Consider the following 288,358-nt stretch of genomic DNA (forward strand, 5'->3'; position numbering starts at 1 on the left):
AAAGCCACATCAGTATCTGTCTGGTTTCCTTATCTGAGTAGGGAGGTTGTTGGTGATAAAATTTCTCCTTTTAGAAGGTTTTGCAAATAAACTGTTGCTTTTATATGACTATAGCTGTAGACATTATGGACTCTGACTTGGCTTCCTTTTTTTGAGAAGGAGTTTTGCTCTTATTGCCCAGCCTGGAGTGCAATGGTGCCATCTCAGTTCACCACAACCTCTGCCTCCTGGGTTCAAGTGGTTCTCCTGTCTCAGCCTCCCAAGTAGCTAAGATTACAGGCATGCACCACTATGCCCGGCTAATTTTGTATTTTTAGGGGAGATGGGGTTTCTCCATGTTGGTCAGGCTGGTCTTGAACTCCCGACCTGAGGTGATCAGCCCGCCTGGCCTCCCAAAGTGCTGGGATTACAGGCATGAGCCACCGCACCTGGCTCTGATTTGGCTTCTTTAAATTGTACAATTTAAATTGTTTACATTGTATTTAACTTGGCCAATTAATTACAAATTATTCAATTTGAAACATTGTGGCTTTACGAAAAATTTTAACTTAAGGTGATCTATTCCTTGGGCTGCTTAGAACGATGGCATTCCAGAAGAAAACTTGAATTTACCCATGATTGTGAAATGCCATTTCTTAGGTCATGTAAAAAACAAAACCACAACTATGTATGTGTGTATTTACATATACACAAACAAATAAAAATTCAGAATAGCCTTAGGCGTTATAGGTTAAACACAAGTTATGATTGAGTAACGATTATGGAAAATGTTCCCAACATTTAGCAAAGCTGTTCTCCAATGCAGAGGAAATAATATACCATGGAATGAAATATTCTTTTCTGGTAAATGAAGCAGCTACAGAAAGCTTTTCTCTACATGTTCAGAAGTAACAAGTGCTATTGATGAAAAACCCCCAACAAATCCCCCAAACAAACCCCCAAAACTCTCTCGATTCTACTTCAAAACAAGATTTTGAAGTAGAAAATAGATTTCATTGGAAAATAGCTGACTGGGCACGGTGGCTCATATCTGTAGTCCCAGCACTTTTGGGAAGCCAAGGCAGGAGGATCACTTGAGCCCAGAGTGTGAGACCAACCTGGGCAACATAGTGAGACTCTATCTCTATTTTTAAAAAAATAGAATATTTCACACTAATAAGAAAATCAAGACCTAGGTTTTACACACGTACACACACACTATATGGCAGTATACTGCAGTGCAACAATTTTTGAGTTTCATCTTCTGGACAGGAATGCCAAGTTAGTCTCTCTTCAGAAACATAATTTGCAATTTGAGGACACTTCGTGTTTGCCTCTTTGCCAGCACCACGTCGGCCTCATCTGAATCTTTCCATTCCATTAGACACATTCATTCTTCACTGCAGTCTGTGGCACCAATTGTTTGCTTAGGATCAAGAGTTGTGGCAAAGTCTCCTGGTTTTTCAGTAGCATCCCTTTCATTTGCCGTCATCAGATTCACTATCGGATAAAGATATTCTTTTTGTACTATCTTTTCCTTTACCAGTTTTTTTGAGGATTAAGAAATAGTTCAATTAACTTAGGAAAATCTAAGTTTTCTTCAGGTTCTCAATTATTGTCAGCAAGTGTAAATTCGTTCCCTTTGAGGGAATATTCCACCTTCCCATTCACCACACCTTGGTGTAGTACTTTTTCCACCATAAAATCCTCAGACTCGGCTTCATCAGCTTTTATACTTTTTCCATTAAGTCTTGTGTCCCCCCCCCCCCTTTTTTTTTTTTTTCTTGCAATGTACTGTGGCCTTCAGTATCCTTGGGTTCTGCCTGCCTGGATTCTATCAACTGAGGATCGAACATATTTTAAAATCACAATAAAACAACACAAAAATACAAATGAAAATATAGTATAACAATCCATTTACATAGCATTTATATTGTATTAGGTATTATAAGTAATTTAGACATGATTTAAAGTATGCAGGAGGATGTCTGTAGGTTGTATGCAAATACTTCGCCCTCTTATATGAGGGACTTGAGCAGCCTTGGATTTTCCTAGGGGTCCTGGTCTAGAAACCAATTTCATAAGGATACCAAAGGATGACTGTAGTTTTACTGGAGACCATTTTTAATTGCAGACATGAAGAGCTATTGTTCACCACCTCTGAGCTGCACCTGGTCTGGGTCTGTGCTGCCTGACTGATGCTTGAGCTAAATCCAAGGAGGAAGGGAATGGGGAACTTCTTCAGGGACCACTAAATTTGGGGGAAGTTTGTTATGTAGCAATAAATAACTGATACAAGGCCACTTAAATATTTTACTCTGTAGAAAGAGAGCTAATTAAAATAAAAAATCAAGAGTCAATTGAAGAGAACTAATTAAGGAACTGGGTCATTTCAAACGCTTTTATTTACTTGTGATGAAAATTAAATAAATAACAAACTCATCATCTTTCTTTGATGAAAAAATTGCTTGATATTCCGAGAACAAAAGTGATGCCATACTGCCATTAAGAAACTGATTCAGACTCGATCTCTCAACAAGGTAAGACATCAGTGTTACCACTAAGAGCTGCCCATAATACTGCAGTACACTTCTCTGGCACCATTAAAACAAAATCTCTTAAAGATGATCCCGAAATCTCTTCTAAAGACATGAAAGAGGTGTGCTTGTATAATTTGGTATTACAGAGAAATGAGAAATTGCCCTGATGACGAACCTCCAGCTCTAATCTCAATTTGCTGAAGTAGAGAGGCAATTCATCTTACCCATTAACTAAGAATTAGAAAAACAATTTGTGTTTTTCTTTGAGTCACTTAACTCAAACACCGCTATATAAAGGAATAGAAAGAGACATTCACATGAATTTGAAAGGTAAATAAAACATCAGACTTCAAAGAAATCCCATTAGAATCGAGGATTACTTTTTTGTTTTCTCTTCCTCCACCTCCACCTTAAGGAACATAAACGGCATTTGGCCACAATTTATGTCTTTCCAATTTTATCTTCCACCATCTACCGCTCAGTTTTCCCCACTTCTAGCCAAACGATTTATGTTCCCCAAACACGCCTTCACAATTTCGTTCCAGCTGGTGTCTACCTCTAGCATATGTGTAGCCAATTATACATACATACCCCACGACCTTGAAACGTCTTGACATCAACAAGCAAATCTAGGTTTCTAACATAATACTAACTTTGTAAGTCTGTCCATACTAGGTTTTAGCAAACCTAGTAAAACAGAAAACGTACTATTATCCAAGCTTATATTCTGGGATTTGAAAAACCTCTCTATAGAAAACGCACTATTATCCAGGCTTATATTCTGAGATTTGAAAAATCCCTCTATCTGCTACCTTTGGGTTTCTGAATTTACATATCACTCTCAAGTATACAATAGTCACGACTTCTAAGAATCGGAGAGTAAACCTAGTCCTCTAACAATGGCATTTTATTTGTTGAGTTAGGGCACTACCTGCCCACGATAAGGATAGTTAAAGAAACGTTGCCCAGTAATGACGATTAAAGGCTTTTATTGAAAACGCATTAGGCCTTAAGTATTTTGCGAACATCTAATTTAACCCTAGTAACTGTGGCGTGGGTTCTTTCACAATTTACAGGTACGTGGGAGACTGCGAAGCGCAGGTAGAGCGAAAACTAGGGCGCTGGCGTCACCTCCGGACCCCGAATGCCGTCGGCGCTCCAGGGACCCCAGAGGGTGCGGGCGGGGGCGCTGTGACGTCACAGAGTGCCCTTCTGACGTTCTCACCGACCAGCTTCGCCGTGCTCGCTTCGGGGGACTCTGCACCCGGCGAGTACCGCGGGCCTGAAGCTTCCCGCCGCCGCGTCCACGCGACCCAGCCGCAGAGGGCTTAGCCAGCCGGCGCGGCGCCGCGAGCTCGACACCTATAAGCTCAGTCTGGATCATGGCGAGGCGGGAAGCCAGCGGGGCCCTTTCTGCCGAAAGAACACAGCTCTTCGTGAGATTCCCGCGCTGCCCCCGAGCCCTGCTCTCCAGGCTCGGCTTCTGAGGACAACCCGCAGGGCGCAGGCGCCCGCAAAGGACTCAGCCTCCCTCCAACTCCGCGAGGACCGAGGAAGCGTGCCCCGGGCGCGCGCGCGGAGAAGCCCCGCCCCCGCCCGCGCGGCCTGCTGGATTCGCCCCGCCCCCTCGCTACCGCCCGCCACCCGCCACCCCTCTTCCTCCTGCGCCACAGTCCCGGCGGCGGCTCTGGTCGCAGGTCGCACCGGGAGGCTCGCGTAGGCGGCGATAGGCGCTGGGCCCGGGCCCGGTGAGGAGCGCGCCGCGCGTCCCCTTCTCCTCAGGAGTGGCGGGGCGCGGAAGTGACGTGGTGCACCGGCAGGAGCGCGTTTGAATCGGTTCCCGGGTGATCCTCGCGCCTGCCGCTGCTTGGCCGCCGCCGCTAAGGAGGACCTGCAGCGCGCCGGGCCGAGGCCTCGAGTCGCCCCGGGAGCTGGAGCTGAGGCGCCGCGCGGAGCGCGCACCTCAGCCCTGAGCCTGGCGGCGGCCGGCGTCGCTGTCTTTTCTCCTTCTCCCCAATATGGCAGCGGCGGACGGCGGCGGGCCCGGCGGGGCCTCTGTGGGTACTAAGGAGGATGGCGGAGGCGTCGGCCACAGGACGGTGTACTTGTTTGACCGGCGCGAAAAGGAGTCCGAGCTCGGGGACCGGTCTCTGCAGGTCGGGGAGCGCTCGGACTACGCGGGATTTCGCGCCTCTGTGTGTCAGGTACGCGAGGGGGCGAGGAAGGGATGTGCGTGTAGACTTGGGGGTGGGAGGGTGACGAGAAACTCAACTTGCTCACCGAGGGCAATAAACCTGTCACCCGGTCCTGGTCCTGCGGCCTTGGCGTCTCCCTCCCAGGTGCCCGCCTTGTCCGTGACCTGGTGGCCGGGCGCCTCGGGCGGGCCCTGGCCTGGGCCTTGGGGTGCAGAGCCGGCTCCTCCGTGGCCTTCCCTCTGCCTCCGCTCCTTTTACGGGAGGCCCGGCCGCCCCGGGTTGAGACCTCAGCGTTTGGTGGCCCTGGGCGAGCTTATCCGGATCGCGGCCCTGCAGTCTAGGGAAAGCCGTTGGTGTCTGTTTTTACTTTGTAACTTTTTTTAAACGAGAGAAGGGAGTTAACACCCAGGGGCTCTGTTGTGAGTGTTGCGACGATGAGAAGTTGTGAAATTCCCGGAGTCGATCTCCCCCAAGTTCGTTAGAGGATGCCGGGTGTCCCCGGGTTGCCCTGTCAAGGTTGTAGGTCCTTCTGGGGCGGGGCCGGGTGGAGGGAATCCTTCCGCACGGAGACACTGGCCAGGTCAGTTTGCAGGTAGAGCTGGCCTTCTGATTTTCTGAGCCCTAACCCTTGGGAATTCCTAAACCGAGTCAAAGGTTGGTATGGGTGACTGCGGAACACCAGAGAACGTACCTACCCCGTGTATTGGTTTGCTTTAAAAATCAACGTGTAGGGAAATCTGCTTTAAACTGTGATGTACTTTATAGATATGAGGTGGTGGCATTGCCTGAGCTTTGAAGAAGGAATATTGTCATGCTCTGAATTAACCGCATGAGGTCCCTTTTTAAGCTGTTAAGAACACTTAGCTTCCAAGGAAAGAAAAGAACTTTGAAGCGGTGTTTTGTCTTGAGGCTGATAAGTTTAGAAATGTTCTAGACCATATAACTGTATGGTTGCTGAAATAATTGAAATTATGATCCGTAGAATGAAAACGATTTGGGACGTAAGGACTTTCTTTTGTTCACAGCTGTAGTCCCAGCGTCTAGAACTGTGCCTGCCACATTGTAAATGCCCAGATTAGAATGGATAAATGAATGAAGACAAAAACCTATCCACTCAAGTTAATTCTGTGCCTGAATGTAGTAGATTCCCGTTGTGTTTGAAAGGTGAATGAATGCTCATCTTTTTTGTTGAATGCTTTGTATTCAGAACCATTCTACAAAAGGGAAACTTTTTACGTTTATTATGTTTATTGCAAAAATATCAGTAAAGAAAATATGGAACCAGAGGGGGGGAGAAAGTAAGTATTTTACTCGCTGTAAAACTGCTGTATGACTACTCTTAGCACCTGAGAGTACTCTTTTCAGCCTTCCTCCTCCTTCACACTCCATTTTTTAAATTACTAAAATATGTGTTTTATATTCTTTAATTTTTTCACTTAATAGTGTCAGAAGTGTCTTTTAACTTAGGTCTTCAAGTCAAAATTTGAAATGGTCCATTTGCTACCACTATTTACGTAACCAAATCTCTCCTTTCTGTTGAAGTTTACATTACTTTTAATTTTTTTGATTTTAACTAATGCTATAATGAATATTTTCCCAGGCTCAGATATGCCCAGGCTCAGGTGATCCTCCCACCTCAGTCTCCCAAGTAGCCACCATGCCCAGCTATTTTTTTTTTTCGTATTTTTCGTACATACGGGGTTTTTGCTATGTTGCCCAGGCTCGTCTCGACCTCATGGGCTCAAGAGGTCCACCTGCCTCCCGAAGTGCTGGGATTACTGGTGTGAGCCACTGCACCCGGCGGAAAAACGTCTTTTAATACATAGCCTTTTATGTCTTTATTATTGCTTGCTTAGTTTGAAATCTTAGAACTGGATCAAAGATGAGACACATCTTTAAAGCTCTTGTTTCGTATTTTAAAATTGCTTTTTGAAAATGTTTTGCTACTTTACCCTTCCTCTAGAAATGCACTATTTCCCTCTTTTTTCTTGTAAGATGTCTCGGTAACTCTTAGATAAATAGAGGAAGTATAAGTGGCCTATTATTACAGAAGTATAAACACAGTCTTGGAGATGGTGACTCATTACTCAGATAGTAAAATTCAAGTTAGTATTCAAACCCAGAACCTCTGTTCGTTCTGTTATACTCCTCAAATGGCATTCTTTGCTGTAGGGAACAGAGGTATTTGTTCCTTCCTTCAATATTTCAACTGGAAAACCAAGGAAAATATTTCTTTTAACTAATTATTTTCCTCCTTCCTCCCACTTTATCCTGCTAAAAATTTTAAATTTAGTTAAAAATCAGAGGAACCAACTAGTAAGAAAAAAGAAGGCTGGGAAGACTAACTTTTTTGTTGTTAGACTTCTTCTTTTTTTTTTTTTTTTGAGACGGAGTCTCACTCTGTCACCCAGGCTGGAGTGCTGTGGCCGGATCTCAGCTCACTGCAAGCTCCGCCTTCCGGGTTCACGCCATTCTCCTGCCTCAGCCTCCCAGGTAGCTGGGACTACAGGCGCCGCCACCTCGCCCGGCTAGTTTTTGTAGTTTTTAGTAGGGACGGGGTTTCACCATGTTAGCCAGGATGGTCTCGATCTCCTGACCTCGTGATCCGCCCGTCTCGGCCTCCCAAAGTGCTGGGATTACAGGCTTGAGCCACTGCGCCCGGCTGTTAGACTTCTTTTTTTTTTTGAGACGGAGTCTCGCTCTGCCGCCCAGGCTGGAGTGCAGTGGCCGGATCTCAGCTCACTGCAAGCTCCGCCTCCCGGGTTTACGCCATTCTCCTGCCTCAGCCTCTCGAGTAGCTTGGACTACAAGCGCCCGCCACCTCGCCCGGCTAGTTTTTTGTATTTTTTTTAGTAGAGACGGGGTTTCACCGTGTTAGCCAGGATGGTCTCGATCTCCTGACCTCGTGATCCGCCCGTCTCGGCCTCCCAAAGTGCTGGGATTAGATTATGCCTCTGATCCCATAACTTTGTCTCCATTACGTACTCGAAGAATTGAATTAAGTCACTGAATTAATAATCTGAGATTACATGGTCAACAAGCAGTGAAACTGGGTTTGGAATTTAGGTCAGTTTGATTCCAAAGCGCATATATATATATATATATATATATATTTTTTTTTTTTTTCCACTACTCCACACTCTTTATTAGAACCATCACTTTTGTCCTTAGGGGAAGAGACAAAATAATATACTAAAGTTTTTGTTATAATGTAAATTAAACCAATAAATGTTTGTAGTGTCAGGCAGTATTATGGATGATCCTAAACTGTTACTTATTTATGTTTTTTTGAGACAGAGTCTCGCTCTCACCCAGGCTGGAGTGCAGTGGCGCCATCTTGGCTCACTGCAACCTCTGTCTCCCAGGTTCAAGCGATTCTCCTGCCTCGGCCTCCTGAGTAGCTGGGATTACAGGTGCCTGCCACCCCGCCTGGCTAATTTTTATACTTTTAGTAGAGATGGGGTTTTGCCACGTTGGCCAAGCTGATCTTGAACTCCTGACCTCAGGTGATCCACCTGCCTTGGCCTCCCAAAGTCCTGGGATTACAGGTGTGAGCCACCACGCCGGGCTCTAAATTGTTGTTTGAATAAAGTTCACCTCATGGAAAAGGAGAGGGAAGAAATGGAAAGGACAAATCTGCAAGAAGCCCTTAGACCTCTGATAAGCAGCTGTTGACTCACTTGAGCCCTTATGGCCTTGCAGAATCAACGATTAGAAGATGACTCATTTGGTTAGTCCTTAAATATGCCCAGATATTAAGCCCCATGTGTGCATATCCCACCACCACCCATTTGAAGAAGTTGTCTATTTTTTCCTTTGTGTGGCTCCAGTGTGTTTTGTTTTGCGGCTGTATTCTAGGTGCTTTGTATTTTAATGTAAGATTTACTCATCAATTTCTACAATAAACCTGATATTTTGGGGAAAAAAAAGCAGAAAACAATTGCGTAGCAAGTGCCATAGTGGGGGAACAAAATATAATGGAGCCACATTAATAGCTGGCTAGTTGGCCGGGCGCGGTGGCTCAAGCCTGTAATCCCAGCACTTTGGGAGGCCGAGACGGGCGGATCATGAGGTCAGGAGATCGAGACCATCCTGGCTAACATGGTGAAACCCCGTCTCTACTAAAAAATACAAAAAACTAGCCGGGCGACGAGGCGGGCGCCTGTAGTCCCAGCTACTCGGGAGGCTGAGGCAGGAGGATGGCGTGAACCCGGGAGGCGGAGCTTGCAGTGAGCTGAGAGCCGGCCACTGCACTCCAGCCTGGGCAGCAGAGCAAGACTCTGTCTCAAAAAAAAAAAAAAAAAAAATAGCTGGCTAGTTGGCAGAGTTTCAGAGCAATGCTAATTAAGGTATGTAGTTTCTGACCAATCCATGGATGAAAATTTCCTGTGGTTCAGAGATAGTGAAAGAAAATAATTTTAAAAATAAAATTAACTGATCATTTTGGTAGGTAATCATTTTACGCACTGCAAGTCAGTTGGTCCTTAAATATTTAAGAGACGTTGGGGCTGGCGTGGTGGCTTACGCCTGTAATCCCAACACTTTGGGAGGCCGAGGTGGGCGGATCACCTGAGGTCAGGAATTTGAGATCAGCCTGGCCAACATGGTGAAACCCCATCTCTACTAAAAATACAAAAACTAGCTGGATCTGGTGGTGGGTGCCTGTAATCCCAGCTACTCTTGAGGCTGAGGCAGGGAGAATTACTTGAACCCGGGAGTCGGAAGTTGCAGTGAGCCGAGAACACACCACTGCACTCTAGCCTGGGTGGCAGAGCGAGACTCTGTCTCAAAAAACAAACAAACAATAATAAAATAAAATACTTAGAAAAATTGTGAATTCAAGAAATAATTTTTATAGATGAAGCAGGGAAAACAAATAGTTTGTGTGTCTTAATTAAACAATAGATTTATATATTAAAAATCCATGTTTTTTTTTTTTTTTTTTTGAGATTGGAGTTTTACTCTTGTCACCCAGGCTGGAGTGCAATGGTGCAATCTTGGCTTACTATAACCTCCGCCTCCCAAGTTCAGGCGATTCTCCTACTTCAGCCTCCCGAATAGCTGGGATTACAGGCTCCAGCCGTCATGCCCGGCTAATTTTTGTGTTTTTAGTAGAGATGGGGATTTACCATGTTGGCCAGGGTGGTCTGGAACTCCTGACCTCAGGTGATCCACCCACCTCGGCCTCCCAAAGTGCTGGGATTACAGGCATGAGCCACTGTGCCCCGTGAAAAATCCATGGATATTTAATATGGATGAAAATCCATGGATATTTAATGTGGATTTTTGATGTGGATTAAAAACCATGGATTTTTATTATGGATTAATTTTAAAGTTTATTGCAGCACTCTTTACAGTAGTAAAGACTTGGAACCAACCCAAATGCCTATTGATGATCAACTGGATAAAGATAATGTGGCATATATACACCATGGAATACTATGCAGCCATAAAAAAACATGAGATCATGTCCTTTGCAGGAACGGATGAAGCTGGAAGCCATCATTCTCAGCAAACTAACACAGGAACAGCAAACCAAACACTGCGTGTTCTCTCTCATAAGTGGGAGTTGAACAGTGAGAACACATGGACATAGGGAGGGGAACATCACACACCAGGACCTGTTGTAGAGTAGGAGGCAAGGGGAGGGAGAACATTAGGACAAATACCTAATGCATGTGGGGCTTAAAACCTAGATAATGGGTTGATAGATGCGGTGAACCACCATGGCACATGTATATCTGTGTAACAAACCTGTATGTTCTGCACATGTATCCAGGAACTTAAAAAAAAAAAAAGATAGTTTGTGTGTCTTAATTGAATAATAATAGATTTATAGACTAAAAATCTGTGGGTTTTTGTGGATTAAAAATCTTTGGGTTTTTAATGTGGATTAAAAATCAGAAGAAAATGAACTCTTTGGTCCAGTGCAGGAAAATACAGGCAAAACTGGATACAATTAGATGGTCAGGAATGATAACACAGTTGTCAGTGTTTGAAGAGGAGAATAAAGTGCTAGCATTCCTATCTGTAGATAATTTGACAGCTGGGAAATAGGGGGAGTCTTCTATGTAGTTAGTGAAGGCTAAATGAACTATTATATGCAATTATCCTAGAAAAGTACTCAAACTTTAAAAAATAAAAAAAAATTAGACTTATATGGGATTATATGGAATAATTAGATATAAATACTTTTTAGATGAACATAGATCTTAAAAAAATCATTTGCACATAGTTTTTCAGTAACTATAAAAGCACATTTTGTTCTACAGGATGCATAATTATATGATATAACAAGTGAGACATTGGCCAGGCCTGGTGGCTCACGCCTCTAATGCCAGCACTTTGGGAGGCCGAGGCAGGCAGATCACCTGAGGTCAGGAGTTTGAGACCAGCCTGGCCAACATGATGAAACTTTGTCTCTACTAAAAATACAAAAATTAGCCAGGTGTGGTGGCACACGCCTGTAGTCCCAGCTACTTGAGAGGCTGAGGCAGGAGAATGGTGTGAACCTGGGAGGCGGAGCTTGCAGTGAGCTGAGATCGCGCCATTGCACTCCAGTCTGGGCAACAGAGCGAGACTCTGTCTCAACAACAATGACAACAACAACAACAAAAAAACAAAAACAAACAAACAAAAAAAATTGGGACATCATAGAAATAAAAAAGTAATGAATTAAAAAATACACCACTGTCATCGTTATATAAAACCTAATAAAAATCTGTAAGGTCAGATTTTGTCTCTGTTAAACAAGTAGAATCTTCCCAGTCAGTTTATGTTTATGGCTTTATTTTTCTAGGGTGGAATTGCATGGAATATGAGTATCTTTTAAGTTTACTAAAGTATGCCAAATTAATTACTTTCTTTATGTTTGACTTTTTTTCAGTCATATCAGCAGTGCATTTCTCTGTACAGAGGCCTACACTTGATGGGCTCAGAATTTAACATTTTTGGCTACCTGATGAGAATAAGTGATATTAATTTCTCTGATAACTAGTGGTGTTGATCTTTTTATGTTGTCTGGGTCTTTTTCTTTATGACTTGTGCTATTTGCATCTTTTGAGACAGGGTCTCACTCAGAAGTCACCCAAGCTGGAGTGCAGTAGTGTGTGATCACGGCTCACTGCAGCCTCGGCCTCCCAGGCTCAGGGGATCCTCCAACCTCAGCCTCTTTGAGTGGCTGTGACTACACGTGTGCACCACCATGCCGTTATTTTTTTTTTTTTTTTCCATTTTTTGTAGAGATGGGGTTTTACCACATTGCCCAGACTGGTCTCCAACTCCTGAGCTCAAGCAATCCACCCACCTTGGCCTCCCAAAGTGCTGGGATTGCAGCTGTGAACCACTGTGCCTGGCCCACTGTTTGTACCTTTTCAGAAATCCCTTTATGTTCACTCAAAATTATTTCCTTATGTTTCCTTTTACAATTTTGGGCTAAAGTACAGCTGCTTTAATTCTCCTGGAATTTATTTTTGTGTAAGTTAAGGTGCGGATTTTATCTGTTTCCATGTTGAGACAACTAGTTGTCTTAATATCATTCATTGGATAATTTATTCTTTCCCCACCAATTTGTAATGTTACCTCTCTTGTTTGCTAGGCTCTCCATGCATATATATGTGGACCTGTCTTAGGGCCCTCTATTCTCTTCCACTGGTCTATTCCAGGATATTTTAAAGTAGAAGTTTTCTTATGAAAAGCTTCAGACACATACAAAGAGAGAATCGTGTTATGAACCCCAGTGTACTCATCCAGATTCAAGTTAACAGGAATTTACCACACTAGCATCATTTTTGTCTTTTGTAATGTATTTAAGGCATATTCTAAGTCTTAGGTCATTTCACCCCATATACTTCAGCATGGATATGTATTATCAAACCATTAAAATTAAGCATTTTTAATATTATCTAATGTCCCTGTCCATATTGAGTTCTCTGAATGTTTAAAAGTATCTTTTTATAGTTGGTTTAAATCAGGATCTGCCGTAGTACTCACGTTAAACTGGTTTTTTTGTGTTTCCTAATTATTTTCAATTTAAAGCATTTGAGCAAATTCCTCTTCCCCCCAGGCTCTTCAGTTTTCCTGCAGTTGACCTCTTGAAGAAATCAACTAGGTCTTTAATATTCCACATTATGGATTTGTTTGTGCTCTTTTTCAATGTTACTTAATTTGTTTTATCTCCATATATATTCTGTAAACTAGAAGTTAGCTTTAAAGGCTTGATTTGATTTAGGTTCAGCTTCTTTGGGGTCAGGAGGCAAACAATACTTTATAGGTAGTACTGATACTTCATATGGCATGACATTGGGAGGCACATGATGCGTGGGTGTTTCACCCACTCATAGCAGTGCTAACATTAAAATCTTGGAATTCACGTGATTTCAGCAGGATGCCTTCATAAGGAGGTTTTGATCTGATTTGCCACTCCTCTTGTATTTATTAGATGAAATTCTTTAAAGAACAACGTTGCATCGTCAGCTAGAGCTATTTTGGTTACCCTGAAATACCATTGATACAAGAAAAGCAGTGTAAATAATTTGTTCTTTCCCTTTAATTTGTCAGTGTTCAGAGTAAGAAGTTAGTGCCCTAGCTCATTGCAGTAGTGAACAATAATGATTTTTATTAATATCATTTTTGAGGATTTGAGTATCACTAGTTTAGATTTTTTAGTTGTTTTCAATAAGAATGTTAATCTTTAGACTAGTCCATTACTACCTGAACCAGAAGCCTTTTCTCTTAACTGTATATTGCTGTATTGTTTCATTTTAGACAGAGCATATATCTTTTAATTTTAATGTAAATGAAAATGTTAACTGCTTTTTTTTTTTTTTTTTTTTTTTTTTTTTTTTTTTTTTTTTTTTTTTTGAGGCGGAGTCTCGCTCTGTCGCCTGGACTGGAGTGCAGTGGCCAGATCTCAGCTCACTGCAAGCTCCGCCTCCCGAGTTTACGCCATTCTCCTGCCTCAGCCTCCCGAGTAGCTGGGACTACAGGCGCCCGCCACTTCGCCCGGCTAGTTTTTGTATTTTTAGTAGAGACGGGGTTTCACCGTGTTAGCCAGGATGGTCTCGATCTCCTGACCTCGTGATCCGCCCGTCTAGGCCTCCCAAAGTGCTGGGATTACAGGCTTGAGCCACCGCGCCCGGCTGTTAACCGCTTTTCTAATCCTCATTTTTTGATTAATGAGATTTTACAGTTCATGTGTTCATTGGTCATTTGTATTTTCTCCTTTTCATTTTTTTGTCTTTTCACTTTTTCTCTTTGTTGATCCTTGTCTTGATTTATGAAGGCTTTTTGGCTGTTAAGGATACCAACCTTTTGTTTCTTGTTGCAATTTCCCTCTAATTTTTTTTTTTTTTTTTTTTTTTTAACGAGACAGAGTCTTGTTCTGTTGCTCAGGCTGGAGTGCAGTGGCATGATCTTGGCTCACTGCAACCTCCGCCTCCCTGGTTCAAGCAATTCTCCTGCCTCAGCCTCCTGAGTAGCTGAGATTGCAGGTGTGTGCCACCACACCGGCTAATTTTTGTATTTTTAGTAGAGACGGCGTTTCACCATGTTGGCCGGGCTGGTCTCGAACTCCTGACCTTGTGATCTGACGGCCTTGGCCTCCCAAAGTGCTGGGATTACAGGCGTGAGCTACTGCGCCCGGCCAGTTTCCCTCTAATTTATAATTTGCTTTAATTTTTAAAATTATTCTTTTGAATGGACCTGTATTACAAAGCATGGCTATCTTCCCTCCGTACTACAAAATGCTAACTTCTGTTTTCTTCTATTTTGTTTTTGCATACTTAAATATCTAGTCCATATGAACATGAGTTATGTTAAAACTTTGTTCCAAGTAAGTTGATAACTTGTACATTAGTATGAAATACTATGTCTTTTGTCTGGGTGGTTCCTGCTGATAATGTTAAAACTCTTTCAAAACATTTTAGCTAATCACTAGTGTTCCTAGGTTGCTTATAGTAGCAGAAAAAAATGACCTCGTTAAGTAATTTATATAGATTTATGCTCTATTAATTATGCAAAGGCAAAATTTAAATATACTGAGTTTTATATTTCCTAGATAAGTGTAGTAATTGTTACAAAATTATGTACTGTCAATGTTTTCATATTTTTATAAATTTGAATAATACATTTATTTCCTTTGTGTAATAAGTGATTTTATTTCTTATTTTGGATAGACACTTGGCATTTCACCTGAAGAAAAATTTGTTATTACAACAACAAGTAGGAAAGAAATTACCTGTGATAATTTTGGTAGGTAAACTGTGTTACTAAGTTCATGCTTTTATATTTAATAAGATCTAGTGTGTGGTATAGCAATAACTATTTTATTAGATATGCATCTAAATCTGTTGATGATTTTTGTTAATTTGTTGGGATGAGGGAGGAAACTGGCTGTATGTGCATAGTTTGCACAGAGGTTTTATTTTTCAAGCTTGATTATAGAAAAATAGTTGATATCAGTTATGGCTACAGAAGATGATTCTGCCCAGCACAAATCTTCTGAAGCTAATTTTCCTAACCAACTTGGATTATTCCATTATCTTTTTTTTAACCTAATTTCCCAAGACCTGCTGGTTTTTCATGCCTGATTCCATCTGAATTTAACGATTCTCCATTCATGTTGACACCACTGTATTTTAGATCCTCGTCTGATTTCCTGTGATAGTTTAATGTATTAAAAATTGAGTGTTTCAAATGAATGGAAGTATTTGTGCTTGTTTCATTAATATCCTTAACATGACTTTGTTTACAGGTAGATGATTGGGGGTTTTTCTTTACCATCATTAAAGATATTTCATAGATAGAGTTTGTATATTCACAATTATAAGTTCATTGAGTTTCTGATGCTGACCTAGCACTTATGATTTTCACTGTTGATGACAGATGAAACTGTTAAAGATGGAGTCACCTTGTACCTGCTACAGTCAGTCAATCAGTTACTGCTGACAGCTACGAAAGAACGAATTGACTTCTTACCTCACTATGACACACTGGTTAAAAGTGGCATGTATGAATATTATGCCAGTGAAGGACAAAATCCTTTGCGTAAGTATCCCATTCATACTAATTTTGAAAAACTATTACCTGCCTTTATCCCCTGATCACATGTCCCATTCCTTCACTTTTTATAAATCTTCTTATTACACTTTATTAGAAGACCACTCATTTTCTTTCTTACTCAGATTCATCACAGTATCATTATGTCTTCTACCTATGTCATATTCAGTGAAAAAAAACTGTCCTTTAAAGCTAACCTACTAGTAGAACTTTTCTTTTCAACTCATAAGGGGTCTTGTACCTATACAGCTTTCCATCTCCTGTATACTCTCGTCTCCTGATTTCCTGGCCTGTCATAGACCTTTCCCAATTAAGAAAATAGTTGTTTTACTTTGCAAATACATATAGCTAGATTGCGTAAGTAAGAAGTTTCTGTTCAGTATTTCCATGTCTTTATCATTTTCTTCTACCTTTACTACTTGCTAGTTTCTGTCCTGTCTCTGGACCATTTGCTAGTGATCTTTCAGTAAACCAAATGGATTGGTTTACTGAATCCTCTCTGGACTTGCCAAAGTGTCTTAATACTACTTACGTGTTCATCATAAACTTTTGTATTAAAATTATTTTTTTCTCATTATATGTGTATTCTTGTTTGCAGGAAGTTAGAAAACATAGATAAGCAAAAAGAACATAAATAATATCACTATTACCCAGACATAACCACCGCTAACACTTTGGTGTTTATCATTTCAGAACTTTTCATATTATTTGATTTTTAATGGTTTTATATGGTGCATACTTCCTTAACCTGCATTTTGTTTAAAAATAAAGTGAATATCTTTTAATATATATGTCTCTCTGTGTATATTTTGATAATATTTAGGTAATATAATTTATTTCAATAGTATTATTTTTCTTTCTTTTTTTTTTTTTTTTTTTTTTTGAGACAGAGTCTCTCTGTCACCCAAGTTGGAGTGCAGCGGTGTGATCTTGGCTCACCGCAACCTCTGCCTGCTGAGTTCAAGTGATTCTCCTGCCTCATCCTCCCGAGTATCTGGGATTACAGGCATGCACCACCACACCTGGCTAATTTTTGTGTTTTTAGTAGAGACGGAGTTTCACCATGTTGACCAGGCTGGTTTCGAACTCCTGACCTAAGTGATCCTCCCGCCTCAGCCTCCCAAAGTGCTGGGATTACAGGTATAAGCCACCATGCCCAGTCTGAACAGTGTTCTTCTATTAGACATTTAGGTTGTTTTTAATTTTGTTATGGTTACAAATGACACTGAATGTTCTTCTGGCTAAATCTTTGTGTGCTTTCTTAACATAACACTACTGCTACTATCATTACTATCAGCTACAGTGCCAGGCATTATACCAAGTACTTATGAACATTGTCTCATTTACTCCTTAATCCTATGTGGCAGCTAATGTTAGAAAATAATTTAGGTAAAGATCCTGTTTTGCAGAATTAACTGAGACTAAGAGATTTTAGGTAACTTGCCCAAGGCCACACTACTAGGGAGTAGTGGAGCCAGCATTTAAACTTTAGGAGAGTGACTTCAGAGCTTGAATATATAACTAGTACATTTATTACCTATCATGTTGTTCTTTTTGTACAGAAAAGCTCTTCTCCCATCTTAAAAACACTAAAGTCTGACTTCCTTCACTGGCTACTGCCTAAAATTTTTTGATTCTGTTTATGGCAAAACTCTTCCAGAGAGCTGACTGCATTCGCTATCAGCAGTACTTCTCTTCCTCCCATTCTTTCCTACTCTGACCAGACATTTTCACCTACCACTCTACTGTACCCACTCTTTTATGGTCACCAACAACTAAATCCAGTGATCAATTTTTAATTTTCAGTTCTAATTTTTCTTGAAGTGTTAGAGATTGTTTTAGTACTTCTTCCTTTTTGATATACTTTTCTCGCTTGACTTTTGAGAGTCCGTGTTTTTCTTGATTTTCTTCCTTTTTGCAGTGGCATGACCACAGCACACTGTAGCCTCAAACTCCTAAGCATAAGCAATCCCCCTGCCTCAGTCTCCTGAATGACTAGGACTACAAGTGCATACCACCATGCCCAGCTAATTAAAAAAAAAAAATTGTAGCTGGGTGCAGTGGTTCATGCCTGTAATCCCAGCACTTTGAGAGGTCGAGGTGGGAAGATCACTTGAGACCAGGACTTTAGGACCAGCCTGGGGTACACAATGTGACCCCATCTTTACAAAAAAATACAGAAATTATTTGGACGTTTTGGTGCATTCCTTGCTTAGCTACTTGGGAGGCAGTGGCAGGGGGATTGCTTGAGTGACCCAAGGAATTTGAGGCTACAGTGAGCTATGACTGCACCCCTGCACTTCATTCTGGGCAACAGAGTGAGACTCTGTCTCTAAAAATTAAAAATAAAAATAAAATTTTCTTTGTAGAGATGGAGTCTTGCTATGTTGCCCAGGCTGGTCTTGAATTGCTGGCCTCAAATTATTGAGAGCCTTGGTCTCTCAAAGCCCTGGGATTATAAGCACCTTGATCACCTTAATTTTCTTCTTACCTCACTGCCTGCCCTTTCTTCTCTCCCCACCTTCTTAATGTTGAAGTGCCTTAGGGCTTAGTCCTTGCCCTTTATGTTGTATCTTACTTCCTCACTTAGTCATCAGGTCCTATCTCATGGTTCTAAATAACATCATTACAGAAGTGAGTGTCACAAGGAAGAGGTAAGAAATGGTAATTTTTAGTTAAATATTGAAAATGGTGCCGGGTTTATCTCTTGAATTCCAGTTTTATCCATCCAGCTGCCAATGTGGCATCTTCTCTAGGATGTCTAAAATGGGAACCCTCATCTGTTCACTGAATTTTATACCACACACAGTTTCCCCCATCTGAATTGATTATTACTGTGTCCTTCCTGTAGCACAGGCCAAAAATCAAATTGATACTTTTATTTCTCAAACCTCTTATTTAATCTGACAGAAAATCCTTTGGGTCCTATTCTCAATGTTTTGTCTTAAAATGACCATTTCTCACCATTTCTATTGCTACCACCTGGTGTGGAGGCACCATCGTATCCACCCAGATTACACTAACTGGTAGTTTCTGGTACCTGTCTTTTCATCCCTGTCCATAAAGGTTTGAGAAATCAGATTGTGTCACTCTTCTGCTGAAAACACTCATGGCTCCCCATTTCACTAAGAGTAAAAGCCAAAGTCGTTACAGTTGCCTGCAGAACCTTACTAGCTCTGCTTTGTACTTCTCTGACTTTGTTTCTACTACCTTTCTTACTTTTTCACTCCCCTTCAGTGCCATCCATATTCTCAGCTTAGGGCCCTCTGCTTGAAATGCTCTTCCTCCAGTTAGCCTTTCTTCACTTCCTCCAAGTCTTGGTTATCTGCTGTCTTCTCAACAAAACTTGCTGTATTTAATTGCAACTGTATTCCCTCTGTGTCTTTACTGTTACTTGATTTCATTTCTCTGCTGTTTCTTTTTTCTCCGTTGCACAAACCATCTTCTAACATGCTGTAGAATTTATTATGTTTATATCTTCTTTCCCATATTCCTCCATTAGAATGTTAAGTCCATAAAAACAGAACCTTCATCTGCTTTGTTCAGTTCCTAGAACAATGCCTGGCACATAGTAGGTGCTTAAATATTTTAAAATTGAGTGAATCTGGCCGGGCTCACGCCTGTAATCCCAGCACTTTGAAAGCCGCAGCAGGCAGATCACTTAAGGTCAGGAGTTTGAGACCATCCTGGGCAACATGGTGAAACCCCGTCTCTACTAAAAATACAAAAATTGGCCAGGCGTGGAGGTGGGTGCCTGTAATCCCAGCTACTCGAGAGGCTGAGGCAGGAGAATCGCTTGAACCCGGGTGGTGGAGCTTATAGTGAGCTGAGATCATGCCACTGCCACTCCAGCCTGGGCACCAGAGGGAGACTGCATCTAAAAAAAAAAAAAATTGAGGAGTGAATCTTTAATTCTTTTTTTTTTTTTTTTTTTTGAGATGGCGTTTCGCTCGTTGCCCAGGCTGGAGTGCAATGTCTTGATCTCGGCTCACCACAATCTCCGCCTCCTTGGTTCAAGCGATTCTCCTCCCTCAGCCTCATGAGTTCCTGGGATTACAGGCATGCACCACCACGCCTGGCTAATTTTGTATTTTTAGTAGAGATGGAGTTTCTCCATGCTGGTCAGGCTGGTCTCGAACCCCCAACCTCAGGTGATCCTCCCGCCTTGACCTCCCGAAGTGCTGGTATTACAGGCGTGAACCACCGCACCTGGCCCATGAATCTTTAAATATTTTCCTGGGGATAAATTGCTAAATGTGTAATTATAGTGTCAACAGAAGTATTTATTAAACTCTTAATGTAGTTTATGTTTCAGATTGATCAGTTTTCATCATACCATCATGAAATGATATGAAACCATATCAGTTGAAACCCTATCAGTTGAAAACCATATCAGTTTTCATTCATACCATCATTATATGGATAAGCAGAAAACCCCAGTGTTTAAAATCTTACCTTGATTTCTGTGACTTTACAGTACATTCCTGGGTCTTTCCCTACTTCTGTTTCCCTACTTCTGGTTCTTTTTGACTCTGGTGTACATTTCTTCAAGTCATGTTGATCTTTTTTTTTTTTGAGACGAAGTCTCACTCTGTCGCCCAGGCTGGATTGCAGTGGTGCTATGTCGGGTCACTGCAAGCCCCGCCTCCCGGGTTCATGCCATTCTCCTGCCTTAGCCTCCCGAGTAGCTGGGACTGCAGGCGCCCACCACCATGCCTGGCTAATTTTTTGTATTTTTTTAGTAGAGACGGGGTTTCACCATGTTAGCCAGCATGGTCTTGGTCTTCTGACCTTGTGATCCGCCTGCCTTGGCCTCCCAAAGTGCTGGGATTACAGGTGTGAGCCACCGTGCCTGGCCTTGATCTTTTATTTTTATACTTTTAGTAAACTGATCCAAGCCTTAACTGTTGTACCTGTGTAATGAAGCAAAACTTTTATCTCTGGCTGTCTTCAGTCTCAATTAAGCACAATATCTTCTTCAGCTTTCTTTGGAACACCTCTGCTCATTGAGCTTAATGTGGTGGTAGGGCATCAGATCTGAACTGAATTTTTCTTTCCTCCCTTCTAAATTTTCTCTTTATGGGAAATGTTACCATTTGTCTAGTCTTCTAGAGGCAGAGACTTAAATGCATCTTGAATTTCTTTTTCCCTTCTTCTTTTTCATCTAATCAGATTGTAAATTCTACTCAGTTCTTCCTTCCAAATTTCTCTTTAAGTTTCTTTTCCTGCCGTTTCCTACAGTGTCCCTTCTTCATTTTCTGGAGTTATTTCCTTAGCCAGACCCTTGTACATAATCTGATTTGTGGTAACTTCTTTGCAATTAGTTTATAAACATAGCTATCCTTGGAGTGTTTAGAAGTGCTTGCTGGAGTGCTACTTTGGTTTTTTTTTTTTTTTTTTTTTTTTTTTGAGATAGAGTCTCGCTCTGTTGCCCAGGCTGGAGTGCAGTGGTGCAATCTCGGCTCGCTGCAACCTCTACCTCCCAGGTTCAAGCGATTCTCCTGCCTCAGCCTCCCGAGTAGCTGGGATTATAGGCACCGGCCACCATGCCCAGCTATTTTTTTGTATTTTTATAGAGAAGGGGTTTTGCTGTGTTGGCCAGGCTGGTCTCAAACTCCTGACCTCAGGTGATCAGCCTGCCTTGGCCTCCCAGAGTGTTGAGATTACAGGCGTGAGCCACCACATCCAGTCTGAAGTGCTACTTTGGATTAATTACAGCTTTTGTTGGGTTAAGCTTCTGCAGAATTAAGATACGTAAATTTGATATGTTCCCTTTCTTTTTACTAAGGGGATAAAAGCAGGAAATAGTGTGAATAGTGACCTTGAAGAAAGGAGAATATTAGTTAATGTTGAGCCAGTGATAAATTGAATGTCAGATTGGTGGTGTGGTAGTGAATCAATAGCAGTTCTGTGTCAGTTGAGCAAATGCATTCTGCCACTTGAAAAATGTGTTAGTCATAAGAATCCTATATGCAAATTAGCTTTCAGGAGACACTTACTTTGCACATGAGCAGTATAGGAAATTAAAAAAAAAGACACTTATTACTTTATATTTGCCCCGTATTTCCAAATGTGCTTACTTTGGACTTGTGCATGATGTAATTACATACCGCAGACTATTTGATTTTATGGTTATGGTCTTCTGTTTGTCTCTTAATGTCTGTATGTCTGTCTTTAGATTATAAACTTCTTGAAGCCAGGAATCATGGCTGGCTGACTCATGCTGTATAGTGCCATACAAGTACTGATTGATGACTGCTTTTTTGATGCTGGTGGTGATTGGTGATGATGCCTTTATTATGTATTATATCATTAGGATCAGGATAATACTTTAATTCTAGCTCTTTGGCTTTAAGGTACTTGATAGTTTCTTCTTCTTTGAACTTTTATATAAAGTATGTGGGAAGGAAAAGTTAAGCAATGTTTTCTTAATCTCTTGCAGCATTTGCTCTTGCGGAATTAATTGACAATTCATTGTCTGCTACTTCTCGTAACATTGGGGTTAGAAGAATACAGATCAAATTGGTAAGGAAATAATACTGTAAAACAATTTCACTTTCTTTTTGTAAGAGTAATAAAAGTTTATTGGAGAAAAGTAGAAAATAAAAGTAAAACTAAAAGTATAAATAATTGTCAGATATTTCTTCATCCGTTGTTAAAGTTTTTTCATGTTTTTTTCCTATGCATGTATATACACATAGATGTATATGTACCTTTGCTTTTTTGTAATCTTCTGCTTTCCCTTAACAGTACATTGTTAACATGTGCCGTATCATGAATGTTCTGCAGTACAATCTGTTGTTGCAGTGGCTTATTGGCTGTAATGTAAATTGTGTAGTTTGTGTTCTATTGTTGAACATTTAGATTTTTTTCCTGTATTTTTGCCACTGGAAGGAATGCCGGAATGATGAACATTCTTGCACACCTTTGTACATGTCTCTGAATATTTCCTTAAGTTGAATTCTGAGAAATGGAATTTCTAGGCTAAAGGACATGAAGAATTCTGAGGCTTTTGATACATACTGCTGCTGAAGTGCCTTTCAGAAAATTGTATTTGCACTTCCATCAGTAATGTATAAGTGAGCCCATTGAATCATTTTTTTCATATTTAACTTTTCATGTTTTAAATATTGATTTGATTTTTCCTGTTGTTTTGAACTTATTTTGTTTCATAGCTTTTTGATGAAACACAAGGAAAACCTGCTGTTGCAGTGATAGATAATGGAAGAGGAATGACCTCTAAACAGCTTAACAACTGGGCCGTGTATAGGTTGTCAAAATTCACAAGACAAGGTGACTTTGAAAGGTTAGAAAACCTTTTTTTTTTTTTTTTTTTTTTTTGTGGGTAGCTATGTATTTTAATAAGGATAAAAAACTGGTATGCCTTTGGATGCATATGATACATTGGAGGTTTTACTGTTATCCACATATTTATTTAGGTTTTATATTATAGAATTTTTATGATTGATACTTAGAAATAGAACTATGTAATATTGTGCCATTCCATTAAACAGCTCATTTTGCATTTCCTGAGGTATGTGGGAGTTGATATGTTGGGTACCTTAGAACTTTTCCCCTTTCCTAACTCTGTATAGCCTCTAAAGCAGTAGAATGGTTTTAAAATGGGTTTTAGAAATCACTTCATACCATTTGCAAAATACCTAAAACTGCATGTGGTTCTGTGGAGCTCACTGTTGCTCTACTTTCAGAGCTCTTTTTGCAAAACATTCAGGAGTGGAATCTAGTGGAGTTATATATCAGAATGTGCTTGTAGAAAATATCCTGAATGAGGATGTCACAGGGAAAACAAAATATGCTAAAAGCCATCAGATGTAAAAAAGATTTAGATCCTTGGGATATTAGTGGAACTCTAGTAAGAAGAGCTTTGACCCACAAGTCTTTTGATATTTTAAGCTATGTTGCTGTACTTCTAACAACATACTTGGGAAGAGTCTCTTGGCATTCTTATTAAATAGTTGGTATGTGTTCATAACCTGCTTTGTTCTTTTCCTTGTCAAGAAAAGTCACCCACATTTAAGGATCAATCTCAATGTGTTAATATAGTTAGCGCATTTGTCTTCTTGCTTCTAAAATTTCAGCACCCTCAGAATTTTAATCAAATTAGTAAAGACTTAACAGTTCCATTGTAAGAGACAACGTAGTATGAAAAACAAAGACTCTTGTGTCATTTGACCTGGTTTGGATTCTAGCCTTGCCACTTACTAATTGTGTGACATTGGTCAACTTCCTTTACTTCTCTGTGGCTCAGCTTACGCAGCCATAAAATGGGGATATTATCCCATGAGGTTTTGTGACAGCTAAGTGAGTTAGTACATGTAAAATCCTTAGGACAGAGCCTGGCATATGGTAAACAGTCAATAAATACAAACTGTAGAAGCTGTCATTTTAGTTATTCTCATTCCTGACCTCAGACTTTTTTTTTTCTTTTTTGAGACAAAGTCTTGCTCTGTTGTCCAGGCTAAAGTGCAGTGGTGCAATCTTGGCTCACTGCAACCTCTGCCTCCCAGGTTCAGATGATTCTTCTGCCTCAGCCTCCCAAGTAGCTGGGACTACAGGAACCCACCACCATGCCTGACTATTTTTTGTATTTTTAGTAGAGACGGGGTTTCACCATGTTAACCAGTCTGGTCTGGAACTCCTGACCTCAGGTGATCCACCCTCCTCAGCCTTCCACAGTGCTAGGATTACAGGCGTGAGCCACTGCACCTGGCCTAGACTTCTCCACAGCCATTCTCTTTCACCATTTTCTTGAATATATGGCATTTAAAGGATTTATAGAGAGCCAGAGAGAAGGCAAAGACCACTGTCTTTAATAGTGTGATGAGGCCGGGCGCGGTGGCTCAAGCCTGTAATCCCAGCACTTTGGGAGGCCGAGACGGGCGGATCACGAGGTCAGGAGATCGAGACCATCCTGGCTAACACTGTGAAACCTCGTCTCTACTAAAAAAATACAAAAAAAACCAGCCGGGCGTGGCTGCGGGCGCCTGTAGTCCCAGCTACTCGGGAGGCTGAGGCAGGAGAATGGTGTAAACCCGGGAGGCGGAGCTTGCAGTGAGCTGAGATCCGGCCACTGCACTCCAGCCTGGGGGACAGAGTGAGACTCCGTCTCAAAAAAAAAAAAAAAAAAAAAAAAAAGTGTGATGATAGGATTTAGCATATGACAGAAGTATTAGGTAGAAGGGAAGGTAGAACAGATGGTAGATTAGGCAAAGTGGTCAGAAAAACATCAGTTATATCAACTAGAAGAGTAGAAAGAAATGAAAATCTTAACTGAATTCATGGGACATTGACTGATTTTTCTGTAGTTCTTAAAACAACACAAACTTTTAAATTTAACCAAATATTAGGGAAATTGTAATTTCTGGCAAAAATCTTTTTGCTGCTGGTTTTAGTCTTAGCTTTATGGATTTGGTGTCAGTAAACAATCAGTTGTTATAGCTGCTAGGTACTTATACTGTCTTTTAAGTCCAGTATCAGTTCCTTGACCCACTGTAATTTCTATCAACATCAGATACACCCCTTCAGCCTCTAGCTTCTGCTCAGTTGCTTTACTCCTTCCATTTGTTTTTTTCTGGATACAAGGATGGATGTCATAGAAGACAGGCTGTAGAAGAAAGGCAAGAACAGGCTAAAAGTACTAAACAACTAAGTCTTGACCTGTAGCTCATGTGGTATTGGAGAGAGAAACAGAAGTAAACACAAAAAATTACATGTAGAAGCATTTCAGTTATTATTACTATGAATAAAATGTAAGAGTAATGTTGAAGGAATGGATTGCTAGAAAAAAAAAGTAGGATAATAGAGCTGATGCACATCTCCTCTAGATAAGGTGGTTGGAGAAGAGGGCCTCTTTGAGATTATATTTGAGTTGAGGCTTGAATGATCAGAAGAAAGCAGTCAAATAAAGATCTGTAAGAAGTGTGTTTCAGGTAGAAGAAGCACCAGCAAAGCAAAGACTGAAATTGTGACAGTCTTGTTTTGTTTGAAGGACAGAAAGGAGGCTGTTGTGACTGTAGCATAGTAGATAGCGGGGAGAGTAGAGGGAGACGTGAGAATTTCCGTTTGGAAATATTCGTAACTCATTTACCTGGGTACTACTCCCTCCTCCCACCCTTTTTATTTTGAAACATTTCAAGCCAGTAGGCAAGATGAAAGAACTAGCACCCATATATCCTTCACCTAGATTTATTAGTTGTTAATGTTTTGTTACATTTATGATCTGTCTGCACACTTGCACACACATACTTTGCTTTTCTGAATCATTTGAAAGTACACTGCTGTCAGTTTGTGACATTTCACTCCCAAATACTGTAGCATGTGTATTTTGAGAACAAGCGGATTCTCATACATAACTACAAAATCATTATTACATCTAAGAAATTTATCATTAGTGCAAAAATATTTAACATAAGATTTTCATAAGTTTTTTTTCTGTTGTCATGTCTAGTCTCCTTCATTCTATGATAGTTTCCCTAGCTTTTGTGTTTTTCATAATATTTTAATTTTTCTGTAGTGTTTAGGCTAGTTTTCTTGTAGAATGGTCCACAACCTGGATCTGAGTGTTTCCTCAGCGCTGTTTTTTTTCCTTTAGTATTTTATTATGAACATTTAAAAATATACAGAAAAGTTGAAATTCTACAGGAAATACCTATATACTCCCACCTAGGTTTTACCATTGATAGTTGCTTGACTCCTTATGTATCTGTCCCACCATTAGTTTATCTGGTTTTTTAATACAGTTCAAAACAAGTTATAAATATCGCTATACTTTTTCCTAGTTTTGAAAGTGTCCGTATTATTTTCTAGGGTTCAATATTTTTAATTTTGATGTAAAATTCACATATTATGCAGTTAATTGCTTATAATCTATCTTAAATTTATCTTAATTGAATTGATCTTTTATGGAGATAAAATTTACATATCATAAAATTGACAGTATTAAAGCATACTGTTCAGTAGTTTTGAGTTAACAAAATTGTGCAACCATCGCCACTAATTCCTTTTACAGTTCCAAAAGAAACCCTGTATTAAGTGGTAGTCACTTTCTATCTCCTCGCAACCACTAATATTCTTTTAATAGTTTTTTTTTGTTTTTTTGTTTTTTGGTTTTTGGTTTTTTGTTTGAGACAAATCTCGCTCTGTTGTTCAGGCTGGAGTGTAATGGTGCTATCTTGGCTCACTGCAACCTCTGCAGTGAGCAGAGTCCAAGTCACTGGGACCACAGGTGCTTGTCACCACACCTGGCTAATTTTTTGTAGAGGTGGAGTCTTACTGTATTGCCCAGACTGGTCTCCAACTCCTGAGCGCAAGTGATCCGATCCACCTGCCTCAGCCGCCCACAGTGCTGAGATTACAGGAGTGAGCCACCACAGCTGGCCAATAGTTGTTAATCTACATTTTTAGTTGTTTTTCTAGGGATTACAACCAGCATCTTAATTTATAACAATACAGTCTGGATTAATGCCAACGACATTATCTGTAGTATACAAAAACCACTCTTGCTTAGCTTTGTTCTCCTCCCACTTGTGTGTACTATTATTTTCATATAAATGTGATCGTTACACATTATAGCCCTGTTACTAGAGTTTTATACTTACTATTTTATGTCTTGATCTTTTGAATCAGATAGAAGAGTTACAAATAATGCATTTGTACTGTCTTGTCTTGTCTTGTTCGTTCGTTCGTTCGTTCTTTCTTTTTTTGAGAGAGTCTTTGCTCTGTCGCCCAGGCTGGAGTGTAATGGCACGATCTTGGCTCACTGCAGCCTCCACCTCCTGGGTTCCAGCGATTCTCCTGCCTCAGGCTCCTGGGCTGAGCTTACAGGCACATGCTGGGATTATAGGCACATGCCACTATTCCCGGCTAATTTTTGTGTTTTTAGTAGAGACGAGGTTTCACTATGTTGGCCAGTTTGGTCTTGAACTCCTGACCTCAGGTGATCCGCCCGCCTCGGTCTCCCAAAGTGCTGGGATTACAGGCGTGAGCCGCTGCCCCTGGCTTGTCTTTTCTAATTATGTAATTACCGCTACCTTATTTTCTGTTTATTTCTTCATGTGTATTTGAGTTATAATACTTTCTAATATCCTGGTATTTTAGCCCAAAAGACTGTCTTGTCTAGTGGCTCCATTAGGGCAGATCTGCTAATGACAAATTCCCTCACTTTTTATCTGAGAATGTCTTAATCTTTCCTTTTTCTTTTTCTGAGAGGGAGTCTCGCTCTTTAGTCCAGGCTGGAGTGGTAGCGCAATCTCAGCTCGCTGCAACCTCTGCCTCCCTGGTTCAAGCGATTCTTTTGCCTCAGCCTCCCAAGTAGCTGGGATTACAGGCATACACCACAATGCCCGACTAACTTTTGTATTTTTAGTAGAGTCAAGGTTTCACCATATTGGCCAGGCTGTTCTCGAACTCTTGATCTTGTGATCTGCCTGCCTCGGCCTCCCGAAGTACTGGGAAAACAGGCGTGAGCCACCATACCCGGCGCCTTTCCGTTATTTTTGAAGGCTGTTTGTGCTGGGTAAAAACTCTTGGTTGACAGTCTTTGTCTTTCAACACTTTGAATATGTTAGCTCACTGCCTTCTGGCTTTATGGTTTCTGATGAGAAATTAGCTGTTAAATCTTTTTGAGGATCCCTTCTGTGTAACAGATTGCTTCTCTCACTGCTTTTGAGATTCTCTTTTTGTCTCTGGCTTTTGACAGTTTAATGCTGATGTGTCTAGGTGTGGATATGGGTTCATCCTACTTAGAGTTCATTGAGCTTCTCAGATATATAGAATAAAGTTTTTCATCAAATTTTGGGAGTTTTTTTGCCATTTTTTTTCTCCAAATATTCTTTCTCTCCTTTCCTTCTATGACTCCTCTTATCCATATACTTAATGGTGTTCTGTAGTACAGATCTGTTCTTTTTTCTTCATTTTTCTTTTTGTTCCTCAAACTAAATAATTTCAATCATCCACCTTCAAGTTTATGGATTCTTTTGCCAACTCAAATCGGCTCATGAGTCTCTTAAGCGGTTTTTTCATTTTGGTTATTGTTTTTTCCAAATCTAGATTTTCTATTCAGTTCTTTTTTATGATTTCTAACCCAACTGATACTCTCTGTTTGGTGAAATACATTTCTTATACTTTCTTTTAGTTCATTATACATAGTTTCAGTTCTTTGAATATATTTAAAATAGCCAAACTTCTTCTGCCACTGTTTCTACCAACTGTTCTTTTTCCTGTGTGTGAACCATACTTTAATATCTCTTTGCATGGCTTGTAATTTTTTTTTTTTTTTTTTTTTTGAGACGGAGTCTCGCTCTGTCGCCCAGGCTGGAGTGCAGTGGCCGGATCTCAGCTCACTGCAAGCTCTGCCTCCCGGGTTTACGCCATTCTCCTGCCTCAGCCTCCCGAGTAGCTGGGACTACAGGCTCCCGCCACCTCGCCCGGCTAGTTTTTTTTTTGTATTTTTTAGTAGAGACGGGGGTTTCACCGTGTTAGCCAGGATGGTCTCGATCTCCTGACCTCGTGATCCGCGCGTCTCGGCCTCCCAAAGTGCTGGGATTACAGGCTTGAGCCACCGCACCCGGCCTGTAATTTTTTATTGAGAACTGGTCATATTATAATATAATGTAGCAACTCTGGAAATCTGATACCACCCCATTCCCCAAGACTTGTTGTTGGATCTGTTGTTTGTTTATGTCGTGGCTTCCCTGAACGAATACTGTTAAGTCTGTATCCTTGTGTTACCCTTGAAGTTTCTGATTAGTTAGCTTTGTGGTCAGCTAATGATCAAACATTATCTTAAATGCCTTGAACCACTAAGTCTCCCAGCTTTTGCTGAGGGGCTCTGTGTGCATAGGGGGTATGATTTTAGTGTTATGTTGCAGAGTTTACAACTCTGCCTTACTTTTACTTCTTGCTTATAGTGAACCTCAAGGTAAGCCAGAGGTGAGTCATTATTAGGACCTTCTCAATTCTTTCTTGAACATGTGTTTAGCCCTGCACATGGGAGTGACCTTACTGATTCTAGTGAATATGTTGAAGCTTTTAAAACACCCTGCAGACCTCGCATACCCCAACTTTTCCTTGTATATTTTTGGTCAGATTCTTGTTTTCTCCAACTGTTTTCATTGCCTCAGACAGCTGTTACGATAAGCAGTTGCTGCTGATTGATTTTGATGTTTTTTTCAGGCATTCTCATTGCTTTCATCAGTGAGTGGATTCTTGGAAGTCCTTATGCCACCATTCTGGAAGTGTTCACTCGTTTACTGATTTTTGACAAATACATACACTTGTGTATCTCAAACCCTTGTTAAGATATAGGACAATAAGCTGGACTCAGTGGCTCATACCTATAATGCCAGCACTTTGGGAAGCTGAGGCAGGAAGATTGCTTGAGCCAGGAATTTGAGACCAGCTTATGCAACATAATGAGAACCCACCTCTACAAAAAATATTTTTAAAAATTAGCCAGGTGTGGTCCAGGCACGGTGGTTCACCCGTGTAATGCCAGCACTTTGGGAGGCCGAGGTGGGCGAATCACCTGGGGTCAGGAGTTCAAGACCAGCCTGGCCTTCATGGCGAAACCCTGTCTCTGTAGTAAAAATACAAAAATTAGCCGGGTGTGGTGGTGTGTGCTGGTAATCCTAGCTACTCGGGAGACTGAGACTGGAGAATCGCTTGAACCTGGGAGGTGGAGGATGCAGTGAGCCGAGATCGTGCCGCTGTACTCCAGCCTGGGTGACAGAGTGAGACGCTATCTCAAAAAAAAAAAAAAAAATTAGCCAGGTGTTGTGGCTTGCACCTCTGTAGCGTCAGCTTCTCAGGAGGCTGAAGTGGGAGGATCGCTTGAGACCAGGAGGTCGAGGCTACAGTAATCCATGATCACACCACTGCACTCCAGCCTGGGCGACTGAGTGAGATTCTGTCTCTCAATAAAAAAGGATATATAACGTTACCTAAACCTAGAAAATTCTCTCATAACTTGGGCACTGTAAGAATTTCTACTTTAGAAGTTAACTTGGATATCTGGAACATAATTATAACAGTATGTGTATAATTATTTTGTAGGGGAGAGGTATAACATTGTTAGGTCCACATACCTGGATTCAGGTATGTGTTGGATCAGTGCCACTCTTTCTGCACTTTCAACTTGCTCATCAAATAAAAGGCTCTCAACTCAGAGCTGTTTTTTTGAAATACAAATAAGTAAAAATGCTATGTGACCCATGCCATATTTATTTTAAGTTGTAGAAATGGACCCCCAACAGGATTTTTCCTAATATTCCTAAAGAAAAAGCTGGTTTGTTTTCATTGGTTTTCAGCAAATTAAGATGAGCTTTTACTTCCTAATATTTGTATTTACTCAAATGTAGGGAATACGTTTGTAACATTTCAGCACCCTACTTTAATTTGGTCATTTCCATGTGTCTGGCACATTTATTCCAGAGGCTCTGATAGAGATTGGTGGCCAGTTTTGTTAGAGACGGAGCTTTCTTAATTTCGGTGGTTTTTTTCCTCCTTTGTTAGATTCAAGATAGTGAGATATATACATAGTTACTCTACCCTGGCTTCCTGGCAATCATTTAGATAGTTCCTTTTACTAATTTGATCATCTTCCCTGATCACTCTTTCTCCTCCTCCTTTTTTTTTTTTTGAGACAGAGTCCCACCTGTCAGCCCCAGGCTGGAGTGCAGTGGCGTGATTTCAGCTCACTGCAAACTCTGCCTCCCAGGTTCAAGCAATCCTGCCTCAGCCACCCAAGTAGCTGAGACTATAGGCGCGCACCACCACGCCTGGCAAATTTCGTATTTTTAGTAGAGATGAGGCCAGGCACTATGTTGGCCAGGCTGGTCTTGAACGCCTGACCTGAGGTGATCCACCCACCTCAGCCTCCCAAAGTGCTGGGATTATGGGCGTGAGCCACTGTGCCCAGACCCCTGATACTTTTTCTTACTTGAAACACCTCTTATGTTTTGTTCCCATCAAAATTTCCCAAAGATTAAGTGTCCTCTTTCATTGTATGAAGAATATGAATTAAGATATTTTCTGAAATTTTTTTGGACTTTGATGTAAATTTATTCCTGAAGGAGCTTAATTTCCTAATTCTCCAGAGGACTGCTGTGGTGTAAAACTGTTCCTTGAAATTGTATTTTTCTACTTTTATTTATGTTCATGAAGGGATATTTATATAGTCCTTGAGTGGATATAGGAATTTTTCTAGACTCATTAACACAAGTGTGAGACTGTCTTGAAATAAATATTCTCAGCCTTACTTGCCATGATAGAGTTGTTGCCTAGATTTGGTTTGCATGGGTCATTTGGATTGAAAAAGGGATTTATGATTGTGTGCATTTCTTTTTTTTTTTTTTTTCTTGTCTCAAATCAGGTTCATTTTATTTTATTTTATTTTATTTTATTTTATTTTTTATTTATTTTTATTTTTATTTTTTAATTATACTTTAAGTTCTAGGGTACATGTGCATAACGTGCAGGTTTGTTACATATGTATACTTATGCCATGTTGGTGTGCTGCACCCATCAACTCGTCAGCACCCATCAATTCATCATTTATATCATGTATAACTCCCCAATGCAATCCCTGTGCATTTCTAACTAGTGGAGAGAATTCTTTAGTTTTGTGTGACTTGATGTCTATATGTTGTGTTTTATCAGTTAGCTTCTCCCTTCTCTAATCTTTTGTATATTTTCCCAGAAATATTTTAAGGAAAATATCAGAAGGTATTTTCAACTTATTTCCTAGAAATATTGCCATAGTAACTGAATTCTTAGAACTCATTTACTTTTTTCTTCTTAATAAACATTAGCTCGTAGACTTTGGTTAATCATAATTCTGGGAAACAAATTGTAGCATGTTTTGTTACGCAGTATTTTCTTTTTCATTCAGTTCAGTCTACTTTTTTTCTTTGCAACTTGGTATTTTTTTTTTTTTTTTTTTTTTTGAGGCGGAGTCTCGCTCTGTCGCCCGGACTGGAGTGCAGTGGCCAGATCTCAGCTCACTGCAAGCTCCGCCTCCCGAGTTTACGCCATTCTCCTGCCTCAGCCTCCCGAGTAGCTGGGACTACAGGCGCCCGCCACTTCGCCCGGCTAGTTTTTGTATTTTTAGTAGAGACGGGGTTTCACCGTGTTAGCCAGGATGGTCTCGATCTCCTGACCTCGTGATCCGCCCGTCTCGGCCTCCCAAAGTGCTGGGATTACAGGCTTGAGCCACCGCGCCCGGCCTATTGCAACTTAGTATTTAACCCATGGATTGTTTTAAAAGTGCGTGAATTTGTAAGTGTTCCAACAGATTTTCCTGTTGTCTTTCTATTGATTTCAAATTCAATCTTATGATAGCTAGATAATGTACTCTTAAGTGATTTCAGCTGTTTTACATTTGTTGGGTTTTATGATCCAGGATGTTATCTGTGTAGGTGAATTTTCTATGTGTCTTTGAAAAGAAGGTGTATTTTGCTCTTGTTGGGAGAAATGTTCTGAAAATGTCAGTTAGATTCTATAGGTTGATGATACTATTCATTTCTTTGTATCCTTGCAGAATTTTCTATGTGGTAGTAACTAAGGGGTATTGAAGTCTCCAAGCATTGTTATGCCTTCTGTACCTTTTTGGTTGACCTTTTTATTCATTATGTAGTGTTGCTCTTTGTCACTGATTATTTTCTTTGCTTTGGAGTGTACTTTACCTGTTAATATAGCCATCCCAGCTTCTTTTCGTTTGTGTTTTCATGCTATATATTTTTTCATTCATTTTCTTTTAACCTACCTTCATTATTATATATGAAATGGGTTTCTTATAGACAACATATAGTTGGGTCATGTTTTATAACCACACAGTTTCATTTAGTGTCTTTGTATTATTACATTTAATGTAATTGAATGTATAATGAGCATTTCAGATTTTGTGTTTTTGAATTTGAGATGCTCAACTTGTACTTAAATTTTGTTAAAGTCAAGCTCAAACTAGATGCTCAGCAAAACTATCTTTGGGTTTTGGGGGGAAGAGAGAGATCCTATCGGACGTAGAAAATCTGGAAAAAATTCATGCAGAACAGACTCAAATTATAAAAGAATGTTTAGAAAGATCTTCAGAAAGGAAAACAATACTGGTTATTATTACATTATCCAGAAAGGAAAATAATACTGGATATTATTACATCCATAATGTAATTAAATGTAATAATACAAAGAGTGATAGTCTATTTTATTTACCCATTTATTTGTTTAATTGTTCTTTGTTCATTTCCTGGTGTCTTTTATTGACTTTGTCTGGTGTTAATATATTCACTCTAGCTTTCTTTTCATTAGTGTTAAAATGGTAAATCTTTTTCCAACCTCTTAACCTATTGTCTCTTTATATTTAAAGAGGGTTTCTTTTAGACAATGGATATTTGTGTCTTAATATTTAACAATCTCTGCCTTTTAATTGGAGTGCTTAGATCAGTTGCTTTTAATTGGATTATTGATGTGTTTAGATTTAAGTTTACCATCTTTGTTAATTTATTTTTTATTTTTCCTGCCTGTTTTTTGTTCCCATTCTCTTTTTTTTCCTGCCTTATTGCAGATTCATTGTGTGTGTGTGTGTGTGTGTGTGAGAGAGAGAGAGAGAGCGAGAGCGAGAGAGATTCCATTTTATTTCCTTTTTGGCTTATTAACTATAGCTGTTACTTTACTGGAAACTCTAGGATTCATAGTATAACTCTTTAATTTATCACAGTCTGTATTAAGTAATACTAAACCACTTCACATATAAATATATCACAACAGTATACTTCCATTTATGCTATCTTGGTCTTTGTACTTTTGTTTTTATACATTTTACTTTGGCATCAGTGTCAAAGTACAGTATTGTTATTTAGCTTTAAATAATCATTTGCCTCTCTCCTTAATGTAAAAAGGCTTCTTCTCAACTTCCTGACCTTTCTTGCTAAACTATACACATCTGCTCTGCTTTCCAACCGCACACTGTTCTGTCCCTTTTTAAAGCAGTTCTCTTTTAAAAAATTGTGGTAAGATGTAAATAACATAAAATTTGCAGTTATAACCATTTTAAAGTGTATAATTCCATAGCATTAATTACAGTCAGTCTTTTACAACTATTTTTATTATGTATTCCTAAAGTTTTTTCACCCTGTACCCCCAAATTGAAGCTTTACTCATTAAACAGTAACTCCCCATTGCTCCCACTCGTAGCCCCTGGTAACCATTATTGTACTTTCTGTTTTCAATGAATTTACCTAATCAAGGTACCTCATTTAAGCGGAAGTATACAGTATTTGTTGTTATACAGTATTTGTCATCTGTGACTTACTTCACTTAGCATAATTTTCGAGGATGATCCATGTTGTAGCATGTATCAGAATTTCATTCCATTTTATGGTTGAATAATTCTTCACTGTACAACCATACTATATTTTGTCTATCAGTTCGTAGATGAATGGACACTAGTTGTTTCTACCTTTTGTCTTTTGATAATGCTGCTATGAACATTTGCATGCGAAATCTGAGTCTCTGAACCAGTTTGTTTACCCACATATTTACTATACTTACTAGAGCTTGTATTTATTCCTTTGTGTAAATCTATCCAGTATTGTTTTCCTTTCTGAGAAGATCTTTCTAAACATTATCTTATAACTTCAGTCTGTTCTTAGTGAAATTTTTTCAGATTTTGTATGTCTGATACGATCTGTCTTCCCCCCAAACCCCAAAGATAGTTTTGCTGAGCATCTAGTTTGAGCTTGACTTGAACAAAATTTAAGTACAAGTTGAGCATCTCAAATTCAAAAATACAAAATCTTAACTGCTCCAGAATCCAAAATTTTTTGAGCGCCAACATGACACTTAAGGAAATGCTTTGGGGGGCGGAGCAAGATGGCTGAATAGGTACAGCTCCAGTCTCCAACTCCCAGTGCGAGCGACACAGAAGACCGGTAATTTCTGCATTTTTTTTTTTTTTTTTGAGACGGAGTCTTGCTCTGTCACCCAGGCTGGAGTGCAGTGAGTGGCCAGATCTCAGCTCACTGCAAGCTCCGCCTCCCGGGTTCACACCATTCTCCTGCCTCAGCCTCCCAAGTAGCTGGGACTACAGGCACCCGCCACCAAGCCCGGCTAGTTTTTTGTATTTTTTAGTTTCACAGTGTTAGCCAGGATGGTCTCGATTTCCTGACCTCATGATCCGCCCGTCTCGGCCTCCCAGAGTACTGGGATTACAAGCTTGAGCCACCGTGCCCGGCCCTAATTTCTGCATTTTCAAGTGAGGTACTGGGTTCATCTCACTAGGGAGTGCCGGACAATCGGTGCTGGTCAGCTACTGCAGCCCGACCAGCCAGAGCTGAAGTAGGGCGAGGCATCACCTCACCTGGGAAGTGCAAGGGGGAAGGGAATCCCTTTTCCTAGCCAGGGGAACTGAGACACACAACACCTGGAAAATCAGGTAACTCCCACCCCAACACTGTGCTTTATCAAGGGTCCTAGCAAACGGGCACACCAGGACATTATATCCCACACCTGGCCGGGAGGGTCCCACGCCCACGGTGCCTCCCTCATTGCTAGCACAGCAGTCTGCGATCTAACTGCAAGGCAGCAGCCAGGCTGGGGGAGGGGCGCCCGCCATTGCTGAGGCTTAAGTAGGTAAACAAAGCCACTGGGAAGCTTGAACTGGGTGGAGCTCACAGCGGCTCAAGGAAGCCTGCCTGTCTCTGTAGACTCCACCTCTGGGGACAGGGCACAGCTAAACAACAACAACAACAACAACAACAACAACAAAAAAGGCAGAAACTTCTGCAGACGCGAACCACATTGTCTGACAGCTTTGAAGAGAGCAGTGGATCTCCCAACACGGAGGTTGAGATCTGAGAAGGGACAGACTGCCTGCTCAAGTGGGTCCCTGACCCCTGAGTAGCCTAACTGGGAGACATCCCCCCCTAGGGGCAGACTGACACCCCACACCTCACACGGTGGAGTACACCCCTAAGAGGAAGCTTCCAAAGCAAGAATCAGACAGGTACACTCGCTGTTCAACAATATTCTATCTTCTGCAGCCTCTGCTGCTGATACCCAGGCAAACAGGGTCTGGAGTGGACCTCAAGCAATCTCCAACAGACCTACAGCTGAGTGTCCTGACTGTTAGAAGGAAAACTATCAAACAGGAATGACACCTACACCAAAACCCCATCAGTACGTCACCATCATCAAAGACCAGAGGCAGATAAAACCACAAAGATGGGGAAAAAGCAGGGCAGAAAAGCTGGAAATTCAAAAAATAAGAGCGCATCTCCCCCTGCAAAGGAGTGCAGCTCATCGCCAGCAACGGATCAAAGCTGGACGGAGAATGACTTTGACAAGATGAGAGAAGAAGGCTTCAGTCCATTAAACTTCTCAGAGCTAAAGGAGGAATTACGTACCCAGCGCAAAGAAACTAAAAATCTTGAAAAAAGAGTGGAAGAATTGATAGCTAGAATAATTAATGCAGAGAAGGTCATAAATGAACTGACAGAGATGAAAACCATGACACGAGAAATACGTGACAAATGCACAAGCTTCAGTAACCGACTTGATCAGCTGGAAGAAAGAGTATCAGTGATTGAGGATCAAATGAATGAAATGAAGCGAGAAGAGAAACCAAAAGAAAAAAGAAGAAAAAGAAATGAACAAAGCCTGCAAGAAGTATGGGATTATGTAAAAAGACCAAATCTACGTCTGATTGGGGTTCCTGAAAGTGAGGGGGAAAATGGAACCAAGTTGGAAAACACTCTTCAGGATATCATCCAGGAGAACTTCCCCAACCTAGTAGGGCAGGCCAACATTCAAATTCAGGAAATACAGAGAACGCCACAAAGATACTCCTCGAGAAGAGCAACTCCAAGACACATAATTGCCAGATTCACCAAAGTTGAAATGAAGGAAAAAATCTTAAGGGCAGCCAGAGAGAAAGGTCGGGTTACCCACAAAGGGAAGCCCATCAGACTAACAGCAGATCTCTCGGCAGAAACTCTACAAGCCAGAAGAGAGTGGGGGCCAATATTCAACATTCTTAAAGAAAAGAATTTTCAACCCAGAATTTCATATCCAGCCAAACTAAGTTTCATAAGTGAAGGAGAAATAAAATCCTTTACAGATAAGCAAATGCTTAGAGATTTTGTCACCACCAGGCCTGCCTTACAAGAGACCCTGAAGGAAGCAGTAAACATGGAAAGGAACAACTGGTACCAGCCATTGCAAAAACATGCCAAAATGTAAGACCATCGAGGCTAGGAAGAAACTGCATCAACTAACGAGCAAAATAACCAGTTAATATCATAATGGCAGGATCAAGTTCACACATAACAATATTAACCTTAAATGTAAATGGACTGAATGCTCCAATTAAAAGACACAGACTGGCAAACTGGATAGAGTCAAGACCCATCAGTGTGCTGTGTTCAGGAGACCCATCTCACATGCAGAGGCATACATAGGCTCAAAATAAAGGGATGGAGGAAGATCTACCAAGCAAATGGAGAACAAAAAAAAGCAGGGGTTGCAATCCTAGTCTCTGATAAAACAGACTTTAAACCATCAAAGATCAAAAGAGACAAAGAAGGCCATTATTACATAATGGTAAAGGGATCAATTCAACAGGAAGAGCTAACTATCCTAAATATATATGCATCCACTACAGGAGCACCCAGATTCATAAAGCAAGTCCTTAGAGACTTACAAAGAGATTTAGACTCCCATACAATAATAATGGGAGACTTCAACACCCCACTGTCAACATTAGACAGATCAACGAGACAGAAAGTTAACAAGGATATCCAGGAATTGAACTCATCTCTGCAGCAAGCGGACCTAATAGACATCTATAGAACTCTCCACCCCAAATCAACAGAATATACATTCTTCTCAGCACCACATCGCATTTATTCCAAAATTGACCACATAATTGGAAGTAAAGCACTCCTCAGCAAATGTACAAGAACAGAAATTATAACAAACTGTCTCTCAGACCACAGTACAATCAAACTAGAACTCAGGACTAAGAAACTCAATGAAAACCGCTCAACTACATGGAAACTGAACAACTTGCTCCTGAATGACTACTGGGTACATAACGAAATGAAGGCAGAAATAAAGATGTTCTTTGAAACCAATGAGAACAAAGATACAACATACCAGAATCTCTGGGACACATTTAAAGCAGTGTGTAGAGGGAAATTTATAGCACTAAATGCCAGCAAGAGAAAGCTGGAAAGATCTAAAATTGACACTCTAACATCACAATTAAAAGAACTAGAGAAGCAAGAGCAAACACATTCAAAAGCCAGCAGAAGGCAAGAAATAACTAAGATCAGGGCAGAACTGAAGGAGATAGAGACACAAAAAACCCTCCAAAAAATCAGTGAATCCAGGAGTTGGTTTTTTGAAAAGACCAACAAAATTGACATACCGCTAGCAAGACTAATGAAGAAAAGAGAGAAGAATCAAATAGACGCAATAAAAAATGATAAAGGGGACATCACCACCAACCCCACAGAAATACAAACTACCATCAGAGAATACTATAAACACCTCTACGCAAATCAACTAGAAAATCTAGAAGAAATGGATAATTTCCTGGACACTTACACTCTCCCAAGACTAAACCAGGAAGAAGTTGAATCCCTGAATAGACCAATAGCAGGCTCTGAAATTGAGGCAATAATTAATAGCCTACCAACCAAAAAAAGTCCAGGACCAGATGGATTCACAGCTGAATTCTACCAGAGGTACAAGGAGGAGCTGGTACCATTCCTTCTGAAACTATTCCAATCAATAGAAAAAGAGGGAATCCTCCCTAACTCATTTTATGAGGCCAACATCATCCTGATACCAAAGTCTGGCAGAGACACAACAGAAAAAGAGAATTTTAGACCAATATCCCTGATGAACATCGATGCAAAAATCCTCAATAAAATACTGGCAAACCGGATTCAGCAGCACATCCAAAAGCTTATCCACCATGATCAAGTGGGATTCATCCCTGGGATGCAAAGGCTGGTTCAACATTCGCAAATCAATAAACGTAATCCAGCATATAAACAGAACCAAAGACAAAAACCACATGATTATCTCAATAGATGCAGAAAAGGCCTTTGACAAAATTCAACAGCCCTTCATGCTAAAAACGCTCAATAAATTTGGTATTGATGGAATGTATCTCAAAATAATAAGAGCTGTTTATGACAAACCCACAGCCAATATCATACTGAGTGGGCAAAAACTGGAAAAATTCCCTTTGAAAACTGGTACAAGACAGGGATGCCCTCTCTCACCACTCCTATTCAACATAGTGTTGGAAGTTCTGGCTAGGGCAATCAGGCAAGAGAAAGAAATCAAGGGTATTCAGTTAGGAAAAGAAGAAGTCAAATTGTCCCTGTTTGCAGATGACATGATTGTATATTTAGAAAACCCCATTGTCTCAGCCCAAAATCTCCTTAAGCTGCTAAGCAACTTCAGCAAAGTCTCAGGATACAAAATTAATGTGCAAAAATCACAAGCATTCTTATACACCAGTAACAGACAAACAGAGAGCCAAATCATGAATGAACTTCCATTCACAATTGCTTCAAAGAGAATAAAATACCTAGGAATCCAACTTACAAGGGATGTCAAGGACCTCTTCAAGGAGAACTACAAACCACTGCTCAGTGAAATCAAAGAGGACACAAACAAATGGAAGAACATACCATGCTCATGGATAGGAAGAATCAATATCGTGAAAATGGCCATACTGCCCAAGGTCATTTATAGATTCAATGCCATCCCCATCAAGCTACCAATGAATTTCTTCACAGAATTGGAAAAAACTGCTTTAAAGTTCATATGGAACCAAAAAAGAGCCCGCATTGCCAAGACAATCCTATGTCAAAAGAACAAAGCTAGAGGCATCATGCTACCTGACTTCAAACTATACTACAAGGCTACAGTAACCAAAACAGCATGGTATTGGTACCAAAACAGAGCTATAGACCAATGGAACAGAACGGAGTCCTCAGAAATAATACCACACATCTACAGCCATCTGATCTTTGACAAAGCTGAGAAAAACAAGAAATGGGGAAAGGATTCCCTATTTAATAAATGGTGCTGGGAAAATTGGCTAGCCGTAAGTAGAAAGCTGAAACTGGATCCTTTCCTTACTCCTTATACGAAAATTAATGCAAGATGGATTAGAGACTTAAATGTTAGACATAATACCATAAAAACCCTAGAAGAAAACCTAGGTAGTACCATTCAGGACATAGACAAAACACCAAAAGCAACGGCAACAAAAGCCAAAATTGACAAATGGGATCTAATTAAAGAGCTTCTGCACAGCAAAAGAAACTACCATCGGAGTGAACAGGCAACCTACAGAATGGGAGAAAGTTTTTGCAATCTACTCATCTGACAAAGGGCTAATATCCAGAACCTATAAAGAACTCAAACAAATTTACAAGAAAAAAACAACCCCGTCAAAAAGTGGCAAAGGATATGAACAGACATTTCTCAAAAGAAGACATTCATACAGCCAACAGACACATGAAAAAATGCTCATCATCACTGGCCATCAGAGAAATGCAAATGAAAACCACAATGAGATACCATCTCACACCAGTTAGAATGGCAATCATTAAAAAGTCAGGAAACAACAGGTGCTGGAGAGGATGTGGAGAAATAGGAACACTTTTACACTGTTGGTGGGATTGTAAACTAGTTCAACCATTATGGAAAACAGTATGGCAATTCCTCAAGGATCTAGAACTAGAAGTACCATATGACCCAGCCATCCCATTCCTGGGTATATACCCAAAGGATTACAAATCATGCTGCTATAAAGACACATGCACACGTATGTTTATTGCGGCACTATTCACAATAGCAAAGACTTGGAATCAACCCAAATGTCCATCAGTGACAGACTGGATTAAGAAAATTTGGCACATATACACCATGGAATACTATGGAATACTATGCAGTCATAAAAAAGGATGAGTTTGTGTCCTTTGTAGGGACATGGATGCAGCTGGAAACCATCATTCTTAGCAAACTATCACAAGAACAGAAAACCAAACATCGCATGTTCTCACTCATAGGTGGGAATTGAACAATGAGATAACTTGGACTCGGGAAGGGGAACATCACACACCGGGACCTATCATGGGGAGGGGGGAAAGGGGAGGGATTGCATTGGGAGTTATACCTGATGTAAATGACGAGTTGATGGGTGCTGATGAGTTGTTAGGTGCAGCACACCAACATGGCACAAGTATACATATGTAGCAAACCTGCACGTTATGCACATGTACCCTAGAACTTAAAGTATAAAAAAAAAAAAAAAAAGGAAAGAAATGCTTATTGGAACATTTCAGATGTTGCATTTTCAGATTTGGGATGCTCAGGTGGTAAGTATAATGCATCTATTCCAAAATTGGAAAAGAAATCAGAAAAATGAAATACTTTTGGTCCCAAGCATTTTGGATAAGGGTTACTCAAATCTATATGTTAAATAATGTCACTCAATTTTCTACCAGCTTGCATCATTTATAAGGAGAAATCTGTTGTCAGTCTTATCTTTGTATCTCAGAACATATTGTCTGTTTTTCTCTGACTTAAGACTTTTTTTTTAATCATCAGTGTGTATGCTTTGTAGCATCGTGGTGTCTGTTTCTGTTGAAAGTAGTGGTGTGCGCATGTTCTCACTCATAGGTGGGAACTGAACAATGAGGTCACTTGGAGTCAGAAAGGGGAACATCACACACCAGGGCCTATTATGGGGAGGGTGGAGCGGGGAGGGATTGCACTGAGAGTTATACCTGATGTAAAGGACGAGTTGATGGGTGCTGACGAGTTGATGGGTGCAGCACACCAACATGGCACAAGTATACATATGTAACAAACCTGCACGTTATGCACATGTACCCTAGAACTTAAAGTATAATAAAAAAAAAAAGTGGAAAAAAGAAAAACAAAGTAGTGATATGTTTGTGTATTGTGTGAGGTGTTTTGTATAAATGCAGGGTTGTGTGGGGAGGCATTTTGTGTGCGTCATTTTGTGTCGACAGTTTGTGTATGTTGTGTGGTGATGTGATTGTAGATGTTGAGGGGGTATTGTGAGGGAATACTCTTTTGGGTGCTTTTGTTGTTTTGTATCTCTGGTATTACAGTGTCCTACCTGCTCAATGTTGTCTTTATGTTTATTTTGATTATTTATATATGAGGATAGGACTTTTTATACCAATTAAAATGTTTTTGGTTATCCCATTCTTTGTTTCTGTTTCTTTGTTTTCTCTTAAATGTATTGTCTTCTGCTGTTTCATTTTCTTGATCCACCTTTTTTCTTTGTAATATTTTAGAATTTATATCTTCTCTGATCTTCTTTGAAATTTTATCATGCATAGTTAGATTTCAGGATTAAAAGTATTATCCTTCCCCCAACTTAAGGACTTCATTAGCTTTGGTCACTCTCTTCCTGAAATGACAGTTTTGTTATTGAACGTATTTAAAGTGTGACTTTTTAGAAATTCAGCAATATACACATACCACTTTTTCACCACACCAGTAAATGTCTCATATGTAGTACTTAAAAAAATTACTTTTGTATGTATTGTATTATGGTGACCTCTTGTATGTTAGTTTGTGCTTATAGGAACATTAATTTAGAACAAGTCTTCTGGTGGTAAATTACTTTGGTTTTTATCTATAAATTATTTTTCTCTAGTTGACAATTTTAGGTTAACAGATTTTTTTCAGGCACTACAGAGATAATATTCCTCTCTGTCTTATACTGTCACTGTCAAAGCCTGCTAATCTATTTTATCCTGTCTTATCTCTCAGCCTATTTTCTAGTTCTTCTGTTTGGTTTTTGGTGTTTACAGTGATGTTGATTTCTTTTTATGTATCTTGTTTGGGCTCTTTTCGTTTTCTTGGATCTGTGAAGCCATGTCATACTGGGTCAAGCATATTTACAGCTGTTTTCCGTTCTCTCCCTTCTCTTTCTAGAACTACATTTAATCTTGTGTGAGATATTTTCCTTCAGTCATTTGTGTCTTTTAACACCACTTTGGTATTTTCAGTTTTGTTTTCTTTCTTTGTTTCCTGTGGTTACATTCTTTGCATCTTTCTGTTCTCTAATTCTCTTCAGCTTTGTCATACCTGCTCTTTAATCTTTCCATTGAGTTTAATAGTGGTTCCAGCTTCACTTTCATTCTGTTTCTTTCTGATATTGGGGGATGATGTCCCTGGAGACTTTGCCTATATTTTGAAAGACCAGTGGTGCCTCTTCTTCAGAATGTTGTTATGGTGCAGTGTTCTCTCAGAGCTTTTCATTTATCATGATATATGGAAGTGACACTCTCCTTTGCTCTAATTACCATTATTCTTCAGACAATATTTTAGGAAGTTTTGAAGTAGCAAACAGTTTCGAAGGAAAGTTTTAGAGGCATAAGGATAATAAAAATACTTATTTAGTCCTGTTTGCTGAGAGATTTTCTGATTTAGTAGGACTGAGCCCAAGAATTTACATTTCTTAAAAGTTTTCAGGTAAAGCTAATGCATCTGGCCTGGGGACTACACTTTGAGATGAACTGGAGTGGATGTCTTGACACTGATTATTTCACCTTTCAGTTAGGGGTGTTTGCAGGCATGGTGATCATTTCATTAACACTGAATACAAATGCAATGAAAGTTTCTTTTGACACTTAACTAGCTTGTTTAAAATCACTGCATTAATGTAATGTTTTATTTTAGTGATCATTCAGGATATGTTCGTCCAGTACCAGTGCCACGCAGTTTAAATAGTGATATTTCCTATTTTGGTGTTGGGGGCAAGCAAGCTGTCTTCTTTGTTGGACAATCAGCCAGAGTAAGTAAAAAGGTTTCTTAGAAATGAAAGTTGATCAAAATATTTTGAAGTTGACTCTGTCTAAATGCATTAACCAGTTTATTAGGAATTTAAAAAGTACTCTTTTTAATATTTAACAGATGATAAGCAAACCTGCAGATTCCCAAGATGTTCATGAGCTTGTGCTTTCTAAAGAAGATTTTGAGAAGAAGGAGAAAAATAAAGAGGCAATATATAGTGGATATATTAGAAACAGAAAGGTACAATACATTTTTAACTCACAATTATAAATTTACTCCTTTGGATAGATGGTAGTACAGAGCTTAACTTGAAGGTATGAAATTGTCATAGTTACCTTTTCCTTTAGTCATGCTAGCAACAAAAATGGGCTTTCTCAAGCCAAAATCTTCAGACAAGTTGTCTCATAAAGCTTACTAAGCTTTCTGTAAATTGCTTGTAGGATTGTAAACTTTTTTCCCTGGTCTGAATTTGGGTTTTAAAATCTTTGTTATATAATAAAATTATAGGGTAGAAAAACAGTAATAGGGTAATGTACTTTCAGGAAATTGGACCTCAAGAGAAATAAATGAGAGATTGCTGTTACAAGTTTGCATTCAAATTCTTGTGTTAATAAGACAAAATGTTAATAGATTTGAATCTTAGTGGCAAGTAAATGGTATATTTATTGTGTATCCCTTCAACTCTGTTTGAAACATGATTTTTTTTTTTTTTTTTTGAGATGGAGTCTCACTGTGTTGCTCAGGCTGGAGTGCAGTGGCGCAACCTCAGCTTGCTGCAGCCTCCACCTCCCAGGTTCAAAAGATTCTCCTGCCTCAGCCTCTCGTGTAGCTGGGATTGTAGGATTACAGACGCCTGCCACCACACCCACCCCACTACTTTTTTTGTATTTTTACTAGAGACAGGGTTTCACCATGTTGGCCGGGCTGGTTTTGAACTCCTGACCTCGAGTGATCCGCCCACCTCGGCCTCCCAAACTGCTAGGATTACAGACGTAAGCCACCATGCCCAACCTGAAACATGATTTTTAATCTAAAATCTTTAATACATAAGTTAGTTTACTTATTATTTTAAGTAGATGGAGTCTCACTCTGTCCCTCTAGACTATAGTGTAGTGGTGCTATCACAGTTCAGTGCAGCCTTTAACTCCCGGACTCAGGTAATCTTCCAACCTTGGCCTCCGAAAGTGTTGGAGTTATGGAAAAATCTTTATTTTAAAGTGATTTGGGGCTGAACATGGTAGCTCAGTCCTGTAGTACCACTAGTTTGGGAAGCTGAGGTGGGAGGACTGCTTGAGCTCAGGAGTTTAAGACCAGCCTCTATAGCATAGGAGACCTTGTCTCTACTGAAAAAAAGAAAAAGAAAAGCTGGGTGTGCTGGTGTGTGCACGTGTAGTCCCAGTTACTTGGCAGGCTGAGGTGGGAGGATAACTTGAGCCCAGCTGCAAGTGAGCTATGATCATGCTGCTACTTTCCAGTTTGGGTGATAGAGCAAGACTGTCTCAAAAACAATACAAAATTTTTAAAAAGTAATTTTGAACTTTTAAAACATTGATTTTCTGATTCTAAAATAACTTGTAGGAAACTTTATAGGAAAGTATAAGGAAGATAAAAATACTCCCAAGTCCTAGAGAAGCCTCCTGAAACATTTTGGTGAATTTCCTTCTAATTCAGCTTTTTAAAATATATACTTAATAGTTTTGATCCCACATTTTAAAAATTAACACATTGAGTATTTCCCCATCTTACAAATTGTTTTGATACACAGCAGTTTTTAGTAGCTTTATAACATTTTCTTCAATGAATGTAACATAATTTCATGATTCTGTTGAGCATTTGGCTTATTTAAAGGATTTTACAATAATTGTAAAGACATTGCCATGAATATCTTTGCATAACATCTTACCTGAATTAAAAATTTTTTTCCTTAGTTTAGATTGTTATAATTTTAATAGCTGTGATAATGAATTTGAACTTTTTTTTTTGAGATGGAGTTGCACTCTGTCACCCAGGCTGGAGTGCCGTGGCATGATCTCAGCTCACCACAACCTCTGCCTCCCTGGTTGAAGCAATTCCTCCTGAATAGTTGGGATTACAGGCTCATGCCACCACGCCCAGCTAATTTTTTTGTTTTTTTTTTTCTGTTTTTTTTTTTTTTTTTTTTTTTTTTTTTTTTTTTTTTTTTTAGTAGAGACGAAGTTTCACCGTGTTGGCCAGACTAGTCTTGAGCTCCTGACCTCAGGCAGTCGGCCCACCTCGGCCTCCCAAAGTGCTAGGATTACAGGTGTGAGCCACTACGCCCAGCCTGAATTTGAACTTTTAAAATGTTCGTGGGATGTATTTCAGAATTGCTTGTCAGAAAGGTTAAACCCCTAGTCACATACATTTCCAACTGTATGGAAGTACATGTCTGACCATTTATTTTTCAAAAGAGTGAGAAGGGGAAAGGGCAGCAAAATGTTGGCCATTTGATAAGTGAAAAAAAAAATACCTTTTCTTTCATTAGTTGGTGGGTTGGATTTTTTTTTTTCCATTTTATTACCCACTTTTATTTTCTCGATAATTTAATATACCTTTGTGCAGGACATGACTTTCTTTTCTTTGTTTTTTTTTTTTTTTTTTAGAGACAGAGTCTTGCTCTGTCGCCTGGGCTGGAGTGCAGTGGCCGGATCTCGGCTCACTGCAAGCTCCGCCTCCCGGGTTCACGCCATTCTCCTGCCTCAGCCTCCGGAGTAGCTGGGACTACAGGCGCCCGCCACCTCGCCCGGCTAGTTTTTTGTATTTTTAGTAGAGACGGGGTTTCACCGGGTTAGCCAGGATGGTCTTGATCTCCTGACCTCGTGATCCGCCCGTCTCGGCCTCCCAAAGTGCTGGGATTACAGGCTTGAGCCACGGCGCCCGGCCTTTCTTTGTTTCATTTACTTAACAAATTGCATATTTTGATATTTTTACATAACAGTATTCCATCTTGTCTTAACCACCACGAAGCCCTGTAAAATATAATGGTGGAAATATTAGTTGCCATGATAAAACTGGTGAGAAATAGAAATTGAGAATTTAAGTGGTTTTCCAAACTGTGTGCATATTACGAAGCTTGTATAGAACTGTGTCTCCTGGAGCACCATTTCTCTGCCAGCCTTTTCTGTATTTTGTGCTTAGTTCTTCCCAACAAACATTTCATGGGTACCAACAAGTACCTGGTCCGTTTCCTTTTATGACCAGTCTTTTTCCAGCCTATTTTTGTTGGCCTTGTATCTCTGACCTGTGAACAGTTTTCAGTATGTGGGTGGAGTTGGTGGTTCTTGTTCTATAGTCAATAGTCTTGCCTTTTCTAAAGATGTGTATTTGCTACTTATGTCAAAAGCTCTCAAATCTGTTTCATGTGAAAACTTTTCTCAAGACTGAGACACTGAAACATGCTAGTTTCAATAAAGGAAACAAACCATCCTAGGCCCTTTAAACAGAAAATACCTAACAGAGGGAATCAGATGGTTACCTGATTATTGGAAGGGCCAAAGGAATGAGTTTTGGGCTAAGCCTTCAAGAATGATGCTAAGACTCTGAAGTTAATCCTGGAGGGATGCTGCAACATTTGCTGTAATCATTCAGTTGGAGGACCACCACTGGGTCTGTAATTCAGGAACTCACTGCTGTATCTGTGATCCAAAAGTTGGAATGTTCTCACTGCCACAGTTGCTCCACGACTGGAAAACAGAATTTCTGGCCATAACTAGGGCTGCAGTGGCCTTTTGACACTTTAAACCTGAAACCTGGTTACTGATCTTTCAGTGCCTTGTATGATAACAGAAAACCTTTAAGAAACTTCAGGAAATAGCCTCTGCTTCATTTTTGGCATCCAGATTTTGGCTAGTATGTCTAATTGGTGAAACCTAATTTGCATCCACAACCAAACAGTATTTTTTTTTTTCCTTCCAACCTCTGCAACCCAAGAGAGTACAGTAAAAGGTAGTAGGAATGGGTGATAAATACCAACTGATCATGTCCAGTACACTCATTTCCAGGTTCAATTAGATGTTCTTTCTTAGGTGTTTGAGGAATAACTCACTTTTGGTACCTTTGAAGTCAAATATTGGCTGGGCACAGTGGCTCATGCCGGTAATCCTAGCACTTTGGGAGACTGAGGAGGGAGAATCTCTTGAGCCCAGGAGTTCAAGACCAGCTGGGCAACATAGAGAGACCCTGTCTCTTAAGAGAAAGAGATTGAATATTATCCATAAACCTTTCTTATTCCTTCTTTCTCCTGTCTCCCTCTCAACTACCCTTTTCAATTAATGGCATCCACTAGCCATGCAGTTAAAGTTGGTAATCCTTTTTGTTAATCATTCAGCACATTTAATTTTGTCTTTTATATTATTTTCTTTCATCTATCCTCTCTTCCACCCACTTTCCATTGCTTTAATTCAGCCATCCCGCCTTATCTTTTATCATATGTTTATCATATATCCTAAAACTACCTTATTTCCTTTATGCTCTTGAATTCATGTTCTCATTTGTCTGGAATGTTATTATTCAGTCATCTGCTGGGTGCCTGTCACCCTCTTTTTACCTGTGTAGCTCTTGGTTCATATCTTCATACATAATGGCATATTGTTTTGTAATCATTTGTTTTTTCATTTCCTACCAGATGGAATTTGTAGAGCACAAAGGCACTGTCTTATATATCTTGAACCTGTCTTCCTTAGGCCCAAGTTGAGGCATAGGACTTACAGAAGATGCTTGATAAATATTTGGATAATGAATTTGCATCATTAGTAAATTCAGACTAATCTACTGACTCAGAGTGTATGAAATGTTACTTGTATATATCGTAGCTGTGATATTAGCAATTTAGTGGATAGAGATGCATTAGAATTGTTTTGAAGGGGTATGGTCTTAAGGATTTATTATTTTTTAATCAGAAATTTTAGAATTTGATAGACAAATTCTAAAAGAGCTGTAACACTGTTTTTAGTTAAGCAAGTAATCATACATACTTATTTTTAAAAATCAACTGATTTCCTAGATAGAATAGTTTGATCTGTTTTTATTTCCACAGTTTTTAAATGTATATAGCAACATACACAGTAGATATAGTCTCCTATCACTTAAGGACAGGGATGCATTCTGAGAACTGTATCTTTAGGGTATTTTGTTGCTGTGTGAACATCATAGAGCGTACTTACTTAGTACAAACTTAGATGGCATAACCTACTACACACCTAGGCTATATGGTATAGGGTACTGCTCCTAATCTACAAATTTGTACAGCTTGTTACCCCAGGCAGTTGTAACAGAATGGTAAATATTTGTGTAGCTAAACATATCTAAACATAGAAAAGGTACACTAATTTTACAATATTGTATCATCTTATGCAACCACTGCAGTCAATTGTTGACAGAAATGTTATGTGGCATATGACTGTATACGCATACACACACATGCACACACACACGTGCGCACATACCATGTTTTTTTTGTTGTTTTGTTTTTTTTTTAAGACATGCTTGTTGCCCAGTCTGAAGTGCAGTGGCGCGATCTTGGCTCACTGCAACCTCAGCCTCCTGGGCTCAAGCGGTTCTCCTGCCTCAGCCTCCCTAGTAGCTGGGATTACAAGCACGTGCCACCACGCCTGGCTGCTTTCGTATTTTAAGTAGAGATGGGGTTTCGCCTTGTTGGCCAGGCTGGTCTTGAACTCCTGACCTCAGGAGATCTGCCTGCCTCAGCCTCCCCAAGTGCTGGGATTACAGTAGTGAACTACCGCATCTGACCTGCAATTTTTTAAAACATAGACTCATACTACAAACTGAGAAGTTTGTAATTTTATCCTCAAATTCCTCTACTACCTCCCTTCCAGAGAATATTTAGATTTTCTCTGAAAGTGGACTGGTGTCCAGGATGATTTTACCTTTAAGCACAATGTGTTTGGGCTTAGCTAGCTGTGTCCAGCCTGCCCTGTAGTTTTCTTGAATGTGGAGGGCTGGACATTGGTCCTGACCAAGTTAAGTGGTAGGTCTCCCAAGCAAGGGTTCATTCCACCCTAGGGTAAGTGTCCTCAATTTTTAAAGGCATTTTAAAACTCGGTATTTGTCTTTACCTTTTCCTTTATGATTCTAAAATTGGTTTATCATTATAAGATAGGGTGCTCTTTATGCATGCTAGTTTAGCAGTCTGTGTGAAAGTTCCCTTGTCTTCACAGCGTTGTCACATACTCAGCCAGTTTGTTGTATTGGGCCAGTTTCCTCCAAAAGCTTTTCTGAAGCCTATTTGTGAAACTCCAAGTAAATCACATTAAAGTTTGATGCAATAGCTATTTGTATAATTATAACTTAGATGATTTAATCTGTTGTATTTCTGTTCACTCTTGTAGCCCTCTGATTCTGTTCACATTACAAATGATGAGGAAAGATTTCTACATAATCTTATCATAGAGGAGAAGGAAAAAGATAGCTTTACTGCTGTGGTTGTCACAGGGGTACAACCAGAACACATACAGTACTTGAAAAATTATTTCCACCTTTGGACACGACAGTTAGCGTAAGTAATTATATTTGGTTTAGGAAATGTTGCTACTTAACTTTTTTAAGACTGAAAATATTACAAATATATTGAAGCCTCTTTGGTATCCTTTTTGCTCCTATCTCATTTTCTTCCCAGTACTCTGATATTATCCAGTACTCTGATACTGGTGTTAAAACAGCTCTCTATTCATTTATTCTGTAAGTATTTATAGATCATCTCTAGTGTACTGAGCATTATTTGAGGCACAGGATTTTGACAATACTATAAAATTAAAAATGAACTTCACAGTTTGTCAGATTGAGCACTATATCACTTCCATGACCCCGTTTTGTGCTTCTTTTCCATAGCACCTGTCATAATCTTCCATACCATATATATTTATTTTTGTCGTTAAATTCACTGCTGTGGCCGGGCGCGGTGGCTCAAGCCTGTAATCCCAGCACTTTGGGAGGCCGAGACGGCCGATCACGAGTCAGGAGATCGAGACCATCCTGAACTAACACAGTGAACTCCCGTCCTCTACTAAAAATACAAAAAAAACTAGCCGGGCGAGGGTGGCGTGGCCAGCCTGTAGTCCCAGCTACTACCGGGAGGCTGAGGCGGGAATGAAGTGGCGCAAACCGTGGAGGCGGAGCTTGCAGTGAGCTGAGATCCGGCCACTGCAACTCCATCCGGGCGACAGAGCGAGACTTCGCCTCAAAAAAAAAAAAAAAAAAAAAAAAAAAATTCACTGCTGTGTCTCCAATGTCTACTAGAAGAATACTTGCTACATGGTAGATGCTCAGATGTTTATTAAGTGAATGAATGCATCAAGCCTATTAAAATAAAAAATATATGTATGTATGTGCCTATATGACATTAGTGCTGAAAATAATCATGTGTTTTTATTCCAGTAAAACTTGTAGGGACTCTATATCCCATTAGACCAAATCAGAGGAATATTTATTTAATGGCTCTAATTTTTTTTTTTGGAGACAGAGTTTCACTCTTGTTGCCCAGGCTGAAGTGCAATGGCGCAATCTCAGCTCACTGCAACCTCTGCCTCCTGGGTTCAAACGATTCTCCTGCCTCAGCCTCCCGAGTAGCTGGGATTATAGACGCGTGCCACCACACTCGACTAATTTTTGTATTTTTAGTAGAGACAGGGTTTCGCCGTAATTGGCCAGGCTAGTCTTGAACTCCTGACCTCAGGTGATCCGCCCACCTCAGCCTCCCAAAGTACTGGGATTACAGGCATGAGCCCCTGTGCCCGGCCTAAATTTTTTTTTTTTTTTTTTTTTTGAGACGGAGTCTTGCTCTGTCGCCCAGGCTGGAGTGCAGTGCATGATCTCCACTCACTGCAAGCTCTGCCTCCTGGGTTCATGCGATTCTCCTGCCTCAGCCTCCCGTGTAGCTGGGACTACAGGCGCCCACCACTGCGCCCGGCTAATTTTTGTACTTTTAGTAGAGAGGGGTTTCAGCGTGTTAACCAGGATGGTCTCGATCTCCTGACTTCGTGATCTGCCTGTCTCGGCCTCCCAAAGTGCTGGGATTACAGGTGTGAGCCACCGCGCCCAGCCCCCAAATTTTTTTTTTATAGCTATGTGGTACATACGATTTACTGTATTGTTTCCCTGATTTGCATTAGTCTGAATTACTGAGACTTGCAAAATGAGTACATCTGCTCAAAATTCATATTTTAAAAATGCATCTTTTTACATTTACCCAAAAGACTGTTGCTCTTAATTTGAGAGTCTCAATTTTAAGGCCGGGCGCGGTGGCTCAAGCCTGTAATCCCAGCACTTTGGGAGGCCGAGACGGGCGGATCACGAGGTCAGGAGATCGAGACCATCCTGGCTAACCCGGTGAAACCCCGTCTCTACTAAAAATACAAAAAACTAGCCGGGCGAGGTGGCGGGCGCCTGTAGTCCCAGCTACTCCGGAGGCTGAGGCAGGAGAATGGCGTAAACCCGGAGGCGGAGCTTGCAGTGAGCTGAGATCCGGCCACTGCACTCCAGCCCGGGCGACAGAGCAAGACTCCGTCTCAAAAAAAAAAAAAAAAAAAGAGTCTCAATTTTATACATAATTATATGCTAAGAGAATTAAAAAATTTTTTTCATGGGAAAATAAATTTGATTTTAGGAATACCTTTTTTCTTATTGATTATTTCTGTTTATTATCCCTGTTACCCAAGGTATTTAAATAGGACTTTGCAGTTTTCTTCAAGTACTTATTTTATTAGCTATTTTATAGTTTCTTTTTATTGAAGGAACTCAGTGTACATTAACACATAATTTAAATATACTCTTTCTCTAATAATTATTATGAAGAAATATTGCAAATTTCTATTTTGTGAATAAAGACATGGTATTTTATAATCCTGAACAACACTACCAAAATATAATCTTTTTAAACCTTTTCTTAAAAAATAAAGAGGTGTTGATTTCCAGAGTGTTGGTTTTCAGTGAGATGATGTCAAACTTAGTAGTTTTGTTTTTGGAATATTAGGATAAGATTGTCTCAGTGCTATAGGAGAGGAGAGATGAATGTTCTAGAACAGGGGTTCCCAACGCCCGGGTTGTGAACTGGTACCCGTCTGTGGCCTTTTAGGAACCCGGCCCCACAGTGAGTGGTGGGCCGGAGTGAGCATTATCTCCTGGCTCCGCCTTCTGTCAGATCAGTGGCAGCACTAGATTTCTCATAGGAGCATGAACCCTAATGTGAACTGTGCTTGTGAGGTATTGCGTGCGCCTTATGAGACTCTAATGCCTGTTGATCTGAGGTAGAACATTTTTATCCCAAATCACCCCCCTTCAACTCCCATCCCTGGAAAAACTGTCTTCCATGAAACTGGTTTTGGTGCAAAAAAGGTGGGGGACTGCTGTTCTAGAATGATATTCTCGTATTGAGGTTAGATATCGAATTCAGTTTACCCCTGATAATTGAGTCCTTCCTGGAGTGTACCTGGCAAGTAGCATTATAGACTCTTGCTGTCTAGTTTATATTTATTTGATGAATTATTCCTCTTGGAAGTGTTGTATATGGTCTTTAAAGTTGGGAAGACCTGAGGTGAAGCCCACAGCTCCCTAACTCTATTCTGTGATGTCAGATAACTTACATACCCTCCTTGCACCCCAGGGTCTGTATCTGTAAAATGAGATGCAATAATACCTGCATCTCAATTGTTTTTACCATTAAATGGAATATGTGTTTAAAAATGCTTAATAAAGTGCTTGATACCTAGTAAATAGTGTTAAAATTTTTTGATAGAAGATTACATTAACTATAATTTTATGTGAATTAAAAGTATGAAATTATTCTTCTCTCTTTTAGGCATATTTATCATTACTATATTCATGGCCCAAAAGGAAATGAAATACGAACATCAAAAGAAGTTGAACCTTTCAACAATATTGATATTGAAGTAAGAGAAAAATCCATCTTAAAATATTAAAAATTACGAGATATTTGTTCCAGTTCTAAATGACTTGGGCTAATAAAAACACTCAATAATTAGACAACTTCTCTCCTTGTTTTTTACCAAACTACTTTGATTGTTTGATATCCAACTAAAGAGATTTTTCCTAGGTGTATTTTTCTTGAACCTTTATTTACTGTAGTGCTTGGTTTATCTTTTTTTGTCTCTCTTCTGTAGAGCTATGCATTGTTACTGAACGTCAATCATCTCTTGAAGCATGGAGGAAAAGGGAGATAACGTAGCTTTCCTTTTGTTTGTAGAAGTTGTATGATGGTGACAAGATTTAGCGGCACAGAGCATTTGAGTATTGGATTCTCAATACCCTAACCCACATGTTAGAATTTCACATACAATGTTGACCCACTTCCTACCTCTAGCAAGAAACCTTGAATTATTGTGACTTTTCTGTCCTTCAGCTCTGATTTGCTGTTTCTTTGCTTATATTATATTTTTTAGTAGTATATTCCTTTTTGAGATGCTACTTAAAGCTGTTTAACTCATATATAAATATATATATTTCATTAAGCCAGATTATTACTTGTACAAATAAACAGAATTTTTGCTTATTCTATTGTTGAATCATAGCTGAGAACAAAAGTAAAGTTACCATGGAATTTAATTATTTTTGTTTCATTTTTATTTTAGATTTCTATGTTTGAAAAAGGGAAGGTACCTAAGATTGTCAACCTAAGGGAAATACAAGATGACATGCAGACGTTGTATGTAAACACAGCAGCTGACAGTTTTGAATTCAAAGCTCATGTTGAAGGAGACGGTGTAGTGGAAGGGATTATCCGTTATCATCCATTCTTATATGATAGAGAAACCTACCCTGATGATCCATGCTTTCCATCAAGTATGTTAATCTGTTATCTTAGTTATAAAATACGAAGTTGTGATTAGGGACAGCGATTTGTTTTTCTAAATGATTATCAGTTGGGCTATTCAGGTTAGAAAAATAAATATTAAAACCTTTTCTTATGCAGGTCTTACGGTGTTAGGTATTTGTAATTTTTGTAATTCCTGATTTTTATGTACGTTCGTTTCTAGATGAATAAATCTTTAATGAACTCTTTTAGTTCTGTTATGAAACCAAACTTTTAGATATGTATGCATATTAATCGTTTATATGTTCTCTTCTCTTTATCCTTGTTGCAGTTTTACACTTTATGCAGTCATATCTATCAGTTTTTTCTTTTTGCTTTCTGATTTTGTCTTACTGTAGAAAGGCTTTTTACACCTCAAGATTATGTAAATCTGTAGCTTTTTTTATTTTGTTGTCATTTTATGGTCAGTGCATCTGTGTTTTCCTTTTTTGTATGTAGAGTAAGGTGGGATTTTATTTATTTAAATTTTTGAGTGATGGGGTCTTGCCATGTTGCCTAGGCTGGTCTTGAAATCCTGGCCTGAAATAGTCCTCCTGCCTTGGCCTTCCAAAGTACTAGAATTACAGGCGTGAGCCATCACACCTGGCCCCCCCCTTTTTTTTTCCAGTAGAGGGATAGGGATTTAACAATTATTTTCTATGTGGTATTCATATTCAGTTTCTTAGCACCAGTTATTAAATGTTATAATTTACCCAATAATTAGAACTTTTATAATATAAAGTTCCCATAAGTACATAGGTCTAGATTCTTTACTATAAGGTACTATTTATTTTTTTGTATATGAGTAATGATACTGTCTTGTAGCTTTATCTTGTAATTTGGTATGTTTGGGACAAAACATTTTCACTATTGTTCCTTTCTGAGAATACTTTTGCTCTTCTAGATAACTTTGGAATCAGCTTCGTACATTCACTTATAATAATTCTAGTGGGATTATTGGGATTGCATTGAATTGATAGGTTAACAATATTAAACTTTTTCTTTCAGAATACTTCCTGAGTACATTGTTAGTTTTCTAGGGTCTGCAGCCAGATTTTCTGATTTGAATCCCATCTTTGCCACTTTCTGTTGGACAAACTACTCCCTACCTTAGTTTCCTTATCTGGGATATGGGTAGTTCACACCTCATTAGGGGTGTTGTGAAGATCAAATTTAAAAACTGGGGCAACTTCTCAGAATAGTGCTCCACTCAGGCTGGAGTGCAGTGGCACAATGTAGGCTCACTGCAATCTCTGCCTCCCAGGTTCAAGCAATTCTCATGGATCAACTTCCTGAGTAACTGGGACTACAGGTGCCCACGACCATGCCAGGCTAATTTTTTTGTATTTTATTAGAGACAAGGTTTTGTCATGTTGCCCAGGGTAGTCTCAAACTCCTGAACTCAGGTAATCCTCCCACCTCAGCCTCCCAAAGTGCTAGGATTACAGCGTAAACCACTGTGCCTGGCCGTCTCTGACTTCTTAAATTTACTATTTCCAATTTTTGTATGCTAATAGACAAAAAGATACAAATTTTTTCAAATGCTGCCTTAAAAAGAAGAGCAAGTAAGTTGAGTGATCAATCAGAGGGATTCTCTAAGAGCAAAGTGGTTTTGTTTGATTGAAAGCACCTTGTATATAAGGGACTTCTTGTGAGGGCTTTTAGGGAGAAGGTTTTGTTTTAGGTGCGTGAACTAATGTTCATTAGCTGAGATGTTAATATGTCAGGATCATGTTGTTTAATCCTAATTTATCTGGATACATGAGAGTGTGTTGCTAATAAACATAAGATTATAGAAAATTGTGCTAATTAATGCTCTTGATGCATAGTAATATATCTTACAGTTCTGTGTACATTTTTCATGCTTACTTAAATCTGAAAATGAAATTTCTAAAAAGTAAGCTTAATTTTAGCATCATTCACTAATTTGTTCAAACTAGGTAAACTCGCTGCTATTAGATGTCAGATTTCTCAGGTGATTTTCATGTGAACATGCTAGTTCTGATAAAATTGTGAAACTATTTTAGATACAGGATTTTAGCGCCTATATTTGTAGGAAGGAGGGATTTTGTTATAGGGGATAATCTTTTTGGATGTAAGACTCTTTTAGCCTCATGAATAGGTTTAAAGATGACAGGCCCAGCAGCTAGTACGTTAGTTCGTATGTAAGTAATTACTGACTTTTAAATGACAGACACCATTCGTAATGTGGAACCACTTTGTAAACCTGCCTTTTTGTGGACAGAGTATAAAACTACCTTTAGGTTTTATAGAATGCAATTTGAAAGATCATATGTGTTTGTTTCATTATTTCTCACATTTTAGCAATAAACAATTTGTTCCATTTGCCCTTTTGATCTAGAATTAAAAGATGAAGATGATGATGATGATTGTTTCATACTTGAGAAAGCAGCCAGAGGGAAAAGGCCTATTTTTGAATGTTTTTGGAATGGACGATTAATACCATATACATCAGTTGAAGAGTAAGTTTGATTTTTGCTGAAATTATATTTTTACCACTTAATTTTTTTTTACTAACTAACATTTTGTTCTGTTCAAGCTTTGACTGGTGTACTCCTCCTAAGAAGAGAGGGCTTGCACCAATTGAATGCTACAATAGAATATCTGGTGCATTATTCACTAATGACAAATTCCAGGTCAGCACAAATAAACTGACGTTTATGGATCTTGAGCTAAAATTGAAAGATAAGAACACCCTTTTTACAAGGATTTTAAATGGACAGGTATGATTTTTAAATATAAAGTTGTGAATATTTGCAAATGTTTTATTTTTAAGTAAAAGAAGACACTAGCAGTGTAGGCTTTTGTTGATATTTTGCATCAAAAGACTATGATGTATAAATTTTTTATGAGCAGTCAAATGTTCACATAACTAAAAAATTTTAAGCTAATTAGACTAGGTGTGGCTAGAATTTACGTATCTTCATTAGTTTTTTTTTTTTTTTTTAAAGACAGGAGTTTCACTCTGTTGTCCAGGCTGGATTGCAGTGGCTCAGTCTTGTCTCACTGCAACCTCTGTCTCCCAGGTTCAAGCTGTTCTCCTGCCTCAGCCTCCCAAATAGCTGGGACTACAGGAACGTGCCACCACGCCTGGCTAATTTTTGTGTTTTTAGTAGAGATGGGGTTTCACTATGTTGGCCAGGCTGGTCTCAAACTCCTGACCTCAGGTGATCCGCCTGCATTGGTCGCCCAAAATGTTGGGATTACAGGCGTGAGCCACTGTGCCCGGCCGAGATCTTAATACGTAGCCCTTGACATAGTAGAAGCCACAGAAGCATCTTGATGAGAACGTGTATGAATAATTGTATTTGCTTTAAGGGCTATATTTGTACATGAATAACCTAATTGTGCGATTTTTAGCTAGTCTTGAAGGTAAAAATGGGGTAAAACTGTGAAGTACTTTGAGCTAAAAGGTAGTTTGAGATTGATTGGTATTAAAATACATGCATTGGTTGATACAACAAGAATGATTTCACTTTGAAGTTTGTTAAAAAGTTGAGTGAAACTAGTATACTAGTGTACTTGTATTCTGTGCACAGACTTCAGAGACTTTTACTTGATACTACTCTTTCAGTAGTTTAATGTCGAATTGCCAGGAAATAGATGATTTTATTATCAATTTATTGCTGTGCAATAAATACAGTGCATAGTACATAGTGTTTGTAGTCAGTCATTCCTGTAAGATGTTGAAATTAATTTTGCTCTTATAAAGATTCTGAATCATAGAAGATTAGGACGCTTTTTAAGAATTATGCACTGAGAAAGGCCTTATCAAAATGAGTTACTACTCCTTTATTATACACTTACAATTCATTTATAATATGGTGTTAGTTATCCAACATTTATTGAGCAGTGGGTCTTTTCAAAAGCTATCCAGAATAAGTTAATTCTATTCCTTTGTTACACTGTGCTTTTAAAATATGTATGTTCTAATTTTGAAACATTCAAGCTGCGCATAACGGTTCACACCTGTAATCCTGGCTACTTGAGAGGCTGAGGCAGGAGGATGGCTTGAGGCCAGGAGTTTAAGACCAGTGTGAGCAATACAATGAGACGCCCTATTTGGGAAAAAAAGGAAAAAAGAAGAAGGAGGAAAAGAAATGTTCAAATACACAGAAAAGTTGAAAGAATATTATAAAATGAATGTCTGCATACTCTTCCCCTAGATTAACTTGACATGCCTACTGAATTGTACTTTGACTGTTATTGAGTGTCTGGAATTAATGCATCTGGTAATTTGGTTGATAGTGAATCCATCCTGAGAGTTTTAGAAGGGGCAGTTTAACATTTTGGTAGTCAGATTTTCTGGTTCCTAGTTAATAATTTAATCTCCATGTCAGCTGGCAAACTGACAATGATTTGCTGATTTGGGAAAGAGTTGGAACCTAGGTATAGGAGTAAGGGCGGCAGCCATTTCTTGGAAACTGTATACCATTTTGGACCTCTGAGTCGTCACCATGTATATATATTTCTTTTTCATTCATATAACTTTAAAAAAATCAAATTTATTAATAACTAAGATAGTATCCTTCTTGACAGCAAGCTTCAAAAACTTAGGCTGGAATTATTTTTAATTTTGCCTTACTTTTCTTTGGAAATGGTATATTATGGTGTAAGGTACGTAAGAAGGAATGGAGTTCTGTAACTTTACAGACTGTCCTCTGTGAAAGCATGTAATTGGGAGATTGTCTTTACCTCCTCATTGTCCTAGAGGCAGGCATCAAACAAGTGTATAACACGTTATGCTTGAACAGAGATTTCTTATTCTCTCCCAACAGGGTGAAGAATGGTTGGCAAAAACACATCTTCTTAAGTATTGTTAGAATACACTTGACTTTCATATTATGAGTTTTTTTGAATAGGCTATATATATAAAAGAGAAAATTAAAAAGAAGTACATTTTGCATAGCAGTGTTTCTCAACCTTTTTTCATTATCACCTTCATAAGGAGTCTTTTTTGGCATCTTTTTCTCAATTGTTTTCCCCAATGAAATTTTACTACTGCACATTTACTATCTGTCTGTTTGTATATTGTATTCACGTTTATAAAGTACTTAATACACAGTGAGATTTTTATCGTCCCATTGAGAATGTGGTTTACAGTTAGAAGGCCTCCACTCATCCCTTTTGTGGAGCTAGCTAATTCTCCTCCCAGGCAGTAAGGGTTCATCAGTTTTTAGTGTATCCTAGGAGTTAAAGGTGGAAAGGAAGGTTTTATTGTTGATATTGACCATGGAGACCTTGGTTCTAAGAATGATACCAAATTTTTCTTCTTTGGTAATGCATTTGTTTGAAATATCCTAAATGTGTACAGGGGAAGGATTCAGCAGAATATTTAATTTTTTATTAGGTTTTCTGAATTGGAGTATATGAAAGGAAAAAATAAAACAAATGACAAATGTTTATGGTTATATTTGTTTACTAGTAGCTATATTTCATAAAACATTTAAAATTCTACAGGAACAGCGAATGAAAATTGACAGAGAATTTGCTTTGTGGCTGAAGGATTGTCATGAAAAGTATGATAAACAAATAAAATTTACGCTTTTTAAGGGAATAATTACACGTCCTGATCTTCCTTCTAAAAAGCAAGGTCCCTGGGCAACATATGCAGCAATAGAATGGGATGGAAAGATATACAAAGCAGGACAGCTGGTAGGTATAACTTACTGTCTTTTTTTAATAATGCTTAATTTAAAACATGCAAAATCACATGTATAGAAAAGAAGTAGCATTTGTGTGGACCTTGAAAGGGGTAGAGGCTGAGGTTTACACAGATGATAATTACCAGGTAGAAGGCTGTTTGTTCTCTCCATAAATTAGAGACACCATTGTACATTTAAAGCTATAGAATTGGATGAGATCACCTATACTTGGTGAGTATAAGCTAAAGAGATAAAAGGATTGAGCCTGGAGCTTTCCCAACATTTAGTGATTAGAATGAAAAGGAGGAGCTGTCAGAGGAGACTGGCAGAGATAAGCTGGTGAGGTAGAAGGAAACTAGCAGAATATGACATCCCTGGAGCCAAGTGAAGAGTTAAAAGAAGAAAGGAGTGATCATTTTAGTCAAATGCTCAGTGGTGATGGAGTAAAGTGCTTTCTAGAAGATAATCTGAGCATAGAGATGTGCACAGGTAAGTGCAGAAAAACAAGTAGTAAGACGAGTTGGGTTGTCCTGCTGCCTATTGTATGTGTGAAGAGAAATAGTTTAGAAATGGGGCAGGAAAGGTAGGTTGTGGATAAACTCTTATAGTCCTTGTTGGGATTTTCTGAATTGGAGTAGTGGAAATTTGCCTTAGATTTTTTAAGCCAAGTAAGAAGAAATATGATACGCAAGTTTTGAGCTGATGTGTTTGAAAAATAATGTTAACTTGTCGAGTTTATGAATTGCTGTTCATCGTCTGAGAGCACAATTTTATGGGGGAAAAAAGGTTTCAGGTACGTTGGCATTCATTATAATTGAATTTGAAGGAATTATGGACTTGCAAGACACATGCTTAATTCTAACACATTTGTATAAAGAAGTTGCGGTATTTTTACAACAATTTGTTAAGTACAGAACTTCAAAAATACAATTTTATTTGAATATTAGAATGTGGTTTTCATTAGTTTTTATAATGATAGTTACCAAGGTTTTTTACTTTGTAATAAAGAAGTTATGTGAAATTATTATTAAGCCTGTTTCTCTTAGTAAATCTTAATACTGAAGTTTTTGTTTTTAAAAAACAATATTAGGTCAAGACAATCAAGACACTTCCTCTCTTTTATGGAAGCATAGTAAGATTTTTTCTTTATGGTGATCATGATGGAGAAGTATATGCTACTGGAGGAGAGGTTCAAATTGCAGTGGTAAGACAGCAAGTAATAATACTGAAATACTCTTGCGTAATTGTTAAGATACAGTATATTTTGTTTGTGACTAGTTTTACATTGGATAAAGTGGTTATAGTTTTTGTGTGAATTTTTATGTGTCATAGTTGATGTTTTTAATAATCTGTACAATTTAACATGCTCAGTTTTTGTAAACATATATACATTATAACTAGTTACCACATTAATTTTATAAAGTCGTATTTCCTCTAGGGCCCGCTAACTAGTAAACATTGGAACCAGAATTCTATCTCAGGAATGAGTAACTACAAAACTGGAGTGCGTTTTTTCCCTATACCATGCTTTCTTGTTAATATTTGATATGTTAGGACTACAGAGGTTATGTAAAAAATATAAACAAACACTATGGTGTAATGTAAGAATAGCTACTGTTATTTATGTACTTAATTAGGATAAAATATATTTCTTTGGAAGAAACAAATGGGTATTTGTTTTTGTTATAGCTAGATTTAAATAGTTTTCTTTGAAATGTTGGTAAATTTATTTATTCAGGAACCTCAGGCACTATATGATGAAGTAAGAACTGTGCCAATTGCAAAGCTGGATAGGACAGTTGCTGAGAAAGCTGTTAAAAAGTATGTAGAAGATGAAATGGCAAGGTAAGGCACACTTCAAGGTGCATGACAAAAATAAGAAAAATTGAAAAGAATTGTGCTGTTAAGTATTTTGGAGGATGTCATTTACTCTGCTGTTAGGGCATTTGTAGTCTTAGATATTGTACCTATTGAGATGAACTTCTTGTTAAAAAAAATTAAGAGGTCTAGTTATACAAACAGAAATCTGCATTTGTTTTGTAGACAAAAAAGGAAATCTTATATATCTAAAGTGTCACTCTTATAGGCACTATGATTAACATGTTTTTAAAAAACTCAGTTTGGCCTCCAACTAGAATATTACAATACATGCTGAGAGGTAAAGATGAGTGTGTTAGTTCGTTTTCACATGCTGTAAAGATACTACCTGAGACTGGGTAATTTATAAAGAAAGGAGATTTAATTGACTCAGTCGTGCATGGCTGGGAAGGCCTCAGGAAACTTATAATCATCGCATAAGGGGAAGGGGAAGCAAGCCATGTCTTACATGGGTGGCAGAAGAGAAAGATAGGGAAGGGGGGGACTGCCAAACACTTTAAAAATCATCAGCTCTCCTGAGAACTCACTATCAAGAGAACAGCATGGGGGAAACCATTCCTGTGATCCAGTCACCTCCCACCAGGTCCCTCCCTTGACATGTGGGGATTAGAATTTGAGATATTTGGATGGGGACACAGAGCCAGACCTTATCAATGAGTTACAAAGAAGAAAAAGGAAGTAGAAAGTGGCTTTTCTTCTTGTATAGCTAATAATGCAATCATTTTGATTCTTACTGAATTTTGATTCTTAGGGGTTATCCTGTCTTCTAAAGGTAACTTGTACTATAAACAAGTAGGAAAAAAAAATCATAAAAATTTAACAGTTTCTGGCTTTTAATTCCAAAAGGTTTTTTTTTTCCAGTAGCCACAGGAATGGTTAGGGAGGAAAAACTTTTTTAGATTATTAATCATAAATAATTCCAGATTTGACCTTTTAAAATAGATCAGCAATAAATATTTAAGTTTCTAATAACTTGTATGTTTTTAATTAAGATCATAATTAACAAAGTTTGTGGAACATTAATATACTGGTTTCATAACAGGCTCCCTGATAGATTGTCAGTAACTTGGCCTGAAGGAGATGAATTATTGCCTAATGAGATTAGGCCTGCTGGAACCCCTATTGGTATGTTTATTTTTCTAATACCAAAAAGTGTGCTTTTCTTTTGTCTTACATTTCCAATATGTAAAAGCTCATGAGATATTAAAATGCAATGGGAAGATTTGGCAGATTCAGCAAATTTTTGGGTGTAATTAAGATACTTTTAATTTTTGACTCATAGGTGCATTAAGAATTGAAATATTGAATAAAAAAGGGGAAGCAATGCAAAAGCTTCCAGGAACAAGTCACGGAGGGTCAAAAAAACTCCTGGTTGAGCTCAAAGTTATTTTACATTGTAAGTATACAAACTAATTTGGGTCTTTAGTATTGTTTTTAAAAATAATATCAAATTAAACATCTTCATGTAATTATTGAAGACCTAGCAATCTGATAGCCACAGCAAATTTTATTGAAGTTAGGAATTTCAGTAATGTTATGAATAGCTCATTTTCTTGGTGGATATTTTTCTAAGGTTTTTAAAAAATACTTTATCTTGAATTTTTTCATGTAGGTAACTGTGGACTAAAGTAAAGGTATGATACGTATATGTAGAAGAATTTGCAGTAGGAATTTACATAAGCATATGTGTATTATTACAGTTCTAATATTACAGTAATAATTACAGAATTAGTCGTCGTCCAAAACAGGTTTCACTGGGCTAAAATTAAAGTGTCTTAAGGACTGCATTTTTTCCTAGAGGTTCTAGGTGAGCCTTGCCTTTTCTGCCTTTTAGAAGTTACTCTCAGCTGGGCTTGGTGGCACGAGCCTATATAGTCCCAGCTAGTCGGAAGGCTGAGGCAGGAGAACTGCTTGAGCCCAGGAGTTTGAGGCCACAGTGAGCTATAATCACGCCACTGCACTCCAACCTGGGTGGTAAAGTAACAGCCTGTCTCTAAAAAATAAAATAAATACAATAAATAAATCACACAGAAGCCACGCTCATTCCTTCATCTTCAAAGCCAGCAGTGCAGCACCTTCCATGACCTTCCTGCTTCTGGTTTTTTTTTTTTTTTTTTTTTTTTTTTTTTTTTTTTTTTTTTGAGACACAGCTTCATTCTTGTTGCCCAAGCAGGAATGCAAATGCATGATTTAGGCTCATTGCAACCTCCGCCTCCTGAGTTCAAGCAATTCTCCTCTCTCAGCCTCCCGAGTAGCTGGGATTACAGGCGCATGCCACCACTCCCAGCTAATTTTTGTATTTTTGGTAGAGATGGGATTTCATCATATTGGTCAGGCTGGTCCCTGCTTCTATTTTTAATAATTATATATATATATATATAAATAACATATTAACATAAAATTTATCAAGTGGCATTAAGTACATTCATATTGTTGTGCAGCCATTACCACTGTCCATCTAAAGCATTTTTTCAACATTTCAAACTGAAACTCTATAGTAATAACTCTTCACTCCTTTCTCCCTGCCCTGATAACTACTTTTTAACTTTCTATATCTGAATTTGACTATTTTAGGTACCTCATAAAAATGGAATTATATTTGTCCTTTGTGTCTGTCCTGTTTCACTTAGCATAGTGTGTCAGAATTCCCATTCCTTTTTAAGGTTGAATAATATTCCCTTGTGTATATATATACCATATTTTGTTTATCCATTTGTTTGATGGATACTCAGGTTACTTTCACCTGTTGTCTGTTGTGAAGAATGCCCCTGTGAACATTGGTGTACAAATAGTCCTTTGAGTCCCTGCTTTTGTTTGTTTTAGATATATTCCCAAAAGTGGACTTGCTGGGTCATATTATTATTTAATTTATTGAGAAACTACCATACTGTTTTCCACAGTGGTCGCCCCACTGTACATTCCAGTTTCTCCATGTCACCCACATTTGTTATTTCCTGTGGGTTTTTTTGTGGGGGGCGGTTAATAGCCATCCTAACAGATATGAAGGGGTATCTTACTGTGGTTTTTCTTTTCCGCTTTTTCCTACTAAAGATTATTGTGGTTTTGATTTGCATTTCCCCAATATTCAGTGATTTTGAGCATCTTTTTATGAGCTTATTGCCATCCGTATATCTTCTTTGGACAGAGGTCTATTCAGGTCCTTTGGCCATTTTTAAATTTTGTTGTTGTTGAGTTGTAGGAGTTCTTTATAATCCTGGATATTAATCCCTTATCAGATAAATGATTTACAGATATTTTCTTCCACTCTGTGGGTTGCTTTTTCACTTTGTTGATGGTAACTGTGATGCACAAAAGTTTTCAATTTTGAAAAACAATTAGTCTCTTTTTTCTTTTGTTGCCTGTGCTTTTGGTATCTTATCCAAGAGATTGTTGCTAAATTCAGTGTTATGAAGCTTTTCCTGAATGTTTTTTCCTTACAAATTTTATAGTTTTAGCTCTGTGGTTACTACTTTGATCCATTTGACCTTAACTTTTGCATATGGTTAACTTCTTTTCATATGGAAAACTTCTTTTGCCTGCAGATACCCAGTTTTTCCAGCACCATTTGTCAAAGACTATACGTTCTCTATTGAACTGTTTTGGCCCACTTGTTGAAAGTCAGTTGTCCACATACGTGAGAGTTTATTTCTGGGCTCCCTGTTCCCTAGGTCTATATGTCTGTTCATATGCCCATGCTGCACTGTTTTGATTACTGTAGCTTTGTAAGTTTTAAAATCAGGAGGTGTGAGTGCTCCTACTTTATTCTTGTTTTTTAAGATTGTTTTGGCTATTTGGGTCTATGGAGATTACCTATGAATGTAGGATGCGTTTTTCTATTTCTGCAGAAAACACCATTAAGATCCTGGTAGGGATTACAGTGAATATGCAGATCATTTTGAGTGTTATTTTTACCTTAAAAATTGTAAGTTGTTCAGTCTGTGAACATGGTTTTGTATGTGTAACTTTGCTGAGTTTAATAGCTATACCAGGGTTTTTTTATGGATTATTTAGGTTTTTCGCATATGTGAACATGTCATTTATGAACAGAAATAGCTTACTCTTGTCCAAAGTAGATGCCTTTTATTTCTTTTTCTTGCCTAACGGTCTGGCTAGGACTTCAAATACTATGTTGAATAGAAGTGACTAAAATGGGCCGGGCACGGTGGCTCAAGCCTGTAATCCCAGCACTTTGGGAGGCCGAGACGGGTGGATCACGAGGTCAGGAGATCGAGACCATCCTGGTTAACACGGTGAAACCCCGTCTCTACTAAAAAATACAAAAAACTAGCCAGGTGAGGTGGCGGGCACCTGTAGTCCCAGCTACTCGGGAGGCTGAGGCAGGAGAATGGCATGAACCCGGGAGGCAGAGCTTGCAGTGAGCTGAGATCCGGCCACTGCACTCCAGCCTGGGCAACAGAGCGAGACTCCGTCTCAGAAAACAAAAAAAAGAAGTGACTCAAATGAGAATCCATGTCCTGTTGCTGATGTTAGAGGAAAAGCTTTAAGTCTTTCACAGTTGAGTATATGTGATGTTAACTGTGGGTCTTATATAAGGCCTTTATCATGTTGAAGAAGTTTCTTTCTATTCCTTGTGTAGTGTTTTTATCATGAAAGAGTATTGTTTTCCCAAATGTTTCTCTGCATCAGTCCAGATAATTATGTAGGTTTTTTCCGTTATTCTCTCAAAGTGATGTATTGCATTGATTGGTTGGTTTTTGTTCTTTGAGATAGGGTCTCACTCTGTCACCCAGGCTGGAATGAAGTGGCACAATTGTGGCTTACTGCAGCTTCGAACTCCTGGTCTCAAGTGGTTCTCCCACGTCAGCCTCCTTAGTAACTAGGACTACAGGCATGCTCATTGCACCCAGCTAGTTTTTTTTTTTTTCTTTTTATCAGTGGATGAGAGTTTTTTTTTAAATATTGCCCAGGTTGGCCTCAAGCACGTAGCCTCGCCTCCTTATGCACCAGGACAGCTGGCCTGAGCCATCATGGCTCTCTCTTTTTTTTTTTTTTTTTTTTTTGTGGTGGAGACAGGGTCTACTCTGCTGCCCAGGCTGGTCTCAAACTCCTGGCCTCAAATGACCTCTTGCCTCAGTCTCCCAAAGTGCTAGGATTACAGGCATGAGCCACTGCACATAGCCTTGATTGATTTTTATTTGTTGAGCCATCCTTGCATTCCAAGAATAAATCTCACTTGGTTATTATGTATAGTTTGGATATTTGTCTTGATCCCCGGTGTTGGAGGTGGGACCTAATGGGAGGTTTTGGAGTCATAGGTTCAGAGCTCTCATGAAGGGCTTATTGAGTGAGTTCTTACTCTGTTATTTCCCATGAGAGCTGATTGTCCCTCCCTCACTCTTCTGTTGCCATATGATCTCTGCATACACTGGCTCCCCTTCACCTTCCACTATGAGTGGAAGCAGCTAAGCAGCCTTGGGCTTTCATCCAGATGCCTAGTCTTCCAGCCAGCAGAATTGTGAACCAAATAAACATCCTTTTCTTATAAATTATTCAGCCTCAGGTATTCCTTTACAGCAACACTAAATAGACTAAGGTGAGTTCTTTTAAAATTGTGCTGAATTTGGCTTGCTAGCATATTGTTGAGAATTTTTGCATCAATATTCATAAGGGATTTTGGTCTGTAGTTTCTGGTTTTTTTTTTGATGTCTCTCTCTGGCTTTGGTATCAGATAATGTTGACCTCAAAAAATGAATGAGTTAGGAAGTGTTCTCTCCTCTTTACTTTTTGGAAGAGTTTGAAAAGGATTGGTGTTTCCATTTATTTCTTAATCCCTTGTAACCAATCTATCACCAAGTATCACACTAAAGAACAGTTGACTGTTGAACAACATGGGTTTCAACTGTGCAGGTCCACTTACATGTGGACCAAATGCAGATTGAAAATCATTTTTGTGGGATTTGAAACCCACATAAACAGAGGCCAACTTTTCATATATGCAGGTTCTGCAGGGCCAACTACAGGAGTTGTATTTTGGTATATATATGGAATCCTGGAACCAGTCTTCTGCGTAAACCAACGGAAAACTGTATATCTTCATTCTGCCCATTCAAGTCCAAGTCATCATGGTCTCTCATTTTAACCATGTAGTAGCTGCCTCAATGAAAAGTCCTCTTGAATTCACTCTTGCACTGCTCCAGCTCATTTTCATTTTACCCCAAAGTGATTTTTTTTGAATTGCAGAACTGTGTCTATCACTCTGTTTTATATTATTTCATCTTTAGTGGCCTAGGAAACTAGTCATAGCTCTGCAATACTCCACGCATGATCTGACCCTTCCTCTCTCTCCAACTTGATCTCGTCCTCACTCACCATACCTCTAACCACAACTGTTTTCTTTTGGTTCTCATCAAACCCTGGTTTTCCCAACTCTAGACCAAATTTGTTTCCTTAAATGTGTTTCCCCTCTAGGACAGGGGTGGCAAACTATTTGGAAAGCATCAGGTAGTAAATAAATACTTAGGCTCAGAGGGCCGTAAGTTGTTTCTTATGATTACGTAAGTCTGTTGTTGTAAATGAATGCAGCCATTGGCAGTCCAGTAGTTTGCCAGTCCCCTTGCTCTACAAGATTAAAAACTCCAGGAAAGCAATGATTTTGTTTTCTTTACCCTTTTTCTAGTACTTTGTATATAGGAGGTAATTAAATATTTGTTGAATAAATGCTTCAAAAATCAGAAAGTTGCTTGGGTCTTTTTAGAGAACTTCTCATGGTGATTTGCTGTCTGATTTATAATTGCACCCTTTTTTAAAGCAAATATTGAGAAGATGTTTCTAGAACATATTTCTTTCTCTATTGGTACAAGTTGAGAAATCCAGCAGTAAAAGGCAAATATAGGCATACTTTCTTTAAGATACATCATAAACTGGCCTGGCCAACATGGTGAAACCCCATCTCTACTAAGAAGTACAAAAATTGGCCAGGTGTGGTAACGTGCACCTGTAATTTCAGCTACTCGGGAGGCTGAGGCAGGAGAATCACTTGAACCTGGGAGGCAGAGGCTGCAGTGAGCTGAGATTGCACCACTGCACTCCAGCCTGGCAAGAGTGAGACTCCATCTCAAAATACGTATATGTATTTTAAATTTTCATATCAATTTTATCGTTGACATAAAGGTTATTTAAGAGCAAGCTGTTTGATCCAAGTATTTTATAGTTTTGAGAGTTTCTCTTGGAATTGATTTCTAGTTTTATTCCATAATGGCCCAAGAAGTTACTTGATATGGTTTTGATTTTTTCAAAATGTATTGAGATTTGTTTTGTGGCCTGATGTATGACCTGTCTTGGAGAATGTTCCATTTGCTGATGAGAAGAATGTATATTCTGCAGAATAATGTATATTCTGCATATTGTTGGGTAGAATGTTGTGTAAATGTTTGCTTAGGTCCATTTGGTCTAAAGGCCAGTTTAAATCCAATGTTTCTTTGTTAGTTTTCTGTCTCCATGATCCATCTAGTGCTATCAGTAGGGTGTTGAATCCGTCATTGTTGTATTGCTTTCTGTGTCTTCTTAGGACTAGTAATATATGTTTTATGAATTTGGGCACTGGTATTTGGTACATATATATTTAGAATTGTTGTATCTTCATGTTGAATTGATCCCTTTAACATTATATAATTTTTTTTAACTGTTGATTTATAGTCTATTTTATTTGATATCAGCTACTCTTGCTTACTTTTGGTTTCTGTTTGTATGGAATAGCTGTTTCCACACCTTCAGTCTATAATTGTCTTTATGAGTAATATGAGTTTATTATAAGTAGCATTTAGTTGGTTCATTTAAAAAAATCCATTACTGCCAGTCTCTGTCTTTTAGGTAGAGCATGTAATCAATTTACATTCCAGGTTAGTATTTATATGTGAGGTTTTGCTCCTGTCATAATGTTGTTATCTAGTTGCTTTGTAGATTCTTTCTTTTTTTCCCTCCTTTCTGTCTTTGTGGTTTGGTAGGATTCTGTTGTGTTGCTATTTGATTTTTTTCTCTTCCTGCCTTGTATAATTATTTTATAAGACCTGTGAATTTTATACTCTCTTGTTTTTATGATGGCTAGTATTGATCATTTGTTTCCATGTTTAGAACTCCTTTGAGTGTTTCTTATAGATCTAGTTTAGGGGTGGTGAATTTCTTCAGGGTTTGCTTCTCTGGGAAATACTTTATTTTGCCTCCATTTATGAAGCTTATTCTAGCAGGATACAAAATTTGTGGTTGACAGTCCTCCTGCTCCCCACCCCCAGCACTTTGAAAACAGAATCCTACAGATGGAGCAGGATTGTAAAAAACAGAAAAAATAAAATCCCAGTCTCTACTAGCTTGTAAGGTACCTGCTGTGAAATCCACTGTTAGTCTAATGGATTTTCCTTTACTGGTGACTGAATGCTTTTTCTCTTGCTGATTTTAGGATATTTTCCTTCACATTGACCTTAGTCAGTCTAATTTCTATATATTGTAGTGAGGCCTTTCTTGGCAGTGTTTTTGCCTGGTGTTCTTTGAGCCTCTTATTGTTTGGATGTACAGATCTCTTGCTAGACAAGGGAAGTTTTCCTCAACAATTATTTCCTCAAATAGGTTTTCTTTTTTTTCCTTTTTTTTTTTTTTTTTGAGACAGAGTCTTGCTCTGTTGCCCAGGCTGGAGTGCAGTGGTGCGATCTCGGCTCACTGCAAGCTCTGCCTCCTGGGTTCATGCCATTCTCTTGCCTCAGCCTCCCGAGTAGCTGGGACTACAGGCGCCCGCCACCACGCCTGGCTGATTTTTGTATTTTTTAGTAGAGACGGTGTTTCACCGTGTTAGCGTGTTAGCCAGGATGGCCTCGATCTCCTGACCTCGTGATCCACCCGCCTTGGCCTCCCAAAGTGCCAGGATTACAGGCATGAGCCACTGCACCTGGCCTCCTCAAATAGGTTTTCTAAAGTTTTTGCTTTTTCTTTTCCCTTGGGATTACCTAGGATTTTGTTGGTTTGACTATTTTACATTGACCCATACTTCAAGAAGGCTTTGATCATTTTTTACAATTCTTTTTTCTTTATTTTGTCTGATTGATTAATTCAACAGATTTATCTTCACATTTTGAGATTCTCCTGCTTGGTCTAGTCCATTGTTTGCTTTCAACTGTATTTTGTAATTCCTTCCATGAATTTTTTTATTCCAGAAGTTCCTTTTTTAAAAAATAAAAAACTATGCCTTTGGTAAATTTCTTGTTCATATCCTGAATTTCATTTTCTTATTACTTTATATTAGTTTTCAGATATCTCCTGTATCTCATAGAGCTTCTTTAAAAATCAGTATTTTAGCTGGGCATGGTGGCTGATGCCTGTAATCCCGGGAGGCTGAAGTGGGAAGATAGCTTGATGTCAGGAGTTCAAGACCATCCTGGACAAAACAGTGAGACACTCTCTCTAAAAATTTTTTTTTTTTTAATTTAACAAGTGGGCATGGCAGTGCAGACCTGTAGTCCCAGCCATTTCAGGAGGCTGAGGTGGGAGGATCACTTGAGCCCATGGGACTGCAGTGAGCTATGATTGTGCCACTGAAATTCACCCTGGGCAATAGAGCAAGACCATATCTCAAGAAATAAAATAATCAGTATTTTGAATTTTTTATTTAATATTTCAAAGATTTCTTTTTGGTTAGGATCCATTGTTAGAGAATTACTGTGTTGCTTTGGAACTGTCATGGCAACTTTTAAAAAAATATTTTCTGTATTGGGCTCATTTCCTTTGCATCTGGAGTAGTAGTTGCTTATTTTTATTTTTGAATTTACTTTTGTTGGGGCACGACTTATTTTTTCCTTGACAATGTGTCTATGATGTATGTTTAATAGATTCTTTTGACTTTGCTTCTTGGGTGTATTCAGTGACATAAGTTATGTATGATTTCCTTGTTTATAAATAGCCTTAGTGTGGTGGCTTTCTCCAATGCTGGCTATTGTAGTAATGTATCGGGCGAGTGAGCAGTCTCAGGGCTTCCTGTGTAGCTGCAGTGGTATGGGCAATTGTGGTAGTAGAGGTGGTGGCAGAGCTTGTCTCCTTCCTGAGCACTGCACGATTGTTTTAGCAGATGTTTTGATGGGCTGTGCAGGCTGGCCTCCTGTCCAGTATGTGGTGCTAGAAGGTAAGAGCTGGATGCAGCTGTTGTAGTAGCATTTATGGGTTACCTTTGTTAACCAGAAGTACTCTGATGTTCTAGATGATGAACTGGGCTGTGTAACTTTCAGGGGTCCCAGTCCTGTGCTCTGCCCCTGAGGCAGTTGGGGAGGACAAAGCTAGGCAGGGCTGGGCCGGAGAATCCTGCATTTTGGCCACCTCAACAGTGGACACAAGCACCAGCCCTTGCAGGGGTTGCAAGGTAGTTCTCAGGCCCCTGAAGCAGTGCTCCAGGGAGGAGCAGAGCAACCAATGCCTTGCCAAAGATCCAGCATGGGGAAAGTGGGGTTGCTAGGGCTCTACAACCTGGCAGGTGATAGTGGGACCTGGTTCTCTACAGTTTTGACCTGGTTGAGTTCCCTCCTACCGTCTGCTACTGGCAGCAAGCTGAAATAGCCAGCCAAGTCCCAGGCAGTCTGTCCTCAGATTGTGACTCTGTCTCAGGCTGCAAAACTTCCTGCCAGGGACAAAAACCAGGCTCCAGGCCATACCCCTCCCAGTCTGGCTCTGCAAAGCAGGGGCCCCCAATTCTCTTACCCATGGCTGGGGCCCATGTTACGCTTGCCTCTCAATTCTGGTTGTGGAGGCTGCTCTCCTCAATAATAGATCACAAATCTTAGTCTGGAGATTCTCCATACCAGTGACTGCCACCTATGCTGGCTGGCAGATTTCTGTGCAGCCCCCTGTGACTTAGGATTGGGAATGACCTCCTTCTGTTTGCACCCACTGGGTCTAGGAGTATGAGTGGAGCACTTCCCACTCTCCCCAGTGCTCTCCAAGTCAGATCCAGTGCTTGGTAGGGCCAAGGAGCTCCCACTGGCTTCAGTTGCTCTCTCCCCTTCTCACACAGAGGATTCACTCCCAGTTTTTCATGGGACATGCAGTGCTGTTACCTACTGAAGTGTTCAAAGTATCCAAAGTTTCTTTTGCTTTTTTTTTTTTTTTTTTTGAGACAAGGTCTTGCTCTGTTGCCCAGACTGGTACCTTCATAGCTCACTGCAGTCTTGACCTCCTGGGCTCACGCAGTCCTCCCATCTCAGCCTCTCAGATAGCTGGGACTAATTAGCCGGACCATGCCCGGCTAATTTATAAATATTTATAGAGACAAGCTATCACTATATTGCCCAGGCTGGTCTCAAATTCTTGGCCTCAGCCTTCCAGAGTGCTGTGGTTACAGGCATGAGCTACCACACTGGGCCTGTTACGCTTTTATGTTGAACTCCTGTGTTCCTTCTTAGATAAAAGTTCACAGTTTGAATACACTATTGTACTGTTTCCAAGTGGGTAAGGTTGACTACTTTTCTCTCTCTCCGTTTTTGGTCTCTGTGGTCATGTTACCTACTTGATAAACATTTCGGTTTTGTTCATGAATTACCTTTTAAAAAATTTTGGGTTTTTGAATATTTGCATTATATAATTTTAGAGTGGGCAATAAATAAGGAATTTTTTGGAGAGGTCGTGTTATTTGTCTATTCTGTTGTCTTCCTTTCTCTTTAAATAGTAATTTTAAAGTGAAAGAGTTTACAAGACTTGAAAGAGATTTTAATGAATTGAAGAGTTAACTTTCATTATTGCTGTTCATTTTCATAGGATAGCGTTAGATCTTTTGAAACTTCAAAGCAGGTTTTAAAATACAGCAAATAGGTATTTGGTGCCAATGTGACATTGCATGTTTCATGTTTTATGTTAAATTTCTCAAGACAGTATTGTTTCTTTTTTCTTTTATTAAGCTTCAAGTGGAAATAAAGAGATTATTTCGCATATTAGTCAACATGGAGGAAAATGGCCTTACTGGTTTAAAAAAATGGGTGAGTTCTTACTCTGCATGTTAAAAAATACGTTGGTATTGTGTTGACTTGATTTTTAATTTCTTCTTAATTTATCCAGAAAACATTCAGAAGTTGGGGAATTATACCTTGAAATTACAAGTTGTGTTGAATGAAAGTAATGCAGACACTTATGCAGGAAGACCACTACCATCTAAAGCAATTAAGTTTTCTGTTAAAGGTAAGCAAAACAGTAATATATAATTATATATGCTAAAGGTGGCATTTTAAATCCAAAAAGAAAAGAAAGATAAGCCAATAAAAGATGTTTGAACAATTGGGCAACCATTTCGATTTTATTTTATTTTATTATTTTGTTTTGTTTTGTTTGTTTTGTTTTGTTTTGTTTTGTTCTTTCTTTCTTTTGAGTTGGGGTCTCATTCTGTCACCCAGGCTGGAGTGCAGTGGCACAATCTCGGCTCACTGCAACCTCCACTTCCTGGGTTCAAGTGATTCTCCTGCCTTAGTCTCCCGAGTAGCTGGAATTACAGGTGCCCTCCACCATGTCTCGCTTTTTGTATTTTTAGTAAAGACAAGGTTTTGCCACGTTGACTAGGCTGGTCTTGATCTCATAACGTCTGATGATCTACCCGCTTCAGCCTCCCAAAGTGCTGGGATTACAGATGTGAGCCACCACGCCCGGCCCATCTTGATTTTTAAATAGCTTTATAAGTCTACTTGATAATCATATTCCTTCTGAATTTTGAAGACATTGTTTTCTGCTTTTCATTGTTGCTGGTAAAGTCTAAAACTGTCCTGATTCCTGACCCTTGGCATATGGCCCCTCCTCCCCCAAAATGTTCTCTGTTTCCTAATCCTCAGGTGTTTAGGGGAATCCCAGTTTCTGAAATATTCAATTGTATGATTTAGTGTGGGCCTATTTTTATCTAGTATCATCCAGCCATGTACCTCATAGACCCTTTCAGTCTGAAAATCTCTGTTTTATTTTCTGGGAATTTTTCTTGAATCATTTTGATTTTTTTCTCTTTTCTTTTCTTCTCTCTTCTCTTCTCTTTTCTCTTCTCTTCTCTTCTCTTCTCTTCTCTTCTCTTCTCTTCTCTTCTCTTCTCTTCTCTTCTCTCTCCCCGCTCCCCGCTCCCCGCTCCCCTCTCCCCTCTTCTTTTCTTTTCAATGGGATCTCACACTTGCCCGGGCTGGAGGGCAGTGGCACGATCTCAGCTCACTCCAACCTCTGCCTGCCAGGTTCAAGCGATTCTCCTTGCCTCAACCTCCCAAGTAGCTGGGATTACAGGTGCCCACCACCATACCTGGCTAATTTTTTTGTATTTTTAGTAGAGACGGTGTTTCACAATGTTGGCCAGGCTGGTCTCGAACTCCTGACGTCATGATCCGCCCTCCTTGGCCTCCCAGAGTGTTGGGGTTACAGGCATGAGCCATCACCCCTGGCCTCTTTTCTTTTTTGGAGATGGTGTCTTGCTCTGTTGCCTAGGCTGGAGTGCAGTGGTGTGATTGCAGCTCACTGCACCTAATTTTTTTTTTTGGAGATGGAGTTTTGCTCTTGTTGCCCAGGCTGGAGGGCTGGAGTGCAGTGGTGTGATCTCGGCTTACTGCAACCTCCGACTCCCAGGTTCAAGTGATTCTTCTGCCTCAGCCTCCCAAGTAGCTGGGATTACAGGCATGCGCCATCATGCCCAGCTAATTTTGTATTTTTAGTAGAGATGGGGTTTCTTCATGTTAGTGAGGCTGGTCTTGAACTTCTGACCTCAGGTGATCCGGCGGCCTCGGCCTCCCAAAGTGCTGGGATTACAGATGTTAGCCATCGCACCTGGCCCTGTCTAATTTTTAAAAAACATTTTTTTGTAGAGACAGGGTCTCGCTATGTTATGTTGCCCATTCTGGCCTCAGACACCTAACCTCAAGCCATCTTCCTGCCTCGGCCTCCTAAAGTGCTGGGATTACAGGCTTGAGCCACTGTGCCCAGCCTGTTCTTTCTTTCTAAAACATCTAATGTTAAGATGTTGGATTTCAGGATTGGTATATTATTTTTGTTTTTCCTACTTTCCATCTCTTGGTTTTGTTTTACTACCTTATTGGAGATTTTCTTAACAGCTTGATGTTCTATGCTATTTTTTCCTTTTTGCTACCATTTTTAGTTTCTAAAATCTCTTTTAGAATAATCTTGTTAAACAATTCCTTAAGCGTTCTCTTCCTACTTCATGAATTTAGTATCTTTATTCTCTGAGGATATCAATAATAGTGGGGTTTTTTTTATAGCATTTTTCCTGATTCATAGTTTGTTTCCTCCATGTTGCTTTTTTTCCTCCTTGTCTTTATTAGATATTCTCTTGTATAATTAGTGATTTGCTTACATTGAAGAACAGGGCACTTAAAAACTTAAATTTCCTTGGGGGAAGTTATGATACGAGAATTTTTAGGTCTTGTCTCTTCGGCTGTTTCCATTCCCCAGAGTGGAGCCTTTCAGTCACCTGCTAAAAGGGTAAAGACCTAGCTGCCAGCATTTTGGGAACCAAGCTGGGAAAGACCATTTGTGTGTGTTTGTGGGAGTCCTCACATTGAGTATATAATTTTTCACTTGATTTTCCTATTTTCAATAAACACTTTCCTATTTTCAATGACACTTTTAAATTTAATTAATTATATTTTAAAATACAGACAGGGTCTCACTATGTTACCCATGCTGGTCTTGAACTCCTGGGCTCAAGTTATCCTGCTTTCTTGGCCTCCCAAAGTGCTGAGGTTACAGGTTTGAGCCACCACGCCTGATCAGTGACACTTTTAGTAGTGGTGTGTGTCTCACTTCTGGACCTTTTCTTCTTTCCCTAAAGAATTAACCTTCCATCTTTTGCTGGGGATGAGGAGGGTCGTTGACTAGCCCATGCGTTGAAGGATGAGGATCTGCGAAACTGTTTCTCAAACTTACTTCAGCTAACCTTGTTTTATTTCGGTTTCACTACAACTTTCTACAGCCATCCCTGAGACTTTTGGGCATCTGGTAACTGTGAATCAGATTCGGTCTCTGCTTGCTTTGTTGTTTGAGTATTTGATGTTCTTAGGTCTTTCTGCTAAGTCAGTTACACTTACTCATATGTTCTTTGGCTTTCCAATTCTATTACTCTCATCTTTTTTCTTGTTTACTGCTTTTATAGAGTCATTGTTACAGGGTTTTTGGAGAGAACTGATCTAAATCTAAGTAGCTGTGGTATCAAGAAGGACCACCTTGGAGTGGTTTTCTTTTTTTTTTTTTAATGTTTTAGGAGACTTTTTTATACATAAATCTGTGTTCTTTTAACACCTGTGGAACATATATTCATAAGATGGGTTTGCTGTAGTTTAAGCAGTTTCCTGTTGATGAATCATGTTGATTGTTTCCAAGTTTTTGGCTATTAGAAACCGTAGTGCTGTTTGGCAAAAAAAATTATGCTGCTTTCTGTACATATGTTAGAATCTCCTTAGGGTGATACCAAGAAGTGGACATCCCAAAAGGCTATGCCAAAAAGTACCTTCACTTCTCACTATCAGAGTTCCAGTTGACTGCATGCTCATTCCTGGCTGAACTATATATTTATTTAGCATAGTTGGTGGTGAAACTGCTTCTCTAATTTTTAGATTGTGTACCTCTTCTAGCCATTATTGGACATTGTATGCCATCTATGAATGCTTGTTAATTTACTATACCCATTTTAATAGTTTAAAGCTGTGGTTCTCAAATTTGAGTTTATATCAGATTCACCCAAAAAGAAACACAGCTTGGTGAATTTCACCCTGAGTTTCTGATTCAGCAGGTTTGAGGTGGGCCCTAGAATATGCATTTCTAATAAGTTCTCAGGGGATGCTAAAACTTCAAGACTAGAGACCACACTTTGAGAACAGCCTATTTATAGGAGGGTTTCATGTAGTCTGAATTTTCCTTGTTACACATGTTGCAAATATTTTCTCGTGTGGAGCTTCTATTTAACTTCATCATATATATCATTTTATAACTATTGAATATCGTGTTTTGCCTTTAAAGTTCTTTCCTATGAAAAGGTACAACGGCTGGGCATGGTGGCTCACGCCTGGGGAGGCAGGTGGGTAACTTGAGTTCAGGAGTTCAAGACCAGTGTGGGCAACATGATGAGACCCTGTTGCTACAAAAAATAACAAAAATTAGCCAGGTGTAGTGGTACACACCTGTAGTCCCAGCTACTCGGGAGGTTTTTCCCAAGTGGATTGTCTGCATAATATATAATTTTTGTGCTGATTTTAAAATGTTATTTTTAGTAGAGTCTAAAATAGATTTCTAAAATATCTCATATAGAAATGGATCTGTTTTTGACCCCCAATGGATTTTCTGACCAATGTACTTGCTTTTCATTTCATTTTTGTTTTTGTTGAAGAGGGTAAGCCAGAGAAATTTTCATTTGTTCTTCTGGATCATCATTTTCGTGTTGGAGTTCCATTTAATATCCCTCTGGAGTTTCAGGATGAATTTGGTCATACCAGTCAACTAGTAACTGATATTCAGCCAGTTCTTGAAGCAAGGTAATTTGAAGGATCAATACATATTTGTCCTTTCATATTTGCTAAGCATTCGCTCTTTTTTTCAGCTTATTTATTTTTGTGTGTGTAAGGTGTTCAACTTTAGTGTTACTTAAAATATTAGTGAATTTTATTATATCTGAGTAATTTAGCTCCACCCTATCCTCTGTGACTAGTGTCATATATAAATTGCTTCACTGAAGTTTATATTTTGACTGAATTTATTGCTGAAGTTAAGGTGTTTATGCCTTACTCCATGTTCTTTTGCAAGTATGATATAATGTCTCTTAATTCATTATTTGAAATACTTCATTCTGTTTCTTCTGTCATCACTGTTTTCTCTTTTAGGGTTCTTAGTTATTGGATGTTGGACCTTTTGTACTGAATCCCCAATTTTTAAAAAAAATGTCCTCAATCTTTTTGTGTTTCTGTTTTACTTTCTGATAAATGTTCTCAGCCTTGTGCTTACTACCTTTCCATTGAGTTTTTCCTTTCTGCTAACGTATTTTTAGTTGCTGTGAGTTCTTTCTGGTTCTCTGAAATTTTTTGAAGACCCTCTTTTTGTTTTGTGAATGTGGTACCGTTTTCACTGATAAAACAAATGGTTGGTTGTGTTTTTTTTTTTTTAAGTTTTCTTTTGCCTATACAGATACTCTGTTGTCTCCAACTTAGTCGATTGCTTGTTCTTGGTCTCTAGAGATAGCTGGTTATTGGTCGTCTGCTTGTAAATGAGTAGGAGACTGGAATGCAGGTGGAAGAGTGGAGAGGCTGTTGCCTGTGAGCTCCACTGTGGGATGATCTGTCTGGAGTACATTGTTGGGGGACATCCTGTTAGTATTTTTAGGTCTTGGACTGGGCAGTTTCCGCAAAGAAGAATCTTCAGTCTTTTGCCTGGAGCGGGGAATAGTTTGGTTCCTAATCAAAGAACAGGGCTGGGGTGGGAATTGGGGAGGAGAGGTCTCAGTATCCATATGCATTCGTTCCAGATTACCTCTTCTCTTCTTTTTAGTATTTCATTCTCATCCTCAACTTACCTCCTGTCCCTGGTTCAGAGATCTTCTGTTTTAACCTTTTCAGAGATTTATCTTTCACTCATCTGCCAGAGGCAGAGAGGAGAGATCTGGAGATCTGAGATCTAAACTTTTCATCAGTCTTTTTGCTTGTTTGTTTAAAGCTTTTCCTTTTGCCAATTCTGAACAGTACCTGGGCATTCTATGATAGAGGTTGGTTTCTAGCTTTTTCTATTTCTATTTTATGATTCAGCTTTTTGGAGACTGCTGATATTTGCCACTTGTGTGTCCTGTTTTCTAGCAGATAAGTTTGGTTGCCCTGTCTCTGCTTCCTTTCTGTTTTTTCTTTATTTTTTCCTTTAATAATAAATCCCTTTACTGTCATATTAGTGGGATTTTAAGACACAGTGAAAGTAGGTGTATATGTTTAATGTGCCATCTTTCCCAGGGGATTTATTTTATCTTGTGTGCCACATTACATCTTTTTTCAAATGAGCTTTACAGTTTATTCTGAAAATACCTGTGAGCACTTAAATTCCATTCCTCAGAAAAATTAGGCTTTTCTCCATCATGGTATATTTTTTACTTTTTTCCCCTTTACCTTTGACAGAGTAAAATTTTGCCACTGCAAAGGTCTACATCTGGTCAAATCTGATGAAATTAGCTTTGGAATCAGCTTTAGGAACCATATTACTCATGGAAGTAGATTAGGTGATCTCACCGGTTTATGTCCTTATAAGCCTGTCTGTTATTATTTGGACTTTTATCTAAATTGCCATTCATTTTAATAATAGATGCCCATAAGTCTCTAAAATCCCACTGGTGAAATATTTGAAAGAATTCATGTTAAATGCTGAAGACATCCTTAAACCTGGCTTTTTTGGGTATTTCCTTTTCTTAGGCTTGTATACATGGTCTAGCATTAGATTAGGTACTACGTTGTATCTTTACTAATTCAATACGTGCTGTTTTAATTTTGCATTATACCTATTGTATCATTTTCAGTGTTTAACCCATTGGCATCACTTATTAATACTTGTTGGATCAGTTTTCTTTGTAAAAGAAATCCATGGGAATTTTTTTCTGTTTAGTTCTTTATATATAAAAAATATTTTATTAGAAAAATAGACATGGCAATGTTACATAGGAAAGCAAAAACACATTTGCAGCTTACTTGTAGGCAATTGAGGGGAGTTAAAACATATTTTTTTTTCCCCAGTGGTTTATCTTTACATTATGAAGAAATAACCAAAGGACCAAATTGTGTAATTCGAGGTGTTACAGCTAAGGGCCCTGTAAACTCTTGTCAAGGCAAGGTAAGCATTATGTATAGATCTTATGATACTTGTTAAGTATTTATTTCATATGGTAAGAATGAAATTGTAAATGAAAAGTGGAATGACCTATTTTTAAAAAACAGATGACAGTAATTGGGTTTTTAGGAATTTATCAGCAGTATGCCACCTGACTTATCAGTTACATCTGTAAGAAAAATTGGCACATTTCCTACTGTTGTTGGTTAAACATGAATTAAATATTTTTCATCTGTCCCCATTATCGCTATTTCAGTTCTTTCACATTCAAAGTCATTTTTTTGGCACAGTTATCCAGGACTGTGCTGTTTTGGTTTTTTTTTTTCTCTGTCTCTCCTACTGTTTCTGTCCACTTTTGAATATTTTTCTTAGAACAAAAATGACGATTAGAAATATGGGAAACTTCAGCTCACATCTTTAAACATATCACTTTGATATTTAGATAAAAGGAAGTGTTTGGTGAGAGATACAGTTAAGGAAGGAATCCTATGCGTAGTTTGTTGGTCTAAAAAAAAAACAGGGAAGCTAAAGATAGAAACTCTAATAAAGTAATTTTTCAATTAGGTCTATAAAGCAGCTAATAGATTTAACTGACTAAAAAACACTGTATCTAATTTTTTTTTCAGTGTATCATTACTTTAAATATTTAAATATTTTCCCTATCAGTGTGATGTTTAAAACAGAGCATGTGTATTTTTTTCAAGTACTGTGTACGGCTTTGTATAATCAAGTCAACAATTGAGTTCTTGATTCTTTCTGAATTCAGATTTTTCTGGAAAAAGAACTTGAAATTCACAGAAAATTTGACTTTAGTAAGATAAACTTACTAAAAATTCCTAGATTATAAAAACCTTTTTATTTTGAAATAACTTTAGAGGAAATAACTTACAAAGGAGTTCGAAGATAGTATAGAGAGGTTGCATGTAGAAAGTTCTTCCTGTTAATGTCTGACAGAACTTTATTTATCCACACATTGACAAAATACTACTAACAAAACTGTGGACTTATTTTATTGTCTCCAGTTAATTTGTTTTTCTGCTCCAGGATCCAATATAGAGTACCACATTGCATTTCAAAATTTTGTGATTTTTGTTTCTTTCTACTTTACTATTTCATATGTTTTATAATATCTATCTTGATTATGATAATTATTCAGAGGTTATGCCTTTTGAGAATAAAAATTTAAGAGAAAAATTGATCCTAAAATGATATTCCTATTTTGGAAAAGTAGGTTCTACCATAATTCTGTTCATTTCACTGTCTGTAAGGAAGCAATATTGATCAGTTTTTTTCCTCTAAGATTTCTGACTCCATATATGATAATTTTAGTAAGTATAAAATTGGTAAGTAATTTCTACAATGGTATGAAAATAAAACCAAAATATAAATCAGAATTGATGTGATAAACTACTTAAGTATGTATTTAGGACTGGGTTTAATTTTTACTGTTTTTTTTCAACAGAATTATAATCTGAAGGTTACTCTGCCGGGCTTAAAAGAAGACTCACAGATTTTGAAAATGAAATTACTACCTGGTAATATTATTTCAAGAAATATTCATAATTATTTAAAATAATATTCTTATGTTAAAGTATAATGCTATAAAGTTAGAGATTTTTGGGCTTTTAGTAGTGGTATAAATCTTGAAAATACATTTAAATGTCAAACCATAGCACTAACAGAAATGACCAGTTTTTAAAAAGGAAAACATTTAGGAAGATGTTATTGACATTCTAAATATAACATTGGGAGAAAAGTTTGGATATTGAAATGTTTTGGGGAACTGTTTCTTGGAAAATATCTATTAGGCTTTATTAGAGATGGGTCTGTTCTTTACATTTTGTTTATACAACTGTTTCATATTTTAAGAAGAAAAATTTCTAATGTTATTTTTATTAAGTTAAGGACTTAACTTGAGAAAATGAAGTTGCATTAAAGTTACATAGGATAGAATATGCTGGCTAATTTGAGAGGCAGTCTATGGTAGAGGTTCTAAGTGCATTCTGGAGTCAGCCCTGCTGGGTTAGTGTCTAGGTAAACTCATTCTATGCCTCAATTTCTTCTTGTGTAAAATGAGATAATATCTACTCCCTTGGGGTTGTTAGGAGTATTAAATGAGTTACTACAGGTAGTCCTTGCCTTGCACAGTTCTGTAGTACTCAATGGAGGACACAGTTGAAATATGCAAGAGTTTTCATTAACACCTACTGTGCCAAGTAAGAACTGCCTGCACCTGTAAAACACAGCAATGTTTAGCATGTTAGATTTAGCTCTGATATGAACAACACCACAACCATATCTGTGTGCATATGTGATCTTGTTACTGATTGTAGGTAAAAAGAAACATATCAGCTATTTGCGTTCACAAATTCAAGTTGTTTGACATTTTCCTCCAGTATGAATTGTTAAAGAATTTAGGTAGGTCCATTGGTGGAAGTACAAGAAAAAAATCATACGTATCAACAAAAATTCATTTATTTTAGAGGTTAGATTATTAATAAGTATGGATTTGAGTAGTATATTTCTTAGTAGCTAGATAGTTCTTTTTGGGGGGTAGATAGGAAGTATCATGGTATAGTGATAAAAGTCAAGGAGTTTCAAATTACAAATCAGGATTTAAACCTATGTTTGCTACTTACTAGCCTGGTGACCTGGAAGAAATACTTAATTTATCTGAATCCCAGTTTCAGAAATGGGGATGATAATAGTAACATCTTCATTAAGATTATTGTGATGTTTATGTAAAAATAATCCTTAATAAAACTTAGCACAATACTTCATATATAGTAAATAAATGAATATTAACTAATATTAGTACAAAGTATAATAAATATTTTCAGTAATTCTCTCCGTATACTTGTGTTATCAGTATGTAGCATTAATTGAATTTTAAAATATCAGTGTTTATGGAACAAATCAGACTGGCTTACTGCAGAAGTATAAGCCTACTTTTCTTAATCTTAGAGGAAATTTGTGATGTTAATTGCTTATGACATCAGAGGTAGTGGACAATCTAACAAGTGAATGACCTGATCATGTCATTACAAGAACTAATTCTTTGAATGTCTAAAACATATAGTTACTTGTGCCGGAAAAATCATCATGTAAAATTGGTAAATAGTTTTAATAAGCCGTTATTTTTCTTTTTGAATACCTTTTCCTCAGTATCTTTTAAAGATTTTAGGTGATTTCTAATGTGAATTATCACTGTGTCGTACCTTGTGGAATAAAAGCCTAGACACCAAGCATTTTATACAGTTGAGATTAAGTCTTGTCATGTATTGAATCTATGCATTTTGGGATGAAACCGATTAAACATGGACATTGCCTATATTTTTCTTTCTTGGCAATATTTATAAAATATTGAGTCTTTAATGCTAAAGTTGTTTCTTTTGCTATTTCAGTACTTCAGTCTTTGAAACCTGAATATGTATTTCATTGTATAATTTACTGTTAGGTCAGCCTCGTCGATTGAAAGTGAAACCTGATTCCGAAATTTTAGTTATAGAAAATGGAACAGCTTTCCCATTTCAGGTGGAAGTTTTAGATGAATCAGACAACATAACAGCACAACCAAAACTGATTGTTCATTGTAAGGTAAGCTTATTGGAAGATACTTCGATTATTTTGAGTCCCTTATAGTAAGTGGCAGTGACTGTTTTAGCCACTTAATAGTAAATCTTACATAGGATTTAAGTCTGAAATGGTTATTCCATGGAGGGATTTGTGGGATCTTATTGCCAATAGTTTTTTTTTTAAATCATTCCTAAATCAATAAAGATGCCACCTGTGCCCAGTTTCATAAATTCGTGGATGAAGGTTTACTCACCTCTCCTTCCTTGACTCTATCCCTCTCATTTCACATGAATTATACACGAATAGAAAGACAAAAATGTCTTTCAAGATTGGGAATGGGCTGCTCTGCCTATGGAGTAGCCTTCTTTATTCCTTTACTTCAAGGGAAAAAAAATTGGGAATGATGCTTAAATGAAGGTAGGTAAAAGACCGCAGAAAGAAAAGGAAAATCCAGTTAAGTAAAAAAGAAAAGGATTGTGATTGAGGAAGTTGGTTTTCCTTCCAAAACAGATAAATTTTACATAGTACAGTAGAAAATTACTGTTTTTGTTCAGTATTCAAGAGTTTTAGTGACTTTTACTTAGAATTTTCTTATTCATTGCCAGAAATAATAGCTCTAGTGAATTATTTGAAACTTTGAACAATTATGGAATAATCAAATACATTCGATAGGGTCTTACATTATTTTGCATCCTTCACATAGTTTTCAGGTGCTCCAAACCTTCCAGTCTATGTTGTAGATTGCAGTAGTTCCGGAACCAGTATTTTAACAGGATCTGCAATTCAAGTTCAGAATATTAAAAAAGACCAGATGCTTAAAGCAAGAATTGAAATACCTGTAAGTTATTATTGTTACTCATTGATACTGTACTGAGTCTTCATACAAATAGTCTTCAACTGCTTAATAACATGTTTTGCAAAATTGTTAACTTCTAAAAATGAGGTATTTGTGGTTCTTTCAGCCAAAGCAAAGCAAAGGCAATATGAAATACTATAATGACTAGTTTAACATTTGTGTCAAATATTAGTAATTGTCTTGATTTTTACAGTGTCTTTTATAGTGTCTGAAGCTATTACTGATTTATATTTCCCTAAAATATTTTTCTTCTATTAAAATACATAATTTTATTCTTTTGCTTTTTTTTTTTTTAAGAGTTAGGGTCTCATTCTGTTGTCTAGGCTGGAATGCAGTGGCACAGTCATGACTTACTGCAGCCTCCAACCCCTAAGCTCTAGTGATCCTCTCACCTCAGCCTCCCAAGTAACTGGGACTACAGACAAGGACCAGTGTACCTGATTATTTATTTGTTATTTATTTTTTGAGAAAGAGGGTCTTGCTGTGTTGCTCGGTCTGATCTCAAATTCCTGTCCACCGTCAGTCTTCCCACCTTGGCCTCCCAAAGTGCTGAAGTTACAGGCGTGCACCACTGTGCCCAACCCTTTTGCTTTTTATGGTTCTCATTTGTTTTAGAAAGTTTGGGGCCGGGCGCGGTGGCTCAAGCCTGTAATCCCAGCACTTTGGGAGGCCGAGACGGGCGGATCACAAGGTCAGGAGATCGAGACCATCCTCGCTAATATGGTGAAACGCCGTCTCTACTAAAAAATACAAAAAAAAAACTAGCCGGGCGAGGTGGCGGGCGCCTGTAGTCCCAGCTACTTGGGAGGCTGAGGCAGGAGAATGGCGTAAACCCGGGAGGTGGAGCTTGCAGTGAGCTGAGATCCGGCCACTGCACTCCAGCCTGGGCGACAGAGCAAGACTCCGTCTCAAAAAAAAAAAAAAAAAAAAAAAAAGTTTGGTAAATATCTCCATTTAAACCACCACAGAAGGACATATAAACCTTTAATATGTGTATATAATTTTCTATACACACATAGCTTTTTATTTGTATTTTTACACAAAGGGATTTCTTTTTTTTGTTTGTTTGTTTTTTTGAGACGGAGTCTCACTCCGTCTCCCAGGCTGGAGTGCAGTGATGCAATCTCGGCTCACTGCAAGCTCCCGCTCCTGGGTTCACGCCATTCTCCTGCCTCAGCCTCCCAAGTAGCTGGGACTACAGGCACCCGCCACCATGCCTAGATAATTTTTTGTATTTTTAGTAGAGATGGGGTTTCACCGTGTTAGCCAGGATGGTCTTGATCTCCTGACCTCGTAATCCACCCGCCTCGGCCTCCCAAAGTGCTGAGATTACAGGTGTGAGCCACTGTGCCTGGCCCACAAAGGGATTTCTATATCATGTGCCAGTAGGATACATTTTATTGGCGATGCATCATGGCTGATAGCGAAGCCAGCATGGAGGCAGGAGCTGTAAACAGTCTAAGGTTGCGGAGTGGGATAACAAATACTTAAGTAAAACTTCTAAGGTTGCTGAGTACAGGTACTTAAGTAAAATACTTAAATGTGATTTCTTAGTAATTGATAATGGTGATAGATAATCTAATTGGTTGATTAACTCATACTTTCCTACTAATTATACATCAGTTATTAACATAGCTTCAACCTCAAATGGATACAAGATGTCTTTTACTTTTTGAATTAGAATGAGGTGACTCTTCATTCCAGTTCTTTTTAAGCTGGTTATATTTGATAACCTTAAAGTATTTTTTTATGCATTTTCTTTATGCAATAATATGGGCAACATACTTTTGAGCACACTTTCTTGCAAAAGATGACTATGAATTAGGGAGGAATCTGGACTTGGAGGCAAGAGCAGCAGGCATTAGGACTTATGTAAATACTACAGACCAATCAGCAGAAGACCAAGAATTCAGGTCAATTAAAACAAATACCAACAGAAGTCCTCTAATATGCAGTTACAAAATGTTATCCAATGGCAGTAACTGAGTTTAGGAGTAAAGCAAGTAAGATACAACAGAAGATGGTTGTGTGCCTGACATTCTGTGAGGTAGGAATTTTTAATATCACTCACATGGATAGTCTTCCGTAAGTTAAATGGCTACAACTGGATGAGGAAGGAGACAAGAGTTAGGTAAGATTATAAAGGTATTTTATGTTTAAACTTGTTTTAAATTTAGTGTATGCTGATGAATAGACTCTAACTAGATTATGAAATAATAATGTAATATTTTAATTTTGTGTGCCTAAAATCAATTTATATAGCATAATCTAGGTCTTTTCTTTGATCTGTAGAACACTGGTGTGCCAATAATAAATTGTGAATATGCCGGTATATTGACCAGTTGTCTTTAGGGCGTCTAGAGTCCTTCTCTGGCTGTAAACAACCTTGATCACTTACCCCAATGTGTTATGAATTGAAAAAATACTGAAAGCTTAATGTAATCTATTACCATTAAATAATATATTTTATGGTAGCTGTTTGTCTCTGATTTTATGGAAAGTTCTTAATTTCTTACATCTTTATTCTTATTCATAAATACTAACAGAGTATGAACATAATTAAATTTCACAAGTTGGCAATACTTTTAAAGAAACTTGGAAATAAGAGGAAGGGACTGGGTGTAGTGGCTGATGCCTATAATCCCAGCACTTTGGAAGACCGAGGCCAGTGGATCACCTGAGATCAAGAGTTTGAGGCCTGCCTGGCCAACATGGTGAAACCCGTCTCTGCTGAAAATACAAAAATTAGCTGTGCGTGGTGGTAGTTGCCTGTAATCCCAGCTACTCTGGAGGCTGAGGCAGGAGAGTGGTTTGAACCCAGAAGGCAGAAGTTGCAGTGAGCCAAGATTGCCCACTGCCCTCCAGCTGGGAGGCAAAGCGAGACTCTCTCAGAAATAAAAATAAAAAAATAAAAAAGAGGAAGGGAATCCTTTTAGTCCAAATATAATTGTTTTTGTTTCAAGAATGTGGCCACTGTCGTTTATAACCTGATGGTATAACATACGGAATTATTAATAGTACAATGCCATCTTAATGACAAAACCTGTGAGTATAACAATGTATGAGATGGTCTTCCCTAATATTGAAAGTAAATTCTTCAGGAGTGTAAGATTTCAGTACAGATATCACTCAGTGTTTGTGTTTTCTTCTCTTCCTAGAGTTGTAAAGATGTGGCACCTGTGGAGAAGACTATTAAGTTACTTCCCAGTAGCCATGTTGCAAGACTACAAATATTCAGTGTGGAAGGACAAAAGGCAATTCAGATCAAACATCAGGATGAGGTTAATTGGATAGCAGGTGATATTATGCGTAATCTTATTTTTCAAATGTATGATGAAGGAGAAAGAGAAATCAATATAACATCCGCTTTAGCAGAAAAAATTAAAGTAAGTATCTCTAACAGATTGGTTATTTGTAAGAACTTTTTAAATTTTATGTTTGTAAGACTTTGAACAAGCTGTTTTATGGGTAGTCTCTAAAAAAAGTTGTCACAGAAAAATTATACTATCATTTCAAATTCTAAGAAGAAGAAGCTTTTTTCATGGAGTAGGTTGAAATGCGAATGATTCATGTGTGACAAAATTATACTTAGAAAAAAATGGTTTTGGCATTTTGTTTAGTTGTGCTCTTCCTGACTAGCTGTTTTTCTGCAGTCACAGTCAACATCACCACCTTGATAAAGCTAGCAATAAATTGGTAGCAGTTTTGAAAGCACTAAACAAAAGATCTGTTAAAGGCAAGCAGTGAAACAGTGTTGTTAACTACAGAGCCTCGATTTGGCCATTTAAATTACTGAAATTGGTATACCACTCTAAAAATATCCTTAGAAAAGAGTTTTGTTGGTCCTCATGAACCTGCTGTCATCTAAATATGACATTTGTACCTTGATAGGGTTGAATCTGCATGTTGAAACTTAATACCTCACTGAACAGGGACCCAAATCAAAATGTTAAGAGTCTTATTACATAAAGTAGACAGGTTTTTCGCATTTCCTTTATGGTTGACTGAAATAATAGTGGACAGTCTATGCTTGCTTCGCTTCTTTCAAAGTTCAGTTTGTTCTTCTATAATGAGACACATGCATTCTTCAAAATCACTCTGCTGTGCAAAATTGTGCAATAAAAAAATCACAGGACTTATGAGGGAAAATGGAAACTAGAGGCACAATATTCAAACTTTCTCAGTAACCCATTAAGAGAACCTAATAAAATAGTGGCAAAAACAATCATGATAATACATGTTAAATGTTAAGAAGTACATAAATACTGTAATAATATGGCAGTTTACCTAGCTTGATGAAGTCTTAGAAATGATTGCAGCTTTTGAGTTACTGTAAAGTGGTGGAAGGAAGGTTGTCTGAAAGTGAGGGGAAAGTTGTTTTAACAGTCTGTGGATGAGCATGGCTCATTAACACATAGTCAACTGAGGTGACTGATAGGTGTTTGAGGTGCAACATTTTTTGTGTTCCCATTTGATTGGTTCAGCTGCGCACAGTTTTCTGTGTTGACCTAGTTTTTTCAAAGATGAAATCGTACCTAAGCAAAAGTAAAATTTGCCTTATGCTTAAATTGTTTACTGATAATTGTATTGGAACAAAGTTGCATTTTTGAGGTAAACATGATTGTATTGGAACAAATTTGCATTTTCAAAGTAAGCATTGTAACAGAACTTACTGTACTTTTTTCCCCTTGACGTCTATGAAGATAAAATTCCCAAGTGTGGAAAAAGAATTTACCAAAATTCCAGGCTTTTTGAGGTAGTTAGAAATAAGCATTCCTCCATGTCTGGAGAGCTGACATTCATAGACTCTTAGTAAGGAGTCCCAGTTAACCAAATTTTTGGAGAGTTAACATTGTTTGGCAATTGCTCTTTCAGACTGGTATACACCATACCCATCCTGTGTTTCCAAACATAAGATCTGGTAATTCAAAAGGATTATTTAGCATGGGTTCAACTGACATGAGTTTTAAAATCTTATTTGGAACAATGCTTGTTCTAGCCAGCTTTTTTCCCCTTTGTAATGAGGGAAGAGAGAATTGAGATAGAAATAATTCTGATTCTGCTTGGAAAGGAGGTAACCATTTTATCTCTATAAGCAGATTTGAAGGTAGGTAGTGGTTTAATAGTGGTGCCAGGGATGTGGCTTCTGAGCTATTTCCTTTTCTCACAATCATGCTTCCACTGCCTCGTTTCTTAAGAAGTTTAAGAAAAACATTGAGTGGAGAGCCTCTCCCTATCATACCTTCTCTAAGGTTGTTGCCTGCATTTGACACATTGTGCCTCTAATTTGGTAATTATGTATGTCTATGCACTTCTTCATTGACAGTAAAGATAGTGAATACTCCTTTTTTCTTAAGTTGAATGTACAGCCTTTACAGTGGTTTTATGGTGTTGAGAGAATTAAGCCAAGATAGAGGGAATTCACCCTGAACTGAGCTGGGGAATCTGTTCAGAGGGGTACATAGCCAGGGTGAGTGAGGAAAGCCTTTTATCTTTTTTGTGGAACTCCTTCTTATTTTCCTTTTTTTTTTTTTAATACAATAAAGAACAGAGACTAAAGATGGTTTTAAAAGATAAAAAGGTAACTAAAAACATTAGAGCAGCATAAACTAGGAGACAGAATATTAGTGATTTTCATTAAAAAGTTAATTCACCATGGGCCAGGCGCGGTGGCTCACGCCCTGTAATCCCAACACTTTGAGAGGCTGAGGCAGGTGAATCACGAGGTTGAGAGTTCAAGACCAGCCTGGCCAAGATGGTGAAACCCCATCTCTACTAAAAAAATACAAAAATTAGCCAGGTGTGGTGGTGGGCACCTGTAATCCCAGCTACTCAGGAGGTTGAGAGAGAGAATTGCTTGAACCCGAGAGTCGGAGGTTGCAGTGAGCTGAGATCGCGCCACTGCACTCCAGCCTGGGCGACAGAGCGAGACTCGTCTCAAAAAAAAAAAAAAAGTTAATTCACCACGATCAAGTAGGCTTTATTTTTGAGATTCAAGGTTGGTTCAACATACGCAAATAAATGTGATTTGCCACATAAGCAAAGTTAAAACCATATGATTTAATATGGTTTCAATAGATGCAGAAAATGCTTTTGATAAAATCCAACATCCCTTAGTGATAAAAGCCATCACTAGATATTGAAGAATACACCTCAAGATAGTGAGAGCCATCCATGACAAACCCACAGCCAACATCATACCAAACAGGCAAAAGCTGGAACCATTCCCCTTGAGAACTGGAACAAGACAAGGATGCCGCTGTCACCAATTCTATTCAACATAGTACTGGAAGTTCTACCCAGAGCAATCAGGCAAGAGAAAAATAAAAGGTATCCAAATAGGAAAGTAAGTCAAACTGTCCCTTCATTGTGGAGGTGATTCTATACCTAGAAAACACTAAAGACTGCCAAAAACCTCCTGGAGCTGATAAACAACTTCAGTAGGGTTTTAGAATGCAAAATTAGTGTACAAAACTAGTAGCATTTCTGTATATCAGTAACTTTTAAGCTGAAAGCCAAATCAGTCCCATTTACGGTAGCCACAAAAAATGCAAAATGCCTAGGAATACATCTAGCCAAGGAAGTGAAAGATCTCTACAAGGAGAACTGCAACACTACTGAAAGAAATCGTAGGTAATACCCACAAGAAGGGAAAAACATTTCATGCTCATGAGTCAGAAGAACTAGTATGAGTCAGGTGACCATACTGCCCAAAGGAATCTACAGATTCAGTGTTGTTCATATCAAACTACTGTCATTTTTCACAGAATTGGAAAAAGGCTATTGTAAATTTCATATGGAACTAAAAAAGGGCTCAAAGCAATCCTAAGCAAAAATAACAAAATGAGAGGCATCACACTACCCATCTTCAAACTGTACTACAGAGCTACAGTAACCAAAACAGCATGCTACCGGTACAAAAACAAATACATAGACCAATGGAAGAGGTTGGAGAACCCAGAAATAAACCTGTACATGTAGAGCTATCTGATCTTTGACAAAGGCGACAATAACAAGCAATGGGAAAGGACTCCCTATTCAAAAAATTGTGCCGGGATAACTGGCTAGCCATATGCAGAAGAATGAAACTGGATCCCTACCTTTTACCTTATACAAAAATTAACTCAAGGTGGATTAAAGACTTAAATGTAAGATTTCAAACCATAAACATTCTAGAAGAAAACCTAGGAAATAGCCATTCTGGACGTCGGCCGTGACGAAGAATTTATGACCAAGTCCCCAAAAGCAGTTACAACACAAACAAAAGTTGACAAGTGGGCCCTAATCAAACTAAGGAGCTGCACAGCGAAAGAAACTACCAACAGAGTAAACAGACAGACTACAGAATGGGAAGAAATATTAACAAGCTATATATTCTGTAAAGGTCTAATATCCAGAATCTGTAAGGAACTTTAACAAGCAAAAAACAACCCCATTTAAAAAATGGGCAAAGGATATGAACAGATAACTTGTTAAGAGAATACATACATGTGGGTCAGCAAATATATGAAAAAAAGTTCAACATCATAATCATAATCATAGAGAAATGCAAATCAAAAGCAATGAAATACCATCTCACACTAGTCAGAATGACTATATTTAAAGATAACAGACGTCAAAAAATAACAGATGTTGGCAAGGTTGTAGAAAAGAAGGAATACTTATGCACTGTTACTGTAAATTAGTTCAGCCACTGTAGAGAGCAGTTTGGAGATTTCTCAGCCTTAAATAGAACTAACATTTGAACCAGCGATACCATTACTATATATATACCCAAATGAAAAATATACCATTTCACCAAATATACATGCAGTCTCTGTTTATCTCAGCACTATTCACAACAACAAAGACATAGGTGCCTATCAGTAGCGGACTGGATAAAGAAAATACACCACAGAATACTACACAGCCATAAAAAAGAACAAAATCATGTCCTTTGCAGCAACATGGGTGCAGCTGGAGGCCATTATCTTAAGTGAATTAATACAGGAACAGGAACCCAAATACTGAATGGTTTCACTTATAAGTGGGAGCTAAATGTTAAATACCCATGGAAAATATAGGAACAGTAGACACTGGAGATTCCAAAAAAGGGGAGAGTAGTAGAGGAGCAAGGGTTGAAAAACTACCTAATGGGTACTATTCTCATTACCTGGGCAATGGGATAACTCATAGACCAAACCTCAGCGACATGCAATTTACCCATGTAACAAACCTGTATATGTACCCACTGAACCTAAAAGTAGAGGAAAAATAAAGTGTAAATTAGAATTTTTTTAAAAAAAAGATTGTTAGTGATTTTAAGGCCAGGTATGGTGGCTCACACATGTAATCCTAGCACTTTGGAAGGCTGAGGTGGGAGGATTGTTGGAGGCTAGGAGTTTAAGACCAGCATGGGCAACATAGTGAGACCCCATCTTAATAAAAACTTAGGCAGACCTGGTGGTGCATGCCTGTAGTCTCAGGTACTCAGGAGACTGGGGCAGGAGCATTGCTTGAGCCCAGCAATTGGAGGCTCCAGTGAGCTGTGATCATGCCATTGCACTCCAACCTGGGCTACAGAGAAAGACCTTGTCTATAAAATCTAAAAGTAAAAATAGAATATGAGTGATTTTAAAATCAACTATAGAAGTCTAAATAAAAGTAGAGAGAAAGTTGAGGTCAGAATTCTTAAATAGAAAGTATTGGAAGTTTAAAAGTAAGGACAGAGTAGAGCAAACAACTTGAAAAAGTATGGATTAAATGACAAAATATGGAATGTAAGAGATGTAAATTAATACAGAACTGAAAGCACCCAAGAAGAGATTAAGGCCAAAGTATGTCCAGAAAGTTAAATAAAACTTTTTTTCTCACCTTGCTGAGTAAGAATAAGGTCCACCTAGATCTCATTCAAAGCCTTCCCATAAATAGGATTCTTTTCAAAAAATAATTGAATATTGCTTTTCAGAATTACATGATCTGATTTATATGTTACTTTTAAACGATAATGGCCACAGTGATACTTTTGTGGCAAAGCACTAAAGAAATGATTGAACAATTTTTATTTTGTCTCACTAAAAAATAGGGCAACAGGCTGGGCGCGGTGGCTCAAGCCTGTAATCCCAGCACTTTGGGAGGCCAAGATGGGCGGATCACGAGGTCAGGAGATCGAGACCATCCTGGCTAACACGGTGAAACCCCGTCTCTACTAAAAATACAAAAACTAGCTGGGCGAGGTGGCGGGCGCCTGTAGTCCCAGCTACTCGGGAGGCTGAGGCAGGAGAATGGGTAAACCCGGGAGGCGGAGCTTGCAGTGAGCTGAGATCTGGTCACTGCACTCTAGTCCGGGCGACAGAGCGAGACTCTGCCTCAAAAAAAAAAAAAAAAAAAAACAAAAATAGGGCAACATTAACAACAGAGACAAAGGGGATGCCTTCGTATCATAATAGTATATGAACCACACCATTTCTGACCATAAAGAGACTTTTTTCTTGGGGGTGAAGAAGATGGATTATAATGTAGTTTTCATGGTGAAACCCCGTCTCTACTAAAAATACAAAAAACTAGCCGGGCGACCTGGCGGGCGCCTGTAGTCCCAGCTACTCGGGAGGCTGAGGCAGGAGAATGGCGTGAACCCGGGAGGCGGAGCTTGCAGTGAGCTGAGATCCGGCCACTGCGCTCCAGCCTGGGCGACAGAGCGAGACTCCGTCTCAAAAAAAAAAAAAAAAAAAAAAAAAAAAAAAAAAAAAAAAAAAAAAAGTAGATAAGTGGCAGTAGAAGAACATTACACAGACTAAGCTTTATTATTCTTAAATATATCATTTTTTTCTAGGTTAATTGGACTCCTGAGATTAACAAAGAACACTTGCTACAGGGTCTTCTTCCTGATGTGCAAGTACCAACATCTGTAAAAGATATGCGCTATTGCCAGGTTTCATTCCAAGATGATCATGTGTCTTTGGAAAGTGCATTTACAGTAAGGTTTGTGGACTCATTATATTTTGCGGCCTGTGGCAACAAAATACTTTCCTCCATTGCACATATATGAAAGTTGTTTTTAGTGTAAAAATACTACGGTTTCAATGAAATATGATAGATTGTCTTTGGAATAAAGTATCATTGGTGATAGCGATTAATTTTTATCACTATAACCTTGCACTGAATTGGCCGCCTAGTATCTGGAACCTTTATTAAAGGAAAGTTTAGTGCCAGCAACAGTGAAAACACCTGCAAAATGAAAAAGACATGAAAAATACAAAAGATACAGTGTGATCAGTCAGTGTTGTTCAGAAGGAAAAATTCTTTCATTGCTTAGTGAGAATTTTTAAAGCTGAGAGTCCCACCAGAGTTAATATGTAGAACTTATATTGAAGGGACAGAATTAAGAGAATGTGTGAAAAAAAAACTTTTACACTGGCCTATCAATTTCTTGGCCACCTCTTTTCCAATAACTTCTTGGACTTCAATTCCTCTACCCATTTCTATACTTTTCCCAACACTTAGGATAGTTCTGTTTTTGAGATAGAATTTTCAAATGCGCTGCATTCTGACCGTGATGACATCACTCAATGAGTTATTAACTCGTCTGTTTTCTTGTCATAATTTCCTCTTAATCCAGCATAAATACTGTGACTTAACATGTTTGTAAGTTTTTGGTCCGTATTCTCTACTATCTTTGCAAAGTATCTTTTTCCTATTTTCTTTTGGGTTAATAGCAGATTATATAAATTAAACAGTTATTTGAAGGGGTGTTATTATATTTGAGTTATTGGATATGAACATTATATATGTTATTCTGTAGCATGTTGGAACTACTTCAATTAATGGTCTAACTAAAGACTTCTAACTTGTTAAACAATTTCAGACCACTTCCTGATGAACCTAAACATTTAAAATGTGAGATGAAAGGAGGAAAAACCGTACAGATTGGCCAAGAGCTTCAAGGAGAAGTAGGTTAGTATAGCTTGCTTTAAAAACAAACAACAAAAAAACTTCTGATGTTTCCTTCTATGGATGTTTTAGATATGTAATCTGAAAGGAAAGCTTTTGGGTTCATATAATGTTACTGGTTTAAAATCTGTTGTCAGACAAGATTGAAGTATTTTCATTACGTTTGCCCGGGCTCATAGCTTTGAAATCAGTTTAACAAACATATTTTGTTGAAAAAAATCTTGCCTTTTGTTAGAAGTAATAATATTACTAATTAGAAGTTAATAAGAAAAGTATAAAGTAAGCTTGGCATGGTACACGTGCCTGTGGTCCCAGCTACCCAGGAGGCTGAGGCGAGAGGATTGCCTGAACCAAGGGGTTTGAGGCCAGCCTGGACAAAATAGTGATACTGTACTCCTAAAAAAATTCTTTTTAAGTTCTGGGGTACATGTGCAGAACGTGCAGGTTTGTTACATAGGTATACACGTGCCATGGTGGTTTGCTGCACCCATCAACCCGTCATCTACATTAGGTATTTCTCTTAAGTGCTATCCCTCCCCTAGCCCCTACTCCCCGACAGGCCCTGGTGTGTAATGTTCCCCTCCCTGTGTCCGTGTGTTCTCATTGTTCAACTCGCACTTAAGAGTGAGAACAGGCAGTGTTTGGTTTTCTGTTTCTGTGTTAGTTTGCTGAGAATGATGGTTTCCAGCTTCATCCATGTCCCTGCAAAGAACATGAACTCATCATTTTTTATGGCTGCATTAAAAAATTTTTTTAAACATGAAAGTATAATGTATATGTATGAATGGATTCCTATGTATTTTTTCTTATGTCTAGAAAATTACATTAAAATATTATCTTCAAATTTTCATGGTAAAAAAATCTGATTAACATTAGCATCGTGTTAAATGTAGTTGAAAATATACTTATGTAAATCTTTATTTTATAGTGAATTTAAAAAATGAGTATAATTATTTTATACCAAAAATTAGTAAGAGAACAAAGAGTAAGTTTCTAAGCATGTTTTTATAAAGTATATTGTAGATATTTATATCTTCTATTAAAAGATAATACTAAAATAAAACTTCCCCTTTTTTAGTTCTAATAATTACGGATCAGTACGGAAATCAGATTCAAGCATTTTCACCAAGTTCTTTATCTTCTTTGTCAATTGCTGGGGTTGGACTTGATAGCTCAAATTTGAAAACAACCTTTCAGGTATGGTTATTTTCTATACCATGTTGGTTTGATTCATTCTATTGTTATATGTGTAACAAAAAGTTTGGGAAAAACTAGTATAACAAAAAAGTTTGATTTTAGTTTTTAAATTGAAAAGTCATAAAAGGCATTTAAAAATCTTATAATGAAAAAGTTTGAACATACGCAGAAATAAACATAGAATGCATATTTCTTGTGTTCTCATCATCTTCAGCAGTCATCATTCTCCCCATACCATATCATTTTGAAGCAAATTCCAGACATCATACCATTTTATCCATAAAGATTGTGGTGTATAGATTTTTTTGATAGCTTTTCATAGTAGCTGTTTAAATAAAATTTATTGGTGTTTAAACCCTGTATTAACAGGATGCTGAGGAGAAAAATCATTATAAAGGTTTGCAACTGTGCACTTAATTCAGGTTAGCTTAAAAAATAAAAACTCTGGTGGAATTCTTTCAGTTTAAAACAAACAAGCATGCTGTACTCTGCTTGGAGAGGTAGAGACAGCTTTAGCAAAAAGGACATGGTGGAGTTGGGTCTTAAGGAACCTGCCAGTCCACAGTGGGTGAGAGAGAAGATCTCTCAGGTCAAAGGGAAGTTAAATTCATTTAGATCATTGAATGCTTTTTAAAACTTTTCCTCTTTGAGAGTCTCTATTACACTTTTTCTTAACAGGGGTAGTCACAAAAATAACTTCCATGTTTCCCTTCTAACTAGCGTTTCTGTCTCCAGTAATCTGTTCTGCTCTTTTCTAATGTTTTATCATTTTCACTACTGAGGAACTTTGAATGATATTTTGTTCCCTCCACAATGATAAAATGTGCTCTTTGACTTTTAGGTTCTTCCATTTTCTAGCTTCACGCTACAGGTACATGAAATCAGAAAATAAATGTGCTCCTATGGTTATGAATAAACAATCCCTGCTTCCTATCATTCTGTGCACAGGCTCCTAATTGTTCCTAAATTATAACCGATCTTCCTACATCTTCAGTTATTCTACTAGATCCGTCCCACCGGCATGTAAACATGCTGGAATGTCACTCATCTTAAACAAACAAAAGGAAAAATCCCTCCAGAAAAACCAGCAAAGCTTCATTTGGCTCTGTATTCCTGTCCATCTACTGCCCTCCTCCATTTTATAGTAAAACTCCTTGGAAGAGTTGTATGTTTTCACATCCTTTTCTGTCATTCTGTAGCAAGCCACTCTCATCATGTTTTTCTGCTTTGTTCTACCTGACCAAATCCAGGGGTCAATTTTCAGTTCTCATGCTACCCATTAGACCTATCAGCATGTTACATTCTACTGCATTTGAAATCAATTGCCTTAGTATGGCCTGTAATACCTATAGTATTCCACCCTACCATAATCTCACCCCTTTCTCTCTCCATAGCTCTTTACTCTCCAGCCAAGTGGACTTTTTTCTACTTCTGTTGTTCTGTAATTGATGTATACCATCTTGGCCTATTTTCGGAATTATATATTTAATTCTGTTTGTACCCATCTACAATTTGTAAATGCAATTTCATTTTCAAGATTTGAAATAAAACCAGAACAACTTCCAACATGACTTTAAAAAAGAAATCACCCCTTCAGAAGGGCTTTTGGTTCAGAAGAGCTATCAAATTTGGAACCCTAAGATAGACTTTACATATTTTGAACTTCAGTACATTTTACTAAGGAATATCTATTTAATTTGTATTCTGAATATTGAAAAATTCTTCTATGCTTATTGGGCTTTTAGGAGAGATTAATTTTGATTATTTTGCAGTGACTTTTTACATAAAATGTTCTGTTCTACAGATCATTGAGAACATAAAACATGAAGTTTTCTCTCTGATTTATTTATTTAATTTTTTAAGATAGGATCTCACTCTTTTGCCTGGGCTGGAGCGTAGTGCAATGTTGTGAATATGGCTCACTGTAGCTTCGACCTCCTGGGCTCAAGTGATCCCACCAGAGCCTCCCAACTAGCTGGGACTATAGACGCTTGCCACTTCACCTGGCTAATTTTAAAATTTTTTGTAGAGATGGGGTCTTACTCTGTTGCCCAGGCTGGTCGTGAACTCCTGGGCTCAAGGGCTCCTTCCGCCTAGGCCTCGTAAAGTGCTGGGATTATATAGTCAGGAGCCACTGTGCCTGGCCTGATTTTAAAATTTTGGTGAAATATTGTTACAGCAGCCCAGAAACAAAAGCAAAATTTTGATGAAGTAGGTTTGGACCTAGTAGAAATTTAAGATGACCGAATCTTCAAGGGTCACCGTTAAAATATGAATACTATAGCACTCACGCCAGTGTGGAATCATTCAGTCATATTGCAGAGATTATAGGCTAGTTTCTTTTCTTTTCTTTTTTCTTTTTTTTTTTTTTTTTTTTTGAGACGGAGTCTTGCTCTGCCGCCCAGACTGGAGTGCAGTGGCCGGCTCTCAGCTCACTGCAAGCTCCGCCTCCCAGGTTCAAGCCATTCTGTCTCAGCCTCCCAAGTAGCTGGGACTACAGGCGCCCGCCTCGTCGCCTGGCTAGTTTTTTGTATTTTTTAGTAGAGACAAGGTTTCACCATATTAGCCAGGATGGTCTCGATCTTCTGACCTCATGATCCGCCCGTCTCGGCCTCCCAAAGTGCTGGGATTACAGGCTTGAGCCACCGCGCCCGGCCAATAGATGAGAAATGAGAGGTAAGAAAAAGGAAGTAAGGGGATAGATAGTATGCCAATAAGTAAGGTGATCAGGGGAGAGCCTCTTATTAAGGTATCATGTACAAAAATCTAAAGAAAAACAATGTGTATATCTGGTAAGTAATGTTGCAAACAGAGGGAAAGAAAAGTATAAAAGCTGTTCAGGTAGCAGAAAGGAGACAGTACAAGGAAGAGGGAAATTAAGAAAAGGTAAGATAAAGAGACATAGCCAGAACCTTTTGGATCCCCTACCCCTTGAAAGAAGAAATTCAGTCTCTCCTCTCTTGAAAATAAAATTTATGACATGCCATTATTGCATAGGTACAATTTATTTTCTGTCCTGTTACCAAGAAACACATCTGTATGCCCATGGGTTAATGACAAAACATTTTATTTTGTTTTTCTGAAAACTAAGTGATACCCCCTGTCTTTCTCAATGTACTTTTTCTCACTAGGAAAACACACAGAGTATAAGTGTAAGAGGCATCAAATTTATTCCAGGTCCTCCTGGAAATAAGGATCTTTGTTTTACTTGGCACGAGTTTTCTGACTTTATTCGAGTGCAACTAATTTCTGGACCTCCTGCTAAACTTCTTCTTATAGACTGGCCAGAACTGAAGGAGGTAAGTCACTTCATGTCTTCACTGAGAGAATTTAATATTACATGGCCTATTACTTTCAGATTGTCAGTGGATCAGAACAGATATATTTTGTTGCTAAAGTAACAACTAACAGTTGTTAACAGTAAAAATAACAAAAGAGCAAGGTAATGTGAGTCTTAATACTTTGCTATTTGATTCATCATTGTGTCCTCATTTGTTAAAAATGAGTGTAATAATTCAGATCTTAAAAACTACATTACAGAGAATTTCAAACATGCATAAAAATAAAAAGAATAGTGTAGCGAACTCCCATGTGCCAATTACCTAGTTTCTACAGTTACTGATTTTTGCCAATTTTGTTCTTTGTTCTCTTATACTAATCTAATAACTTTTTGTTGGAGTTTTAAAAAGCATATCTCAGACATCAAGTCATACCCATAAAAACTTCAGTATGCCTTCCTATGCAAGTACTTAAATTTTAAACACTAATTTTGTAAATGTCAGCCAAATCCTTTGATTTTTTTTTTTTTTTTTAACTGAAGTTTTAGAATTCTAATTTGATGGGCAAAAATTGTACATATTTATTGTGTACAACATATTTTGAAATATGTATACATTGTGGAATGGCTAAATCAAGCTAATTAACACACATATTACTTCACATTTTTTTGTGGTGAAAACATTTGAAATCTATTCTCCTAGCAGTTTTGAAGAATGCAATATACTATTAACTATAAACATCATCATACAATTGATCTTTTGAACTTAATACCCCTATCTAACTGAAATTTTGTATCCTTTGATGGAATTCTAGTTTTAAAATGTCCAGATACCGGCATTTGCTTATGGAATAGCAGGGCTTTAACGGTTTGTTTTGTTTTGTTTTGTTTTGAAACAGTTTCTCTTGTTACCCAGGCTGGAGTGTGGAGTGCATTGGCACGATCTTGGCTCACTGCAGCTTCCACCTCCCGGGTTCAAGCGATTATCCTGTCTCAGCTTCCCAAGTAGCTGGGATTACAGGCATGTGCCACCATGCCCGGCTAATTTTGTATTTTTAGTAAAGATAGAATTTCACCATGTTGGCCATGGTTGGTCTCAAACTCCTGACCTCAGGCAGTATGTCCACTTTGGCCTCCCGAAGTGCTGGGATTACAGGCATGAGCCACCGCACCCAGCCAGGACTTTAACTGTTGATGTGATAGCTAACTTTGAAAAAATTTTTATTTAAAAAAGTTTAAAAAATTATTTATTTTTAATAGAGACAGGATTTCACCATGTTGACCAAGCTGATCTTGAGCTCCTGGGCCCAAGCGATTCTTCTGCCTCATTCTCCCAAAGTTCTGGGATTACAGGTGTGAACCACCGTTCCCAGCCCACATTTTCTGTAAAAGAAAATGAACTCACACAATCATGGTAGTAGGTAAATTTATCTTAGTAAAGGGGCAGGTCATCTAAGAAAGGTTAACATACTCATGCCTTAGTTTGAGATTGCTCTTTTTCACTTGTGAGTTTAAAAAGCAGATTAACTGGTTATGACAGTGTGCTTTATAAAACACAGATTTTAAAATAATAATGTGTTGACTAAAGGGTTTTACTGAAAAGCCAGTGCATTTTTTTTTTCTGGGAGCACTTACAAAACATAAATTAACCCACTTTTTATACCTATTGATGCCAATAAGGGATTTGTTGATTGACTATCACCTGGAACAGTTGTGTGAAATAGTTTTGAGGTGGAAAAAACTGGACATGTTTGTCTTATATCATTTTGGGGGATAAATATAAAAAAATAATGATGGCTGTTGGCTCAAAAATTTGTAAGAGTTATTTGTAGATCCATAATAATCCAGAAACTTAAAACATAAACTAATATATCAGTCTGTTGAGATATGGTTATATGTAGATGGGGCTAGAAAAATGATTATTTGATATCTAATTTTTCTAAGTTTTCTAATTGCTGACCCATCTTCTCCCTGATAGGATCTGTTCAAAGAGGAGGAACTGATATAATATATAAACATGATGAATAGAAAAATATATGGGTGTAAATAAATACATATATTATTCTTTATAAATGAGGGAGCTGGCCAGGTGCAGTGGCTCATGCCTTGTAATCCCAGCACTTTGGGAGACCAAGGTGGAAGAATTGCTTGAGCCCAGGAGTTAAAAAGTACCAGGTGGGGCAACATAGTGAGAATTTGTCTCTGTAAAAAAGTAAAAGAAAAAAGATAAGTAAATGAGGAAACTGAAATTCTGAAATATTAACATGCCAGTATTAAAAAGTAACATTAAATGTGATATTAAAATGCTTATGAACTTTTTTTTTTGGAAATTTGCTTTTTCTATTTTCTAGAAAACATTGTTATTAGTCGTTTGGGCTGCAAGTCATTTGCTTAAAGATAACCTTTAAAAGTAGCTAGGAGTCCTTTACAAACTTAGACTGTCCTTTAAAGGTAGTTTTGGTAAACAGTTACTTGATTAGGAATGAAATACTGTATGTTTACATTTGGACTCAGAAGTTTTCAAAATTCAAGCTTTTTGTAAACTTTGGCAGAGGGAACAAGGCTGTAGCTGTGTAAACTTTATGGTAGAGGGACACAACTAAACCAATCTCAAGGGTCTTTGGTTTTTTCATAATGTCCTATCCATAGCAGAATGTTAATTTTTCTTTCCATTTTCAGCAGCCTTTTCCCGTAATCTGGTAACCAACTACCTCAGTTGAGAGTAGGGGATAGAGGAAGCAGAAGGAACATTCTTGTTAGAAGGGAGGTGATAAATCAGTTTTTTGTTTTTGTTGTTCTTTAGTTCCCTTTCATCTTTTGTAAACTTTTAAAATGTTGACCCAGAGGATTGGGCTTTTGTCAGGTATCTTGTTTAACACTGTGTTTCCTTTGATGTGCCCAATATTAATAGGTCAGTAAGCAGATTTCTGGAATTATACAGCCTTACATATTAGCTAGGGAAAAAGCAAGAAGCATTTTAAGTCAACAAGACAGTGTAGATCATCAGTGAATAGTCCTATTTAACCAAGGGCTAGAAAGCCATGTTACTATTTTTAATGCACAATGGCAAGAGAGCTGAACATTAACTGAAGGAGAAGCTAAACTAGAGATTGCCAATGCTAAATCTGAGAACCAAAGATAGGTTTCCATTTCTGTTGAACACATTCTAGTACTTACATAGCATTTGCATTGTGTTAGATGTTATAAGTAATCTAAAGATGATTTCAGGTGTACGCTTAGGTTATATGCAAATACTATGCAATTTTATATAAAAAAGTTGAATATCTGCAGCTTTTGGTATCCACTAGGGGTCTAGAACCAATCTCCTGTGGATACTGAGGGAAGACTGTAATGTCAGGTGTTGCTTTACCTTTTTTCAGATCATTTATCATTTCGATAAGAGGGTCACACAATTTAGTTGACTTTCAAAAGTTTGTTTTCATTGACCAAAGAAGCCATTTGCGAATAGAACAGAGATAAATTAAGTGATCGTTACACAAATATACAAGTAATTGCATTGTTTGGCCCATATATTTTAGTGTTTCTTAAAATATTTCTATTCTTTTCAGTGCATTCCAGTGATTAATGGAAGAGATTTACAGAACCCTATTATTGTTCAACTTTGTGATCAGTGGGATAATCCAGCACTGGTACAACATGTTAAAATAAGTCTTACAAAAGCTAGCAATTTAAAGGTAAGTTTTAAACTTCCTTACATCTTCATTTAAAATTCTGGATTTCATTTTCATGATAGTATCTTTAGCTGTCATATTGCTTCTTTTTTAAAAAATATATTTTACATAATCTTTATTATTACTTAGCGTAAATAAACCTCAAAAAATTTTTAAATTATTTTGAGGAAGTAGAATTTATATATTACAATAGTACAGCACGGGGCCAACATTGTACAGTTATGACTGTTTTAATGTTTCTTATATAGTACTAGTAAGATTTGCATTTCAGATTAGGATGAATAAATAGATAATTAACACTGACAAAGTGAATGAAGACAGATACTACAGGGACCCACAGAATGGATTAAGGAACAGGCATTATTGGGGAAACATACATGGTGAGGCTAAACAAAAAGAGTCATGCAGGTACCTGTCCTGTACTTATAGAGAGCTACCAGATCCTGGGCAGAGCTGCTAGAACATGTTGGTCTATTCTAGGGTGAGGCTCCTGCCCTCTGTGGTTCTTCTTATGGGGCAAGTATGAACATGGTCTTATAAAGTTGGGGAACAGTCTTGACTACCAGAAAGTTCAAGATTAGGTATCAGTTATTCCCATGAGTATTGAGAAGCTGCTTGGGATCTAGGGGCTGGTGCAAAGTTGGAGGCCCTCCTTCTAGGGGAAAGAGGAAAAGCTGCTAGTTGTGTGTGTGTGTGTGTGTGTGTGTGTGTGTGTGTATGTGTGTGTGTATATAATTTTTTTTTTTTTTTTCTGAGACAGAGTCTCGCTGCAACGCCCAGGGTGGAGTGCAATGGCGTGATCTTGGCTCACTGCAACCTCTGCCTCCCAGGTTCAAGTGATTCTCCTGCCTCAGCCTCCTGAGTAGTTGGGATTACAGGCATGTGCCATCATGCCTGGCTAATTTTTGTATTTTTAGTAGAAACGGGGTTTCACCATGTTGGCCAGGCTGTTCTCAAACTCCTGACCTCAGGTAATCCACCCGCCTTGGCCTCCCAAAGTGCTGGGATTACAGGCGTGAGCCACCATGCCTGGCTATAAAGTTGTATTTTTATACTGTCTCTTCTATTTGTTGAAGGGAATTCATTGGTCCCAGCCAGGTTGTTACTAGGCAAGCCAGGGGGAGTTGGGGTCATATTCAGACAATCTTGAGTATCCCTCCACATATAAAAAATAAATATAAATGTAATGAAGAAACCAGTTGATAAAGATGATGTTTCTCTTGCAATTATTTATAGTTCAATCAGAATCCCAGTAGGGATTTCCCAGAACCTGAAAAGGTGATCTTAAAAGTTGTATGGAAGATTAAAGTGCCAAGAATGGCTTGTTATACACATGGACCTGTTTTCATAGTAATTACAGTTGGAGTTTTTAAATGAGTCTGTTAAATGAGTCTATGATATTGCTGCTATAAGACCTGAAAAGACTTACTTCTCTGGCTTGTCAGTAAGGATTTGATACCCAGATGGGAGACTTATTTTGAGAAAGATGGGTTGAGAGACAATGGACCAGAGAGTAATTGGGACAGGTATAAACATAGGACTTCATCCTATCATTTCACGTGTGCTTTCTCATTTTTTCCTATTCAGCTATTGCTTTTCCTGTCTGCATGTACCATTATTACCTATTCTTTAGGTTCTATTAAGTTGAGATGGGTTTTAGGGTTTGGGAGAAAGTCTGATTTTTCTTCTACTGTGGTCTACAAATTCACTGTTATTCTGAATGTTTGCTCCCAGTAGAGTTAGATGACGATTATTTTTAACCCCATAATAAAGATATGATTCTGGTTTCTGGAGAACCATCTGTAAAAGGCTGAGAGACCCTTCTAAATCCGTTATTAGGAAATGTGGCCACTGATTCTTAATCTCTTGAAAGTGAAAGCTTGGTTATCACTGTGAATGTAGTATTGCAGTAAAAATTTGAGAAGTGTATCTGAGTAAACATTCAAGAGAAAAATGAAGAATGAAGATAGTGCTATGATCCTTTGACTTGAGTATGTGTGTTCAGTATATATTTCTCCAGTGCAGTCCCCTACACCTGCCCCAGCTTTAGAATATACCTTCAGTGTTTGTGTAAACAAACTTCATTTGATGTATCAGTGATATTGAAATGGTGAGCTAGAAATCTGCAACTTAGTAACTGAAATACATTAAATTCTAGTGAAATTGATCAAGATGAGTGATTGTTACTCTACTTTGGATTATATCATTACATGCTACATTATTCCAACTAGTTCAGATTTTTAAAATTTATATTTTGGAAGTATGCAAATACTGCTTTTAAAATAGGAATAGACGGAAAGAACATTGTAATGGAAGAAAAGAACTTGATTGATCTCTAGAATTTTCTAATTAACCATTTTGTTTTGTTTTGTTTTGTTTTTAGCTCACGCCTTCAAACCAACAGCATAAAACAGATGAGAAAGGCAGGGCTAATTTGGGAATATTCAGTGTTTTTGCCCCTAGGTAAGAACCAAAAGTTTGATAGTTGTTGGTGTTATAGAGATTCATTTTTCTTCTACTGCTTGCTAAAGTTAAAAGTAATGACTATCCTTCTATTTAATGGTAGGCAAGAGTTGAGACTGAATAGAAGTTGAGAGGTTTTCTAAGAGTTGAACTTTGCAGTAAATTGTCTCAGAATTTTTAGGTTATTAACTAAAATTAATTAAATGTAATTTGAACCCCTCTCCTCTTTTGTTTTGTTTTGTTAGAGGAGAGCATACTCTGCAGGTTAAAGCCATCTATAACAAAAGTATCATAGAAGGACCTATAATTAAGTTAATGATTCTTCCAGATCCAGAAAAACCCGTTCGTCTCAATGTTAAATATGATAAAGATGCTTGCTTCTTAGCAGGAGGTCTTTTCACTGGTGAGTATTTCATATACATAAATAAATCTATAATGATAATTTACTTTGTACAGTTAGTGGAATAAATTACTTATCCTAGGTGTTTAGCACAATAAAAAATCATGCTTATAATAGCCTTTTTTAAAAAAAAAAAATCCTTTTAAGTGGCAAAGAAAATATATTTAACTTAGCAATGCCTACTCTCATTCCCGTGTCTTGAATTTATTTTAATATCAAGAATGAACTGAAAGTTCATACATAAACTGATAGGCTGAGGTAATTAATTCATGTGGTGTTTGTACATTCACTGAATTGTAAAATTGTGTGAAAGAAATAGGAACCAAATGGTGAGAATTATGGAGTTATGCTCTACTAAATATTGTGTTGTGATCTTAAACCCATCATAACTAGAATCATTTAGCTTAATTTGAGTGAAAATATATCACATCAGCATTTATGATTAAAGATATTTAAGAAAAACAAACATTTATTAAATACTGCTATGTTAAGATACTATGCTGTGCTCTGAATTACAATAATGAATAAGACAGTTTTCAGTGTGCTCAGTCTAATGTAGGAGACAGGGAAGCAGATGATTTCAATATTATGTGGCAGATATTAAGTCAATAGGAAATTAGTTTTTGCTTTACACAAATAATTTTCTGGAAGACTTCCATTTTCTTAAAAAGGTGAATCCCTGTACATAGTTTTAAGTAGTGAATGAAGCACCTCAAAGTTTAGATTAAAAAATTTTTGACAATAATTTTTAATAATTAAGTTACATGTATACATAGCTTTTTATACTTTATAAAGTAGACTCTATACCATATGTAAAATATTAAGTCTATTTCAGGGAGATCTATTTCCTGTTATTAAAAAACTATAATAACAGGTGCCAAATGAATGTTACAGGTGGTAAATATAATGGGAATATTATATATAATGATCTCTTGGCTATTGTATGCTATTGAAAATCATACAAGAAAGTAAATATTCTGTTCTTGGAATACATAAAGCATATGGTGCTATGACCAGTTGGCGTAACTCTTAAGTTGCTGAGTATACATTCTAGTCTTTTTGGTCTTGTATGCTAGAATTTATACATTTCTTCATCAGAATTGTATTAACATTTAAATAACATGTATGCTTTAAACATTTAAATAAGATGTTTGCTTTAAGGCATGCAATTATTTAACCATATCCATTAATTGAACTAGAAAGAAAATAATTTTTTGATGTTTACCATGACAGATTTTATGATTAGTGTTATTTCTGAAGATGACAGTGTCATTAAAAATATTAATCCAGCACGTATTTCCATGAAAATGTGGAAGCTATCTACCAGTGGGAACCGACCCCCAGCAAATGTGAGTCATGGGAAGCATTTTTTGAAGTTAAAAATGGTTCTTACATTTAACTTAAAACTAAATCTCATTTAATGTAAATATATAATGTTATATAAATTTGAGAAATGGAAGTTAATTCAATTCATTCCTTGGAGTTAAAGAAATTACATCAGTCTATGTTTCAAAATTGACAGTTGATGCTATTGAAAAAGAGTAGTCTACATTGTGATTTTTCTTAACATTTTAAGATGCCTACATAATAAAATTATTTCATCTGAAGGACAGTAGCACAAGGCAGAAGCTATTAAATATGAGGGGATAATATAGAAAATGAGATAGTAAAGAGATAGGATTGATAGACTGCTTGAAAGAGAGTGGAGGGTCTAGAACAGTGCTGTCCAGTAGAAAGATCACACCTGGTGTTTCAGCTTTCTAGTAGCTACATTTAAAAGCTAAAAAGAAATAAGTAAAATTCTAGAGTTTTTAACCTAATATATCAAAAGTTACCATTTCAACAGATATTCAATAGTTTAAAAATTATTGCTGGGATTTCACATTCTTTTATCTTACCGAGTCTATGAAATTTGGTGTTTATTTTACACTGTATATCAATTCAGACCAGTCACATTTCAAGTGCCCAGTAGCCACATATAGCCATTGGCTACCATACTGGACAATGCAGATCTGAAATAAATCTAAAATTGGGAACTAAAGTTTATCAGGGTCCTGATATAATAATCGACTTCAACATTTATGGTTCATTTTGATCATTGGTTTTGGAAACTATCTTGTTTAATTAATCCTAAATCTTTGCTTGCTTAATTTGGGCCATCAGTCCAGCCAAGTTGATGTTATCTTAAAGTAATATCACCGTAAAGTTCTATTGTGTGTCTTTTAATAATGGGGTGTCTTTCCACTGTCACTAATCTCACATTGTACCTTACATGTATTATGAAGATATATACATGTATATATATACCTGTATGTTTATAAATGGAATCCAGATACACATTCAGTGTAGGTATATAATAAGCTTTCCTCCTAAGTATACTATGTTAAATTTTGTCATTTTCCCCTCTCCCCTTCTCTCCTACTCCCCTTTCTAGGCAGAAACATTTAGTTGTAATAAAATAAAAGATAATGACAAGGAAGATGGCTGCTTCTATTTCAGGTATTTCTGAAAACATTTCATATTTTGAATACATATCTTGTTGCAAAGTAATTCAACCCTGGAGAGATATGTGGGCTCACCTGACGAAAAGTAATTTGTGATCAAATAGAAATATTAATGTCTCGAAATTTTTGTCAGTTTTTTGGGAAAAGGTGTGTTTTCGTTTTTAAGCGTTAAATTAGTTTTAAGCTTTGTAAATTGTGATTGTATTTGCTTTTGAAACTATAGAAGCCATCAGAAGATCTTTTACGTTGTCAGTGCACTTTATAACTTTTTATTATATACGAGGTTTCTATAAAGATTAGACTGGCTTTTAACATTTCTGTGGCTTTGAGCATGTTGCTGCTTCATTCTAGACCTCCATTTTCAAATCTGAAAAGATTATGTCTTAAGTTTCTTTGAAAATCCTTTATCATCAGTAGGGTCAAAATGTTCATTATATTTGTTCAGTGCTTTTTCAGACTAGTAAAGGACCAATCATGGACGCTCCACCCCTTACCTCTTCCAGTTATTACTGTCTTCCTTCCTGTTGTGCATGCCACGCACACACTCGTGTAGACACACACATGCACATACCACAAACCCTGTCCTGATTTGGTCTTATTTAGAGTTCCGTTTGTATTAGCATACATCTCTATAGTCTCTGATTTAGTTGTGCCCATTTTTGAACTTGATATACAATTATGTTCTTTTGCATGTGACTTCTTTCACTCACCATCATGAGATTCTGTGGCGTATAGCTATAAGTTCATTAATTTCCATTGCTGTATAGAAGTCCATTGTATGAACACACTACAATTTTCCATTCTGTTAATGGCTATTTGCATTTTCAATTTTGGGCTATTACAAATAATGTTTATAACACTGGTGCTCATATAAAAGTAAAATTGCTGGGTCATAAGTTCATAGATGTGTATATTTATATATAGATGTGTATGTTAGATGTTAAATATATATGTTAAACATGGATGTGTATGTTTAACTTGAGTAGCTTGAGGGTTTATTTGTTTTTAACACAGAGCCTTGCTAGAGTGCAGTGGCGCACTGCAACCTCTGCTTCCCTGGCTCAAGCGAGCCCCATGCCTCAGCCTCCCAAGTAGCTGGGACTACAGGAATGTGCTGCCATGCTAAGCAAATTTATTTATTTATTTTGTGTGTGTGTGGAGACCGGGTTTCACCAAGTTGCTCTGGCTAGTCTCGAACTCCTGGGCTCAAAGCCATCTGCCTGCCTCAGCCTCCCAAAGTGGTGGGATTACAAGCATGAGCCACCGCGCCCAGCCCTTCCCAACATGGTTTTGTGGGTCTTTTCAGGTGTAATCTTCTGGTGGACATGTAATAGAGTGGCATCACACTTACTTTTAATTTGCATTTCCCTGTTTATCATATATTTATTGGCCACTTAGATTACCTTTTGTGGAGTGCCTTTTTTGAGTATCTGAACAACTTTTGTATTTTTTTTTATATTAATTTGTAGGAGTTCTTTATATATTAGAAATGTAAGCCTTTTGTTAGACATCTTTGCCTGTCCTGTGGCTTGCTTTCTCACTTTATGATATCTTGAACAGCAATGGTTAATTTTTATATGAGCAAATGTGTTAATCAGCTTTTTTATAGTTGATCTTCTTTGTGTCCTGTTTAAGTCTTCTCTTATATTTAGGTCATCAACACATTCTACTATATTATTGTGTTGGGGGTTCCCAAGACCAATGCCAGGTTTGATGATTCACCAGGAGGACTCACAGGACTTAATATATAGTTGGGCTCATAGCTATGTTTTATTGAAACAAAAGGATTCAAAGTGAAATGAGCAAGGTAAAAAGCTCATGGGGTGATGTCCAAGGGAAACCAGACACAGAGGAAGCTTTCCAAGGATTCTGTCTTGGTGAAGTCACAGAGTATGTGCTTAGTTCCCCAGCAATAAATTGTGACAGTGCGTATAAAATGTTGTCAACCAGGGAAGCTCACTAGAGACTCAGCATTCAGGGTTTTTGTTAGGGTGTGGTCACATAGGCAGCCTCTGCCTAGCAAATACCAGATTTTCAGAAGAAAGGCAAGTGTGTAGCATCAGCTATATTAGCACAGTGGTTTAGGCAATGTGAACCACTCGTATCAGTTAAAGGTCAGAACCCTCCTGAAATCTAAACTCACAGATGTCTGCCAAGGGCCTGTCTTACAAGCAGGCCTTTCTAAGTATGGCACTTTAGGTTTGCTGTGTTCTTTTTGTACAGTTAAACGTGGAATTGATTTTTTTTTTTTTTTTTTAATGTATAGTGCGGTGGCTCACACCTATAATCCCAGCACTTTGGGAGGCAGAGGCAGGCAGATCACATGAGGTCCATCGAAAATGGTATCTCCTGAAACATTTTTATTTTCTGTTGTTTTTGGTTATAGAGATGCAGTTGATTTATGTATATTGACCTTGTAGCAGTTATCTTTGTTAAACTCCTTTATTTCTTATTTTATTTTAATTAATTAATTTATTTATTTATTTAGAGACAGGGTCTCACTCTGTCACCCAGGCTATAGTGCAGTGGTGCAGTCATGGCTCAGTGTAGCCTTGACCTCCCAGACTCAAGCACTCTTCCTACCTCAGCCTCTCAGGAAGCTGGGACTACAGACCCACACCGCTACACCTGATTTATTATTTCATTTTTTGTGGAGACAGGGTCTTACTATGTTGTCTGGGCTTGTCTGAAACTCCTGGGCTCAAACAACCCTCCTGCCTTAGCCTACCAACTGGCTGGGACTACGGGCCCACACCACCACACTTGGATAATTTTTTAATTTTTGTGGACTCAAGGTCTCATTGCTGGTCTTGAACTCCTGGGTTCAAGCAGTCCACCCACCTCCGCCTCCCAAAGTGCTGGGATTACAGATGTGAGCCACCACTCCTGGCTCTAATTTTATTTGTAGATTCTTTGGGATTTAATAAAAATATCTGTGATTTATAATAGTTGGTTTGTTATTTTCCAGTTTTTGTGTATTTTCTTTTTCTTTTTTTTTTTTTGAAGCGGAGTCTCGCTCTGACACCCAGGCTGGAGTGCAGTGGCGCGGTCTCGGCTCACTGCAAGCTCTGCCTCCCGGGTTCATGCCATTCTCCTGTCTCAGCCTCTGGAATAGCTGGGACTACAGGCACCTGCCACCACGCCCAGCTAATTTTTTGTATTTTTAGTAGAGACAGGGTTTCACCATGTTAGCTAGGATGGTCTCGATCTCCTGACATTGTGATCCGCCCGCTTGGGCCTCCCAAAGCGCTGGGATTACAGGCGTGAACCACCGCTTCCGGCCGTGTGTTTTCTTTTTCTTTTCATACCACAGCATCTTGGATTTACAGCAAAATGTTAAATAGACATGATGAGAGTGATCATCCTAATCTGGTTTTGAATCTCAAAGGGAACATTTCATCATTCCACCACTAAGTGTGATGTTTGCTTTTAGAGTTTTTCTTTTATCAAACTGTTCATTTCTGAGTCTTAATAAGTCTTTTATCAAACTGTTCATTTCTAAGTCTTAATTATAAATTGACTTTAGATTTCATCTGTTGAAGCAATATGTGATATTTTTCCTTTAATTAAAAAAAATCCCTTAAGACTTTGTTCCTTTACTTTTTAATGTGGTAATTGTAGTACATTAGTTTTCAGAATGGTCAGCCAACCTTGCAATTCCTGGAATAAACCCAATTTTATCATGTTGTATTATTTTTATATATTGATAGAGGTGTTTTGGTAATATTTTCTTAGGATTTTTGCATCTACCTTGATGTTTGAAATTAACTTGCATTTTCTTTCTTACAAATTCTTAGTTTGTTGTCTCCATCATGTAGGCCTCACAGAAGTAGAAATTTTCCCTCAGTCTTGGTTTATTCTTAGAAGGATCTTACATAAGAGTGTTATTATTCCTTCCTTAAATGGTGATAGATTCATCAGTGAAGCCATCTGAGCCTGGTGTTTTTGTGGGGGAAAGATTTTAGTTATGGATTCAGTTTGTTCAAATTCAGAAGTTACAGAACTATTTGTATTTCCTGTCTCTTGCTCAGTTTTGATATCTTGTAATTGTCAAACTATATTCTTTTTTTTTTCTTTTTGAAACAGAGTCTCACTCTGTTCCCAGGCTGGAGTGCAGTGGCATGATCTCAGCTCGCTGCAAGCCTCCACCTCCCTGTTCAAGTGATTCTTCTGCCTCAGCCTCCCAAGTAGCTGGAACTACAGGCGTGCACCACCACGCCTGGCTATCAGACTGTCAATTTTATCTAAATTTTCAGATTTGTTCTTCTTACTGTTCTGTTTATTTTCTGTGAGATGTGTGATCTCTCATTCTTGACACTATTTGTACTCTCTTTGTGGCTTGATTAATCTTAGTAAGAGATTTCAATTTTTTAGATCTTTTAAAGAACAAACTTTGGGCTTTTAAAATATATTTTATATGTTTTATTATTTAATTTCATTTAATTCCTTTGCATTTCATTTGTTCTTTTATTAAAACTGCTTGAGAAGGTTTTTTAGCTCATTTATTTTGGTCACACACACACGACATGTATATGTGTATATGCATGTAGAGCTGTACATTTCTAAGCATAGCTTTAATAGCATTCACAAGTTTTATATATTTTATTTTTATTAGTATTTGGGTCAAAAATTGTTTTTTCTTTTTTTGAACCAGAGTCTTGCTCTTTCATTCTGGCTGGAGGGCCATGGTGTGATGATAACTCACTACAGGCTTGAACTCCTGAATTCAAGCAATCCTTCCACCTTAGCCTCCTTAGTAGCTAGGACTGCAGATGTGTATACCACCACACCCAGCTAAGTTTTTTTTTTTTTTTTTTTAATTTGGTAGATATGAGGGCCTCACTATGTTGCTCAGGTTGGTCTCAAACTCTTGGTCTCAAGCGGTCCTCCCACTGCAGCTTCCCAAAGTGCTGATTACAGGCATGAGCCACTGAGCCCAGCCTTGGATTAAAATATTTTCTAATTTTCATTGTGATTTCATCCTTTGACCCATGGCTTATTCAGATGTTTACTGAATTGTGAAATTTAGTCTACCCTGTATGATTTCAGTCCTTTGAAATTGTTATTTGTTTTTGTGCTGGGTATACAGTCAGTTTTTGCATATGTTCCAAATATACTAGATGATAATGTGATTTTTGCATTTGAGGTACAGTGTTCTATATCGTTTATATTTTTTTGTCTGTTTTACCTAGCAGTGTAGTAAATCTCCAAGTATGAATGAAGGTTTGTCTGTTTTTTCTCTTAGTTTACATAAGAGAAAAAATACGTATTTTGAGGCTTTGTTATTAGGTACATACAGACTTAATTATTATATTTTTCTTGCAAATTAAACCTTTTATTATTATGAAGTATTCTTTTTCTCTAGTAATGTTTTTTGCCTTAAAGTTTACTTTGGTAACAGTATACCAACTTTCTCTGTGAATGACATGCAAAAGCCACTTTGGGAATCATGAGAGTTAGTGTTTGCATATATATATATATTCTTTTAAGTGTATCTTTTGTAAATTGCATTATTGGATTTTTTTCCTGATAATCTTTGTCTTCTCATCGAAAGTTTAGGTCTTACATATACCAATTTACTTGGTTTTAGATCTGTTTTGTTTTCTGTGTGATCCAATTCTTTTTTCCCTTCTCTTTCCTGTTTTCTTTCTTTTTGATATATTGTTTCTAATAGTCATTTTCTGGTAGTTATACCATCTTTCATTGTTCTCCAAGTGATTTCCTTAGAGATTTGTAACATGTATACTTGACATAGCAATATCTAGTAATAATTTGTATTTTTTTACCTTCTTGAGCAGTGCATGGATCTTAGAACGTTTACTTCCATTCCCTTCTCCCAGTTTACATGCCTTTTTTGTTGTGCATATTAAACCTATCAAGGCATCATTTTTATCGCTTATAATCAGTGTTTATTTAGATTTATTCATTTATCCTTTATGTTAATCTTTAACTCAAGGCTTTCATCTGGTATTGTTTTCCATCTTAGGAAGTTCCTTCAGTATGTCTGTTGGTGATGTATATATGTTATTTTTACCTGAAAATATCTTTATTCCACCTTCATACTTGAAGGACATTTTTACTGCATATGGTATTCAAGGTCAGCAATTTCTTACCGCCATCCTTCACTCTCTTCTCATCATTATGTTGTCAGTCTCATTATTGTTTAAAATAAAAATGTATTTTCCCTCCTTTGGTTATTTTGTGGTTGTTTTCTCCCCTGCCCCCACCCCTTCCCCTGCCCAACAGTTTTACTATATGTCTGTGTGGATTTCTTTTTTACATCCTGCTTGGTTTTCATGGGCTTTGATTTCGTGGTCTTCAGTTTTAAAAAATTTTACCATTCTTTTGCCTCTCTTCCTTCTAGATGATTACTTTGAACTATCTTCAGTTAACTAATTCTCTCTTCAGTGACATCTAATTTTCTGTTAAATCCCTCCTTCAGTTGCCAATTTCTGTTTGACATTTTTAGTTAATCTGTGTATTAAAGTCTGCCTAGAGTTCCTTTAGGTCTGTTGTGATTTTCTCTTGGTTTCTGTTGGTTTTCATTCTAGTTCTGTCCTTCATGTATCTGGTGATTCTGTTATTGCTGTACTAGACGTTTTATTTATGAATATTTATAGAAATAATTAGATATGTAGGATAAGAGTATGTTACATTTGCTTCTGTCCATTGTCTGGGCCACTACCCATCTATTACCACTTCAGTTCAGTTTCAGAGATTGACATGATTAAAAGCCAAGTTGCATTTCTTTTGCAAGCTGGTCTGCTTTAGGTTTACCTGTACTGCTAGAATTTACTCCCAGGACTAAAGCATCCTTAAATGTGAAATTCATCTCGCAGGGCCTCCATTCTATCTTATATTCTACTAAGTTATTTTTTACTTCAGCTTGTTAACTCTTGAACATTTTCAAGCAATTTTTTTTTTTTGTACAGCTGTTTTCATCATGAAGGGTTGGCCTGCCATTTGGAAGCAGAAATCTGTTTTCTTTCTTTTTGGAGGTAGAGTCTGACTCTGTCACCCAGGCTGGAGTGCAGTGGCGTGATGTCGGCTCACGGCAACCTCTGCCTTCCGGGTTCAAGTGATTCTCCTGCCTCAGCCTCCTGAATAGCTGGGACTACAGGCATGCACCACCACGCCTGGCTCATTTTTGTATTAATAGTAGAGATGGGGTTTCGCCATGTTGGCCAGGCTGGTCTCGAACTCCTGACCTCAAGTGATCCGCCTGCCTCAGCCTCCCAAATTGCTGGGATTACAGGCATGAGCCACTGCGCCCAGCCTTGTTTAAATTTTCAGTATAACTTTCTTAGGAATTACCATCTCAGAGAAAACAATATAGAGAAAGGTCAAATAATTTTCTTCAAGGTTGCATAGATGTTACAGTGCCGGGATTTGAATTGAAGTACGTATTCAAAACCTGTGCTTTGTACTGCATTGAGCCGGTATTTTGAGAATATGAATGACATGCAAAAGCTACCCTAGGGATCATGAGCCACGTCGCACATATTGTAGAATATTATTCATGTTTTCATTGTGGTAAAGTGTGACCAAAATAGGTTAATAAGTGTACCTCTTCTTAGGCACTGAGTTCGTTATTGATGATTGATTCACAGTAAATGCCTTGTATACATAAATATTTCAAATAGTACTTGAATGGAAATAAAGTTACATAGAAGAGCAGCAGGATGTTCTATAATTTTGAAATACAAAACTGTCGCTTAGAAATTTATAAAGTAGAAATGAAGCAAAATTTACTTGACATATCAGCATTTGTGATGTATTTACTGCTTTCTCAACTTCATATTCCTGTTCTTTCAATTTTTACCATATCCAGCACTTTTGTTCTGGATGTTTTGTAAAAGAATGTACAGGTAAGAGGAACCTCGGAATTAGCAAGAAATATTTGTTGAATGAATGAAGGTCAATATAGTGTTAGTAGTTCTATTCTTCCTACTCATTTATTTTTGTGGAAAGAACAGAAATGTTGACTCTTTGAATTCCTTCCCCCTCTATACAAACTTTGTCAGTAATCTTAACTTTCTTTTAAATTTAGGGATAAAGTAATTCCTAATAAAGTGGGGACATATTGTATCCAGTTTGGTTTTATGATGGATAAAACAAATATTCTCAACAGTGAACAGGTTTGCTTACTTTTTTAATATACCACAGTTAGCTTTACGTTTTCTTTTTTTTCCCCTTGGTTCTGCATTAAATGAAATAGCTTCATGTTTTCTCATTTAGTTTATGAATGAAATATTTTGTTTAAAAGTGATTATTGGATGTGAAATATAAATAATTCAATTTTCAGGAAAATTAGTATAGAATGTTTAAATTTGTCCAATAATTTGACCTGTTACAGGAGTCACATTTCCATTTCTCTTTATATCAAAGACTCAGCATTTTAGTGTGTAGTGTCATAAAGTTGCTCATATCAACCATGCATGGAAAATATTAGTAACATTTCACATAGCCATAACAGAGAGCGAAATTATGTCCTTTGCAGCAACATGGATGTGGATAGAGGCCATTATCCTAAGTAAATTAACTAAGAAACCGAAAACCAAGTACTGCATGTTCTCCCTTACAAGTGGGAGCTAAACATTGGGTACACACGGACACAAAGATGGGAACAGTGAATGCTGGGGATTGCAAAAGAGGGGGAGAGAGGGAGGTGGGCAAGAGTTGAAAAAATACCTATTAGGTACTGTGTTTGCTACTTGGGTGACGGGATCATTAGAAGCCCAAACCTCAGCATCCTGCAATAATACTCATGTAACACACTTGCACATACACCCCCTGAATCTAAGATAAAATTTTTAGAATAATAAAAGTTAGAAATTAAAAATAAATAGTATTTCAGTTATTAGGATTCTGGATAGTGATATTCAAGGTAGTTTAAATATACATCATCTACATTTAATACTGTTGGTATAGGCTGGGTACAGTGGCTCACGCCTATAATCCCAGCACTTTGGGAGGCTGAGGCGGGCAGATCACTTGAAGTCAGGAGTTCGAGACCAGACTGGCCAATAGGGTGAAACCCCGCCTCTGCTAAAAATACAAAAATCAGCTGGGCGTGGTGGGCGCACTCCTGTAGTCCCAGCTGTTCAGGAAGCTGAGGCAGGAGAATCGCTTGAACCTTGGAGGTGGAGGTTGCAGTGGGCAGAGATCACGGCCATGGCAGTCCAGCCTGGGTGTCAGAGTGAGACTCTGTCTCAAAAAAACAAACAAACAACTGTTGATATACTAATTTTTTTAATTACCTATGTTTTTTAATACCTCTAAGTTTGTTCTTAGAGATGGCTGTAAACATCCAAAAATTAACCTGACCTAACTTTTATGCTGAATTTTAAAAGCAAATTGATTACTTTTAAAAGATTAATAGAAATAAATTTTAGAAGGTAACATTTAATTTTATTTAGTATGTGCCATTGTTATGTCTTCCCTTCCTCTTAAATACTAAAGCATCAATATATTGTTAATCAGAATGTCTCTTTTATTTTTTTAAGGTTATAGTTGAAGTCCTGCCTAATCAACCTGTGAAGTTAGTACCTAAAATTAAACCACCTACACCAGCTGTTTCTAATGTTCGCTCAGTTGCCAGTAGGACCTTGGTCAGAGATCTACATCTTAGTATCACGGTAATGTTTATTTTCTTCCAAAACTACAAAGGGTAACAAGAAAAATTATCTTTGATTTTAGGGTACAAAATTATTTTTGTGGATTCTGTCAATTACTCCGATTAAGGTTATAGAGAAAACTTGTGCAGATGTAAATATTTGTAAATATCTTTGTATTTGAATACAAATAGAGAATATATAACATTATACATAAAATGAATTCAGATATACTAAGCAGAACTGACTCAAAATGCAGAAATCTCAATCTGCCTACCTTTTTTTTTGAGACAGGGTCTTGTTCTGTCACCCAGTCTAGAGTGCCGTGGCACAATCATAGCACACTGCAGCCTCAAGCAATCCTCCCACCTCAGCCGCCTGGGAAGCTGGGACCACAGTTGCATAGCACCACACCTGGCTAGTTTTAAATTTTTTTCTGTGGGGTTTTGCCTTGTTGCCCAGGCTGGTCTTGAAATCCCGACCTCATGTTATTCTCCTGCCTCAGTCTTCCAAAGTGCTGGGATTATAGCTGTGAACCACCACACCCAGCTGCTACCTTTCCTAATACATACCTTTACTCACCTTTTTCGTGTATATATCACGAATGAGTGTGAACTGTATTGACTCTTCAATGTCCAGTTCACTGAGGGGACAGAAGGACATAAGTTTTGTTTTGTTTTGTTTTGAAGTGATCTGCTCTGATGACTGCTCATATTTAAGAAAGAAAATCAGAGCTCCTCCAAGGCTGCTGATTTCATGAAGCGTAAGCAGCAACACAGCTGTCAAAAATACTAACAAAAACATGTAAAACACAGTAGTGGGACTGCACCTGTATGGAAAATTTGGTTGGTGGGATACTTACCTACTTCCAGTTTATTTTCCTGTTTTAGATGATTGGCTATTCTTCCCCAGACATCTCCTCTTTTCCCAAAACATCTTGTTGGGGTCAACAGTGCCATAGAATTACTCCAAGGGTCTTTGAATCTCATATAAGCACCAAACATTGTGTGAAACACATATAGGCCTATTGGTTTTCAAATGTATACAGATGCTGCTGGTGTTAATAAAATAAAGTCACTACAAGTTTATAATAACTTTTTATTAATTACTTTTCACATCAGTAGGTGCTAAATGTATATGAAAAGGTGATATTTTAAAATGGGAGTCTTTGTAATTTAGTAAGGTAGGAACTGTTGTATTAGGTGGAAGTCTCTTGTTCTTTTATAGTTTCTGGAACTATTTCTTGCCTGTGGAACGCTCAAACTTAGAACTGAATTCTGTGCTTAGATTAAGAAAGATACAGATAATTTAATGTTGGGGGCTCTATGTCTTGTTTCTGATTTGTACATGCTCTTCTCTGGGTTTACTCTTCTGATCATTTTCTCTGATTGTTTTCCATTTTTTGTTTTAAGGATGACTACAACAACCATACTGGAATTGATTTGGTTGGCACTATAATAGCCACCATTAAAGGCTCTAATGAGGAAGATACTGATACCCCACTCTTTATCGGGAAAGTTAGAACACTTGAATTCCCTTTTGTGAATGGTTCAGCTGAAATCGTGGTAAATTTTTTATATCTTTTGGTAGATAGGATTTCTGTATTTAATGTTTTTAACCACCATATTGACACCTTTTTTTTTGTATAGCTATGAAGATGTTCTAATCATAGCACTAAATTGGAAAGTCAGCTGAAATATTTTCTGATTTTGCTATTACAAATTGAACCCAGGATCTTTATAAGTAAGACTCCCATTTTTCCTATGGGATGACAGCTTTTTCTGATTCTAGTTGTTTTTAACTTCATTGACGATACGTGATATTTTATGTTTCATTGAAAAGCTGCCATTATGTGGATAGAAACAAAAAATGTAGCCCAGGTAAATTTTAATTAAACAACTTATATTTGTTACTCATTTTTTTCTAAAATGAAAATAATTTTATTTGTATTTTAAAAATACACGATGCAAGAACTTCCATAAATAATCAAGATATTGTCACCTGTCAGAGATAATAGATGATTAGCAATTTCGTATTACCTTCCAGAGTTTCGGCATATACACTAATGCTGCCTGCATACCATGTGTGTATATGATTTATATACATGTTCGGAGGGTGTAAAATTTCATTAATAGAATTGTGCCTTTATAACAATCTTTTCTGGTTTAACATCTCTAATATATTCTCAGTAAAAGTAAGCCTACATCATTGTACGTTAATGACCACCATTTATTTGATCAATCCTTAGTGAAATTTATTTATTTTCTAAAGTTTGTTTTTATCAACAGTGCTTCCATTAGCTTTCTTCTATGTACAGTCAGCCCCCCATATCCATGGGTTTCACATCTGTAGATTCAAAAATAATTGGGAAAAAAATTTCATCTGTACTGAATACATACAGACATTTTTCTTGTCAGTATTCTATACACAATACAACAACTATTTCCATAGCGTTTTATTAGTTGTTACTAGTAATCTAGGGATGATTCAAAGTATATGGAGTATGTGCATAGGCTGTATGCAAATACTACACCATTTGTATCAGGGACTGTGAGTGTGCATGGATTTGAGTATCTCTGGGAGTCCTGGAACTAGTACCCCACAGATACTGAGGGATGACTATATATCTTTTTGTATATATTATTTCTTTAAGAAATTACTAGAAGCAGAATGTGTTAGAGATAGGATATGCATATTTTAAACCTTTTGGTAGTTATTGCCAATTGCTCTTCAGTTTATATTCCTGCCAGAAGTATATGTCCATCTTACTCATATTAGCAACACTATATATGTGAGCAGTTTTAAAAATTCTAACCAAATATCTGATTACAAATTTATTTTTGTCACTACTAAGGTTGAACATTTTTTGGCTTTAATCTTTCTAAGATTGTTTACTGACCATTTCTTTTTGAATTTTCATTTTTTTCTTAAAAAAAAAAATACATATATATATATATATATAGTATATTTTTTTTTTTTTTTTTTTTTTTTTTGAGGCGGAGTCTCGCTCTGTCGCCCGGACTGGAGTGCAGTGGCCAGATCTAGCTCACTGCAAGCTCCGCCTCCCGGGTTTACGCCATTCTCCTGCCTCAGCCTCCCGAGTAGCTGGGACTACAGGCGCCTGCCACCTCGCCCGGCTAGTTTTTTGTCTTTTTAGTAGAGACGGGGTTTCACCGTGTTAGCCAGGATGGTCTCGATCTCCGGACCTCGTGATCCGCCCGTCTCGGCCTCCCAAAGTGCTGGGATTACAGGCTTGAGCCACCGTGCCCGGCCTAAAAATATTAGTGCTCTTTGGTATATAAGTGCTTTTTCCCGAGGTGTTTTTTTGTTTTGTTTTCAGAACTTTCCTTTCTTTATATTGGAGGGGCAGATCATATTCACAGTGCTATCTCTGATATCCTTATTTCTTTAATTTTTGATATATCTGGATTTTATTGACCCTTTTTCAAATCCATTAATTTTCTTGATATCTTTATCAGTAATTCTAACAGTACTAATAGATATGAAATGTTACCTTTTCTTGTATTTTTGTTGTTGTTCATTTCTGTGTCTAACTCATTGCAACATCACATTGTTTCAGTAAAATTAGGCTTATACAGTAGAAGCCTGCAAGCTATACCTCGCCTGAAGACTTGTCAGTTGGTCTGGCAGTGGCTGACCAATACAGCATTTTCATTTTAATTAATTTCCAACATTTAAAGTTCTGGAGTTTTTAAATAAAACTCTGCATTTCTAATTTACTTGGTAAAATCTAAAGATCTGGCAACACTGGGTGAGGATTGTCTTAGCCAACTGTGTGTTCACCCTGAACAGTGACTGCTCCTCTCAGTACATCTGGTTTCCAGTCAGCCACTTCCATGCCACTTCTTTTCATTTATTGACATTGAGGACGTATATATTTACCACTTATATTCACACTTGTTCTTCTGTTTTTATTATAGTGAAGAATAAAGTAAAATTTTCTTGTGCTCTAACAAAAATTAGGTAATGAAAACCACATTGAAAAACAAAGGGGAGTGGAGAGACATACTTAACATGCAGAGTGGGTTTGTATTGGAAGAAGACATCTAGTCCACTTTACCTGTTTTCCTATTTAGCTATGTCCAGTTTTCTTGGCCCCCTTGTAGTCATTTGAAATTGGTAAGCCTGCTGTATATACTCCTGAGATTCAGACAGAGATTTGGTTATTCCCCAGCAGCTGTATATAAAAATCTCTTCACATCATGCATGTAAATGTACTCTTACCACTAGAGGTCCCTGATATCTCACTGAATAAATAGAAAACTCAAGTCCTTCTTGGCTCCTGCCTCACATATTGATTTAGTATGTCTGGAGCAGGGCTCTAAAATCTGATTTTTAACAAGCAGGTGATTCTTAACAAGCAGGTGATTCTTATTAGGGAAGTTTAGGAAACCCTGGCCCAGAGCACAACCAGTATTTGTAAATGTTCCACGTTATTGCTTTGTTTAAAGTTACAATCTAAATTTGTAGTTGCTCAGGTTTGTTAATTGTGCTATTCAGATTCACTGTATTATTTGCCTACATGAGCTGGACGTTTCTGATGGTAGTGTCTCAAGTTTCATTCTGATATGCATTTGTTTGTTTCTCATATGCCAAATTTCCGTTTATACTTGGATCCACTTTGGGACTCTTCAGTTCTCTTCATTTCTGTTATTCTGTTTATCCTTTTTTCTTGGTAGGTATGCATCAGGGATTAAAAACTGTAAAACTTTGAGATAGGAGATTCCTCTTTAAACAAGACAAAAAGGAAAAGATTATATTTAACTACATTAAAAGTTACACTTTCCACCAGGCACAGTAGCTCATGCCTATAACCTTAACACTTTGGGAGGCCAAGGTGGAAGGATTGCTGGAGCCCAGGAATTCAAGACCAGCTTGGGCAACATGGCAAAATCCCATCTCTACAAAAAATAGCCACGCATGGTGACACACGCCTATAGCCGTGGCTACTCATGTGGCTCAGGTGGGAAGATAGCTTAAGCCTGGGAGGTTGAGACTCCAGTGAGCCATGATTATGCTACTGCACTCCAGCTTGGGTGACAGAGCAAGACCCTGTCTCAAAAAAAAAAAAGGTTACACTTTATGTACTGTAAGCATATCTTAAACAGAATTAAAAGAAACAATGACAATGTGTTGATAATTGTTGACACTGGATGATCAGATTTATTATCTGATTCTGTATTAGAAAAAACAGTCTTTAAGGTAGTAAATTGAGGAGAAATACCAATTTTGCTATATGCAGTCATGTCATCACTTAATGATGGGCATATGTTCTAAGAAATATATCATCAGGTGATTTCATTGTTTTGCAAATATCATATATTTAAACCTAGGTGATATAGCCTACTATACACCTAGGCTATATGTCATAACCTATTTCCTTTTTTTTTTTTTTTGAGACAGAGTGTCGCTGTCACCCAGGCTGGAGTGCATGGGTGCACTCTTGGCTCACTGCAGCCTCCGCCTCCTGGGTCCAAACAATCCTCCCACCTCAGCCTTCTGAGTAGCTGGGACTACAGGCACGTGCCCACCACACCCAGCTGATTTTTGTATTTTCAGTAGAGACAGGGTTTCACCACGTTGGCCAGGTTGGTCTCAAACTCTGACCTCAGACGATCCACCCACCTCAGCCTCCCAAAGTGCTGGGATTGTAGGCATGAGCCACCACGCCCAGCAGCATAACCTATTTCTCCTAGACTACAAACCTGTACAGTATGTGACTATACTGAACACTGTAGGTAATTTTAATGTAATAGTATTTGTGTATCTAAACATAGAAAAGGTATAGTAAAATGCAGTATTATGATCTTTTGGGACCACCATTGTACATGTGGTCCTTTGTTAATGAAATGTTGTTATGTGGTGCATGACTGTGTGTTAGATACATATAATTAGAGGACTGATATATTGAACAGATTTCTAAAACCTCCTAAGGAACTACTTGCAAATCACTTTTAAAAAAAAGACAAACCAGTAGAAAAATAAATGGGCAAAGAATATGAGCAGGCAGTTAATGGAAAAGAAAATATAAATAATGTGTAAACATAAGAAGCATGATTTCAATACCACTCAGGGAGATATTAGTTAAAATAATAATGAGTGGTTGCTTTTTAATTCTCCTTTTTAGAAAAAAATATATGATTGATATTAAATGTTGGCCAGCGTAAGGGGAATTTGGCACTCCCATACACTGCTGGTGAGAGGATAAATTGATACAACTTCTTATGAGGGAAATTTGATACTTACCTTTTAAAATAAACTTGTACTTCTCATTATTCATCCCAGAAAACACATTTGCAGAGAAACATTTGGAGATATATTTTTGCTATATTATAGATAATTGTTTAAAAATTGTAAACGTACTAAATATTCACCACCCGATGAATGAGTAGTATAGTATAATGTACTATGCATAAATTTTAAATTGGCATCTATACATTCACATGAATTGATCAAATCGAGTGCTGAAATCAAGTTCCTAAAGTATAAAGTATATGTTACTTATTTTTAAAATGCAAACAGTATTTTTTAAATACGTGTTTGCATTTGTGTAAGTCTGTTGAAAACCACATTCAGAAACTGGCAATTGGTTTAATGGTGGGCTTGTATTCTATATTCTTTGGGAAAAAGTCTGTGAGCTATAATTTATAATTTTATTTCATGGATTGACCTACAGTGTCATATTGATTTAGATTTTTTAAAAATACTGCTTCTTTGTAAATTGTATTGTTATAGTCTAAACAAAAACAGCTGCTGTCATTGTTTCCTATAGAATTGTGTGGAAAAAAATCATTTCAGATAAAAATATATTTGTGTCATTTACTAGTTATATGTTATGGTCTTAAAGTATATCAAAAGGTTTTTTGTCCATTAATGAGAAAAACACAATTTAAAAAATCTTTAGAGCTTTTCAAAATCTTTTGTTCTGTCACCTGGGACTTTGATGGGTCTATTTCCATGGTAACAGCTGTAACTTAAACTCAGCATTGGGCTTTGTGATTGTTTTTCTAACTTTCACACTATCAGCTGTTTCATGCTGCTTTCAATTTAGAGGTTAGAATCAAGAAGATTTTACAGGTCAAAACTGTAAGCAGCCATCAATATTTCTAATGTGAAGGAAATAACTTTTTCTTGAAATTTTTTATTATATATAATTTTCACATAAGCTGTTTATTGATACGATCATTTGGCTTTCAAACCAATACCAGAAGGTAAAATGTTTTATGTCTTGGGTAGTGGTGGGTGGTGATGATGGTTTAGTGGAATCTTAAGGATCAGCCTATGCCTTTGGCCTTTAAAATTAACCACTTACTTGAAAACAGAGCATAATGAGTTATGTAACATTTTTATGTTGAAAGATTTCTTTTTAAATCTTGTTTTCCCCTGTTGTTTGTTTATATGTACAGAGTCTGGTGCTGGCAGAAAGTAGTCCTGGAAGGGATAGTACTGAATATTTTATTGTATTTGAGCCCCGGCTACCACTTTTATCAAGAACCTTAGAACCATATATCCTACCATTCATGTTTTACAATGGTAAGTTTCTAGGAAATAAATGGTTAAACTCCATTGTTAGTGATACTTTAGATAACCTTGCTTTGCTTTCCATTAACATGGTGTTTATTAGCTATTTAATCACATCATGACATATTTTAGAAAAGTCAGTTTTTACATTAAATTATCTCAATTTTTTTTCTTAGATGTTAAGAAGCAGCAACAAATGGCAGCACTTACAAAAGAAAAGGACCAATTATCTCAGTCTATTATTATGTATAAAAGTTTATTTGAAGCCAGCCAACAGCTTCTTAATGAAATGAAATGTAAGTCATTTTGTATTCAAGACAAAAATTATGCTTTGGGGAATGATGAGGCAGGAGGTGAAATCGTGATACACAAACATGCTTTCACTTTCCTAAACCACAAGTAAAATGCAGAATGTTGCAGAAAGGTGGTAATGATGGTTGATACTGTCATTGAGAATTCTTAAGATGAAGTATTTCTTATTTTAAATAAATTTGTATCCTGCTTACTTACAAAAAATTGACACATTCTGTTAGAAATGTGGACCTGTGGAAAATTTAAGGCTTTCTACATAGTAATAATGTTTATATTTAGCTCTGGCTTCTGGCAAAAGATACTGGATAATATCACCAAGGGAGTGATGTGTAATGTAATTTTTCATTTGACTAATGAGCTGTATGTATTTTACTTCAGACATCTGCAGTTTGTCATACTTTGGAGGTATCTGGGGCAGCACACACTGATACTGAAATACGTAAATTATTCTTGAGTCACTTCACAGAACATTTGCTGCAGTTTTTTTGTTTTTGTTTTTTGAGACACAGTCTCATTCTGTCACCCAGACTGGAGTGCAGTGGTGTGATCTTACTCACTGCACCCTGCGCCTCCCAGATTCAAGTGATTCTCGTGCCTCAGCCTCCCAAGTTGCTAGGATTACAGGCACGCGCCACCACGCCTGGCTGATTTTTGTATTTTTAGTAGAGACAGGATTTCACCATGTTGGCCAGGCTGGTCTCGAACTTCTTACCTCAAGTGATCCGCCCACCTTGGCCCCCCAAAGTGCTAGGATTACAGGTGTGAGGCACCACACCCAGCCTACGTTTGCTGCAATTCTTAATAATGTTTCATATAATTGAAAGACAAGACATTTTCTGAGTTGTGCTCTATCATCTCTTCCCTTTTCATTTGTCATATTTTTTTGCTAAGGTTTTTGACTTTGTGTTAGTTATTTTGATCAAGTTAACCAAGAAATATTTACTGCTTGCCTCAAAGTACTCATTTTCGTATATGCCTGTACAAGATCAAGGATATTTAGAATATAGTAGGAGCTAAATCTAGTAATGAGATAATATGTCATTTGTGTAGCACTAAAAATTGTTTTTATAAAGTCTTTCTTTGTTCGAGAACAACCTTGTGCAATTATGTATAAATTATGTATACTCGTGAATTGAGTCACTTATCCAAGATTACTAGGAGTTTGCAGTATATCATATCTCCCTTTAGTTGCATTAATTTTGTTTTCTCATTTTTGTGTATCAGAATTGAGCCTTAAGATGTATAGTTTAATTTTGAATTTCTAAAATGGTCACCTATCAGTTTTCATTTTAGCAACAGACATTAAAAGGAAAAAACTAAAGGAATTTAAAAATGTTTTTCAAAAACTATGATTTGGGGGCTATCAGAAATTGATGCAAGTTTTTTGTTTTTAATTTTAGGTCAAGTTGAAGAAGCAAGATTAAAAGAGGCCCAATTGCGAAATGAACTAAAAATACATAATATTGACATTCCTACAACACAACAGGTACAGTTTCCAAGTATACGTGAAAGATTTTTTATTAAAGTCCATTCTGCAATATGCAGTTTTTATTAGGAATTTTATGAGTATTGTTTTAGGGTACAAGGACGTGTGCATTATAGTCTAGTCACTAGACGTTAAAAATGACTAACAAAAAGAGTGCTCTATTCAAAGAAATTGCAATTTGTATTTGTAATGTAATGACACCAATAAATGCAGTTAATAATACATCAGTTCAAGTACTGCTTTGAAAAGGGTGCATAACCAATACACGTGGTGGTAAACAAAATAAGAGAAAATAAAAAGCAATCTAGATTTTTAAAATTTATATTCTTTTGTATGTGTAACTCGGATTCAAAGAGAAGTCCTATTATAGGTAGTGTATATCTTCGCTAAGATTTTTTTAAATTCAGTGAAGTGGGAACTTTATATTACTATAATCATGGTTTTTAAAATTGTGTTTTCTGTTCTTTTTTTTTTTTCCCTTTCAAATGAGTTGGTTTAATTTCAGGTGATACAAAGTTTAGGGTAGAACTAGGACCAAAGAGCAGACTCTGGCAAGGTTCTGAGCTGGTTTTACTTTAAATTCACAGTTATGGTAGGAATGACTTAGTGAAAACAACTAAGAGATAATGAGCCACTGTAAGAATTTTTTTTTTTTTTTTTTTAACAAAAGTTTATTCTTAAATGTACAACAGCTCCAAGACAACACTTAATTCCAGCTTTAGGTGGCAAAAGATGTTATGGCAGGGAATATAGACGTTTAAATAAGGATGAAATAAAGGGTCACCATCTCCTCAGGTACAAGGAACAGCTTTTTGCCAGATTTCTTAATTCCACCTGTGGCCAAGGGCCCCTTCCCTGTGGCCTTCGCTTTTAGCTCCTCGAGTTTCTTCTGCTCCTCTTTTTGTTTCTGCTTGAAAGCCTTATCTTCCTCGTCCATCTCCTTGGCCTGCTTCTTAGGCTGTTTCAGTGGCTTCTTCTTGCCACCTTCGCGGCCGGACATGGCGCCTGCCGGCCCTTCCCCCTAAAATTGTGTTTTCTTTGTGTGTGTGTGTGTTTTCTGATAGTTTGTCTTTTTTTTTTTTTTTAAATAATGCCTACTTACCAACTTTATATTCTTGAGTTATCTAAATTGTTAATTTTTCTCCACTGTCATTATGGGCTGCCTGGTTCAAGAGTAATTGGTCTTGTAGTTAATTTTTCTTTATAAATTATAGGTGCCACACATTGAAGCGCTTCTGAAAAGAAAGCTATCAGAACAGGAAGAACTGAAGAAAAAACCTAGAAGATCATGTACTCTTCCAAACTATACTAAAGGCAGTGGGGATGTTTTGGGAAAGGTTTGTGTTTATTAAGCCTTTGGAGAGGCAGTACATTTTATTATCTTGTTTGTTTAAAATGGGTCTTCTAAAAGTGACAAAAAAGTGTCAGGTTCTTTGTAATTTACTTCTTTCCAATAAAGTACCTGCTCTCATTATTGCAGTAGGGATTTGTTAGAGCTTAAAACTGAAATCTGTAATATTACTATTTAGGGCTGTGGCAGAAGTTGTTAAGATGTCTTAGTTCAAGGCTTATTGTTTACTTAGAGATGCTTTCATGTCATGCAGCTCTTTTTTTGGAGGGGGAGACAGTCTGTCACCCAGGCTGGAGTGCAATGGTAAGACTATGGCTCAGTGCTCCCTCCACCTCCTGGGCTCAAGCGATCCTCCTGCCTCAGCCCCCCAAGTAGCTGTGACTACAGGCGTGTGCCACCGTGCCCAGCTAAAACCGAGGTCAAGTAACTTGCTCAGAGTTGCACAGCTAGCAAGTGGCAGAGCCCGGGGTGAAACCCCAGGTAGTCTGACTCTGGAGTCTTTGGTTGTTGCCTATGCATGTATATTCTACTTTTATAACCACCGTATGAACTATTATTTGTAGTATTTCTCATTTATACATGAAGAAATTGAAATTCAGGGAGCTCAAATAACTTGTTAAAATATAGTTAAAGGCAGAGCTTAGATGTGACTCAAGGTCTCTCTGACTCTAAAATCTGTGGTAGTTTATTTTATATGCCTTCACAAATACACTGCCCACTGAAAATAGGGGGTAATGTGTAGCAATGTTTATGACCAAAACCATGTACATTATTACTCAAACCTCAGATTTGCAAATTGAAAAATTGAATCTAAATTTAAATTAAATACAAATTTATACATTAGAAAACAAGTTGCTAATATACAATGTTTTAAAATGTTATTTTTTAGAACCAATTTTTAGAAAAAAGCAGTTCTTTGATCCTAAGCATATAAATATATGGTTTCCACATTTTAATAGTCCATCCAATACAAAATTCTTGCACAATATGTAAAATTGTTACCAACATAAATTTTAGCAAGAGAAATGTATTTTAAAGTCTCCTTTTTAAATATTTCCCATTGCATGTCTTGAAAATCTGAGGGAAATCTTTGCAATTTCATTTTACATAGTTTCTCTTTTGTCCCCTCAGAAGTACAAACCCTACCCTAACCAGTAGGAGAAAAGTTTGCAATCCTTCCATGTCATCCTTAGTCTTTTCCCTTGCTTCCTTAAAAAATACTCTTCCTGGCATTTATTATAAAACTAGAATAGTCCAGGCGCAGTGGCTCGCACCTGTAATCCCAACATTTTGGGAGGCCAAGACGGGCGCATTATCTGAGATCAGGAGTTTGAGACCAGCCTGGCCAACCTGGTGAAACCCCGTATCTAATAAATACAAAAAGTAGCCAGATGTGGTGGCATGTGCCTGTAATCACAGCTACTCAGTAGACTGAGGCAGAAGAATTGTTTGAATCTGGGAGGCAGAGGTTGCAGTGAGCTGAGATCACGCCACTGCACTCCAGCCTGGGCGACAGAGCGAGACTCTGTCTCAAAAAAATAAAAAAACCCTGGAATAAATAATTGTAGAAATATAGTAGGAACAAGGGGAGGCTTTTTTCCCCCAAACTTCAAAATGTATTTGTTTTTAACATCATGAATACCTCAAGTAACTTAGATATTTTACACATTTCTTCCTCAATTCCTAATATCTTGAAATCCCATCTCTAAATGAGGAAGATTTAGTAGCAGTTTTAAGGTTTTTTTTTGTTCAGTTAAACATATTATGGTTATAATTAACATGCCCTTCTAAATAGGTTTTATGATAGTATCATGGTATTTCTTTTACAAAACACATCTAAATGTCACAAGTAAGCCATTTCTTTTTCTTACATTTCATTTGCCTCTACTAATTCTTTCTCCATTGGCTAGAACATTGTTTTCATTTACATGTACTAGGTTTTTTTGCATGTTCATACTAACTTCTAGAGAATTAGAATATAAGGATAGATGTTAGGATGTGTTTTGTTTTTCGGCCTTTTTTTGAGACACGATCTCACTCCTGTCGCCCAGGCTGGAGTTCAGTGATGCACCTTGGCTCACTGCAGCCTGGACTTCCTGAGCTCAGGTCATCCTCCCACCTCAGCACCCCAGTAGCTAGGACTACAGTTTCATGCCACCATGACCCCCTAATTTTTTATATTTTTAGTGGAGATGGGGTTTCGTGATGTTGCTCAAGCTGGTCTCAAACTCCTGGGCTCAAGCAATCCGCCTGCCTCAACTCCCAAAGTGTTAGTAATAGAGGCGTGGGTCACCATGTCCAGCCTGATGTTTCTAAAAGTGACACACAATGTTCTTATTGCTTATTGCTGGGGTGGATTTGTGCTACCAGATCAAGTAAGATTAAAGGGTAGACACCACCATCCTAGCACAATGAATTAGGCTTTGATACTGGCCACAGTAGTCCAATCTTGGTGGACTTGACTTTGAACAAGAATGCTTGTTGATGATTGGGTGTTCACGCACATGTGTGAAATATGCCACCGTTGAACCTTGTTACACTGTTGGCACATTACCTGTCTGATCTGAGGGAAAGAAAAAGAATACTTGTGACTGAAGCAAGGATTTGTAATTTTTTATTTATTGTAAGCTCCAAAGCATTGTTCCTAGAAACAGAAACAAAAGAAACAATCTTTTTTTTTTTGGAGACAGGTTCTTGCTCTGTCAGACTGTAGTGCAGTGGCATGATCTCGGCTCACTGCAGCCTCTACCTCCTGGGCTCAAGTTATCCTCTTTCCTCAGCCTCCTGAGTAGCAGAAGGAACAATTCCTATTTGTGATGTTCAGATTTGTTTTCTGAAAGGAATACTATAATATTGGAGTAAAGAATTTACTTAGAAGGGAAGGGCATATTAACTATATGTTTAATTGAACTGCATTGTTTTATGTGTATATTATTTAAGTGTACTTTATGATTATTTTACCAAGAAGACAGATCCCATTTATAGAGTGTTAAAATGTGAAAAAAGTATATATTACTAGCAAATAAAATTTCTAATTATTTCATCCCTGAGCAGTCTGAAAAGGAAAAATTCCTAATATTTATATTTGCTCATTTGCAACTTTACTGGAGTTTAATCTTTAGAAAAAAAAATTTTTAATTTAATAGCAGAATAGAATGTTTAATATATTCAAGTTAAGTTTTTAACAACTTGACAATTTATTTTTAATTCATGTGTTTCAGAAAAGTTTTTGTTACCTAGGCTTGGGCTTTTAAAGTAATATCAAATTTTTATAAATGGATTTTATATTTTTTTACTTGATTTTATGAAAATGGGTTGTAGATTGCACATCTAGCACAAATTGAAGACGATAGAGCTGCGATGGTTATTTCTTGGCATCTGGCAAGTGACATGGACTGTGTAGTCACCCTAACCACTGATGCTGCACGTCGTATCTATGATGAAACCCAAGGTCGTCAGCAGGTGTTGCCCCTTGATTCTATTTATAAGAAGACTCTTCCAGATTGGAAAAGGTTAGAAAAAAGTGAAAGTAATGGTTTTTTCTGAAATATATTTTCTGTTTTTTATCAAAGCCTTGAATTTAAAAATGATTTATCTAAAAGATACCTAAAACAGAAAATTGACTTGAATTATCTACATTATTTTTGTCTTCATCACAAATGGGCATTTTCCATTACATATGCTGGCTATGTTTTATTTGCCAATTAAATGTTATTTATATATGTAATGTATACACACAAAGACATACATTACATGTATATGTAATGTATACACGGCATAAAAAATTTTATATCTTTGTATTTTTTAATTTTTTAATTTTTTAATTTCTATTTTTTGAGATGCAGTCTTGCTGTGTCAGCCAGGCTGGGCGTGATCACAACTCAGTGCAGCCTCAACCTCCCTGGATTCAAACTACCCTCACACCTCAGCTTCCCAAGTAGCTGGGACTACAGGTGCATGCCAGCATGCCCAGCTAAATTTTTTTTTTTTTTTTTTATTGCTATATTGCCCAGACTGGTCTCAAACTTTTGGGCTTAAGCAGTCCTCCCACCTCAGTCTCCCATACTGCTAGGATTACAGGTATGAATCACTGCATCCAGGCCCTTTTTTATATTTTATGTGTACTCTGATTAGGCCTACTTTTAAAAATGCACCTAAAGACAGGAAGGAAATACTAACAAAAAAATAAATAAAAATGTATAACAGAATATTGGTCAGTATTTTCTCAGATTACTAAACAAAGCTTTTCACAGCCTGTAATTGCATAGGACTTGAAGGAGAATGGGATCTCATTAACTATGTCAGTAAACTTGTTATTTCATCTTATGAATCTAAAAATAGATTGAGGAAACAAAACAGCTGTATGTTGAACTCAGATCTATCGGATTCTAAAATCTGCTACCCTGCAGCTAGTCAGTACTCAAAGGAACAGCATGGGAAATCCTGACGGGTCATTGTTACTGTGTTGATAAAGGTAATGCTTTTTTTTTTTTGAGACAGAGTCTCGCTCTGTCGCCCAGGCCGGAGTGGAGTGGCGCGATCTCAGCTCACTGCAATCTCCACCTCCCGGGTTCACACCATTCTCCTGCCTCAGCCTTCCAAGTAGCTGGGACTACAAGCGTCTACAACCACGCTTGGCTAATTTTTTTTGTATTTTTTTTAGTGGAGATGGGGTTTCACCGTGTTAGCCAGGATGATCTCGATCTCCTGACCTCGTGATCCGCCCACCTCGGCCTCCCAAGGTGCTGGGATTACAGGCGTGAGCCACTGCGCCCAGCCCACTTAAGAGAATGGGTTTAACTCTTGCCCAGACTGGAGTGCAGTGTCTGCTCACAGGCACAGTCATAGCTCACTGCAGCCTCAAACTTGTGGGCTCAAGTGATCCTCCTGCCTCAGCCTACCAAGTAACTGGGACGACTAGAGGCATGTACCCCTCACACCCTAATACTTTTTGTGAGAAGAATTTTTTTCTCCAGGAGGGCTAATTTATCTCTTTAATCCCTGGAGACTAAGTTAAGGATCCTTGATTTAGGGAAATTATGGATTTGACATTTAAGACTAACGTTTGTTCTAGAAACGAGTTATCCTCTCTGTTTCTAGTATTCTCTCTCTTACTGGGATTGAGTTAACTAGAGCTCCTCCACATCTATGTTGAAGGGAAAGTCTCTGACACCCCAATCAACTACCATCTCTGAAATTCCATTGTTATCATCTACTGGCTTCAATTCCTCTTCCTATTGTGTCGGAAGGACAGGGAGACAGGGGACATAGAGCTGCCTTCCTCATATGTTTCTCAGTCTTGGGCCTTGCCCCTTCCCCTAGTCATTCTGTGACCACTCTTCACGTGAACAGTTACGTCATTCATACTCTCATTTGGAACCAGCTTTAGAGGCTACTTTTTTTCTTTCCTTGTCAAATGAAACTATTATTATGTTGTTAATACAAACTAATAGAAGGTAGTGGTACAGATAAAACCAAGTAGATTTTTTATACGGTCAATATTGTTTCCATTTCTAAGGGCATAATAGCTGATCATTTAGAAGTATCACTTGTGGTGGATTGGGAGTTGATTATATGATCAAAATGATGTGTAATATATTCATGTTTTCCATATTGTCTTTTTTAAAATTAAAAAAGTCATGCACTTTAATATCTTTTTAAAATTTCTTTTTATTTAGACCTCTACCTCATTTCCGAAATGGAAAATTGTATTTTAAACCCATTGGAGATCCAGTCTTTGCTCGAGACTTGTTAACATTTCCAGATAATGTAGAACATTGTGAAACAGGTAAAAGACATTATGGTGGCTTTACTTTTGTACAGATGTTAAATTTGTGATACAAATCTGTAAATTATTGAGAATGAAAATTTATATTCTTATTTTGCTTATCAGTCATATTTTTACCAATATTTTTTAGAGGACAGTCAAATAAAATTAGAACGAATACTAGCATTCTTTCAAAGAAAGACTTGCAATGTACATTATATTTTAATATGACCAAGGAAAATATCATAATTTTCAAAATTCATTTATTGACTTTTTTAGTATTTGGTATGCTGTTAGGAGACACCATTATTTTGGATAATCTGGATGCAGCCAATCATTATAGAAAAGAGGTATGTATTTGATTTCTTTTTAAATTTGTAGACTTCAGTTTTAATGTATCATGTCCATTTGATGATACATATATAAATGACTAAGTAGCCTTTTCAAGACCAGTTTAAATTCTGCAAATTGATAAGCAACATAAAAGTAGGCAAAATGTAGGAATGAATGGACCAGGATGCAAATTTAAATAGATGTGTTTTGGGGCTATGAAATTGTCTAAGACTCAAAACAGTGTCTGTTAGCATTGGAAAAAAGTACTGTCAGGTAATTTTGGTGTAAAATGTAATGTGCTGTAGCTCTATGTATTAGTTTTCTAGGGCAGCCATTAACTGATGTAAATGATAGAAATATTACTGTCCCACAACAGACTGGGTGGCTTAAATAATAGAAATTTATTGTATCACAGTTCTCGACACTGGAGATCCAAATTCACAGTTTCAGTAGGGTTGGTTTCTTCTAAAGACTATGAATGAAGGCTCTGTTCCAGGCCTCTCCCTGCCTTGTAGATGAGGACTGTCTTCCCCCGTCTCTTCACATCTGTGTGTGACTGTATTCAAATTTCCCCCTTGTTGTAAGGGTACCAGTCATATTGGATTAGGGCCCACCGCAATGACCTCAAATTAACTTGATTATCTCAGTAAAGACCCTATCTCCAAATAATGTCACATTCTGAGGGACCGGGGGTTAGGACTTTAACATGGATTTGTTGGGGGCTGGTCCCAAACAAAGGTAATGAGTTATCTCAGTTGATTGTTCACAATCAGCTGTAGATCTAACTCTTTGTTTTATTCTTTCCTCCCCTTCTCACTAGTCTTCTTGACTGGTCTTGTGAAAAGTAAATATATAAAAGATTATGGGGGAGCACAGTTTAGCCCATAGCACCTTTGGAGGGGACTTTGGTAAAATAAATAATTCAGTTATTTACTGCTGCTATATATATAACACTCTAAATTGTAAGTTTAAACAACAACATACCAGTCCTCTTTGTAGGTTTCTCCAAGTGATGTTGGCTAGTTGAACTGGAGTGGTGGCAGCTCTAAAATGCCTGCCTTATGTAGCTGGCAAGTAGTACCTGTTGTCATCTGGCAAATCAACTGGTATTGGCCAGGGGTTCTTTTGGGGATGTCTGCTAGGGTTATTGTTCTCACCCATGAGGGTGAGATAGAGTAGGGTAATGCCATTTAGAGTTTTAGAAGCCCTTTTGTCTAGCTAAGAGGATCCAGGAGGGCAGTAGTTTAAATCTTTCAAAGGTCTTAACAAAGGAACGTCCTTGACTTGATTTTGACCCTAAGGACACATGTTACAGGCAGTACCCTGGATTTGATCTAAGCCAATATCTGTAAATAGTGTATTCTAGAATCATGGGGACCATAGGGATCATCTAGGATGATTAGGACCAGTGAGAATAGATGAGAGACCTTAAGCTGAGAACAAATAATGGAGAGCTGGACATGTGATGCATACTTGTAGTTCCAGCTACTTAGGAAGCTAAGGGAGGTTTGCTTGAACCCAAGAGTTCTAGGCCATAGGCTGTCGTGTGCTCTGATCATGCCTGTGAATAGCCACTGCACTCCAGCCTAGGCAATATAATGAGATTGTCTAAAAAAATTAAAATTGTTAAAGAGGTGGATGATTTGGCCCAAGTCACACTGTACTAATTTATAGCAGAGCTAGAACTAAACTGGTGTAATTTTTCTTTGGGCCTAGTTAAAAAGCAGTAATAGGGTGCCGGGTAAAGTGGCTCATTCCTGTAATCCCAGCACTTTGAGAGGCCAAGGCAGGCAGATCACTTGAGGTCAGGAGTTACGAGACCAGCCTGGCCAACATGGTGAAACCATGTCTCTACTAAAAATACAAAAATTAGCTGGGCGTGGTGGCAGGTGCTTGTAATCCCAGGTACTTAGGAGGCTGAGGCAGGAGAATCACTTGATCCTGGGAGGTGGAGGTTGCAGTGAGCTGAGATCATGCCATTGCACTCCAGTTCAGGCGACAGAGCAAGACTCTTTTTTTTTTTTTTTTTTTTTAAGGCAATAATAAATTCATCGTAGTTTAGGAAAACTAAATTACTGGGATTATTGAGCATTATATAGCTAATTAGAAAATGGTATTTGGCATCTTCATGAACGTTTCCTTGTAAACCTAATAATAAGTATAATATACTGTACCAGAAACTGGCTGTGGGTGGGAGAGCTACTATATTCTGGTGGTGATTAGCATTTTTATATATCCCGAATTATGAAATAGAAACATACCCATTAAATGTTATGATAACATGGAATCAGTTTGGAGATGGCGAGAAGCTTGCTAGTAAGGATAGAACTAACTAATAGGATGATAACTGGAAGACTCCTGTTCAATGAGATATTTGGATACTTACTATGTATGAGATAGTGGTGTGCTGTTATGTGTTGAACTATCTCTCTGAGGAGGCATGTGGAAGTCCCTGATTTGTAGCTTTTGCCAATTTCTATGGTGTAAGTACTTGTATCATGGATGATTTCCAGCAGTCTATATGAAGTCCTTCATGCTTATACGAATGTGGTATTCAGGAGACCTGGCTTTCGTGACCCAGTACAAGCTGGTTCCAGCATATCACTAGGCATAGTGCACAGAGGTCATACAATGATGAATTAGACAAACCAGATAGCCATTGGAAACTCAGCTGAGATTAACTAAAATGCTATTTCAGATATGTATCTTAATGAACTTGGCAAGAAAGTAAGGATTCTAAGTGGAAGTGGGAACCTGGAGAGATAAACAGAACACTAATGCCAGATTTTTGCAGTGAGAACGTTTGCCAAACTAATTGAACTTAAGCATTGACTTTTTACTCCCTCGAGGGGCTTTTGAGGGTAGGAGACAAAACCCAGGGCTCTAAACAACATGGGGAATCTGATAACTGGGGACACCCCCTCTGTGAGGAGAAACTTTAGTGTAAGGGTAAATATATAAACCTGCCACCTTCATCTCAACTCCAGCTGCTTCAGGGAACTACCAGAAAATTCTCTCTCAAACTTTGGGACTGAGCGGAAAAGTAAAAAAGTTAAACATTTTTCTAGAGAATTCATCAACATAACAATTGACTCTAATATCTGTTTGCAACCTGTATTCATACTACTTAGATGTTCTGAAAACCTTCAAGGTAAACATTTGGTTTCATGTGCTGGACTGGTAGTATCCTTAGATATCTGATTGAAGCAAACACAAATGTTTTCTGGAGGAATTTCACCATTGTTTTTGAATGGAAATAATTTCCACATTGAAAATGAGAGCAAATATTTTTAAAGTGTTAATATTTGATTAATATAGTTCAAAAAATGAAAGTGTTGAAAATGAGAAAAGAACAAGTTAAATTGAAAAATATCTATATTAATAGTTGATTAAAATAGTTTAAAAAATGAAAGTGTTGAAAATGAGAAAAGAATGAGTCAACTTAGAAAAATCAAATAGAGCTTCTAAAAATGAAAAGATTATAACAGAAATTAAATACTAACTGAGCAGGTTTAACATCTTAAGAATTTGTGAATTAAAAAGAGGGTCAGAAAAAAATATTCAGACTGCAGCCCAGAGAGAAAGAGAAAATGGAATGTAAGACAAAGAAGTTGAAGAGACATGGAGGGTAGAATGAGAGAGCATCTAACCAAAATTTAATCAGCGTGTCAAGAGGAGAGAGTTTATAAAAGGATTATAGGCAATATTTGAAGAACTAATGACTGAAAATTCTTAAAACTGATGAAAGATACCAGTTTTGCAAAAATGTTATAGCACATATGTGACAAAAAAGGAATAGTATTTGTTCTTCATAATTGATAATAGCACATATTGATTTCCTTGCTTCCAGATTTCTAAATGAAGTCATATGTAACTTTGCCAATCAAATATTATTTTAAAACTCTTCTGAGAAAAAGCTCTTATGACATTCCTTGGTAACACTGTTGGGTTTCAGAGTTGTAATATTGTTCATTCCAGAATTTGCAAGCGCTGTCATGACTTTTTTTGTCCTAATAGTGTACTTAATGAGGTAGAATCATGAGGTTGATGGAGAATTGAGAAACTGTCTGTGAAAGTAGTATTTCCAGAATCATCATAAAAGGAGAGCCAAACTGTCTGTCCTTCTACCATAACGCTTCCCTCATATTGTCTATTAACAAGAGAATAGAAAATCTATACATTTTAGTGTATTTATTTAAGATCATATTAGGCTGAGCATGATGACTCCTGCCTGTAATCTCAGCACTTTGAGAAGCCAAGGCAGTAATATCACTTGAAGCCAAGAGTTCGAGACCAGCTTGGGCAACATAGTGAGACACCAACTCTACAAAGTTTTTAAAAAAAAAAAAAAAGTAACCAGGCATGGTGGCCTACACCTGTAGTCCCAGCTATTCAGGAGGCTCAGTTGGGATAATTGTTTGAACCCAGAAGTTGGAGTCTGTAGTGAGCCCTGGTCATGCCACTGCACTCCAGCCTGGGCAACAGAACGAGACCACAACTCAAAAAAAAAAAACAAAGATATTAAATCCTTAGAAACATTGATTGCCTGAATCTTGATAAGTGGATAACACGTGAAGCCAGTCTGTATTTTTGTTGTCGTTGTTCACCACTAGAAAACATATAAACCCAAACCAAAACTAAGAAATTAAGTTGTGGTTATTTCTTATAAAAACAAATGATTTTTGAATTTGTAAATACTGGCTTTACCAAAGAACCACAGGATTTCTTCAAATAATCATCTTATTACATTTACTTTATCTTGTATGTATGTAATTCAGAGGCTATTTAGCCCCAATATTAGATTGGACAACATTTGTATACTTGTTAAAAATTACAATGTTCTTCATTCATTAATGTATGTATGCTATTTCATTGTATGGATGTGCCATAATTTACTTGTATAACTTGTTGAGACATGGAAGTTTACTACTTTTCATTATTAAAACAATATTTCAGTGTTCATCGTTCACATTTATTATTTTTTCCTGATAAGATTCTTAGAAGTAGAATTGCTGAATCATACAGAATGTTAAACTTTTTAACACTTGTCCTGTTTCCTTTGAGAAGGGCTGTCCCAGGGCATATCAGTACAAGAAGGCCCTTTTTCCATAGCCCCCCATCAAAGTTGTGTGTGTGTGTGTATTTTAACATATTGAGTAGTAAAAATATCTTATTTGAATTCCACGTCTCTGGTTACCCATGAAGTTTAACTTTTATTTTTTAATATTTTCTGAACCTTTTTTGTAAGAACATTCTTCTAGATCATGACATACTAAATCCAGTGTTTTTCTTTTATTCTGACTTATCTGAAGAATTTTTTTTTCCTTTTTTTTTTTCTGAGACAGAGTCTCGCTCTGTTGCCCAGACTGGAGTGCAGTAGTGCGATCTTGGCTCACTGCAACCTCTGCCTCCTGGATTCAAGCGATTCTCCTGCCTCAGCCTCCTAAGTAGCTAGGATTACAGGCGCATGCCACCATGCCCAGCTAATTTTTGTATTTTTAGTAGAGATGGGGGTTTCAATATGCTGATCAGGCTGGTCTCGAACTCCTGACCTCGTGGTCTGCCTGCCTTGGCCTCCCAAAGTGCTGGGATTATAGGTGTGAGCCACCACACCTGATATAAGAATTTAATTCTTAACCCTTATCTTTTCCTATCCATGACTTCAGTTTTTCTACATGATTTCACTTCCCCTAACTCTCAAATGATCACCTCTTTATCTTCCCATAGCTAAAACCATAGTATTATCTTTAGAAGAGTCAGTCTAGTGCTTTCCAGTCTGTATTTTCTTCAATGTAATATTCTCCTTTTGCTATCCTTTGGTCATCTAAAAACCTTAAATCTAACAGAGGAAACTGGGTTGGTGATGCTACCTTGATACTTAACTGCCATGGGTTCCAGAGTACGGAAGTCTCTGGCCTGTCCTCTTCCTTCCACTTACCGATCCATCATTTACTTTTTTCACTTGCGTTGTCACTGTTCTAGTTTAGGCTGACATTTTAAAAGTTGTCTAATTCATCTCTCTGCCTCTGGATTTTTCCCTCCAGCTAGTTACTAATTTTTTGAAAATACTACCGTGATCCTGTCATTTCTAATCTCAGAAACTTTTTTGGAGCAGTTGAAATAAGTTGCTCACTACTTACTATTCACTTACTTACAATAGGTTGTTAAAATTACACACTGTCCTACACTGCTGACCAGAGATGGAGATCGAATTCGAAGTAATGGAAAGTTTGGGGGCCTTCAGAATAAAGCTCCTCCAATGGATAAACTTCGGGGAATGGTATTTGGAGCTCCAGTACCAAAACAGTGTCTGATCTTAGGGGAACAAATAGGTAAGTTGAATAAGTACGTAAATAGCAATTTCTAATTTACTTTTTTTTAAAGAGCTTATGTTTTGAGAATCTAACATGAAAACTTAAATGTAAATAAGTAACAAATGTAAGTAAGATGTTTTTGTCTACTACTTTCAGCTTTTTTATATCAGGTCGTTTAGAGTTACGTAAATTGTAGCTTTATGCTTTGTATTTTCATTCTTATATGTAGCGCATGCCTCTGTTACCAGCTACTCGGGAGGCTAAGACAAGAGTGTTGCTTGAGCCCAGGAGTTTGAGGTCAACCTGGGCAACATAGCAAGACTCCATCTCTTAAAAAAAAGAAATTTCTGTCCTTATTGAATAAGTCAGTATTTTATTACATAATCATAATATGTTTATCTTGAAATTTGTAACTATCTAGAACAATTAAGGCTTATTAGAAAGTGTATGACATGTGATCTGCCCATTTTTCTCTTCTACAGGCTGTGTCCCTTTGCATCTAATTAGCCAATATAATTATCTCTGCACATCTGTGCTCTGAAGTGCATATACTTACCAGGAAGTCTCCTTACCATCCATTACCTTAGAGCCTATTTGCTCTTAATTTATATAATTAATTCTCATACACTCAACTATCTACTTTCCCAACACAGAGCAGTTTGTCATTAACTTTCTTTTAGTTGCAAAATACATATAACATAAAATTTACCATCTTAACCATTTTTAAGAGTACAGTTCAGCTGGGCTCGGTGGCTCACGCCTGTAGTCCTAGCGCTTTGGGAGGCCGAGGCTGGCAGATCACGAGGTCAGGAGATCAAGACCATCCTGGCTAACACAGTGAAACCCTGCCTCTACTAAAAATACAAAAAAAAAATTAGCTGGGCATGGTGGCATGTGCCTGTATTCCCAGCTACCCAGGAGGCTGAAGTAGGAGAATCGTTTGAACCCAGGAGGTGGAGGTTGCAGTGCGCTGAGATTGCACCACTGCACTTCAGCCTGGGCAACAGAGACTCTATCTCAAAAAAAAAAAAAAAAAAAAAGTACAGTTAATTGGTGTTAGGTGCATTCACATTGTTGTTCATTCTATCTCCAGAACTGTTTTCAGTATGCACAGTTGAAACTTTGTATAAATTCTCCATTGTCCATTCCCTGACAGTTACACTACTTGGGAGTGAGTAACATGATACTGCTTTCTGTCTCTCTGAATATGACTCTTCTAGATACTTCATATAAGTGGAATCATACAGTATTTGTCCTTTTGTGACTGGCTAGTTTCACTTAGCATAATGTCCTCAAGGTCTGTCCATGTTGTATGTAATAAGTGTTGGAATGTCCTTCCTTTGTACAAAGGCTGAATAATACATATTTCATTGTATGTATTTGCAACGTTTTGTTTACTTTTACTTTTTTCTTATTTTTATTTTTCTTGACATAGAGTCTCACTCTGTCACCTAAGCTGGAGTGCAGTGGCACAATCTCAGCTTACTGCAACCTCGGCCTCCCGGGATCAAGCAGTGCTTGTGCCTCAGCCACCCAGTTGCTGGGATTACAGACATGTGGCACCACACCTGGCTAATTTTTGTGTCTTTAGTAGAGATGGGGTTTGAACTCCTGGCCTCAAGTGATCCACCTTCCTTGGCCTCCCAAAGTGCTGGGATTACAGGCATGAGCCACTGTGCCTGGCCAGTTTGTTTACTTTTATTAAAGTAAAATACACAGAAAAATGTGCATATTTCATGAACATTCAGCTTGATGGATCTTCACAACATGAACACTGCACTTGTATTAAAAAATAGAACATCAGACTGGGCGTGGTGGCTCACACCTGGAATCCCAGCACTTTGGGAGGCCAAGGCAGGCAGATCACCTGAGGTCAGGAGTTCAAGACTAGCCTGGCCAACATGGTAAAACCCCATGTTTACTAAAAATACAAAAATTAGCTGGCCGTAGTGGCAGGTGCCTGTTGTCCCAGCTACTCACAAAGCTAAGGCAGGAGCGTCACTCAAGCCTGGGAGGCAGAGGTTGCAGTGAGCAGAGATTGTGCCATTGCACTCCAGTCTCGGTGACAAGAGCAAAACTCTGTATTAAAAAAAAAAAAAAAAAAAAAAAAAAAGATAAAAAAGAAACACCAGTACTGTAGAAGATTTCTTTTTGGCTCCTCCACTCCCTACCCACCACTCCATACTCAAAGGATAACAACTTTCTTGACTTACAGTAGCATAGATTAATTTTGCCTATTTTAGTACTTTATATACTTGGTATTTTGCAGTGCATACTTTTTTATATGTCTGGTTTTGTTCATTCAACACCATGCAGTTCATTTTCATTGCAGGATAATATTTCATTGTGTGAATGAAATGTACAATTTATTCTACTGTTTAGGAATTTGAGCAGTGTCTTAAGTCTGTTTTGTGTTGCTATAAAGGAATACCTGAAGCTGGGTGATTTATAAAGAAAGAGATACTTAATTTGGCATTCAGTTCTTCTGGCTGAAAAGTTCAAGACTGGGCATCTGCATCTGGTTAGGGTGTCAGACTGCTTCCAATCACAGTAGATGAAGAGGAGCTGGCATGTGCAAAGATAACATCTTAAGAAAGGAAGCAAAAGGGGAGGGGAGGGAAGGTGCCAGGCTCTTTTAACAACCAGCTTTTAGGAACAGAGCAAGAATTTACTCACTCCCTAGGGATGGCACTAATCTATTCATGAGGGATCTGCTTTCATGACCCCAACATTAGGCCTCACTTCCCAACACCACCATACCAGGAGTCAAATTTTAACATGAGTTTTGGTGGAGACACGCAAACCATAGCAGGTAATTTCCATTTGGGGCTATCAGTTCAGCCTAAGTTTTTAAATTAGTAGTTGAGAAAGGTGGTAGTAAGAGGAGTCACACTTCTGTTTATGACATCAGTGAACACATACAGTCTGTACAATGAGTGAATATCTAAAGAAACTGGTAAGAAATCAGAGAAAACTTTTTAATCAAGGTCAACGAATTAATGTAAAAGGCCTCGACTCTATACCTAAGCATTTTATGGCAGTAGTTCCCAAAACCAGAAAGAACTACCTATGGAACTTAAAAAATACACAGATGTCATATTTAATATTTGCTTATCTTTCTTGACAAATATATTCAAAGATACACTCCCACATATAGACTAATGATTCATTGATAAGAACTCAAATCAAAGGAGACCATTTAAGGTTACTAATGTATATAAAGTACTTTTGGTTGTAAGCAATAGCAGCCATGCGTGACTACTTTAAGCCAAACAGGAATTTATTAGAAGGAAAGTGGAAGAAATCATAGATTTACAGGAGATGGAAACAGCTAAGACAAAAGTCAAAGATGACTCTGGGACAGTCAGCATCCTTGAGCTCCAGATACCTTCACCCTGGAGTTTTAATATAACTTAACTCCCACCACTACTAGGAGAGAGAAATGCCCACTGCCTTCCAGGTCAGCCAAACTTAGTAAGGATCAAATAAAGCAAACAGCTTTGGAGACCCTTCCCTGGGTATCATGGAATCATTCTCAGAGCAAAAGCAATTTTGAGGAAGGCCATCACCATAAAAATTGTCCACTGCTAGCACAGTTATAAGCAAACTATTTATCTTCTAAATAATTTGCCTATACATTGTCTTGCATGATTAGTATAAGAGCAAATCAGAGCATAAGAAGAAAAAAAATTACTGGATATTTACATATTATAAAATATTATTACATTGCAGACACCTTGTTAAGGTTGTCACATGAATGATCTTGTTTACTGCTGTTATCTTCATCTTATAGATGAAGAAGTTGAGGTTCAAAAAGGATAGATAACTTTCTCATGTTTAGAACAGTGTGTGTATTTGTTAACACATTGAAGAAAGTAGAAAGAAAAATACTTTTAATTCTGGGTTATATAATTGAGATAACTTTCTCCATTATCCCTTTCTATATATTTTTCCAGACTTGCCTCAGTGAGCATTGTGTCACTTTTATAATCAGAAAGTTTTACTTATTGTTTTTAATATTCATGTTTTTTATTTTATTGTATTTTATTTTTTGAGACAGAGTCTCGCTCTGTTGCCCAAGCTGGAGTGCAGTGGCTTGATCTAATTGCTACCTCCACCTCCCAGATTCAAGTGATTCTTGTGCTTCAGCCTCCCGAGTAGCTGGGATTACAGGTGCACACCTCCACACCCAGCTAATTTTTAATTTTTATATTTTTGTAGAGATGGGGTGTCACCATGTTGGCCAGGCTGGTCTCGAACTCCTGACCTCAAGTGATCTGCCCACCTCGACCTCCCAAAGTGCTAGGATTACAATGTGAGCCACCTCCCCCAGCTGAATTCATATTCTTCTAATGCATACTTGATTTTCTAGGAAACATGCCTAAACAAACAATCCTAAATACAGACAAGGTATTGTTTTATTCAGATGAATATCACAGCTTTGTTTTTCGTTTTTTGTTTTTTGAGAAAGGGTCTCACTTTGTTGCCCAGGCTGCAGTACAGTGGCATATTCATGGCTCACCATAGCCTTCCATCTTACCGGGATCAGGTGATCCTCCCACCTTAGCCTTTTGAATAGCTGGGACTACAGGCTTGTGCCACCACATTGGCTAATTTTTTTGTATTATTACTATTATTGTTTTGTAGACATAGGGTTTTGCCATGTTGCCCAGCTAGTCTCGAACTCCTGGTCCCAGGCAATCTGCCTGCCTGGGCCTCCCAGAGTGCTAGGAATTACAGATGTAAGCCACTCTGCCTGGCTACAGCCTTGTTTTTCAAGTAAAACATAGAAATGTTAAATTCTTTAATTGAAATTTGTAATCTGGAGAATGTCTGTGTCAAGGTTAAGTGGAAGGTGAATCAAAATACAAATATCACACGTGTTAAAAATTAAACCTGTAAACCTGTGGAATGAAAAGAAAAAAGTGAGAGAGTAGACCTTCTGGTTTTTTCCCCACCATTTCTTGTTTCCTATACAAACTTAAGATGTTTCAGCTTACGTTTTTCAACTTCACAACGGTGTGAAACCAATACACATTCACTGTGCTTCTCAACTTACAGTGGGCTGTGTCTGGATAAACTCTTAATAAGTTGAGAATATCATAAGTTGAAAGTGCACTCTCAACTTTTACAATATTTTCAAGTTATGATGGGTTTTTTGGGATATAACTTCATCGTAAGTTGAGGAGCATCTGTATTATTTCAAGTTTTCTGTAGAGATCTTGGAAATAGAAATAATTTTAAAATGCAAAGGAAATAACTAAGCACACTGTAGAAGCCAGAATGTAGACAGAAGAGAGAAAGAGTTGTTAATAATAACTCAAAAGAAAAAATGCATCTTATAATCAATAAGTAATTGCATAAGTCCCCCCTCCCCTGCAGTTTTGCTTTCTATAAATTCAGTTACCCGAAGTGAACGACAGTCCAAAATAGGTGAGTGCAGTACAATAAGATACTTTGAGAGGGAAACACCACGTTCATATAACTTTATTACAGTATATTTTTATTCTGTTTTATTGTTGTTAATCTCTGCTGTGCCTAATTTATAAATTAAAATTTATCATAGGCTGGTATATATAGGACAGAACACATTACAGGCTGGACACGGTGTCTCACGCCTGTAATCCCAGCACTCTGGGAGGCTGAGGTGGGTGGATCACCTGAGGTCAGGAATTCAAGACCAGCCTGGACAAAATGGTGAAACCCCCTCTGTACTAAAAACACAAAAAATTAGCTGGGCGTAGTGGCACATACCTGTAATCCCAATTACTTGGGAGGCCGAGACAAGAGAATTGCTTGGAACCCAGGAGTCAGAGGTTACAGTAAGCCAAGATCACACCACTGCACTCCTGCCTGGGTGACAGAGTGAGATTCCATCTCAAAAAACAAAATACCACAGTATAGGTAGAAGAAAATAATTCAAATGTCCCTAGCATGAAGAAAAAATATTAAGATGAGGGATATCCCAATTATCCTTAGTTTATCTTGACACATTATATAAAGTATTGGAATATCACATGTGCCCTAAAAATGTGTACATCTATCATATATCAGTTTTAAAAATGAAAAACAAAGTCATGAGAATTGGAAAGGAAATAAAATGGTAACTATTTGTAGATTGTCTAACAGTATACCTATAAAATCCAAGGTAATCAAAGATAAAAATTAAAAGAATTTATTAAGGGAGAAAGTTATAAAATTAGCATACAAAATAATAGCATTCATATAATATTACAGTAAGCAGTTAGAAGATACAATGGGAAAGGAAAAAAGTCATATACAAGAACAACAAAAATAAATTTTAAAAGGTGTTTCTGCAGCCAAACATGTTTGATCCTTAAATACAGAGAAAAATAAACATGAACGAATACCTAAGAACATAGACTTCTGCTTCTCACCAAGATGGAATAACTTACATGAAACAAACCAAAGAAAAAAACCACTGAGGCCAGGCGCAGCGGCTCATGCCTGTAATCCCAGGCGCAGCGGCTCATGCCTGTAATCCCAGGCGCAGCGGCTCATGCCTGTAATCCCAGGCGCAGCGGCTCACGCCTGCAATCCCAGCACTTTGGGAGGCCAGGATGGGTGGATCGCTTGAGACCAGCCTGGGCAATATAGTGACACCTCATCTTTACAGAAAATAAAATTAGTTGGGTCTGGTGGCTCGCTCTTTTAGTCCCATTTCTTTGGGAGGCTGAGGTTGCTGTGAGCTGTGATTGTGCTACTGCATTCCAACCTGGATGGCAGAGTGAGGCTCTGTCTCAAAAAAACAAAGCACTGAGCAAAATATGTGAAAGAACAGTTTTCAAGACTTTGGATGTCAAGCAATGAAGAATGGTGATTATAAATCAATTGAAGTAGCCCTATGGTTGCTTCAGCTTACTGCCTGGAGAGATTTTCCAGACTGTGTAAAACAAAGGGGGAACCCAGGAAGAAGCTCAGTAGTCTCAAAGTTGAGAAGAACAGGCTGGGAGTCCAGGAAGGTCAAGACAACTATAGTTCACAGACAGGTTATTGGGAACGCAAGAGCTGCCTTTGAGAGAGAGCGCGCTCTGGAAATGCAGTAGGTCTCCCTTCAGTATCCAGCTGAGTACTAGTTAGTGCATGTATGTGAGAAGACCACCCAAGGCTGGAAAGAAACACCCTGAAGATGAAACAGTAGTCGGAACTCTTAGTTTAATTTTATAATAGTAAATCATTTCCAAAATATTTATTGAATTGTAAAATCTGAAACTGTACTTACTGAGAGCTACTATATTCCCAAATATTTCCCGTTATTTACTCCTTTAAACTTTACCAATAAAGTACAGAAAGAGCTCATAGAGTTAAAAATATTTCTTTACAAATAAAATTTGCTTAAAAAAAAACAGCAATACTGTCATGTGCTGCCTAGGGCTGTCAAAGACAGACTGTATATAAGACAGTGGTCCCATAAGATTATAATGGAGTTGATTACCTTTTCTATGTGTAGATACACAAATGCTTACCATTCTGTTACAGTTACCTACAGTATTTAGTACTGTCACATGCTGTACAGGTTTGTAGTCTCGGAGCAGTGGGCCACACCATATACCCTAGGAGCATTGTAGACTCTATATACCGTGTAGGTTTGTGTAAGTACACTCTGTTGTGTTCACTCAGTGACGAAATAACCCAGTGAAATATTGCTCAGAGCACATCCCCATCATTAAGCAACACATGACTGCACAGACAGAGTTCAGTAGTATCCATTGGGAGTTTCAGACTTCCACTGGGGGTGTTGGAACATGTCCCATGAGGAAAAGGAGGGACTGCTGTAATACATAGTTTGTAATCATGACATCATCAAAAGTATTAACATTTTTATTATATTCATATACTTTAAAATATTATATGTCTGACCAGGTTAGACATTACTTACACTTTATTGTTTTTATACTTGATTTATTATAATACTAAGCTGTCAATATTACTGTCAATTATTATGGTTTTTTAAATAAAGCCATTCTTAATATTTTTATGAACAGTGACGAAGATTAGTTAAGCACTCTGGCTTTCAGGGAAAGGGTGTTTTATTTTGTTATGGGAATAGAGCAGTATGATCTCTCATGGACCTGTCACCTAGCTTTGATTATTAAAACATAGCCAGTCTTGTTTCATTTACACCCACCCTGTCACAGCTTGCCTCTATCCTCCTCTTCCTGGGTAGGTTATTTGAAGCAAGTCAAAGCAGAGGTTCTGGTGTATTTTTTCTTGTAGTTTTTCCCAGGGATAAGTGCTTATCAGTTTTTTTGCCAATAATTTTCTTAGAATTATGTGGAGCACAAAGTTTGAAGAGCACTAAATAGTATTTAGGAAAGTCTATGCATCTAACTGCATAAATCCTTCAGTGGTGAGAAAGTTGCTTCAGCCTTCTATTAACTCATGTTTGGGCAGTCCTTAACACGCTTACCTGATAACAGCCTTTCAGATATACTTTCAATCCTTTTGTGTTGTTTCTGGTAGCTTTACATAGTCATTCTCCTGGACACGTTGAAATGGCCTATCTTAATATTGTGACTCATTTACATACAAAAATAAGTATTATTTTATGTATGTAGAAAACATTGCTTGAGGTCAGGCCTGGTGGTTCATGCCTGTAATCCCAGCAGTTTGGGAGGCTGGGGCGGGTGGATCACGAGGTCAGGAGATCGAGACCATCCTGGCTAACACAGTGAAATTCTGTCTCTACTGAAAATACAAAAAAATTAGCCGGGTGTGGTGGCGGGTGCCTGTAGTCCCAGCTACCCGGGAGGTTGAGGCAGGAGAAGGGCGTGAACCCAGGAGGTGGAGCTTGCATTGAGCCAAGATCATGCCACTGCACTCCAGCCTGGGTGAGAGAGCGAGACTCTGTCTCAAAAAAAAAAGAAAAGAAAACATTGTTTTAATGTGGAATTAGAAGTGCTGTCAGACCAGAATAAAGTTCTCAATAAATCATAAAGCATAAGGAACATAAGGGTCTTATCGTCACTCAATTTCACATATAGAATTTGTATTTAAATATGAATATATTCACAAGCACACACAGATGTGTACATGCAATTTGGCCACTCATTCTAAGTGTGGATTTCTAGAATATTGGGTAGGTTTCTTTTTAAAACACTACTCTTGACCCTTAAAGTATAGAATATCTTATGTTACACCTAATGTGTACTCTGTACTGCTAAATAATTTCTTCCACAGTTTTATTTATAAACCACTTATATATGTTTAAGTGTTTGAATGTTTATATGTCCATTCCCATGGATATTGATCATCTTGATGTGTGACTAGAGTCTTACCCAGATGCTAAATGTTTCAAGTTTTGCAAACCAAGTGGCAAAATCAAGGATGATGTTATGAAGATATTTATATAACTATTTAAAATGTAACCATTTTAAACTGGATGGGCCAGTGGTTCACTCCTGTAATCCCAGCACTTCGGGAGCCCGAGATAGTCAGATCACTTGAGCCCGGGATTTCAAGACCAACCTGAGCTGAAGCAGTCCACCCATCCTGGCCTCCCAAAGGTCGAACAGCATAGTGAAACCCCGTCTCTACAAATATTAGATAGGTGTGGTGGCCAATTTGCCTGTAGTCCAAGCTATTCAGGAGGCTAAGATGGGAGAATCACCTGAGCCTGCGAAGATGAGGCTGCAGTGTGAGCAGTGATTGTGTCACTGTACTCCATCCTGGGTGACAGAGTGAGACCCTGTCTTAAAAAACAAAAAACTGAAATAAACCATTCTTGGCCCATGAGTGGTAGTTTACTAACCCTTAGCGTAGAGTATAGTCACTATTTAATACTTAGTGTCTAGTAAATCATGGAGACAGGCAATAATCTCAAACCTGAATAATACTTTTTTGGAATTTCAAAATTTATGGCCAAAAGAACACTTGATCATTGTGGAAAAAAATTGGAACATACAGGCAAGCATCATGAATTTTTAAAAGAACTCATAATTCCCAAACCTACAGATTAAACATTGTTAATAATTTATTGTGTCACCTTCCAGCCTTTTGTCTATACATGTGGGAGTATATTAGTTTAAAATAAGTTGGATTATTCTAACAATTTGGTTTTATAGTCCTTTTCTATATACTGTTCTATGGTGGATATTTTCCCAGGTCATTAATTTGAATAATGTAATACATTTTTAGACAAAGTAATTTAAGGAAAGTTAAGTTTTTTGAAAGTGAAGTATTTTTCTGAGTGTGTTTTTTAAAAATTCTATGTTTTTTTTTGACAGAGTCTCACTCTGTCACCCAGGCTGGAGTGCAGTGGCACGATCTCAGCTGACTGCAAGCTCCGTCTCCCGGGTTCACGCCATTCTCCTGCCTCAGCCTCCTGAGTAGTTGGGACTACAGACACCCGCCACCACGCCCGGCTAATTTTGTTTTTGTATTATTAGTAGAGACGGGGTTTCAACGTGTTAGCCAGGGATGGTCTCGATCTCCTGACCTCATGATCCACCCACCTCAGCCTCACAAAGTGCTGGAATTACAGGCGTGAGCCACCACGCCCGGCCTAAAAATTCTGTGTTTAAAAATAATAGCCATGCTTTTTGGAAGCAATGATTTTCTTTTTTTACAGTACAAAAAATAAGAATTAATGAGTTGCATTGCTGCCAAGTTTGAACCACAGCATGCTCACTGTCAGTTACACTTACACATCTTTTTATTAGAAACCCCCTGTAACTCATCAGTTTTCATTTGGGTAGTGATTTTCTAACAATACAATATTTAATATATTTGCCTTCCCCCTGCCAAATTTGTCCACATGGAATTATATTGAATACTGAATATCGGACAAGATATAAACATTGGCTTGAGAGAGTGATCCAGTAAAAAACAGAGCACTTTATATAGAGAACTCTTCCCTGACAGAAGTAAACTTAAGTCAAAGAAAGAAAGTTAAAGTTAACAAGTTTGTGCTGGGATCTTAACTATGCTTTTTATTTCATTTGTTTATATTGAATGTTTTATGGCTTTAAAAGTAGATCCCATATGTTACCATAACACAAATCCCAGTGTTGCTCATTTTTTCCCCTAAAACGTGAGTTTGGTTTGATATCAGTAATTTAATCAAATGCATTTGGTTTCTTTACAGATCTTCTTCAGCAGTATCGTTCTGCTGTGTGCAAAGTAGACAGTGTGAATAAGGATCTTAACAGTCAATTAGAGTACCTTCGCACTCCGGATATGAAGAAGAAAAAGCAAGAACTTGATGAACATGAGAAAAATCTCAAACTAATAGAGGAAAAACTAGGTAAGTCTTTACTTTTTGTTAACTTCTACTTCCTTTATATGGAGATAAATATTTTTTATGAGAATCCAACTGTAAGAAAAAAGAATGCAGATGATTCAGAACTTAACAAAAACTCTTAACCTCCAAGTCCTATCTGATAAATGGTTATAAACTGTTCTTTCACCAGAAGTAGTAAGAGGCATTCTCAGTATTCTTTCTTAATTCTTTTTCTATAAATTAGGACATATTCATGTTTGCATTTCTCTCATATAATAATTCCATTGTTTTTATTGTAAAGTTAACTTTCTACATTTTCCATCTTCACAGGTATGACTCCCATACGTAAGTGTAATGACTCATTGCGTCATTCACCAAAGGTTGAGATGACAGATTGTCCAATTCCTCCTAAAAGAATGAGACGAGAAGCTACAAGACAAAATAGGTGAGTTTGACCTGAGAATTACGTTTGGTTAGTTTACCAAAGTTCTTGGGTCTCACGATAACTTTTTTTTTTTTGAGATGAAGTCTTGCTCTGTCACCCAGGCTAGAGTGCAGTGGCACAATCTTGGTTCACTGCAACCTCCACCTCCCACGCTCAAGGGATCCTTGGGCCTCAGCCTCCCGAGCAGCTGGCATTACAGGCATGCACCACCATGCTCGGCTAATTTTTTGTATTTTTTTTGTAGAGATAGGGTTTCACTGTGTTGGCCAGGCTAGTCTCAAACTCCTGACCTGCCCGCCTTGGCCTCCCAAAGTGCTGGGACTACAGGCGTGAGCCACTGCGCCTGACTGGGTCATCATACTTCAAAAACAGTATGCGTTCATGTCTAATTCTTCCCTTGAGCCAGAATATTTTAAATTAAAAAAAAAAGTAATAATGAAGATAAAACTTAAGCATTATATTCTCTTAGGATACTCAGTCTTCTAAATAACTTGTGCTAGTTATTTAGAAATGTTAATAGTTTATTTTTGTATTATGTTAAAAGTCATTGTTAAGAGTCAAATTGCTTGTCTATTGTTTGGCTCACTGCATTCTCTTAGGATCAGTAACTTAGTAAGTATAGAATATGCAAAACCATTTGTAAATCGCTTATTTTAAAATTGCTTATAATTTTTGCTTTGGAAAATCAGATGCCATTTCGATCACCAAAAAACCAACACAGCCATTTCCACCCTAACTTCATAGTAAGAAAACTGTCCCTTTTAGATTAAATGTTAGTAAAGTCATCCCACAGAAGGATATCATGGTACTGGTGTTTCTCTTTTATTATTTCAAAAGGTTTAATGGTAGACTCTACCTGAATATGTTTTCTCATATCAACTGTAGAGGAATTCCCTTGAAACTATGGTATTTGGAATTGGTATTCTTTGCCCTATCCATCTGCATATTCTACATTTATTCAGTAAAGATTTGAAATCTCACTCTGTGGTATATGTTGCTGGGTGAATAAAACTGACATGGTTCTTGCCTCCGTTGGAATTCTGTAATTCTCTGCAGTAGAGGGACAATTTAAAAAGTAAGCTTTTTTCTATTTAAAGGAATGAAAAGGCCAGGTACAGTGGCTCACGCCTATAATCCCAGCACTTTGGGAGGCCGAGACGGGCGGATCATGAAGTCAGGAGATCGAGACCATCCTGGCTAACGTGGTGAAACCCCGTCTCTACTAAAAATACAAAAAATTAGCCAGGCGTGGTGGCCCACGCCTGTAATCACAGCTACTCGGGAGGCTGAGGTAGGAGAATTGCTTGAACCCAAGAGGCAGAGGGTGCAGTGAGCCAAGATCGCACCATTACACTCCAGTCTGGGCAACAAGAGCGTAACTCCGTCTCAAAAAAAAAAGAGAAAGAAAATAAGAAATGAAAAAATGATGAAGTAATAGAAAATGATAGAAACAATATCAGTTGTCAGGAGAGATGCTTTGAAACAGAGAACTGAAGCATGGGAAGGAACCAGCCATATAGGGATTGGTTTCAGTCAGAGGTTGGGAAGAAGGCATGATGCTCTAAGAAAATAACAGATGTGGCATGTCTGAGGAACTGAAAAGATGTTAGTGGCTAAGGCATGGTATGCAGGAAGGAGAGAGCCAAACTGTTGTTGAACATAGAGGCAGAGGCCAGATTATGAAACTCCTCCATCATGTTGCAAAAAAATTCTGTTTTAAGTTCATTGATATCTCTTGAGTATCACACATGTAGGCATGTGAATGATATGTTCATGGGCGTGAGGTGTATACAGATGATTAAGCTGATCATTCAAAGTGTGTTGGGGCAATTTAGCATCAGAAAGACTCTTTGCAGTAGATTTAGACATATAATTTTTAGAAATCATGAATTCAAAATGATGCAAAAATCCCTTATTGGTCATCATTGCTGGTTAGTAGGGCACTTGCTTGTGACTGAAAATTTATATATTCATATAGAAAAGACATATGTATGAACTATCAGGTTACCAAATAGTTACAGAAAGTTCTTCTTTATAAAATTCTTTTTTGTAGAAAGTTCTTATATTGGTTAAATAATATGGTGTCTGGGATATACTCTTAAAATATTCCGGCCGGGCGCGGTGGCTCAAGCCTGTAATCCCAGCACTTTGGGAGGCCGAGACGGGCGGATCACGAGGTCAGGAGATCGAGACCATCCTGGCTAACACGGTGACACCCCGTCTCTACTAAAAATACAAAAAAAACTAGCCGGGCGAGGTGGCGGGCGCCTGTAGTCCCAGCTACTCGGGAGGCTGAGGCAGGAGAATGGCGTAAACCCGGGAGGCGGAGCTTGCAGTGAGCTGAGATCTGGCCACTGCACTCTAGCCCGGGCAACAGAGCAAGACTCCGTCTCAAAAAAAAAAAAAAAAAAAATATTCCAGGAAAATAAAGTGGCAGAGGATATCAAAACAAGACTTGGCAAAATGTTTTCATTACTGAAGCTTGAAATAGGAAATGCACTGTATTATTCCTTCTGCTTTTATGTAGGTTTTTCATAATTTTTTAAAGCAGTATTTTATGAACAGTGGGATTATTTTTTTAAGAGACCAGAACCCACTTCCCACTAAGGAAATTCCTCAGGTGCAGTTCTAGGCTAAGATGTAAGGTACATGTTTTTGTGCCACAGTCTCAGCACTAAATTTGTCCTACACCTTCCAGTTACTACAGCACTACTATGGACATTGATTTGGATCTTGTTAATTAAGATTTTGTAGCAATTCAGAGAGAGTTTTTTTGTTTATAATATTGTTAGTAATATAATGATCATCAGTCATGTGTATACATACATCAAATGGTTTACTTTACAGTGTTGTACTATATGTGAGTCACATATATAATTTTAAATTTTCTAAAAGCCATTTTAATAGATGTTATTGAACCCAATATCCAAAATATTTCTACATGTAAACAAAGTTAAAAATGATTAATGAGCTATTTTACATTCTTTTTTAAAAAATACAAAGTCTTCACAGTTCAGAAGACAGCAAATCTCAATTAGGACTAGCTATATCGCAGGTACTCTGGAGCCACACATGGCTGGTGGCTACTGTTCTAGACAGCACAGGTCTAGAAAGAGCTGATGATCATAACATCTTGTATCCTGTGCATCCTTACCTCTATTCCATCTTTCAGAGGCAACCCTTGTTTTAACTGTTAATTTTTAGTTACTCTGTCGTTGCCTTCCCTTTTAAAAATGACATTATTATGACTATGTAAATATTGTTCAGTACTAGGCAAACTTGTGTGCTAGAATTACATTTCCTTCTCTATACAGGTCTAATGTCATGACTCTTACTTAGGCCACCAGTTAGAGCTCCAAACATCAGGCTCAAATAAATCTTCCTTAATCTGTTATTCTTAAAATCACGTGAAGTGTTATTCCAGTTGTTACTAAGACTCTTTCTTGTTGTTGATTTTTCTGGAGGTTTTAATTGCCACCTTTTTTTTTTCTTTCCCTATGTATTTTAATCACATCTTCTTCCTGCTGTACCAGTGACTAGTAACTGTGCAGGCCTCCTGTAAATCTGCCATCCTGGGTCTGCCTTAGTTACTCTCTTGGATTATATCCATTGTTTATTGGATTCCATGTCTTTCTCTCTCTTATAAATTCCTTAGAAAAAAGTGTGTAGAAAGGTAACTTGGAGCCCTTCCATGTCCGAAAATGTCTTCATTTTGCGATCACATTTGATTGAGGTTTTCCGGGGGATAACAGGATAGAAACAAGGCTAGAATATACTAAAGGTGAAGGGACTGGGAAATAGTCTAGAAATAATAGGAGACAGTCTGCCTGATTTAGCCCCAGAAACACTATGAACTCCGAGTCAGAACAAAAGAGTGAGAAGTCCAGCAACAGGCCGGGCGTGGTGGCTCCCGCCTGCAATCCCAGCACTGTGGGAGGCCGAGGCGGGCGGATCACGAGGTCAGGAGATCGAGACTATCCTGGCTAACACGGTGAAACCCCGTCTCTACTAAAAAAATACAAAAAACCTAGCCGGACGAGGTGGCGGGCGCCGGTAGTCCCAGCTACTCGGGAGGCTGAGGCAGGAGAATGGCGTAAACCCGGGAGGCGGAGCTTGCAGTGAGCTGAGATCCGGCCACTGCACTCCAGCCTGGGTGACAGAGCGAGACTCCGTCTCAAAAAAAAAAAAAAAAGAGAGAAGTCCAGCAACTCTCTGTTTGGGAGTCTTCTGTCCCAAACAGGGTGAGTGGCAAATAAAAAGGACAGAACAAAATGGAAAAGGAAAGGAAGCCACAGCCTAGAATGTACCAGATTTTCAACCCAAACTTTGAAAGCTTTGTTTCCTTGTTACCAGGCATGAAAAGATGCCACTACAAAGTTAGGTAACAATGGAAATGAGTTAAATGTTGGTATATTGGCTTTTGGTAGTTTGCTGGCACACTAGGACCTAATGCTGGCCTCTGGGAACCAAAAGGCTGATAATTGGCTCTGCACCTGCACATTTATCTATTTTTTTTAATTCAACAATTTTTACTTATTTATTTTGTAGAGATGGGGTCTTGCTGTGTTGCCCGGGCTAGTCTCAAGCTACTGTCCTGCCGCGGCCTCCCAAAGTACTGAGATTACAGGCCTGAGTCACCATGCTCAACCCAACATCCACATGTTTAAAGCAAAACCTGTGGACCCATGACCTTGCTATGCCCTATCCCAGTTATAGTTACCATCAAATCCTACTCAGAGAAGAGACTTGATGGTAAAACAGTTCTATTTTTATGATAGTAGAAGAAATTCCAGTTAGCAACATAATCCTCTTCTTAAATGTAATTGTACAACCAAGAATCATCACACAAATGAGGGTAGCCAGCAATGTGAGAGACAAAATTCAAGATGAGTTCCAAAATCAACCTGGAGGACAATTTAGTAAAGAGACTAGATCTCTTTTATAAAATTGTAATTACTATGTAGCAGAAAGGAGCCAGGACAAGAATGAATAAACAGATTACAAATATTGTTGCTGAAATAAAAAGTTCAATAGGAGGACTAAAGTCAAAAAGAAAACTTTCCAAATACAAAAAGAGATAGAAGACAGAGAACCAATTCAGACTATTAGGAATCTAGAAAGAAGGAAATGCTATCATGTGGAAGAGAATTTCTCAGGGATGAATGAAATTAATTGAATGCCCAGCAACAATGACTGACAAAATGCTCACTAAGACACTTCATAGTAATACTGTATCATGTCAAGGAAGGGGAAAAAGAATGTCAGTGTTTTTAGAGAGCCAAAGAACCATATTTTCACTGCAGCCTTTAGCACATGGGGAGACACACTCACACAGAAAGCTATCATTTGTTTAGCTTTGTGATGGCAGTATTAGAAGTTTAGGTTGAAAATGTGGTGTATTCTGGGCTGTGACTTTCTCCCCTTTGCATCCTGATTATCTTCAGGAAATTTGTTAAAATCACTATTAGGGATTTTCTCATCCTCAGTCTTTTCCTATTCTCTATAAATCTTTAATCTCACACTCTCAAAAGGTCAGAGCATTTGAAATAAAAATCTTAACAGTATTGAATATTGATATATTTCATCCATACAATCGAACAAATTTAATAGTAGGAAAGGCAATAGGTACATTATATGTGTTTCTGTATATTTATGTTTATGTTTTTATTTACATATGTATATTGAATATATATTTGTTAGCACTTACAGATCACATATTATGTTTCAACTTTAAGGTTTCATTAACTATGAAAATGTCATTTTATGAAACATTAAAGAAAAATATTGCCAGTTAATTCAACATTATAAAGTACATCTGGATTTCAGAGATGTTAATTGTGAAAAAATATCTTAGAATTCATTAAATATGCTTAGCAATATATGATACTATGCAGTAGACTCCATTGTTTTCTTGAAAAGAGGCTTCAGTTTTCTAAATCATTTTCCACTTATAAAGATTAAAAATTAGTTCTGTTAAAAATATGTATCTTCTATTTGGAGATGGCAGTTCAGGGAACTATTAGAAAATATTTAGATATATCTGAATTTTTTAAATCTGTAGGTACATATGTCAAGGTGTTCACTGTGTTCATCTCTATATGAATGGGATTATGAATATTAATTATGTTTTATTTTGCTTGTCTTTGTTACTTTTCTGTAATAAGCATTATAATTCCTGTTCTTAAAATAATAAGTTCATTTAAGGAAAAGGGGGTGAAAAGCAAAAATCTGCAGAATTTGGGTCTGAGATAATACCATTTCAAAGCACTGTGATACAGATTATTATATACTGTGTGTGTGTTAACTACTTTTATTTGGGGGCTTGTTTTGCATACATGTGAAGGAAATGATTGTATATAAGGATTTAATTAAATCTGTTTATACCAAGAATTATAATTAAGAGAATATGGTTTCATTGGATATTTAAGCATCCAGGTGTGATGAGGGGAGTTCAGGGAAGGGAAACCTTCGGTACATAAAACTTTGTTTTCTTTCCCCTTTGACCAGGATTATAACCAAAACAGATGTGTGAGAGGTGACAGAGAGAAGAGGCCATTGGTCTCAATAAGAATGCCCTACTTTCTGCATCTCTGTTTCAGAAGACCAAGAGGGTGACTTTCCAGGCTGAGTATTTCTGGGGACAATACAAGTACCTGGGCATGAATTTCCATTTTGATTCAGATGGGACTGGAAACAACCATTCAATTTTATGAATCTTACTGGACATTATGGATCTACTGGAATTATTCCAGACGTTATGCCCTTTGGTTGTCATTACCTTGCAAATGTGTAAGAGGAAAATGTGCTAATATGGCAGTGACTGTAAAACTGGCACATGGCATTTATTAATCCTGAAGAAAAGTATGTGTACTGTTTTTCAGTATAAATATAACGAACATGTTAGAACTATTTCTTGAAAACCTTTTTATTACTTTTGCGTGAATTTATTTAACAAAGATGTTTTGTCTTCTGTGTAAGGGAGGTTCTAGAGGCTAGATATTTAATTGTAAATATGTGAGGAAACTCAATGCAGAATTCAGGATAAAAATTTTAAAAGCACAGGTATTTGGGAATTGAAATGTTAAGATACCCAGAACAACATTAAATTGATGAGTGAACTTGTGACAGTGGTAGCATTTCAAATTTCAAAAGACTTATCCTGTATATATATATATATATATATATATATACACATATATATATAATATTCAGCAACACCAAGTTTTATAACTGTTGTTTGATTTATTAATACTAGAATATGTAGTCTCAGCCTTAATTTTACATTTACATTATTTTGTAATTTTTTATTACTATTTTTAAGGGGTTAAGGAGAACATACATTCTCACATTAATGTACTTTCTGGTAGAAAGTTGCTGCAAAAACATTTGAAATGTATATTAACTCAACCTAATGTATGTCATATATATGTCTTTGTGTAAGTTCAAGACTATTAATCTGTGAAGTTATTTTGTAAGGACATGCATTTGGTAAGTTTGTGTCCCAGGAAATGTTGTGTGTTTTTAAACCCTTTCTAAATATGCAGGCCGTTAATAAATAAGATTGTTTCTTCCCTACTGAATAGATAAGTGTTTTTCTTTTTAAAACTGGAAGCTTTGTGAAAGTTACCTTGTTAAAAAAACTATAATGATGTTAACCTATCTTTATAATTGGAAATTATTTAAACTGTTGTTACAGAAAAAAACAAAATGGCAATTATAGAATTAGCTATGGGGAAGATTGGCTCCCATAGTACTACAGGTTGAGTATCCCTTATTGAAAATGGTTGGGACCTGAAGTGTTTTGGATTTTGGTTTTTTGTGGGTTTTTTTATTATTTTGGAATATTTGCATTATATTTACCAGTTTAGCATCCCTAATCCAAAAATCTTTCATTAGAAATTGGAAATCCTTCAATGAGCATTTCCCTTATATATCATACCTGCGCTCAAATGTTTTGAATTTTGGAACATTTCTTGTTTCTGATTTTTAGATTAGGGATACTCACCCTGTACCAATATTTGCAGTCCTTAGACATTAGATTATATGAAAATGATTGATAGGTAAGAAAGGTTAAAGAGAAATCACTTCTTAGGAACTAGACTTGAAAGTATAATTAATATGTGGAACTAGTTTGCTTTTATAATTCATTGTGTCAAGAAGGAGTAATGTTTTAAATCCAAGGCATTGAGACTATCTAGAAGCAAAAAACCTAGTTTTAAATTTCTTAATTGTTATTAGAAGTGTGTTTAAAGGCCGGGCGTGATGGCTTACGCCTGTAATCCCAGCACTTTGGGAGCTGAGGTGGGCGGATCATGAGGTCAGGAGATCGAGACCATCTTGGCTAATGTGGTGAAACCCCATCTCTACTAAAATTACAAAAAATTAGCCGGGCGTGGTGGCAGGCGCCTGTAGTCTCAGCTACTTGGGAGGCTGAGGCAGGAGAATGGCGTGAACCCGGGAGGCGGAGCTTGCAGTGAGCCAAGATTGCGCCACTGCACTCCAGCCTGGGCAACAGAGCGAGACTCCGTCTCAAAAAACAAAAAAAAAAAAGTGTGTTTACAAACATGTCTTTTTTTTTCCTTTAGCAACAGTGGCCTCACTACATTGCCCAGGCTCGTCTTGAACACCTGGGTTCAAGCAGTCTTCCTGCCTTGGCCTCCCAAGTAGCAGGGATTACAGGCATGCACCAACATGCCAATTTTTATTGCTTAAAATGGCAAATTCTCACACCCATATCTGTACATTTTTGTTCATTTTATAAAGGCTGATAGAAATGTTCTATCAGTAAAATAAGGTTTTAAGTATGAATATCCATTTTTGTGGAGTTTTTCTACCCTGTAAAAATTAACCTTGTGGTTCCCAGTAATTACAGTAAAAAGTTTTTCTACATTTTCACAGTTGGATTTATCTAAGGATATTTCTCAGCATATTAAGGTATCCTTTTCTACATTTGAGCAAATACTGAGGTTCATATTGTACCAAATATTAATAAATCACTTTTGTGTTTAATATGTAACACATAGAAACAATTGACATTTTCTTCTAAGATTTAATACTAGGCTTTTAGTATAAAGGAATGTAACTGGGGAAAAAGAATGAATGCTACAGCCATTTATCCTGTGTTACCTGTTATATAATCTGAAATGTGTCACAATGTTACAATCAGGAATTTTTTTTTCTGGTTTCTTCTTCCAAAGGAAAATAATAGCCTACTTGTATTTTGAAGTAACTGAAATAAAATTATCTCCAAGCCTTTTTGCACATTATGTTCATCAGTTTTCATGTGTACATTTGGCCAGGTCTATGGTAAAAATAGGCTCAATTTACTTAACATTTTATATAGTTTTTGGTATAAGATTCTTTATGAGACTAAAATTTGTTGCATATATAACATTAGATTATTTTAAGTGAAATTGGCTCCTATTGTTAAATATTAGTGCTAAAAAAAAGTTCAGTCTTCTAAACTGTCTATACTTTGACTCTATGACTTGATTATAGTCATTTTGAAATTGATGGGGTTAATTCCATTATATTTTTAGCATAGAATTTTGAAATATGTTTTAGTAAAAAATTTGAATGTTTAAATTTTCATACTGTGAAAGTGGTGAAAAATATTAAAAGCAACCGTTTAAAACCTCTGGAAATGGTCCTGAGGACAAATGGCAATGAAGAAACATCTATGCAAGAACATTTACAAAAATTCAGTAAGGAAGATGAGAATCTGTAGTAGTTTGAACCAAGACTGATTACTCACTTCCACCTCCAAGCTCAAGGAAGCAGACTAATGCAGCCAAAAATGCTGGGTTCCTTATCCCACCATCTCCCAGCCAGAAGTTTTTCCCAAAAGGAGCAAGACTTTAGTGATTCTTGTCCTGCCTTCAACTGCCTTTTGCTAGCACTAAGTCCTGGGTCAGTGTGGCCAAGAGGTGAGAGCCATCTTCTCCCCACCAGGCCACAAAACCTTGAACATAATGTGCTGAGATTGCTGGGGCCTTGATAGCCCTCTGGCTCATGAAGTAGGGTTCTACCCCAGGAAAAGCAAGCCAACAGGATCTCAGGCTACTGCCCCCTTGCATTGCACTCAGCTTCTAGAGCTAGAATGTCAACTCAAGCTTGCCATTGTCCCCACCTCTAGCTCCAGATCCCTGGCTCAGAGATTTTTGCCTGCAAAGGAGGTAGGATGAAAACAAAACAGCTCCTAATCTCTTTCCAAAGGAACTGACTTTTAAAAAAGAGCATGAGAAGTTTAAACTAGAGAGGTCTTTCAAATCATGCTGTTGAAGGCTGTTGTGATGCTTCGGTTCTTCTTAGTTTAAAAGAATTTTAAAAAGACACACAGCAAAAGACGTGCAACATAGAGTAATTTATTGTCAAGGAGAAAGAATATTTTGAAAGTTAAGTGCAGAATAGACAGTACACCCTGAGAGAGTATTCCAGGGCAGGCTGCTCTTAAGGGTGAGACTGCAGAGAGGAACTAGGACATTAGTGTAAACAATAGAACAATAAGCCAGTAATTAGTGGAGTTGAACAACAGGGTATATGGTCAGAGGAAAAAGTGGACGAGAGTACCATTATCATCCCCAGGATTTCGGGGGCATACCAAATGCTGTGCCTCCCTGGGGAAGAACTTGAGAAACAACGCTGTTGGGATTAGGGAAGGTTGGACTTCACTAAAATAATCCATCCAGGCACTAAGCTTAAGCAAATAATAACCAAACCAGAGGGAGGTGAACTAGTAGAGTAACAACAGTATGTTGTTTAAAATGTCCAGTTTCCAACAAAAATGTATGAGGCATGCAAAGAAACAAGGTGTGACTCATACACTGGAAATAAAGCAGGCAGCAAAAACTGCCTGTGAGAGTGATCAGAAGTCAGATTGAACCAAAAAAAATTACCCATTATAAATAAATATATTCACAGAACTAAACAAAAGCTTGATTAAATAAGTAAACATTATGACAATGTCTCATGAAATAAAGAATATCTCCTAAGCAAACTAACAGGAACAGAAGACCAAATACCGCATGTTCTCACTTATAAGGGGGTGTTAAACATTGAGCACACATGGACATAAACATGGGAACAATAGACACTGTGGACTGCTGGGGTGAGGAGGTGGGAGTGGGTTGAAAAACTACCTATTGGGTACTATGCTCGCTAACTGGGTGCAATATGCCCATGTAACAACCCCGCACATGTGTACCCCCCATGTCTAAAAAGTTGAAATTATATGTGTGTGTATATTTGTAATTGATGTATATATATCAAAGAGAAAAATGTTTAAAGAACCATATGGCAATTCTGGAGTTGGAAAGTACAATAACTGAAATTTTAAAATTCACCAGGGGGCTTAACAGTAGGTTTGAACTGGCAGAAGAGAGAACTGGTGAATTTGAAGACAGATTGATAGAGATTATGTAAAAACTGAACAGAGAAAAGACAATGAAGAAAATAGTGCCTCAGAGAAATGTGAAACACCATTAAGTGCACCAATGTGCGCTTAATGACACAGAAGGTAGGAAAAATATTCAAATATGTAATGGCTGAAAAAATTATTAGAAAACAATAACCTATACATCCAGGAAGCTGAACAAATTTCAAGCAGGATGACCACAAAGAGACCAACAAATAAACACATCAAATTCTGAAAGTCAAAGACAAGGAAAAAATCTTGAAAGCAGCAGGAATAAAAGTATAATACACATCTCTTGCAAAGACAGCCCCAATAAATTAACAGCTAGCTTCTCAGCAAAAACAATAGAGACCATATGGCAGTGGGTTATTTCAAAGTGCTCTAAGGAAAAACAATAATTCCATCCCCAGCAAAGCTATTGTTAAAATGAAGGAAAAATACTTTCCTGGATAAACACAATTCATTGCAACTCCAAAGTTGCAAGCAGGCCCACATTAGAAGAAACACTAAAGGAAATTCTTCAGGTTGAAAACAAAATGACCAGGCCGGGCACAGTGACTCATGCCTGTAATCCCAGCACTTTGGGAGGTCGAGGCGGACGGATCACAAGGTCAGGAGTTCGAGACCAGCCTGATCAACATGATGAAACTCTGTCTGTACTAAAGATGCAAAAAATTAGCTGGGCATGGTCGCGGGTGCCTGTAATCCCATCTACTTGGGAGGCTGAGGCAGGAGAATCGCTTGAACCCAGGAGGCAGAGGTTGCAGTGAGCCGAGATTGCACCACTACACTCTGACCTGGGCGATAGGGCAAGACTCTGTCTCAGAAAAAAAAAAAAACAAAATGACCTGAAATGTTTTTTTTTTTTTTTTTTTTTTTTTGAGACGGAGTCTCGCTCTGTCACCCAGGCTGGAGTGCTGTGGCGGGATCTCAGCTCCCTGCAAGCTCCGCCTCCCGGGTTTACGCCATTCTCCTGCCTCAGCCTCCCGGGTAGCTGGGACTACAGGCGCCGCCACCTTGCCCGGCTAGTTTTTTGTATTTTTTAGTAGAGATGGGGTTTCACCGTGTTAGCCAGGATGGTCTCGATCTCCTGACCTCGTGATCCGCCCGTCTCAGCCTCCCAAAGTGCTGGGATTACAGGCTTGAGCCACCGCGCCCGGCCGAAATGGTCATTTAAATCCACACAAAAGGCACCAGAAAAGGTAGGTATGTAATTGACACTATTAATGCATATTTGTTCTCCTTTTTTTCTTAATTGATTTGAAATGCAGTTGTATAAAATAATATGTATAAAATATATTGTTGGTCCTATAATATGTGAAATGTAACCTGTGCATAATATATTTGCCAATAACATCACACAAGTGGGTGGGAGCAAAGCTATAATAGGCTAAGAATATGAAGACATGGTTAAGTAAAATATATTGCTGGGTTTGTAGCATTAATTTGTGTATATATAACATACCACAAAAAGAGACAAAAGTAAAGAAAGCCATGTAAAAGAAACATTTCTGTATATTATTGGAATGAAGCTAGTGTAGTAGTCCATTTTCACACTGCCAGTAAAGACATAACCAAGACTGGACAATTTACAAAAGAGGTTTAATTGAACTTACAGTTTAACATGGCTGGGGAAGCCTCACAATCATGGCGGAAGGCAAAGAGGAGCAAGTCCCATCTACACGGACGGCAGCAGGTAAAGAGAGAATGAGGAAGACACAAAAGCGGAAACCCCTGATCAAACCATCAGATCTCATGAGACTTATTCACTACCACAAGAACAGTATGGGGGAAACTATGCCCATGATTCAATTTTCTCCCACAGGGTCCTTCCCACAACATGTGGGAATTATGGGAGTACAATTCAAGATGAGATATGGGTGGGGACACAAAGTCAACCATATCATTCTGCCCCTGGCTCCTGCCAAGTCTCATGTCCTCACATTTCAAAACCAATCATGCCTTCCCAACAGTCCCACAAAGTCTTAACTCATTTAAGCATTAACTGAAAGTCTACAGTCCAAAGTCTCATCTGAGACAAGGCAAGTCCCTTCTGCCTATGAACCTGTAAAATCAAAAGCAAGCTAGTTATTTCCTAGATCAATGGGGATACAGACGTTGGGTAAATAGAACCATTCCAAATGGGAAAAATTAGCTAAAAACAAAAGGGCTGGCTGGGTGTGGTGGTTCACGCCTGTAAATCCCAGCACTTTGGGAGGCCGAGGTGGGCAGATCACAAGGTCAGGAGTTCGAGACCAGCCTGGCCAATATGGTGAAACCCCATCTCTACTAAAAAATACAAAAATTAGCTGGGCATGGTGGTGTGTGCCTGTAGTCCTGGCTACTTGGGAGGCTGAAGCAGGAGAATCACTTGAACCCAGGAGGTGGAGGTTGGAGTGAGCCAAGATCGTGCCACTGCACTCCAGCCTGGTCAATAGAGTGAGACTTGATCTCAAAAAAAAAAAAAAAAAAAGTTGGGGTGGGGGTGGGGGCTATAGGGTGGGTGCATGCAAGTCTGAAATCCAGTAAAGCAGTCAAATCTTAAAGCTCCAAAATGATCTCCTTTAACTCCATGTCTCACATACAGGTCACACTGATACAAAAGGTGGGTTCCCATGGTCTTGGGTAGCTCTGCCCTTGTGGCTTTGCAGGGTACAGCCTGCCTCCCCAGCTGCTTTCACAGGCTGACACTGACTATGGAACATGGTACAAGCTGTCAATGGATTTACCATTCTGGGGTCTGGAGGATGGTGGCCCTCTTCTCACAGGTCCACTAGGCTGGGCCCAGCTGGGACTCTGTGCGGGGGCTCGGACCCCACATTTCCATTCTGCAGTGCCCTAGCAGAGGTTCTGCATGAGAGCCCCGCCCCTGCAGCAAATTTTGCCTGGGTATCCAGGCATTTCCATACATCTTCTGAAATCTAGGCAGAGGTTCCCAAACCTCCATTCTTGACTTCTGTGCATGCACAAGTGCAACACCATGTGGAAACTGCCAAAGCTTGGGGCTTGCACCATCTGAAGTTACGGCCAAAGCTCTATATTGGTTCCTTTCAACCATGGTTGGAGTGACTGGGACACAGGGCACCAAGTCCCTAGGCTGCACACAGCTTGGGGACCCTTGGCCTGGCCCATGAAACCACTTTTTCCTCCTAGGCCTCTGGGCCTGTGATGGGATGGGCTGCCATGAAGACCTCTGACATGCCCTGGAGACAATTTCCCCATTGTCTTGGGGATTAACATGGGGATCCTCATTACTTATGCAAATTTATACAGCCAGCTTGAATTTCTCCTCAAAAAACGGGATTTTCTTTTCTACTACATTATCAGGCTGCAAGTTTTTCAAACTTTTATGCTGTTTACCTTTTAAAACTGAATGCTTTTTACAGCACCAAAGTCACCTCTTGAATGCTTTGCTGCTTAGAAATTTCTTCTGCCAGATACCCTACATCGTCTCTCTCAAGTTCAAAGTTCCACAAATCTCTAGGGCAGGGGAAAAATGCTGCCAGTCTCTTTGCTAAAACATAACAAAAGTCATCTTTGCTCCAGTTCCCAATAAGTTCCTCATCTCCGAGACCATCTCAGCCTAGACCTAATTGTCCATATTGCTATAAGCATTTTGGGCAAAGCCATTCAACAAGTTTCTAGGAAGTTCCAAACTTTTCCACATGTTCCTGTGTCTTCTTCTGAGCCCTCCAAACTGTTCCAACCTCTGCCTGTTACCCAGTTCCAAAGTCACTTCCACATCTTTGGGTATCTTTTCAGCAATGCTCCACTGCCAGTACCAATTTACCATATTAGTCTGTTTTCACACTGCTAATAAAGACATACCCAAGACTGGGCAATTTACAAAAGAAAGATTTAATTGGACTTACAGTTCCATGTGGCTGGGGAAGCCTCACAGTCATGGCGGAAGGCAAGGAGGAGCAAGTCTCGTCTTACACAGATGGCAGCAGGCAAGGAGAGAATGAGGAAGACTCAAAAGCGGAAGCCTCTGATAAAACCATCAGATCTCATGAGTCATATTCACTACCACGAGAACAGTATGGGGGAAAACACCCCCATGATTCACTTATCTCCCACCAGGTCCCTCCCACAACACATGGGAATTATGGGAGTACAGTTCAAGATGAGACATGAGTAGGAACACAGAGCCAAACCATATCAGCTAGTATAAATTGAAGCTGATTCTAAGATGTCTATGATAAACCCAAAAGTAGCCATTAAAAAAAAAATAGTGAAATGATTATTGTAAAATTAATATACTACATGCTATGGACTGAATTGTGTTTCCCTTCCAAAACACTTATATGTTGAAGCCCTAACCTCCAATGTGACTGTATGTGGGGATAGAATCTGTAGGAGGGACTTAACATTAAATGAAGTCACAATGCCAAGGCCCTAATTTGGTAGAACTCTGGCCTTATAAGAAGAAATGATTTATCTTCCTCTCTCTCTTTGGACACAGTGATAAGGCAGCTATCTTCAAGCCACAAAGAGAACCCTCACCAGAACCTAACCATGCTGGCACCATGATTTCAGACTTCCTGTCTCCAGAACTGTGAGAAAATAAATTTGTTGTTTAAGCCACCTAGTCTACGCTATTTTGTAATGACAGCCCAAGCTGACTAATACTCCTGCAAAAGAAAGCCATAAAGGAGGAATAGAAGATGAAAAGAAGCATGAGATAGATGGAAAACAAAAAGTAAGATGGCAAACATATATCCAATTTATCAATAATATTAAATGCCAATGGTTTAAATAATCCAATCAAAAGGCAGAGGTGTATCAAGCTTGATTTTTAAAAAACAAATCCAAGTATATGTTGTCTATAGAAGAGACACTTTAAACTCAAAGACACAAATAGATTAAAAGAATGGAAAAGGGTACATTATGTAAACAGCAACCACAGGAAATCTGATACTAACATCAGACAAAATAGACTTTAAAACAAAAAAAGTGTTGTTAAAGAGGAAACTTTTAACAATTAGAAACATATGCACCTAAAAATTGAAAACCAAAATATAAAAGCAAAAAATGACAGAAACGAAGAGAGAAATAGACAATTCAACAATAATAGTTGGAGACGTCAATACCCCCTTTTCAATAATGAAGAGAACAACTAGGCATAAGATGAAAACATAATAGAAGACTCAAGCAGCACTATGAACCAACTAGATTTAACAGACATCTACAGAACACTCCATCTAACAACAATAATATACATTCTTCTTAAACAGACATGGAACATTTTTCAGGATATGTAAGGCTATAACACTTCAACACATTTACAAGGATGGAAATAATACAAACAAAATATGTTTCTCTGCTTACAATGCAATAAAATGTGAAAGTAATGAGAAAATTTGGGAAACTCACAAATATGTGGAAATTAAACAATACACTCCTAGATAACCAATGGGCTATAGAAGAAATCAAAAGAAATTCAGAAAGTACTTTGAGATGAGTAAAAGTCAATGTACAATATACTGAAAGTTATGGTATCCAGTTGAAAAAGTGCTTAGAAGCAAATTTGTAGCTACAAATGACTACATTAAGAAAACTAAAAGATCAAAAATCAGTAACACAATATTTCACCTTAAGACACTGCAAAGGAGGAAAACACTAAACCTAAAGTAAGCAAGAAGAAGAAAATAATACAGATTACAGTGGAAATGAATAGAATGAAATCAAGAACAGAACTGCAATAGAAAAAAAGCAATATAACACAAAGTTGGTTTTTTGAAGCAATAAACCACATTGACAAATCACTAGCTGGTTTGACTAAGGAAAAAAAGAAAATACACTAGAATGGAGAATATACTAAAATCATAAAAGAAAGGGGGAATATTATTACTGACCTTCCAGAAATAAAATGGATTATAAAGGAATACTATGAACAATTATATATTAACAAATTCAAAAATAGATGAAATGGAAAAATTTCTGGAAAGACAAACTACTGGAATCAACTCAAGAGAACTAGACAATCTGAATTTATCTAGAACAAGTGAAGAGATTGAATCAGTAATCAAAAAAACTACCCACAAGGAAAAGTCCAGACCTAAATGGCTTCACCACTCAATTCTACCATCCATTTGAAGAATTAATGCCAGTTCTTCGCAAACTCTTCCCAAAAATAGAAAGGAAAAATTTCCAGCTCATTCTTTGAGTTCGGTAATACCCTGACAACCAAAACCAGATGAAGACATCACAAGAAAACTGCAGACCAATATTTCTTATGAATATGGATGCAAAAATCCTCAATAAAATCCCAGCAAAATAAATAAAGCAACATATAAAAGGAACTCAGAGCTCAGAATGGGAAGGTAACAGGCATCGCTCAGAAACATGAAAAAACAAGCTACATTAATAACCCATAGATGTCTGGGGAAAAGATGATGATACAAATATACAATAGACTGCCTAAGGCCTAGGAGGAAAAGCTGGGGAGAGTTTCCTTGGAAAATTAAAATCATTCAAAAGTATCATGGAGGCCAGGTTTGGTGGCTCACGCCTGTAACCCCAACACTTTGGGAGACCAAGGCAGGAGGATTGCTTGAGTTCAAAAGTTCGAGACTGGCCTGGGCAACATAGCGAAACCTCATCTGTACTAAAATTTTTTTAAAATTAGCCAGACATGGTGGTGTGCACCTATAGTCCCAGCTACTTGGGAGGCTATGGTGGTAGGATCACTTGAGCCCAGGAGATCAATGCTGCAGGGAGCTAGAGACAGATCCTATCTCACAAAATAAAAAATAAAAAAAAAAACGGAGCATGTACACATGTATATGTGGGTATTTAAAAAGCCACATGTTTGCCCAGGCAAGATGAAAGCTCAGAAAAGACTTGAGAAGACCATAAATTTTCACCTCAGGCTAATCCCGAGGCTTAGGACAAGCCTAGTTAAGTGCTGAAGGAGGGCCCTAACACAGAGTCAACCTGCAGACTGGGAGAGGGCTATTGTTGTTTTAGTTCCTGGTACTCCAGGAAATTTGTCAAAACATCAGCTGAACACTAGTTAAGGAAGAGACTTCAGTGACCATATACAACAAGGAATAGTCTTTGCAAAAATAGTTTGGGAAATCACTAACTGAGTAGACTACTACAGCCTTAACACACACACACACACACACACACACACAGAGCAAACTTTAGGGACGAGATTCTCAGAGTTGTCACATTATAGTATTATACTATTCAAATGTTCAGTTAACAACAACAACAATCACAAAGCATACAAAGAAAGAGGAAACTGTCATTCATTTAATGGAATAATAAATGGACAAAAACTGTCCCTGGGAAACTCCAGATCAGACTTATTATACAAAGACTTTAAACCAATTATCTTAAATATGCTCAAAGAGCTAAAGGAAAACATGGACAAAGAACTAAAGGAAATCAGAAAACAATGTATGAACAAAATGAGAATATCAGTGAAGAGAAACTGTAAAAAGGAACCAAAGAGAAGTTCTTGAGATTAAAAAGTACAACAACTGAAATAAAAAACTCACTGAGAACAACAGCAGTCGTAAGCATAAAAATGAAAAAACATCAGTGATCATGAAGATACGACACTTGAAATTACTGCATCTGAGGAGCAGATAGAAACACAAAGAATGAAGAATATTTTAAGAAATAATGACCTTGGCTGGGCATGGTGGCTCACACCTGTAATTCCAGCACTTTGGGAGGCTGAAGTGGGCAGATCACAAGGTCAGGAGATCGGGACAAGCCTGGCTAACATGGTGAAACCCTGTCTCTACTAAAAATACAAAAAATTAGCTGGGCGTGGTGGCGGGCACCTGTAGTCCCAGCTATTCAGGAGGCTGAGGCAAGAGAATGGCGTGAACCCGGGAGGCGGAGCTTGAAGTGAGCCAAGATTGCACCACTGCACTCCAGCCTGGGTGGTAGAGTGAGACTCCATTTAAAAAAAAAAGAAAAAAAGAAATAATGGCCCAAAGTTCCCAGATATGATTAAATACATGAATCCACAAATCCAAAATGCTCAATGAACTCCAAGTAGGATAAACTTTAACAGACCCACACCATAACACATTATAATCACACTATTGAGAAACAAAGGAAAAGAATTTTGAAAGACACGAGAGAAATGACTCATTACATACAAGTAATCCTCAATAAAAGTGACAGCAAACTTCTCATCAGAAACCATTGATGCCATGGGTTGAGATGGCATATATAAAGTGATAAAAGGAAAAAAAACAACAACCAGGAATTATATATAAAGTAAAACTTTTCTTTAAAAAAGGGAGAAATTAAGACATTCCAGTTAAACAAAAGCTAAGGGAGTTCTTTACTACTAATCTTGCTCTACAACAAATGATAAAGGGAGTCCTTCAGGTTGAAATCAAATAACGCTAGACAGTTAAAGCCATATAAAGAAATAAAAATCTCAAGTAGAGGTAAATGCATGGACAAATATAAAAGCCAGTGTTCTATTTTTTGTTTGTAACTATAACTTTTATTTCCTACCAGATTTAAGTACAAATGCATGAAAAATAATTATAAATTGGCTGGACTTGGTGGCTCATGCCTGTAATCCCAGCACTTCGAGAGGCAGATCCCTTGAGGCCAGCAGTTGAGACCAGATTGGGCAACATGGCAAAACCCCTTCTCTACTAAAAATACAAAAATTAGCCAGGCATGGTGGAGCATGCCTGTAATCCCAGCTACTTGGGAGGCTGAAGCAGGAGAATTGCTTGAACCCGGGAGGTAGAGGTTGCAGTGAGCCGAGATTGAGCCACTGCACTACAGCAACAGAGCAAGACTCTGTCTTAAAACAATAACTATTATTATAAATCTGTTATGGGGCACACATGTATGAAGATGTAACGTGTGACAGTGTAAGAGATGGGGGAGGCAAAGTTGATAGGAGCAATGTTTTTATATACTACTGAGGTTAAGTCGGTAACTATTGTGATACTGTGTTTTAGAGTAAGAAATACATGGCCGGGTGCGGTGGCTCATGCCTGTAATCCCAGCACTTTGGGAGTCCGAGGCGGTTGGATCATGAGGTCAGGAGACCGAGACCATCCTGGCTAACACGGTAAAACCCCATCTCTACTAAAAATACAAAAAATTAGCTGGGCATGGTGGTGGGCGCCTATAGTCCCAGCTCCTTGGGAGGCTGAGGCAGGAGAAAGGCGTGAATCTGGGAGGTGGAGCTTGCAGTGAGCCAAAATCGCACCACTGCACTCCAGCCTGGGCCACAGAGCAAGACTCCCTCTCAAAAAAAAAAAAAAAAAAAAAAAAAAAGACTTAGAGTTGATAGAAGCAATGTTTTTGTATACTATTGAGGTTAAGTTGGTAACTATTGTGATACTGTGATTTAGAATAAGAAATATAGAGTCAGTCTTCCCTCCCTCCCCATTTTCTGGCACACTGTTCCTAAAATCCTTGGAATGTCTTAAGTGGTAAATGTCGTTTTGTATGCTAATGAGATGACTGGTGGCAGGGTGCACCTGGAAAGCCTCAGGATGGGGGCTGATTGTCAAAAAAACCAATCCTGTGTTTAGAGGGTTGGAACTTTCAGCTCCACTCACTCCCCCAGTATCTGGGGAAGACAGAGAAACTGAAGTTTGAGATAATTGCCAGTGGCCAATATTACCAGTTGTGCTTATCTAATGAAGCCTCCATTAAAAAAAAAAAAAAAAAAAAAAAAAAAAGGGACAGGGTTTAAAGAGTTTCTGGATTGCTGAACACTTGGAGGTGTCTGGAAGGTAGTGTGCTTGGAGAGGGTATGCGAGGTCCATGTCTCTTCCCACATACCTTGCCCTATGTATTTCTTCATCTGTATCCTTTGTAATATATTTATAACAAACCAGTAAGTACAAGTTCCCTGAGTCACGTGAGCCTTCTTAGAAAATGAACTGAAATTAAGGATGTGGTAATTGGAACTCCAATTTACAGCCACTTGGTCAGAAAAATGGGTGACAACCTACTACTTGTACCTGGCATCTGAAAAGGGAGGCAATCCCATGTAATTGAGCCCATAACCTGTGGGCTCTGACTCTAACTCCAAGTAGATAGCATCACCGTTGAATTGACTTGTAGGATACCCAGTTGGTGTCTACTGGAGAATCGCGTGGTGTGTGGGAAAAACTTCCACATATTTTGGTGACCAGAAGTGAAGTATTCTGTGATGAGTGTGTGACGGCAGGAAAGCTACTTTATTTTTTTTCTATCTCAATGCTATTCAAATTATATTGTCATATATTTAGAATGTTAAATGCAAACTTCCTGTCAACAACAAAGAAAATATCTTAAAAAAAAACCTACATAGATAAATGAGGGAACCAAAATCGTTCCCCACAAATTAAAAAAAAAAAAAAAAAGAGGAACAACAACAAAAAACTCAACTAAACACAAGGAAGTATTGGAGGAAATGAGGGACAAATGTATAAGACTACAGAACATAGCAAAATGGCAAAAGTAATCCTCAGAGATTACCTTAAATGTAAATGTAAATGAATTAAACTCCTCAATTAAATAGGAGCAGTGGCTCAAACCGGCAATCCTAGCACTTTGGGAAGCCAAGGCAGGAGGATTGCTTGAGCCCAGGAGTTCAAGACTAGGCTGGGCAACACGGCACAACCTTGTCTCTACAAAAAACAAAAAAAATTTAGCTGGGTGTGGTGGTGCACACCTGTGGTCCTAGCTATTTGGGGGGCTGAGGCAGGAGGATTACTTGAGCCCAGAAGGTTGAGGCTGCAGTGAGCCATGATTGTGCCACTGTACTCAAGCCTGGGCAACATAGAGATGGAGTCTCCTGCTGTCACCCAGGTTTGAGTGCAGTGGCAGGACCTGTCTTTAAAAAAAAAAAAAAGTAATCACAGCACTTTGGGAGTACAAAGATGGGTGAATTGCTTGAGGTCAGGAGTTCAAGACCAGCCTGGGCAACATAGTGAGACCCAGTCCCTACAAAAAACACAAAAATTAGCCAGATGTGGTGGTGCATGCCTGTAATTCCGGCTACTTGGGAGGCTGAATGGGAAGATTGCTTGAGCCTGAGAGGTTGAGGCTACAGTCAGCCTTGATTACACAACTGTACTCCAGCCTAGGCAACAAAGTGAGATTCTGTCTCAAAGAAAAAAAAAAGAAAAGAAAGAAAGAAAGAAAGAAAAGAAAAACCAACCGATATATCACATTAATAGAATGAATGAAAAAAATCACATGATCATCTTAATGTAGTAAAGGCATTTAATAAAATCCAACATTCTTTCATTATAAAAACACTCAGAAAACTAGACATGGAAGGGAGTGTTCTCAACATAATGAAAGGGCATTTATGAAAAACCCACAGCTAACATTATGTTCAATGGTGAAAGACTGAAATTCTTCCCCTAAGATCGGGAACAAGACAATAATGCTACATTTACAGCTGGTATTCAGCATGGTACTGGAAGAACTAGCCAGAGCAATTAGACAAGCAAAAGAAAAAAAAGGCACTTAAAAAGGAATAATTAAAACCATCTATTCTGAAATATGATCCTATAAATGAAAATCCCAAGGAATCCACAAGAAAGCTATTGGACCTAATAAAGGAATTCAGCAGAGTTGTAGAGTACAAGATAAACATACAAACATCAGCTGAATTTCTAAACACTGACAATAAATCAGAAAAGGAATTATGAAAGTGATTAATTATAATAGTGTCTTCCAGAAGACAATACCTAGAAATAAATTTAAACAATGAGCTGAAAGACTTGTACACTGAAAACTACAAATACTGCTGAAAGAAATTAAGGATCTAAATAAATGGACAAACACCTCATATTCTTAGGTAGGAAGACTGAATACTAAGATGTCAAAACTACCCAAGGTGATCTACAAATTAAACACAGTTCTTACCACAATAACAACAGCTTTTTTCTTTTTTGCAAAAAAAGGAAAATAGATCCTCATATTCATATGGAATTGCAAGGGTCACAGAAAAAAAAATCATCCTGAAAAAGAACAAAGTCAGAAGACTGACACCTCCTCATTTCAAACTTAATGCAAACCCACCATAATCAAAACAATGCAGTACTGGCATTAAGACAGATATACATATACCAATGCAATGGAATTGAGAGTCCAGAAATAAACCCATACAGCTATTACCAATTTTTTTTTTTTTTTTTTGAGACGGAGTCTTGCTCTGTTGCCCAGGCTGGAGTGCAGTGGTACAATCTCGGCTCACAACAACCTCTGTCTCCCAGGTTCAAGCAGTTCTCCCTGTCTCAGCCTCCTGAGTAGCTGAGATTACAGGTGCCTGCCACCACACCTAGCAAAGTTTTCTATTTGTAGTAGAAATGGGGTTTTGCCATGTTGGCCAGGCTGGTTTTGAACTCCTGACCTCAGGTGATCCGCCCACCTTGGCCTCCCAAAGTGCTGGGATTACAGGCACGAGCCACCACGCTCAGCCAATGACCAATTTTTGACAATGGTACCAAGTTCCTTTGATGGGGGAAGAATAGATTCTTCAAAAAATAGTACTGGGAAAACTAGAATTCCACATGGGAAAGAATGAAATTGGATGCCTACCTTATACCGTATGCAAAAAATAACTCAAAATGATCAACAGCCTAAATACAAGAGCTAAAACCATAAAACTCTGCGAATAAAATATGGGGTAATTCATAATGACCTTGGAATCAGCAAGAAATTCTTATATGTGGGAGGGGGGAGGGGGAGGGATAGCATTAGGAGATATACCTAATGTAAATGACGAGTTAATGGGTGCAGCACACCAACATGGCACATGTATACATATGTAACAAGCCTGCATGTGGTGCACATGTACCCTAGAACTTAAAAAAAAAAAAAAAAGGCTTATATGTGACAGCAAAAGCACCAGCACCAAAATTAAAAATAAATAAATTGGACTTCATCAAAACTCAAAACTTCTCTGCACCAAAGGGCATTATCAAAAAAGTAAAAAAGTCAAACTACAGAATAAGAGAAATCATACATGATTCTCATATGTAAATCATATATCTCATAGGGATTTAATATCCCAAATAGTTGAAGAGCTCCTAAAACTCAAAAACAAAAAGAAAACCCAATTGTTAAATGGGCAAAGGACTTGAATTGACGTTACTCCAAAGAAAATATATAGCCAATAAACACATAAAAAGATGCTCAACATTCTTAGTTATTAGGAAGATGTAAATCAAAACCACAATGAAATACCACTTCACATCTAGTAGGATGTCTATAATTCAAAAAACAAAACACCTACAGAAAATAACAAGTACAAATGATCTCCAACTTATAATGGTTTGACAGGATTTTTTTTTTTTTTTTACTTTATGACGGTACAAAAGCAAGATGCATTCACTAGAAAACCGTATCTGAATTTTTGAATCTAGATCTTTTTCTGGGCTGGTTGGTGGTATATTAAATGCATTTTTGGCTGGGTGTGGTGGCTCATGCCTGTAATCCTAGTACTTTGGGAGGCCGAGGCAGGCAGATCATTTGAGCCCAGAAGTTCAAGACCAGCCTGGGCAACATGGTGAAACTCTGTATTTACCAAAAAAAAAAAATTGCCAGGTATGGTGGCATGTGCCTATAGTCCCAGATACTTGGAAGGCTAGGTGGGAAGACTGCTTGAGCCTGGGAGGTCGAGGATGCAGTGAACCAAGATCGCGCCATTACACTCCAGCCTGGGCAACAGAGAGAGACAGTCTCAAAAAAAAAAAAGCATTTTCAACTTACAATATTTTCAGTGTATGATGGGTTTATTGGGGCATAACAATTTCATTGTAAGCTGAGGAACATCTGAATTGGCAAGGGCATGGAGATACTGGAACCCTCGTACATTGCTGATGGGAATAAAAAAATGATGCCATTGCGATTCTTCAAAAAGATAAATACAGTGTAATTCCCATACGATCTGCATTTACACTCCTAGGAGTATACCTGAAGAATTGAAAACAGGGACAGAAACAGATACTTGTATGGCAACGATATTAGTTACAGTTCTCCAGAGAAACAGAACCAGTACAATATATATATAGAGATAGATATATAAAAAGGGGATTCATGATTGGAATTGGCTCATGCAATTATGAAGGCTGAAAAGTCCCACAAGATGCTACCTGCAGTCTGGCAATGCAGGAAAGCCAGTGGTATCATTTATTCCAAGTCTGAAGTCCTGAGAACCAGGGGAGACAGTGGTGTAACTCCTACTCCATACACAAGACCTGAGAACCAGGGAGGCTGCTGGTGTATGTCCCGGAGGCGTCCAAAGTCCCAAGACCCAAGAGCTCCCATCTCCAAGGGTGAGAGAAGATGGATGTCCCAGCTCAAGGAGAGAGAGGGACAGAGAGAGGGAAGGAGTGAGGGAGGGAGGGAGAGATGGGGCAGGGGGGCGGGGAGAGGGGGAGAGAGGGAGAGAGAGGGAGAGAGGGAGAGAGGGAGAGAGGGAGAGAGGGAGAGAGGGAGAGAGGGAGAGAGAGGGAGAGAGGGAGAGAGGGAGAGAGAGAGAGAGGGAGAGAGGGAGAGAGGGAGAGAGGGAGAGAGCGGGGGGGGAGAGAGAGAGAGAGAGAGAGAGAGGAGAGAGAGAGAGAGAGAGAGAGAGAGAGAGAGAGAGAGAGAGAGATTGCCTATTCTTTTCTATTTGTTCCTTCAAGGGACAAGATGATGCTCACCCAGCACATAGTTCTTTACCGGGTGGGCTGACCCCCGAAGGGAGTCATTCCTGAAGGGTCTACGTCATTAGTCATGCCTGCATTGGGCTGTCGTTTTTCCATTGATTTAATCACTGACCATGGTAGTACTAACAGATGCCCTAATGGATCTCCTGTATTCTAGACATACTCCTCCCCACCTCCATGGTGGAGTAGTGTGCAATTTCCCCTTTGTACCCTGGATCAATCACCCCAGCCAGCACCATAACTTCTTTCTGGACCTGTTGACTCAGAGGTCTGAGGAGTCCAAAGTGGCCAGATGGCAGTCTTAACTTCCAGCTCAATGAAAGCATTCTTGTCTCCTGGTGGAAACATTCCTCCCTTTGGAACCAAGGCTTCTGGGCCAGCAGAGGAAAAAATTGCAGGAACAGGAAACAAAAACTGTGCTAGTGGATCATTAGGAGTAATCCCAGCTACCAGAGAAACAGCACTGTATATTGGACGCTGATTCGGAGCATATACAGCCTTCTGGAGAAACTTGCTCCAGGCCTGCAGGGTACTGCCACCTAGCTGGCCCTGTAACTGAGTTTTCCACAGAATATTTCACCATTCTGTCAAGCCAGCTGCTTCAGGACAGTGGGTAATAGGGTAAGACCAGTGAATTTAACGAGCATGAGCCCACCGCCACACATCTTTGGTGAGTTCTTTGGTCAGAAGCAATGCTGTGTGGCACGCCGTGATAGCAGCTAAAGCATCCTCTAAGTCCTTGGATGGTAGTTTTGACAGGCGCATTGCATGTAGGGGAGGCAAATCCATATTCAGAGTAAGTGTCTATCCCAGTAAGGAGAAAACATTCCCCTTTTCATGACAAAGCAGTCCAATGTAATCAATCTGCCACCAAGTAGCTGGCTGACCACCTTGGAGAACAGTGATGTATCAGGGGTTCAGTGTTGATTTCTGGCAGGTTGGGCAGTCAGCAGTGGCTATAGCCAGGTTGGCCTTGGTGAGTGGAAGTCCATGTTGCTAATGTATAACCTGCTATTATAGCCTTATGCCATTATATGCCATTATACATTATGCCATGTATAACCTGCCATTATGGGCTGGGTGTGGTGGCTCACGCCTATAATCCCACCACTTTGAGAGGCTGAGGCAGGAGGATCACTTGAACCCAAGAATTCAAGACCAGTCTGGGCAATATGGTGAGATCTTGTCTCTACAAAAAAAAATAAAATAAACAGCCAGGCGTGGTGGCACGTGCCTGAGGTTTCAGCTACTGAGGAGACTGAGGCAGGAGGATTGCATGAGCTCAGGAGTTGGAGGCTGTAGTGAGCCATGGGCGCACCACTACACTCCACCATGGATGACAGAGTGAGACCTTGTCCAAAATGAAAAGAAAAACAATTCAATATAAAAATGGACAGAATGGCCAGGCTAGGTGGCTCATGCCTGTAATCCCAGCACCAAGGAGGCCCAGGCAGATGGATCACCTAAGATTAGGAGTTCAAGACCAGCCTGACCAACATGGTGAAACCCCGTCTCTACTTAAAAATACAAAAAGTAGCCTAGTGTGGTAAGCGCACCTGTAGTCCCGGTTACTTGAGAGGCTGAGGCAAGAGAATTGCTTGAACCCAGGAGGTGGAGGTTGCAGTGAACTGAGATCACACCATTGCACTCCAGCCTGGGCAACAAGAGCAACACTCTGTCTCAAAAAGAAAAGAAAAGACAGAAGGCTGGAATCTGCACTGCAAAAGAGGAAACTCAAGTGGCCAATAAGTGAAGATATGCTCAACCTCAATATTAGGAATAATTAGGAAGAAACAAGACCAGATATATTTCAGGATACAAAATAAATATATAACAATCAATTGTATGTCTATATGCCAGCATTAGTTAGAAAATTAAAAACTTTAAAATTGCAATTTAGCTAGAGTTAAAGAATATTACAAAAATATTATTTATAAAATAATCATAATCTTAACTAATAGAAATAGTTTTTTGAAGGGGAATATGAGAAAGAGGATTTTTTTACAACCTGAGTTTAAAATGTATATGGATATGCCAACCAATTGGATAAGCTAGATGAAATGGACAAATTCCTAGAAATACACAACTTACTAAAACTCAATCATGAAGAAATAGAAAATCTGAATACAGCTTGTCCTAGTCAGCTTGGGCTACTGTAACAAAATGTCACAAACTGTCCTGATTAGCAATTTCCCTCTCTCCTTCCCTTTCTTCCTTTCTTCCTCTCCTCTGCTTTCCTCTCCTTTCCCCTCCTTTCTTCTCCTTTACTTTCCCTTCTCTCCTTTCTCTCTTTCTCTTGTTTCTATCTCTTTCTTTTTTCAGGGTCTTGCTCTGTCACCCAGGCTGGAGTGCAGTAATACCAACACAGTTCACTGCAGCCTCTACCTCCTGGGCTCAAGTGAACCGCCCACCTCAGCCTCCTGAGTAGTTGGGACTACAGGTGGGCATCACCACACCCCACTAATTTTTGTATTTTTTGTAGAGATGGAGTTTTGCCGTGTTGCCCAGGTTGGTTTTGAACTCCTAGGCTCAAGTGATCCACCCACCTTGGCCTCTCAAAGTGCTGGGATTACAGGCGTGGGCCATGGCACCTAGCTAACAATTTCTTTCTTACAGTTCTGCAGATTGGAAGTCAGATCAGGATGCCAGCAGGGTTGGGTTCTTGCTGAGGGCCCTTTTTGGAGTTTCAGAGAGCTGACCTCTCCCTGCATCCTTACTTGACAGAAAGAGAGTTAGCTCTCTTCCTTTTCTTATAAGAGAACTGATCCCCTCATGGGGGCTCCTCAGTATCTAATTACCTGCCAAAGGCCCCCATTAGTTAGTTTTGACATTTTTGAACTTTATAGAAATAAAAAAATTATACTTTAATGGAAGAATCTTCTCTAACTTATTTCTTTCACTTAACGTGCTTGGAGATTCATTCATATTGATGTGCACATCAGTAGTCATCCATGTTCATTGCTGTATAGTATTCCATTGTGTGGATGTACCACAATTTATCTATATTACTTTTTTTTGTTTTGTTTTGTTGTTTTGTTTTTGAGACAGAGTCTCACTCTGTTTCCTAGGCTGGAGTTCAGTGGTGTGAATTTAGCTCACTGTAACCTCTGCCTCCCAGGTTCAAGCAATTCTCATGCCTCGGCCTCCTGAGTAGCTAGGATTACAGGTGCATGCCACCACGCCTGGCGAATTTTTGTATTTTTAGTAGAGATGGGGTTTCATCATGTTGGCCAGGCTGGTCTTGAACTCCTGACCTCAAGTGATCTGCCCACCTTGGCCTCCCAAAGTGCTGGGGTTACATGCATGAGCCACCATACCCAGCCTTATCCATTTTACTTTTAATAAAGATTTCAATTGTTTCTCATTTTGGCTATTGTAAACATCACTGGAACTTATTTGATTTTTTTTGAGACAAGGTCTCACTCTGTTACCCAGGTTGGGGTACAGTGGTGTGATTGCAGCTCACTGCAGCCTCAACCTCCTGGGCTCAAGTGATCCTCCCACCTCAGCCTCCCAAGCAGCTAGAACCATAGGTGCATGCCACCATGCCCAGCTAATTTTTAAAATTTTTTGTTGAGATGGGGTCTCACTATGTTGCCCAGTCTGGGTACCATTTTAGTATAAGTCTCCTGATGCACTTGTCCAAGATTTCCTTAAGGGTATATATCTAGGGGTGCAATTGCTGGGTTTTAGAGTATGCACCTGTTCAAATATAAATAGTAATGCAGGCTGTTTTCCAAAGTAGTTGAACCAGTTCAGACCCTATCTTAGTCTGTTTTGTGTTGCTTTAAAGGAATACCTGAGGCTGGGTAATTTATAAAGAAAAGAGGTTTATTGGGCTCATGGTTCTACAGGCTGTACAAGAGGCATGGCCCCAGCACTTATTTCTGATGAGGACCTCAGGCTGCTTCTATTCATGGCAGAAGGCAAAAGGATGCCAACATGTGCAGAGGTCACAAGGCAAGAGAGGAAGCAGGAGAGCAGGGGAGTGCCAGGCTCCTTTTTAACAACCAGCAATCATGAGAACTAACAGAGTGAGAACTGACCCCCTTCCCCAGAGAGGGCAATAATCTGTTCATGAGGGACCTGCCCCAGGACCCGAACACCTCCCATTAGGCCCTTCTTCCAACCTTGGGGATCCCATTTCAACATGAGATTTGGAGGGACAGCGGTCCAAACGACAGCACACCCCTATCAGCAGCACATGACAGTTTCTCTCCATATTCTCACTAGCACTGGGCATTGTCAGACTTGTACATTTTTTTCCATCTGTCAGGCATGTAGCGTGATCCAACTGTATAGATATTAACTCACGAAGTGGGTATTTACTTATACTTTCATGATTATTAATGAGGTTGAGTGTATTGACATTTATTAGCCATTTGATGTTCCTTTCTTTGAAGTGCAGATTCCGGTTTTTTGTCTATTTTTCTACTGGATTGTCTGTCTTTTTCTTGTTGATTTCTTGTTGTTGCTGATTTGCTAAGTTCCACTATACATTCTTTCTCAGTTATTTGTTGCAACATCTGAGAGGGCCTGGAGGCACCGGAGAAGCTTCAAAGAAGAGCTGAGGACCAGGGTCTTGTAGGTGGAGCTGAAGTTCTCCAGGCAGCAGGGCTTACCCCTGCCATCCCACACAGAGGAACAACTTGTGCAAGGATTTCATTGGCTGAAGGGCCTCCAATCACACATCACTGGAAAGAGGTAGAAAGGAGAAAGAATTGCTTTCTCCACTCAGCTTTCCCAGGCAAATTCGATATGTTTCTGGCTTGAACATTCCTGTGTTTGAAGACTGCTTACAATGTGGATAAAATGGATTTGTGTATCTCCAGTTGAGGCTTTAGCTCCACCGGAGTCTTTGAAGGCTTATCGCTGAGAAATTACCACAGATCTCTGAGGAGGAGACTGGGGCAGATTGGAGGACAGCATCCTAATCATTTTCATGGTCAAGACTTGCTCCCTTTACTTTTTTTTTTTTTTTTGAGACAAGAGTCTCGCTCTGTTGCCCAGGCTGGAATGCAGTGGTGTGATCTCAGCTCACTACACCCTCAGCCTCTCGAAGTCAAGCAATTCTCTTGCCTCAGCCTCCTGAGAAGGTACCCGCCACCACGCCCAGCTAATTTTTGTATTTTTAGTAGAGATGGGGTTTCACCAGTGTTGGCCAGGATGGTCACAAACTCCTGACCTCAAGTGATATGCCTGCCTTGGCCTCCCGAAGCGCTCCTTTAAAATTCTGAAGTATCTTGAACAAGTATTTGGAACCCCAGCCTAACAAGATTATTCATCATGAATCTGCCCTTCAAAAGATATAATTTATTTGTATTTCTCTGGGAATCATTTAGGAACAACAGTTCAAAGCTTGAAATGAGTTTTCTTCATTTGTTATCTCTCACAGTCGACAGATCTCTCTTGCTAAGCTGCAATTTGGCAGTGCTTGGTTCTTAATCCCAGCTATTTAAAAGTACAGTTAAGGAAAACTGTAATTCTGAGGCAACGCATGTTTTGAAACCTTATTTGGCCTCTCATTATCTCATTCAATGGGGCGGGAAGCACTCAGGCTGGGGTCACATGCTTGGCCTAGGGAGAGGGTGATTATTCTGTCCTCGGACTGACCAGGCCCTGGAGTGGGACAGGGAAGGCTGAAAATAGTCATTTCTTGTCTGCATCGGTAAGGCAGGAGGGTCTCTGTAACACAGGGTCACTGACAAGTGAGACGGAGACACAAGGTCCCCGGAGGTGGCCTCAGCAGGGACAGTGCATGTGTTTGGAGGACAGTTGAGGAAGCCCTCAACAAAGCTTCACAGAGCTTTAGATTGATTACAGTTGTTTACAGTTGTTACAGGAGAAAACTGAAGTGTAGTCTTCGCTTCAAAGTTTGAGTTTCCAACTCATTTCTGAGTTAGCATTCCTGGATCTTAGTTCTCACCCAAATCAAGTGTCGCTTCCCCCCTGTGTATTATTATATGTGTTAATTTGGTCAACCGTCTTGTAAAAGTCAGATGCCTGCCTGCGTGTTCTCACTCATTTGACCTATGTGATTAAACAAGTGTTATGCACCAGGAACTGTGCCAGGCATAGGGATAAAATATGAATGAGACAAATAAGAAACAAGTTTTTATTCTGATGAGTCTTTGTTCAAAGCTAATAGCTGGGGCTGGGTGCGGTGGCTTACTCCTGTAATCTCAGCACTTTGGGAGGCCAAGATGGGTGGATCACATGAGGCCAGGAGTTTGAGACCAGCCTGGTCAACATGGTGAAAACCTGTCTCTACTAAAAACACAAAAATTAGCTGGGTGTGGTGGCACACGCCTGTAGCCCCAGATACTCGGGAGGCTGAGGCAGGAGACTCATTTGAACCCAGGAGGCGGAGATTGCAGTAAACTGAGATTGCACCACTGCAGTCTAGCCTAGATGAAAGAGCAAGATTCTGCTTTAAAAAAAAAATGTAATAGGAGGGCACAGTGGTTCACACCTATAATCCCGGCCCTTTGGGAGGCTGAGGCCGGAGGATCACTTGAGGCCAGGAGTTGTAAGACAGCCTGGGCACTACAGCAGGACACCATCTCTATTTAAACAAACAAAAAAAAGGGAACACTGGTGTCAGAGGTCAGAACAGATGTGGCTTTGGGGTAGCATTGACAACTGGAAGGAGCCATGAGGGGATCTCCGGGGGTGGTCGTGTTTTGCTTCATGATCCCAATGCTGGTTCCATGGCTATGTTCACTTTGTGAGAATTCATTGAGCTGATCACTTACGATGTTGCCCAGGCTGGGTACCATTTTAATGTAAGTCTCCTGGTGCTCTTGTCCAAGATTTCCTTAAGGGTATATATCTAGGGGTGCAATTGCTGGGTTTTAGAGTATGTACCTGTTCAAATATAAATAGTAATGCAGGCTGTTTTCCAAAGTAGTTGAACCAGTTCAGACCCTACCTTAGTCTGTTTTGTGTTGCTTTAAAGGAATACCCGAGGCTGGGTAATTTATAAAGAAAAGAAGTTTATTGGGCTCATGGTTCTACAGGCTGTACAAGAAGTGGCTGAGATGAGAGGATCGCTTGAGCACAGGTGTTCAAGTTTGCAGTGAGCTGTGGTTGTGCCACTGCACTCCAGCCTGGGTGATAGAGCGAGACACAATCTCTTTTATTTTTTGGAGATGGAGTCCTGCTCTGTCACCCAGGCTGGAGTGCAGTGGCGTGATTTCGGCTCACTGCAAGCTCCACCTCCCAGGTTCACGCCATTCTCCTGCCCCAGCCTCCAGAGTAGCTGGGATTACAGGCACCCGCCACCATGCCCGGCTAATTTTTTTGTATTTTTTTAGTAGAGACGGGGTTTCACCATGTTAGCCAGGATGGTCTTGATCTCCTGACCTTGTGATCCACCCGCCTTGGCCTCCCAAAGTGCTGGGATTACAGGTGTGAGCCACCGCGCCCGGCCCAACACCATCTCTTAAAACGAAAAAAATCATCACATGATTTGAACTAGCAACTTTCTGACCTCAAAACTGTTTAAACACCCTAAAAAAATTCTCAAGCAGGGAAAATGAAAAAACTAAAACAACATAAACATGCTATGGACAGATCAAAGCTGTTACTGTCTTTGGACTAATGGAAAGTGCAAGGTGAAATGAGCGTTTCCTATTTAGAGTGTCGAGGGGTCAAGGAGGACCCTGCCTTCATTTTGTATGCACTCTTACATGTTTTTGCCTAACTTTAAAAAACACAAAAACAAAGTATTTGATTTCTTAAATCTTCTGAGGTTCTGCTTTCTAAAGGGCTTTTGGGGGGCAAAGCAATGCCAGGATTTCTGGGAAAAATAGAATATTAGAATAAAAGATACTTTAACTTAGTTCCAATGTGTTTCAATCTTAAAAGGCTGTACTACTTAAACACCGTACTACTGCCTTATGGATTTGGTAACTTTTGACATTTATATATGTTTTTTAAGTTGAATAAACACTTCAAAATTTAATAAAGCTTTTTTGTTGTTGTTGTTGTTGTTTTTGAGATGGAGTCTTGCTCTGACACCTCGGCTGGAGTGTAGTGGCTCACTGCAACCTCTGCCTCCGGGGTTCAAGTGATTCTCCCTCCTCAGCCTCCCAAGTAGCTGGGATTATAGGCACCCACCATCATGCCCAGATATTTTTTGTATTTTTACTAAAGATGGCGTTTTACCATCTTGGCCAGGCTGATCTTGAACTCCTGACCTCATGGTGCGTGCCACCGTGCCTGGCTATGTTTTACTCTTTTTAAATAAAAATTGTTCAGGCTGGGTGTGGCGGCTCACGCCTGTAATCCCAGCACTTTGGGATGCCAAGGTGGGTGGATCATGAGGTCAGGAGATCGAGTCCAGGATATTTAAATAGACTATTGCACCACGTGTCTGTATTCTTCTTACTTGGCTCCTGAGGAGGAGTTGAGAAGTATGTCTCTGATGATTAATTTTTAAGTAATGAAGTCTACAAAGATAAAGCCAAGGAAAGCACATGCAAATATCCAGCTTCATCCACAACCAACTAAACCACTGAGTGTGAAGTGTTTCTTCAACTTAAAAAACATATATAAATGTCAAAAGTTACCAAAATCCATAAGGCAATAAGAGAAGAACCTGTCCTGGATAGAGTGATGACTGACAGTCCAGCTCTGTCTACTTTCCTGACTTTACTAGTGCATTGATACTTACTGATGTAGCCTTTATCAAGATTTGTTAAACAAACATCGTGTGGCTTTCAGTTCATTTTGGGTCCTTTAGAACCATCGAATAATTTATTATCCAAAACTAGGCACTTTTGAAGATGAAAAGAGACACTAAAGATAATTAACAGTGTTACTGACCTACAACACAAGCAAACTGAGACAGACCGGGCAAATCAGGACATCTGGACACCCTACTTTTCTTTGGGAGAAAACAAACTAGAGTTTTTGGGATTTTTCCCCACCAGCCTTTACTGTGTCTTTTTAAATTTTTATTTATTTATTGTTTTGAGGCAGCCACTTCCTGCGTTCAAGCAATTCTTGTGCCTCAGCCTCCTGAGTAGCTGGGATTACAGGTGCACCCCACCACACCTGGCTAATTTTTGTATTCTTAGTAGTGACAGGGTTTCACCATGTTGGTAAGGCTGGTCTTGAATGCCTGACCTCAAATGATTCCAAAGTGCTGGGATTACAGGTGTGAGCCACTGTGCGTGGCCCACTGCATCTTTTCACAGTGGCATATCCTGCACCCTTTCCTCAAGTCCGTTGCTCCTCAATCTTACCTGGTTACCTGCCCTCCCTCCCTCCTGGCTACTGCAGGGCCGTGTATCTCAATCTAGCTAATCTACCAGCCAGCCCTGCCTTTCCTTATTTATTACAAACATCCAATGTACAAGGTCACATTAACTATTCCCTCTTCTCTTGCAAATCACATTCATTTTGGATATCATGGCTGATTTAAAACAAAACCAAACCAAACAAGAAAGAGAACACTCGGCTCAAACCCACACTACTCCACAGTCTTTCCTAATTAATATTCAACTTTTCTGATTGCCTCAAGGTCGATTTCTTCATCACCACCCAGTACACAGGTTTTTACTATGCTGTCTTCTGTTTGTTGAGCGTAATATACAGTGTTCCTAAGTCACTGCTTCTTTTCATCTGTCTGTGCCTTACTCGTCCATTATGATGGGACAGGACTAGAACTGCTTTTCTCTGGCGCCCAGATTGCCTGGTATGCAACATGTCCTCAATATTCTTTTTTTGTTTTTAAGACTGAATCTCACTCTGTCACCTAGGCTGGAGTGCAGTGGCACTATCTCGGGTCGCTGTAACCTCCGCCTCCCGGGTTCAAGTGATTCTGCCACCTCAGCCTCCTGAGTAGCTGGGATTACAGGTGCACATCACTACACCCAGATAATTTTTGTATTTTTAGTAGAGAGGAGTTTTCACCATGTTGGCCAGCCTCGTCTCGAACTCCTGACTTCAGGTGATCCACCCGCCTCAGCCTGCCAAAGTGCTGGGATTACAGGCGTGAACCACTGCATCCAGCCCTCAATATTCTCAATGAATAAAGAAATCTTTTGACGGTCACAAAATTCCAAGAACTTTTCTTCACCTCACCCACCCCCAGGTGGCATTTACTTATTATTCCCTGACAGTTGAAATATAATTAATTCTCATTATTCATGGATTTCCTATTTGTGAATTCACTCACTGAAATCTGTAGCCTCAAGAGTGACATTTATGGCACTTTCACGGTCATTTGTGGATATGCGCACAGTGGTGAGAAATGTGTGCTGCCTGATGTGTGTTCCCAGCAATGTACAAGAAAGCCACAGCCTGCCTTCTTGTTCCCGCTCACACTTGTAGGTAAGTATCCTTTCGTGGTAAATTCAGTACTCTATTTTTTGCATTTTGTGCTTTTTGTTGATTTTTTTATAGTAGTCAGTCAGGCATGAGCAGGGCAGGAGAGAGTTCCCCTGCGGCGCCCCCCAACACACACCGGGAATGTGCGGCGACCATCAGGTGATGGTTCTGCAGCTGTTAACTGTCTCGCTAAATTAACAATTGGTCTCAGCCAGAGCCAGGGAAGGGCAGGCTCCCAATAGATAGAAAACACCTGAAGGTGGTGATAAGCAGCTTCCAGATAAGATCTCAGGAGCTGGGTGAGTGGGCTCAAGCATGACCACAAGACAAGATGGCAGAGTTTAACTGCTATATGACCTTCTGTATTAGCAACGGTTCCCTAGAGGGACAGAACTATATATAGATATATATGTATATATTTGATTAAGTATTAACTTACATGATCACAGGGTCCTGCAATAGGCTGTCTGCAAGCTGAGGAGCAAGGAGAGCCAGTCTGAATCTCAAAACTGAAGAACATGGAGTCTGATGTACGAGGGCAGGAAGCAGCCAGCACGGGAGAAAGATGTAGGCTGGGAGGCTAGGCCCGTCTCTCCTTTTCACGTTTTTCTGCCTGCTTTAATAGCCAGCAGCTGATTAGATTGTGCCCACCAGATTAAGTATCCTCCCACACGTCCCCATTCCAAGGGTCCCATTCTTTTCCAATCAATGCCCTCACTTTAACAGTAGACACCTGGCAAGGTTGTGCCTGCACCTTTCATTGCAGGTCAGCCACTTGCATGATAAGAGCTTGCATCTGTTTTTCCAGAATTTCAGCTTTCTCTACAGGAGATAAGACTCTCACTCAGGGCGATCTTAGCATGTTTGAGGCTCGGTATTGATTCCGGGTGTGTCTGTGAGGGTGTTGCCAAACGAGATTAAAATTTGAGTCAGTGGGCTGGGGAAGGCAGAGCCTCTCCTTCTGCCTTATGCCCCTTAGTTGAATTCTTTCTTTTGAGGAGGCAAGAATTGAGGTTGCTGCAGACTCCCTACAGATACGGAATTGCCGGTAACAATTCCACTGTTTAAAATGGCTCCCAGGCATAGTGCTGAAGGATTGTGTAATGTTCTTGCACAAGAAGGCTATGATGTGCCTTATGGAGAAAATGTGTGTGTGTGTGTGTGTTAAGCATCATTTCCATATGAGTTATAGTTGCATTGGCCACGAGTTCAGTGTTAATCAAAAAGATATATTAAATTAGGTATCTTTAAATAAAAACACACATAAAACAAAGTTCTGTATTGCTTGATTGATAAAAGCACTTTTTGGCCAGAGGCTTGCAAGAACCTAATGCTGTATTTCTTAGAAGCAATTGTTCGATATTTGCTAATTCGGCGTTCACAGCAACTTTATAAAATATAAATACTGCAAATGAGAACTGACTGTACTTAAATAAACATTGTTTAGAATTGCCCAGTCTGAAATGCTAGAGTTAACTTGTTCATGACTAGTCCATCCTATTTTGAGTATAGACCATGATTGTGCTAAAATTTAATAATTTATTTCAGAATCACCAAATACATTTTGCCTAGATTCCAGAACAATCAACTCACATTCCATAAATAAATGATGAACTACAACATAGTTTGATGTGGCTCATGTAAATGAAGACATTATTGCCTACGCTATTATAGCTCTCTTGGAAAGAGACACGCAAAAAAATTCTAAGAGCCTATTTTTGTCAGTTATTTCTTATGATGAAAAAAATGTGTTCAAAACCTTACCATAAGTGTGTCAGCGATGACATCTCAAATGCAGTGTATGGCATACTGTTAACTGTAGAAAGTATTCTTAGATCTAAGAAACATCTGAAAAAAATTAAGGGATATGGGAGTAACTGATTTCATCTTTTTGAGGAAGATCTTCACTGTTGAATTGCCCGATGATCTGAATTTATTTATGCAGCATTATTAATCTCTCAAAGAGCTCATTGACTTGTTCTAAAATAAATTCCTTTGCTGTATAGAGGATAAATTTTCTAAACAATAAGCTGAGCTACCTGCTTTCTCTGGGGAGCAGCAGAAAGAAAACTGGGCTAGAAGTCAGTATTCTTGTTTTTCTAGACAAAGTCTTCTTCTGTCACCCAGGCTGGAATGCAATGGCACCATCTCGGCTCACTGCAACCTCCACCTCCCAGGTTCAAGCAATTCTCCAGAGTAGCTGGGACTACAGGCACCTGCCACCATACCCAGTTAATTTTTTGCATTTTGATTAGAGATGGGTTTTGCTATATTGGCCAGGCTGGTCTTGAACTCCTGCCCCGAGGTGATCTGCTCACCTTGACCTCTCAAAGTGCTGGGACCACAGGTGTGAGCTCCCCAGAGCGCAGTATTCTATTCTGGACAATCGCACTGAGGGCCATTCTGATTGAGTTATACACATGCACTCTTCACACTTCATGTTCGGAAGGAACTGCAGTAGATGGTCAGCTTCCATGTTGACTGGAAAACAAAAGGAATGATATAGCCCCTGAGCATTACTCCAGATTTGTTACTGTTACTGATGTGGGTGTGTCAATAACAATGGTGAATATTCACCCTCCTTTCACTGAGTGCCAGGCACGATGCTAACAGTTTACATCTGGCAATCCAATGAATCCTCCCCACAGCCAGATGAGTGATTCCAATTTTCAGAGGAGAACATGGAGCATAGAGGGGTGTATTGCTTGTCCAAGATCATTCAGCTAAGCGGGTGAGGGTGTCATATTTTGAACAGTACACTAATGCTCCTGCATGAATTCTGAAAACCCTTTTTATCCATGTGATTTCAATTTTTCACAGTTTTGCAACTCCCAGGCCAGGTGATAGTGTACAATGTATTAAGGCACACGCCCCTAATCAACGTAGAAACATTTCCTCCTGGCATCTCTCACGAAAGATGATTAAAATAATGGCCATAGTCCTTAAGAGTGTCATCTAATCAGTCAGTTGACAAGGTCTGTCAGGTTCAAAGGATAAGGAGATTTTTGACTCCTTAGCTTTGTATAGCAAAGGAGATATTTACAAATAAGTAAGTTAAGAAAAACTGAAGAGGGCAAGTGTTCTTTGTTTTGATTTGATTTGTTTTATCAAAGCCTTTGACAAGAAAGCAGCTGTTATTTATAAATTTTGAAGTCTGGAGTCTCACTGAATTTGTTCTGGGCTTGGTGCAGTGGCTCGTGCTTGTAATCCCAGCACTTGGGAGGTCGAAGCAGGTGGATTGCTTGATCTCAGGAGTTCCAGACCAGCCTGGGCAACATGGGGAAACCCTGTCTCTACTGAAAATACAAAAACTAGCTCAGTATGGTGCACCTGTAGTCCCAGCTACTCAGGAGGCTGAGGTGGGAGGATCACCTGAGCCCAAGAGGTCAAGGCTGCAGTGAGCCCCGATTGTACCACTGCACTCCAGCCTGGTTGACAGACCCAGACACTATCTCAAAAAGAAAAGAAAAAAAACTGTTCTGAAGGTCCCTCTCCAACACAATGCCTATTTCAAATGGAGCTAAACAAAATTGTATCGCCCACCCCCTGGCATTCCAGAACACAGAACAGGCTAGATGCTGCAGCCAGTTCAGTTTTCTCGGGGATATTTCTCTTTCCCTATTAAACTGCATTGTTTTTAAAAGAATGAAGGATGTCTTTCATTCAAGATATCTAGTCTTCAAGAACTTTCTTTTTCCATCATTAACTAAGCAGAACTAGGAAGCAATAAAGATACCTAAAAGTACACTAGAAATCCAGGGAACAGTTTTTTTGAACTCCAGAAAGTAAAGAGCCAAGGCGGGAGGGTCGCCTGAGCCCACGAGTTCAAGACCAACCTGACAACATAGTTAGACACCCATCTCTACAAAAAAATTGATAAAAATTAGCCAGATGAGGTGGCATGTGCCTGTAGTCCCAGCTATTCAGGAGGCTGAGGTAGGAGGATTGCTTGAGCCTGAGAAGTGGAGGCTGCAGTGAGCCATGGTAGCACCACTGCATTTCAGCCTGGGTGACAGAGCAAGACCCTATATCCAAAAAAAAAAAAAAAAACAAAAACAGATGAGGGATCAGAAGGGCGGAAAGCCCAGGCTAATCTCATGATTCTTGACCACATCCTAGATGCAAATCAGTTCATCTTGATCAAATGTCCCTGCGCAGATGGCTGGGGTGGGGCTAGGGGAAATGTATTTGCCTGCTGCCTCAGTGATAGTCACCCTCCTTTTCCAGCAGGCAATGGAAGGGTGGAGGGGGCACCTGGGTGGGCTGGAGGCCCGAGAGGCTCACTGCTTCCAAGACAACCGTCCCTAAGCACGCACAGAACCTGATGAACAGCTTATGTCATGATCCACAAGTGAATGAGAGAATAGATTGTATGAATGACCCATTCATAATGAAGTAGTTCTTCCTTGAATTTTTGCTTTAGGTAAGTCGGTCACACAATCAAGGGTGTGCGTCCCAAGTTACTATGGGACACTTGTTTTCAAAGTAGAAGAAATTCCTTCAGATTGTTATAGAAAACACAGTTTTCAAGTGCTCATTTAAGGCAGTTGGCAGCTTGTAAACAATTCATACCTGCAGCTTTCTGGCAGCATATCCACATCATTGTTCATGGCAGGGATCAGAAGTCCTGCCCAATTAGTCTGTTTTTTGATGTGCTGAAGCTCTCTATCCTCCAGAAGCTTCCCTCTGTCTTGTTTCTTGTGCAAGGCATTCTGGTTCCTGAGTTTGTTGCATCCCTTCCTCCAGCTGGAAAAGAGAAAAGAAAGAGGGTCTCTTGGGATCTTGGCCTCAAATCAAGAAATAACCTTGCGGCTGGGCACAGTGGCTAACACCTGTAATCCCAAGACTTTAGGAGACGAAGGCAGGAGGACTGCTTGAAACCAGGAGTTCAAGATCAACCTGGGCAACCAAGTAAGAACCCCCTCCCATCTCTACAAAAAATAAAAAATTAGCTGGACATGGTGGTGTGTGTCTGTACTCCTAGCTGCTTAGAAGACTGAAGTAGGAGGATCACTTGAGCCCAGGAGTTGCAGGCTATCGTGAGCTATGATGGCGTACAAAAAATCAGCCTGGTATGGTGGTGTGCGCCTGTAGTCCCAGCTATTCAGAAGACTGAGGCAGGAGGATTGCTTGAGCCCAGGGATATCAAGGCTGCAGCGAGCCATGATTGTACCACTGTACTCCAGCCTGAATGAGAGAGCAAGACTCCATCTCAAGAGAAAAAAAACCAAAAAAGTAAAAGAAGGGAATAATAGGCCAGGCACAGTGGCTCATGCCTGAAATCCCAGCACTTTAAAAAGCCAAGGCAGGAGGATGACTTGAGATTAAGCATTCAAGACCAGCCTGGGCAACATGGTGAGATCCCATTTCTACCAAAAATTCGAAAAATTAGCTGAGTGTGATGGCACACACCTGTGGTCTCAGCTACGTGGGAGGCTATGGTGGGAGGATTGCTTGAGCCTGGGAGCTCGAGGCTGCAGTGAGCCATGATCACGCCACTGGACTCCAGCATGGGTGACAGAGTGAGACCCTTTCCCCCAAATAAATAAATAAATAAATGAATAAATAAATAAATAATACAAAAGAGGGAAGTAACCTTCTGAAAGTCAAGAATTTTCTGTCTTCCCAGCGCAGGCCCACAAAAACATACATGGGCTTGTGTCTAGAGAAAGACGTGCAATAAACATTAGCTCACTTAGTTGACTGTCCATCAGGAACTCTAACACCCTTCATTGCATGGCAATGCCTGGAAGCCCTCCAAACACAGGCCCCGTGTCAGTTTGGGCTCACTCACGAATCCTCAGTATTTTTGCACAATGCCTAGCTTGTAACAGATGCTCAGAATGAAATTTATTTACCGATAAATGCTATTAATAGCTGATTAAATATAGTATTGTGGTCATCTCAATGAAAAGTTGGTCCTTATACTCTTGGACAACTTCCTAGTATAACTTTGATTGGACAGAAAAAACAGATTGACTTGATCAGTTCAACACACTTTCAAGTTTGAGATTTACCTGTATCAGAGACACGTTGGAGTTGTTCTCTGCTAGTTGTAGACACACACAACTTGTGCGTTTCCTCCATTTTTTCCCCTCTTCCCCTTCTTCATTTCTATACTCTGTTTCTATTCTATGGGTCTTTCCGGCCAAGATGGTGTTAGGACAGGCAGGATAGGGAAGTCACACAGAAAGATACAGATTGGGTTACGAAAGACAGCTTTTTATCCCTTTCTGTGATTTCCCCCCCACGGTGGCTCTTTTGAAGGCTGGGATGACTTCAGTCCACTATTTGCATGACCTTCCGTTAGAGTCCAGGGACAGATGATGTCCTTACATGGTATAATCTTCTGCTTGGCCCTTGTAGTTTCTACTTAGGGACTTCTCTTTCTTTCATCTGCAAATCAAAAGGTCCAACAACACCATCAAAGAATAGTAGAAACAAAATAGACCAATGGTTTCATTTAGTAGAGGAGGAACACAGGAAACCTTTTTATTTTTTATTTTTTGAGACGGATTTTCACTCTTTTTGCCCAGGCTGGAGTGCAGTGGTGAGATCTCGGCTCACTGCAACCTCCATCTCCCTGGTTCAAGCGATTCTCCTGCCTCAGTCTCCCAAGTAGCTGGGATTACAGGCATGTGCCACCATGCCCGGCTAATTTTTTTTTTCTTTTTTGTATTTTTAGCAGAGACGGGGGTTTCACCATGTTGGTTAGGCTGGTCTTGAACTCTTGACCTCAGGTGATCCACCCGGCTTGGCTTCCCAAAGTGCTGGGATTCCAGGCGTGAGCCACCCCGCCTGGCCCACAGCAAAGCTTTATTCACTTGACAAGTCATGGCTAACAGCGTCTGGTTAGCTCACAGAGGCCACAGTTTATCTGTGGAGTCTGGTAATCATGTCATTGACGACCCTGTACATTAATTAGATGCAGCAGGTCATCTCAAATACATAACTCTTTCCAACACTCCTTAGAATACAGCACTTGGGTGGTGATTTTATTTAACATTCCAGTACTTCATCCCAAAAAGAAATTGGTGGAGATTAGTGTAACTCAAGAACAGGCAGAAAACACACAAGAAAGTTTAAGACAGATGTCTAGCAGTGCCTGAACTGTTGAGAAGCAAAGGTGAGTAAATGGCTTAGTTTCAATAGAAAAAGAAAGTTCACAGCGGGACCTCAGAAGCAGAGGCTGTGAGATCACCTTTCAAAAATTGTGGAGCTGGACTCCGAGCTGCAGCAGCCACTGGGAATTGGTGGGGCTGTGGCTTGTCCTGTCCTGCCGCCCCCCACGTGGACTCGGAAACTGTTAGATGATTCCTAAGGCAGAGATGGGTAAAGAAAGAAGAGAACCAGAGTTCATTTCCCCCTGGACTCTGTAAGTCCATGGAGGTGGTGGGGGAATGGCCGTGTCTTGCCCGAGGAGGAAATCCAAGTCGAGCCCCCACTCCTCTCCCCGCGGGACTGATAAACATGTCCCTCATTCACCCCGGGAGGCTGGCACCCAGGCACGACGCGAGGACAGCCAGACTCGCCGACGGCGGCCGCGTCCCGAGGGGCCGGGAGCGCGCCTGTTGGAAGGTGGGAGGCGGAGTTGCTCGGCATCTGGGAAGAGACCAAAGGAATGAGTAATTGGAAATTCTGTAACAGACCCTTATCCCAAACCCTTTAGTTCTTCCACCCCAAGCCCCCTGCCGAGAAGCGAAGGGACTGGAGACAGGGAGACGTGGTGGAGGGAGAGTCACGTTTCGCAGAGGGAAGTGAAATAAAGAGGGCGGCACCCGGGGGGACCTGTGCGTCATTGAGGGACCGAGGAGAAGCGCAGGGCGCACAGGGCTGCAAAAGGAGAAGTAGGAACGAGAAGCCGGAGGGGGCGGCCGCAGAGCGCGGGTTGGAGCGCCGCGAAGCGCCCGAGCCTCCTGCCTTCGCGGGCGGCGCCCTGGCCGCCAGCAGCCTTGTGGCCGGTGCCCCGATCCGCCGCGCTCCGGACCCGGGCAGGCGGGAAGCGCCCGCTGCGCGCAGGATGTGGCAGCCGACACAGCCCTGGCCCCGCGCGCCCTGGCGCTGGGCGCTGGTGCTGCTGGCCCTGGGCTGCGCGGGGCTGTGCCATGCCGGCCCGCAGCCCGGGTATCCCGCGCGGCCCAGCGCTAGGAACAAGTAAGTGCGCGCCCCTCGGCTGGCCCCAAACCGCCTACCCCTCCCCGGCCCCCAGTTGAGCCCTGGAGCTGCCCTGCCAAAGACGACGAGCGGCAGCCGGGGGTCTCCCTTGGATTTCCCCGGGCGGCTCCTTCTCTGGGTGACCGCGCGCTGCGCCGCCGGCGCCTCAGGCAGAGCTGACTCCGGGGGCGTGGGCGCAGAGTGTCCCGCAGACCCGGCTGGTCCGTAAACGACTCCCAGGAATTCCAGGAGCCCCTGGGACCGTGAGTGCTTTTCTTTCCCGTCTTGGTCGGGTCCAGGCGCGCGCTCTCCAGAGGCGCACCCGGGCACCCTCCGGCGTCTGCTCTGTGAAGCTCCCGCCTCCGCAGAGGGCGACGGCCCTCCCCCCGACCCTCGCGCGGTCTGGGGCTGCCGTCCCCTCTCCCCTGGCCTTATTGTTCTCCAGGTTTACACCGTGCCCTTCTCCCTCTCTCTCCTGCACCCCAGGAACTGGTGCGCCTACATCGTGAACAAGAATGTGAGCTGCTCCGTGCTGGAGGGAAGTGAGAGTTTTATTCAGGCTCAGTACAACTGTGCCTGGAACCAGATGCCCTGTCCGTCCGCGCTGGTGTAAGTCCTGGAGCCGGGGAGCGGGCGGGGCGCGCCCGGGCCGGGGCGGTGGGGGTGGGGTGGGGTTGCCGCGCTGGGCTCCAATCCTCCTGTAAATCTCTTCCAGATCCGGTGAAAACCCAGCAGCGGAAAAGCGCTCAGAGCGCTGCGCGGGGCACCGGCCACGCTGGGGTGTTTAGGGAGCGTGTGCTGCCGGAGTGAGCGGGTAGGATGCGCACGCCTTGGGAGTGTGGGGTCGCGGGGGCATACGAGAGGATGAACAAAGTTCCCACTCCTACTTCTGTTTTTTTCCTTTCAATGTTTGTTTCTAACATAAGGCAGCTGAATCTAATTAGATCCATATTGTGTGTTCTGGGGCACACAGAAGATTCCAAAATGTATACTGCTAAAGACTTTTCAATGTAGGATTCGTTGAGAGGTTTGGCTAAGTAGTGCTCTAAAACGAGTGAGTTCTGTCCCTATGTCCCCATAAAACGGAATCTTCCAGTCTTGTAGATGTCTGAGCTAAAACCTCAGGAACATTTTGCTTAAAAGTGTGGTTCCCCAGCATACCTCCCCGCAACTTAGATTTGGAGATTCGCTAGAGATTGTGGGAGAGAATGGCCGTTAAAGACGGGGAAGAATTAATCATCTCTTTGCTTATAAAGATTTCACCATCTTAAACAAGCAGGAAGCAATGCAATAAAGTACAAATGCCGTTAAATACATGACACTCATTCAATTGTCATCGGGCAAGTCTTTGGGGTTTTGTGTCAGTCTGATATCGGAAGATGGGCCAGTGTGAATAAATGGCTGTTGAGGAGCACATGTGATGGCTGAAATTAATTGTTTCCCACTAAGAAGAAGTTGTTTGTCTTAGAGCACAGTTGTCATTATAGCAGAGAATAGTCAGTAGGCGGATCTGTCTTTGGCCAAACCAAGGGACAGACTGGAACTTGTACTCCAGGAAACCTTATTCCAGAGAACAGTACATGAGCCTGAAGACCTGTGGGAAGTGGTGGCTGGGTCTACCCCACGTGGGCTGCTGGAGGAGCTGCCAACAGGGTTCAGCTAATTCCTGCTTGGCAAAAACAAAGCAAAACAGAAACTTAGACGAGGTCCCCACTTCCTAATATACAGTGGAAAACGCTGAAATGGAATGCCCAGCTAGGCTGTCTCTTTGAGTGGGATACATTGTCAGAGAGATACCATACTGTCATCCGACCTTAATCTCTTAGTAAGATTGAGACCTCATCGTCTACGGCCAGCAGTCAGTGACATCAGAACCAAGCAAGGTTTTTATACCTTGTGGGAGTGATACAAATTAAGTATTCAACTCAGTTTGAATGCATTTGTTTAAAATTAGAATTGAGTTATTAGGAATATTTTATTCATCTTATACAAGAACTGCATGTTGTGGCTTGCTATAACCTTAAAACTTACTGGTGACAATTTGGAGATAAATGAATTTTTCATTTCGGGAGGTAATGCATTTTTGTTTAAAAGATGGCTTGTTTTTATTTTCTCAAATTATTCTAGCTGCTTGGAAAACCAAAGGATGATTTAATTGTTCTATTTGACCAAAACTCAGTGAAACTTGGTTGTCATTGGGGAGTGAATCGCCTCCAGATTAGTAGGTTAATGCAAGGCAGTGGGAGTGCATTTTTGCCACCCAGTGAGTAGGACAACAGAATTGTTATACAAAATGACAGATGTTTCTGTTGTTTTATTAAAGCCAAAATAAGTGACCTGGGTGTTTTTCTTCAGTAATAACCACGTAAACAATTCAAGTGCATTTTTACATTTTAAGTACTGCACTGTAAGTGTGAAGTTTAAGAAACAAAGACAGACTGAGCTGATGAACTTGAAAATCTTGACCTTAGTTTCAGCAGTAAATTCAGTCTTGACCTTTTTCAGTATCTTTAGGGATGGGACCGAATGGTTTACCTTATTTTTCAACTGAGGAATGCTTCCTAAGGTTTCTTTTTCGTTTGTTTGTTTTGTTTTGAGACAGAGTCTTACCATGTCACCCAGGCTGGGATGCAGTGGCGTGATCTTGGCTCACTGCAACCTCTGCCTCCTGGGTTCAAGCAATTCTCATTCCTCAGCCTCCCGAGTAGCTGGGACTACAGGTGCATGCCACCATGTCCAGCTATTTTTTTTTTTTTTTTTTTTTTTTTTTTGTATTTTTAGTAGAGACAGGGTTTCAACATGTTGGCCAGGCTGGTCTCGAACTTGAGCTCAGGCAATCGGCCCACCTCAGCCTGCTAAAGTGCTAGGATCATAAGCGTGAGCCACCATGTCTGGCCCCTAAGTTTGGAGAATTGGTGGATGAACGAAGACAAAGGAAGGAGCCTTCTTTTTATACTTAACAAGGAGGAATGGCTGTTTCACATGGAATTGATCAGTTTTTTTCTGAGGAATCCAGAAGCCTGAGTCACCTGGGACCTGTGGAAGGAAAGTTGAGTTTTTATTATTATTGTTTTTTAGAGACAGGGTCTCACCGTGTCACCCAGGCTGGGGTGCAGTGGCACCATCATAGTTCACTGCAACCTCTAACTCTTAGGCTCAAGCAATCCTCCCAGCTCAGCGTCCTGAGTAGCTGGGATTACAAGCACAAGTCACAGCATCCTGCTAGTTTTTTATTTTTATTTTTTTAGGGATGAGGTCTCACTATGTTGCCCAGGCTGGAAAAGAAGGTTCTTCAGAAACTCACCCTAGAGTGACTGAGGGATAATTTGTGAGCAGTGTTGGAAGTACAGGGCTGGAGGTTGGCCGAGATGCTGGAGATAGAAACACATTTCTGCAGTTGACAGTGACAGACAAGTTGGCGTCATTGAGGCCTTGACATGGTTGAGCAGAGCTGAGTTCTTCGGAATAGTGGAGGGGAAGGAAGAGGAAGAGCCAGGCAAGGAGAGAGAGTGAAGCAAAGATATTGGTAGAGGAAACCCCATCTTAGAGACTCAGGAGAAGTCCTGGAGGCTTCAGGCTCCAGAAAAGCCATGGGTTAGTGAGCAGGAAGCAGTTGTTTCTGCAGAAAGAGACTATTCAGGTCAGTGGGGTGCAGGCATTGTAATTTGTGTGAGATTGAGGGAGTGAGTCATGAAGAAACTTAGTTACGCAGAAAACGATATGATGGGAAAAAGGCTCTGATGGGAAAAAAAGTTAGATAGTAGCCAAGCAGGTAAATAATTACTTAGAGAGAACTCTGGGCCAGGCAGGGTGGCTCATGCCTGTAATCCCAACATTTTGGGAGGCCGAGGCGGGAGGCTCACTTGAGCCCAAGAGTTTGAGATTAGCCTGGGCAACATAGTGTGACCCCATCACTATAAAAATTTTTTTAAAAAATAGCAGGGCATGGTGGTGCACACCTGTAGTCCCAGCCACTCGGGAGGCTGAGATAGAAGGATTGCTTAAGGCCAGGAGTTCGAGGCTGCAGTGAGCTGTGATCATGTCACTGCGCTCCAGCCTGGATGATAGAGTGAGACCCTGTCTAAAACAGAGAGAGAGAGAGAGAGAGAGAGAGAGAGAAACAGAGAGAGAGAGTGCTCTGCCTATCTGGGGACAGACGTAAAGTAGCCATAGAGAGAGTGCTCCAAGACTGAGGGTGAAACCGCTGGGAAATGGGGTGTGATGGAGGTACTCATTCAAATAACAGGAGGAGGGCTTCTGCGCCTGGCCATGTGGTTGGGCCCTACCAGCCTCCTTAGCTGTAGAGACTGACTGTAGGCCGCAGGTGCCTTGTCAGAAGGATGAGACAGTGCCCCATTTATATGTATGAAAAGCCGGCCGGGCGCAGTGGCTCAAGCCTGTAATCCCAGCACTTTGGGAGGCCGAGACGGGCGGATCATGAGGTCAGGAGATCGAGACCATCCTGGCTAATATGGTGAAACCCCGTCTCTACTAAAAAATACAAAAAACTAGCCGGGCAACGAGGCGGGCGCCTGTAGTCCCAGCTACTCGGGAGGCTGAGACAGGAGAATGGCGTGAACCCGGGAGGCGGAGCTTGCAGTGAGCTGAGAGTCGGCCACTGCACTCCAGGCTGGGCAGCAGAGCAAGACTCCGTCTCAAAAAAAAAAAAAAAAAGCCTTAGATTCCAGATTGTGAATTTGAATATTGTTAGGTGAAACCAGGAACAAAAGGGTTTTTTTTTTTTTTTATGATAAGTGGGCATTTTAAGTAATGACTTTTCTGATACTACAAAGTACCTTCTATGTGCCAGGCCCCGTGTTAGGGCTTTCCATTCCATATATTAGTTTATTTAGTTTCTGCAAGAGCCCTTCAGGTTGAATGGCATTATCTCCATTTCACCAAGGAGAAAACTGAGATGAGCCACTCCCTAAGTTGCCTGTGATCATGTGAGGGTAGCCACTGAGCCGCCTGCTAGTCCAGGGCTCTGCAGACTGCCCTCTGTCTCTATAGCAATGGGAATGTGCCCGTTTGTTTGTCTGAGTGTGTGCTTTCGGTAGGTTGCACAGTACTCAACTACTAAGAGTATTTACACTTTCTTTCATAAAAGGCAATTCTCATATAAAAGTGTTGAGAAAGCATTTCCGTGTGCATTCACGTGTGTGTGCACATGCATGCATGTGCCTTTAACCCTCTCGTTACTGTGGGTCATTTTCCTATGATGCATGAACTGCCATTTTTCACACTGTACAGTTTGTTGGCTTATTTTAATGAAACACTGGCAGATTAGACTGTTTAAAGCTGTTATTAGAGAGGCGAGAGTTATCGGATATACTGCATGGACCAGTGAGCTTGACCACTTCAGGACTTCCACACGTATGTTCCTGAGCTCAGCTGCCAGCATGAAACTTGTCACAGGGGAATGGTGTTAAAAGCAGGCTTCCAGAAAAAGAATTTAAAGCCCACGCCCTAATGGTTGTGATACTAGTCTTATGTGTAAGTAATTGTGCAATAATAATTCATTTTTTCTTTTTTGAGATGGAGTCTCGCTCTGCTGCCCAAGCTGGAACGCAGTGGCACCATCTCAGTTCACTACAACCTCCGCCTGCCGGGTTCAAGTGATTCTCCTGCCTCAGCCTTCTGAGTAGCTGGGATTACAGGCCTGTACCACCACGCCCAGCTAATTTCTGTATTTTTAGTAGAGACGGGGTTTCACCGTGTTGGCCAGACTGGTCTCCAACTCCTGACTTCAAGTGATCCGCCTGCCTTGGCCTCCTAAAGTGCTAGGATTATAGGCATGAGCCGTTGCACCAGGCCTGCAATAATCATTCTTAACACCTATAAAGATTCACCATCCCTTAGGAATTTAAAATTGGGATGTCTTCTCTCTCTGTGTCTCTCTCTAGTGCACAGGTACTAGATGTGAGGAGGGCTCTGCATCTTCCGGGCACAGGATTGCTTCAACAAAACATGATTTGTCTTCCCTCCATAAATTCCTAAGGGTGGCTCAATAGGATCTGAGGAGGAGGAGGAAAGGGTCATACAGAAGGGCCTGTGGACTCTGAACAGCACACACCTGCAGGCTGGGCATTCGCCATTCAGTCCTGATTCCCAAGGTGGGTCTGAGGCTGAGAATTGTTTTACTTTCTACTTCTACATTCATAAAGTCAAATCTCTTAAAAATTTCATTGTATTGGGGAATTTTTCCAATTCTAAAAACTCTTAGCAGCTTGAACGGTCTGGTAGACTCTGCCACCCCCCAGCCCTTAGGATATTCCCGGCGATCGCCCGTCAGTGTGGTGGATGCAGCCTCTGAATCTGGACTCTCCAGAGTGGCTGTAAAGGTGGAGAGGTTCTGCCTTGGTCATGGGCTGGTTTTAGGGACAGGTATGTGGAGACTTGGAATCGGAGTGACTTGGAATTCTTTGTATGAGGCACTGGGCAGGTTGGCATCCGTGGGATTGAGACTGACCGCGGTAGGAGTATTTCCTTAAGGTGCATCATGAGAATGTGACGAGCCCCGCCACGTTCATTGTTCTCCATCCTTACAGCAACCCTCTGGGGTCATTACCCCCGTTTTACAGGAGGGCAAGTAGTTAGGAAGCAGCAGAGCCTGCCTCCAAATCCAGGCCTGTTATTTTCAAACCTCACACTCCTCCCACTCCACACCCGGCAACCCCGGAAGGTCTCAACCCACAGCCGGGCTGAGCACGCTGAGGGTGACTGTGTGATGCCTAACGCAGTGGGTGCTGCACTGGCAGCCTCCCTGGCAGGGTGGGAAGGCAGGAGGGAAGGGCCTGACGTGTCTTACAGCCTCCAATACCCATTGGTCGTGTTTGGATGTACGGCTGGTAGAAAACAGCACAATCTTTCTTTTCTTTGTTGGACTGGCATTGTTTTCTTTCATGCGTCCAAATTGTCCCGCCGTCTCCTGCTCAGCCTGATGGTTCTAGTCTTGGAGGCACTGGGAGGCGTCCGGTCCACAGATAGGCTGCGTTGTTGGCGAAGACATTCAAGGACCCCAGAGGTGAGGCAGGATTCTTCCCTCTGAGTTCACTTTGCCTCCAAACTCAGGGCTGAGTTTCTGTAGGGCCCAGAGTTTTGTCTTTCTGACACCACACACTGACTTGGGCTTATCAGCATCTGGCCACCTCCTCCTCACCCCCTCATGGCCTGGGTTGTATCTTGGTGGAATTTTTCCTATTAGCTCTTTTTCTAAAAAGATCTCATCAGTCGGGGGAGGGATCTGGGTGGGGCCAACACACAGAGCCTGTGCTGCTGAGATAATGCCCGCCAGGAATTTGCAGCAGGTGTTGAGTTCTGTTGCGTTCAGAACACCTCTAATCCTCCTCAGGTTCCGAGGGGAGCAGGTGGTTGTTCAGTCGGAAGAAAATTTGTCTATTACGGAATAACCTCAGCCAGGAAAGGTGGCTTAAAAAAACACAGACACACATACACAACATTTGGCTGGGCGTGGTGGCTCGTGCCTGTAATTCCAGCACTTCGGGAGGCTGAGGCAAGAGGATCGCTTGAGCCCAGGAGTTCAAGACCGGCCTGATTAACATAGTGAGACCTTGGCTCTACATAAAACAGAATAAACTAGCTGGGTATGGTGGTACACGCCTGTAGTCCCCGCTACTGGAGAGGCTGAGGTGGGAGGGTTGCTTGAGTCTGGGAGTTGAAGGCTGCAGTGAGCCATGATTACACTACTGCACTCCAGTTTGGGTGACAGAGTCCAAAAACAAAACAAAACCCAGAATAGAACATGTAAAGCTGCGGGGGTCTGGGGGAAGAAAATGAGGGCTTACATCTTCTAGAGTCCATTTTCTGTTTTCTACATCTCCAGGAACAGAATAACTTTCAGTTCAGAAAGTACTTTTTGTGTATAGCTTTGGGGGAATTTTTTTTTCCTTCAGCTTTTAAACAAAAGTTTCGCCATCAATTGGCTGTTAGGAGGCTTGTTCCTTGGCATCGAAGGTAACTTGGAGTCAGCTGAGGAGGACTGAGCTCGCGTCAGACTCCTGCCTGGGAGGGCTGGGACCCCAGGCGCGCAACCCTGGAGAGCTGCACTCTTGCTATTTTCAGTTTCTTTCTTGGGGTTTCCATTCCTTATTGGCCCCTTGGGGCTGCTCCCCTAAAATCTCCAGACCTTTCTTTGAAGTTTCTTATTTCTCTTGTTCCTGTCTTCTTCCTAGGTTCCCAGTGGAGGAGATGCTCTGCTTGCAGGGCCCTTTGGCTTTTCCAGAACATTTCCACACCATTATTTTATTCTTACCACAAGTTCAGCCAGCAGACTAGGTAGGGCTGAGACTGGGGTCTTGGAAAAAGAACTTCATGCTTAGGGGCTACACTTTCTACCTTTGTCGTACAGAACAGAGAATAGTATTCAAAGAGAGGTAATGGCCTTACAAAAAACAGCTTGCTTTTTGTTAGAACTTGTTTTAATTAAGCCCTGTAATTGGTCTTCCTCTGTTCATCTGTTCCGCCCACATTGGCACGTGGTATTTGAGTTAAAAACCCTGAGGTAGCCAGAAAAGGGGAGGCAGGTGGGGGCAGGCTGTAAAGAACGGCAAACAGGTGGGAGCTTTGGGGGTGTCGCATCCAGGTTGGGTGGGTGGCTGACGTGCTCTGGAAGAGGAGATAGAAGAGTTGGCCTGCAGCTTGACGTCTCCCACCACCAAGCTGTGTGACCACAGGCAAGTCACTTAGCCCTTCTGAGGCACACTTTCCTCACGTCTACATGACAGGGCTGTGGGGAGGAGGCCCAAGGGCGGGAACACAGCTGACAGAACTTTTAAAACTTGCGCTGTCACACTAATGTAAGGCACACCTAGCAGGCACGTCTGGTGAACACTCACTGTTTTCGTTGTCGGTTTGGAATGTTGTTGCCTCACAGGTGATCTTATCTTTGAAAAACTTTGGGTTTGAAGTTAATGCTTACTGACACATTGGAGAAAGGCTAAAACGCTCACAATTGAAATCGTTAGATTCAGTGAATTAAGATAATAATGACGCTGACTTGCCTAAGATGAACTTTAAAAGATTAAGTGAAGCTCTGCCGGGCACGGTGGTGTGTTCCTGTAATTCCAGCTACCCGGGAGGCTGAGGCGGGAGGATCGCTTGAGTCCAGGAGTTTGAATCCAGCCTGGGCAACGTAGTGAGACCTCATCTCTAAAAAATAAAATAAAATTTAAATGTAAAAAAACTGAGTGAAATTCTTAGAGATGACACTGGAAGCCGAGCCAGCAGTGCAGTCTCTTTTGGGGAATGCACATAAATGGTTATGGTCAAGGTCAATGCTACAATGGCCCCTGAGGATTTCTTACTGGTTCTGCAGGTGTCTGTGTGCCTGGAGTAGGCCCATAAAGAAAGGTTAGCTAGATGTTGGATGTTGCTGTGAGTGGTGGTAAACTAGTGCCAATCCCCAGGTGATCTGTCTCACAGCCACTGATGTGTTCCTTGAATTCTTTTAGAAAAAAATCCCCTTCCTCATGTGCCTAATATTAAGATGTTACTAACGTGTGCTGCGTGTACATAATGAAGTAGGTGCCGCATCCAGCAGTTACACAGAACTTTATATCCTGTTTTTAAAAATCGAAAGCGGGGTAAACTATACCAGTGGTGAGATTCCTTCTAGTCCGCCACACAAAAGTTCTGATTTATTGTTGGCCATATGACTTTCTTACTGCTCAGCGTTAACTGCTTCCATCCTTGATGAAGTAGTTTTCTGGGCTTAAAAATAACAACAAACCACTTGATAACATGGTACAGCTGAGCATGACTTCTTACAAAGAACCGTTTCCCTGGGAGAACCGAGGGAGGAGCCCCTCATTTTCCAACATGACAGCAGTTCACACTGAAGGAAAAATAATGAAATGACTAAAACTAAACATGCCAGTAAGTTTTCTTCTTTCCTTCCTGTTTTAAAATGGTGATGGGTGCTGAAACAAAGTAAAGAGCATTCAAATGAGCCAGATTCCTGGTTCAAAAGTGCTGTAAAGGCAAACGTTTCTGGGTGTGTCACTTAGCAGGACCCAGAAGGACTCAGCTGCCCTTTTTTTTTTGTTCCACCTAAGAAAATATTAGAAGATGAGGGAATACGCCTAAGAATTACTCTTTGCAGTGTCAGCCTTTCAGGACAATGTATTTTATTATGTGTTTTAATTAAAAGAAGTTTGGTTAAAGAAAAAACAGTGTAGGTGAAGCTTTTTAAGTCGATAATTTTGATGGAAGAATTTGCTGAGACTTTGCAGCTTTTCCCCAACTTTTCCCATCTCGGTGCACCTTTGTGATTGCACAGGTTCTACCTAATGCACGGCCTTCCTTAGGTTATGTTTTACAGAGATTTACTTTCAGTCCATCATAAGACAAGGCACAAGATGTTTCCATCTTACTTGAAGTGGTTTCCCTACATCTGCTCGACAGGGATGTTGTGAGAGGATAATGAGGTAAAGACCTAAAAATGTTTTCTAAACCATAGTGGTGACAATGCTACTTGTTTTTCTGCTAACTGAAGCTTTTCCACATATCTTGAAACGGAGGAGGAAAGCCGAGGGGGCGATTGCGACAGAACTTAGGGCGTGGGACAAGTTTCACAATCCAGCCCTTCTTGGGAGAACCTTTCTCAGTTAAAGCGACTCTGGCTTGCGTTTAGCCTCTGAATGAAGGACTGGAGCAGGGAGGCATGGTCAAGCCTTTCTTAATATTTCACACATTCCAGAACCTTGAGTCCGGTCTGCTGTGCTGACGGTGCTCAGGCCTGGTTTATGTCAGGCGTCTCCGACCTTGGAGATCTTGGGCAGCTTTCAGCAGGAGCAGCAGCCTGTTGGTGCCAGGAAGCAAGGTCAGGGCCCCCACTCCGCCATGATGGGCAATGCGCCCTTTCCCATCACAACAAGTTTCATCACCTCCTGGCCACTCTCGAGATTTGCGAGTCATTCTGTTGCATTGTTGCTGAAAATAACTGGCAAGGCAAGGCACAGATCTGCTTCTCACGGCCGGTGCAGGGGGAAAGCAGAAATGTTGCTGTGTCTCGTGTCTGGAACCAAAGAGCAAAGCACTTTCTAGACACTCCTTGTCAGAATCATTACCGGAAGATGAGTAATCCCAATTAGGAAGCGCCTTTTGTTGTATTTTCTTTTTTGTTTGTTTTTTTATTTCCATAGGTTTTTGGGGGAATGACTGGTATTTGGTTATATGAGTAAGTGCTTTAGGGGTGATTTGTGAGATTTTGGTGCACCCATCACTTGAGCAGTATACACTGAACCCAGTTTGTAGTTTTTTATTTCTCAGCCCCTTCCCACCCTTTTCCTCTGAGTCCCCAAAATCCACTGTGTCATTCTTATGCCTTTGCATCCTCATAGTTTGGCTACCACTTATGAGTGAGAACATAATGTTTGGTTTTCCATTCGTGAGTTACTTCACTTAGAATAATAGTCTCCAACTCCATCCAGGTTGCTGCGAATACCATTAACTCATCCCTTTTTATAGCTGAGTAGTATTCCATCATATATAGTTTCTTTTTTATCTTTCTTTTCTTTCTTTCTTTCCTTTCCTTTCTTTCTTTTCTTTTCTTCTGATTCTCACTCAGTTGCCCAGGCTCTGGAGTGCAGTGGTGCCATCTTGGCTCGCTGCAATCTCCGCCTCCTGGATTCAAGTGATTCTCCCACCTCAGCCTCCGAGTAGCTGGGATTACAGGTGCCCGCCACCATGCCTGGCTAATTTTGTATATTTAGTTGAGACGGGGTTTCACCAGGTTGGTCTCGAACTCCTGACCTCAAGTGATCCACCCACCCCAGCCTCCCAAAGTGCTGGGATTACAGGTGTGAGCCACCACACCCTGCCCTATACCACAGTTTCTTTATCCACTCGTTGATTGATGGGCATTTGTGTTGGTTCTACATTTTTGCAATTGTGAATTGTGCTGCTATAAACATATATGTGTAAGTTTCTTTTTCATATAATGACTTCTTTTTCTCTAGGTACATACCCAGCAGTGGGGTTGCTGGATCAAATGGTAGTTCTACTTTTAGTTCTTTAAGGAACCCCCACTCTATTTTCCATAGTGGTTGGGCTAGTTTACATTCCCACCAGCAGTGTAGAAGTGTTCCCTTTTCACCACATACATACATGCCAATATCTATTATTTTTTAATTTTTTTGATTATGGTCATTCTTGTGGGAGTGAGGTGGTATCACATTGTGGTTTTGATTTGCATTTCCCTGATCACTAGTAATGTTGAGGATTGTTTCATATTTTTTTGGCCATTTGTACATCTTTTGAGAATTGTCCATTCATGTCCTTAGCCTACTTTTTGATGGGATTGTTTTTTCTTCTTGCTAATTTGTTTGAGTTTGTTATAGATTCTGGATATTAGTCCTTTGTCAGATGTATAGATTGTGAAGATTTTCTCCTACTCTATGGGTTGTCTGTTTACCCTGCTGAGTGTTCTTTTTGCCTTGCAAAAGCTCCTTAGTTTAATTAAGTCCCACCTATTTACCTTTGTTTTTGTGGCATTTGCTTTTGTGTTCTCGGTCATGAAGTCTTTGCCTAAGCCAATGTCGAGAAGGGCTTTTCCAATGTTATCTTCTAGAATTTTTATAGTTTCAGGTCTTAGATTTAAATCCTTGATCCATCTTGAGTTGATTTTTGTATAAGGTGAGAGATGAGGATCCAGTTTCATTCTTCTACATGTGGTTTGCCAGTTATCCCAGCACCATTTGTTGAATAGGGTGTCCTTTCCCTACTTTATGCTTTTGTTTCCTTTATTGAATATCAGTTGGTTCTAAGTATTTGGGTTTATATCTGGGTTCTCTGTTCTGTTCCATTGGTCTTTGTGCCTATTTTTATACCAGTACCATGCTTTTTTGGTGACTATGGCTTTATAGTATAGTTTGAAGTCAGATAATGTGATGCCTCCAGATTTGTTCTTTTTGCTTAGTTTTGCTTTGGCTGTGTGGGCTCTTTTTTGGTTCCATATTAATTTTAGGATTGTTTTTTCTAGTTCTGTGAAGAATGATGGTGGTATTTTGATGAGAATTGCATTGAATTTGTGAATTGCTATTGGCAGTATGGTCATTTTCACAATATTGATTCTACCCATCCATGAACATGGGATGTGTTTCCATTTGTTTGTGTCATCTATGATTTCTTTCAGCAGTATTTTGTAGTTTTCCTTGTAAAGGTCTTTTACCTTCTTGGTTAGGTATATTCCTAAGTTTTGTTTTTGTTTTTGCATCTATTGTAAAAGGGGTTGAATTTGTGATTTGATTCTCAGCTTGGTCACTGTTGGTGTATATCAGAACTACTGATTTGTGTACATTAATTTTGTATCTTGAAACTTTGCTGGATTCTCTTATCAGTTCTAGGAGCTTTTTGGAGCAGTCTTTAGGGTTTTCTAGGTATACAATCATATCATCAGCAAACAATGACAGTTTGACTTCCTCTTTACTGATTTGGATGCCCTTTATTTCTTTCTCTAGTCTGATTGCTCTGGCTGGGACTTCCAGTACTATGTTGAATAGAGAAATGGTGAGAGTGGCCATCCTTGTCTTATTCCAGTTCTCAGAGGGAATGCTTTCCACTTCCCTGTTCAGTATTATGTTGGCTGTAGGTTTGTCATAGATGGCTTTTATTACATTGAAGTATATCTCTTGTATGCCAATTTCACTGAGGATTTTAATCATAAAGCCATGCTGGATTTTGTTAAATGTTTTTTCTGCATCTATTGAGATGATCATGTGATTTTGTTTTTAATTCGTTTATGTGGTGTATCACATTTATTGACTTACATATGTTAAACCATCCCTGCATCCCTGGTATGAAACCCACTTGATATGGTGGATTATCTTTTTGATACGCTGTTGGTTTGGTTAGCTAGTATTTTGTTGAGGATTTTTTGCATCAGGGGTATTGTTCTGTAGTTTTCTTTTTTTGTTATGTCCTTTCCTGGTTTTGGTGTTAGGATGATACTGGCTTTGTAGAATGATTTAGGGAGGATTCTCTTTCTCTGTCTTGTGGAATAGTGTCAGTAGGATTGGTACCAATTCTTTCAATGTCTGGTAGAATTTAGCTGTGAATCCATCTGGTCCTGGACTTTTTTCTTGTTATATTTTCAAAATGCTAATATACATCTGTCATGTTTTGTGTTATTTTACACAATGTCAGTTTGAAGGGAGTTTTTTTTTTTTTTTTTAATCCTGTTTGGCTTTCTTCCTTAATCATTGATCCAATACCTTTAAAAGAACAAAAGTAAATATTAGACCTGAGTTCTCAATAGGCAGGAACAATTGGTTATGTGTATGAAGAGTAATCTGATACATTTTTTAAAAAACAACTCTAGTTAAACCTTCATTCTGAAACTTTGACAAAGACTTAATGATGCTGATTTTAGTTTCTATGTAATTGAAATACATTATTGCATAGTCAAGAAAAGACTCTGGTACTTTGCTTTCACAGATTTGAAGAGATTTAAAAATATCTTAATGCAGAAATTACATAGTTTAAAAAAGCTTAATTGAAATATAATTTACATGAGTATGCCACATATTTGAAGTTGTACAATTTAATATTTTGACATATATACCCGCGAAACCAACATCACAGTCAACATATCCCTTGCTAATCCCTCCCTCCAGTTTCTCCCCATGCACCCCCTCCCTGGGAACTGCTGATCCGCTTTCCCTCACTAGGGATAAGTTTGCATATTTTAAAGTTTTATGTAAATAGTCATACAGATTGTACTCTCTTTTGGCTGGCTTCTTTCATTGAACAGAAAGATTTTGAGATTCATTCATGTTGTAGTATGTATCAGTAATTGACTTTTTTTTTTTTTTGAGATGGGATCTCACTATATTGCCCAGACTTGTTTTGAACTCCTGGGCTCAAGCGATCCTCCCACCTCAGCCTCCTGAGTGGCTAGGACTCCAGGTGTGTGCCACTGCACCTGGCTGTAGTTGATTACTTTTTGTTGTTGGATAGATTCCTGTGTGTGTGTACCATCATTTGTATATAGTAGCTGAAGACATATGGTGAAATACAGAGTGGGCAAAATAACTTATAGTATACTAAGGATACCTCTCGGAGTTTCTGAAGAACAACTGAGATGGGAAATACGTTACAGATATAGAACACTAGATAAAATAATAATGGACCAGATGTGGTGGCTCACACCTGTAATATGACACTTTGGGAGGCTGAGGCAGGCGGATCACTTGGGCTCAGGTGTTAGAGACCAGCCTGGGCAACACAGCAAAACCCAGCCTCTACCAAAAATAGAGACTGCATGGTGGATGGTAGTGCACGCCTGTGGTCCTAGCTACTCAGGAGGCTGAGGTGGGAGGTTCGCTTGGGCTGGGGAGGTTGAGGCTACAGTGAGCTATGATCATGCCACTGCACTCCAGCCTACGTGACAGACCCTGTCTCAAATAAGTAAATAAAAATAAAAACATGATGAAGTAAAAAACATTTCACATTTATCGCCCTGGAAAATGTTGGATTAAGGATTCATAATTAGCATAAGCCATTTTGAATTGGCAGAAAGTTCAATAGGCTTGGAAGACTTATTATTTGAAGACTGTTTCATTAAACAAATATTTTTGTGCAAGGCCTACATGTGGCCCAGAACTAGTTTCTACAGGGATACGGTAAGGATCTTTCTGTTGGCTTCCGGAAGTTCGCATCTAGCAAGTGAACTGAAACATAAACATAAATAATTCCAACATCAAAGGTAGGAATGAGAATTGCAGTAAGAGAAACACAAAGTGCTGGGGGTGTTCAGAGGTGGAAGAAAGTTATTTCCAGCCAGGAGGAATCCGAGAACTTGTTTGCAAGTGGTGACGTCTTAGGACTTTGAAGGAAGCTTCTAGTTGAATATATGCAGATGTGAGAGAAGGCCAAGGTCAGCGTAAGCCAAGACGCACAAGCAGGGACCTGGAGGTGGGTGTCCACAGGGGGTCACAGATCAAGACATGGGCAGGGTTGGCTCTCCTGAGAGCTTCGAAGGAAGAATCTGTTCCAGGCCTCTCTCTGGCTCATAGACGTCCGTCTTCTCCCTGTGTCTCTTCACATCATCTTTCCTCTGTGCCTGTCTCTGTCTCCAAATTCCTCTACCCCCTTTTTTTTCTTTAGCTACCCTGTTAACTAAATTTTCCCCGTTTTCTAACAACACCAGGCCTATTGGATTAGTACCCACTCTAATGACCTTGTTTTAACTTGATCACCTCTGTAAAGACTGTATCTCCAAAAAAAGTCACATTTTCCAGTACTGGGGGTTGGGACTTCAACATATCTTTCCGGGGGAGCACACAGTTCAGTCCGTGACACTGTGGTTGGGAGTGTGGGCTTTATTATCCATGCAAAGGAGGGTCACAAATGCTTTCATTAGGGACATCATCAAATTTGGTTTTTTCCCCCCTTTTTATGGAGAATGGGGTCTTGCTGTGTTGCCCAGGCTGGCCTCGAACTCCTGGGCTCAAGTGATCCTCCTGCCTCCGCCTCCCTAAGTGTTGTGATTATAGGCGTGAGGCACCACACCAGGCAGGGACATCATCAGAGCTGTGCTTTCAAATGCTAACCAGCTGTGTGTGCAAAATGTATTTGGGTTGGCGGACTGGGTGGGGTGAGGGGCACAGGAAGGACTCACTCAGACTGGCAGTCCGTGCCAGAACTGAGGGGGATGCCCAGCTGGCAGTGGAGGGAGTGAGCACTGGGCCAGGGACTGCCGCTCCTCCTGCCCCACAGGTTCTGAGGACGTGGAGATTTGGCACTGAGCAGGGATCGGTGTGCTCCTCTGTTGAGGGTATTGCTAGAAAGAACCACGTGTTGCAAAGAAAGTTGAATTAGTTCATGGCCTGTCATTTGGAGGTTATGGCAGGATTGCTTTTATCTGAGAGACAATCAGGACCTCATTATTCATCACCTGATGGTCAGAAATTATAACCGTTCATGTGGGCAGTGGAGTCCATTATGGAGGGAATCCAAGTTTTTATTGCAAATGTTTGCCTTATGGTAAATAAATACACTGTATATAATTTTCATTTCTGTAAAGCTTTATTGTTTCAAAGCTTTTTCCTTTTTTATTTTAATGTCTGGAGGGCAAAAGAGGAGCAAATATTATAAATCTTAGTTGATATTTGAGGTAACTGAGGATTAGAGCAGGGTTGGGGCTTGTCTGATGTAACTGATCTTTGGCCAAGCTGGGACTAGTGCACCTCAGTTGTTATGGATGATAGAGATATGTTGATTGTTCATACAGTTTCCATATTAGTATAATTGCTTCATATTGAATACTGATGGCTCAAGAAAGGCTGTGGTGCCCGGGTACCACCTGGTAGGCATCCAAAGGATGCTGCTGTTGCTTAATGAATGGATGAAAAAGCAAGTGCTTTTAGCTTGTCTTTTCTTCTACTAAGAATCATGTGATCTGGGTTGGGTTTTCAATTTTCAGTCATGGAGACTATAAATTTGAACAACTGTCCATGGCTTGTATTTTTAAAATAGAAATTATGAGATATATAGTCTTTGAATTTTTTTTTAACATAAAAAATTCATATGGGGTCTCACCATGTTGCCCAGGCTGGCCTCGAACCCTTATGCTCAAGCGATCCTCCTGCCTCGGCCTCGCATAGTGCTGGGATTACAGCCATGAGTCACCGTGCCTGGACTGAAAATGGTTTTTAATACTCCATGAAAAAGCAGTAGCTTGCAGCTAAAGTGATGTGATATGGTAGATTCTAATTAAATCAACCAAAGTAATGATATAAATTGTAATGTAGATTATTTACTTGGCAATCTCGGTGTGACCTTACATGCTTTTTGCCAAGCTGTAAGTGACTGTCTCTGATCTATGACACGGCTTTCAAATTGTGAGGGTTAATGTCATGCCACTATAGAGAAGGGTTTGGCGTTACCGAGAGGATACAGTGACCAAAGATGTAACTGTTCTTTGAAAAAGGTGAATACTAAACACATAGGGAATTGTTTTTCATATTAACTGTGTGGCTTCTTTGAGAATCCCATGCCTGGTTTTACATTTTATTTGTAAAAATTGATTGAGGCAAAGTGAAGTCTTTTGGGGTCGTGGGCCAGCTTATGCCCATGTTTATTATTAAGAGGGCAAGAAACACTGCTTAACCCACAGATCTTAAGTGTTGTATTTAAATAAAACAACAAAATAATGCAGATTATGCGATTTAAAAAAAAAAAACAACAAAAACTTAATTTTAAAGAAATGGGAAGCAAGCCACCTATATTTAAAACTTACAGGCCGGGGCAGGGCATGGTGGCTCATGCCTATAATGCTAGCGCCTTGGGAGGCCGAGGCAGGCGGATCACCTGAGGTCAGGAGTTCGAGACCAGCCTGGCCAACATGGCAAAAACCCGTTTCTATTCAAAATACAAAAATTACCCAGACATGGTGGTGCATGCCTGTAATCCCGGCTACTCAGGAGGCTGAGGCAGGAGAATCACTTGAATCCAGGAGGCAGAGATTACAGTGAGCCAAGATTGTAACACTGCACTCCAGCCTGGGTGACAGAGAGACTCCATCTCAACAAAATAAATAGCTGGGCGCAGTAGCTCATGCCTGTAATCCCAGCACTTTGGGAGGCCGAGGCAGGCGGATCACGAGGTCAGGAGATCGAGATCATCCTGGCTAACACAGCGAAACCCCGTCTCTACTAAAAATACAAAAAATTAGCTGGGCGTGGTAGCGAGCGCCTGTAGTCTCAGCTACTGAGGAGGCTGAGGCAGAATGGCGTGAACCCAGGAGGCGGAGCTTGCAGTGAGCTGAGATCGCGTCACTGCACTCCAGCCTGGGCGACAGAGTGAGACTCTGTCTCTGAATAAATAAATAAAAACTTAAAAAATGAAAACAATTGTGAACAGATGTCAGTTGGGCTCCTCTTCACCTCAAAAGTCTACATATGTGTCTCATTCCTCTGGAAGTACAGGAATTGGGGCAGCCCCAAATCTTCCCTGTAGACAGGGACGATTCCCAAGGCTTAGTGTCCTGCAGCTTCCCGAGTTCTGTGCTAGCTGTCTGAACCGCTCTGGGTTGGCCTTGATGTGAAACCTTATACCCTCAAGTTCTCTAATAGAAGTACAGTCGCACAAGCCTGCAAAAGTCGTGGGGACTTTACTGATGACTGTCACAACGCAAATGACTTAAAGGACATCATAGTTGTCCCCAACCTTAAAAGTCTGTTGGCCACCCTGATTCGTCCTGGAGAAAAGCTCCTCTTTCCTTCTTACTCCCCCCATGGCCACCTCCTCCATCGCTCTTCACATTTAAGAGCAAATAAATACATTCAGGTTGTATAATAGTATATATTAGTAGTTGATTCCTTTTTTTTTTTTCTTTTTAAGAGACAGGGTCTCGCTATGTTGCCCATGCTGGTCTCAAACTCCTGGGCTTAAGCAATCCCTCGTTAGCCTCCTGAGTGGCTAGGACTCCAGGTGTGCACCACTGCACCCAGCTGTAGTTGATTACTTTTTGTTGTTGAAGAGATTGTGTGTGTGTGTGTGTGTGTGTGTCTACCATCATTTGCTGAAGACATGGTGACATACAGAATGGGGAAAATAACTGCATCAGTTCTTCTCTTTATCTCACTAAGCAGCCCCCTCCCCTCCTTGGTACTGTCTATCCCTCCAGCCTGGAGGTGGGTTGGGCTCTGGCACTTTCCTCCAGAAACGCCATGCCACTCCTGAACAGAGTGCAGGTGAATGAAAACATCTGCACCTCACTATGTGAACTGTGAATTTTGAAAACATAGTAATACCGTGTTAACCTGGATTACGGAAGAAATTTGAAACCAGGTTATAATGTTTGGGTCCTTTTCCTTCCATATATGGTCATAAATTAGAACAGAAATGTAAGTGTCCCTGTGTTTTCAAATCTAGATATTTTTAAAATGAGAATAAATTTGCTGAAAGGAAGAAACTATGTTTATATCTGCAAAGAAACTCTTAATGTCTCCAGATTTTCGATGCTTCTGAGTGACTGGCAGCAGGTTACAGGTGTGGCCTGTTTAAGAGCTTGTCAGCATCTGTGGCCTTCACCCAAAGGTCTGAAATTGATTCCAAAAGGGATGCCACGGCCACTTCTCTTGGTGTACAGGATCTAAAAACAACACTGAGAACAGTGGATGGGCAGTTCTCTCCACCTCCTGGGTTCAAGTGATTCTGAAGCTGAATCACTTGATTCAGCTGGAGGATGTGCCACCTGGGAAGAGAAAAGCACGGGGTGACCAAAGTCCTTGAAGAGGGAGTCCTTGAAGAGCTGCAAACCAGGGAAAGGCCAGGTCAAGGGATAAGCAGGAGAAAGAAAGTCATACTTGTGACTTTTGTAGGAGAACTTGGGCCATTAAAAAAGAAAAGAAATAATCAAAATAGAGTTGCTCAGCAGCTCCAAATAGAAAAAGGGTTGGATCCCAAGTCCACGGAGGGAGGGTCGCTTCGTGGTGAGCACCACGTTAATGGCTCAGGCCAGCAGATGTTCTCATGGCTGTGCCGTGGGAACACTCGGGGAGTTGATGAGGGAGGGATCGTGAGACCAGTGTTCTGTGATTCTGCCTCCAGGAATGAGGAAACATGATGTCAGTTTCAGAATGGGATAGTATAGAATGTATTTGGCTGAAAGAGCCTGCAGCAGCGATGGCCCTCCCCAAAATAATTCTTGAGGAGGATTTGGGCCTCCACCAAGTCCTGGATGGTTCAGCCATGTCAGTTAGCTAAGGCTCGTGGGATGCCCCACGCTCACACCCTGCCTCCCCACGCTCAGGGCAGTGCCTTGAGTTTTGTGCTGCATCTCCCACGGTGGCAGGCATGCGATGAGCTGTATTTCATGGGGCTGGGTGCAGCCTGCACTTGGAGATGATGTCATTTTTAGCCATGTGAGTTTACTCAGAAGGAAGGTCCTGCTCTCCTAGTGAATCTAAGAATAACAACTTCACTGTCTGCTGCAGCCAAGTTGGGACCAGGCCTCGCAGCAGAGCCGCTGTGGTTTTCTTTCATCACCTTTCTTTTGGACTATAGAATTGCTCCGTCTTTTGGGGTATGGGGGGTGATAAATTGTGGGGAAAACTCCTGTTCCTTATGCTATATGATCAGGGCAAAAATACTGAGAAGTGAAAAGGATTTTAGATTTTTTTTTGAGACGGAGTCTTGCTCTGTCACCAAGGCTGGAGTGCAGTGGCACAATCTTGGCTGGCTGCAAGCTCCGCCTCTCAGGTTCAAGTGATTCTCCTGCCTCAGCCTCCTGAGTGAATTGCTGTGTAAAAAGGAAGGAAATTCTGACACACTACGACCTGGACGAGCCTTAAGGACATTATGCTGAGTGAAATAAGCCAGTTGCAAAGAGACAAATACTCTATAATCGCACTTAAATGACGTGTAAGAGTCATCAAATTCATAGAGAACTCCTGCAGGCGCCCACCACCACACCTGGCTAAGTTTTTGTATTTTTAGTAGAGACGGGGTTTCACGGTGTTAGCCAGGATGGTCTCCATCTCTTGACCTCGTGATTGGTCCGCCTCGGCCCCCCAAAGTCTGGGATTACAGGCGTGAGCCACTGTGCCTGGCCAGGATTTTAGATTTTAAAATCTAGCTTGCCACTCTCTGTGATAAGGAAATTAATTCAAGAGGAAATGGAAAAATAAGCAGCTTGCAATTGTGGTTTCTCCAGCAGATATATCCTTTGTACTGGGAAACAGTTTCCTGTAGAATATTTTCATTTCGAACACACTGCATTGGTCTTAGATCTGTGATTTTAAAAATATGTACAAAGCTACATTATAATCTGATTTTTATCAGGGCTCTTCAATCTTTTAGATTCCTTGGGTACATTTTGTGTTTCAGAAATATATTTGCCCAAGCATTCTGGCTTTTAGAATTTAGATGAATTTTCCTAAAAGGCCAAGTGAAATATTTTCACATTTCTTTGCTTTCATGTTATTAATTTCTCCATGTAGAGATCTGATTAAAATATGTAATGTAGCAGAGATAAGATGAAAATTCTGATTTTGGCATTTGATGTACTTTAAGCTGCAAGAAGGTCCTTTGGTTCCTTGACTTTATCTGGAGTGGGAGACTTTTTCAGACTGTGGAATGTTTGCATTGGAAGGGATCTCAGGGGTCAGAGTGCACCTCCTAATATGCAGAGATTGGCTTTATAGATGCACATGGTTTCAAATGGCCAATTTTTGACTGTCAGTAGGACAAAGTAGATTCAGATGCACATGGTTCCAAATGGCCGATTTTTGACTGTCAGGAGGACAAAGTAGATTCAGATGCACATGGTTCCAAATGGCCGATTTTTGACTGTCAGGAGGACAAAGTAGATTCAGATGCACATGGTTCCAAATGGCCGATTTTTGACTGTCAGGAGGACAAAGTAGATTCAGATGCACATGGTTCCAAATGGCCGATTTTTGACTGTCAGGAGGACAAAGTAGATTCAGATGCACATGGTTCCAAATGGCCGATTTTTGACTGTCAGGAGGACAAAGTAGATTCAGATGCACATGGTTCCAAATGGCCGATTTTTGACTGTCAGGAGGACAAAGTAGATTCAGATGCACATGGTTCCAAATGGCCGATTTTTGACTGTCAGGAGGACAAAGTAGATTCAGATGGGAAGTGTTGCTTCCACTGGACAGAACTACTTTTCCTTCAACCTAGTTTTGAAATTACTTCCTATTTCAAACTTTATAACCTCTACTGCCCAACACGTTTAGCAGTGTCAATAAATATAAAAAGCCCTCTTTTTTTTTTCTCATACTACATCGTCTAAGAAAAAAGCTTATTTTTTTATTCGTTGATTGACAGTTTTTTTTTTTTGTTTGTTTGTTTTTGTTTGTTTGTTTGTTTTACAAACAAAACATTTGTCATAAGTAGTTCCTAGAAAATCAGTCTACTGGCTGGGTGCTGTGGCTCATGCCTGTTATCCCAGCACTTTGGGAGGCTGAGGTGGGCAGATCACTTGAGGTCAGTAGTTTGAGACCCGCCTAACCAACATGCCAAAACCCCATCTCTACTAAAAATACAAAAAATTAGCCAGGCATGGTGGCATGTGCCTGTAGTCCCAGCTACTCAGGAGGCTGAGGCAGGAGAATCACTTGAACTCAGGAGGTGGAGGTAGCAGTGAGCTAAGATCGCACCTCTGCACTCCTGCCTGGGTAACAGACCCATGCTCCATCTCAAAAAAAGAAAAGAAAGAAAATCAGTCCACTGTTTTGTGAATTTTTAAATTAGAACACTGAAGTCAACTTTGTAAAAGTGAATTGCTGTGTAAAAAGGAAGGAAATTCTGATGCACTATGACCTGGACGAGCCTTAAGGACATGATGCTGAGTGAAATAAGCCAGTTGCAAAGAGACAAATACTCTATAATTGCACTTAAATGAGGTATAAGAGTCATCAAATTCATAGACAACGTCCAGTGGTAGTTTCCAGGAACTGGGGACAGAGGGGAATGGGGAGTTGGTGTTTAATGGGGACAGAGTTTCACTTTGGGAAGGTGAAACAGTTCTGGAGATGGCTAGTGGTGATGATTGCATAACAACGTGAGTGTGCTTAACACCGCAGAATTGTATGCTTAAAAGTGGTTAAGATGCTAAATTTCAGGTGGCCGGGTGCGGTGGCTCACGCCTGTAATCCCAGCACTTTGGGAGGCAGAGGCTGGCAGACCACATGAGGTCAGGAGTTCGAGACCAGCTTGGCCAACATGGTGAGACCCTGTCTCTACTGAAAATAAGAAAATTAGCCAGGCTTGGTGGCAGGTGCCTGTAATTTTAGCTACTTGCGAGACTGAGGCAGGAGAATCACTTGAACCCAGGAGGTGCAGGTTGCAGTGAGCCAAGGTCACGCCACTGCACTCCAGCTTGGGTGACAGAGTGAGACTCTGTCTCAAGAAAAGAAAAGAAAAAGATTCTAAATTTCATGTAATATGTATTTTACAAATTTGAAAAGAATGAATTACGGTGGCTGGAATGAACTACTGCTCTGTGGAAACAGTGCAGTAGAGGATTCTGGGTAACCCAACCCAGTCTGCCCTGCATGAGAATCGGAGTCTCCTGGAAATGCTCATTTTCCTTCTTTGGGGGAGGCAGTTCTTCCTCCTGGCCTGGCTAGGGTACTTCCTACCATCCCTGCGGAAACACCTCCTTTCTGGTTTCTTCCTCCATCCCCTTGGCTCTGTTCCAGTCAATACTGTGTTCCCCAACACACAAATGGAGCAAGAAGAGCTGGCTCCAGGCCTCTGGGGGCAGTCAATGACTAGAACGAGAGGGATTTAGTAGAAAGTCAGCTCTCCCTCTCAGGAGAAATCCCGTTCAGCGAGGGTCCCCGGGGGGCACCAGGTTTTGGTTCTGTGCAGTTTTAGTAGCCTGTGTCAAAATAAAACCCAGGTCAGTGCCATAAACACAAGGACAGCAAGGAGTCTTGCCTTGTGGAGCAGCTGGAGAGAGGGTCCCCTGGGAGGATTCCCTCCGGGACATGCGGGTATTTTCAGGGAAGATTCCATTCGTAGGTCTGGAATGGATGTAGGGGGAGAGAGAAGACAGGTTGATGGGGGGTTAGGGATTGAGATGTGAACAGATGTGTGCCTGCTGCTGATTACTCAACAGTCTCATGAATCCCCGGCCCAGCCCTGTCAGGTAGAATGTTGTGCGATGATGGAGATGTTCACGCTGCCCAACACTGCAGGCACAACCACTGCCACTTGTGCTGTTAAGTCTGTGAAATACGCCTAGTGTAATTGAGGAATGAAATGTTCAATCTTAATTGGTTTAAATGTTAAGAGCCACGTACAGCCAATGGCTACCTTATTGGACAGCACAGCCCTAGGTCAGCTCTGGTGTGATTCTCATCCAGATCATTACAGCCTAAGGATCCTGGAGCTTGACTTGGTTCTGGAAAGACTCGGGAATTCACATCTGCTTTGATTAGACCTGAGGATGACACTGGGGTTTACAGTATGGACACTGGACTCCCTAAAACCTACTAGCACAAGATGACTGGTCATTAATTGTTTGATGAATTATTGATTTAATGTTTTGTTGTTGTTTGCCACAGTTTCACTCTGTTGCCCAGGCTGGGCTGCTGTGGTGCCACCTTGGCTCACTGCAACCTCCACCTCCCAGTTTCAAGCGATTCTCATGCCACAGCCTCCTAAGTAGCTGCGACTACAGGTGCACACAACCACACACGGCTAATTTTTTTTTTTTTTTTTTTTTTGTATTTTTAGTAGAGAAGGTGTTTCACCATGTTGACCAGGCTGGCCTCAAACTCGTGACCTCAAGTGATCCGCTGGCCTCAGCTTCACAACCTGCTGGGATTACAGGTGTGAGCCACCATGGCTGGCCTAAAAACGGGGATGTTTTTAAGAAAGGATGATGGAATGTTATACAGCACTAAAAAGAAATGAATCATGAAGCCATGGAAAGACAAGGAGGAAATTTAAATACATGTTAGTAAGTGAAAGAAGCTGATCAGAAAAGGCTACAGATAGCCAGATGCAGTGGCTCACACCTGTAATCCCAACGCTTTAGGAGACTGAGGTGGGAGGATTACTGGATCTCAGGAGTTTGAGACCAGCCTGGGCAACAGGGTGAGACCCTGTCTTTACAAAAAATTAGAAACAAAAATTAGCCAGGCATGATGGTACGTGCCTCTTGTCCCAGCTCTTCAGAAGGCTGAGGCTGGAGGATTGCTTGAGCATGGGAGGTCAAGGCTGCAGTAAGCTGTGATTGCACCACTGCACGCCAGCCTGGGCAAGACAGCAAGACCCTGTAGAACAAACAAAGAAGAAAAGGCTACATACGGTATGATTCCAACTATATGACATTCTGGAAATAGCAAAGCTGTGGAGATAGTAAAAAGCTGAGGGATGAATAGGTGGGGCACAGAGGATTTTCAGGGCAGTGAAATGCCCTGTACGATACTCTAATGGTGGATCCATGTCATTATATACTTGTCCAGAGCTGTAGAATGGACAGCACCATGCGTGAACCCTGAGGTGAGCTATGGACTCAGGGTGTTGATGGTGTGTCACTGGAGGTTGGGTTCGTCCGTTGTAACAAATGCACCACTCTGAGGGGGATGTTGATAGGGAGGCTGTACGTGATGGAGGGAAGTATGTGAGAAATCTATGTACCTTCTCAATTTGTCGGTGAATCTAAAACTGCTCTTAAAAGTTTAGCTGGGCACGGTGGCTCATGCCTGTAATCCCAACACTTTGGGAGGCTAAGGCAGGCACGTCACCTGTAGTCAGGTATTCGAGACCAGCCTGGCCAACATGGTGAAACCCCATCTCTACTAAAAATAAAAAAAAAAAAATAGCTTGGCGTGGTTGTGGGCGCCTGTAATCTCAGCTACGCAAGAGGCTGAGGCAGGAGAATCACTTGAGCCCAGGAGGCAGAGGTTGCAGTAAGCCGAGACTGCACCACTGCACTCCAGCCTGGGCGACAGAGGGAGACTCTGTCTACCCCCCGCCCCCCAAAAAAGAAAATTAAGTGTATTAATTTGATAGATTGATTTTTTGAGGTAGGGTCTCTGTCACCCAGGCTGGAGTGCAATGGGTGTGATCATGGCTCACGGCAGTCTCAACTTCAAGGGCTCACATGATCCTCCTGCCTCAGCCTCCGAAGTAGCTGGGATAAGAGGTGTGCATCACCATGCATAGCTAACTTTTAAAGATTTTTAGTAGAGACGAGGTTTTGCTGTGTTGCCCAGGCTGGTCTTGAACTCCTGAGCTTGGTGATCCTCACTCCTTGGCCTCCCAGAGTGCTAGGAATACAGGTATGAGCCACTGTGCCTAGCCTGGTATATTAATTTTTTTAAATGGGATGTTATAGTGAACAAAACCAACAGGAATTCTATCCTCATGGGCTTACAGTCTGGCAGGGAAGACAAACACGGAGTGAGCAAACACAAGTGTGAACTGAGGTGTGTTAGGAAGGAGGTCTCAACTTGAGTCAGTAGAAGGAGTCTGTGGGGGTGATGTCAAGTGAAGGTACTGTCATTTTAACACATTTTAACAGGGACACTTCCAGTCAAATGGTCCCTGGACACTGACACAACTTTTCCAGGCCTTTTTTTTTTGATACCTTCCTTCTCATTAGAATCTCCTGGGCCAGTCCAGTGTCTTGACATGTTGGCTGAACCCATAAAAATGGGAAACTCTTGTTTCACCTCCAAAAAGGGTTTTAGAGGAAGAGGCGGGGGAAAGGAGACTTGGCTGGAATGGGGGAGAGTTCACAGGGGTGAGGCGGCAGGGCAACAGGCCCAGGGTTACAGCTCCAAGGACCGCCCCCGCCCATACCCAAGGCAGCTGTGGACGGGGCTCTCCAGAGGGCTGGGGAACTATCACAGTCACAGCCGAGGCTGGGAAGGGAGCCAGGGCTGCAGCCTAGTCCGCCCCTCCAGCGCCGCCCAGCCCCGCCACCTTAACTGTTCCTCTGGCTGCGGGTGCCTCGGCTTGGCCACCCCCACGCTGCAGTTAGTTGACTGATTCTGGATGCAGTGAGCGTCTCCCGTGTGCTCGCAGCCCAGGGGCCCCTGGGGATGCTTGGGCTGCCTGCCTCTGCTTCATGTCCTCTGCCTGGTCCTCTGGCTCCCAGGCCTAATACGAGGGTGGCCGATTCCCTGGAGGGAGGAAATGGAGCCTGGATTGGGCTTCTCCACTCTGGCTGCACTTGACAACGACTTGGGGACTTTGAGAAAGGTATGAGCACCCTCCACCAATTAAGGCACAATTTTCCTGAAAATTCCTTGACATTTTCTAAGCTTACTGGCTATTTTCCTGCAGTGCCTTAGGTGATGAAGAGCGTGACCCAGAATCCTCCTTGGTTGCTCCCCATCCTCTGGGGAACCTTCTAGCTGGCTACTGCCTTAGTGGGAACCCCTTTCTGCTGGGAAAATCCCAGTAGGGATTTGGGATTGGCCAACCCTTTCATCTCCCCCTCCCCCTGAGCTCCCTCCCAACTGAGCCTGAGGGCTGACTAGCAGGTCCAAGGCCACCTCTGAGATCCAGCCTTGTCATCACCGTGCGACATCCCTAGGGAGCTTTCCCACCGCAGGAGGTGGCTGCTGACGGGTTCCAGCTGTTGGTGCCAGCCAGGAAGGCCTCTTCCCCACGCTAGACTTAAAAACTTGTCAGGAGCGCCTCAACCTGAACTCCCTTGGCCAGAAACTCAACAGCAGGCAGATTAGACTCCGAACAGGAGTGGGGAACATGTGGAGAGTGGGAGGGGCGGAGGCTCCAGGGAACTTTCCAGCATTAGGAGCTGGGGAGCTGGCCCCAGAATAAAATTGCCTTGAAAGAAAAGAACAAAGTGTGTTGGCACAGCAAGGCCTTTCTTCCGCTCTGGGGCATGACGGAGGTCACAGCCCCCTGCTGGGCTGGAGTGGGGGCCGTTCCTCTTCAGTGGGCACAGGAGTGTGCTCTGCCTGGCCTGGCTCGGCCTCCTCTGAGAGGGTTTCATGCAGGCCTGGGCCGTCATTCCTGGCAGATGAACAAAACCCAAGAGCAAACACATTTCATATTCAGTCTGAATGCTCAGAGGAACCACGTTTTTCTGAGATTACACATTCTTCCGGCATTATGCTCTACTGGAGAACGCAAAACAATCCAGTGCAATGATGCTTTCTTCCCTTTTTCCATTTTCGAGGACCACACAGAGGACTCTTGCTAGGTGGTGGTGGAGACGGAGGGCTGGCGTGTACCTGGCCATGGGTGGGATGCTCAGGAATGGGTTGGCCGAAGTGGGGATTGCCTACCTTCTTACCCAGCCCTTAGGGCCTTCTGGAACATCTCCAGGTAGGGCTGCTTCCTCAAACGTAAGGCACCACCAGAGAGAAGGGCTGTTTGTGTGGGGTGCAGGGAGGACGCTTGAGTTCAGCGGCCCTGCCCCTTCCAGGCTGTTTGAACTTGGACAAGTCACTTAACCCCATGAGCCTCTGTTTTCTCACTTGTGAAAAGGGGAAAATGTATAGTAGGGCCTTGGTGGAGGCGGACAAGAATGAGAGAAGGAAGAGCCTGGAAGGAAGGTCTTTCCCCTCCTCATCCCCCCAACCCCTGGAGCAGCCCTTGTTTTTTCATTTTGCTATCGGGCTTCCTCTTTAGTTTTCTTGGAAAAGGCTAGCTGGAACTTTCTAACATCTGCATGCCTGGCCACCACCCCAGACCCCTTAAATCAGAACCTCTGAGGGTGAGACCCAGGCATGGGTATTTTTTCACAGTTTCCGGAGTGATTCTGATGGCTCAAGCTAAGAACCATTCCCCAAAAGACCAAGGCAAACAGACCAGGCATGGTGGCTCGTGCCTGTGATCCCAGCACTTGGAGGCTGAGGTTGGGGAATCACTTGAGGCCATGGGCTTGAGACCAGCCTGGGCAACATAATGAGACCCTAACTCTTAATAAAATAAAAAATTGGCCAGGCACGGTGGCTCACACCTGTAATCCCAGCATTTTGAGGGGCCAAGGTGGGTGGATCACCTTAGGTCAGGAGTTCAAGACCAGTCCACCCAACATGGTGAAACCTGTCTCTACTAAAAATATAAAAAATAGCCGGGCGTGGTGGCAGGTGCCTGTAATCCCCACTACTTGGGAGGCTGAGTCAGGAGAATCGCTTGAACCCGGGAGTCAGAGGTTGCAGTGAGCTGAGATCGCACCATTGCACTCCAGCCTGGGCAACAAGAGTGAAACTCAATCTCAAATACATAATAAATAAATAAATAAAATTACCCAGGCATGGTGGCTGTAATCTCAGCATTTTGGGAGGCCGAGGTGGGAGGATTGCTTGAGCCCAGGAGTTTGAGGTTGCAGTGAACCATGATCGTACCACTGCACTCCAGCCTGGGCGACCAAGTGATACCTATCTCTACAAAACAAAAAACACAAGAAAAGCCAAAGGAAACAGGGACAGTGGAAGGTGCTAGGAAGTCTAACGGGCTTGGCGGGTCCTGGCTGTCAGCAGGGCCCTCTTGGGATTCTGCAGGGTGCCTGGCCAGTCCCAGTGGGGTGGATCCTATACCCAGGGTGTAATTGTCAGGGTGTGGCCCTGGGGGAGGATGTCAAAGGTCCATCACGTGTCAAAGGTCCAGCACATGATTTGTGCTTTCCTTAGGGAGGTAACTTTGAAGTCCACCTGCCACAGGGCTGGTGCTTGGGAGGGAATAGATTTGCTGGGTAACCCCCCTGCTGCTTTTGTCCCGCCTCCCCCATGGGCAGCTCTCAGCAACCCATGTGGAAAAGTGACACTCAGCTTGTTGCTTTCTGGGAATTGGCTCAAGAAGAAGGCCAGCTGCTGGTGCTGGTGTAAGGAATGAAGAGGAGCTGAAGAGTTTCAAGAGAGATGATTTCCAAGGCAGGAAATCGCAATTGGGCTGAAGTAGGGAGGCCCCATCCTGTGTGGCTGTGGTTTTTGCCTGTGCTGTGAACAGGGGTCCCTGTGGGGGCTGAACTCCTGCCTCCATCCCTGGTGAGCCCAGGGCTGCGGGGCTGTCGAAGTGTGTTGTGGGCCCAGGCCCAGCCCTGAGTCTGGAGGGCTTTCCAGCTCGCTGCAAAGCTCTCTGTGTTGCTCAGGGCATGAGGGAATGTGCACTGTCATTAGGGCTTTTTGAGAGCTTCCAATTCTGCTTCCTGATTTCTGTCACTGACAGTATGAACCAGGGCATCTCTGTAAAAAAAGTGAACACAAATAGCGTGAGCTGCTATCTCCAAAAGCTGGTGGCCACCTTTGCTAGTGTCGGGGAAGGGAGGTGCAGCAGTAAACACACAGACTTGATGGAGAGCAGCGTGCCAGGGATGTTTCTTTCTTTTTCTTTTTTATGAGACAGTCTCGCTCTGTCGTCCAGGCTGGAGTGCAGTGGAATGATCTTGGCTCACCACAACCTCCGCCTTCTGGATTCAAACAATTCTCATGCCTCAGCCGTAGCTGGGACTACAGGCACATGCCACCACGCCTGGCTAATTTTTGTATTTTTTGTAGAGACAGGGTTTTACCATGTTGGCCAGGCTGGTCTCGAACTCCTGGCCTCAAGTGATCCGCCCGCCTCGGCCTCCCAAAGTGCTGGGATTACAGGCGTGAGCCACCGTGCCTGGCCAGGAATATTTCTTTAAAACACAAAACAAAACAATCGCTAGTGACACCTGAAACAAGTCCCCACAAACTGTGAATTGTAGAACAGATGATTGGTGAAACAGAAGCTTGGTTTGGAGGCTGAAAAGTATCCTTCTCAAATGGGAGTCTTGGTGATTTTCTAAGCTGTGTCTTCCCCTTGCTGGGAAACAGGGGTGCTCAGGGCAGGTGAAGGATCGGGGAGCCCCTGCCTTCCTGAGGCTGATCTGAGTTAGGCTGAACCCCCCACAGCCAGATCTGAACTGAGGAGACTGACAGCCCCTCTGGGCCAACCTGGAGAGCAGGCAGGGTCCTGCGTGCCCTGAGTCCTCTTTATTTGGGTCTAGCGCTGGAAGATGCTTGTAATGGCAGCTGATAAAGAAGAGATGCCATCCCTTGTGTCCACAGGTATCGAGTGAACTTCAGACCTAGGTATGTCACTAGGTATAAGACAGTGACGCAGTTGGAATGGAGGTGCTGTCCTGGCTTTAGAGGGGGAGATTGCCAAGAAGGTCCCAAAGAGCCCGTGAAGACCCTCCAACCCACGCCCGCTCGGCCTCGAAACAGCTTGAAGAAAGCCACAGGTAACTTCTTATTTGTGCTGTTATGTATGGCCACCTTTAATATTTCCGGTGCTCCTTCAAACAACGGGATTTGTGCTTTACAGTGGTGAAATTTGAATGGCTTACAAATAACACACATAGATGCCTGCGGTAGCCACACGTGACAAATTTATTCGTAGGAGCAGTAGCAATTGTAAGACAAACTTCCTTGCAAGTAAATTGCTTTGCTAGGGCTAGCTTGTTGTGAAAGCCAGTGCCTTAAAAATCAGGGTAGGAAATGCCAGTGGGTTCAGATTTGTGTCACCTGGAGGCACAGTTGTAAAGAGATTCAGATGTAATGATGTACTGTTTGTTTTTACTTGGGTCCATACATCTGAATTTAAAGGGGGTTAAAATTGTTTTTATTTTTTATTTTTATTTTTTGAGATGGAGTCTCGCTGTGTCACCCAGGCTGGAGTGCAGTGGCACAATCTCGGCTCACTGCAACCTCTGCCTACCTGGTTCAAGCAATTCTCCTGCCTCAGCCTCTAAGTAGCTGGGATTACAGGCACCTGCCACCACACCTGGCTAATTTTTGTACTTTTGGTAGAGACGGTGTTTCGCCATGTTGGCCAGGTTGGTTTCAAACTCCTGACCTCAGGTGATCTGCCCACCTCGGTCTCCCAAAGTGCTGGGATTACAGGTGTGAGCCACTGTGCCTGGCCATCACTTCATCTTTTTAAGTTCAGTCACAATAAATGCAGCATAGTTTTCTTATGAAATTAGAAGCTTAAATGATATTTTGCCATGAGGTGTTCTCAATTTTGAAACTTGTAGTGCTTCCCAACGTTGTCTGTAAAAATAGATTTTAAAATGCTTTTTTAACTACAAAAGTAATGCATTGTCAATTAAAGAATGTTTATAAAATATAGGAAAAATATTTAAGGATACATAATCTCATGACTAAATGAGAACTACTGTTGACATTTTGTTATAGAACCTTACTCTCTTTCCTATGTCTGTACATTCATTTTGTTAAAAATGCATTCATCTCACAAATATTTATTGAACTGTATCTGTCAAGCTCTATACTGGGTACTTGGAATAGGTGAGAAAAAAAGCAGACAGAGTCCCTGACTTCATAGAAGGCAGACATTAGACAGTAATGACAATAATTCATGACAGATACTGGGATGGGGGGAACATGATATGGGGGCTGGGGGCTTGTAATTGTTTATTTTTGTTTTGTTTCATTTTAGTTTTTGACAGAAGTTTAAGCATATTGTAGTTTAAGCTGAACAGCTTTATAAGGACGAATAGGAAAAACAATGATCACCCCCAAACCCTTTTCCCTCATTTTCCCTTCTCAGAGGTAGTACTTTAAACTCTTCAGATGAATCTTTTGGAATTTACCTCCACATCTATTGGTTTCTCATTATGGAAGGTGAGAATTTAACTCCCTTTCATCCACTCCTCAACACATGGCTCCTATCCCCCCATCCCTTCCATACAGTTAGACCGTATTCTTTATTTATTCAGTATTCAATGTTTACATTGTAATAACTATGTAGATAATGTTTACAGCTGAGCCATGTGGTGTACTGTGAATAGGTTTTCTTTCTACACAGCTGTTTGAATCCTTACAGTTAATCATTGTCTTATGTTTTTCCTTTGCTTGGTTTTCTTTTTATTGCTATTTCAACCCAGCTCTTCTCTGGTTCTCTAAATGTCCCCTCCATATGTTCAGACACAGCAGTTTCATCTTCTTGAAGAAGTCTCCTTTGAGCCTTCTCACTTGTCCTACCTGGACGGGACGTTCTCTTTCCCTGTCATCACCCGAGGATCTTAACTTACCCCTGTCCTATTGAATTCCCTGTTTCCTGTGTTGCCTGCTCCCTCTTTCTTGGTTTATCCCCTTGCTTTGCTTGAGCATGTCCTTTAGTAGCTTCATGAGACAATTACATGGGAAGCAAACTTTTTACCACTTTATAGTATGAAAACTATTTTTTATTCTAGCTTCAGAAATCTAGGTCAGAAATCAATTTCCTTCAGAATTTTCAAAATAGTGCTCAGTTTTTCTCTAGCTTCCAATATTGCTGTTAAAAAAAAGACCAAAACTCTTCTGACTCCCAGTTTTTTGTGTGTGACTTGAATAGTTTTTTTTTTTTTTTTTTTTTTTTGTCTCCCCCCTCCTTTTTTTGTCCTTTTGGTGGGATTTTAGGAAGGAGTAAAAAGAAATGCTTATCCTGTGATATATATGTTTGAAAGTTTATCCCCTCCAGATCTCATGTTGCAATGTGATCTTCACTGTGGAAGGTGGGGCATCATGGGAGGTGTTTGGGTCATGGAGGTTGATCCTTCATGAATGGCTTGATGCCCTGCTTGCAGTAATGAGTGAGTTCTTGCTCTGTTAGTACACATGAGAGCTAGTTGGTTGGAAGAGCCTGGCACCTTCTCCCTTCCCTCTTGCTCCCTGTCTTACCATGTGACACATTGGCCCCCTCTTCATCTTCCATCATGAGTAAAAGCTTCCTGAGGTCCTGACCAGAAGCAGATGCTGCTTGTACAGCCTGCAAAACTGTGAGCCAAATAAACCTCTTTTCTTCACAAATTACCCAGTCTCAGATATTCCTTTATTTCAACACAGAATGGACGAATATATCCTGAATTCACTGTCATTATAAAAAAACATACTATTTTTGCAACTTTTTCTTTTTTAGAGACAGGGTCTTGATCTGTAACCCAGGCCGGAGTATAGTGGCATGATTATAGCTCACAACCTTGAACTCCTGGACTCAAGTGATCCTCCCACCTCAGCATCCCAAAATGCTGGGGTTACAGGCGTGAACCACTGCAGTTGACCTGGAACTTATTTTTTACTGAATAACCTATAATGGACAACCTTCCATGTCATGAAATATTCTACAATACCACTTAATGACTTGAGAGAATGAGTTACTGAACACCATCCTCTACTGTTGGTCACTTAGGTTGTTTGTAATTTTTCACTATTATAGATAATGTATGAATATGCATCTTTTCCTATTAAATTTTTGTACTCATTTCTGATTATTTACTAGAATAAATTTCTTGAAGTGTAATTGTAGGGTCAAAAGATTCTGAGTAATTTTGATACATATTGCCAAATTATCCTTTGAAAAAAATGCAGTTTGCACAGTCACCAGTGGCATATGAGCAAAGCGTTTCCTTACATCCTCAGTCCTTCCCCCTTCACTGCGCTTTGTTTTGCTTCCTTTGCTCAGAATAGCATTTCCACTTGCATATGATTCAATAACCTGTTTCTTTCTTTAGCATCTTGAGAGAATAAATATTTCAGTAAGGAAAACGAGGTGTTCTTTTTCGTTCTCTGCAAAAAGAAAGATTCTTGGGAATTTGGATATCTGAATTTCAGATTTGGTTTTACTACTAACTTGATTTTAATAAAAGCTGCTATTATGAGCTTGTGCAAAAGTTCAGAGGAGGAAAAAACAATGATCATTGAATTCAAATATCTATAGCATTCTAAATTAATTTCCAATGTTTTCCAGTGTATTGTGTTAATGCATTTTATTTAATTGCAACCTATGTTGTGTTTGACTTTTTCTACTTTATATGATATGTCTCACTATAGTTGCCAGGTTTGTCAGTGTTAACCTCTTTCAGTATTTCTTTTTTTTTTTTTTTTTTTTTTTTTTTTTTTTTTTTTTGGAGACGGAGTCTTGCTCTGTCACCCAGGCTGGAGTGCAGTGGCCGGATCTCAGCTCACTGCAAGCTCCGCCTCCCGAGTTTACGCCCTTCTCCTGCCTCAGCCTCCCGAGTAGCTGGGACTACAGGTGCCCGCCACCACGCCTGGGTAGTTTTTTGTATTTTTTAGTAGAGACGGGGTTTCACCGTGTTAGCCAGGATGGTCTTGATCTCCTGACCTCGTGATCCGCCCGTCTCGGCCTCCCAAAGTGCTGGGATTACAGGCTTGAGCCACCGTGCCCGGCCAGTATTTCTTTTTTTTTTTTTTTTTTTTTTTTTTTTGAGACAGGATCTCTCTCTGTTGCCCAGGCGGGAGTTCAGTGGTGCTATCTCGGCTCACTGCAACCTCCGCCTCCTGGGTTCAAGCGATTTTTCTGCCCCAACCCCTCTAGTAGCTGGGATTACAGGCACCCGCCACTACACCTGGCTGATTTTTGTATTTTTAGTAGAGATGGGGTTTCACATGTTGGCCAGGCTGGTCTTGAACTCCTATCCTCAAGCAATCCACCCGCCTCAGCCTCCCAAAGTGCTGGGACTACAGGTGTGAGCCGTCATGCGCGGGCGCAGTATTTCTTGTATCCTGCTGTTCTCAGGGCATAGTTTGTTTCTTATTGTCCTATTGCTGCAGGTTTCGATAGTCCCCTTTTTATTTATCTCTATGTCTATTAATTTATCTTTGTTTTAGGACTCATCACTATCATTCCCCCCTTATCATTATTAAAAATTAATATTTTTTTCTTTCTTTTGGATTGTTTCCTTGGTGTTTTCTCACAATAAGATTACCCAAAATTCAGTGTTTGCATTCTTCTGTTTTTTTTTTTTTTTTTTTTTTTTTTTTTTTTTTTTTTTTAGATTCAGGGTCTTGCTATATTGCCCAGGATGCCCTTGAACTCCTGGGCTCACGCCATCCTCCCACCTCCCTAGTAAATGAGAGTACAGGCACACACCACCTCCCTGACCAACTTTCAATATTTGCATTCTTTGACTTAGTGAATCTTACTATATATGGTCAGATGGTGCTGCTGTTAGGAGACACTGATGGAATAGTTGCTTTATCTCTATTGTTTTTTGTCTCCCAAACTGCAAGCAGGGCTAAACAATGTCTCTGAGACTCTTCAAGCACAGAGATGTTAATAAAAGTAAAAGAGAAAACATTCAGGCACTGCTTTGAGGGTAACATCAGATGATATGATATCATATGATATCACCATGCAACAGCTAATGGGTGGATCTTGCTAAAGTGGCTTCTTGTGGTTTTACTGTATGTAGTCAACTCTTGGGGTGTGGCTGCAGTTCACTAATATGGGAATGAAGTATTCATATGATAAAGCAGATAACGAATATTTCCCCTTAGGGTGAGAGAGACCATTGGTTATCTAATTGGTGCCATGTACATATTATTTTAACAGCTGTAGGAGGGATTGTACCCCTTCTTTATAGATGAGAAGATTATAGTTCACAGAAGTTAGTTAACTTGCTCAAGGACAAACAGTAAATAGCAGAGCCAGAATGCAAATAGAGGTCTATTTGACTCCAAAGCCCTTACTCTTTTCTACTGTACCACAGTAATTACCTACAATTGTGTAGTGACCTGTAAGTGAAGGTGTACGTGTATTTTGTAGGTACCCTGTTTACTGTCTTGGCAGAATCTGGCTAAAGGTAGAAAGTGTTCATTCATGTCCAACTTTATCTTTGTAACAGATAATGAACCCAGCCAAGTCTCACAGCCCAAGAAGACTTTGTCCCCAACTGGTACAGCACAACCAAGCCGGGGAGTAGATCCAAAAGAGGGGCCCCAGGAACTTCAGGAAAAGAAGATACAGGTGCTAGAGGAGAAGGTTCTCCGACTCACAAGGACGGTTCTTGACCTCCAGTCTTCCCTTGCTGGAGTGAGTGAAAATCTCAAACATGCCACTCAGGATGATGCCAGTAAAACACGGGCACCAGGGCTCAGCAGCCAGCACCCCAAGCCTGACACCACCATTAGTGGAGACACAGAAACGGCCCGGAGTCCTGGCGTCTTCAACACTAAGGAATCTGGCGTGAAGGACATCAAGTCTGAATTGGCTGAAGTCAAAGATACTCTAAAGAACAAAAGTGACAAGCTGGAAGAGCTGGATGGAAAAGTGAAGGGCTACGAAGGGCAGCTCAGACAGCTCCAGGAAGCAGCCCAGGGCCCAACGGTGACCATGACAACCAACGAGCTCTACCAAGCCTATGTGGACAGTAAGATCGACGCCCTGAGAGAGGAGCTCATGGAGGGCATGGACAGAAAGCTGGCTGACCTGAAAAACTCGTGTGAGTACAAGCTCACTGGCCTCCAACAGCAGTGTGACGACTATGGGAGCAGCTACCTGGGAGTGATAGAGCTCATAGGGGAGAAGGAAACAAGCCTGAGAAAAGAAATAAATGACCTCCGAGCCCGGCTACAGAAGCCTTCAGCCCAGGCAAACTGCTGTGACAGTGAAAAGAATGGTGACATTGGTCAACAGATCAAGACGTTGGACCAGAAAATTGAGAGAGTTGCTGAAGCCACCAGAATGCTGAATGGAAGAATGGACAATGAGTTTGACCGCCTTATAGTTCCAGAGCCAGATGTGGATTTTGATGCAAAATGGAACGAACTTGATGCAAGGATCAACGTGACAGAGAAGAACGCTGAAGAACATTGCTTTTACATTGAGGAAACCCTTCGGGGGACCATTAATGGAGAGGTGGGTGACTTGAAGCAGCTTGTCGATCAGCAAATACAGTCTCTGGAAGACCGTCTGGGGGCTGTTCTCCTACACATGGCCAACAACACTGGTGCAGAGCTCAGTCCCCCAGGGGCAGCAGCCCCGCCAGGAGTGTCAGGGCCAGGAGATGAGCGGGTCATGATGGAATTAAACCACCTGAAGGACAAAGTTCAATTTGTTGAAGACATTTGCCTGCAGAACATCCAGGGAAAGCCTCACGGGATGGAAGGTGCCTTGCCAAACAGGGAAGATCGCGCGGTACGCGACAACCTGCACCTTTTGAAATCTCTCAACGACACGATGCACAGGAAGTTTCGAGAAACCGAACGAACCATCCAGAAATTTCAACAGGATTTTAGTTTTCTTTATTCTCAATTAAACCACACAGAAAATAATGTGGCTCATCTTCAGAAGGAATTGAGCAATTGTAGAGCAGGTGAAAATGCTGGTGTGGGTGGCTTCACTAAGGTGGGTGAGCAAGAAAGGACAGTGGACACCCTGCCGTCCCCCCAGCACCCCATGACCCATTGCTGCAGTCAGCTGGAGGAGAGGTGGCAGAGGTTGCAGAGCCAGCTCCTCTCGGAACTGGACGCTTGTAAGGAAAGCACGCAGGGGGTCCAGAGGGAGGTCTCCATGGTGGAGGGCAGGGTGTCTCATATGGAAAAAACTTGCAGCAAGCTGGACTCTATCTCAGGAGATCTTCAGAGGATCAAGGAAGGGCTCAACAAGCATGTCAGCAGCCTGTGGAACTGCGTTAGGCAGATGAACGGAACACTCAGGTCGCATTCCAGAGACATTTCTGGCCTGAAGAATTCAGTCCAGCAGTTCTACAGCCATGTCTTCCAGATTTCTACTGATTTGCAAGATCTGGTCAAATTTCAACCATCAGCAAGTAAGTTGAATCTTACAATTCTATTTCTTGTATTTCTTTGCAGCATGCAACAACATTTTTAAAATAATATTTTGTTAATTTTTGATTTTGTTGAAACTTCATCAGGTAAAAATGTGACAGTATTATGCTAGATTTTGGACAGTTCACGGAATGAACTAAATGCCATCAGTCCTACCCAAATGTGGTTCCTAGATTGGTGCCTGGATTATTTGGTGCTGGGTAGCAATGAGATAAATTATATATTCTCAATGTTAATATTTAGGAACTTCTAAAATAATTTGACAGGCCAGTCGCAGTGGCTCATGCCTGTAATCCCAGCACTCTGGGAGGCAAAGGAGGGTGGATCACCTGAGTTCAGGCATTTGAGATCAACCTGGCCAAAATGGTGAAAACCCATCTCTACTAAAAATGCAGAAATTAGCGGGGTGTGGTGGCATGCGCCTGTAGTCCCAGCTAGTAGGGAGGCTGAGGTGGGAGAATTGCTTGAACCTGGGAGGCGGAGGTTAAGGTGAGCCAGGATTGTATCACTGCACTCCAGCCTGGGCAACAGAGTGAAGTACCATCTCAAATAAATAAACAAACTAACAACATTGCAGTGTTTAAGCACATGATCTATGTATTTTACAAAAATATCAGTTCACAACACATTGAAAATAAAGGAAAACTGGTTCTTCCCACAGACGGATGGCAAAACATTATCTGTAGAATCAGGTTGGTGAGCTCAGAGTTGGGGTCAGATTTTTGGCATAACAGCTTGGGGCAGTGGATGTTGTCCTCTCTTCTACCTAGGGAGTCTCCTGCGTACCTCTCTTCAAGCATCACTTTTTATCTGTGTCATTATCATCTTCAGGGCTTAGCTGATGGCAGATAGGATGCTGTCATATTTGTTTCCAGACACGACCGTGGATGAGAGCAGTTTAGGGGCAGGAACTATCTGAAGCTCCATAGTGCCTGGATCCAGGAAGCTCAGCAGTAGTGCTGAGAGCAATGCTAGCTACACCTTAGGCACTCAACAAACAAACGTTTATTGAACAAATGAATGAGTAATATATGCAATAAGATTTTTTGCTACTTGGGGTTGCTAAACGCAGTCTCCTTGAAGGACAGAACTTCTCTTGTACCTGGGTTTACACTCTGAGACAGCCTCAGACATGAGCCAGCCCCCTCTAGTTGGAGTCCGGGTGTGAAAGGAAGGAAGAGGGAGCTCGCATTTTTGTGTACATTTTTCTATGTACACACATAGAAAGTGTACAGCTCCGGCTTAGTCCCTTCACGGGGACTGAATTCCATCACGGCCTCACAGAAAGGCTGTTTTCCAACAGTGAAAATGTGCCCGAAGTCATGTGGCTGTTCAGTGGGGGAGCCAGGATGAGAACCAGGCCAGGCTACATCCAAGAATTATTTTCTTCCCGTCCGGCCATGATGACTGTGTGTCTCCCAGAGCTGAGTGCAGACTTACTTGGTCCACAGGGACTTGTTGAGGGGCTTGCTTTGTGCTAGAAGGAGCCTATTTCCTGACCTCCCCGTCCCTGTTTTCTTTTCTCCCTTCCTTGCCTTTGGGACTTTTACCTCCCTGACCTGGTTCCGCTCCGGGTGACACAGGCCCTTGCACAAGGAACTGAGATTTTACGGCCTCTGTGAGCCTTGGGATTTTATGATCAAGTCCCAGATGTGACATAAAACCCAAGGCAGGGCAGGCTAGAACATGGGAAGCAGGCAAGCTCTGGCTTGGCCAGGGAGAGCCAGGGCCAGGTCCTGGCAGCTCAGGAGGGTGGAGAGGGTCCGAGGTAGGTGGGAAATGCCCTGGATGTCCCCAGAGCACTGTGCTTATCTTGCAGATGAGGAGTCGCCTAGGCCCAGGAGGACCAGGAATCTGGCCCCCACCCCAGTGTCCGGCCTGCTGCACCTCACTATTTATAACCCAGCCCTTCCCCCGCTCCAGGGCCACACAGCTCCTCTATCTCTGGAATGTTGAGTAGAGGTCACAAGACCATGTACGTGTTCATAGAATGATTGTCCCTTGTGGTGACAACGCTGTCTGGTCTGTGTCTTACGATAACAGATTGAATCAGATATTTCCAGTTGATTTGGAACTCTCTGGTGGCGTGGGAAGCTGTGTTAACACTTTCACATTTGTCTGTTGCAGTAGGAGTTGGGGGTGTAATCCTTTTAAAAGAGAATGTGGCTTACAAAACATTATCCCTTTGGACAGAGCTCATTGTGGTGAGTGTAGACTGCATGGAGTTTCGAGAATTTCATTGACTGGAAAAGAGCCAGAAATAAACAAGCAGAGCCTCCTCTGCCCTTGTCTAGCATCCAGGTCTAGGAGACCTGGAACCTGAGTATCAGAGGGACATGGGAGAATCTGGAGCTAAGGTCACCGTGAGAGTGACATGTCAGTCAGTTAAAAGTCAACAGAATGTTTATTGAGTGCCTACCATGTGCAAGGCTCTTGGGGGACCTGGAGATAAGGAGGTATAATCCTTAGTCTAAAGCATTTGCAATCACAGTGGGAAAGAGACTCAGGTCTGCAGAGAGAGTGAATGAGATCATAGCGGTTGATCCCTTTAGTTCATAAGATCTTATTGAGCCCCTATTATGTGGGAGGTAATGGCTGTGTGGGGGAGTATGTGGATAAAAGACAGTCTGATGGGGAAACAAGCAGACAGATGGTCACAGGAATGGGGTGTGCACGAGATACCTTGGGTGTTCAGAGAAGCACCCACAGTGGAAGTCAGGGAGGGATTCTGAGGACAGAGCCCTGAGCCGAGCCCTCAGTGTAGGTATTTACCCAGCAGAGTACAGAGGCTGATAGGGTGAGGAATGAGGTGAGATGAGAGAAGCTTCCAGAGGAGGTGTTACTGGATCTGATTGAGGGATGGATGGGATTCAGAAAGCAGGAGGGGAGGACATTGTGGATTAGCTATTTATTGCATTATAACAACCCATTCCAAATCTTGCTGGCTTAAAACAACAAAGATGTATTAGTTTCCATTATTCTGTAGGTCAGGAACCCCGGCAGGGCTTGGCTCAGCGGTTCTTCTGCTCTATGTGGCATCAACTTGAGTCGCCCATTCAGCTGCATTTGGCTTGTGGTTGACTGGAAGGTCTGTGAAGACTCCATCATACGTCTGGTGCCTCGGTGCTCCTCTACCTGGCCCCTCTCTCTCCGTGTGGCCAACCAGGGCTTCCTCACAGCATGGCGGTCTCAAGTAGTCAGACGATGGCGACTGTCAAGGGAAAGTGGAAGCTGCTGGGCCTCCCACAGGCTAGCCCAGAGCTGGAGCAGCATCACTGCTGCCACATTCTATTGTCAAAGCAGGTCTGCTCTTGAAGGGTGATGTGGCTGGTATGTTTGGGGAAGGAAGGGGGATTAATGGTGGTCATGATATCTACCACAGTGAGCACAGGTCCAGAGGTGAAGATGTGTGACGGTTTCAGACCAGTAAGCAGATCGCCAGACCAGGAACACACACTGTGGTGTTTCTACTCAGCCTGTTGCCCTTTTCACAGATCCTGTTTCCTTTGGAAGCATCACTGAGGTGAGGCTGAATTATCCAAGAAGCAACCAATAGGGGAGAAGAAGGGGCTTCAACTGATGCTTAAATAGATCCAAGTCTCTTTCGTGTCCTTCTGTTAAGGGCAGGTGTTCTTTCTTGGGCTTAAAAGGGATTCCTGAAATTACATGCACACACACACACACATATATATTGCATATATTATATATTATATATATTATATATATATATTATATATATTATATATTATATATATTATATATATTATATATATTATATATATATTATATATATTATATATTATATATATTATATATATTATATATTATATATTATATATTATATATATTATATATTATATATATAACTTTTTTTTGAGATGGAGTCTCCCTCTGTCACTGGGGCTGGAGTGCAGTGGTGCAATCTTGGCTCACTGCAATGTTCACCTCCCAGGTTCAAGCGATTCTCCTGCTTCAGCCTCCCAACTAGCTGGGATTACAGGTGTCTGCCACCACATCCAGCTAATTTTTGTATTTTTAGTAGAGACAAGGATTCACCATGTTGGTCAGGCTGGTCTCGAACTCCTAACCTCAGGTGATCCACCCACCGCAGCCTCCCAAAGTGCTGGAATTACAAACATAAGCTATTGTGCACAGCCAGATATATATATTTGAGGCAGGATCTTGCTCTGTCACCCAGGCTAGAGTACAGTGGTACAATAACAGCTCCCTGCAGCCTCAACCTTTCTAGGTTCAGGTGATCCTCCCACCTCAGCCACCCAGGTAGCTAGTACTACTGACACGTGTCATCATGCCCAGCTATTTTTTTTTTTTTTTTTTTTTTTTTGAGATGGGTTTCACCATGTGGCCCAGGCTCGTCTCAAACTCTTGGACTCAAGTGATTCGACTGCCTTAGCCTGGGATTCAGGCATGTGCTGTAATTACATGTGCTGGGAATTACAGGCATGAATCAGTGTGCCCAGACAATTTTTTTGGAGCAGGGGGTTGGGGGACAAAAGGTCCACATGTCTGGGCACAGTGGCTCACGCCTGTAATCCCAACACTTTGTGAGGCTCAGACGGGTGTATTGCTTGAGCCCAAGAGTTCAAGACCACCCTGGGCAACACAGGGAGTCTCTGTCTCTACAAAAAATACAAAAAAAAAAAAACATACTTTTGAGAAAACGGTCCAGGCAGAGGGAGCAGCATTCTCAAGGGCTATGAGGAAGCTCTTTTGAAAAACCCAGAATACTGGTCTGGCCAAGTGTATAAGCAAAGCAGAAGGTCATTGGCAATGAGGTCAAAGCGACGGTAGGAATGAGATCACGTGGGCTTTCTAGGCTGTGATAAAGGAGCTGGATGTTAAGTGCCATGAGAAACTATTGAAGGATTTGGGGAGTGATTACTTCCATTGAAATCTGAGCTCATCCATGCTTATAAACAGTGGGTGATTAACTAGTGTCCTGGACTTGGTAATCACTCAGGAAATATTACCTATTACTTAAACCTTGCATCCCCTAGAATGGATGTTTAATCAATTCATGACTGAACTTTTCTCCCTTTCTCTACCTATAAACCCCCAGGCCTCCAGCCTTGGAAGAGTGAGAGAGGGCCTGTAAACACAGCAGACACAGGGTGAGGGGCCCTGGTGGCTCCGGGGATGCTGTAGATGGTCATGGCTTTTTTTTGTTTTTGTTTTTCTTGCTTTCCCTTTCTTTTTCTTCTTTTTAAAATTAGGGTTCAAATAGACAGTATAAAAAGCTTTAGAAATGGCTGGGCAGTGGCTCATGCCTGTAATCCCAGCACTTTGGGAGGCCAAGGCAGAGGGTCACTTGAGCACAGGAGTTCAAGACCAGCCTGGGCAACACAGTGAGATCCTGTCTGTACAAATCACAAATTAGCTGGGTGTGGCGGTGTGCACCTGTGGCTCCACCTACTCAAGAGGCTGAGGCAGGAGGATCCCTTGAGCCCAGGAGTCTGAGGCTGCAGTGAGCTATGATCGCACCACTGCACTCTAGCCTGAGCAGTATAGCATAATCCTGTCTCTTAAAAAAAAAAAAAAAAAAAAGCGTAGAGATCTCCCTTTTCAGCATTCACAGCTTCATGTATCTCATGGATCAATAGTTTTGTTGAGCAGAATCTCATCACTTATGAACAAATTAGGTTCTAAATGGAAAGGAGCCTCGAGGCCCTTTATTCCCTAGACGGTGTGGTCACGGATTTGAGCCCTCCTTCCCAGATGGACTCACTCCCATTTTCACAGGTGGGGGGTGCATCGAGCCTTCGCCCTGCCTCAGCGGGCACCCTCTTTAGTTCCCTTTCCTCAAGTTGTCCAGCCTTACCCCCACTCGAGTCTGACCCATGAGTGATTCACAGGGAGACAGCAGAGGCTGTCTCCATGCCTGGGACCCAGGATGCCCCAGCCTGCAGCCCAGTGGCAGCAGCGTGTGGAGAATGGCGCAGCCTGCCCTCCCCAGCTGGTTTTAGCTTCCCCTGGCCCCACGCAGAGGCTGAGCCTCAGCCGGACCCTGCCCTCCCACTGTTCCTCTCCCAGTAGGGGAAGGAAGGGGTGCTGGTGGCGAGCAGGAAGGGTAAGCAGAGGGATGGAGCTGTGTGCAGGGGACTTCTCTTTCCAGATGTCACGCTTCCACGAAGAGCCAGCTGGCGTCGATGTCGGCACACTAGACATAACGGCATCACTTCCTTTTTCTGTTCTCCCACCCTTTTCTGCTCATGTCTCTGAGTAATTTTCATCATAGCATTTCTTTTAGGAGTGCTGCAGGTTTCAGCCTACTATTTTTATGGAGTTATTTAAGTTATAAGAATGAAAAAGCACAGTCTTCTCAAATAACTATTTAACCAGAAAGCTTGGCCAGGGCACTGCCTGATGCCAACATTCTGACCCCTTTGCCCCAACTCGAGATCAGCTGAGTTTGGGGAGAGTGTAGGCCCAAGGCAGCATGATGGACTTAGGGTTTTATAAACATATAAAGGCTCAATAAATTGCTTCTATTCAGGCCATAGGGAACTCCTGACAACTTGCCTCCTTTATCCTGTGGGCACCAGGTTTCTACGATGCTCTTCGGTTTGTGTAAACCACAGCTGCTTTTCTGCATCTTAGCCTTGAACTTAGAGCTACAGAGCTTTTCCAGAGCTGTGTGCATAAATGCCTCTGGGATCTTTAAAAAAAAAAAAAAAAAAAAAAAAAGGAACTCCTGGGCTCACTGAGGAGATCGCTGTTCAGCAGGGATGAGGTGACGCCCAGGAATTTGTAATTAAATTTGTGACTAAAACAAACTGCTGGCTCTAGTCCTAGAAATTGAAGGAAGGCTACCCCAGAGGCAGTGGGATCTACCCACCCCAGGTAAGCTGTGCCCAAAAACAGAGGAGGCAGGGGGAAGGGAGGACACAGAATGGACCACTGACTTTGACACTGCACCACCAGGAGAAGTCAGTTTTGTGTGAGCCCACTTACGGACTCCATTCTGTTCCAGTTTTTGAGGTCTCTCCTGGTAGCTTATTTTGTAGCTTTAATAGTGAGTCTTAAAATCAAGCAGTATAGACCCTCCTGTGCACGCCTATGTAAATTTTAGAATCAGCTTGTGAATTTTTCTCGCTATTTTTTTTTTTCCCAGATAGAGTCTTGCTCTGTTGCCCAGGCTGGAGTGCAGTGGCACAGTCTCAGCTCACTGCAACCTCTGCCTCCTGGGTTCAAGCAATTCTCCTGCCTCAACCTCCTGAATAGCTGGGATTACAGGCACCTGCCACCATACCCCACTAATTTTGTATTTTTAGTAGAGATAGGGTTTCACCATGTTGGCCAGGCTGGTTTCAAACTCCTGACCTCAGGTGATCCACCCACCTCAGCTTCCCAAAGTGCTGGCATTGCAGACATGAGCCACTGCGCCTGGCCTCGCTTGTGAATTTCTAAAAAAAATTTAAAAATTCCGAGTGCTGCTGATGCTCAGCTGGGTGAGTGCCTTCTCTGTTGGGGTTCCGTGATAGCAAATTACTTTCCAGCTCAAATGTATTGCCACGGATTCTAGCATACATGACTAAAGCTGTATTTATATTTCAACATTCACTAGTTTGTACTTTGCAGAAATTTAGACCCATAGTCTGTATTTAGCCCTATTCTACCGGTTTCACATTGTTAGGTCTGGATTCTTATCATTTTGGTGTCAATATGGCACCTTCTGCAGTGCAACCAACACAGTGCTCCCTCTTAGAAGCTCAAGGGTTCTTTTTTTTTTTTTTTTTCATTCAAACCAAATTCAAAAAAAAAAAAATTTATTTACTTATTTATTTACTTATTTATTTTTGAGACAGGGTCTTGCTCTGTTGCCCAGGCTGGAGTACAGTGGTGTGATTATAGCCTTGAACTCCTGGGCTCATGCTATTCTCCTGCCTCAGTCTTCTGAATAGCCAAAACTACAGGCACAAATTACCATGCCCAGCTAATTTTTTAAGTTTTTTATCAAGACAGAGTTTGGCTATGTTGAAAGTGCTGGTCTTGAACTCCTGGGCTCAAGCGATCCTCCCACTGCAGCCTCCTAAAGTACTGGGATTGCCGGCATAAGCCACAGTGCCCAGCTCAAAAGCAGCATTGAGATGGCCATTGACTTGGAGTAGAACTATTCCAGGGAATGCACGTTTGCCTTCTCGGCATCAGGGATCCTTTTGCATGCCTGCTTGTCAGCCAGCTTGGTGGCCTGCCCTCCTGTCCTTCAGGGAAGACCAACAACTGTTTCTTCGAAAAAAACCCTTTGTCTAAGCTCACCCCGCACCCATTCAGCACCACAAGCCACAGTTTCTCTGAATTTTCTGATGAGTCCAGCATTTCTCATGCTTTAGTCCATGATGGTATGGGGGTTATTTCCCAGGAACTAGAGCTTTGCCACTCAGCGGAGCAGTCAACTGTGAAAGCATCTTCCGTCCATCCACTTAGCTTTCTGTATGTCAGCACTTTGAAGCTTTTTTTTTTTTTTTTTTATTAAAAAGTCTGAAGTCTTGATCAGCATCTTTAAAACACGTCTCCAGTTTCAGCATTTGGTCAGCAGGTATACCTTTTGGATGGTAGGGAGATCAGATTTCACCTTCACTGGACTTCTGATGAATTACACTTAACATTTGCACAGTGTTTTACAAATAGTGGGGCATTAGCGGGGCATACCGCATCCATTGCTTCATCTGATGGGCATCAATTTCTGCCTGGATGACAGGAGGGCACTGCAGGTTGAGCCCGTTGCATGGACAAGGTTTCAGTGGCTTTCCCACAGCCAAGTCTCAGCCACAGGCTCTAACGGCTAAGGCCAGGCTTTCTCCAACAGCCTCTGCTCTGTGACAAGACACCCCTTAGTTGCCAAGAACAGGGCCAACCCTTTCCCCAGGTCTCCTCTTGCAGCCCAGCTGCTCAGGGCTCTTGCAGAAAGCAGGGCTTCCTGGAGACAGGAGGCAACCCCTGACTCCTTAATGAGCAAGGGTGTTCGGGGGGAAGACACTTGTTTTTAGCACATCAGCCCATGAATTATTGGGGATTTTCTTAGGAAAGTCTTTGTTTTAGTAAAAGTTGAAATTGATCATTGGTTTTGAAATTGACTTTCAATAGGAGTTTTCGAGGAGAGGGAATGGCCTTCAATCCCTTACATGTCAGGTTCACCCATGATGAGGCTGTGACCCTACCCGACCCGTGCGGGGCGTCAGGCAGGCCTGGTGTGGTGTGGCTGGTCTGTCCCTGTCATTCTTCAGGAGTTAAAACATATGAGGAGCAACCCTTGGCTCTTATGAAGAATTCATTTCAAATGGTCCGTTCTTGAATTAGAAACACATGTTCAGTTCAGAAAGCAGTCGGCTGCTGGAGAGAATGAGCAGAGTGCTATCCAGCCTTTGTTAAGACTTGGTCATAAATGTGTGCATTCGGCACCCCACGTGATGCTGTGCACTGAGCCGGAGCTGGGAGAGGCCAGGGCTGGGGGCACCCATCTGAACGAGACGTCGCTTTTTCATGACTGTCGCTGCTGTGATGTGGCGGGCTGCTTTGGAGCCCTCAGCTGTCCATGGCACCCATGCACAGACTCCCCCAGGAGATCCACTGAAGATACTTGGCTCAAGCAATATCTAATTCATTCTTTCTCCTCGGCCTTCCACTCGCGCAACAAGTCTGGGTGTTGAGGGAGTAATGGATATGTTAAAATGGATTATAGTAAAAGACAGAATGATCACTGTCCTATATGTATCAGAACTGCCTTGTTAGGACCCCAGAATGGCAATTATTTTTGGCAAAATTAGGGTTCCCAAATTGAATGGCTGGCAGGAATTAGGGTGCATAGCCCACAGTGCCTGTCATAGATAGGTTCAGCCTTCTTTTATTCACCCAATACTTAAATTGTTCAGTGTCAGTTACCAGGCCTTGTGCTAGGCCCTGGGGATGGCAGAGAATTAAGATGCTCAAGTACTCATCAGTCAGCCAGAGAGGAAAGGTCAGAACCACAGAAAGAGCCCCCAAGGTCCATGTTGCTTCCTGGTGCAGAGGCAGGACTGTTCAAGCCTGCTGGACCAATCCAAGAAGGCTTCATGGAAGAGGTGGTTTTGAACTGGGACTTCAGGAGTGGGTGCTGTTGTGAGGGTGCTGGGAGAGGCCATTTCAGGGGTGCACATGGCAAAGGCACGAAGCCAGGGAAGTCACATGAGAGCTGGGTACCAGTGAGCATACTGATGGCAGCCAAAGGAGGCGGAGGACTCAGAATGTCAGGCCGAGGACAGTCAGTTTGATTTTTACGAGAAGTAGAGAACAATGGAAGCTTTTTGAGCAGAAAATATGATTAGAATGCTTTCTAAAGAGCATTCTGGAAAAGGTGTGAATGAAGGATCCAAGCAATATTTCAAAATTAGAATCAGCTGGGCCTAGCGACAAATTTGTGTGTGAAAGATTGGGAGGGGGTGACCAAAGGAGAAGGAAGAGTAAAATAGGACTCCGTGTGCCTGGATGAGGGAGAACAAGGGCGGATTTCAGAAGCAAAGGGTGATCTGAAGGGTTGGTGGGGACAGGGAAGAAAATAAGGGCCAGTTTGGGTGGCCTGTGCTTTGCCATTTTAAGATGCTTTGCTGACTGTAACTTATCGATGGTTGAAGGACAGAGGAAAATTCTGTTTTCCCCTGAGTTTTGAATGGAGAGACACATGCTTGGGCTGAAAGCAAGAAACTAGTGGGGGAGGAAGGAAAGAGGTTAAGAAGAGAGAGGAGTGATGTCAGATGGAGCCGATCCAAGAAGAGCAGGGAGGGTGGGGCTGGGGCTCAGGCAGAGGCGTGTGCCCTGGGAGGCAGGCCAGCTTCTGAGCCAGGAAGACAGTGTCCAGAGAGGAGGAGGAAAGAAAAGGAAGATGAGGAGTTGACTCAAGTGTGCTTGGATTAGAGGGGAAAGGTCAGAAACAGGCCCTCAGTGTCTTCTACAATTATATTTTATAAAAATAAGTAAAATAACACTGAGAAGCTCATAATGAAAACCAGCTCCCCTGCCCCCTTCCCCATTCTTCCCACGCCCCAGAGGCAGCCACATGTAACTCTTCCAGCTGTTTCTTTTCTTTGGTACTTACCTCTATTTCTAAATTGATTTATCAGCTTTAGACATTGTATATTGACTCCCCTTCCTCCCAATTCCCAACAGAGTTATCCTACAGTCAATATGCAACGTCTATGCTATGCTGAGCTCAATAGCTCTCTAAGATTGTGTTACTTTCCTTTTTACTTTTCTCTTAATTGGTAGTAGCGTTGCTTCTATCCTATGTATCTATTTTGGAGTCTTCCTACCCTTCAACAGCCTCTTAATACAATTTTCTATATCATAAAAAGTATCATTTGTCAGTTCCATTTTTTAAAAAATCGACCTCCTTCCTGGAATTCTTGCTCTTTCTGATCTAACCTGGACTGGTTATTCTCTAGACTTTTGCAATAAGGCTTTCAATCTGAGCCTGCCTTCACTACTATTCTAGAAATGTCTTTAATCTCTCTCCCCTTTCTTTACTCTCTGTTGCTTTTTCATGGTTTACTCCCTTGTTTCTGTAGTGCACATTTCCCAATACCTTTTTAAGAAAGGGTGCTTGAGAAATAGCATTTAAAATTTTTTAAAGTATTGCCTGTCTAAAAATATCTTTATTCTTCTCTTGTAATTGATGGGTGTTTTTGCTGGGTATAGAATTCAAGGTTGACAATTATATTCCATCAGTATTTGACATTGTTCCCTTCTCTTCTAGTTTCCAATACTGTTGAGAAGCCTGGTGATGCCTTCCTGATTTGCAGTCAATTTTTATATTTTTTTCCCTTGAAGTTTGTAATATCTCCTTTTTATCTTCACTGTTCTGAATGTGGCTTGGTTTATTCCTTTTATTCAATAATTGTGCTGGGATCTTTCATTTTCTTCAGTTCTGGGAAATTGTGTGTTTATTTGATAATTCTCTCCTTACCACTCCATTACCCCTACATACCAGTTTTTCTGATCTCTCTTTTTCTGGAAGGACTTCCTAGGTTGACCCTTTAATTTTCTTATGATTTCCTTCCTATTGTTCATCATTTTGTCATCATCTTCTATCTTCTGAAAGATTTCCTTGATTTTTGTCTACCAATCCCTTTCATTGAAATGTCTGATTTTGGCAAGTGCCTTTTTAATCAGCAAAGGCTCACCATTATTCTCTGACTATCCCTTTTGTATAGCAAACAATTCTTGCATCTTGGATGCAGTGTCTTCTGCTTCTCTGAGGATAGTATGTGTTTATTTTCTTGCACTGTATCTGTCTCTTTAGAGTTCCTTTTCATTAGTTGGTGTGGCTTGCTTTGGTCCCTGTCGTTCACGCTGGTGGCTTTCCTCCTATGTCAGGTGATTTTGACTTTGGTTCACATTTAATGGAGAGACACTAGATAGAGTTTCATGACTGTGGGCATCATTAGAGGGTCAATTTGAAGAATCCTTCTATCTCCAGCTAGAGGTATAAGCAAGTGGCTGGGATCTTAACAGAGGATGGGGACTGTGAGCCTCCTTATTCAGGGAGCAGACTTTCACTTAGTGTTTTTAGACTGGTGTCTTACTCCTGTCTTCCACTGTAGCTGGTTTCTCCATGGTTTTCAATCCCCCTGCCTCAGTTTCTCTGTCTAACCCAGCCTTTTGCAACCAGGGTTCCAAAGAGATGTAAACCCTGATGCTATTCTATTGTACGGAATGAACTAACTTCTCTGTATTTAGAATGGAATTAGCTCTGTATCATCCTGAGGGAAAATTGAGAAAGTAATCACTCAAATTGTTTTCTCTTGGGCTTCTCTTCTGGAACATTGGTTAGGAAAGGCTGTTGGAGAAACCACCTCTCTCAGGGTGTTCTGGCAACCTGCCTTTGTGGGTGGGTGGGGGGCATGTATTTGATCTGCCATATTTATCTTAGTTTTATTTTTTAAATTTTTAGTTATGTGTACAGAGTATATATATATATGTATGGGGGTATATAAGGTATTTTGATACAGGCATGCAGTGTGTAATAATCAGGGTAATGGGGGTATCTATTACCCCAAGCATTTATCATTTCTTTACAAACGTTCCAATTCTACTCTTTTATTTAAAAATGTGCAAAAGATAATTGCTGACTGCAGTCACCCTGTTGTGCTATCAAATACTAGATCTTATTAATTCTGTCTAACTATATTTTTGAACCCATTAACCACCTCCACTGCCCTTCTCCCCAGCTTAGTGAGGGTGGAGTGCAGTGGTGCTATCTTGGCTCACTGCAGCCTCCACCTCTTGGGTTCAAGTGATTCTTCTGCCTCAGCCTCCCAAGTAGCTGGGATTACAGGTGTGCTCCACTACACCAGGTTAATTTTTTTTTTTTTTTGTATATTTGGAAGAGATGAGGTTTCACCATCTTGGTCAGGCTGGTCTCGAATTTGGGGGCTCAAGTGATCCCCCCGCCTCGGCCTCCCAAAGTGCTGGGATTACAGGCTGAGCCACCGCGCCCGGCCCGCTTAGTGAGTTTTAAAACAAAACTAGACAGCAGGTCAAGATGCAGTCACTGGTTTTTGTTGGGTCCTAATCGCTGGGCTTTGGAACTCTGGGCAGTGTGGGCACCAGATGGATGGGGGCGGGGGGATGGCGTTGCTTTGCGAGCGGTTCCTCAGCCAGACCCGGGTATTTTTAGGCGTCCCGTGGACAGTCGGGAGGGGCTTCCTGGAGGGCTAGTTCCAGGAACGAATTCAAAGGAGGAAAGGGCGGCAGCTTCCGGCTGCTTCCCAAGAGGACTGGGAAATGGGAATCGGGAGGTTCCTCCGTTGGAAGTCCCTTCGGCTGGCGACGTGGGCGCTGTGGCTGTGGCCCCCGTGGAGCCTGAGCCCTCGGCACGGGGCCGTGCCTTGGGGCCTCCCGGCAGGGTCCCTCGGCAGCCGGCGGGAGAGGCTGGGGGACCCTGGGAGGAGCGTGGTTCAGACACTGTGAGGGGGTCGGTGGCATCAGGTCCCTTTCAGTCCTTTGCGATGCACCCATGGTGTCCGCGCGCTGTGAAATCGGGAATTGTTGGGTGCAGGAGCCAAACCGGTTTGGAGAGTGCAGCCGTCTGCGCAGGAGAGGCTGGAAACCCCCCAGCCCTGGGCGGGGGTCCCTGGCGGCTCCCGGGTGACCCACGGCGCCCTCGGAAGATGCAAGCGGACGCCCGTGTGTCCTGCTAGCGTGATGTCGCGGGGGTGGTCACGGAGTCCTCACGGGGACCCCACTCGCCGGGGCTCATGGAGGGGACCCCGACGGGGCATTCAGGGCTGAGGTTTCCTAATCCCGTGTGTTTTTTTCTTTTTCCCGACGCCCAGCGGAGGAGCCCTCGGAGGCGCCCTCGCCCCCGCCACCCGCAGAGACCCCCAAGGAGCCGCCGCAGCCCGAGCCCACCCCGCCAAGGCCCAGCGGCCCCGCCACCCCGGAGGACCCTGCGCGACGGCCACCCGCGGGCCAGCGGCCCGTCCTGCCCCAGCGGCCCGTCCTGCCCCAGCGGCCCCTGCAGCCGCGGCCCCCCGAGGAGAGGCCGCCCCTGCCCGCCTGGCCCGGCTGGACCGCGCGGCCCCAGCTGCCGGGCTCCACCGGGGTCATCATGGAGACGGGCCAGGCCGGGCCTCCCGCAGGCGCGGGCGTGTCGGGGCGGGGCCTGCCGCGGGGTGTGGACGGCCAAACCGGGAGCGGGACCGTCCCCAGCGCAGAAGGCTTTGCGGGTGCACCAGGTGAGGCCCAGGGCTGTGCGGGGAGGGGCATGGGGAGGAGTGCGGGGCTCGTCCAGACTTTCCACCTGAGCCTCGGGGTCTGCTGAGGGGCTTGGGGATCCGGGGTCCAGCCTTCAGGGGACAAGTTCAGAAGTGCAGCTTTGGAGGGATGCCGAGGCCTGAGGGATCACTCATGCTAATCCAGCACCCGGAGGCTGGCGCATCTCAGGGACAGTGCAGTCGTCTATACTTAGAATGGCCCGGCCGGTTGGAGTACCAGTGCCACATTGGCAGCTCATTGATTCCCAACAGGATGGATCTTGGAAGCCAGAAGGGTATTGGGAGCTTGGGTGGTAGCAAAGCAGGTGGCACAGCAGCTTGGCTAGGCAGGAGGGCTGTCAACCACAGGCTTTGGCACTTGGGGCAGCTTCCTGAGCTCTTTGAGCTGCAGTTCCTTCAACCACGAAATGAGGAGCGTGCAGGACCTTAGAGGGTTACTGTGAGGATGGAGAAAAGCCCAGTTCAGTGCCCCAGTGGGAAGTGCTCCCCATGAGTTGTGAATGTCCACACCATTACTGTTATGGTGACAGTGGGGGTGGTGTCAGAGTAGAGACAGGAGCAGAAGGAAGTGAGCATTTGTGGGATTCCCACCACGAGCCAGGGACTGAACTGCATCCGGATCTCCTGCACCCCTCCCAACGGCACCATGAAGCCAGTGTTGTTTTACAGATGAGGAAACTGAGATTTGTGGCTGTAACAGATAAACAGATGACCCTGAATGCAGCAGATCATGTCATCTGCCATAGATGCATGCATAGAACAATGCAAACCAGTCCCCTCTGAGTCAGACCAGGCTGACCATCAGGGACATGCAGACACTGGCAGGGCTGGGGTCGTTCCCCATCAGTGATAGCCTGGTGCACCCGTGGCCCCTGATGCCCATGGCTGGCTGGAAGGCTGGGTCACTGCTGAGAAGACAAGAAAACATTTTCTTTCACCAGCTCTCTTTTTTCTATTCCTTCTAAGACACCTGAGCTGCAGTGATCACAGCTCGTAGGCACATGTCCTGCGTTTTCTAAAATAACACTTATCTTCTGTTAGTTCCATGTATCATGGATGCTTAGGCTCTCTTGAGCTATTTGTTCACTCATTCGTCTATCCATGCACACTTCCATGCATGCAGCACTCACCCATGCCTCTATCTGTGTATCCCTTCCATCCACCCTTCCATCCATCCACCAACCCACACATCTATCCATGTATCCACCCATCAACACATCCATCCACCAATCTATGCATCTATCCATCCACCCACATATGCATCCTCATATGCAGAGGCTGGGGCACCCCAGGGACCCATGCACCCATGTATCCATGCACATATCCACCCACCCATGCATGTGCATATCCCTCCACGCATCAAGCTGTGCACTCTTCCCTGCATGTATCCACTCATCCATCTATTTGTCCCTCCACTTAGGCACCCACCCATCCATGCCTCCAAAAGACTGTTCAGTCTAGTTGAAGCCAAAGCTCTTGAACAGATAACACTGCTAGAGGGCAAATGTTAGCTGGCTTGTGTGACTCTGTGTCGCAGAGAGGTCTCCAAGGCTCCAGCACCCATCTCTTTCCTGCAGCCAGCTTGCCCTCAGTGTGCTCTTCCCTGCCAGGGATAAATGGGCTAGTGAGGAAGCAGGGACAGGCTGGCACAAATGTACCTCTGCCTCTAGGAGGGCAGTGACAGTGGGTGCCCTTGTTCTATGTCTCTTTAGTAGTGAAGACTCGATTTGAACTTGTGAGGAGCAAGGAGAAAAAAGGGGGCTCAGAACAAGGAGTTGGTGCTTAGGATCTTGTTTGACATGCCATTTCCTTTTTGTTTTTCAAGGATACCCGAAGTCACCTCCTGTAGCTTCCCCAGGTACGTCTGCTGAGAGACCAGGGGCAGGAGGAGCGGTCTCCTTGGTGGCCTCTGCCCCTCCTCTGCATTTCCTGCCTCCTCCCTCCAAGCTATTAGCACAGATCAAGCCTGGGCCCAGCCCTTCCCCATCCACCAGCACTGGGACAGCCCTCAGCTGACTACAGTGGACTAAATTCCCCAACGTTTGCTCCCAAGAGAGGGTCAGAGTCAGGCCCGAGACAAGGAATCTTCCTTCCTCCATCCCAGCTCACTGAGTTTCCCAAGGGGATCCCTGGGTGGGCCTCTGCCCTTGTGTGGTCCTGATGAGCTTCCTGGGGCTCCAGGTTTTATTGATTTATTAGTAAGGAAGCAGCTCCCTAGATGATGATGCACCCACTGCCTGGCCTGGCCTCCTAACACGTGTGCTCACGAGTGTGCGTACACACACACACACACCTCATATGCTTACATGCCCAGCCTCACACCCTAACAAGAACCTGTCCAGTTTCTCAGATTCCTCAGCTGTCCTGCCTGCTGATCTCAGACAGGGAACCCTCTGGCTCTCGGGCGTGAGGAGTTTGCTTCACCACTTTGGGTGAAATAAAATGGGCCTGGCACGTAGGCGTCAGTTTTCCAGGCCCTCCCCCTAGAGGACAGAAGCACCCAGGTCAACCCATTCCATCCCTTCTCTGCTCCAGGAGCTCCGGTGCCTTCTCTGGTGTCTTTTTCTGCGGGCCTCACCCAGAAGCCTTTCCCCAGCGACGGGGGCGTTGTCCTCTTTAACAAAGTGCTGGTGAACGACGGGGACGTTTACAACCCCAGCACGGGTGAGTGTTTGAAGGCAACTGGTACTGTGTCCTCCTCCTACCCCAATGCAGGTGGGACCCCTCCCACCATGGCTGGCTGGTTCCCAGGGTCCCGTGGGCTCAGGGAGGACGCCACCCTGGAGCAGATGCCTGAGTGGGCCTGCACTCCTCTGCCCCACTCCGGGCTTTCATGTAGAACATTTCCCGGCTCGAGGGCTGCAGGCTGCATGGGTGTGTAACATTTTCTAGTGGTGAGGTCAACACGCCAGTCCTCAGTGTTCACCTCTGGGGTTGCTGTTCATTTTTTGTGGCAGTTACGAGGGCTCTGCCAGCATAGCCCACCATGGCCTGGCCACCTCTGATAGCCACCGTTGCGCCCGTCTCTCTCGGGCTCCGACAGTCATCCTGACACCCTGGCCGACAAGCAGGAGGCTGCCTCAGGGTCTCCTGGTTTATGACGAACAGAGCTGAAGAGGGACTGCGCTCCCCAGAGGGCTGCATGCTCCGCCACACAATCCCTTCAGCTGGGAGCCCGAGTCTTCCTGCAGCACCTGGCGGGCCCCCCAGCCCCAGGTTGTTTCTGGGGGTCCCAAGGATCATGGGTGTGGAGTTGACCTCTGAGTTCTGTTGTTCATCAGCGTCCACCTGGGCTGGGCTGCTCTGCCCAGAGCGAGGGCAGCTTCAAGGAAAGCAGGGCCCAGGGGTGCCTGGGCCCATCAGGACAGAGCCCCCAGGCAGGTGTGAGGAGGTCCCCCTGGCCCGGGGTCTTTCCTGATCTCTCTGCCCTCAGCAGTCACTGTTCTGCTTACGTACTGTGACCAGGGCCTCTTGGAGCGGGGCGGGGCAGTGGATTTCAGGGAGGCCTTGACACTCATAAGCCACTGAGAGGGGGACTTGGTTTCCTTCTTGGTAGTTTTTAGCCACCCCCAGCCTCACATTTGCCCTGTCTGGTCACTGTCTGGCTAAATTCCATCTGTCCTTAGGCAGTGGCTCTTAACTGTTATTTTAGCAAGCCTAAGTGACCTGCAGAACTCAAGAGAAATGAATGATTAGTGCCCCGGGCTGATGAGGCTGAAGCTTGGCATGGAAGGCAGGTCAGGGCGAGAGGAACGCTGCTTACTTTCCACTGCCATGTAGCTTCCTCCCGGGCCCCACAGGCCTCCAGGCCTCTGCTCAGAGTGGCCGTGGCCTTTGGGATCAGCACGTCCGTGAAGGGGAATCCATGTGGGTCTCAGTGCTTGCCGCCTCAGAAGAAAGAATTTGACCAAGGGGCATGAGGCAGAGCGAGACTGAGGCAAGTTTTAGAGCAGGAAAGTCCACTCGTAAGACGGCCGGGTGGGTGACTTGAGAGATTCAAGTGCGGTCTGACTGGTGACTTGGGGTCTTATACATTGGCATGCTTCCGGGGTGCTGTGTCCCTTTCCTGATTCTTCCCTTGGGGGGCCGTCCACATGCACAGTGGCCTGCCAGCGCCTGAGAGGGGACGTGTGTGGTGTTTCCTGGAGTTGTGTGCGTGCCCATGTGACATTTCTTCCCGTACCAGTTAGGTGTCCCAGGAGGTCACACGGCAGTTAAACACCATTTAAACGTCATTTTTGCCTCTTAATGCACATGCATGAGCTTCATCGCCCAACTCCGGAGATCTTAGAGGGAAGCAGCTGATGACCAGCTTCAGGTTTTGTCTATTGAGCGAGCGACTGCCTTTCTGTGGTGCCGGCTGCGACCTATCATGAATTTAGAGACAGTTCACAACTGCAGGACCATCAGCTGATGGTTGCCTGACGTTCCTAGTTGGGGTAGGGGCTCTCCTGCCCTGCTTCCATCTGCCTGACTGTAACAAGGTCACCCTCCCCAGGTCACTCTGCACTGCCTTGGCCATACGGATGGCTCATCTGCTTGGACAGGTCAGGCGGTGCTTGCAGACAGGGACCGTGACCTACAGTCTCATTCCCAGAGCTCCCTCTTGTCTTGCATGGAGCACGTGCAGAAAGGAAATTCTGGGTGAACTGAGTGAGGCTTCACCACAGGCGACTCTGAACAAAGGTGAAGGCCACACCTAAAACGCCAGGGCTGGCGCTGGCCTTAGGGCCAGGTGCCTTAGGAAGCCTCTGGAAAGTCCTCAGTTACTTGCTGTTCAAAGTTGGGAAGGGGACTGGGTAGCCAGGCCTTTTCTGTTTTTCAGAGCAGATTGAAGGCCTGGGCCCCTGGGAACCACTTTTTAAAATTTGTTTGAGGCAGTCTTGCTTTGTCGCCCAGGCTGGAGTGCAGTGGTGCCATCTCGGCTCACCGCAACCTCCGCCACGTGGATTCAAGGGATTCTCATGCCTCAGCCTCCCGAGTAGTTGGGACTACAGGTGCACACCACCATGCCCGTCTAAAATTTTTTTGTATTTTTAGTAGAGACGGGGTTACCCATATTGGCCAGGCTGGTCTCAAACTCCTGACCTCAGGTGATCTGCCCACCTTGGCCTCCCAAAGTGCTGGGATTACAGGTGTGAGCCACCACGAATGCACAGTACCACTCTTTTTAGCTCCTGGGCCGTTTTATGTCCACTCTTGGCTTGTGGTCAGTGGCAAGGTCTGGCATCCACTGCGGAGCCCATGAGTGATGGCCGTTCCTGCCAGCATTTGGTGTTGGCACTGACTCTCCTAGCTGTGGGGTCACCTACAGCTGCTTCTGCTTAGCAAATAGTGACATGTACAGATCTTTCCACCTTCCTCACCTTCGGCCACCACTTCCTTTCCCACCCCAGGCCCAGAATGTGTGGGTCACGGGCTAACTATCAGTGCTCACTTCTGGCCTTGCTCAGCGCGGGGAGAATGGGCCTCTTACAGGAAGAGCCTGGCACGGCCCCTGGGGTTACATGGTGCTGTGTCTGCCTCTCCCTGGGTTGATGGCAAGCTTCATTTTTATTGGCCCTGCCTCATGGGTATTCTGCCCAGCAGCCAAGCTTTGAGGCTGACTTTAGCCGTTAGGTGCTAAATAAGGGAGAAATGCTCCAAGAGGCATTCTTAGGTCCGTGGCAAAAAGTGGTATGGGCTAAGGTGGCCTCTGCGTCACTGGTAAGCTGTAGGGGATGAGCATAAAAAGAAGCTGAGGTGGGCAGCCAGCTGCCATGGGGAGATGGCTGGTCTCTCAGGCCCAGGTTAATCACTAGGGGGCCACTTACTGCCATGGCAAGGGCTGTGACAACAGCAGGTGAGCACAGGGTTTGCCTGTCTCTCTGCAGGCATCTTCACGGCTCCTTACGATGGGCGCTACCTGATCACAGCCACCCTCACCCCCGAGAGAGACGCCTATGTGGAAGCAGTGCTCTCGGTCTCCAATGCCAGCGTGGCCCAGCTGCATACCGCTGGGTACAGGAGAGAGTTCCTGGAATACCACCGCCCCCCAGGGGCTTTGCACACCTGCGGGGGCCCGGGGGCATTCCACCTCATCATGCACTTGAAGGCGGGAGATGCAGTCAACGTGGTCGTGACTGGGGGCAAGCTGGCTCACACAGACTTTGATGAAATGTACTCCACATTTAGTGGGGTTTTCTTATATCCTTTCCTTTCCCACCTCTAAGGTGGCTGGGGAAGAGGTCAGGGGAAAGATAGTTGTAAAAACTCTAAAGCTTTAATATATTCGGTTTTGTATGTAATGGGGAAGCACGGGGGTAGAGTTTTCCGCGTATGTCCCACCACCTGTCCCTAACATAAAGGCCTTCCCTCGCTGTTGAGGCCACCATGCCTTACTGCATCCAGCCAGGCTGCAAAGAGTGAGGCACATGGTGAATGTGGCCACTGACTTTTCTGTCACTCTAACTGGACAACTGGAAGACTTGGAAAGGCCTCCACCTGTATCTACACTCTGAGGGCCCTGGACTGGGTCTGAGCTTGCCACAGAGGCTCCGTCTGACTGTGGGCTGGGAGGAGGGAGGCAGGGGACAGCTGGTCACTGTGGCTGATCTTTACTGCAGGGCAGCACTGTGGCCAGCTGTCTGTCTTTACACTGCACGCAGAAGTTTAAACACTGAAGTGCCGAAGTGGCCCGTGCCGCTGCACAGAGACCCTGACTTTAGTTTGGGCTGTTCCACGCTTGGTTCACCATTGCTGCCTGGGACTTACCTGCTCACCCGGGCCTTGGCCCAGCTGCAAATGGGGATACGTTAGAGAATGTTCCCAAAGCTTGTCGGGCTCCTTAAATGACATGTACAATTTAAGTGCAAAGACAGGGAGTGTCAATAAAGATGTAAAGCCATTTCCGGTTACTTTTGTGAAGCGTGGTGCCTTACGGATCAGGAGTTGTTGCTAAAAAGCAAACTGTAGAAATGTGTTGTTTCAAAAAGGGCTACAGAAAGTAATCTTGAATAACGTTAATCTCAATAACGTTAATCTCAGCTACAAAACTGTTACCCCTTCGCATCCAAGCTGTACACTTGGGTTTCGTTTCTGGCTTGTGAAGACGGACCAGATGTGCACGGAGGTCAAGGCCCCATGTGATCTGCAGCTGGAGCGGCTCCTCTGGGGACGCTGCACTCAGACCCCACAGCAGCTGCCCAGGCTAACGGAATCCCTGCTGCTTCACTGCACCACTCTCCAGCAGACACAGCTCGCCCAGCGCTTGGGTTTCTAAGCAGCAGGAGGCTTAACCTAACGCTGGCCACACGCTGACAGCTGAGCATCGTCACACAGCGAGACACCTCCACTGAGGGGAGGCCTGGGAGTATTCATCTGTCACCAGTGGCCACGGAGACCTCTCGGCACCCTCAGTTCAAGGTAGTCTCTGTGGATCAGGTTGGTAAAACCTACTGGTTAATCAAGTCCCACTGGGGAAAGGTTTGGACAGTAGAAACAAGAGCTGCAGTTTCCTTGGTCCAGAAGATCTTATGCTGTAAAAAATGCTTCTGAGTTCCTATTTATTTCCCCCAGCCACAGCAAGGTAAGATATGAGCGAGAACTAAAGATGTGCCATTTTACTATTTAAAATTTGGATCTCTTTGTCCAGGAGCAGGAGGCAGAATGGCATCTCACCCCGTTACCACAGCTGGGGAACTGGCTAAAGGGAGCTGTCAGAGTATCCTTGGCTGTCCTAGGAATGACTCATGGAAAAAGCCCCAGTGTAGCAGTGTTTTCAGGAAAACCCAGCCGGCACGCGCCATAGACCTCTCCCCTCACGCTGCTTTTGAAAAGACCGCAGTCGGCGCCCAAGGGGACGTGCTCAAGAGCTGCAGGGGCAGGGCCCAGACAGAAGGTGGGTGATGACTACCTGTTGCTTTCCCTACCCCGCAAATGCGTCTGGAACATCGGGTAAAACCCAGTCCTCTCAGTGCGTCTCTACTCACCAACAAAGGTGAATCTCAGCTCTGTGAATTCAAAACAGGCAAAACAGAATACGCCTCATTATGGCTGGAGCCTGCCTGTACTTTGAGACAAAGCAGGATGACAGCTGGATCCTGGCCCACTTAGGAGACATCTTTAGAAAGGGAAAGGCTGTCTTTTTGTACAGGAAGCAGAACAAGGTCGGCTGAGCTTAAGGCTGTGGGGTTCAGAGCAGCCCTTCAAGTCATCACCCCTGAAGTAGCATGCCTATGAGTCAGAGGCAAACCCTGAGACATACTCAGGAACAAGTTCACTTTTTTTTTTTTTCTTTTGAGACGGAGTCTCACTCTGTTGCCCAGGCTGGAGTGCAGTGGCATGATCTCAGCTCACTGCAACCTCTGCCTCCTGGGTTCAAGCAATTCTCCTACCTCAGCCTCCCGAGTAGTTGGGACTACAGGTGCATGCTGCCACGCTTGGTTAATTTTTTGTATTTTAGCAGAGACAGGGTTTCACCATGTTGCCCCAGGCTGGTTGCGAACTCCTGAGCTCAGGCAATCTGTCCACCTCGGCCTCCCAAAGTGCTGGGATTACAGGTGTGAGCCACCACGCCCAGCCAAGTTCACAACTTCTGGTATCAAGTTGTTGCTGAGAAAAGGTCAGGACACTTCTTCAGTAGAGAAGGACTGTGACCTTCCCTCCTCACCTCCAGGTGACACTAAAAAATGGCCTCATTTACATGATTAAAAACAACATGGTATCGTCAATAAATGCAAACCTTAAACTGCATTTGAAATTACTTCCTGGTTGGCATGTTAATCTAGCTTTCCCAGATGACTAATTTTCTCACAATTTATGTATTTGCAGCTTGACAGGGAGTATTTGTGATTGGAGTCACTGAAGTTCATGCTTGTAGCTTGGAAACCCAGCTTTGCACATATCCACACCACAGCCCCTTTCCAAACATAAATGTGTATTTTCCTTATGCCATCCTATAAACGGGAAGGAAAAGGGAAGGACACGCCAACTCCAATGGGTGCAGGGCACAACAGAAAGAAGCCACACGCAGGCACATCCTCAGAGCTCAGGGATGCGAGTCCACTGCTCCCCTGAAGCCCTCGAAGCTGCTCTCGGTAAAGACCATTTCCTTTGTAACCAATTTCCCTGAACTCTTCTTTTGTGTTCCTAAAGACCCATGGTTGCCATCACGTCATGGCAAGGAGGCATGAAATGCAAAACGTTTCCATCCTGAACACACGTTCCTCTCGAGGACCTTTGGGATGCAGGGCTCAGCACATGCTGCATCTGGTAAGGGCCCAGCAATCTGAGAGGACAAAGGTCAGTATTTAAATAATAGATGAGACATGGTTTTGATCAAAGTTCCCTCTGACTCTGTGATGGAAACATCAGGATTGATTGCTAAATCGTATCCACCCTGAGGAACGGTTTAAGGAAAGGTGGGGTGTCCAGGGGCCCTGGACAGGACTCCCAGGGAATTCAAGGGCTTAGGGATAGGAGGTAAACACAGCCTCCTGGACAGCCGCGAGACCACAGCAGAAGTCACATAGGATGGGTCATTTCCTGGCAGAAGGTACAAAGCAAGAGGTTAGTTCCTGGGGGTGTAGCTGTACTTCTGGAGCCAGGTTTTAAGAATAAGCAACAAAAAGGAGCTCCTCCTGTAGACAAATTCAAGTGTCAGCAAAGATCAAGATACTAATTTATGGAAATTACCAATTTCTGGCAAGAATCTAAAAAGATGGTTTCAATGTCCCCTGAAGAAAAGAGCCGAATGCATTCAGTGTATGTTCGTTTATTGTTCTAACATTTTGTTTTGAACATCAAACACTGCACCAAAATGAGCCATTCATCTTGCGACAATTGCTTTACTGTAACTAAGAGTACTGTACTGATGTTTACAATTAACTTTGGACAACTTAAAACTTATTAGTGACGTTGCTGTCTAATAATCAAATACTTCATCATAGGCTGAACATAATTATTAAAAGAGCGAAGTTTCCCCTCCCTTTCTTACTTTCAAACAAAACCAAAAGAGGAGTTTTCACCTGGAAAGAGCACTTACTTCAGGGAAAGACTCCATTTTTAACCAATTTTATTGACCCCCGGAAGCTCAAAAACACAGGAAAACATCACAGGATGATAAAAAGATGAAACTCCCTGGAAGTCCGTTTTTGCCAATTTGCAAAAAGTGAAAGAGCCGACTTCTGTTTGTTCTTTAAAGGGATGACCTGCACCCACAGTGCCAACTGTGGAAGGGCTGTGTGCAGGCCCCCGTCGCAGGGCTACTCAGGGCCAGCACTTCCCAGTCATCCTATCTCCTTTGTCCCTCGCTTGTTCTGTGACTTTGAGCAGCTTTCATTTTAGGACATCCCATTTTTAAGTTTTTTCTTTTTCCAGCTGAAAACTATGCAGATGTTTTTAGACAGAGCAAAACGCAACACAGTACCCAAACGTGGAGGCAGCCTGCATGCTCCAGGTCTACATGAGCACCTCACAGCCGGACAAGAGGCAGACAGCCACTCACACAGGACGAGCTTCAGCACACAGACAGCAAAGCAGATACGAGACTTAGACTGAACTGCAAAGAGGGAAAGGGCCATTTCACCAATGGAGTAACTGAGAGAATAATGACTTAAGAGCCCAATCTGCCTGCCATCTCCCTGAGCTGTCACCCGTCACTGAAGATAGCGCGAGGGTGATGCTTCAACTCACCATCCTAAGGGTTTGTGTACACACACACTCGAGGGCATCTCTTTCACAGAAAGAACAAATGGCATTTGTACCAAATGGCAATGGATTTTCAGCACAAACTTAATACTTTCCTAACACTACAGCAATAGTAATCATGTACTTTCAGCAAGAGGGACTCCTTTAAACAAGGAAAAAGACTCACATTAATTAGCCTATGTACCCACTGGATCAATCTGTAGCAACACAGTCTAGTGCTAGCAGACACAGGGACAGAGGGACCAGCTACCCTCAACACAGGGCCAGGAGAGCCGGGTCCTAGACTGAACCCTTTAAGAAGGCCCATATGTCCAAAGAGAAGAGCTGTCGAGAAATAGAAACTAGTCAAAAACTCTTGAAAGGACAACCTAAAAAGGATTAAAGGTGTACATTGAGTTTTCAGTACCATACATATGCGAAGAAGTCCTATTACAAGCTCCGTTAAGCACATAAAGCTCATTCTTCCTCTAGAAGGCAGTCAAGAGGACACACAGATGGCATCTATGAAATAAGGTGGCTGCACGGCTGCTGTACCAGAATTTTAATTCACAAACTGGGTAGAACTTCATTTAAGAACCCAGGATCCCTAACCTACTGTACATAAACTCATTAAACAAATAGTCCTTGTGAACTATTTGAACTGGGGGAAGCTTTGCATGGGAGAAGGCTCATGTGGTCCCTTCTCTGGGAACATGAGCCTTCCTAGGTTTTGCCACTGAGAACTGTGTTTAGGGGATTTCAACACTGTCTCTGCATCCAACAGCACTAGGAAAAATGGCTGAAATCAGTCAGGGACTTTCAACTCTCCAATCTGGAAAAATATCCACCCTTATTTTCTCTATCTCTAGATCAACATTATTTTAGGTGAAGCAAACTAAAACATGTAGAGGTTCCACTAGAACGGCAGGGGTATGAAGAGCCGGCCGTGAGACCACCCCGAGCACCAAGCCTGGATCTGTAGATCCCTCTCTGCTCAGGAACCACCACGTCCTGTGTTCTCGCCCATGGAGACCAAGACCTGGGGTTGGTTCTGGGCTCCTGCCAGTTCTCTCGATGTTCACAGTGCAGCTCTGTCAACACAGCATACCAAAAGCTCTGGAGCAGCTTATGGCACACCTTTCCCTGGTGCCATCCCTTCAGACAGGATGTGAGCTCATTACAACCACATCAGTAAATGGAGCTACCATGTATATTTTAGTGAAAATACATAGGCACCCGTGTCCCCACGAGGTCTCTCAGGGCTGGGCTGGGGACACTGCTCGGGGTCAGTCTGCTCCATAGGAGCTCCAAGATCCCTCTTTGCCACGGTTTTCATGGGCCCGATTACAGGGTGGGATTCCAAAGCCAAAGTCACACACTGCTAGCCAGGGCCTTTAAGCAGGCTTCACTGTGCTTCCCTGACAAATCTGAATCATGGCATTTTAGAAGTCCTGTCCCAAAGCAAGACGTTTTTCCAAAGGCCCACACCAGGCAGCAAGCAGAGGGATCCAGCGCTCTTCCCAGGACCCACTCAACTGCCCATCTGCATTTCTGAGGTCTCCTAAAAGCAGAGTTGTGTGTGGGGGGTGGGGGGTGGAGGGGAGTTTGGTTTTCCTTAAGACCCACCTTCCCACTTTCATTACAGACATCAAATATATACGTGTGAGACCTGTTCTTCTGGTGAGGTCTACGAAATAAAGGGCTCATGGAGTCATCACAGATGAAAGGAGGATGCTCTGTGGGGATCTTTCCGCAAAGAGGAACAGGTTTATGGGACTGGGCTCAGTGGCTCTGGTGCATGGGCCCTATGGGGGGTGGGGGTGCTGCCCAACTTGGCCCACTGGAGCAGCTGACCTCTTCAGTGTAGCTCCAGAAATGAGGCGCCCAGAGAAGAAACGTGCACAGGCAGCTTCAGCCAGCATCACTGACTGGGCCTGCAGCAGTTCAGGGACCCTGACAGCCCCAGTTACAGAAGCTACCTCAACTGCCCAGTGGAAACTGTAACACTGCACTGTGTGCAGTGGTTTGGTCCACTCTTTTTTAGCTGCCTTTTTCTTCCTTTAAAATGACGCAATGGAAGTAGGCCCTAGCTCACAGCAGCAAACGTGTGCAACCCACGAAGGAGGGATCCCAGGCCTCCAGCCCCAGCCCAGTGCCTCCCTTCTCCTTCCAGGAGCTGAGCTGCAGACCTGCCGAGCCTCAGCAGCCAGCCTGGGAAGGCAAAGGAGGATGGTGGGACCAGCTCCAGGAGCGCCTGTCTCCGCTGGGGAAGGCTGGTATCCGAGGTCAGCAGAAGAGCCAGCCGCCTTCCCTTGCTGTGGGGAGGGGGACCGAGCCCTGCCCACCCACTGAGGTGCCGCCTCAGGACAGGTCATCCAGGTCCACTTCAGGGATCGGGTCTCGCCAGTAGCAGAAGGAGCTGAACTCCGGGCAGGGAAAAGCGGAATTCTGCTCCTTACTGAGAAGGGGGAACACATGCTCCACGAGCTCACTCAGCCTGTGATACCTAAGAGAAGGGTTGGGGAAGAGGCACAGGCTATCACTTCAAGATCGGTCAAAGGCACAAGACGGGGGACTGTGAGAAGCTGTCACTCAGATTGCTCAGACAGGCAGGTTCAGAGGCAGGCCCCAGTCCCATCCCAGGGCTCAAACGCCCTCTTACAAGTCTAGGAGAACCAGGGACCCCTCAAACAGATACCGTGAAAGAGATACCCACAGAGATGTAGCAATCCTTTGATCGGGGCCTGATCTCAAGGATCGATCGGGGGGAAAGGGACAGGGTCGGTCTGTCTGTCCCCAGTTGTACCCCTGGCTGCAGGGCGCTAGGCTGAGAGCTGAGAATGTACTTACGATGACTTGTTTCCTTTGGTTCTTTCTTGTATTAATTCACCCTTGGGGTTCACGGTGAATATTCTACAGTCTGGAACTCCAACTTGTGTGTAGGCATAGACATCCTACAGAAGAAAATAGCAAGTGGGTGATTCCAGGGAGAAGTCAGGAGGTGCTTCTCAGGATCCTTGTGAGCCAGCAGCGCTGCACACACAGACTCGACAGAAAACATATGGAGGCGGCACAGTGCCACTGCCACCGAAACTGAGCTTTAGACAAACAAACTACAGAGTGGTACTTGGAGAGTCAGATAACTTGGGCAGCCACCAAAGGGAGGCCAGGGGCCCTGGTGCAGAAGAGGCCAGGGAAGCCACATCTGCTCACCTGAGGCCTGATGGCCCTGCGGAAGGTAGGGAGGTTGGGAAGTGCTAGCAAAGGGCCAGCACTGACCCTGGCTCTGGGGTGATCCAAGGATGCAGCTTAGAACTGCTTAGAAGAGGAGCTGGAGCTGCCTGAGGATAGGGAATGGCAGCCACAGAAATAATGGAAAAGCATCCTCCGTATAAATTCTGGGGCAGATCTGCACCTATAGGACCTCCCCAGTTGCTACAGATATTTGGAACAGGTCAAGTGAAAACCGAGCGAGCAGAACAGACATGACATTTTGCTTACGAAACTGCTTTGAGAACTGGGAGGTGGCTACGCCCCACAAAAGACATACCTCTGAATTTCACCCATGTCAGAACTCAGAGCCCAGGCGATACTCACATTTGGACGGTTTCCAAAGGCAGCATAGAAGGGCTGCTTGGACGGGGCAAACAGGTTCTTAATATCATTTAGACACTCAATTTTGAACTTCTCTGGTTTCTTTTCTATCACTTCTCTAAGAAAAAAATACAAATACAATCACCAATCTTAAAATGGTCATTTTTCCCCAGTGAGTGGTCCTAAAAAAATTTTAGTGCTCACAACCACCCAGTTTCTTCAATCCTTTGTAACTGGAATCTTTCCTTCTCCTTATTTGCCAGTCTAATAACTATGAAAATTTGAGTGGAAGTTTAGGGAAGGAGAAAACTTAACAGTTCCTAGAACCTTTCTTCACCAGGCCCGCCACATGGCAGGTAAGCAGTTATGTGGTAGGACACCAGCAGGAACCAAAGAACTGGGAGAAGCCTGGCAGCTCCAACATCTGACGTCTGTTCCCACACATCCCCCCACCGTGGGCCCAGCATGTGGGGCAGCAAGTTGCCTGCCGGAAAGGTACCTGTGGAAGGCGGAGAACAGACTGCTGGGGGATAGCATCAGGGGGCCCCGGGGCAAGATCGTGCCCTTGTCATTGACCCAGTGCAGGTAGCCACGGGTCATGTCGGCCATGCCAATGGCACGGGCTGAGCAGTACAGAAACTTGTAGCCGTTCCTGAAAGAAAATACACCCTGTTAGCCCACATGTTCTGGTTAAGAGGGAAAAAAAAAAAACAAAAACCCTGACACTTTTCTTTTTCGTCTCACTGTTACCCAGGTCGGAGTGCTGTGGTGCCAGCTCGGCTCACTGCAAGCTCCGCCTCCCGGATTCAAGCTATTCTCCTGCCTCAGCCTCCCAAGTATCTGGGATTACAGGCGTGTGACACCATGCCCGGCTCATTTTCATATTTATTAGTAGACACAGGGTTTCACCATGTTGGCTAAGTTCGTCTTGAGCTCCTGACCTCAGGTGATCTGCCCACCTCAGCCTCCCAAAGTGCTGGGAATACAGGTGTGAGCCACCATGCCTGGCCCACACTTTTCTTTTAAAAGATCCAAATAAAGTTCCTCTTGTTCACTGTGAAAACCAAATTCTCAAATTTAGTAGGAAACTGCTTAGGATTATCGAGGTTTCACCTTTCTATGGAAAACGTGGGAAAAAAATGGATGTACAGGCAACTAAGGATTATGTTAAATGTCTAAGTACTGATATAAAATGTTCAGTATCTAGTCCATGAAAGCCAGATTAGAGGACAGAAAAAACCTTGGACTATCTTTAAATTACACACTGTAAAGAAAAAATACAGGGGATCTTATTTATAAAGGCAATGTGCAAGATGCAAACCACTCCATCAGACAAGAAGCAAAATTATACCCAGGTAACTGACATACTCGTAATTTTCCTATTAGGGCATTCTCAACTAATGAAGACACTGAGATTCTTCAGATCAATGTAATATATGTATTAGGAACCCACAAAGGCCATGGCACTGCTATCTTCTCCGCAAAGGGTGCCACAAGAGAGAGCAGCCCATGCGAGAACTATTCCCCCATGCATGCATGCACTATCTACTCGAAGAAACACAATTTTAAGGCTGGGTGCGGTAGCTCATGCCTGTAATCCCAGCACTTTGGGAGGCCGAAGCAGGGGTATCACCTGAGGTTGGGAGTTCGAGACCAGCCTGACGAACATGATGAAACCCCGTCTGCACTAATACAAAATTACGTGCCTGTAATCCTAGCTACTCAGGAGACTGAGGCAGGAGAATCACTTGAACCCAGGAGGCAGAGATTGCAGTGAGCCAAGGTCACACCGTTGCATTTCAGCCTGGGTGACAAGGGCAAAACTCCATCTCAAAAAAAAGAAATACAATTTTAAAATACCCAGAAAATAAACCAAAAATGAAAATCAGCTATCTTGTTAAATTCTAGCTTAAAAAAATAACTATTGTTCTAGCTATAGATGTAGGCAGTGCCTGAAACACAGCACCATGAGAATTAGATGACACAGGTAAGACACATGGTTCGATGTCAATGCCAGGTACAGCTCCCACACCATCAACAGGAAAGGAGTGAGGAAGAGCAGGAATGCTTCAGCATAAACACATGACTTATGTGGACTGAAGACTTACACCATTGTTCTATTGTTCTTAAAGCAAGCTTCCAGCTCACCAGAGCGAGTTAACATGTGGGGAGGGTACCTACTCATTGATGGAATGGTAGAGCTTTGCTATACCCTGGTGAGTCCAGTCTTTGCCCAGCTGTGGGAGAATCTGTCCCAAAGCATCCGACCTAAGACGATGGTAGAAATAGGAAAAAGGTATCAGGAATCAAACACATACAGTGTTTTCCTATTTGGTTGACTATCAGCTGCCAATAACTAATTGGTGGCGGGACACTCTTGAAAGGGGATTTAATCACAGCTTCAAGCAACTGCAAGACCATCCCATGCAAGTGCACCCACCAAGGTGCTTCTGAAAGCGGAGTCTCATGAGAACCAGATGTGTGTGGGCGGAGGTACCTGACCACCACACATTCTCTTTTCCTCTACCCTAATGTCAAGGGGCTTCTTTGTTTTCGTACCAGAATTGAAACCAAATAACTAAATATTTCCCAAAGTGATTTTTGACATTTGTTATGCACCCTCACCATCTCCTCCATGCAAAAAAATGAGCCCATGTGGACTATACTGGGGATGCCTCAGGGCATATGGCTTATCAAATGCCTTGGCTGAGGGCGTCGAGCCCAGGTGAGGAGCCCCCACCGCGCACTGCCTGCCCCTCCCTGGGCACAGGGCTGCCCCTGGCCACCCATCCGAAGGATTGAGCTTACTTGGTTATTGTCCCATCAATGTCAGAAATGATGATCTTGTCATTCCAGTTCCACAGGTAAATGGTCCCTGCACAGCGACAGGTACCTTGATACTGGGTTGTAATACTAAACACAACATCATTTGGGCCATCATGGAGCTTCAGTTTTGCCTTTTTAAAAAGCGTAAGAAAAAAAAAAATCAGCTGAAAACATACAGTTTGAAACGATTTAAAAATTTACAGAACAACAACTGGTGTCTCGGAATCCCAGCAAGAGGCAGGATGGTTTCTGTGGTGTTAGACACAGCCCACCCTGTGCCAAGCACAGCTAACAACACTGAGGGAGCCACTGCCTGCACAGTATTTTGGGGTTCCAAGGACTTCTCTGAACCCCTACAAAGCAAAAGGTCTACTACTCTTCTTCCATAACTGAGAATTACTGCTTTAGCACAGCCTGCTCTGGTCCCAGCAAGACCTTTTCACACTGAAAATGGGTCAAAGTCAGGGTGGGAAGTAAGAGAGGAGAAATTGTGTCTAAAATGTCATTTCTCTATTGCTGTGGCTCCTAAGAGACAGTACCTGGCTCAGCGCTGGGTTAGCTGTGTACAACTGACTCTCAGAGATGGAGGAGGAAGGAGGTCTGGGGTGGGTGGCAGGACCCAAGCCACAGGTCCCCCAGGTGGGCCTGATAGCTCTTGGGGGTGGGGGTCGTGGTTCCACTACAGATAGGCATTGACACGACCATGCCGTGTGGCATGTATGCAGCTGGGGACAGGTGGATAGAAGAGGATGTGCATCAAATTAAACCATGACTAAAATAAGTCCTACTGGACAACACGCATCACGCAAGACTCACGATCTGGTCTGAGGAGAGGCGGAGAGACTTCTTATATGAAGTTGTGCTGCTGTGGCTTGGGGGCTCTGTGGGGATGGGGTCCACTGTGATGGATTCTTCGAGCTCCTGTGACCCCTCATCACTCGAGGAGTCATTCTCGGCCGGCCTGTTCAACATTAGCCCAGTTACGGAAGAGGCAGCAGGGCATTTTATTGATGAGAGCTTTTCATTTAGGATCAAGAAAATAAAGATATCCTAAATCCTTTCTAGGAACGGGTAGAGTTATCCCTTCTGCCATTCTCCCATATCCACAGCTCTTCATGCCTGAAATATTCATATTGTTAACTGATGAGGCCACTTTCATAACTGGCAAGTACTTCCTTTCTGACTGCGACCTGCTGTTTTCTGCTATGCCCAGTGAATGCCAGAAGGTCTACTGACTCTTGTTGAAAAGGGTATGTATGTTTCACAAGGTACAAATTAAAAACATAACCGTTTACAATGATTTAACAAAACTTGGGGCTGGGTGCGCGGTACCTCACACCTATAATCCCAACATTTTGAGAGGCCGAGTTAGGAGGACAGCTTCAGCCAGGAGTTTGAGACCATCCTGGGCAACATAGGGAGACCTAGTCTCTACGAAACATTTAAAAATTAGCCAGGGGTAGTGACACTTGCCTGTGGTCCTAACTACTTGGGAGGCTGAGGCAGGAGGACTGCTTGAGCCCAGGAGTTTGAGATCAGCCTGGGCAACATAGCAAGACCCTGTCTCTACAAAATACAAATTTAAAAATTAGCCAGGCATCGTGTCCCACACCTGTAGTCCCAGCTGCTCAGGAGGCTGAGGCAGGAGGATTGCATGACCTGAGGAGCTATGATTACGCCACTGCATCCCAGCCTGAGTGACACAGTGAGACTCTAGAAAAAAATCAACAACTATTATGAAAAATTTTAGACACCCCTTAAAAGATACAGGATGGGGGCTGGTAAGGGGCAAGAAAATAAAACCTCAGCCTTAGACACTAAATGAGATAGGCAAGGGCTGGGAGAAGCAAGCACGCACTGGCCTGGGGGAGGTGGACAGGCAGAAGCAGGAACAGGGCATATCGCGAGCAACTCCTCTCAGGGCTGCTCACCCTAACTGTCCAAAGAATGCTATTTCTTCCAGGAAACGAAATCCACCCAAGCCAACCTTCAGATTATTTTTTATGTCTCCCTTTGGCTCTGGATGGGATGCAGGGGAGCAGGGGCACCCGGGACAACACGGTTACAACATTCCTCATAACCCGTTCCCATACACTGATGCCACGGCTCCACAAGGAGGTAGGGTATTTATTTTTCTAAACTGGTGATGTTTTTTAGAAAAGCAGTTGTCATCTGCTGAGTGGCACAAATATATCACATCATGTCATATCTGTAGAAGACGTTCCCAAGAACTAAAAAAGCTGCCAAAATCAACTTAGAAGTAATGGCCCTGCTAGGAGGGCCTGAGTGCTATGAGCTGGGCAGAGGACAGGGCACCCACCTGGCACTGGCCGGCTCCTTGGAGCTGGATGGCAGGTCACTGGCTGGCGGTGCCTCAGATTTTCCCTCCTTGGATTCTGGCAGCTGTAACAGCAAGATGATAATGGCAACATGCAATTTTTTTCCTACAGATAAGCCAAGTGCATCAGCAGCCCTCTCTAGGAAAGAACACAACTGCTTTCTGAACCCACAATTTAAAAATGCTCAAAAACCAGACTTTCTCTACTCTGAGCCAAAGAATTAGAAACCTAAGACAGAAGTCATGTGCTTCTACGCAAATCACTGTCCCTACAGACCCAGAAGTAAAGCATTTTAAGGGCGCCATTTCAAGTCACAAAACATAATACAAGCGACCCACACTTGTTAGGTCCCCAGCTTCCTTCTCCTCCTGGGAGTAACTCAGCATGTTCAGAAGGGACTGAAAGGCAGCCCCCATGCTGATGTGGACATGAACTTGGTTCAGGCATGACTTCCCTTCTGACATTTGAAAAACAGGTGAAAACTCCCTGAACCCTCTTTTTCAGAAGGTGTTGGGGAAAAAACTTGCTCTGCTGCTTGTTTAGTATGGTTCTCTGGATGAATTTCCATGGAGACCTGGTGGGACAGATTCTGGTTATTTGTATCTGAAGCTGTGCAGGGAGACGATAACCTTCTGCTCCTATCTGATAGGTAATGCAGCGCAGTAGAAAGAGCACAGGCTCTGGAGTCAGACTCAAGGTCTTGCCCCAGCTCCGTCTCTCACCAGTTACGTGACTTCGTGAAGCACCCACGTTTCCTTACCTGTGAAATGGCAACTCCAACATCTCTAGTGCTGAGCTACAGTAAAGGACCAAGGTAATGTATGCAAAGCACTTGGGACAGCACCTGCACGTCGTAAGTGCTCAAAAATGGAAACTGCTATATGGTAAGATCGCACTATACAGTCCACATTCCTGTACCTGACAAAAAGGTTTTTTGAATAAATGAAAGATTCTTTTAGCCCATGGAAATGATGACCTCTAGGTCTGTTACCTGTTTGGTCATGCTTTCTCTCTTTCGCCAAAACCACCAGCGACCAGACTTCTTTGGCATCTTGTCTTTGACCCAGGACTCAACTGTGGCCTGAAAACAACCAAGCTGGGTTAGTCTGGGCAATCTATCGGCCACACAGCACCTACCTTCTATGTTAGCCTGAAGGACGGGGCCTTACTATGGAATGTGAGAACGTGAGCGATGCTCTCTCCACACCTCCCAGACTCCTCTAGCATTTCTAACACCTCTGAGAGACAGACCCTGTCCTACTTTCATGGCAGCACAGCTTTGTGACAGCTCTGTGGCATGAGACCGCGTGGTCTGCTATGTAGGACATTAGGGGCTGACAGGTGGGCAAATCTAATTTATCTTTGGAAAATGTGATCCTCATGAGTTAAGAGGACCAACTAGGCTGATGATGTCTTCTTGGTGGACAGATTAAAAACCAATTGTGAGCTTGTATATAACAGGTATGTTAGCCACCATCCGCCCTAACCACACTGATGTCAAGCTTCTCTTGGCTACATCACCTTCTTCTTGCTGCTTCTTCCCATATTAATGGGAGAAAACGTTTTTTTCATTCATTCCATATTTAACTTATGATTAGTAAAATCTCTCAACTTTTACAGACCTTCAGAAACTAGTATTTATATCTAATAAAAATGAAATAAAGAAGTGGCAGCCCTGCTAATTTCCTAGAGTTTGGGCATGAGATATTTTGAGTGGGTACATATGACTTTGATCTTTTATATTAAATACTAAGCTCAAGTAAAACTTCGACTAGTACCCAGTTCAGAAATATGCACATATGGATTTGTGTAAGTACTAGACGCAGTGGATGCTTTCGGAAAGGCAGCAGATGGTGGATCGCCTCACCTTAGGCAAGCTCTTCTGGAATACTTGCAAGCTAAGGATCATGGGAGCTGCCAAAGCCCAGTTATAGTAACTGTGAGAAACAAAAATTGTGCAAAACCATTACACAGTGAAAGTGAGCAAGAGAGAAGGGGAGGGAATGGGGAAGGGAGAGAGGAGAGAAGTGACATATAAAATTGCTCATTCTTTTCAATAAAGATGATCAGCTAATTTTTTGTCACATGAATAACCTTTGCTTCAAGCACAACTTCTCTGAACAGAAAAGCCATAAAATCTATCAGAGTAACATTTCAATGCTTCATTTAAAAACAAAATTGAAGCTTTACTTTCACTTCAAAGTCATTGCCCAGTGGCTAATTTATATGAGATGACAAGTCTTATAAGAAGGAAAACTTTGATAAGTAACAGTTAAAAATGGCGCTTGTAAAAAAATGGCAAGAGTAGTAAACAATTATAAAAGCTGGAGTATTTACCGATTATATATCCTTATTACAAGGTTAGGATTGTCTATAAGTCCAGGGTTTTCTGCAAATTCGTGGTAAGTAATGATATGCTCCATGAATTTTTCTGCAATGTAAAATAATAATCAATTTGGTTAGAGATTACATAAATCCCTATATGAGATTATTATAAGATTCTGTGCATTGCAGAAATTGCAGGCTAAAATCATCTTTCTAAAAAAACTAATTTTTGAATATTCATCAAAAGCAAAATGTCAGATGCTTTTTTCCCCCAGGACAAGAAAGAACACTTCTTTTTCTATTCTCCTTTTCCACTGTCTCCCAGTGAAAACAAACAAACTAGTAAAATGGGACACGCCAGACTTTCAAAAAAATACATACAGATGTGGCTAGAGAGGGACAGAAGACAAACACAGACAGACGGACACACACACACACACACGCGCGCGTGCGCGAAAACTCTAAGTTCTATTCTCAGAGGAAGAAACTTTACTGGCAGGCAACGGCATAACTGGGGAATATTCATAGGGGGTCTTACAGCTTTAGCAAGCTACACTATATCAAAACATATCTTAAAATTGTTTGGGCCAGGCTCAGTGGCTCATGCCTGTAATTCCAACACTTTGGGAGGCCAACGCAGGCCAATCACTTGAGGTCAGGAGTTAGGGACTAGCCTGGCCAATATGGTGAAACCCCATCTCTACTAAAAATACAAAAATTAGCCAGGTGTAGTGGCGCAAACCTGTAATTCCAGCTACTTGGGAGGCTGAGGCAGGCATGACAATCGCTTGAACCCGGGAGATGGAGGTTGCAGTGAGCTGAGATGGTGCCACTGCACTCCAGCCTGGGTGACAGAGCAAGGCTCTGTCTTAAATAATAAAAACAACAACAACAACAAAACACATATCTTAGAATTGCTTGGAGAATTAAAAACAAATAAACAAACAAACCCTAGAATTTGGCTCAAGGTCTGTGAAATAAATCCAGAGTTCTTACAGAGTGAATGAGGGCTTCCCATGAATCTTTGTACCCTGTTCCTAAACCTGTATTCTCTTAGATCTAGGCTAACAGAGAAACTGCTCACTTGGATTGTTTCTCCAGGTAATGTGTGTATTATTTACCTTTACTTGCCATTTCTGCCTCTTCCAATAAACTCTACCAGACTAAGTCACCACTATTTAAAACAAAGGTGTAAACTTTTATATTTTACATATTTTGTATTTCTCATTCCCTCACATATAATTTTTTAAACTGAACATTTAGGAGGATTACAAAAAGAATGTGACCTATTTAACTTTGTCCCTAGAACGAACCACAGGCCATATCACACTTTAAATTTCTTGCAAAATATAAAGCAAACAAACAATGAAGAGACAGAGAAGACACATAATGAGCTTTCCTGTGACCCTGGAAAGGAAAGACTTCAGGAACACATGGTCCTGAGCCTGTGGCCATACGGTCTGCCACATCATGCCTTCAGTTTCTCTAAGGGAAAGGGAAGACAAAAGATGACACTAGTCATGGAAAGAAAATATTTCCTTAGAGGAAAATCAAACAGGGGCCACAGGCCAAACTGAGAAATACTAAGAAGAGTTCAGTTCAAAAAGGAAGGTTAAAAAAAAAAAATGCTCATGAATTGAGGACAGATGCACACGGCACTCAGCCCAGCCTAAACGCGTCCTGACATCTCTGCTAAACTCCCTCCCGACTTCTGAGCAAGCTTTACTCTCGTGGGCCAACTCTCCAGCCTTACACAGGAAGTAAACCTCCTAATTTCTGCCAGAAAGACCCTTTACTCAGTGGACAATCAATTTTCTACAACTTCAGGACCCTATATTCACGTCTAAGGCCCAGTGCTTTCCAGAAGGTCAGCTGGGCCCCACTCCCACAAATGTTTCAGTAACTTTACAGATGGGAAAACTGGTGCAGTGTGATGATGCCACCCTGACGGCTCAGAAAACAGGGCGGCCTGTTAACCCCCAATCTCTTAATTTGAAATTAGAGCCTTTAAGGGCACACTACCTCAAAGCCACCCCATAAACAGGTGTCAGTTAAGACCTTAAATGAGGGTGTAAGGGTCTGACATTACAGAATATACCTGTTACCTGCACAAAATCACTAAAGAATTTATATATCCTGAAATGGCAGGATATTGCTTACATGGCAAGTTTTAACCAAGTGATGACCAGACTGCTCTCTGAAATGAAGACGGGGCACGAACACCCCACGTACCTTTTGAAATTTCTCCGTTTTCACTGAGGCCCCCGCAAAGGGAGAGGGTAACGTCAGGCAAGTCCATGGCAGAATCTGAGAGGCACTCAGTGCCGCTATCTGCAGCTGCGCTTCCCACAGACTGGGGGGACTGGGAGCCGGAGAGTGTGTCAGACTCAGGCCACTGCCTGGAGCCGGGCTCCGATTCACTGTGGGCAGGGGATGGGGAAAAAGATCTGCTTTATTACAACTCCTTGAATTCCTGGTTTACTGCATGGTTCTCTGGGGGCGCAAACCAAATAACACATCCCCTAAAAAGAACAGACGGACCTGTAATCAGGCATAACTTTTCTTGGGTAGGGTTTAGAATTGTATCATAATGACATTAAAGATAACCTAATATAGTAACAGTGAGAAAGCAACTGTGAATATAGTAAATATGTCACAAAATCACTACAATCATTCACAATAATGCAAACATTTCAACTATGGCCTTTCTGATTTTTAATTAAAGGAGTAAAACAGTTATAAGTATTTATTTACATTTCCATGATGAAAATGACAGGGTAATTAAGAAAATCTGATGCTTGGAAACCTTTGATCCTAACGTCCTAGAAAAAGCTGTGGCACTTTACACATCCTGTAGAAAATTACTGTAGTCCAAGGTTATATTCTTTAAAAACCAAGGCTTTCCTAAGTTCGCCTGTCACCTCACAAAGAAGGAAGGGGAAATTCAACGAGCAAATTCTCCAGGGGCAAGACCCACCCAGAAAAAGAAACGCAGTGAGAAATAAACTGGATGTAACTGTCCTTCCAGGAGCTAAAGATGAGGTTCCTGAATATTTTCATGTTTCAAGATAAGGCACAGAAGCCAGGTTTCAGAAGGTGATCAAGGGAAACCTTATGCAATGAAGTGCAAATATGAGAGGGAACAATCACGAACGGCACAGCACCTTAAGTCTCATGGTCACCAACACTTACTACTCTACACCCTTTCAATAGGTATTTCATGTCACATTTGAGATATTGAAAATTTTCAAATTCACTTATTTTATTCAAAAAGCCGGTATTTTTCATGTTGATTTAAAAAAACAATGACCCAGCGGTTTACTCGCTCTTTCCAACAAATCTCATCTTCGAGCAGTAGGTGGCAGCAGACTACAGATATGTTGTAACTAAACAGCTTCAAAAGCTGTTTCGCATTTGAATCAACAAAAAAATTCAGGTTTTTGGATATTTTTTTCTCTTAATAGCAATGCACACTCATACGCACAAAATTGAGATTAATTGGACTGACAGAATGTTCTCACTGGACACAGAAAATCAGAACTGTTGTTATACTGGGGGTAAGGGGCAAGGCCAACCCTTCTGTGTTCACCTCACCTGTGTCCTCTTTCTCTGGGGCACACAGCAAGGCCCGCCTGCAGTCAGGTGTGGCCACGTGAGCACATGACCAAGCCGTGAATAAGGGATACATGGTGCCCCTCCCCAGGGGCCCTCTCCTATGCGATGCTCATTCCTTTCTCTGCTGCCCGTGAACTCTGGACTCTGAGACCCTATGGGGATGGGAGAGCCTCAAGGTGAAAGGAGCCTGTGTTCCTGAATCCCTATGGGCAAGGCCTCCCCCGAAACACCAACGCAGCACGTTCTCACAGGGGCAAGAAACAAAATTCCATCGCGGTAGGCCAACAAGATCAGGGCTTCCACCTCTACAGCAGTTAGTGTTACCCCAACCAGTAACAACATCTACAAACATGGGGATGCCATCGGACTCAGGATGCCACCGAATACGAAAGTGAATACTAAAGTTCAGTGATAATTACCAATATTGTAAATTTGGTAATGAAGATAGTAAGGATCATGACATGACTACGCTTGTATGGATTACAAGAGTCTCACTCACTATCTTTAAATATTTATGAAATGTTTCAAGAAGTAGTTGAGGTAAGAAGCTTCCTTAGTGCATGGACAGTGACTGTGAACAGGTAAATTACAGTAGCGTGGAGTAAGGTATCATCACCTTAGTTACTCTCCTCACTTTTTAAAAGAGAAACTAAGACATATACCTGGCCGGGCGCGGTGGCTCAAGCCTGTAATCCCAGCACTTTGGGAGGCCGAGACGGGCGGATCACGAGGTCAGGAGATCGAGACCATCCTGGCTAACACGGTGAAACCCCGTCTCTACTAAAAATACAAAAAATTAGCCGGGCGAGGTGGCGGGCGCCTGTGGTCCCAGCTACTCGGGAGGCTGAGGCAGGAGAATGGCGTGAACCCGGGAGGCAGAGCTTGCAGTGAGCTGAGATCTGGCCACTGCACTCCAGCCTGGGCGACAGAGCAAGACTCCGTCTCAAAAAAAAAAAAAAAAAAAAAAAAAAAAAAAAAAAAAAAAAAAAAAAAAAAGACATATACCTAAGGAACACCAATATAAATAAACGATTAAGGCCTGGGAAACGTGGGGAAAAGGTGGTAATTCTATGACAGCTTATATTTGAACTTTCCTACTGTTAAAATAAAGCCGCTTCAGTTTTTTCACCTTCAAAAAATCCAACTATTACCTCAAATGAAGTAGATATGTTGAGATAAATTTAGGACAGAGCTAGAAAGGAGTTTTATTTCCCAAAATACCTGTAAAAAATTTAAATAGCCTTATGTCAATCCCATCTTTCTATTCCAAATAAAAAACAAAATATACTTTTCAGTAATTCATTACAAGTGTTTAATTATGTGTGCCTATGGCTCAGTATATTCAAGTCACGGCTCGGTATATTCAAGTCACATTTTCCGTGGAGAAAAGCTGTTTTTTTGTAATCACAGAGTAACAGTTTAACAGATTTCTCCTAAGAGTGGAAATGAACTTGGGCAGGCAGTCCAAGTGTATCATATTTGAGGCTCTTATTTGAATTAATTCAAAGGGAAAATGGTGCAGGACAGTGAGGGAGGCTGGGTGACAGCTGTGGGACTGCAGGGCATGTGGGGAGCACGGGCGGCTGGGGCAGCACCTCACCAGACTCAGACCCGGCTCAGAAAAGGCTCAGGATCTCAGATTCCAAAGGAGTGAAAGCATTCTTTGGAAAACATTTTCAAATAAAGATGCGTTTCTTTAAAAACACGTAATAAAATAAATGCTAAAAAATTTCCCCAAGCATGTTGAGTTTGTATTAACCACTACAGGAAAAGCGAATCAGAAGTCATATACCCTTATGTAGGTTTAACTAGTATCTCTCTCCTCATTGTACTGAAAATGTCTTCATAATTATTAATTTCAAGTCACTATATTGAAATAACACATGAACTATTTCTAAATTTTCCAAAACCTGAAGCCATCATCACGTTTAGCTAAAGGATACCATCAACTTGTTCTTTTCTCCTGAGATAAAATGTTTTACTCTAGAAACTATTTCAGAGCTGTCCTTCAATAAACAAGGACTACTCGACTACTCTACCTTTTAGGGAAATAAAGAGCTGCAACTTCAGGTTCCAGACCCTTTAAGTCATCAAGGTAAATATCATCAGGTCCCTGGTGCTGGCTTCTTTTGTGAACACCTGTTTAAAAAAAAAAAAAAAAAATCAGAGGTAAGAATTTATTCTTCATTTACAACTTTGCAGAACACACACAGGTTTGCAAACAGTAAGACTGACAAGCAGGATTTGAATAGGGTTTTAATTTTAAAGGTGTCAACCACCCTTTTTACTTAGGTTGGTTCTCACCCATCCATGCCAATAGAAGAGAAGTTCAGTGCTTCATACACATACTTTGATTTTACTTATTTTCTCATTTGCTGTTAATTGAGTAATACTAGCCCCTAAATAATTTATATTTTAATGGTGAAGTCTTTTTTACATTTATAGGTAAGAACAAGCATGACCAAACTTAAGGCAACGACCTGCATTGGGAACGAGGGCATTACTCTAAAACGATGAAGGGAAGGTTGTCTGAGCACAGGATATTCACATGGTGCCCAAGTATCCACCCTGCGTTACCTTCTAACTACAAAAGGACAAAAAACACTTCACAATGGATAGATGCGGCAGGTAACATCTTAAACAATAATCACGTTCAGCATTACTATTAGTGGTCATCACGAGACACAATATGAGTACCCAATATATGCAATAAAGTAATCTGCAATTCAAACAATAACTCTAAGCCTCTAGACCTGTACTGCCCACTCTAGTGACCACCAGCCACATGTGGGTATACTGAGCATTTAAACTGTTGCTAAAGTGAAGTAAACAAAATTAAGATACTTCATTAATAATTTTATATTGATTCCACAGTAAAATTACATTTTGGATTTATTGGCTTAGATGAAATGTATCACTAAACTTAATTTCACCTTATTTTACTTTCTGAAAATTGGCAGTGAGATGATTCAAAATGACACATGTGATTCATATTCCGTTTCCAGTGGGCAGCACATTCTAGAGCCAACTACCAGTTAAGAAAATACAGGAATGTCACCTTCAAAAAAACAGACAAATCCAGGACATGAGAGAGCCTGGAAGACACTGGCTGGGCTCTTTAAAAGGTTACCATCACGGGTGTAGAGTGGGTATGAGGGTGTGTATGGGTATATGAGAGAGCGTTCTAAAATAAAAAAGATCAATTAAAAGAAACATAAAAATCAAATGCAACATGTGAACCCTGATGTGATTTTGGCTTGGGAAACAGGCCAGCTAAAAAAATATTCTTGGTACAATTAGGGAAATGTAAACATGAATTCTTCAAGATGACAATAGTACTGGGGCAATGCAGAGAATGTTCACATTCTTAGAAGGTAAATCCTGGCATATCTAAGAATGAAATGTCATGCCTGCAATTTGTTTTCAAATGTTTTATTAATAAAACACTGTATGTGGATGAATGGAGAGATGTAGGGAGAGAGGGGTTGAGAAGGAGAGAGGGAGGGCAAAAATGTATAATAAAAAGTAGAGGGCAAAAAGAACGAGGCCAAAGAATAGTAAAAACCACTCAGGGTTCCTGTCTCTAGTCAGATCCTGCACTGTGTGCTCAAGAACAAGGGTCATTAGTTCCAAAAACAAAGCATTTATCCTAAAAGAACCGGATTTCCCTCCTTAACATCTCTTAGAGCAGAACAAATGGCTACAGGCCTTTGGTGGAAGAGCAGGTGCCAAGCTAAGCCACCATTAGCTAGATGGTTGGATTTGACCATGAACACCTTTGACAGTCACATTCTTTCATTTTAGATAAATTATTTCTGAGTGACCTTGAAGGTCCATACCTGTAGTGAATATATATTAAGTTGGTTTATAATTACCTAATCTTTGGTGCTAGAATTTTTTTTTAAGTGAAATAGGTAGCTGGCTATATATGATGTTGGGTAATTTTAGAGAAGGTTTCACACTTCCCTAAAAATAGGATCCAAGGCCAGGATTCTGAGTATGTCTGTTCTGACTCTTACTGTACCAAGTAGCGATGGTTGGCTTTTTATTTTCAAATAGTAAGGAAGTTCTGATTGATTAAATTTGTGTTCCAAAAGTGAGCAAGAACTGTTGAACCAGGAGTTGGATGTTTTCTTCACCTATTTTATTTTTTTTGAGACAGAGTCTCATTCTGTCACATGGTTTAGAGTGCAGTGGTGCAACCACAGCTCACTGCAGTCTTGACCTCCCTGGGCTCAGGTGATTAGAATAATTTTTAAGGTAATTTTTATTTATTATTATTATTATTATTTTTGAGACAGGGTCTCACTCTATCACCCAGGCCGGAATGGAGTGGCGTGATCTTGGCTCACTGCAACCTCTGCCCCCAGGGCTCAAGCAATCTTCCCACCTCAGCTTGGGCGGGACCACACACGAACGCTACTACGCCAGGCTCAGTTTTCCATGTTTGATAGAGACAGGGTTTCACTATGTTGCCCAGGCTGATCTTGAAATCCTGAGCTCAAGTGATCTGTCTGCCTCAGCTTCCAAAGTACTGGGATTACAAGTGTGCAAGTGTGAGCCACTGCACCTAGCCTTCTACCTATTTTAAAGGGAAATAATCAGCACAAGAGAGCACATTCTCATAATTAGTATGCATTTTTTATCCAATATTACTGCTAAAAAACCTACCTAATTTAGCCTCAACTAAGAAGATGTTTCAAGTGAAAACATTTTTTCTCTATTCTAATTTTTTAAGATTCTACTTCACTTTACTGACATACCTAATCAATAAAGTGGTTAATTTTACTCATCAATTGATTACAACTCATTATTTATTTTCTCAGTAAATGCTTCTCAAGAACCCACTGAGTAGCAACAGTCAGGAGACAGGAGTGTGAAAGTCAGGCCCTGCTCCAACTGGACTTTCCAGGGGGGACGCCATGGAAAGCAATTGTAAGAAAGTGAGTGATGGGCCTGGGCATGGTGACTCACACCTGTAATTCTAGCACTTTGGGAGGCCGAGGCAGGCAGATCACCTGAGGTCAGGAGTTCGAGACCAGCCTGGCCAACATGGTGAAATACCATATCTACTAAAAATACAAAAAAATCAGCTGGGGATGATGATGTGTGCCTGTAACTCCAGCTACTCAGGAGGCTGAGGCAGGAGAACTGCTTGACCCCAGGAGGCAGAGGTTGCAGTGAGCCAAGATCACGCAATTGCACTCCAGCCTGGGCAACAAGAGCGAAACTCCAGCCTAAAAAGAAAAAAAAAAGAAGAAAAAGAAAAATAAAGAAAGTGTGCGATGGGTTTTGACTGGTGAGTACAAATACAGAGGCACCCATCACATGTTATGTGGAACACTGAAATAATTCACCATCTAATTTGAGAGTACCTGGAGCCAAATTAAACAAATGATTACCTTTCTTCTTTGACGGCGAGTCTACTTTAGCTGCCGGTTTGGATTCTGAGGGCGCCTCCGCTAAGGTTGGGTTGGGAAGGTGGTCTGCATCTAACATAGATGAAATCTGAGGACTCTCAAGAGGAGGTTCGAGAAGCTCTGCCACAGACGTTGGGTCGCTCATCTGTGTACCCAGGGCTCTCGGTCTGGGCTTCACTATGGTACAGACAGTGTCTTCCATGGAAGCATCCTTCTCAACTTCACTTATGAGGCTGTCCTCACTGGGAATTACCCGAAAATGGGTATTTTCTGATGGTGTAATTGTAGCTGTCCTAGGATGATAGTCAGATCGTTCTCTTTTGCTGACCTAAAAAAGTTAAATCGTTTAAAAATTAAACCATTTTCAGGGTATTTGTTATAATCTGCCAATGTGTTCATTCTATTTTTAACTTAACACATTCATTAAATATCTTACTTTGTACATGTAAAAATTCCATAATAAAGTGAGAAAAACTAATAATTGCATTTTGCTCAATATCGTGATACTTATAAATGTTCTGGCTGGGCACGGTGGCTCATGTCTAAAATCCCAGCACTTTGGGAGGCCAAGGAGGGCAGATCACTTGAGGTCAGGAGTTCGAGACTAGCATGGCCAACAGGATGAAATCTACTAAAATACAAAAATTAGCCAGGCATGGTGGCAGGCGCCTGTAATCTCAGCTACTCAGGAGGCTGAGGCAAGATAATTGCTTGAACCCGGGAGATGGAGGTTGCAGTGAGCCGAGATGGCACCACTACATTCCAGCCTAGGTGACAGAGTGAGACTCTATCTCAAAAAAAAAAAGGTATACATTAAATGTTCTACTGAAAAGTTATACTGGAGAAGACTGAAGAAACTGACAATTTTCAGTTACTAAGAAGTAGAAAATACTCATTCTGGGGGAGAAAACTAAATGAAAATTTAGCCCTCCTTGGACCACATCAAGGCTCTGTTAAAGCAGTATAAAAGTGGCAAGTCTAAATTCGATCACAAATATAAGCAAAATGTATATTTAAAAAACCTAACTTCAACAGAAGATCTAAACATTTTCTCTCTCAAGAAATTTATCTTCCCAGTTCTTTCTTCTTTCATTACGAGCTGACAAAAAAAGGTTTAACAATTTCTTGTTTAAAATTTCAGTGTTGGCTGGGGATGGCGGCTTACACCTGTAATCCCAGCACTCTGGGAGGCCAAGGCAGAAGGATCTCTTGAGCCCAGGAGTTTGAGATCTGGCCAAGCTGTTATAGTGAGACCTTGTCTCTACAAAAAATAAAAACTAAAAAATTAACTGGGTGTGGTAGCACACACCTGCAGTCTCAACTACTTGAAAGTCTGGTGTGGGAGAATCACCTGAGCCCAGGAGGTTGAGGCTGCAGTGAGCTTTGGCTGCACCGCTGCTCTCCAGCCTGGGTGACAGAGCAAGAACCCTGTCTCCAAAAAAATAAAACATAAAAATGCAGTGTGAAAATTTTAGTTTAAGGTGCCTTTTAAAATTTCCTTATAATAATTGACAATCATTATTATTCAGTAAATAGAAATATACACAAAATACTGCTGAATTCCTTCGGTTGCAAATATACAGTCCAAATGTTACAAAAACTGTTAACTTTGAATTTACTTCTATGACATGAGAGCACTATTATTTACATTCATGAGAGCTCCATCAGAAACTGCCTCCTTTACTTGTGGGTGGAGGGATTCTTCGCTTGTTTAATCAGACACTTTCCACAGGCAAGTAAACCCTAGTACCTTGGTGGACTCTGGGAATCCGCCCCATGTCCACTCCATGTGAGACTCTGATCTGAGCAGGCTCTCAGCAGGTTTCACCTCCAGCTCTGAATCACTCTTAGGACACACTGTCTGGGGATAGGTGCTGTAAACAGAACAAAGACACATGATGACTTGAAAGTCGGGAAACCTTCAGTCTTGCTGAGCCTGACAGATGAAAAGAAACAAATTTGAATATATCGACTTTATCCTGCAAATACAAAAACTCCATGGAAGGGAAGATCAATTATTTCTTCCACTTGAGTTCTTTAATAATACTAAAAATGACACCAACTAGCATTTAAGAGGACTTACCAGGTCCTTTGTAAACACTGTATATTCATAATCTAATTTGCTTTTCACAAGAAGTCAATGAGAAAGAAGACAATTTTGTAGGCTAAGGAAGAGCAGGCAAATTAACATAACACCCGAGGATTTGATTGCAGAATAAACAGTTATGGCTATACTTTTTTTTCACTATATTATTCAGTTACAGCCAACAGTTGACACTAAAAGATGAGAATTTTTAAGAATGGTAGATGAGTGGGCACAATGTCTCATGTCTGTAATCCCAGTGCTTTGGAAGGCCAAGATGAGAGGATCACCTGAGGCCAGGAGTTCAAGAATAGCCTGGGCAAACTAGCGAGGCTCTGTCTCTACAAAAAATTTAAAACTTAGCTGAGCACAGTGGTGCATGCCTGTAGTCCCAGTTACTCAGGAGGCTGAGGCGGGAGGATCACGGGAGCCCAGGGGTTTAAGGCTGCAGTGAACCATGAGTGTGCCACTACACTCCAGCCTGGGCAACAGAGCGAGACCTTGTCTCTACTAAAAAGAAAAAGAAAAAGAAAAAAAATAAAATAACTGTAGATGGCTAAATTCCATGCTGATTATACAGATCTACAACTGGCCAACACTGTTAGAGTAAGTCAGATCAAATTTAGAAATAAAATAATCATTGAGAGAAAAGATTCATATTTATGTTAAAAGTAAACATTCAGTTCCTCGGCTGTGTGAGAGAAACGGGAAATATCATTACTATAGATTAACAGAAAAGCTAATTAATACATCCTCCTTCCTCTTTCAAGAAACCAAGAAATTTCAAAGATACTTACGTCTCTAAAGGGGACCAATCTCCATCGGATAAGGGGTAATGATCCCCAGAATGGAAAAGCAAAGGCTCTTTACATTCTTCTTCTTTCAAGGAAGCATTTGAAGATCCTCTATGAAAGGAGAAACCAAAGAGAGGCAGGAACGATGACATTCTTGTCAGCTTTAAAAGATCCCCCAAACCTACTGATACTACAAACAATAAAAATGAAGAGGGATAAATGATGACTAACTCTCTTTAAAATATATGAAGGAGAAGGGGGGATACAACACTGCCACCCACTATAAAACACCACAATCACTATTCACATGTGGAATAAATAGAGGGAGAAAAAAAGAGAAATGTGATTTCTTTTTTCCATCCCTTAAGGGTGATTCAAAGGCTAAAAGAAAACTAAGGCTTTATGACTATTTCATTCAATCCTTACAAAATGAGGTAATATTTCATTGTAGATATTAAGTAATCAAGGATCCAGAGAAATTTAGTCACTTGCTCAAAGTCAAAAAGCTAGGAAGTAGTTGGATTCAAAACAAGTAAGCCCTTATTCTTTCCACTGCTTTCCCCTTTTGACTGAAAGCATTTGAAAATGTATGAATATTAGCTAAAGACAAACAAGATCTATGGCTCAAAATTTAAAAAATACCCTAAACTCTTAAAATCTCAGGACTAACTTTCTTCTTTGTTTGGCCCAAGGATTATCTGAGAAGGTTTCCTTTACTTGGAATCTACAAGATGTGAAGATGTGAAGAAGATGATACAAAAATGACAAATGCTTTTAAGATGCATAAAAGGACCTTGGGTAGGGGGTTGCACTAATGCTAATAAGGTTTTAATCAATTTACCTGTTGGTTTCTTAAATTTGCAGAGTTACTATAACTACCTTGCCATATAACCTTGAAAACATCCCTCAGAAGCACTGTGGGCCCCCATTTTCATCTTTAGTTGGAAATTTATCATTTGTCCTGTCTACTTCAGAGTCAATGTGAGAGTTACGTGGTGTAGCGTGTTGAAATCTCTGAAAAGTAAAAAGGAAAGCACAAAGAAAAACTCTGGCTAGGCACAATGGCTCATCACAGCACTTCGGGAGGCCAAGGCAGGTGGCCCACGAGGTCAGGGGTTCAAGACCAGCCTGGCCAAGATGGTGAAACCGTGTCTCTACTAAAAATACAAAAATTAG

General features: G+C 40.9%; 4 protein-coding genes and 3 pseudogenes across 10 annotated transcripts in view; 3 read left to right on the forward strand and 4 right to left on the reverse strand.

Annotated features, from left to right (window-relative positions):
• Positions 1 to 1,178: 1,178 nt before the first annotated feature.
• Positions 1,179 to 3,903, reverse strand: LOC104654138 (annotated as a pseudogene).
• Positions 3,904 to 4,349: 446 nt separating this feature from the next.
• On the forward strand, positions 4,350 to 162,718 carry SMCHD1 (structural maintenance of chromosomes flexible hinge domain containing 1). 4 transcript variants are annotated; one of them, XM_010353189.2, is made up of 48 exons: positions 4,350 to 4,723; positions 14,890 to 14,965; positions 15,599 to 15,760; positions 22,215 to 22,297; positions 22,948 to 23,078; positions 44,537 to 44,651; positions 44,771 to 44,890; positions 51,016 to 51,182; positions 54,480 to 54,570; positions 55,270 to 55,480; positions 57,853 to 57,973; positions 58,051 to 58,234; positions 60,972 to 61,166; positions 62,247 to 62,360; positions 62,895 to 63,001; positions 64,077 to 64,159; positions 64,317 to 64,430; positions 74,920 to 74,997; positions 75,077 to 75,196; positions 79,374 to 79,518; positions 81,745 to 81,841; positions 83,301 to 83,373; positions 85,296 to 85,435; positions 86,118 to 86,252; positions 89,429 to 89,656; positions 96,082 to 96,230; positions 97,114 to 97,202; positions 98,278 to 98,396; positions 101,528 to 101,695; positions 105,243 to 105,368; positions 107,749 to 107,828; positions 108,074 to 108,231; positions 109,462 to 109,577; positions 110,663 to 110,727; positions 118,783 to 118,870; positions 120,239 to 120,370; positions 121,759 to 121,911; positions 127,774 to 127,900; positions 128,065 to 128,184; positions 129,601 to 129,686; positions 130,901 to 131,023; positions 134,359 to 134,549; positions 136,716 to 136,825; positions 137,084 to 137,154; positions 143,298 to 143,469; positions 154,559 to 154,717; positions 155,024 to 155,138; positions 161,646 to 162,718. In XM_010353189.2, the coding sequence occupies exons 1-48, from the start codon at positions 4,538 to 4,540 to the stop codon at positions 161,668 to 161,670; spliced, it is 6,018 nt and encodes a 2,005-aa protein (XP_010351491.1). In that variant the 5' UTR covers positions 4,350 to 4,537; the 3' UTR covers positions 161,671 to 162,718. The 4 variants fall into 4 exon arrangements, with proteins under 4 accessions (XP_010351491.1, XP_030782062.1, XP_030782063.1 ...); XM_030926202.1 differs by having other exon boundaries at positions 121,759 to 121,908; XM_030926203.1 differs by lacking the exon at positions 86,118 to 86,252.
• Positions 49,578 to 49,612, reverse strand: LOC115895558 (annotated as a pseudogene).
• On the reverse strand, positions 130,164 to 130,716 carry LOC104654117 (translation machinery-associated protein 7). The gene has a single exon (XM_010353188.2). It carries the CDS (start codon positions 130,684 to 130,686, stop codon positions 130,444 to 130,446), a length of 243 nt encoding a protein of 80 aa, XP_010351490.1. The 5' UTR covers positions 130,687 to 130,716; the 3' UTR covers positions 130,164 to 130,443.
• On the forward strand, positions 133,484 to 133,601 carry LOC115895577 (annotated as a pseudogene).
• A 36,703-nt stretch (positions 162,719 to 199,421) lies between the features above and the next one.
• Positions 199,422 to 260,421, forward strand: EMILIN2 (elastin microfibril interfacer 2). Its single transcript, XM_030925773.1, has 8 exons — positions 199,422 to 199,703; positions 200,190 to 200,312; positions 231,227 to 231,402; positions 236,806 to 238,731; positions 253,078 to 253,479; positions 255,344 to 255,376; positions 256,054 to 256,182; positions 259,392 to 260,421. Exons 1-8 carry the CDS (start codon positions 199,570 to 199,572, stop codon positions 259,727 to 259,729), a joined length of 3,261 nt encoding a protein of 1,086 aa, XP_030781633.1. The 5' UTR covers positions 199,422 to 199,569; the 3' UTR covers positions 259,730 to 260,421.
• A 2,842-nt stretch (positions 260,422 to 263,263) lies between these two features.
• Positions 263,264 to 288,358, reverse strand: part of LPIN2 (lipin 2) — a 95,038-nt gene continuing 69,943 nt past the window's right edge. For all 4 annotated transcript variants that reach the window (XM_030925775.1, XM_010353190.2, XM_010353192.2 and 1 more), the window contains exons 5-20: positions 287,186 to 287,293; positions 286,056 to 286,179; positions 284,288 to 284,633; positions 280,925 to 281,024; positions 277,503 to 277,690; positions 275,283 to 275,376; positions 274,813 to 274,882; positions 273,937 to 274,026; positions 272,927 to 273,009; positions 271,423 to 271,567; positions 270,589 to 270,737; positions 269,962 to 270,048; positions 268,280 to 268,432; positions 267,784 to 267,898; positions 267,037 to 267,140; positions 263,264 to 266,692 (exon numbers count right to left, since the gene is read on the reverse strand). In XM_030925775.1, the coding sequence (XP_030781635.1) occupies positions 266,548 to 266,692; positions 267,037 to 267,140; positions 267,784 to 267,898; positions 268,280 to 268,432; positions 269,962 to 270,048; positions 270,589 to 270,737; positions 271,423 to 271,567; positions 272,927 to 273,009; positions 273,937 to 274,026; positions 274,813 to 274,882; positions 275,283 to 275,376; positions 277,503 to 277,690; positions 280,925 to 281,024; positions 284,288 to 284,633; positions 286,056 to 286,179; positions 287,186 to 287,293 (2,101 nt within the window). In that variant the 3' untranslated portion in view covers positions 263,264 to 266,547. The remainder of the gene's footprint in view (positions 266,693 to 267,036; positions 267,141 to 267,783; positions 267,899 to 268,279; positions 268,433 to 269,961; positions 270,049 to 270,588; positions 270,738 to 271,422; positions 271,568 to 272,926; positions 273,010 to 273,936; positions 274,027 to 274,812; positions 274,883 to 275,282; positions 275,377 to 277,502; positions 277,691 to 280,924; positions 281,025 to 284,287; positions 284,634 to 286,055; positions 286,180 to 287,185; positions 287,294 to 288,358) is intronic.

The sequence above is a fragment of the Rhinopithecus roxellana genome, chromosome 21, assembly GCF_007565055.1.
Source record: "Rhinopithecus roxellana isolate Shanxi Qingling chromosome 21, ASM756505v1, whole genome shotgun sequence".
Classification (NCBI taxonomy): domain Eukaryota; kingdom Metazoa; phylum Chordata; class Mammalia; order Primates; family Cercopithecidae; genus Rhinopithecus; species Rhinopithecus roxellana.

Bases quoted from the DNA above. Each gene is read 5' to 3' on its own strand.
- LOC104654117 (XM_010353188.2), bottom strand. From the start codon at position 130,686: ATGTCCGGCCGCGAAGGTGGCAAGAAGAAGCCACTGAAACAGCCTAAG.
- EMILIN2 (XM_030925773.1), top strand. From the start codon at position 199,570: ATGTGGCAGCCGACACAGCCCTGGCCCCGCGCGCCCTGGCGCTGGGCG. The intron at 238,732-253,077 runs GTAAGTTGAATC...CCCGACGCCCAG, and splicing joins CAAATTTCAACCATCAGCAA to CGGAGGAGCCCTCGGAGGCG. The intron at 253,480-255,343 runs GTGAGGCCCAGG...TTGTTTTTCAAG, and splicing joins AGGCTTTGCGGGTGCACCAG to GATACCCGAAGTCACCTCCT.
- SMCHD1 (XM_010353189.2), top strand. From the start codon at position 4,538: ATGGCAGCGGCGGACGGCGGCGGGCCCGGCGGGGCCTCTGTGGGTACT. The intron at 57,974-58,050 runs GTAAGTTTGATT...GTTCTGTTCAAG, and splicing joins CCATATACATCAGTTGAAGA to CTTTGACTGGTGTACTCCTC. The intron at 129,687-130,900 runs GTACAGTTTCCA...TATAAATTATAG, and splicing joins ACATTCCTACAACACAACAG to GTGCCACACATTGAAGCGCT.